Source organism: Mercenaria mercenaria, chromosome 8 (assembly GCF_021730395.1).
Source record: "Mercenaria mercenaria strain notata chromosome 8, MADL_Memer_1, whole genome shotgun sequence".
Taxonomy (NCBI): Eukaryota; Metazoa; Mollusca; class Bivalvia; order Venerida; family Veneridae; genus Mercenaria; species Mercenaria mercenaria.
Genome location: NC_069368.1, coordinates 43,765,051 through 43,974,288, shown reverse-complemented (window position 1 = coordinate 43,974,288; position 209,238 = coordinate 43,765,051). Strand labels below are relative to the sequence as shown.

General features: G+C 36.0%; 4 protein-coding genes across 4 annotated transcripts; 3 read left to right on the top strand and 1 right to left on the bottom strand.

The window, feature by feature from the left end:
• The first annotated feature begins 4,983 nt into the window (after positions 1-4,983).
• LOC123566478 (uncharacterized) lies at positions 4,984-12,130 on the top strand. The gene is made up of 7 exons (XM_053549809.1): positions 4,984-5,002; positions 5,484-5,588; positions 5,753-5,798; positions 7,852-8,003; positions 10,154-10,249; positions 11,144-11,206; positions 11,797-12,130. Coding segments are annotated over exons 1-7 (741 nt in total). The 5' UTR covers positions 4,984-5,000; the 3' UTR covers positions 12,074-12,130.
• Positions 12,131-14,663: 2,533 nt separating this feature from the next.
• On the bottom strand, positions 14,664-51,684 carry LOC123565388 (28S ribosomal protein S29, mitochondrial-like). The gene is made up of 13 exons (XM_053549808.1): positions 51,528-51,684; positions 40,622-40,899; positions 38,325-38,426; positions 36,945-37,053; positions 36,039-36,131; positions 33,755-33,903; positions 32,015-32,089; positions 25,527-25,606; positions 22,658-22,733; positions 20,937-20,996; positions 20,553-20,660; positions 16,143-16,257; positions 14,664-15,240 (listed from the first exon to the last, which is right to left on the bottom strand). Exons 1-13 carry the CDS (start codon positions 51,652-51,654, stop codon positions 15,155-15,157), a joined length of 1,458 nt encoding a protein of 485 aa, XP_053405783.1. The 5' UTR covers positions 51,655-51,684; the 3' UTR covers positions 14,664-15,154.
• A 307-nt stretch (positions 51,685-51,991) lies between these two features.
• Positions 51,992-172,998, top strand: LOC123566480 (uncharacterized). The gene is made up of 24 exons (XM_045360618.2): positions 51,992-52,107; positions 68,432-69,590; positions 113,341-120,001; positions 126,630-127,350; positions 133,004-133,123; positions 139,005-139,140; positions 147,756-147,801; positions 148,942-149,047; positions 151,046-151,200; positions 152,129-152,327; positions 153,126-153,234; positions 154,053-154,229; positions 155,355-155,619; positions 155,906-156,058; positions 156,453-156,640; positions 157,106-157,346; positions 157,831-157,931; positions 158,362-158,448; positions 158,675-158,895; positions 159,563-159,647; positions 159,945-160,129; positions 161,660-161,732; positions 166,323-166,457; positions 166,970-172,998. Exons 2-24 carry the CDS (start codon positions 68,475-68,477, stop codon positions 167,090-167,092), a joined length of 11,403 nt encoding a protein of 3,800 aa, XP_045216553.2. The 5' UTR covers positions 51,992-52,107; positions 68,432-68,474; the 3' UTR covers positions 167,093-172,998.
• Positions 172,999-181,275: 8,277 nt separating this feature from the next.
• On the top strand, positions 181,276-206,192 carry LOC123566481 (G kinase-anchoring protein 1-like). Its single transcript, XM_045360619.2, has 10 exons — positions 181,276-181,548; positions 187,217-187,342; positions 188,187-188,264; positions 190,267-190,405; positions 191,751-191,887; positions 192,477-192,578; positions 196,860-196,923; positions 199,903-199,973; positions 205,017-205,094; positions 205,965-206,192. The coding sequence occupies exons 1-10, from the start codon at positions 181,369-181,371 to the stop codon at positions 205,980-205,982; spliced, it is 993 nt and encodes a 330-aa protein (XP_045216554.1). The 5' UTR covers positions 181,276-181,368; the 3' UTR covers positions 205,983-206,192.
• The last annotated feature ends 3,046 nt before the right edge of the window (positions 206,193-209,238 follow it).

Sequence of the window (209,238 nt, the reverse complement as noted above, 5' to 3'; positions counted from 1 at the left end):
AAGGTTTTGTATGTAAGCTGGTATCTCAGTATTCACTAATTGGAATGGATTGAAACTTCACACACTTGTTCACTGTCATGATCTGACATGCACAAAGCAGGTCCCATAACTTTATTTTGCTTTTTTACAAAATTATGCCCCTTTTTCAACATAGAAATTTTTGGTTAAGTTTTTGTATGTAAGCTGGTATCTCAGTATCCATTAATGGGAAAGGATTGAAACTTCACACGCTTGTTCACTGTCATGATATGACATGCAGTGCAAAGGGTCAATAACTCAACCTTGCATTTTACAAAATTATGCCTGTTTTTAAACTTAGGAGTTTTGGGTTAAATTCTTATATGTAAGCTGGTATCTCAGTACCCACTAATGGGAATGGATTGAAACTTCACACACTTGTCCACTGTCATGAGTTGATAAGCACTATGCAGGTTCCATAACCTTATTTTGCTTTTTTTAAATTATGCCCCTTTTTTGACTCGTATTCAATCAATCGACAAGGCTGTTGAATAGTCGAGCGTTGCTGTCCTCCGACAGCTCTTGTTTTATTTCTTTTAGCTGACCTGAGCACAAAGTGCTCAAAGGTGAGCTTTTGTGATCACCCTGTGTCCGTCGTCATCAACAATTTGACTTTTAACACTCTAGAGGTCACAGTTTTGGCCCAATCCTAATGAACTTGGTCAGAATGTTACTCTCAATAAAATCTTGAATGAGTTCGATATCGGGTCATCTGGGGTCAAAAACTAGGTCACCAGGTCAAATCGAAGGAAACGCTTGTTAACACTCTAGAGGTCACAATTTTGGCCCAATCTTAATGAAACTTGGTCAGAATGTTACCCTCAATAAAATCTTGGACGAGTCTGATATTGGGTCATCTGGGGTTAAAAACTAAGTCACCAGGCCAAATCAAACGAAAAGCTTAACACTCTAGAGGTCAATTTTGACCCAATCTTAATGAAACTTGGTCAGAATGTTACCCTTAATAAAATCTTGGGCGAAAACGATATTGGGTCATCTGGGGTCAAAAACTAGGTCACCAGGTCAAATCAAAGGAAAAGCTAGTTTTCACTGTAGAGGCCACATTTATGATCATATCTTAATGAAACTTGGTTAAATGAATGTTAATCTTGATGATTTCAGGTCAAGTTCAAATCTGGGTCAGGTGGGGTCAAAAACTAGGGCACTAGGTCAAATCAAAGGAAAAGCTTATTAACAGTCTAGAGGTCACAATTTTGGCCCAATCTTAATGAAACTTGGTCAGAATGTTACCCTCAATACAATTTTGGATGAGTTTGATATTTTATCATCTGGGATCAAAAACTAGGTCACCAGATCAAATCAAAGGAAAAGCTTGTTAACATTGTAGAGGCCACATTTATGACTGTATCTTCATGAAACTTAGTCAGAATGTTAACCTTGATAATCTTTAGGTCAAGTTCGTATCTGTGTCATGTGGGGTCAAAAACTAGGTCACCGGGTCAAATCAAAGGAAAAGCTAGTTAACGCTTTAGAGGCCATATTTATGACCATATCTTAATGAAACTTGGTCAGAATGTTTATCTTGATGTTCTTTAGGTCAATAGATCAGGTGAGCGATACAGGGCCTTCATGGCCCTCTTGTTTTTTTTAAGGATTAACTTCCCTTTGTTGTTACCATAAATAACAATAGAGAAAATTAGGTGCCTTCCAGTAGGAGACTTTGTATTGCATGGAAATATTTCATTCACTTGTTTTACAGCGACAGTCAAAAGTTATCACTCTGTCCTTAAATGCCTATTACTTGGACAATCACAGTCCTGGCTCATTGACGTATAGAGCATATGACATAGATCTGTTATAAAACAAGCTAGGATCAGGACAAACTTTAAAGGTGTCACATAGATTTTGATCAGTCTGGAACAATGTAGAGACTCTAGTCGAAATAATCTGACATATACAGTTTGTTTTATATTGTGACGGTCAAACTGTAAATTGTGGTGGCTGCAAAAGTCAGAAATTAAATTTATTTATTTATTTGGGTTTTACTGCGCACCAACACAGTATAGGTTATATGGCGCCAAACAGGACTACAAATTTTGGTTTCACATCTCATTTACATCGAAATAAAAAAATAAGGTATGGAATCAAAATTTGCATACATGCTGGAATCACAGAGATACAGCAAAACTAAGTGTTAAGACCCTATTAGTGGCCTCTTACGATCATGCAAGGGTAAGGCAGTGGTTCCCATTCTCTTCATACACAGATCGTCCCAGAACCAGATGGGGCCAGAAATTAAACAAGAGGGCCAAGATGGCCCTAGGTCGCTCACCTGAGAAACACACCATAATACACCATAACAGTGTAAACATGTTTGACCTAGTGATTTCATGGAAAAAAATATTTTGACCAATTATCATTTAAATTTCATCAAGGCTATCATTCTTACTAAATTTCATGAAGATTAATTGAAAAATACAGCCTCTATCACATACACAAGGTTTTTCTTTGATTTGACCTAGTGACCTAGTTTTTGACCTCAGATGACCCATACTCGAACTTGACCTAGATTTCATCAAGGCTATCATTCTTACCAAATTTCATGAAGATTAATTGAAAAATACAGCCTCTATCACATACACCAGGTTTTTCTTTGATTTGACCTAGTGACCTAGTTTTTGAACCCAGATGACCCATATTCGAACTTGACCTAGATTTTTTCAAGGCTATCATTCTGACAAAATTTCATGAAGATCAGTTGAAAAATACAGCCTCTATCACATACATGAGGTTTTTCTTTGATTTAATCTAGTGACCTACTTCTTGATTACAGATAACCCAAATTCAAATTCTACCTAGATTTCATCAAGGCAATCATTCTGACTTACTTTCAGGAAGATCAGTTGAAAAAAACCCAGCCTCTATCGCAAACACAAGGTTTTCCTTTGATGTGACCTACTTTTTTACCCCAGATGACCCATATTCTAACTTGACCTAGATTTCATCTAGGCAATCATTCTGACTTAATTTCATGAAGATCAGTTGAAAAATACAGCCTCTATTGCATACACAAGGTTTTTCTTTGATTTGACCTAGTGACTTACTTTTTGACCCCAGATGACCAATAATCAAACTCAACCTAAATTTTATCAAGGCAATCATTCTGACCAAATTTAATAAAGATCAATTGAAAAATACAGCCTCTATCGCATACACAAGGTTTTTTGTTGATTTGACCTAGTGACCTAATTTTTGACCCAAGATGTCCCATATTCAAATTTGACCTAGATTTCATCAAGGCAATCATTCTGACTTAATTTCATGAAGATCAGTTGAAAAATATAGCCTCTATTGCATACACAAAGTTTTTCTTTGATTTGACCTAATGACCTACTTTTTGACCCAAGATGTCCCATATTTGAACTTGACCTAGATTTCATCAACGCAATCATTCTGACCAAAACTCATGAAGATTATTTGAAAAATACAGCCATTGTCGTGTACACAAGGTTTTTCTTTGATTTGACCTAGTGACCTAGTTTTTGACCCGAGATGACCCATTTTCGAACTCGGGCTAGATTTCATCAAGGCTATCATTCTGACCAAAATTCAGCCTCTATCGCATACACAAGGTTTTTCTTTGATTTGACCTTGTGACCTAGTTTTTGACCCCAGGTGACCCATTTCGAACCTAGATTTCATCAAGGTTATCATTCTGACCAAAATTCATGAAGATTAATTGAAAAATACAGCCTCTATTGCATACACAAGGTTTTTTTTATTTGACCTAGTGACCTAGTTTTTGACCCCAGATGACCCATTTTTGAACTCAGCCTAGATTTCATCAAGATAATCATTCTGACCAAATTTCATAAAGATCAGTTGAAAAATACAGCCTCTATCGCATACACAAGCTACATGTTGACCGACAGACGACAGACAGACGCTGGACATCGAATGTTCAGTAAAACTCACCTGCTCAGGTGAGCTAAAAAGCAGCCATTCAGCAACAGTAAGCTTGTCTAGGAACAATGATATTGATATAATAAAGAAAATTAGATCTAATAGAGAAAAAATGCATTGACCAGCCGATTTAATAGCTGAATTTTATAGATGACAGATCCTATTAGTGGATAACAATATTCTTTGACATAAATGTTCCTGATGAGATGACGTGACATGCATAACACCCACAACCTTAGCTCAGGTTTTGTTGCTGTCCGGTCTATAACTTTGTCATGCAAAACGGGGTTTAAATGTCAGATGGCACAACATGCCATGCACAAAACCCAGACCATTAGCTGAAAGGTCAATGTCAACACTTTGAAGTCAAAGGTTTTTTCTCTGGCCCATCTGTAACTCAACAATCCTTAAAGAGATTTTAATATTACTTGGAACAAATCATTGAAATGTAACCCATGATAAGATAATTTGTTGTGCAAAACACCACGACCCCTGACTCAAAGTTCAAGGTCATACTTTGAGGTCAAAGGTTGATAGGGTTTCTTTTCCACAGGTATGATCAATAAGTTAACTCTGTCATTTATGAAGGGATTTTAATATTACTTAGAACAAATGCTTTCCATAGTGAGACAACTTGTCTTACACAACCCCTTATCCCTAACTCAACGGTCAAGGTCACTGTCAGAGGTCAATAGGATTTTTCCCCTTTCTCGTCCAGAACTCTGTCATTAATTAAGGGAGTTTAATATCAATTGCCACAAATGTTCACCATGACACAATATGTGAAATAACCAGACCCTTAGTGCAAAGGTCCAGGTCACACCTGAAGGTCAGAAGTCAACATTGATATTTTCCTGTCCAGTCTATAAAATATTTTTATATAGATATATATAGTGGACGCAACTTGACCCCGATGGTTGACCTTTGCATTATAATACATAATAAGGCACAACCTATTATTGAAAAGGAGTGTACGTAAAACACGAGCTGCATGAGAAAAAGGAAATATAGATTTGTGTAAATATAAATTAGTGAATTGGAAAGTTTTAACTGATCAAATGTAAGTAATGTAAGTATACATACTTTGATACTGCACTGTATACAATCTAATTCCATATCTATATACAAGGCTACCCTAAGCACCCTTAATTCTACAATGAAATAATCGATATGAATAATCAGCCTAAGGTCAACCATCGCGGTCAAGTTGTGACTACTATACCTAATTAAAAAAGATTGTTGTGTTTTTCTTCAGAATTTAAAATACTTCCCTTTAATATGATGATTTAAATTCTTACTTTTTTTCTCGTATTTTCCCACCAACTTCAAAATGAAATGTTATCAAAATTGAAATTAAATACTTTCTTTATATTTTATAGATATTATGAAACAATCAAGAACTGTAGATTTTTGTATATGTAAATTTCAATCCAAGTGTTGTGTTATAAGATAATGTACAATATTGCTTATACATCATTGACAGATATCAGATACACCACAGTGCCTTGCAGCAGGGGACTTTGTAAAATGATTATTTGCAGGCAATCCAAGTATGTAAGCAGGGCAGAAACGGACACAAGTTCTTCCTTCAGTGACGACAGCCACCAAGGAGAGGAGGACACCATTATTAAATGCTCTAATGTCCTGTAAGTTCATATCTATTTAGCTTTGTAGGTCGACAAATATTCTATGTTAAAAATATGTCCAAAATAAAATGTTTTAAACTTTGTGGAAATACGAGGCTGTTTTGTTCTGTATTTCAGAGCTTAGTTTTGACTTTAGCAAGTACTGAATTTTACAAATTTTACAGGAACTTGCCAACAAAAAGCTACAGGACTGCAGAATATTTAGGTATGGTATGTATCAGTCTTTTTATGCTACTTTCAAATATAGCAATCTACCAGATTATTTCATGTTATTTTTAAAACAAAACAAACCAAATATAGCCTCTGAACTGAATTTGTTTATAAAATATTAAATCGATATCTACTTTTGTAGGCCACTACACACTTGTTCAGAATGTTTGCCTCAAGGAGGTAGGTTACCTTCATATTTGTATGTGCGCATGTCCAACCGGAAGCTAACGTGACGATTTACGACGACGTTTACGACAAATTAAATGTGTTTGTATATTCATTCTCCTGAAAACAAATCATGAACCTGCCTCCAGTTTGATACTTTATGGTTTAATAATGCAGAAATAATGAATCAACTGCCGCAGAAACGCTTCAAAACAATGTTGCTATAAAATGACGTCATTGGCGTCATGACGTTACGTGTCAGTTACCACGCAAAATTAATAGCTTTTATCTTGAAAGTACGTAATTCTGTGCATTTTCTTTATTTTAACTATCTTCAAATAACAAATATTTGCTGAAATATTTGTTATGAATCTTTTGCTCTGAATAATCATCAACATTTTGCTTCTTTTATGTAGTTATATTGAAACGTTATGCGGATTGTAAGAAAATGGATGATGGTAACCAATGTTATCTGGAATATAGTTGGATGAAAGGTTACTTGTAACGGCCATTTTCAAATAAAAAAATCTAGCAGTTTGATTTGTAATACCTATTTTTCAGGTTACGTTGATAATTTGTTACTTATATACTAAAATAAGATCTAAAACTGTTCAAATTTCAGTAGAAAAATGTCGTTCCTTAAATTTAATTGATGTTACCATGGAAACGAAGCCCGTGACCTATGTATCTAAATGTAAAATTCAAAAGCGTTGACACTGGTCTATTTAAGAAACACAACTTCGGCTTTTTATTTTCATTTCAAAAATATCCATTAGAATAATATCAGCATGCTGAACGATTTTTCCATGAAAAATGCCAGGCGAAAGGTACTACCGTATGTATTCTAAGCTGTGAAATTTGTTTGAATCAATGCAAATAACAAGAAAATATAACTTACGTTAGAAATAATATGTTTTAAAGCTACATTAACTAGAAAGATAATCTTATTCAATATTTTTTTATAAGAAATTACGACAAAAAGCAAGATATAAGCTATTTTAAACATCTCTGTTGCCATGGTTACTGTAAACTTTAAGAAAAATAGGGTACCATGTAAAGTGCATGGTATTTTGCTTATAATATTTCCCAAATATTCCATGTTAGTCATTAACAGAATGCCACTTAGGCCGTCGAAAACGCCTATTTTATACATAGTTGTTTAAAAATGAGAGAAAATGCGTTACCATGGAAGCACGAGCCCCGCGACATATGCATTTAAAGCTTATATTAGAAAGCTAACGTGCATACTAGTAAAATTATCAAATATGCAGACTTCTACGGATATCAGTGAAACTAAAATACACTGAAAAGTGTTAAATATCCGTATTTTCCTTCTTCTTTTAATATGAAATATCTTTAGAGGGTCATGTTCTTCAAACCTAGATAAAAATTGAATTTGAAGGGGCAGAGACAAACGAAATTGAGATTGTAGCAGGTCAAACTCCATATTACACGAAATGCAAAAAAATGCTGCGGTTCAACTAACTTGAATTTAACCTTGTAACAAGGTAACCTACCTCCTTAATAAACTTTTGGACAGGTATTTTCAAAACTTCAAAAACTAGGTCACTAGGTTAAATATTTGCCCACTATAGAGACCATGAATTCTGACTGATTTTTGTGAAACTGTCAAAATGTTTGTCTTTGTGAAATCTAGGCTAAGTGGGTTAAAAACGGGTTAACTGAGGTAAAAAAGTAGGTCACTCTGTCATCTAAAAAGAACCTTTACTAGTTTTAAAACACCCAAAGACCAGTTTTACTAGATCTATTTGAAACTTTGTCAGAATGGTTGTCTTGCTGAAAGCTAAACCACCAAGTCTGGAGATGTAAGAAGTAAATCAAGTGAGCAATACAGGGCCTCCATGGCCCTCTTGTTATTACTTTTCAGTGCAGTGGCTACCCTGTGTATAGACAGACAAGTCCTCAGAAACAAAGCATAGAGACAGCAAAGAGAAAATTCGTCTGTCCTATTTTTGAAAATGAAACCCCAGTTGGGCCGTTCAGTTCACTTCCACATCCAAATGATCTTTTTGGAAAGAGGTAAAGAATTAGTTATAGTCTTAAGTTATCTATGTAACAGATCAGACAAGCTTTGGAAGCCTTAGTCAGTCTGTGAAGTCTATTAAGAGACTTAAATCGTATTTATTAAATCATTTTACACTTATGAAATTTTATAAGTGTACATGTATAAAACACTGTACCCTGAAACTGTTGGGCATAGTTTTCTGAAATTTTCAATTTATATAGGTACCAGGAAAATCATTTAACTGAGCCCCAACTCAAATGTTTTTCTTTTCTGTCTTGTAATTAAAATGAGAGCACAGCCTATGGGTGCCATTGCTTGTCTGCAAGTGCTGGACAGTATGTAAGAAAAAATTTTCTAAGTACAAAAAAGGCCATAATTCTGACAAAATGCATATCAGAGTTATGGTTCTTGGCCTACCTAGTCAACTAATGATGATAAACAAGTGTGCAAAGTTTCAAAGCAGTAGCTCTTACAGTTTTTGAGAAAAGGTGGACCTAAACAAAAAATTTATCCATGGAACACGAATTTTCTAAGTACAAAAAAGGGCCATAATTCTGACAAATTGCATGTCAGAGTTATGGTTCTTGGCTTACACAGTCATCAAATGATGATAAACAAGTGTGCAAGGTTTTAAAATTTGTAGCCCTTAATAGTTTTTATACGTCCGAAGGGACATATTATGTTATATCCCCAGTGTCCGTCTGTCTGTCTGTCCGTTAGCAATTTCGTGTCCGCTCTGTAACTCTTGAACCCCTTGAAGGATTTCAAAGAAACTTGATACAAATGTTCACCACGCTGAGATGACGTGCAGAGTGCATGTTTTGGATGTCTCGCTTCAAGGTCAAGGTCACTTAGGGGTCAAAGGTCATTGTTTGGTGTCCACTCTGTAACTCTTGAACTGCTTGAAGGATTTCAAAGAAACTTGGCACAAATGTTCACCACACCGAAACGATGTGCAGACTGCATGTTTCGGATGACTCGCTTAAAGGTCAAGGTCATTCTTAGGAGTCAAAGGTCATATATGACTTTGCTTTGTGTATATTTCTTATATTGCTCTGCATTGCAGTGCTCTTGTTTTTATTTGGCAGATCCTTTTTTTTTGTTCACTTACAGTAAAAAAAAATTTGAATTACTTCCCTTTTATATTACTATAAATAGCTTATTTTGAAACTTTTTTATTATTGGCCATAAGAAAACTGAGACCACTTTTCTGTGGTACAACATGGATGGTACCTCCAATTTTTATGTGTATTTTGACATACCTGTACCTGGTAAGGATTTTTTTGTGGACTTAGAATTTTTTTTGGAATTTCTTCCCTTTGTTGTTCCTGTCCTTTGGGCTTCAACAGTCAAGTTCTTTAAATTTTGCTCCCATCCTCTGATATAACCGTTCGGGCGTATATTGCCCTGCTTGGCGGAACTCTTGTTAAGAAAAGATGGACCTAAACAAAAATTTTAACCAAGAAACTAAAATTTTCTAAGTTCAAAAAGGGCCATAATTTTGACAAAATGCATATCAGAGTTATGGTCCTAGACCTACACAGTCACTTAATGATGATAAACGAGTGTGCTAAAAAGCTGTAGCTCTTAATAGTTTTTGAGAAAAGATGGACCTAAACAAAGGTCAATGTCACAGTTGGAGGTCAAAGGTCTTGTCAGATCTTGTCCGATGCATAACTTTGACATGCATGGAGGAATCTTGTTTATATTTGGCATGAATGTTTAACACAAAGAGACGAAGCGTCCTGTGCAAATCCCAGGTTCCTATCTCAAAGGATAAGGTCACAGTTAGGGGTCAAAGGACATTTTAGAGCTTGTCCAGGCCATAACTTTGATAAATATGGAGCAACGTTTGTTGCAATCACTTCTTTTAATAGTTTTATAAATGTTAGTCCTTTTGACATCTGGTGGGCTCAGTATGTTGCCCGTGGGCATCTAGTTTAAAAGTAAGTATTTCTTAAGACTTTATTATATTTCCAGCTTTACATTTCTGTTTGATAGATATTGGGATAATTCAACAGTCTAAACGAAAAGAGAAGCTTTAAAACTCTTTTAATCTATGAAATTTCTATTTAAGTGTTTAATAATGCTGATAAATATACTGAGACAAAAATGAATATCAAGTAACTTGTTCTTTCTTGTTCTTTCTTCTTATATTTTGTAGAGCTAGAAGAGAAAGTAAGAAAAGGGTGATAAAAATAAATCCTGTTGCCAGTCACAGCATGCAGTTGCATCAAAAACAGGCTAGACTCCATAAACAGTAAGTTTTACTTTACTCATAGATTCTCAACAATAATGACAGCAGAGCTTTGTAAAGAACTATCCAACAAAGTTTTATTTGGTTCATATTGATATCTTTCTACTCTTTAAATGAGCAGCTGTCCAGCCACAGACAGACACATTTCCAAATTGACCTAAAATTCTATGTAAAATGGGGCATAATTCATGAACAAGAGCACTGCAATGCAGAGCAATATATGCCCAAAGGTATGATCTTTGATCTTGATGTGAGCCATCCAAAGCCTGTACTCTGCACATCGCCTCGATTTGGTAAACATTTGTGCCAAGTTTCTTTAAAATCCTTCAAGCAGTTCACGAGTTACAGAGCAGACACGAAACAAAGTCGTTTGACCTTGACCTTGAAGTGAGCTATCCAAAATATGCACTCTGCACGTCGTCTCAATGTGGTGAACATTTGTGCCAAGTTTCTTTAATTTCCTTCAAGCAGTTCAAGAGCAGACACAAAGTCATATGACCTTTGACCCCTAAATGTGACCTTGACCTTGAAACAAGCCATACAAATCATGTGCTCTGCACGTCAACTCGATGTTATGAACATTTGTGTCAAGTTTCTTCGAAATCCTTCAAGGGGTTCAAGAGTTACATTAAATTGCTAACAGACAGACACCGGCATCATAACATAAAACGTCCCTTCAGTCGTATCAAAATTGGTGCCAGAGTTATGGATCTTGTGTCATATGATGTGAGTGAACAACTAATTTAAGTTTGAACCAAATCCATTTAGTAAAAACTGAGAATGAGTGAAAGTACACCAAAACTTTAATCTGAAATTCTAAGTAAATGGAATTATAACCCTTGTGCAAGATGATGTGGGTGATGATGAGGAATAACTATTTCCATCAAGTAATTACAGAGAAAAAGACAAAGAAGAGAAAGTGCATCAAGGTGTGGACATGGGAAGGATGCAGACGCCATGGTGTGTAGGATATCTCACCATATACTTTGTATAGTCAAGCTAAACACTGTATTTCTATACTAAACTAAGATACTGTAGATGATCAACCATACCTAACAAATATTGCAGTTAATCCAGAACTGAAATCGGTTTTCTAATTGCTACTGAATCAGAACATTGATATTTCTCTGATAAGTGTGTTTGATATTTACCATTTTATGTTACCTTGTGCTGTCTGAACAGTTTTAAATGTTACATTCAGTCACAAAATCTCTGCCAGTACCTTCAGTAGTAACCTTCAGTCACAACTTTTCTGGAATTTAAGCACTCATTTTGCTGACTTTGACACACTTCATTAAATGAAAATCTGTCCAGTAATCAGGAAAACATAGGCAAACTATTACTGAATCGAGACACCTTCTCCACGTGTATGGTATCCAAAAGTCATGTGGGTTAGCCATCCTGTTCAAGTAAGTGTTAAATTCTAACTATATACAGGGGAGAAAGGATGAAACATCGTAATAAATTTTGCTATAATGAGAAAGTAAGATGCTTTTTAAATATGATATTATTTTGTGCTTCAGAATGCAACCTGCTTAATTTTTTTTCAGTGAGATGGCGACAAATGAAGTCAAAAGGAAGTGTATACAAGATTCCAACAATAATGGGAGCCTAGGTTGCAGCATAAATAACTCTCAGTCCCAGTTAATGAACGATGCTGCTCCAGTGTCACAACATGCTAGCTTTGAGGGATCTAGTTTGAATGATTGTACAAATAAATTTTTGAAATTTCCTAGTTTGAAAGAACATGATCAATACAAAGGCACCTTTATGTATCAGCCTCATGTTTCATTCAGTTTCAGACACTCTAAAAGCTTGGAAGAGTAATATTGAACTGATTGTTGTAATGCCATATGATCATCTAAAATTGAATTATGCCAAATCCTTTTTATATTTATATGTCCCACACTTCCAAAGAGGTGGGTTGGTAGGTCTGATGGTTTGTTGTTAGACCATTTGATTTCCAATCAATAACTACATAATGCTTGAATCTATGATAGTCAGTTTTCATTCAATATTTGGTTATTTGGTATTGTTTTGGGGGTCAAAAATCAAATTCAAAATGACATCGATACTCAAGAATAATTTCTGCTAATCTACTTATGAGCCCTTCAGCTTACTGCATTCAAACTTCATAAGAGGATTGCAAGTGATTAGATGGTTACCACTATTATTTTGCTGAAAAGTTGGATCAACAATGTCACAGTTTTCACTAAATAATATAGTACCCTTGTGCCTACTGTTAATTAGTTCATGAGAGCACTTGCTTCAGGTGAGCTGTTGTTACTGTTGTTAATGACATTGAGGAAGATTGTTTTTTAATTTTCCACTATATACATATAAGGAAAAGTGCCAAAGCCCTCCTATGTCATGTTTCTTAATGGATCAGAATAATTTGAACAAATCTGTAGAGGATCATCCTAGGAACATTTATATGAAACTATTTCAAAATCACACTGGAAGATTAAGAGATGTCTTTTGAAGATTTTTCTATGAAAACAAGAATTTTCGCCAGATTCAGAGGAGATGCCGTTTGAAGAAAAATACTATGTAAGGACAGACAACAAAGAGTGAATGATTACAACAGATCACCCAAAAGTACTTTTTGTTCAGGTTAGCTAAAAATCTTGTGAGAAATTGCTGGCCAGATTTTAAAACAAGAGGGTCATGAAGGCCCTGTCTCGCTCACCTGACCTATTGACCTAAAGATCATCAAGATTAACATTCTGACCAAGTTTCATTCAGGTATGGTCATAGATGTGGCCTCTAGAGTGTTAACTAGTTTTTCCTTTAATTTTACCTAGTGACCTAGTTTTTGACCCCACATGACCCAGATTCAAACTGGACTTTGAGATCATCATGATCAAGTTTCATGAAGATACATCATAAATGTGACCTCTAGAGTGTTAAAAAGCTTCTCCTTTGATTTGACCTGGTGACCTAGTTTTTGACCCAGATGACCCAATATCCAACCTATCCAAGATTTTATTGAGGGTAACATTCTGACCAAGTTTCATTAAGATTGGGCCAAAATTGTTACCTCTAGAGTGTTAACAGTCAAATTGTTGACGACGACGGACACAGGGCGATCACAAAAGCTCACCTTGAGCACTTTGTGCTCAGGTGAGCTAAAAATTCACAATATTTCTTGGTTAGCTTCTACAAAGATCATTCAGATTTGTTAAAAAAAAAAAAAACGACAAACAGGGACTGAGCACTGTGCCTTGAAGTACTCCAGAGACTACAGGAACTTTACAAGACTTTTCCCCTTCAACAACGGTACACATTTTGTGCTATGTCGGGAAAGTAGATCCAGTTCAATGGGCAGCATCAAATACAATTATAGCTTTTAAGTTTCAGAAGTACTAATAAAGAATGCCCTTAATATTGATGACTCTGCTAATGTCAAAGATGAAACAAACAAATATTACATATGACTGCCAGTGAATCTAACACTGAAATTGATTTCTATTGTATGTATAATAATGTGGCCATGATGGTCCTTGATCTCTGAACCAAAGTCTAACAGACTGCTTGAACAATTTTGATAATGGGCCTAGTATGTCAAATTATTTTGAAATTGAGCTAGTTAGTGTTATGGAAAGTTTCCACTATCATTGGTTTTCAGTAAGTCGGTCCATGGCATGTTTTTGAAAAATTTTGTTGAAATAAGTATATATTATTTATGTTTTTGAAGTTAACACCCAAACTGTATTTTTTTTCAAATCAAGAAAATTACTTGTAGAAGAAATGGAGTTTTAAAGCTTTCATAACTGTTGCTGATTCCAGTGACTTGTGTTCAACATAACAAGTTTAGTTGTCTAAGAAAACTTTCATTATAAATCAATGTTGCACTATTATGCTGAAAGACTGAATAAGAAAACTATTCAATGTTCGAATTTTTTACTTTTAGAAGAAATTCTTCACTGAAGTTTGCTTGTCCCAAGCTTTAAATATCTTCATGACTCGTACTTTGGTTTTCTATTCCAACTATATAACTTTATGCATGTGTACCCATTAAAAATTCATTTTAGGCATGATAACTACAAATTAGAATTTCTTTATCACATGGTAAGTTATTTACTACTGCTTCAAAATGGTAACTTACCATCACTCTAGAACAGAAATTAATAGATATATTATATTAATGACCTCAACCACTAAGTAACAGAGGCCCTGCCAGTTTGTTTCAAGATATTTCAGCCCGATTTGAAAATAATGATAAAAAAATAATGATGAAAGACAAGGAATCACCTGCCACCTGGTAGGCAGTCAGCACTTTTTCAAAATACCACCAGGCTGATCAGCTACCGTTTGAAGTGCAAACCATCAGATGAAGTGAAAACCTGGCATGTTCAGTCATATATCCTTGGTTCTTGAGGTGGAAGATAGTTGCCTTTCATCAACAAAGAAACTATTTTTGTCTGGTAATTTGTTTATTCTTTTAAACTTCAAACGCAATTTATTAACACCAGTTTGTGTGGTATTTCATGTCTGACATGAACACATTTTTATCTACAGATAAATTTAACTCCTGAGGAAAATAATGTTCAAAGATCACCACTACTGATGTTGCATATCATCAGCTGTATTGCAGGTAGCTCTGCATATTTGAATGGAAACCTTTCTATGATGCAGAATTTGAGGATAGAATACTTATTTTATCAAAACTAGCACACATACCAACATCTGACTGGCTGTTTCTAAGCACAATCTTGAAATCGACCAAAGGCAAAGTTGCCTTTTAAGACTTTTTCAAAACCTTGGATCCTGATCTCATAATTCTTTGATCTCATAAACAAAAATAAATTTGTATCAACAACATCATCACATTGTCCAGGTAAAAATATTGTTTTATAGTGATCTAACGAGTTTAAACTGCCCAATCATGTCTGTTCCATTCACTTGTTACCACCAAGTAGAGATTTCCATTAATTTGAAGGGATTCTTGTTACTGAGCATCATAAGTTCTTTCTTTCCTTCCTCTGTTAATGCTGAAATGAAAAGAAATATAGGATTGATATAAATGCCTACCAGAGAATACTATTTTCCATTATGTATAGTCAATCACTCTGTAAACAGCAAATTAAACCTAGAAATCTCATTATAAGTCTTTGCTGATAATCTTTACTAACTGAATCAAAGTTATTTGTTCACAAAATCAATGTCTTTATTTGTTTCCCTTGATACTAGTTTTAGTTGTTTGTTTGTTTTGGGTTTAATGCCATTTTTCAACAGAATTTCAGTTATGTTACGGCGGGCAGTTAACCTAACCAGTGTTCCTGGATTCTGTAACAGTTAAAACCTGTTCTCCGCAAGTAACTGCCAACTTCCCCACTTGAATCAAAGGTGGAGGACAAATGATTTTAGACACAATGTCTTTTATCAAATCGTCACAGAGAACATACAGCCCACCCGAAGATCACACTCGCGATCCATAGATGGGCATTCTTCCTATTGAGCTAAGTGGGCAGGTTAGTTTTAGTTCTGTTTTTGAAAATAATTTTTGTTACGTAATCTGTTAACCTTATAGTTTTCTAACTGCCCAATTAGTATCTTTACTGCCAACATCTTCACAGCAAAAAGCTTATTAAGTATGAGAAAAGGGAAACATATTGCCTTCTGTCAAGTCATTGTGGAAAGCATTTAGCCCGCCTGGAGTCATTTGATATGTCTTTGGTTCACTTTCCATGCCTAGTGTTCAAACTGACTACTTCAAGACTGGTTTTCTTGTGCACCAACTACTGAACTAATTGGCTGTGCAGATAGCAAGTCATTAGGAAACTTGTTCTATGTATGTACTAAGCGCTCATTGGTACTGGTTTGACTGCAAGATACAACATGTACCGTACATATACTAACAAAGTATCTTAAATACCAAATTATTAAAACATACCTCTAGGTTTGATGATCCATTTCCTTTCAATGTAGTAATCTATGCAGTTATGAGCCTCCTTTGAACTGTACTCTGGCACTAATACTGGTATAAATGGATCCATGAACTCAAAACCCTTAAACAGAAAAAATATCTTGTGCATTAACCAAAACAAAGTTTGACATAAGTCCCTTTAATTGAGTAAGTACCATATTTAATCTGAACCAAAGACAGGTACCGAAGGCAGCAAACTGAACGAAAATTCAACAGGTATACCACGACCATGACCTAATAACTCCAAATAAATAGCGATAATTTACTGACAATATACAATGAAGAAATATAATTTTGTTGCAGATACAAGTGTTCCCCAGCTATTGATCAGCATTCTCTAACAATTTGGCAATTATTTTATATCTCAAGGTCACTGTTACCTTGACCTACTGACTTCCAAAACAAAGAGGTCATCTACAAACAACATGTAATCATTCTATGAAGTTTGACAGCCCTTTGCCCAAATATTCTCCAGTTATAAATCTGAAACCATTTTTTCAGTCTTGAATATGACCTTGATCTAATGAGCCCAAAAGTATTGGGGTCATCTTTTGACCACAGGTAACCATTCTATGAAGTTTGGCAGCTTTAGGTCAAAGCATTCTCCTGTAACTAAATGGTTCATCTACAGATCACAGCTGTTTGAGTATTATAAGCTGAAGCATTTTGAAATTATTGATTAGAAATCAAATAGTCTACTCTTGACAGACAGGCCTAGATGAGTAAAACAATATACATCTACAGTGCATTCGCAGTACTACGAATCGCAATTTAACGAAATACCGGTATACTACGAAACGATGTTGTAGTCGCGCCTGCTTTCCATCTTATTTCTACAAAGTCGCAGCTTTACGAAAATGCAATTTAACAAAAAATGAGCTCCTACGAATGTATTGTTATGCCCTTACAGCCTGTTTTCAACTTCTCTGAGATGCAATTTTATGAATACCTTTTTCAGCTAAGTTTTCACATCTTCCATTCTTAATGCGTTACTTATAAATGCAGTATCGAAGTTGACTATAGGCAGTACACTGAGCGTACACTATACTGACTAGAGGTTAGGGTTAGGCAAATTAACATATGTATATGATACTTTACTGCCACCAATAACATCAGTACTGCCTTTATAGCTAACCAGTCCTGGTCATTGTGGTGAAGCGTGAAAAATGCTTTAGAGTCGAAAGTGTCACTATCCATTAACTGGGCGTAAACAGGTATTAACGTGTGAAAACTTACTAATTAAATGCGAAACACATATGCTGTACACTATGACACAAGTTATTTGACATTAGAGTGATTGATATTTCAGATCGGATTGCATATCAGTCACACTTGCTTTGATATCTATACATCTCATACAATCACTGCATAAAGAAGATAATAATAAATATTAAAGTCCTGATCGTCTGTAAATTATCGTTTTATTATTCCAAGCAATTCAGTGAAGGGTCCAAAGTCATCTGGAAGGAAAGCTTAATCAGAACAGACAATTTACGCATTCCTGGCAATCCAGTAATGGTCCAAGGTCAGCCGACAGGATAACTGGGTAAGGGAGGACAGAGTTAAGAGTATGGCGTAGACAATTCAGTTTTAAAGTATACATAAATCTGGTACACATGTACTCTGATACGAAAATCACGTGTTAATATCACAACATATAGATATTACATTTGGGTAGTTGTTACGACGTGTAGACGTAGCGAAAAAACCTATGCTGCGTTCAAAGGAAAATGCGACATTACGAAACAAACGGCTCGTCCCTTAGCTTTTCACAGGACCGCGATTGTACTGCATTTCCAAGTCAGCAAAAATAAGACAAGGTTTTGTTAAAGATAAACTTGTATACAAAATTACTCAATTCTACCTGCGTTTTCCAGATTTTTACACATGATAACAATGATGTTCCAATTAACATCTCCATCTCAGAAACATGAATTAAAGATTTGCCATGAAATCTTCAATATCTGGATTTGCTGGTACGTTCTGAACTCTATAAGCTGCATCTAATGTAATAATGTTACATTAAACTGTATAATAAAAAAATTCCTTTCTTATCTAGGCACATAAAATTATATTGAAAGAGATGGAAATATGAACAAGCACTCGTAGAACACAAAATGCCCCCTTGATGCATTCAGTAATTGCACAGGGAACAGAAATTATTTGGTCACTGTACACAAATGTTTTACTGTTCTGGGTAAATGTGACCTTGACCTTTGACCTACTGACCTTAAAATAAACAGAGGTCATCTGCTGGTCATGATCAACCTCCCTACAGGGATCATCCTAGGTTAAAATTTTAGGGAGAAGTGACTTCTCCCTCCACAGAATTTACGGAGAAATCAAGGAATTTAAGAAGTTTCGGCATATAGTATTCAGTTTCCCACCTATATATCCAATTTCTATGGGTCTTGCTGTAACTTATAAACAGTAATTATCTAAGGAAATTGAATATTGCATTACTATTATCATGAATTTTTAAATAAAGTACAAACTGAGCTATGAAAAAGTCGCCTTTAAATTTTCATCTGAAATTTACATGTCTGAAACTCGTAAATTTATCAGGTGCACGATTGAATCGCGGTGAAAATTTTCATTCATGATTCTCATGCTTTAATTATGCCCAATTTTTGCATCAACTTGTTCAGATTTATACATTTAACTGATTTATTTATTAATCTTTTCAAAAATAATTCCAAACTTGTTGATATTGGCAATCTTTTTACAGTATTTTGTACGGCAGTTCAGATGTCTGCGGGATCGTTTTTTATCCACAGCGCCCGGGCAATACATATATTTACAGAAATTGGCCATATTTGAAATATTTTTTGAAGTAATTTTTAATGAAATCAAGAAATAATATACAACTGATGCATAAGATCATGCAGTCGTTAAGTTTATCAGCTTTTTACATGCCGATTCGAAAAATTTTCAAAATGGCGATGGCTTACAATATTATTGATTAACTACAGTGGGATATTAACGCTATGATTGGCTGAAGTTTGACAGGCAAGTAGGCGGGGTTGACAATGGATTTCTTGGTAATTAAATCTAGAATATGCATCAAGTTTTACAACTTAAAGTAAACAGATCACAACACTCTGAAAATCTCGGCGATTCGGATTTCGCCCGGAGACCATAATTAGGCCAAGTGGCCGACTTTAAAGTGACGATATCGCTCAAATCGCCTTGTAGGATGATCCCTGCCCTATTTAAGTTTCGTGATCCTAGGCCCAAGAGTTCTCAAGTTATCGTCCGGAAATGGTTTAACTGTTTCGGGTGACTTTGACTTTTGGCCTACTGACCTCAAATCAATTAGGGTCACCTGCTGGTCATGACCAACCTCCACATCAACTTTCATGATCCTAGGCCCAAGCGTTCTTCAGTTATCATCTGGAAACCATTTAACTGTTACGGGTCACTATGACCTTGACCTCTGATCTACTGACCTCAACATCAATATAGGTCATCTGCTAATCATGATCAACCTCCCTATCAAGTTTCGTTATCCTAGGCCCAAGCGTTCTCAAGTTATCGTCCGGCAACCGTTTAACTGTTCCGGGTCACTGTGACCTTGACCTTTGACCTACTGACCTCAAAATCAATAGGGGTCATCTGCTGGTCATGACCAACCTCCCTACCAATTTTCATGATCCTAGGCCCAAGTGTTCTTGAGTTATCATTCAGAAACCGTTTAACTGTTCAGGGTCACTGTGACCTTGACCTTTGACCTACTGACCTCAAAATCGATAGGAGTCATCTGCTGATCATGACCAACCTCCCTGTCAACTTTCATGATCCTAGGCCAAAGAATTCTTGATATATCATCTGGAAACTGTTTAACTGTGACCTTGATCTTTGACCTATTGATCTCAAAATCAATAGAGGTCATCTGCTGGTCATGATCAACCTTCCTGTCAATTTTCATGATCCTAGGCTTAAGTGTTCTTGAGTTATCATCTGGAAACCATTTAACTGTTCTGCGTCACTGTGAACTTGAACTTTGACCTACTGACCTCAAAATCAGTAGGGGTCATCTGCTGGTTATGACCAATCTCCCTATCAACTTTCATGATCCTAGGCCCAAGTATTCTTGAGTTATCATCCAGAAACGGATTGGTCTACATACCGACTGGCAGACCGACCGACCGACTGCAAAACAATATACCCATCCTTCTTCGAAGGGGGGCATAAAAATAGCAAGTCATATACAATATTTCCAATATGAGTCTTAAGATATTGATTCACATTTATAACAAACTAAAATCTTAGCTTTGCAGACAAATGTTGGCCATATGTGATAACACACTGCAATCATGATTTACCAACAACCAAGCTAGTAAGCACCAAGTAATGTACTTTTGAAATTTTGACTACCTGTTTTTTCAGGAGAGAATGAGGAGTGTATGGAGTTTTATGTCTATCCAGTTCTGTATCTAAGGCTTCAACATCTGCACATACTGTTCCAACACAAACACCATTTGTCTGAATATGTACATAAAATCAATATCAATATTGCCTAAGTGTTATCACTGATCTCAAAAAATGAACCATTTTTCCACATATGTACATTTCATCAATATAAATATTGCTCAAGTGTAAACATTGATTGTAACAACATTAAACATGTGCCACTACATAGAAATGTGCTGTATATGTTCAAATTGTACATATTTAATTTACAGATACAATATTTAAAAAAAAGTTATAGTTTTGTTTTGCAGAAAGCTAATGAAAAAGATTTACAAATCAAATATTTACCCAGTCAGGCTGAAACAGTTTTAGAAAATGTTGGAAAGTAGACACCTGTAGTGCCGACACCTGAAACAACAGGAATGTATCATAAAATCAACATTTCAACTTAAAAGTCCTTTTAAAAATTAACAGAGCTGTCAGAAGTACAGTACACTTCAATATTTAAAGATTTGTATGATTGGTGTTCAATAAATACCGGAAAAATGCCACATTAAAAATCAATGTTGAATGGAGATAAGCTGTAACATTTTTTGTATGTTTTCTAAAAAATTAGAAAAAGAGAAAAATGCTATGCTGCAAAATGCTCAAGTGACAATGCCCTAAAAAAAAGAGAAAGTATTTTAGTGGTTTGTTTGTTTGTTTTGGGTCTAACACCATTTTCAACAGTATTTCAGTTATATAACTACGGGCAGTTGGATTCTGTACCACTTCAAACCTGTTCTCCGCAAGTAACTGCCAACTTCTACACATCAATCAGCGGTCGAGGACGAACGATTTGAGACACAATGTCTTTTATCAAATTGTCACGGAGAACATAAGCCTCACCCAGGGTTCGAACTTGCGACACCACGATCCATAGATCTGCGCTCTCCCTATAGAGGTAAGCGGGCTAACTGTATTTTAGTGGTGGTATGGGAGGTCTAAAGGGAGCCAAAAGAGTATTATTTATGACTCTTGCTTTAGACGCTAATAACGTCCATTCATGTTTTGAAAATTAAAGAGCTCATCGATACAAATCGATGCATCAATTCAGTGCCCCATTTAATTCATTACTACTACAGGATTATTATATAAACAATATTTATTTGTTCGCATGATGGTTTAAAAATGCATTTAATGGTTAGAAACATAAAACAATTGGTAATCACATACACAAGTGTTGAAAGTTTCAAAGCTTTATCTCAAACGACTTATCAAAATGTGGACTGGTACGAAAAACTTAACAAAGGTGTAACGCTGATTCGATGTCAATGCCAACGCCGTGGTGAGTAGAATAGCTCTACTTATTCTTCGAATAGTTGAGCTAAAAACAACAGGGGTCATCTACTTCTAAGCCAAATCATGCACCCAAAGTTATAAGGTTCTGGGTCAAGTGCTTCTGAAGTTATTAGGCAGAAACTGTTTTCAAGTTTCAGGCCAATGTGTCATTGACCTTTGACCTACTAACTCCAAAAATTACAGTGGTCATCTACATCATAAGCCCAATCAAGGTATCAAATTTGATGGTTCTAGGTCAAGACTTTAGTGGTTCTCAAGATATTGGGCAGAAACCGTTTTGAAGGTTCAGGCCCCTGTGACTACCTTTGATCTACTGACCATAAAAACATTAGGAGTCATCTACTTCTTAAGCCCAATCATGCTACCAAGTTTGAATCTTCTGGGTCAAGTGGAGCTCAAGTTATTGGGCCGAAACCGTTTGCTATACCGTCAGACAGATGGACCAAGCTATTGAATGACTAACAAAAGTGACTGATAGATGAAAAGCAATTTACCCCCACCCCCAACATCGATTCTTCAAAGGGGGCAGGGGCATAAAAAGGGGTTTAAGTAAATCTGTAAGTGTGAATGCAGAATTAGGTAGTTTAGTTGTTCAGGATATGTTTTTTTTTTAATTTATATTTTCAATCACAAATACTGAGAGTAAATTATCTTCATATTTTGAAAGGATTCCATGTAATGAAAATTAGATTACACTACATGTATGTAGTAAATGTATAACTGGTTACCAGTTGTTTCTGCTCTTTTATAGTGGTGTTTTTCCAAAACCCATTGACTCCTTCCACTGCAACAAGCACCTTCAGCCTGAAAATACAATGTACATCATAAAGCTGCTTGGTAACTGCAAAGAAAGAATAATCTTTGTTACAGCTGATAAAGTACAACTTGGCCATAGAGGCCCTTTGGCACACGTAATAAAGCACAACTTGGCCTCGGAGTCCTTTCGTGTACAGTTGATAGAGCATAACTTGGCCATGGAGGTCCTTTGATGCAGCTGATAAAGCACAACTTGGCCATGAAGACTCTTTTGATACAACAGACAGAACACAACTTGGCAATGGAGGTCCTTTGATGCAGCTGATAAAGCACAACCTGGCCATGAAGACTCTTTTGATACAACAGACAGAACACAACTTGGCCATGGAGGTCCTTTGATGCAGCTGAAAAAGCACAACTTGGCCATAAAGACTCTTTTGATACAACAGACAGAACACAACTTGGCCATGGAGGTCCTTTGATGCAGCTGATAAAGCACAGCTTGGCCATAAAGACTTTTTTGATACAACAGACAGAACACAACTTGGCCATGGAGTCCCTCTGATACAGTTAATAAAGCAAAACTTGGCCACAAAAGTCCTTTGATACAGCTGATAAAGCCAAAACTTGGCAAAGGAGGCCCTTTGATACAGCTGATAAAGCAAAACTTGAAAATGGAGGCCTTTTGATACAGCTGATAAAGCCAAAACTTGGCCATGCAGGCCCTTTGATACAGCTTGGCCATGGAGGCCCTTTGATACAGCTGATAAAATTCAAAACTTGACTATGGAGGTCTTTTGATGCAGCTGATAAAGCCAGAACTTAGCAATGAAGGCTCTTTAATGCAGCTGATTAAGCCAAAACTTGGCCATGAAGGCCCTTTGATACAGCTTGGCCATGGAAGCCCTTTGATACAGCTGATAAAGCCAAAACTTGGCTACGGAGGCCCTTTGATACAGCTTGGCCATGGAGGCCCCCTGATAGCTGATGAAGTAAAAACTTGGCCATGGAGGTCCTTTAATGCAGCTGATAAGCCAAAACTTGGCCATGAAGGCTCTTTTGATTCAACAAACAGAGCACAACTCTTTTGATACAGCTGATAAGGCAAAACTTGGAAATGGAGGCCCTTTGATACAGCTGATAAAGCAAAACTTGGCCACAAAGGTCCTTTGTTACAACTGATAAAGCCAAAACTTGGCAAAGGAGGCCCTTTGATACAGCTGATGAAGCAAAACTTGGAAATGGAGGCCATTTGATACAGCTGATAAAGTCAAAACATGGCCATGAAGGTCCTATGAAGCAGCTGATCAAGTCAAAACTTGGCCATGAAGGCTCTTTTGATACAACAGACAGAGCACAACTTGGCCATGGAGGCCAGTTGATGCTGCTGATGAAGCAAAACTTGGCCATAAAGGTCCTTTGTTACAGCTGATAAAGTCAAAACATGGCCATGGAGGCCCTTTGATACAGCTGATAAATCCAAACCATGGCAAAGGAGGCCCTTTGACACAGCTTGGCCATGGAAGCCCTTTGATACAGCTGATAAAGCTAAAACTTGGCAACGGAGGCCTTTTAATTCAGCTTATACAGCTAAAACTTGGCAATGGAGGCCCTTTGATACAGTTTGGTCATGGAGGCCCCCTGATACAGCTGATAAAGTCAAAACTCGGCCATAAAGGTCTTTTGATGCCAAAACTTGGGTATGGAGGCCCTTTGATACATCTGATAAAGCCAAAACTTGTGCATGGAGGCTCTTTTAGAGAGCACATAAAGCACAACTTGGCCTTGGAGGCTCTTTTAGAGAGCACATAAAGCACAATTTGGCCATGGAGGCCCTTTTAGACAGCAGAGAAGCACAATTTGGCCATGGAGGCCCTTTTCGATAGCAGATGAAGCCAAACTTGGCCATGGAGGCTCTTTTAGAGAGCAGATAAAGCACAACTTGGCCATGGAGGCCCTTTTAGACAGCAGATAAAGCACAACTTGGCCATGGAGGCTCTTTTAGAGAGCAGATAAAGCACAACTTGGCCATGGAGGCCCTTTTAGACAGCAGATAAAGCACAACTTGGCCATGGAGGCCCTTTTAGAGAGCAGATAAAGCACAACTTGGCCATGGAGGCCCTTTTAGACAGCAGATAAAGCACAACTTGGCCATGGAGGCCCTTTAAGAGAGCAGATAAAGCACAACTTAGCCATGGAGGTCCTTTTAGACAGCAGATAAAGCACAATGGAGGCTCTTTTAGAGAGCAGATAAAGCACAACTTGGCCATGGAGGTCCTTTTAGAGAGCAGATAAAACACAACTTGGCCATGGAGGCCCTTTTAGACAGCACATAAAGCCAAAAATTGGCCATGGAGGTCCTTTTAGAGAGAAGATAAAGCACAACTTGGCCATGAAGGTCCTTTTAGAGAGCAGATAAAGCACAACTTAGCCATGGAGGACATTTTAGACAGCAGATAAAGCACAACTTGGCCATGGAGGCTCTTTTCGACAGCAGATAAAGCACAACTTAGCCATGGAGGCTCTTTTAGAGAGCAGATAATGCACAACTTGGCCATGGAGGCCCTTTTAGACAGCAGATAAAGCACAACTTGGCCACGGAGGCCCTTTTAGACAGCAGAAAAGCACAACTTGGCCATGGGGGCCCTTTAAACAGCAGATAAAACACAACTTGGCCATGGAGGCCCTTTTAGACAGCAGATAAAGCACAACTTGGCCATGGAGGACCTTTTACACAGCATATAAAGCACAACTTGGCCACAGAGGCCCACTTGGCCATGGAGGCCCTTTTAGATAGCAGATAAAGCAGAACTTGGTGGATAAGGATAAACTAATACTTACTGCTTTTCAGAAGCTTTCAACTTAATTTCTCTGAAGATCACACCAATACAATCAGATGCATATTTCCTACGACTTATACCCTGAAACAAATAATGAAAATATCAGACTGATTGGCTGTCAAGGTAAAATATCTAACATCACTGAATCAAAATAAAAATCTACCCTCAACCACCAAACTGATCAACAACAACATGAATATTATATCAGCACTACAACTTGTTGCCTTAGTGTAATTGTTACAGCAACTCTGATTTTGCACTGGGTGATAACATTTAAATCAAAATGTTTATCCAAATCATGGAAAGAAATATCTGTGTAAATATTTTCATACATAATAAGTAATTCTTGCTGCTAAGAAGTATCTGTGATATGTATGAAGTTTGCCAGTAAAATGTTTCCCAGTATATCTAACTTTTTTACTAAAATGGCCAAGTGTAAAAAACCACATTATAAAAACCACCTAATACACATTAGGCCAAGATAACTTAATTGCTAGATCATGATCCTTCCACACTCCCTGTTTTTATGCCTCCCCGACCTTTATGAAATAAGGAGCTGCATTTTCAAAACCACAAATCATGACCCCCTACAAAGATATTTTTTTTTTTGGGGGGGGGGGGGGGGGGGGTTAAGCTTGAAGGTGAAGGTCATTATGAGGATCAAAATATCATGATAATATGCCCAAGTTCTCTTCAAAGTAATGTATTTCTGTAAGTTTGAATCAGACCCCTCCAAAACATTTTTTCAGGTGTGTGTGTGGTAGAGGGCATAAAAATGTAATCCTGCCACCCAATGCCTTTTATAGAAACTAGAACTGTCACAGGAGTGACTCATACCCCCACCATACGGTCTTGTCACAGAAGAATGGCAACCATAAGGAATCTTAAAAATACTTTGGAGTACTTCATCCTGGGCTTCCACATATAAGTAATACTAGTATAATACTAGTATAGTAATACTAGTAAATATATTAAATCTCTAATATTAGAGATACACTAAAAGTGAATACAAAAAAGTGTCTTACCGACCCATGTTACCACGGAAAAATATTTTTACTTTTTACATAGGACTTATAATAAAAAAGTTAGAAAAATACCTAAAATATTGAAAATCTAAAAATAGGATTTCTAAAAATAGACTAATTCCTGGAATTTAAGGGAAAGTAACTCAGTACAAAGGTTAAAAAAAGGGTACTTCCCTTTGGCTCTAAGCCAATCAGAATTAGATATAGTGAAAATACATCAAAATTAACCTTAAATTCTAAGTAAAAGGGGACACAATTCAAGATGAATAGTGTCAAAGTTATGCACCTTGTGTCACATGATGTGGGTGATGAGGTGGAACATCTATTTTAAGTCTGAATCAAATCCATTCAGTAGTAATTGAGATATAGTGAAAATACATCAAAATTAACCTTAAATTCTAAGTAAAAAGGGGCATAATTCATGAAAAATTGGTGTCAGAGTTATGCACCTTGTGTCACATGATGTGGGTGATGAGGTGGAACATCTATTTTAAGTTTGAATCAAATCCATTTTGTAATAATTGAGATATAGTGAAAATACATCAAAATCAACCTTAAATTTAAAGTAAAAGGGGACATAATTCATAAAAAAAATTTATGTCAGAGTTAAGCACCTTATGTCACATCATCTGGGTGATGAGGTGGAACAACTATTTTAAGTTTGAATCAAATCCATTTAGTAACAAGAGCTGTCGGAGGACAGCAACGCTCGACTATTTAACAGCCTTGTCGCTTGAATGAATAAGAAAGTCGAAAAAGGGGCATAATTTAGTAAAAAAGTAAAATAGGGTTATGGAACCTGCATAGTGCTTATCAGCTCATGACAGTGGACAAGTGTATGAAGTTTCAATCCATTCCCATTAGTGGGTACTGAGATACCAGCTTACATATAAGAATTTAACCCAACAAGAGCTGTCCGTAAGACAGCCAAGCTCGACTATTCGAAATATTGTCCCAGAAGCAGGAAAATATTACCCAAAAAGGTTAAATATCAAAAGAGTTTTAAGTTCAAAAGGGGGAATAATTTGACCAAAATGCATATCAGTTATGGGACTTGCTGCTATCAACTAGTTTTATAACCCCAAAGGCACATGTGAAGTTTCAATTCAATATCTGCATTAGTTTTGGAGATAGAAACTTGCATGTAAAACTTTAACCAGAATTTTCAAAGTCCAAAAGGAGGCATAATTTGCCCAAAATACATGCCAGAGTTATGGGACTTGATCCAGTGAGGTTAGTAATTGATCTAGAAAAAGAAAAAATAAGTTTCAAATCTATATGCCTTTTAGTAATAGCTGTATGTACTTGCACGCAAAACTTTGTCCAGAATTTTTTAAGTCCAAAAGGGGTCATAATTTGGCCAAAATGAAAGTCAGAGTTATGGGACTTGCTGCTATCAACTAGTTTTATAACCCCGAAGACACATGTGAAGTTTCAAATCAATATCTGCATTAGTTTTGGAGGTAATAACTTGCATGTAAAACTTTAACCAAAATTTTCCAAGTCTAAAAGGGGGCATAATTTGCTAAAAAAAAACATGTCAGAGTTATGGGACTTGACCCAGTGAGGTTGGTAATTGATCTAGAAAAAGAAAAAATAAGTTTCAAATCTATATGCCTTTAAGAAATAGCTGTATGTACTTGCATGCAAAACTTTAACCAGAACTTTCTAAGTCCAAAAGGGGGCATAATTTGGCCAAAATGAAGGTCAGAGTTATGGGACTTGCTGCTATCAACTAGATTTATAACCCCGAAGACACATGTGAAGTTTCAAATCAATATCTGCATTAGTTTTGGAGACAGTAACTTGCATGTAAAACTTTAACCAAAATTTTCTAAGTCTAAAAGGGGGGAATAATTTGTTCAAAATACATGTCAGAGTTATGGGTCTTGACCCAGTGAGGTTGGTAATTGATCTAGAAAAAGAAAAAATAAGTTTCAAATCTATATGCCCTTTAGAAATAGCTGTATGTACTTGCACGCAAAACTTTAACCAGAATTTTCTAAGTCCCAAAGGGGGCATAATTTGGCCAAAATGAAAGTCAGAGTTATGGGACTTGCTGCTATCAACTAGTTTTATAACCCCGAAGACACATGTGAAGTTTCAAATCAATATCTGCATTAGTTTTGGAGATAATAACTTGCATGAAAAACTTTAACCAAAATTTTCCAAGTCCAAAAGGGGGCATAATTTGCTCAAAATACATGTCAGAGTTATGGGACTTGACCCAGTGAGGTTGGTAATTGACCTAGAAAAAGAAAAAATAAGTTTCAAAGCTATATGCCTTTAATTGATGGCTGTATGTACTTGCATGCAAAAACTTAACCAAGGCGTGACGCCGACGCCGACGCCAGGGTGAGTAGAATAGCTAGACTATTCTTCGAATAGTCGAGCTAAAAACTCCTAAGTTGAAAAAGGGGCATAATTTTGTAAAATGCAAAGTTGAGTTATTGACCCTTTGCACTGCATGTCATATCATGACAGTGAACAAGTGTGTGAAGTTTCAATCCTTTCCCATTAGTGGATACTGAGATAACAGCTTACATACAAAAACTTAACCAAAAATTTCTATGTTGAAAAAGGGGCATAATTTTGTACAAAAGCAAAATAAAGTTATGGGACCTGCCTTGTGCATGTCAGATCATGACAGTGAACAAGTGTGTGAAGTTTCAATCCATTCCCATTAGTGAGTACTGAGATACCAGCTTACATACAAAACCTTAACCAAAAAATTCTAAGTCGAAAAAAGGGGCATAATTTTGTGAAAAAGCAAAATAGAGTTATGGAACCTGTGCAATGTAAGTCAGTTTATCACAGTAAATAAGTGTGTGAAGTTTCAATCCATTCCCACAAGTGGTTACTGAGATACCAGCTTACATACAAAACCTTAACCAAAAATTTCTAAGTCAAAAAAGGGGCATAATTTTGTAAAAAAGCAAAACAGAGTTATGGAACCTGTGCAATGTAAGTCGGTTTATCACAGTGAATAAGTGTGTGAAGTTTCAATCCATTCCCACAAGTGGTTGCTGAGATACCAGCTTACATACAAAAACTTAACCAAATCGGGACGCGGACGCGGACGCGGACGCCGACGCATGGGCGAGTCCAATAGCTCTACTATTCTATGAATAGTCGAGCTAATTACTGAGATATGGTGAAAATACAATAAAATTAACCATAAATTCTAAGTAAAAGGGGACATAATTCATGAAAACTAGGTGTCAGAGTTATGCACCTGTGTCACATGATGTGGGCACATGATGTGGGTGATGAGGTGGAACATCTCTTTTAAGTTTGAATCAAATCCATTCAGTAGTAACTGAGATAAAGTGAAAATACATCAAAATCAACCTTAAATTCTAAGTAAAAAGGGGCATAATTCATAACAAGAGGGTCATGATGACCCTGGATCGCTCACCAGAGTAATATGTTTCAAATGTCAAACTGATGATTTTTAGAAATTTTTTGGAAAATTTTCCGATGTACAATCAAGTAACCCCTGGGGCGGGGCCAATTTTACCCCGGGGGTCATGATTTGAACAAATTTGTAAAAGTCGACTAGGCAATGTTACATATCGAATATCTAAGATCTAGGCCTTCTGGTTTATTTTTTAGCAAATTTATGAAGATTTCCTTATGTACAATAAAGTAACCCCTGGGGCTGGGTCAATTTGACCCTGGGGGGGTCAAGATTTGAACAAATTTTGTAGAGGTCCACTAGGCAATGCTACATGTCGAATATCTAAGCTCTAGGCCTTCTGGTTTATTTTTAGAAAATATTGAAGATTTTTCTATGTACAATCAAGTAACCCCATGGGGCGGGGCCAATTTGACCCCGGGGGTCATGATTTGAAGAAATTTTGTAGAGGTCTACTAGGCAATGCTACATGTCAAATATCTAAGATCTAGGCCTTCTGGTTTATTTTTAGAAATTTTTTGAAGATGTTCCTATGTAAAATCAAGTGACCCCTGGGGCGGGGTCAATTTTGACCCTGGGGTCATGATTTGAATAAATGTTGTAGAGGTCCACTAGGCAATGCTACATGTGAAATATCTAAGCTCTAGGCCTTCTGGTTTATTTTAAGAAAATTTTTGAAGATTTTCATATGTAAAATCAAGCGACCCCTAGGGCTGGGTCAATTTTGACCCCGGGGGTCATGATTTGAACAACTTTAGTCGAGGTCCACTAGGCAATGCTACATGTCAAATATCTAAGCTCTAGGGCTTCTGCTTTTTTGAGAAGAAGATTTTTTAAGGTTTTCCTATGTAAAATCAAGTGACCCCTGGGGCGGGGTCAATTTGGATCCCGGGGGTCTGATTTGAATAAATTTTGTAGAGGTCCACTAGGCAATGCTACATGTGAAATATCTAAGACCTAGGCCTTCTGCTTTATTTTTAGAAATTTTTTGAAGATTTTCCTATGTAAAATCAAGTGACCCCTGGGGCGGGGTCAATTTTGACCCGGGGTCATGATTTGAACAACTTTAGTAGAGGTCCACTAGGCAATGCTACATGTCAAATATCTAAGGTCTAGGGCTTCTGGTTTTCGAGAAGAAGATTTTTTAAGATTTTTCTATGTAAAATCAAGTGACCCCTGGGGCGGGGTCAATTTTGACCCCGGGGTCATGATTTGAACAAATTTGGTAGAGGTCCACTAGGCAATGCTTCACACCAAATATCTAAGCTCTAGGTCTTCTGGTTTTTTAGAAGAAGATTTTTAAAGTTTTTCCTTTCGGTTGCCATGGCAACCAGAGTTCTGCATGGAATTCAATTCTTTGAACAATTTTTAGAGAAGACCATCCAAGGAACATCCCTGTGAAGTTTCATCAAAATTGGCCTGTTGGTTTAGGAGGAGATGTTGTTTAAAGGAAAGTGTGGACGGACGGACGGACGGACGACGGACGGACGGACGCCGGACGGTTAGTGATCACAATAGCTCACCCTGAGCACTTTGTGCTCTGGTGAGCTAAAAAAAAATGGTGTCAGAGTTATGCACTTTATGTCACATGATGTGGGTGATGAGGTGGAACATCTATTTTAAGTTTGAATCGAATCTATTTAGTAATAACTGAGATATAGTGAAAATACAACAAAATTAACCTTAAATTCTAAGTAAAAGGGGACATAATTCATGAAAACTTGGTGTCAAGAGTTATGCACCTTGTGTCACATGATGTGGGTGATAAGGTGGAACATGTATTTTAAGTTTGAATCAAATCCATTTGGTAATAACTGAGATAATAGATTTCGGGACGCGACGGGACGGGACAGGACGGGACGGGACGCGACAAAACTGACTCCTATATACCCCCCTCAAACATGTTTGGTGGGGGTATAAAAAATGTACAATGATCTTCTTTTTTAAGTAATGGTCTTATCAAATTTACCACTAAATGCATATGATTATGATAACTAAATTATACAATAGCAATACAAATGTTCTGTCTGTGTAAAAGTAACTTACAAAGTCAATAATATCTAGCAACTCTGTGCCCTCCAAAGATTTTTCCCTCTGTGACCATACATACTCTTTTGTTGTCTGAAATTATACATACAGGTCATTAGATATAAATGTACTTATTTCAGTAACAATAAAAACATACTAATCCCCATCCATTGGGGAGAATGGTTAACTGTTGTTGTCCAACCCTTTTGAATATCATAATGTATATGAGCCGAAATAGACTGATTGCAATAGACTTTGACAGCAAACAGCATGGATCCTGACCAGACTGCGCGAATGCACAGGCTGGTCTGGATCCATGCTGGTCGCAAAGCCACTATGTTGGTTTTCTCATGGCACAGCTCATATGCATAGTTGTTACTAAACATATTTTGGAAAAAAGAGCTATAATTATGTTTAAAATGAAAGTATACAAATCCAATCATTAGCTGTAACAACTGCTTTAGGGACGTTGAAGTAAGTATTGGATTTCTAACTTGTTGTTTGTATCTGTTTGTGACATCTGTGTTTTTACAAACACATTCATGTTTCATCTGTGCATATTTGAATACATAGATTATGTGTGCATGTACATTTCCATGGAGACAGAAGCATGGGTGTTAATGGACATTTTCCCCCCAATTTGTTCTGAAAATAGAACATAGTTTCCTGAGATCTCAGCTAAATAAAGATTTTAATGTTAAATATTGACTTCTACCCTTGAAAGCATTTTGGGAGATGACTTTAATCAGATTGTATAAATGTGACATAACATAATATCCGCATTGTCAAACAGTGAGAGCTAATTTATATATTCAAAATAAATAAATAAATTTTCTCAGTAATTAATGAATAGAAACACCTGCCTCAGTGGTACAAGCTGAACTAAATTTCCTTGTGAATACAGATGACAAAACTAGAGCTAATGCTAAAAGTGATTAATACCCCAAGAAGCTGCTTCGATACATGGAATGTAAAATGTTGTGTCATGACCTTTGACCTTCAAGTGTGACCTTGATCCTTGTGACCTATGATGTGCACTCTTCATATTGTCACAATGAGGTTAATAACTTATGCTCATATTATGAAAAATCTTCCGGTGGTAAAGATGAGTGCATATAAATTTTAGCTATTTAATCTTTGTCAATGACCTTTAAAGGTGACCTGGATCATGCACTCCGCATGTCATCTCGACGTGTTAACAACTGATGCTAATTTTATGAAATTAGAAGATATGGGGTGGACACAAAGTTAAGATATTTGACCTTTGACCTTAAGTGTGATCCTGACCTTGAATCTAGCGCTTTTGGTTGAGCGTTCTGCATGTCTTCTTGTTGAGATAAATAACTACAATGTAATGCTGTTTTTTTTTTTTTGATCTTGACTGTTTAGACAGTATGGAACAGACATAAAGGTAAGCAATTTGACATCCAAAGTGTGACCTTGTACTTAAACCTAATGACCTGGGTTATGCACTCTGCATTTCATCTTGATGAGTTACTAACTGATGCAAGTGATATGAAAATCTTCCCACCTGTTCAAAAGATATGGATTGGACACGGATTTACAGACAGACAGATCAATTGATCAACTAATGGAGAGACATGTGTGACTCCAATAAAGCCCCCATATGGTTGTATTTTTTTTCAACTGCTATCTCCTCTTGCCCTGTAAACTTAAATTCATTGTTGATATTTTGTAAGTATGCTATAAACACATTCCTGAAGCCTGAATATTGTCTTTATAAAATATGCTCCTTACTTTAATATTTTGTAAAAGATGTGCATTCTGTTTTTTGAAGTATCCTAGCCATTCCATAGCATCATCTGTGTAGTCAAAGCGACCTTCTTTGTATGATGACATCGAATATTCTCGCGGCTTGGTTTTTCTGTATCGTAACCATTCAATCACTGCAAATAATCATTTTGTTATCAAGATATAATACTAATAAGCTGAATTGTTGATTTGATTTATTTCATGGTGCCTCAACGTAGTACAGATTAAAAGGCACCAAAAAGGGCTAACAGTTTTGGTTTTATATCTCAATTACATCATAAAAATATAAAGTATGAAATCAAAACTTTTATAATTCATAAGTGTCCTCTTATGATAATGCAAGGTTAAGACAGTGCTTCAAGTTCTTTCCTTACACAAGTAAACCCAGACCCAGGGGTCTCCTTGATCGAATGGTTAAGATGGCTGACTTTGAATCACTTGCCTCTCACAGGTGTGGGTTCAAAACCTTTCTTCATGCAGAGAAACCATCCAGCTGGCTCATGGAATGGCGGTGGTTCAACATAGGTGCCCACTCATGCCTGAAACGTCTTCCATTGTCAAAAGCTATAAGAGTTGCCATATGACCTATATGAGCCGTGCCACAAGAAAACCAACATAGTGGCTTTGCAACCAGCTTGGATCCAGACCAGCCTGCACGTCCGTGCAGTCTGGTCAGGAGCCATGCTGTTCGCTACTGGTTTCTCTAATTGCAATAGGCTTTGAAAGCGAACAGCATGAATCCATGCTGGTCGCAAAGCCACTATGTTGGTTTTCTCATGGCGCAGCTCATATTGTGTCACTTTGACTCTTAACCCATCAAAAATGTCCCAGAAACACATCCTACCAACTGAATTGTATAGAAAAGCAAAGTGATTCTGAGTTTTTTGTGTTGTTGGCTTTAACGTCGCACAGACACAATTATAGGTCATATGGCGACTTTCCATCTTTGATGGTGGAGGAAGACCCCAGGTGCCCCTCTGTGCATTATTTCATCATGGGCAGGCACCTGGGTAGAACAACAAACCTTCCATAAGCCAGCTCGAAGAATTCAACACCCTGACTAAGGCTTGAACCCACATCTGTGAGGGGCAAGTGATTTGAAGTTGGCGACCTTAACCACCCGGCCACGGAGCCCCCAGTGATTCTGAGAGATCTACATGGTATTTGTTTACAAAAACACTTGTACACTATGTAAAATATGTAGAAAAGCTGTCTACTAAATTTGAAATGCTGTTAAAAAGAATCTGTGACAAAACATACTCCAAAATGTTTCACATAAAATGCAAAAACAATCTTTCATAACTAGAGCTATCACTAAAGGTGATGAATGTACCCCCCGCATGCACTAACACAGTACACTGCAATTTGACACACACAAGACTGCATAATTATGTGGACTGTATGTATATAGACTGTATGTATACAGTATAGTAACAAAAAACAAAGTCCCATAACTATGCAGAATATTTATCTAAAAGAATGTAACATGCACCATGCACAACTAGGGTTGGTACTGATCACTTGTGTGAAGTTTCATTAAATTGTGTGCAAGGGTTTGGTAGATTAGGCACGTACAAGACTGCATATGCAGACTGTATGTACATAGTATGTTAACAAGAAACAAAGTCCCATAACTCTGCAATTTTTGTCGCTGAAAGAACCTAACATGCCCCATGCATAACTACTGTTGTTACTGATCAGTTGTGTGAAGTTTCATTAAATTGTGTCAAGGGGATGAGGAGAGATGGTGTGCACAAGATTGTGTCTATGTATATAGTATAGTAACAAAAAAACAAAGTCCCATAACTCTGCAAATTTTTTTTCTAAAAGAACCTAACATGCCCCATGCACAACTACTGTTGGTACTGATCACTTGTGTGAAGTTTCATTAAATTCTGTCAAGGGGATAAGGAGAGATGGTGCGCACAAGATTGCATCTACGGACAGACGGACAGATGACCAGACGGACAGACAGACAGACGGACAGACAGACAGACAGACAGACAACCTGAAACCAGTATACCCCCCCTTACAACTTTGTTGTCAGGGGGTACAATAAGTAAAGCATAAAGTCAGATGACGCAGTTATTTCATTTTAGAGATACATGTATACAATATTGGTTTTCAGTTCTTATTTTTTTTCTCCTTGTTATAAATATCTTATATTAAAACCTCTTTGTATACAATATTCAACTTTCCAGTTCCAACTATTAATGTATAGCTTTAATTCCTAGCTTTCAAATGAAAAAAAAATTGTTTTTATACTTACTACTTGGAAAATGTATAGTTAACCAGCCTAGTTTAGCATAGCGATGAATAACATGTGCCATTGTCATAGTTTTCCCACTTCCTGGTTTTCCATCTAGTGATGTGTTAAGGAAGTAATGTGTTATAACTAGCAGTATATTTTGAGTTCATTCGCTTGCTTTATAACAATATGAAGACTGATGTAGATGTTTTAATACCGTCAATCTATAAACTTGGTACATTTAGAAGACCTCTACTGAAGGATTCTACGGATGTTTTAATATAATCAAGCTATCAGCTGTGTGCCCAGTTGTTCCAAACTTTAACAGGCGATTAAGCTAATGGTTGATTAACTTTTAGGGTTATTTTTCGGCATTTCAGAAGACTTTGAAAAACAAATGTATGAGGTAAGAATTTTAAACACTGGAAAATTTTTACAATAAAATCAAAACATCAAACTAGTGTGTCCCATCAAGTTTAGTATTCTGAACCAAAATTTAATCAGAGGTTAGTTTAACAGCCAGTTAAAGTTTCGAACAACCAGGCCCTGGTCATCTATGCAATGAGAAACATTTCTTGCTTCATTATACATTTTTTTGGGTTTTGCGAGTCTTAACTGTTTTTGTTTTCGTTTTTTTTTTTTTTTTTTTTTTTTTTCAACAGTATTCAGGTATTGTATATAAGGTGGTCAGCTGACCAATGTTCACAGATTCCTTGGTACTATCTGTTCTATGCAAGTTAATGACAATTCACTGAATCAAGAGTTGAATGATGAATGACCTTTGACTTACTGTCTTGAGGTAATCACCACAGAGAACATATACCTTGTTCTGGATTTGAACCTATGACCCCCAGACTGGCAAACTTGTGGTCTACCGACGGTATTAAACAGACAAGCTGTACCTTTTTATAAGCTTCTAAAGGATACAGAACATAAGTTTCATTGGTGGATAATCCAAATTGGCATTATCAATGAAATCAAAGGCCTCCAGAGCTGGTCGGCGAACCATGATCACACTCTCTTGAAAACTCTTCACCTGTAAAATATGACTAAATGACCAATCATACATTAAAATATTTAAATGTTCCATTATAAAAGTGCAACAAGTAAGTTGTTCCAACAGATTTCATGTTTCAGGTGTAAGTATGACCAAGAGCTGTTTGTGACACACATTCTCCTCCAGCAACATGATGGCCAGTTGGAGGCAACTGGGTGTATGTTGTGAGTCACAGTGACCTTGACTTTTTTTACACAGTTTTGAACCTGGTCCAGATTTCTTAGAGACAATTCTTTGAACAAAGCATTTAACTTTTTTGAGATTTCATAGCAACAAACATTCTGACAGTTTTAAAATGATGAAGCAGAAATTGTGGCCTCTTACATGTTTGCAAGGTGTTTTTTATGATTTTACCTAGTAACCTAGTTTTTTACCTCAGGTAACCCAGTTTTAAACTTAGATATCATAGATATACAGATACAAATTTTCAGACAAAGTATTACGGGAATCAATTTGAAAATGTGGCTTCTAGAGTGTTAACAAGATTTTCCTATGATTTGACCAAGTGACCTTATTTTTTATTTCATGCGACACGCATTTTTCACCGGATTTCAAACATACAAACATTCTCAAAAAGTCTTAATTTCTCCAGTAGAATTGAGAATTGAAAAGTTTTTTTTTTTCAATTTAACCAATGATCTAGTTTTTGACCTCATGTAATCAACTTTTGAAAATTACCTAGATTTAGTAGAGAAAAACATTCTGACAAAGATTTATTAAGATCAGAGGGAAAATGTGGAATGTAGAGAGTTAACCAGGTTTTTCTATGATTTGACCTAGTGAGCTAGTACAAGACCTCACGCAACCCCAGTTATAAATCTGATTTAGATTTCCTTAAGAGAAACATTCTGATCAATCTTATGAAGATGAAGTAAAAAATAGCCCCTATAGACTGTAAACATTTCCAATTAACTGACCTAGAGGTCTAGTTTTAACCCCAGGTGACCTAATAATCAGATTTTATTGAAGGTAACATTCTGACCAAGTTTCATTAAATTTGGGCCAGACAAACAAGAACCACTTGATGAACAACTTACGACAGACGCGGTGGCCACAATAGCACAGATCTAGCAGATGCCAGATCACACTGTGTTAAGTTTCAACTATTTTCTATTACTGAGAAACCAACTTACATACAAACACTTAAACAACTCCTGACACTAACCCTAACACTGAGGCGGATGGCGATAAACAGATGAGTGCAATAGCTCTACCTACTCTCTTGAATAGTCAAGTTAAAAAGTCTGTACCTGTTTGTTATATCCTGGCCACTGTTTATTTTGTACATACTTTTCATATTCATCATGAGGAACTTTATAAAACATTCCTTCATCATCAATTGTGTGATTTGTCTGAAAAACAACAGTAAGATAGTCAGCTTTATGGCATACATGTATCTAAAGGATTATTCTAGTTTTTAGTGATAACTTTAATTCTTATTGAAAATCCTTTTACAACCCGTACTACTTATTGATAAACCAAAGCATTATCTATCAGTTCACCAGACATACCATAACAACTTAATAAAGATCTATCTCAGTCAAGACAACTGTCAAATAAAGACTTCAGTATTGCATAATGTTTTCTAAATTCTGAGACTGTCGTATCTGATCTAAAAATAGGCTTCCCTAATAAGAAATCCACATATCTTAACAAGAGGACCATGATGGTCCTGAATCGCTCACCTGTTCCCACATGACCCAGTTTCGAGTATGACGTCGTTTTTTCTATTATTTGACATAGTGACCTAGTTTTTGAGCTCATGTGACCCAGTTTTAAACTTGACCTAGATATCATCAAGATAAAAATTCTGACCAATTTTCATGAAGATCCATTGAAAAATATGGCCTCTAGAGAGGTCACAAGGTTTTTCTAATATTTGACCTATTGACCTAGTTTTCAAAGGTACATGACCCTGTTTTGAACTTGACCTAGATATCATCACAGTGAAAATTCTCACTAATTTTCATGAAGATCTATTGAAAAATATGGCCTCTAGAGATGTCACAAGGTTTTTCTATTTTTATACCTACTGGCCTAGTTCTTGACCGCACGTGACCCAGTTTAGAAACTGACCTAGATATCATCAAGGTGAACATTCAGACCAATTTTCATGAAGATCCATTGAAAAATATGGCCTCTAGAGAGGTCAAAAGATTTTTCTAATTTTAGACCTACTGACCTAGTTTTTGACAGCAGTTGACCTAATTTCAAACTTGACCTAGATATCATCAAGATGAACATTCAGAACAACTTTCATACAGATCCCATGAAAACTATGGCCTCTATAGAGGTCAAAAGGTTTTTTTATTATTTGACCTACTGACCTAGTTTTTGATGGCACGTGGCCCAGTTTCAAACCTGACCTAGATATCATCAAGGTGAACATTCTGACCAATTTTCATGAAGATCTTTTCAAGGGTATGGCCTCTAGAGAGGTCACAAGGTTTTTCTATATTAAGACCTACTGATCTAGTTTTTGACAGCAGTCGACCCAGTTTCAAACTTGACCTATATATCATCAAGATAAACATTCAGATCAACTTTCAAACAGATCCCATGAAAAATATGGCCTCTATAGAGGTTACAAGGTTTTTCCATTATTTGACCTACTGGCCTACTTTTTGAAAGCACGTGATCCACTTTCTAATTTGACCTAGATATCATCAAAATGAACATTCTGACAAATTTTTATAAGTATGGCCTCTAGAGAGGTCACAAGGTTTTTCTATTTTTAGACCTACTGACCTAGTTTTTGACCGCACATGACCCAGTTTCGAACTAGACCTAGATATCATCAATATGAACATTCAGACCAACTTTCATACAGATCCCATCATAAATATGGCCTTTAGAGAGGTCACAAGGTTTTTCTATTTTTAGACCTACTGACCTAGTTTTTGACCGCACGTGACCCATTTTCAAACTTGACCTAGATATCATCAAGATGAACATTCTGACCAATTTTCATGAAGATCTTGTGAAAAATATGGCCTTTAGAGAGGTCACAAGGTTTTTCTATTATTTGACCTACTGACCTAGTTTTTGAAGGCACATGACCCAGTTTCGAACTTGACTTAGATATCATCAAGGTGAACATTCTGACCAATTTTCATGAAGATCTTTTGAAATATATGGCCTCTAGAGAGGTCACAAGGTTTTTCTATTTTTAGATCTACTGACCTAGTTTTTGACGGCACGTGACCCAGTTTCGAACTTGACCTAGATATCATCAAGGTGAACATTCTGACCAATTTTCATGAAGATCTTGTGAAATATATGGCCTCTAGAGAGGTCACAAGGTTTTTCTATTTTTAGACCTACTGACCTAGTTTTTGACCGCACGTGACCCAGTTTCGAACTTGACCTAGATATCATCAAGGAGAACATTCTGACCAACTTTCATAAAGATCCCATGAAAAATGCGACCTCTAGAGTGGTCACAAGCAAAAGTTTACGCACGCACGGACGACGGACGCTGCGCAATCACAAAAGCTCACCTTGTCACTTTGTGACAGGTGAGCTAATAAAAGTTATTCAAACTCACAGGGTCATTATGCTCTGTTCTAAATTTAGCGAGAATATTTGTTCTTTTCTGATGAAGTGATAAACTTGGGACTTCCACCAAATCCTCATCCTCTTCTGCAATTTCTTCTGCCGTAGTGCAGTACTGTCTGTAAGATCCTATCCTACAATGATGCAATATCTGACTGGTACAACAACCTTGCTGCAGGGTACCAGTTTGTGGAAAACTTCTTATATAACCTGCTTGTGTTCTGTGCTGTGAAGAAAACCTCGCCCATTGTCTTAGCAGCTGGCAATAACCTGAAATGAGAGAAAAAGTTGTTAGCATTTAAAGTAAACGGTACTTTATGCATTAATTAGTTATCTGAAAATCTATTCATGCCTGACAAAATTGCTGACTGGACAAAACTTGGACAGACCTATTGAATTAAAGAGAACAGACCTATAAACCCTAAAACTGGTGTTTAAACAGGTAAGGAAGTCAGAACTCAACAAGAGTGCCAGACTGTCACAAAATATGCCTGTCATCGAACTTGGCCTAATCCAAGGGCCATAATCCAAGAATGCCTATGGCAATTTGGGTGGTTATCAAACTTGGCAGAGATATTATGCCCACAAACATTGTCAGCAAGTTTGATGAAGATCAGATGAAAACTGTTCGACTTAAAGAGCAGACAAGCGTAAAGGTGATTTGGCTGGTTATCGAACTTGGCCGAGATATTATGCCCACAAACACTGGCGGGTTTTGCAGATCTAAACTGTAGTACTGACTGACAGGTACTAAGAACTATTCAATCCCCCTACTTTTTCATTTTTTCGTTAATTTATTAGGCAGAATATTAACTAACTTTTTCAATGATTTCATGAAGAATTCTATTCTAGCTGACTGCGTTTTTAACTTCATAACTTCATTAAGGTTTTATAAAGAAAATTTCATGAAAATTAAGCAAAAAAGTATGGCTTTTGCTAGTATATAAACAAGCTTTTTCAATCAAATCATCTAGTGGCCTACTTTCTGATTTAGTTTTTTCTATTTTTAGCTCTAGAGGCCCCTGTAAGGGGCCAACTGCTCCCTTTGAACAAATCTGGGAGAAGACCTTAAAATGGTGCAAAAGACCAAGATTGATGAAGATCTAACAAGCGAGTTATGAGAAGTTGATTTAAAAAAAAAAAAGTGTTTTCTATTTTTAAATCTAGCAGTCCCTTCAAGCGGCTAAATGCCCTCAACTGAGTAAATTCATTACAGGACCTTACAATGATGCTAAAGACCAAGCTTGATTCAGATCTATGAAGTGGTTCATGAGATAAAGTAATTTAAAATGTTCTCTACTATTAGTTCTTATGGCCTTTAAATGGGCCAACTGCCCACATTAATGATTTGAAAACAAGAGCACCACAATGCAGAGCAATAAACGCCCGAAGGTATGACCTTTGACCCCTAAGTGCGACCTTGATCTTAAAGCGAGCCATCCAGATCATGCGCTCTGCAGGTTGTCTCAATGTGGTGGACATTTGTGGCAAGTTTCTTCGAAATCCTTCAAGGGGTTCAGGTATGACCTTTGACCCTTAAGTGTGACCTTGACCTTGAAGCAAGCCATCCAAAACATGCTCTCTGCATGTTGTCTTAATGTAATGAACATTTATGCCAAGTGTCTTGAAAATCCTTCAAGCAGTTCAAAAGTTACAGAGCGGACACAAAACAAAGTCATATGACCTTTGACCCCTAAGTGTGACCTTGACCTTGAAGCGAACCATCCAGAACATGCACTCTGCACATTCTCTTGATGTGGTGAACATTTGTGTCAAGTTTCATCGAAACCCTTCAAGGGTTAAAGAGTTACAGCGAGGACACGAAATTGCTAACAGACGGACGGATCGAGGGACACCGGCATCATAACATAATACGTCCTTTGGGCTTATAAATATGGGAGAGTACTGTACAATTTTGCTACAGACAAAATTTGATGAAGATTCATCAAGCAGGCGATTACAAGAACTTTTTTCAGTGGTGTACAAGAGGGACCCAAACTTGTAGAAGTTGGCGTCTCTCAACAAGTCTTCAAGGGACCTAAGTCCCCCACTAGTTTGAAAGGATGAAAATGTAGATCTACTATAATCAAACAATTTTTTTTTCTTCTCAGGTATGATGTGTAACAAATTTTGGAGAGGATCTTCTAATGATGTTACAGACAAAATCTGATAAGGTCCTATCAAGCAGTTCATATGAAGAAACTGTTTAAATGGTTTTTTTTCTATTTTAAAATCAGCTGTAGTGGTCCCTACGAGGGACCTGAGTGCCCAATTTGTACAAAATTGGAAGAGGACATTACAATGATGCTACCTACCAAGTCTAATGAAGATCAAGTAAATGGTTAATGAGAAGAAGTCATTTAAAGGCTTTTCTATTTTCAGTACTCGCAGACCCTAAAAGGGGTCAGGTGCAGGGGTTCCACTAGACCTGAAAACCCAAGAGTCCCAGGACCCTTAGGTCCAAATTTTGAAGTGTCCTTTTTCCAAAATACAGGAGACCTGTCCCTGTCCCAATATCTCGATATTATGGACTAAATTTTCTTATATAGTAATATGCAGCTGGTTATACATGTACAATAATATTAACCAAAAGTTGTTTTATTAATATTTATTTCATAATAAACATTATGGGCTTATTCAGTTTTAAGTAATAAACTATTACAAGAATGGTGGGTAGGGTTTGATGCCTTTGCATGTTATATTATCCACAAGGCAATCTGAAAGACAGCTAAATCCCCCGCCACTGTTATGGATAGTGAAAGGGTAAACCTTTGACCTTGAGCTGTGACCTTGACCTTGAACTGACATGGCTGACTGATGAATTCTGCATATCGTCTTGATGAGGTGATCATCTCATCCAAGTTTCATGAAAATCCTTCCAAGGGGTTTAGGAGATACAGAGCTCAAACTTTTGACATTGAGTTGTGACCTTGACCTTGAGTTGACATGGCTGACTCATGAGTTCTTGATGAGGTCATCATTTGACCCAAATTTGATGAAAATCCTTCAAGGGGTTTAGGAGATACAGAGTGGACACAAAATGGAAGGCTCAAACCTTTGACCCCAAGTTGTGACCTTGACTTTGAACCAGCATGGCTGACTCATAAGTTCTGCACATTGTCTTGATGAGGTGATCATTTGACCTAAGTTTTAAAAATTCCTTCAAGGGGTTAAGGAGATATAGAGCGGACACGAAATGGAAGGCTAAAACCTTTGACCTTGAGTTGTGACCTTGACCTTGAGCTGGCATGGCTGACTCATGAGTTCTGTACACCATCTTGGATAGGTGATCATTTGACCCAGGTATCATATGAATCCTTCAAGGGAATTAGGAGATACAGAGTGGACACAAAAAGGAAAGCTCAAACCTTTGATCCAAAGTTGTGACCTTGACCTTGAGCCAACATGGCTGACTCATGAGTTCTGCACATTGCCTTGATGAGGTGATCATTTGACTCAAGTTTGATGAAAAATTCCTTCAAGGGGTTAAGGAGATATAGAGCGGACACGAAATGGAAGGCTAAAACCTTTGACCTTGAGTTGTGACCTTGATCTTGAGCCGACAAGGCTGACTCACGAGTTCTGCACATCGTCTTGATAAGGTGATCATTTGACCCAAGTTTCATGAAAATCCTTCAAGGGGTTTAGGAGATATGGAGCGGACACGTAAGTGTTACGGACAGACGGAAGGAAGGACGGACAGAGACCATTCTTATAACCCCCTACCACTCGTGGCGGGGGATTAAAAATGCTTCAAAATATTAGCTGCTTTTTAGCAACAGTTGTCATATTTTTCTTAAATGCACAATTAATAAGATTGCACCTGAAAATCTCGTTAGAAAGGACAGATATGTCCGAAAAATCACGGTCACAAAAACAGGTGACAAATATGGAAAACCAAAGTTAATTATACTTAAATTCTTGATAAAATACCTGTTTTTAATTTATTTTCTTTCATCATAACTATTCAAAACTTAAAATTTCTACTTACTTAAAGCATCCAATTTTTTAGTCAATAATCTTACCATCGCCAATTGACTACATAATCAAATAAAATTGCTGCAAACTGGCTCCCCTCCTTTCAATAACGGATGTTATTTATTACACAAATTATCGATTTTTCCCATATTTTGGTCAACAGACATAGCTTCGGGCCATTTTTGCCAATTAGAAATTGGAAATTTACTGCTGTCATTTGACAAGTCCCGCCTTGCAATCGCCTGTCAACAATGGTTTAACTCCGCCTTCCACACCTTACTACTTACGTCACACAGATCAGTAATATAGTATAAGCATCCTTTTAATGACCACGAGTGTTTATTATGAATACACGAGACAGTTTTATAGTAGTAAAATAGATAAGAGAAAGGATTGTCAAAGGAAAATGCCCCCGTGTCCTGAGTGAGGCACAGGCAAGTATCATGCTGGGTCCTTTGAGCGTCTTTTGAAAATCTCCCAGGTCCCGGGTCAAATGGAACCTCTGCAGGTGCCCCATTTGAAAAAATTGACTATTAAAATGATGCTACAGGCCGATTTTGATGGAAATCCATTGAGTCATTCACAAGAAGAAGTTATTAAAAAAATTATTTTAGTGTTATCTTTGACCTTGTCCTTTGAACTATTGACCCCAAACACAATTAAGGTCATGTCCTGACCACATGCAAAGAGGTTTATGAACTATACGCTAAAGCATTTTTTAGTTATTGAGCTGAAACAGTGTCAAAGTTCTTGTGACATACAGCATTGGCCTACTGATCCCCGAAAGTATTTATTAGAACTCATCAGGTATTCATCCTATGAAATTTGAAGGCAGTAGACCAAAGGGTTCTTAAATTAATGACCAGAGTCCATTTTCAGTCAGAATGTCACTGTCACCTTTGATCTACTGACCTCCAACAAAAGGGGTCATATACTGCATGGCCACAGGCAATTATCCTATGAAGCGAGGTGACTGAAGGCCAAATCATTCTTTAGCTACTGAGCAGGCAATCAGCCTATGACCAGTCTATGTACGGGTGTCAGACGTTTCACCCCCAAGACTGTTCCTCCCAAGACTTTTCCTCCCAAGACTTTTCACCCCCAATTTGGGGGTGAAAAGTCTGGTGTTTTATAGCATATGAAGACTTTTCACCCCCTATTTGTTTTTATTATTAAGTATGATTATAATGTTTTTTTGGGGGGAGGGGGTTGTATAGTTATGAATAATTTCATATGTATTATAATTAGGTTAATACATTAAAAAAAAAAAAATATGATGTTTGTTCGTAGAGATGACCATAAACTTTAAAAAAATATTTTAAATTCTTTGTTTGATGTTCATGCAGCGATTGAATAAAAATAAAAGTACCTTTGATAATAATAACTACAAAGTAAAATATTTTATTGATGTTAAAATTAGCCTTGTTGTTCAAGGTTTGAAAGTTTGCTATCAATTAACAGTGTTCTGACATAAAACAAGAGCTGTCTCCGTAGGATGACAAATGCCCCCGATGGCACTTTGAATGAATAGTTATGGCCGATGTAAGAGTTTAGGACCTTTGACCTACGGAGCTGGGTCTTGCGTGCGACACATCGTCTTACTGTGTCACACATTCATGCATAGTTATTTTAAAATCCATGCATGAATGACAAAGATATGGACCGGACATGCCCATCAATGCACTATCATGAAAAATGATCTTTAACGTCTAAGTGTGACCTTGACCTTTGAGCTACGAACCTGGGTCTTGCGTGTGACAGGTCGTCCTACTGTGGTACACATTCATGCCAAGTTATTTGAAAATCCATCCATCGATGACAAAGATATGGACCGGACACGCCCATCAATGCACTATCCTTTAACGTCTAAGTGTGACCTTGACCTTTGAGCTACGGACCTGGGTCTTGCGCACTGCACGTCATCTTACTGTGGTACACATTCATGCCAAGTTATTTGAAAATCCATCCATCGATGACAAAGATATGGACCGGACACGCCCATCAATGCACTATCCTTTAACGTCTAAGTGTGACCTTGACCTTTGAGCTACGGACCTGGGTCTTTCGCACTGCATGTCGTCTTACTGTGGTACACATTCATGCCAAGTTATTTGAAAATCCATCCATCAATGACAAAGATATGGACCGGACACGAAAATTGTGGACAGACCGACAGACTGACAGACCGACAGACAGACAGACGGTTCAAAAACTATATGCCTCCCTTCGGGGGCATAAAAAATACATTGCTAAAAGCCGCTATCAAATAATTTACATCATAGTATAGAAATATATAAATATATGCAAATTTTGTACAATAAATTATCAATGGTAAAAAATAAGATTGAACTAGAAAATGCTTTTGTAAAAAAGTGCATGTCTCCCCCAATGCAAAGTCCTATAGGCAAGAAGTCAATAGGGGTCAGGAGCGAAAGTCAAAGAGACACTGATGGTTGGCTGCAATAGGGATCATCTACTTGGCATGTCCAGTCATCCCGCTAAATTTCGACACTCTTGGCCTAGTGGTTCTCAAGTCACTGTTCAGGCTCCTGTGACCTTGAACTTTGATCAAGTGACCTCAAAATAAATAGGGGTCATCTACTCTGCATGTCCAATCATCCTATTAAGTTTCAACATTGTAGGTCAAGTGGTTCTCAAGTTATTTCCAAAAAATGATTTTACATGAATAGGCCAATGTGACCTTGACTTTTAATAGAATGAACCCAAAATCAATAGGGGTCATCTACTCTGCATGTTTAATCATCCTATGAAGTTTCAACATTCTGGGTCAAGTGTTTCTCAAGTTATTGATCGGAACTGGTTATCAATGTTCAGGCCCCTGTGACCTTGACCTTTAACGGAGTGACCCCAAAAACAATAGGGGTCATTTACTCTGCATGAACAATCATCCTATGAAGTTTCAACATTCTGGGTCGAGAGGTTCTCAAGTTATTGATTGGAAATGGTTTTCCATGTTCAGGCCCCTGTGGCCTTGACCTTTAACAGAGTGATCCTAAAATCGCTAGGGGTCATCTACCCTGCATGACCAATCATCCTATGAAGTTTCAACATTCTGGGTCAAGTGGTTCTCAAGTTACTGACTGGAAATGGTTTTCAATGTTCAGGCCCCTGTGACCTTGACCTTTAATGGAGTGACCCCAAAATCGATAGGGGTCATCTACTTTGCATGTACAATCATCCTATGAAGTTTCAACATTCTGGGACAAGTGGTTCTCTAGTTATTGATCGGAAATGGTTTTCAATGTTCAGGACCCTGTGACCTTGACCTTTGATAGAGTGACCCCAAAATCAATAGAGGTCATCTATTCTTTATGACCAATCATCCTATGAAGTTTCAACTTTCTGGGTCAAGTGGTTCTCTAGTTATTGATCAGAAATGGTTTTCAATGTTCAGGCCCCTGTGACCTTGACCTTTGATAGAGTGACCCCAAAATCAATAGGGGTCATCTACTCTTCATGACCAATCATCCTATGAAGTTTCAACATTCTGGGTGAAGTGGTTCTCTAGCTATTGATCGGAAATGGTTTTCAATGTTTAGGCCCCTGTGACCTTGACCTTTGACGGAGTGACCCCAAAATCAATAGGGGTCATCTACTCTTCATGACCAATCATCGTATGAAGTTTCAACATTCTGGGTCAAGTGGTTCTCTAGTTATTGATGGGAAATGGTTTTCAATGTTCAGGCCCCTGTGACCTTGACCTTTGACGGAGTGACCCCAAATACAATAGGGGTCGTCTACTCCAGCAGCCCTACAACCCTGTGAAGTTTGAAGGTTCTAGGTCAAATGGGTCTCCAGTTTTTGCTCGGAAATGAAGTGTGACGTACGGACGGATGGACAGACAGGGCAAAAACAATATGTCTCCTGGGGGAGACATAATAAAAAAATGACCCATTTGTCTTGTTTGTTATATTGTGAGAAAATAAGTTATATAAGTCAATCAATTGTTAGAAGATTAATGATTTGGATGATTAAAACAAAGTTTGGGATTTTCGGACTTTCATTAATTTTGTCCTAATATTATGCTGATTTTGTACAGGAAATAAGCAATATATCTATTGTGGAAAAAATGTTATATTAAAATTGTTTATATCGCACATCGTGTGTTGTCGACAACTTAATTGTTAGTTTTTGTTATCCTTTATAGGCAAGTGATGCAAGATAAACAAGCAAATTCGATGAATTGGAATCCCCCGCTGGAAGGGTCAGAGTTGAGGAACGGCAAAAAAAAAATATATCCAGCAAAAAGTTAAGAATGTTACCAAGAAGCAAATAATTTCATTAGTCAAAATCAAATTAAAAGAAAATGAATGGTTTGTCTGGGTGGGGCTTGGGGGGGGGGGGTGAGGATACAACAGTTTACATGTTGATTACAAATATTGATAGAAAATGAAAAATGAAAAAAAAAAACAAAAACAAAAAAATGGGGGGGGGGGGACCAAGGTAAGGTGGTGACCAGGTGTAGGTACACAACATCACATGTTTATAATAAATGTTCATGGAAAAGAATGAAAGAAGTTTAATGAAATTCTTCCAATTGGTTGGTTTGTTATGTACAGATCTGTCGATTTTTAAACAATTAAAGGGCAATAACTATATGGAAAATTGACCAATCGAAAAAAAACTTGAAGGGCATCGTCGCAGTATCTTGGTTCATGTCTGTTTCAAGTTTGATGAAATTCTACCTGCTAGTTACTGAGAAATGGCTGCAGATGGACATTTTTCATTAAATCAAGGGCAATAACTCTGAGGGAAATTGACCTATCAAAAAAGAAACTTGACGGGCATCAGCACAGTATCTTGGTTCATGTCTATTTCAAATTTGATGAAATTCTACCTGTTAGTTACTGAGAAATGGCTGCAGACGGACATTTTTTATTAAATCAAGGGCAATAACTCTGAGGGAAATTGACCAATCAAAAAAAAAACTTGACGGGCATCATCGCAGTATGTTGGTTCATGTTTATTTCAAGTTTCATGAAATTCTACCATGTAGTTACTGAGAAATGGCTGCAGACGGACGGACAGACTGACGGACGGACGGACAGACTGACTGACAACGCCATTTCAATACCCCCCTCCCGATTTCATCGGCGGGGTATAATTAAGTCTATCATCTGTTAATTAATTGGCAGCATGCTCTTCAATGTTTTAGTATATTTTGTCCTTTAAATGATACATGTTCAAGTTATATCAATAAACTGACAAAATAATAATAAATTCTCGATTATCTAATAAGTCAAAATGTATCTAATAAGTCGAAATGGTTTGATGAATCTTGTTACATAATAGCAAAAAATAATTTCAAGAAAGCAAGAAATACATTTGTGAAAGACAAAAATGAGAGAAATAGAATTAATTTTACAAGCATGCGTACTAAGTATAATAGAATAAGAAAAAAAAAGATAAATATGCTAAGCTGCTGGTTCCGTTTACTGAATTCGAATGAAAACTCACTACAAAAAAGAATTTATCATATGCTGTGCAACGATGCAAACAATAACATTACTGTAACTATAATAATTCAAACTGGGCGTTTTCAAATAAAAATGCTGTAAGAAAACCTGGGATTGTTGGATATATGGATAGGTCAAGATAGTAACAGTAATTCTTTTTCTACGGAGAATATTGGACAATTATTATCAAACTTGATATGCTAACATTAACAATTCTCAACGATTACTCTCTTATAGCAGATTTAAACATTCCTTTAATCTTGAAAAATACTTAAAACATAATTGAAGAAAAAAATTTCGAATTGCTCTTAGTAGATTTAGCTTATCATAACATAATTTTGAAATAGTAAGAGGTAGATATAACAACACGGATCAAAATGATATAAAATGTAAATTTTGTAATCTTAGTTCTTTAGAAAATGAATATCACTTTCTTCATGTATGTCCGTTGTATAAAGAATTATGAAGAAAATGTTTAAAACCATATTACTGTAGATGGCCCACTCTGTAAATCTGATGTCTACGGAAAATAAATAGGAAGGAATTACTGAATCTGTCAAAATTCATTTATTTTGCAAATAAACTTAGACAAGATATTGAAAGTTAGTTTCATTTTTGAAGCAACATCATTTTTGAGTGAGTATAATTTTGTTTGTTTTTTGATTTCCATAAGATCAGTCAAGGTTTGGATTAATTAAAGTTTAATATACTGTAGGTTAGCCAGTTAATCCATTTATATTTTAACACTTACCCCTGTCAATCAAAAGGTGTTGATTAAATCACAACACCTATGAAAAGTTTAAAATATTGACAATTTCTGTCAATCAAAAGGTGTTGATTAAACACAATACCTATGAAGAGTTTAAAATATTGACCTACAATGAAATTTGTTTGTTTGTTTTGGGTTTAACGCCGTTTTTCAACAGTATTTCAGTCAGGTAACGGCGGCCAGTTAACCTAGCCAGTGTTCCTGGATTCTGTACCAGTACAAACCTGTTCTCTGCAAGTAAATGCCAACTTCCCCACATGAATCAGAGGTGGAGGACTAATGATTTCAGACTCAATGTCGTATATTGAGTGGAAACTGGTCTCAGTCATTGTGACCTTGACCTTTGACCTACTGCAGAGGCCAATTGTCTATGGCACTGGTTGCTATGCTCATCTTTAGTTTGTTTTGCGTTCACCACCCACAGGAGACTTTTTGTTCATCTGACAATGTTTCATTACAGTAGAATTTGAATGTTTCGGTGTGAACTTTTATCAAAACGGCAATATTATCTATGTGGCATGGTTATCTCGCCAGTCTTTAAGTGGAAATAAACTTCATCCAAAATTATCTATCCGAAATAAGCTTTACTAAGAATATTAAATGTTTGGCAAAGTAACGGATTAATGCACCAGTTAACATCAATTAGAGATAGAACCGATAGAACATAGACATACTGCGACACAAAGATAATGATTTTTTCATTATTCTGATGTTTGTGACGAACTTTTCAACAGAGCCATACGTCCATGGAAGCTGACATATTGAATACTGCATGTAGGGAAAACGTTCTTTATTTTTCATTTTTTGTTAATATGATAAGCGTACATAAACATGTCATTGAAATACAATTTCGTTGACCTTTATCGCTCACATATTTACACAAAATGTATTTTTGAACAAAAACTTGAAATTTGCATACAGGTTGTTTTTGTAAAAAACGAAAGGTATCTGTTTGGTTCAAATCCGAACATCATATTTACCAAAACAGTCGTATTGTGATTTTAATAAAGGATGTATTTTTCAAGTGAAATTCATAAGAGCTATTATTTTCATTGACTTGTTGATAAGAATTTCTTTCAAAAACAGTTCAGTGTGCGGATATTTATTTCGGAATTTAACAATATTAATCCTCCCAACTCAACCACAGACAGCCATTTTGTCTGAAATTAATTCGTAAATATACCAGCCTTGGCTTATGTTTATTGTGATTTTTATCAATTGACAACCTTTATTGTACATTTAGTGATGTAGTTGGTAAGGAAACTATGTTATGTATCGATTCAAATTAGAAGTCATTTATATATTTTCCCTAAAACTGATTTACTTTGTGTAATTTTGGCGGTCCCAATCATGGCCAATGTCAATTTTTGACAGTTTACAACTTTTTCTAGTGATGCAGACGCAAACCATAACTCTTTTAAGAACTTGTACAATTTTATAGATTGAGAGTATCAGTTAGGATACAGAAATGAAGTGTAAGTGAAACTAAGAAAATGCTGGGACAGAGTGCATGACCAGGTGTTGAACATCTGCATTTTTTGTTGAGCAACACAGTTGAAGTCAGTTCTGGCTACCAGGTCACAGAAAAGCCACATATCTAGCAATATATAGCCAGAATTGGCTATAAACCAGTAACAAGAATGCAAAATCAAATGCAAAATGGTCATAATCACATTCTAGTCCAAATAATTGTATTCGAGAATTGAATATCGTTAATATTTTTTTGACTTGTCGATATCCGCCTCCGAGTACAAACCAGAAAAGGTAAAGAATGTGATAGCACTGTCCCCTTCTTTCCGTAAATAACACCCAACGGAATTCGTTGGGCAGAAATTATGTTATAATAAAGCGACGGATCAAAAAAAGAAATACATACATAGAAAGCCTGTAATTTTTCCTTTCCAATGATGTATATAGCCCTGTTGCCGGTAATATGGCATACCTAAGAATTAACTTAACTCTATAACACAAAATACGCAAACAATAATTAGAATACATCTCTTACAAAAAAGAACATCCTTTACTTAATATGTCTGCACATTTGTAAAGAAAAATACGTTTAAGCTTACTTGTTAAAATGTCTGGGAACTCACCATCTCCGATCTGCATTTATGTTTACTTTGCAGGTAATAAGGCGCATATGACATCACTGTGTGAAGTAATCAGCTGATTCTGCTATTGACGCGTGTACCTGTATTTTAAGTTTACACATGCAATAGTGGGACCCCGTTATGCAGTGATGAGTCAATTGAATTAACATTTATACATATCGAATATTGTGTATATGTAAAAATTAATCTAACTTTTGGAATAGAAAACAGTTAAAATTATAATAACTTTTGGAATAGAAAACAGTTAAAATTATAATTACTCCCCAACTATATGTCTAGGCCTGTTGCTTTTATACGCAGTTCAAAAACAACCGATGCGAGTATCGATAGAAGTTTGACATGTATGACGTAAAAACATTTCGTCATTCGTTGTGCACATGCATAAAAATGGCCGCTATCGGAGAAAGGTTCTGGATTTCTGCAGTTTAAATGACCGATAATGCAACAAATACTTAACAAGATATATTGTTTTATGGTTAATATATCTTCCAAATTTGTTATACACGTTGTGCAAGGTTAGTTGATTTTTTTCATGACTTCTCGCCTGCGCAGTTAGACTTGTGTACATAGCTGAACGTGTTTTTTTTTTCCAGCAGGTGCGTTGAAAACGACAATGTTCCGCGTATTTTACACGTATTTTTAATGGTGACGTCATTTGGGCCATATTACCGGCTTTCACGATATTATCTAGATTCCTTAAAAAAATGGCAGTTAAAAAATTCAGAGGTTTAAATCGCGTGTACTACATATTTGAAAATGGCCAATACAGGTAAACACATTACTACACAAAGCATTTTCATTGGTCACGCCTCTGACTGCCATTACATGAAGACAATTGTAACGTTAGGGATTTAAATTTTTTACAACAGAAATTCTTGATAAATATGTCCTGGTCTTACGTTTTTTATTTACTATTTATGATTTAAAACAACACAACTAAATCACATTCCAATGGTTTATAAGATGAAAGACAATAACAGAAAACCAAGGTCTTTGTGGTCGCATTTTAAAAAAATGCAGCAACATTTTGCGATAAATCATTGAAGAATGCGTGAGAATCGTCGTTGTATAAGAAGTTTTGCAATGACTTATCGCAGAAATTTGCAACTTGTATTGAAACTGAAACTGCATAGATCTCCGCTCTGTGTGATTGTCTGTTGTCTTATAGACCAAAAACTGTTCTGTATTTGATATTGACATATATTGAAATATTGTTATTGGTTTTATAGCTATTTCTAGCTATACATAGCGAGATTTAGCTATATAGATAATTTGTGACTTTTCTGGGACCTGTTTTGCCCATAAATTTGTGGCATAAATCTCAGTTGTTTACCAGACTAGTATCTAACAGCAACGTCTGCGCTGGCGCACACATAAAATGATAACATAATGCAAAGCTTATGGAGTGTTTGCACTTTATTAAACAAACTTTGGATGTAAGACTCATATTTTTTTTTTTTGTATTTGTGTCTCCCAAAAAATTTTTCGGGGGTGGTGGTCACTTGAAGTTACCCTTGTTTATATGTCTGTCAGTCCAGAATCTTGGCACGGGCACAGCTGTTAGATATTCTGTAAACTATTTAAGTATGCCTATTTAAATTATCTCTATTGGTACTTTTAACTGATTGACCATGTCACTCAAAGATGAAGTTCAAATTAGAATTATAGGAAAGTTCAATATTAAGCTTTGAATCACCCAGGTGAAATTAGAGTCCACATTTTCTATCTTATCTTTATGAAACTTTGTCAGAGTATTTGTCTCTATGAAATCTAGGTCAAATTTTAAACTGGGTTACCTGATGTTAGATACTAGGTTGCTAGGTCAAATTGTAGAGGAACCATGTTAACACTCTAGAGGCTAAAATTAATTTTCTGTTTGATTATCTTAAAATTTTCTCAGAATGCTTATTTCTATGAAATGTAAACCAGGTTAAAAACTGGCTTTACTACAGCTCAAAAATTAGGACAGTAAATAGAAAAATCTTGTTAACATGCTGGAGACCACATTTTCTGTTTGATCTTCTTGAATCCATTTCAGAATGTTTGTCTCTATGAAATCTAGGTGAAATACTAAACTGGATTACCCAAGATCAAAAACAAGGTAACTAGGTCAACTAATAGACAAACCTTGTTAACACACTGGAGGACACATTTTCTTCATGATCATCATAAGTCTTTGCCAGAATGTTTTTCTCTGTCAAATCCAGGTCAGCTTCGAAACAGCATTATTTAGGTCAAAAACTGAATCACTAGCTCAGATCATAGGAAGACATTGTTAACACTCAAACGGCAACATTTTCTGCCTGGTCTTCATGAAACTTGGTTGGAATATTTGTCTTCATGAAATTTGTATCAAATGAGCAGGGTTCCCACCAGATTTTTTGTATATGTATTTAGCTCACCTGAGCACAAAGTGCTCAAAGGTGAGCTTTTGTGATCGCCCTGTGTCAGTCCTCCGTCGTCGTCCATCAGTCATCTGTCCGTCGTCATCAACAATTGGACTGTTAACACTCTTGAGGTCACAAATTTGGCCTAATCTAAATGAAACTTGGTCAGAATGTTACTCTCAATAAAATCTTGGATGAATTTGATATTGGGTCATCTGGGGTCAAAAACTAGGTCACCAAGTCAAATCAAAGGAAAAGCTTGTAAACACTCTAGAGGTCGCAATTTTGGCCCGATCTTAATGAAACTTGCTCACAATGTTACCCTCAGTAAAATCTTGGACAAGTTCGACATTGGGTTAACTGATGATCTTTAGGTCAAGATCGAATCTGGGTCATGTGGGGTCAAAAACTAGGTCATCGGGTCAAATCAAAGGAAAAGCTTGTTAACTCTCTAGAGGCCACATTTATGACTATATCTTCATGAAACTTAGTCAGAATGTTATTCTTGATGATCTATAGGTCCAGTTTGAAGATTGAAATATATATACAGCTTTGAAACTATGCACACATGTTTATCATCATTTGGTGACTACGTAGACCAATAACCATAACTCTGATAAATATTTTGTCAGAATTATGGCCTTTTTAGCTCACCTGAGCATGAAGTCCTCAAGGTGAGCTTTTTTGATCACCCTGTGTCCTTTGTCCTTCCGTCTGTCGTCAACAATTTAACTGTTAACACTAGAGGTCACAATTTTGGCTTAATCTTAATGAAACTTGGTCAGAATGTTACCCTCAGTAAAATCTTGGACGAGTTCGATATTGGGTCATCTGGGGTCAAAAACTAGGTCACCAGGTCATATCAAAGTAGAAGCTTGATAACACTTTAGAGGTCACAATTTCGGCCCAATCTTAATGAACTTTGGTCAGAATGTTACCCTTAATAAAATCTTGGATGAGTTCGATATTGGGTCATCTGGGATCAAAAACTAGGTCACCAGGTCAAAGGAAAAGCTTGTTAACACTCTAGAGGTCACAATTTTGGCCAAATCTTAATGAAACTTGGTCAGAATGTTACCCTCAATAAAATCTTGGACAAGTTCGATATTGGTCATCTGGGGTTAAATACTAGGTCACCAGGTCAAATCAGAGGAAAAGCTTGTTAACACTCTAGATGCCACATTTATGACTGTATCTTCATGAAACTTGGTCAGAATGTTAATCATGATGATCTCAAAGTCCAGTTTGAATCTTGGTCATGTAGGGTCAAAAAACTAGGTCACCAGGTCAGATCAAAGGAAAAGCTAGTTTACACGCTAGAGGCCACATTTATGACCATATCGAAGTGCTCAAGGTGAGCTTTTGTGATCACCCTGTGTCTGTTGTCCGTCCGTCCGTCCGTCGTCAACAATTTAACTGTTAACACTCTAGGGTCACAATTTAGGCGCAATCTTAATGAAACTTGGTCAGAATGTTACTCTCAATAAAATCTTGGACGAGTTTGATATTGGGTCATCTGGGATCAAAAACTAGGTCACGAGGTCAAATCAAAGGAAAAGCTTGTTAACACTCTAGAGGTCACAATTTCGGCCCAATCTTAATGGAACTTGGTCAGAATGTTACCCTCAATAAAATCTGGGACGGATTGGATATTGGGTCATCTGGGATCAAAAACTAGGTCACCAGGTCAAATCAAAGGAAAAGCTTGTTAACACTGTAGAGGGGACATTTATGACTGTATCTTTATGAAACTTGGTCAGAATGTTAATGTTAATGATTTTAAGGTCCAGTTTGAATCTGGGTCATGCGGGATCAAAAACTAGGTCACCAGGTGAAATCAAAGGAAAAGCTAGTTTACACTGTAGAGGCCACATTTATGACAGTATCTTAATGAAACTTGGTCAGAAAGTTAATCTTGATGATCTATAGGTCAGGTTCAAATCTGGGTCAGGTGGAGTCAAGAAACTAGGTCACCAGGTCAAATCAAAGGAAAAGCTTGTTGACACTCTAGAGGCCACATTTATGGTTATATCTTCATGAAACTTAGTCAGAATGTTAATCTTGATGATCTTTAAGTCAAATTTGAATCTGGGTCATATCGGGTAAAAAACTAGGTCACTGGGTCAAATCAAAGGAAAAGCTAGTTAACACTCTAGAGGCCACATTTATGACCATATCTTAATGAAACTTGGTCAGAATGTTACTCTTCATGATCTTTAAGTCAGTAGGTCAGGTGAGCGATACAGGGCCTTCATGGCCATCTTGTTTACAAAATTATGCCCCTTTTTCGACTTAGAAATTCATGGTTAAGGTTTTGTATGTAAGCTGGTATCTCAGTAACCGCTTGTGGGAATAGATTGAAACTTCACACACTTATTCACTGTGGTAAACTGACCTACATTGCACAGGCTCCATAACTTTATTTTGCATTTTTCCAAAATTATGCCCCTTTTTCGACTTAGAAATTCTTAGTTAAGGTTTTGTATGTAAGCTGGTATCTCAGTACCCACTAATGGGAATGGATTGAAACTTCATACACTTATTCACTGTGATAAACTGACCTACACTGCATAGGTTCCATAACTCTGTTTTGCTTTTTTACAAAAATATGCCCCTTTTTTGACTTAGAAATTCCTGTTACGGTTTTGTATGTAAGCTGGTATCTCAGTACCCACTGATTGGAATGGATTGAAACTTCACACACTTGTTCACTGTCATGATCTGACATTCACTGTGTAGGTCCCATAACTCTACTTTTCTTTTTGTCAAAATTATGCCTCTTTTTCTGACTTAACAGTTTTTTGTTAAGTTTTTGTATGCAAACTGGTATTTCAGTATCCACTAATGGGAATGGATTGAAACTTCACACACTTGTTCACTGTCATTATCTGACATGCACTGTGTAGGTCCCATATCTCTACTTTGCATTTATTCAAAATTATGCCCCTTTTTCGACTTTGCAGTTTTTGGTTAAGTTTTTGTATGTAAGCTGGTGTTTCAGTATCCACTTATGGCAAGGGTTCCACTAGACCTGAAAACCCAAGAGTCCCAGGACCCTTGGGTCCATACAGGCCTCCTAGTGAAACCTTTAAAACCTTTAATTTCAGAGCAAACCTTTAAAACCATTAAATCTTCTGGAAAAAAACTTTTAAAACGACCAAATAGCCTGTAATTTTCACTCAAAACCTATATAAAACCCAATACAATTGACTATATTTTCTTATATAGTAATACTACGTAATAAATAGTTAATAAAACAACAAAACCAAGAACTTGTTACAGCATAATAACAATGTCTGTTTCAGGTCATATAATCTCATATTGTAAATTAATATTTATCAAAATTCATGTTAATTCGATGAGGTTTTTCTTCAATATTTTTATTTTTTAGCTCGACTATTCGAAGAATAGTCTAGCTATTCTACTCACGTCGGCGTCGGCGTCACACCTTGGTTAACTTTTTGCATGCAAGTACATACAGCCATCAATTAAAGGCATATAGCTTTGAAATTTATTTCATCTTTTTCTAGGTCAATTACCAACCTCTCTGGGTCAAGTCCCATAACTCTGACATGTATTTTGAGCAAATTATGCCCCCTTTTGGACTTAGAAAATTTTGGTTAAAGTTTTACATGCAAGTTACTATCTCCAAAACTAATGCAGATATTGATTTGAAACTTCACATGTGTCTTCGGGGTTATAAAACTAGTTGATAGCAGCAAGTCCCATAACTCTGACCTTCATTTTGGCCAAATTATGCCCCCTTTTGGACTTAGAAAATTCTGGTTAAAGTTTTGCGTGCAAGTACATACAACTATTTCTAAAAGGCATATAGATTTTAAACTTATTTTTTTCTTTTTCTAGGTCAATTACCAACCTCACTGGGTCAAGTCCCATAACTCTGACATGTATTTTGGGAAAATTATGCCCCCTTTTAGACTTAGAAAATTTTGGTTAAAGTTTTACATGCAAGTTACTATCTCCAAAACTAATGCAGATATTGATTTGAAACTTCACATGTGTCTTTGTGGTTATAAAACTAGTTGATAGCAGCAAGTCCCATAACTCTGACCTTCATTTTGGCCAAATTATGCCCCCTTTTGGACTTAGCAAATTCTGGTTAAAGTTTTGCGTGCAAGTACATACAGCTATTACTAAAAGGCATATAGATTTGAAACTTATTTTTTTTTCTTTTTCTAGATCAATTACTAACCTCACTGGATCAAGCCCCATAACTCTTACATGTATTTTGAGCAAATTATTCCCCTTTTTGGACTAAGAAAATCCTGGTTAAAGTTTTGCGTGCAAGTACATATAGCAATTACTAAAAGGCATATAGATTTGAAACTTTTTTTTTCTTTTTCTAGATCAATTACCAACCTCACTGGGTCAAGTCCCATAGCTCTTACATGTATTTTGGGCAAATTATGCCCCCTTTTGGACTTGGAAAATTCTGGTTAAAGTTTTACATGCGAGTTTCTATCTCCAAAACTAATGCAGATATTGAATTAAAACTTCACATGTGCCTTCGGGGTTATAAAACTAGTTGATAGCAGCAAGTCCCATAACTGATATGCATTTTGGTCAAATTATGCCCCCTTTTGAACTTAAAACTCTTTTAATATTTAACCTTTTTGGGTAATATTTTCCTGCTTCTTGGACAATATTTCGAATAGTCGAGCTTGGCTGTCTTACGGACAGCTCTTGTTTAACAGAAAAGTGCTAAAACACTTCGTAAAAATGTATCCAAAACATACTATCAGGATACTGATACACTTTCCACGGCTTTTTTCCCCTATAAATCTACCTCCTGTAAAAGGAGGTAATCCCAATGCAAAAGTATGTTTTTTTCCAAAAGTTGAATTAAAAATTCCCAAATGATTATACCTGTTAGGGTTTTTGCTGTTTTAAAATAGTTTTGCTAATTTGTATGTATATTTAGGTAAATTATAATACTGTTGAACAATTCCTGAAATGCAATTCACTAATATTTCACACAAAAACACATTTATGTAGATTTTGGTAATTTGCAAATTGTCCCAATTAAGACAATTTCCGAGAGCATTTTCCCAATTCCACCGGTGTCGGTGGCATTCCCAAATTGATGAAAAAAAGGCCTGCTTTCGGAATGTCGTCTGAATGTTGTTTTTGTTCACTTAACTTAGTCCACTAAGGTAAACCTGAGATAATTCCTCAAATAATGATGCTACTTTTCATTAAAAATTGCATTGAAAGTCAGTTTTTTCAGTGAATTTTGGAAAAATTGCATATGTCATCGGGTGTAATTAGAATCATGAACAAACGGACATTTTAAACTTATTTTTGCTTTCCAAATTCATTAAAATTTGTGGATTTTCTTGTTGAAATTAAGGTTTGGTCACTAAATAATGGTCTTATTTAAAGTTTGCATGAAGAAATCTTGCAGGGCACTTTTCACATGCTCGGTAATCAGCTGGTCGCTTTAATACAGATAATTTAATAAGTGGCGCCTTTTTGACAGTACACAATCAATACGCTTTATTAATTAATCTTAACACTTCATTGATTCTCATTACCTATGTGCACTCGCCGTGACATAACTTGCTGATAAAGAAAAATCGGCCAGGCATGTCCACAGGATAAAGGGCGGGATTTAGCAGATCAAAGGCAGGAGGGCATGACCGCGAGTGTTTATTTTGAATACACGTGTTTATCGTGGACATAGTTTTACTGTAGGAAATGAATGATAAGAGGAAGGATTATCAAAGGAAAATGCCTCCGGGACCCGAGTGACGCACAGGCAATTATCATGCCGGTTCCTTTGAGCGTCTTTTGAAAATCTCTCTGGTCTGGACCCAGGGTCCTGGGTCAAATGGAACCCCTGCTTATGGGAAAGGATTGAAACATCACACACTTTCCATTTTTAGCTCACCTGAGTACGAAGTGCTCAAAGGTGAGCTTTTGTGATCGCCCTCTGTCCGTCGTCAACAATTTCACTGTTAACACTCTAGAGGTCACAATTTTGGTCCAATCTTAATGAAACTTGGTCAGAATGTTGCCCTCAATAAAATCTTGAACGAGTTCAATATTGTGTCATCTGGGGTCAAAAACTAGGTCACCAGGTCGAATAAAAGGAAAAGCTTGTGAACACTCTAGAGGTAACAATTTTGGCCCAGTCTTAATGAAACTTGGTCAGAATGTTACCCTCAATAAAATCTTGGACGAGTTTGATATTGGGTCATCTGGGATCAAAAACTAGGTCACCAGGTCAAATCAAAGGAAAAGCTTGTTAACACTTTAGAGGATAGTTTTGGCCCGATCTTATTGAAATTTTCTCAGAATGTTACGCTCAGTTAAATCTTGGACAAGTTCGATATTGGGTCATCTGGGGTCAAAAAAACTAGGTCACAAGGTCAAATCAAAGGAAAAGCTTGTTAACACTCTAAAGGTCACAGTTTTGACCCAATCTTATTGAAACTTAGTCAGAATGTTACTCTCAATTAAATCTTGAACGAGTTCAGATATTGGGTCATCTGGGGTCAAAAACTAGGTCACCAGGTCAAATCAAAGGAAAAGCTTGTTAACACTCTAGAGTTCACAATTTTGGCCAAAACTTAATGAAATTTAGTCAGAATGTTACTCACAGTTCAATCTTCGACGAGTTCGATTTTGGGTCACCTGGGGTCAAAAACAAGGTCACCAGGTCAAATCAAAGGAAAAGCTTGTTAACACTCTAGAGGTCACAATTTGGGCCCAATCTTATTGAATCTTGGTCAGAATGTTACCCACAGTAAAATCTTGGACAAGTTTGATATTGGGTCATCTGGGGTCAAAAACTAGGTCACCAGGTCAAATCAAAAGAAAAGCTTCTTAACACTGTAGAGGCCACATTTATGACTGTATCTTCATGAATCTTGGTCAGAATGTTTATCTTGATGGTCTCAAGGTCCAGTTTGAATCTGGACCATGTAGGATCAAAAACTAGGTCACCAGGTCAAGTCAATGGAAAAATTAGTTAAAACTGTAGAGGCCACATTTATGACCATATCTTAATGAAACTTGGTCAGAATGTTAATCTTGAAGATCTATAGGTCAAATTTTAATCCGAGTCAGGTGAGGTCAAAAACTAGTTATTAGGTCAAATCAAAGGAAAAACTTGTTAACACTCTAGAGGCCACATTTATAACTTTATCCTCATGAAACTTAGTCAGAATGTTAATCTTGATGGTCTTTAGGTCAAGTTCGAATCTTGGTCATGTGGGGTTAGAAACTAGGTCATATCAGAGGAAAAGCTAGTTAACACTTTAGAGACAACTTTTATGACCATATCTTAATGAAACTTGGTCAGAATGTTAATCTCGATGATCTTTAGGTCAATAGGTCAGGTGAGCGATACAGGGCCTTCATGGCCCTCTTGTTAGCTCAGCTGATTTTTTGAAAAAAAAATAATGAGTTATTGTCATCACTTGATTAGCGTCTGCGTCGGCATTGCCTGGTTAAGTTTTATGTTTAGGTCAGCTTTTCTCCTAAACTATCAAAGCTATTGCTTTAAAACTTGCAACACTTGTTCGTCATCATAAGCTGACCCTTTACAGCAAGAAACATAACTTCATCCTGCTTTTTGCAAGATTTATGGCCCCTTTTGGACTTACAAAATATCAGATTTCTTTGTTAAGTTTTATGTTTAGGTCAACTTTTTCTCTTAAACTATCAAAGCTATTGCTTTGAAACTTGCAACACTTGTTCACCATCATAAGCTGACCATGTACAGCAAGAAACATAACTCTGTCCTGCTTTTTGCAAGAGTTATGGCTCCTTTTGGACTTAGAAAATATCAGATTTATTGGTTAACTTTTATGTTTAGGTCAGCTTTTCTCCTAAACTATTCAAGCTATTGCTTTGAAACTTGCAACATTTGTTCACCATCATAAGTTGACTATGTACATCAAGAAACATAACTCCATCCTGCTTTTTGCAAGACTTATGGACCTTTTTGGACTTAGAAAATCATGGGTAGGACAATTTTTCTATTAAACAAAAAAAAATTAGATGAGCGTCAGCACCCGCAAGCAGTGCGCTTGTTTTTTTTTTTTTTACAAAATTATGCCCCTTTTTCGACTTTTGTATTAATTCAATTGACAAGACTGTTGAATAGTCGAGTGTTGCTGTCCTCCAACAGCTCTTTTTTATGAAATCTAGGTCTAGAGTTGAAATCTAGGCCACCAGTTGATAAAAAATCCTTGTTCTAAAGAGATCACATTTTGCCTCTGATTTACATAGAACATGGTCAGAACTTTGTGTTATGAAAATTTAGCTAAAGTTTCAATCAGGGATCGAAAACTAGAACACAAGGTGAAATCTTACAAAAAAACTTTGTTAATGCTCTAGAGGCCACATTTTCTCCCTTATTTACATGAAACTTGCTCAGTGTTTGTTATAATGAAAACTAAAGACTGGCATTTCATAGCTGGACCAACTGGGATCAAAAACTGTCAAGAGGTCAGGTGAGGATCCAGGGTCTATGTGCCTGTGACCCCCTAGTTTTGTTGTACTTATTCATAATTTGCCCATTTTACTCTTATGGCCATTTCTGCTATTGTACAGTTGTTTTAAGCCCCATTAGGCAAATACTTGTTTTTCATGCTCCTTCAAGTTTTCTCCATATTGTTCCTTAGTACTTAGATAAAAAAAGTCTTGTGTAGATTTTTAGCTCGACTTTTCGAAGAAAAAGTAGAGCTATTAGCGCGCCCCGGCACTGCTGTAGCCATTGGTTAAAGTTTTTGATCAAGTCATCTCTGTTACTATCAAAGCTTTTGACTTGAAACTTAAAATAGTTATTTACTATCAAAGTCTACACAAGGAGAAACAATCCCCATAACCCTGATTGAATTTTGACTGAGTTATACCCATTTTTAACTTAAATGTTTTTGTTAAAGTTTTTGATAGTCAAATATCTCTAAATATTACTATCAAAGCTTTTGACTTGAAACTTAAGAGTTATTTACTATCAAAGTCTACACAAGGAGAAACAATCCCCATAACCCTGATTGAATTTTGACTGAGTTATACCCCTTTTTAACTTAAATGTTTCGGTTAAAGTTTTTGATAGTCAAATATCTCTATTACTATCAAAGCTTTTGACTTGAAACTTAAAATATTATTTACTATCAAAGTCTACACCAGGAGAAACAATGCTCATAACTCTGATTTGAAGTTTGACAGAGTTATGCCCCCTTTTTAACTTAGAATTTTTTGGTTAAAGTTTCTTAAAGTTTTTACTGGCAAAGCTCTAATTCAGAGTCAAGTGCTGAGAAAAGTCGAGCATGCTGTCTTATGGACAGCTCTTGTTTCTTTTGCTTACACTATTTTGGAATGGTTTAGCGGACTGTCCTTCCCACAGGGCTTGATGTTTAAATGCTCTAAAAATACGAGATGAAACGTGATCCCAGTGCATTCTGATGTGTTTGATGTAAGCACTAAGTTGTTTACCTGCATTTAACCAGATTTCCAGGAACGTCTGGCTTTTTGTTTTACTGGTGTTTTTTTGTTGTGTTACATCTGATGTTGTCCTTGTGTGTAACTTGATGAAACTGTAAGTTCTATTAGATTAAGTACATGTAATTACAAGTAAAAAAAGAAAAAAAAAAACAAAGAAAAAGAAAAGAACATGTAACAAAATTTGTTAAAAAAGAAATTAAGACAGTATTAGAAAAAAAATGCATTTATACAGTGTATGAGCTATCGGAAGAAGGAGAACTTTTAGTTTAGATAGTTTTAACCCTTAGCCTGCTACATTTCTAAAATGGACTGGTCCATCATTCAATATGGGCAATACCATTATTATTCGAAGAGGTTTTCACTGAAAATTTACTGACTGAACAGCGAACAGTGCAGACCATGATCAGACTGCACGGATATGCAGGCTGATCTTGGTCTGCACTGGTCGCAAAGGCAGAATCACTTGCCACCAGCAGGCTAAAGGTTAAAGGGATTATTTAATTAAAGGTTCTGGAACTTAACGCACTTTTCTGGTCAGTTTGTGGAAAATCAAGTTTTGGTGGCCCATTCCTGACTTGAACTTTTCACATTCGAGGAAAAGATAAGTGAAATTTCACCCCATACATTATTAGAGTTAACTGGTTAAAGCAATGTTAATATATCTACTGCTGGGAAAACAATATCTACTGTGTATAAAGCATTCTTTTTTAGCTTTCAGTTATATAACACACACTGTTAAATAGATTTCGTATAATTATATCATACATTCTAAAACAGATCCTAGATTAACAAAACTGACCCCAGTAATTGATTAAAAATCATCTACATACTTTCATTGGAATTACAGGTCTTTGATCATCTCATTAGAGGAAATTACTGTCTATGGAAATGAGTCAAATTTCCCTAACCACATCCTACAATATGATAGCAGATGGCTGAAAAGCAGTGCATTGAGTCACTCTCCATTGCCTCTGATAATCATCATGTTAATGTCATGTTTTAATACAGCTACTGCATTTTTATTGCCGTCTGAAATTGATAGTCTACAGTGGGAAAATCTTGATGGCAAAGTACAAGCAAACTGTGGTTTTGCCGGTTTGTTATATTTTCCAGTTAATTAAGAGGATGATGCGATATTAACTTTTATTACAAAATTTTGTGGTTTTCAGTATGTCTTTTAGCACATTAATAAGATATTGTAATTATATGCTTAAAATAGAAATAACTTTAAATGAGTTCTTGTCACGGAACTGCTTGATGGATATTCATCAAACTTGGTTTGTAGCATCACTGTAAGGTCCTCTCCCAAAGGACAAAGTTCACTTAAGCCATATATGGCCTATGCAATTTTGAAAATTTTCAAATTGGTTAAAATTTGAAAAACTATATATTGCTTGCTACAAGAATGTTTATCTTTTGTAAAGCATTAAGGTTTTTATAAACAAATTTATTATTTTGTTCAATACGTATAACTGAATATTGCTGAAACAGCAAATTTTTAAGAAAATGGGCATTTTTGCCATATTTTAGGTCACATAGGAATATTTTTAGTAGTGATCACACTCGAGGACCACAAAAATATTTTGACCGTAGGTCTGGCTTCTTTCGCAGATTTTATGGTCAATTTTTGATTGTGGTCGACAGCTGTGCTCATAGTGAAAATTTCAGATTTGTTTAAAATTTCTGTTAAAAACCGAAGGTTTCCCATACCCATAATGGTAAACGCATTTTCAGTTATGTCAAATATTTTCTTCTATAATGAATATTTTGTAAATTATTTTGTGCACTTTGATAAAAGAATACTTCTTGATGACAGAAAAAGTGTTCTTTACTCCATTTAGAAACTTTCAGTTTTTACGCCATTTTGAGGCAAAAGTGAACCTTCTCCTTTGTTCATGTGGGGAATGTTTGGTTCTTTAGAGGGTGCTATAGCTCTGGCTGGGACATCATCAAACTTTGTCTTTGGTGTCTTTATAAGGTCCTCACCCAAACTTATTCAAATGGAGGCACTTGGCTCATTGAGTTTGAATGGGCCGCTAAAGCTAAAAATGGAAAAAAACTCTCATGAACTGCTTTAGGGATCTTCATCAAACTTGGTTTGTAGCATCATTGTAAGGTCCTCTCCCAGATGTGTTCAAATTGTTTTGCTTGCTTGGTCCCCTTTTAGAGGACATTAAGAGTTAAATTTAAAAAAAAAGAAATAACTTCTTACCTTAAAATTGGTTATGCATTTTTGGGGCAGTCACAGCAAAAGATACAAAAACATTAAATAACTTTTATTTAAATGAACTACTTAAAGGATGTTCACCAAACTTGGTCAGGAGCAAGGTCAGATAGCCAAGGTCCTCTTCAGGTGAGCGACCTTGGCCCAATTTGGGCTCTTGTATATAGTATTCAGGGCCCACGCTGCCGTTCGCCACTCGAGCCATTTGGCGAATTTGCGACGAAAGTGGCGAAGAAAAATCGCGAGTGGCGAAAATGAAAAAAATCATCGTAATTTGGACCGCCATTTTGTTTTAGACGTTCTAAATCGTAACCTCCGAGAAATTATGTTAAAAAAACAGTTGACTGGTTCCGATAATTTTACCTTATAAAATTAACTTATTTTGAGATAGTACTACCCAGTCTGCGTTCACTTTACATTTAACAATGTGTAATGTGTAATAAACATCTTGACACGCGAGAAGATGCAATTTGCAATCAGTTAGCAACCAATTATCGGGTAAGAATAATCGTTCTGTTTTGTTGTCATTACGGCAGATTAAATGTTTGATGCCTTTAATTTCAATGGATCAAATAATTAATAAACAAATCGGCAAAATAATGAACGGTTTGATGATTTTTTTAACCTTGTCGCCACCGTCAGATCTTAGTAAGTAATTAGTAAAGGTGTTTGCCATGTTTTTTTTTAATGTCTTTAAAGTTAGGAATGGATTTGAAATGTAATCCTGTATTGGTTTTACCAAAGTTACCAACACAGAAAATAATACTGTAAGGGTAGATTTCTCGGAAGCACAGAACACCAAAAACACAACCCCAGAGCCATGCATTTACATAGTAGGCCCACAACAAAAAGAAGCTGTAATGGAAAAATATTTCAGACGGATTGATTCAAACATCCAACAACATTTTAAAATACAAAACTTGCTTTAGAGATATACCCACTTTCATTCAAAAGTCCCCCTATATAGCTAGAATATCATCATTTGCTTATGGGAAGTGAAAAAAATTTCAACGCGCCGCGGGAAGGGAAACCTCTCCAGCAGCCTCCCCACCGTTCCCGAAAAAAAAAGTGGCTCCAACTTTTTTCAGCCCAGTGTGGGCCCTGATAGTATTCCCTGCTTGAGGTAAAAGGCATGCAATTGCGATCAAACTTCATAGATTCTTGCAGCTAATTTTTGAACTCTTCAAAGCAAGTCGATAGTAACTTCATGCAAACGATATACCTTTCTTGTAGACTGCAGTTTTAAACATTAAATATTTCTATCTGCTTATTTGAATAAACCAAAATGAAAAAGCTGAAACTGTTGTAACTGTTTTGTTCATACTTTGTTTATATTTTATTAAATAATTTATACTGAACCTCTTATTTCTCCTTTTCAGGATGTTGTTAATGAGATGGCAGTAGGGCTTTTATAGAGTCAAAATGAGTTCTACAGAAGCCTTTGCTGACCTCAATCACTTACCAGAGGGAGAAAATAAGGAAACATCTGCCTCCCAGGAAGGCGAAAGTCATGCAGATTTGAAGGATGAATCTGAGACTTCTGTGGAGTCTGAGGGTAACAAAGTGCTAGAAGATGTAGTCAAAGATGACACTGGGGCTACTGTTGAGTCAAGGAAAAATCAAGCAGTAAAAGATGTAGTTACAGACAGCACTGAGATTTCATCTGAGTCTGAGAAAATCAAGACAGTTGAACAACTAGATAAGGGCAGAGTTGAGACTTTAGATGAGTTTGGGAAAAACCAGGTGGTGCAAAATATCGAAGACAGCTCTGAAACATCAGTTGAGATGGGGAAAGTCCAAGTATTGCAAAATGTAGTTGAGGACAGTTCTGCAGACTCAGTAGTGTCTGAGAAAATTGATGTATTGCTGCCATTAGACAAAGGAGATGTTGAGTCTGAGATAAACAGTATAGTACAAACTGTAGACAAGGATACTGTTGAAACTTCAGTAGCAGCTGAGGAAAACATTATGTTACAAAATGTAGTGAATGACAGCCCTGAAACTTCAATTGACACTGGTAAAGATAATGCTGTACAAACTGTTGACAAAGATGATTCTGAGCTTTCAGTTGAGGTGGAGAGAACTGACTTGTTAGCAAAACCAGAGTTATCAGAAAGCATCAAAGAACCAGAAGTATCAGAGGCTACAAACATCCCGGAAATATTAGAGGACATTGAAAAACCAGAAGTTTCAGATGACATTGAAAAAACAGAGTCATCAGAGGCTGTAGAAAAACCAGAACAATCAGAAGCCTTTGGAAAACTTGATGATGAGAGCTCAGAAAAGAACGATGGTGATATTAATCAAGCAGTAGCTGATTCCAAGTCTGCAGAAGAAGTGGCTCAATCTAAAAGCTCAGAGAACACAGGTGAGAAGATAGAAGAAATAGCAGTTAACACAGAAGTGGGTAGAGATGATATTACTTCGTCATTGGGAAATGAAGAGGTTGATGCAAATTTGGAAACTGAAGTTGAAGTGATACAAAAAGATACCGACATAAATACAGACATCCCTACAGACTCAGAATGTGCATTAGAGGTGAGAATGAGATACATTATTTTCATATATTAAGGTATTGATTACATATTGTTTTTGCTCTGTCCGTCCATCCGTTCATCCGTCACACTTAGTTTCCAATCAATAACTGAAGAACCATTTGACCTAGAACCTTCAAACTTAATAGGGTGGCAGGGGAGTAGACGACCCCTATTGTTTTTGGGATCTCTTCATCAAAGGTCCAGGTCACAGGGGCCTGAACATGGAAAACCACTTTCAATCAGTATCTTGAGAACCACTTGACCCAAAATGTTGAAACTTCATAGGATGAGTGGACATGCAGAGTAGATGACCCCTAATGATTTGGGTTCACTCTGTTTAAGGTCAAGGTCACAGGGGCCTGAACATGGAAAACTATTTCCGATTAATAACTTGAGAACCATTTGACCTAGTACCTTCAAACTTCATAGGGTGATAGGACTTACAGAGTAGATGACCCCTATAGTTTTTATTGTCACTCCATGAAAGGTCAAGGTCACAGGGGCCATCTGTCCGTCACACTTCATTTTCGATCAATAACTTGAGAACCATTTGACCTTCAGCCTTCAAACTTCATAGGATGATAGGGCTTGCAGAGAAGATGATCCCTACTATTTTTATGGGTACTAGGTCAGAGGTCAAGGTCATAGGGGCCTGAACATGGAAAACTGTTTCTGATCAATAATTTCAGAACCACTTGACCCAGAGTGTTGAAACATCATAGGATGATTTAACATTTAGAGTAGATGACCTCTATCGCTTTTTATGCCCCCAGCATCTACTGATGTGGGAGGCATATAGTGATTGTCCTGTTCGTCAGCTGTACGAGGTTAACCAAATGGGACCGTTTCGTCTAGCATCAATACCCCTTACTAGAATGACTTCATACTAATGTAGATGTAACCTGTGACCATTCCTTATCTTCAGACATTACCTGACCTCACAGGGTTCTCGTTTGGCAAAATTTGGGGTCGAATATAGGCCCCATTCCCCCCTCAAAATATTATGTTTTTCCCCCCTATTTTCAAAAAAATTCCCCCTCCAGTCCAAGAACATCAGTGCTTGATGCTTTGCAGTTGACTTGTTGGCCTTAAAATTTTACTGTTTCCGAAAATTCAGGGTTTCCTCTGGGTCTTACTGACTTTGCGCCAACAAATTCGCCAATCAGAAAAAGTTTGCGCCAGTGGCTCCAAAGTTGGAGCCAATAGTCTATGAGAGGTGATATACTATTTTTGTCAAGACATAATAACAATTTAAGGCAGTCAGTAACAAACACATACATATTTTTAAAAATTTATTTCAATAACTTAAGTATCAGTTAATTAAAACAATTTATGAACTATTTCTTAACTAGCATTTCATATAAACAAGCACATATGTTCTTCAAAGAAAAAACAACTTCACAAATATCAGGTCATATGTATGCACAGAAATGTGTCTGTAAATATCATACCTTGAACATTCTTTCTCTTTAGCTTAGTGTTACTTTAGCTAATGGATAGCTGTACAGCACATAAAGTACATTATATTTTGTTTTGAAAAAAAAAAAAAAACAGAGTATGAAATCAGATTTATGAACTATTTCTGAACTAGCAAAAAATATAAACAAGCACATGTTCTGAAAAAGAAAAACCTTCACAAATATCAAGTCATATGTATGCACACAAATGCGTCTGTAAACATCATATCTTAACATTAAGTACATTATGTTTTGTTTTGAAACAAAAGAGTTTGAAATCAGATACACAACCAAGTGAACTAATCTTAGACTGAAAACATCTTATCTTGAACATCAATGAGTAAAATCATTTACTAGTAAAAAATGCATGTTTCTTATATTTTGCTTAGTATCACTTAAGCTAACTGATAGCTGGACTCTACTTTAAAATTCTCCTGTCCTTTGAAGCCCACTTCTTGAATGCCTTATCAAAAGGAAACTGACTAATTTCTGGACCTTCTACAGATATTCTGATTAACCTATCCAAATACTTAGCAGACATTCTACTTCTCAGACATGTTTTAATTAGGTTCTGTTTACTAAAGCCCCTCTTGCAATCAACAGTAGAGACTGGAGCAAGAAGAAATCTCTCTGCAGCTTCTGCAGCTGTAGGATAGACATCTTTCTTCCTGATTGCCAAGTTTGCTACATCCCTGGGCGACTTTACAGACTTATTGCCTTCTTTGATGAGAGAATGAGCAAATCTGAGGAACATGTCTACATCATCTACACACTCAAGACCAACCTTACCTAGGTACTCTACAATAACCTCTGTATCATCTACTTTACTTTCCCTTTCTAAAACTGGATTAAATAAGTTACTCAATGCTGTCAACACTGTACTGTCCTCATTATCACAAAACCTATCATTCATAGATCTAATCATACCTGCGACAAACTTATCACAAACACTGACTGCATCCTTACGCTGTTTTTCTCCATCCCTAATGGTATGACCCTGGTACTCGAAAGTTGTGAGACCATCCTCACCTACCTGTGGCTCGTCTGGCACCTGTGATATAAATCCACTCAGGTAGGTGCCATCTTTCTTGGATCCAAGATGTTCTACTCGGTCAATTGATGAGTGTAGCATGGGCATAACTTCCGAAAAGTCCAAGTCGGATTTCTGGAAGGTTTTAGACAAGGCAGCTAGTGGTTTCAGGAGATCACACAAGAAGTGAACTACATATAGGAATTTATAAGAAGTGATGGGCTTGTACAGACTTAATGCCTTACCACTACTTTCCTCTAGAAATACTGACACTAAATCACCATAGTTTCTCACCATGGCTTCTACAGAACCCTCAAAACTCAGCCATCGTGTATGGAATATCTCTTTGAACTTTAGACATTTGCCCTGTGAATGTTGCTGGATAGATTCTAGCATGGCCATATGCTTTGGTGACAGGTGAAAATACTTATACACACTGTTTAAAATTTCCTGCACCTTAACTAAGTATGGTATTGTGTCTGCTCCACTACAACAGCTAAGAGCTAATCTATGTGCTATACAATGTGTAGCTAAAACACCTGGCACTACTACCTTAAGTCTAGTTACAACACCTGACTTGTTTCCTACCATCACAGATGCACCATCTGTGCTAACCCCACAGAGACCGGACAACTGAATTCCTTTCTGGCTAAGAGTACTCAATACTTTTGCATAAATAGACTCAGCATTAGCACGTTCAATACTGTCAATTGAAAAAAAATGAGTATTTGGATTCACAACACCAAGGCAGTCAGTTTCCAAAACACGTATATACATGATTAGATTCTGATGAACTGAAATGTCTGTACAGTATAAACTTGTTTTATGTTTTATAAATGTATCTAGTTGTTTTGTAATAATATTTAAATGAATCTGCTACAATGATTATGAAAATGTATGTGTATATGACAATTGTAACTATTCGAGAAAAAAATGTAAAAATTTGAAAAAATAAATCACATCAACCTGACTCACTTATTCATGATTTAGTTCCATTTATACTGGTGTTTTAAAAAATTCATCATCGTCACCACAGAGAGCATAGACTGATCTAACACTATTCCAAATTTCATGGAGATATCTCAAATAATAAAAAAGTTATGGCAATATTACTTCAAAGAGTTGTTTAATTTTTTTTTCTCGGTTCCGTCAACTTGGCGCGTTGGAATAGTAATTATATAGCGAAAAATTTCATGATTTTGGTCGATTTTACCAAACTTTAAAATGTCATAACTTTTTTAATTTTTGAGATATTGAAAAAAGGAAAACAGTTCTAGAAAGCTTTAAAAGAGATCTTTAAAACTATATAAATATTTATGCAGTATTTTTAACTTTGAAAATTAGCTGGGGTTGCTACTGTACTTTCATCGAACATTAAACTGTATTTGCCACTCGATTTAACTTTCTCTAAAATCTCATCCTCAATCACAGCTGCAATGCTGTCTTGAAACTCATTCGTAGAATCTGAGTGTTCGTAAGTAGTGTGGTGGTCAACCTTAAGATTTGCCAACTGGGATACACCCTGCAATTGTAAAAGAAATGCTCCTAGAAAAATTCAGTGAATTCAGATGTATAAGCTCGAATTGGAATTTTTTTTTTTCAAAATATATCCAAAATTTTGTAAGTTAAAGCACTTACTGTCGGCATAAAATAACTAATTTTTACTTTATATTTAAACATTCATGAAAAGATTTAAAGTTCTCTACTGTCGGCATAAAATAACTAATTTTTACTTAGTATTAAAACATTCATCAAAACATTTATATCAAATGGGCATAATAATTTTCCTGTATGTATAACATCATAACTTTCCAGCACACTTCTTTACTGGCTTAGTTTTATAAAATTTAATTGCATACTTAGTTATTGCATTTTATTTTAAATACCTGGTATAACATGTGACTGTTAACTGTAGCCAACATGGAGCTGGGGAGATCTTGTTTCGCTAAGAAATATACGTTAGCCATGGCAGTTCTAACAGCTGTTTCACTCTTACTGACAGATGCGACTCGAGCAGTTTCCATCTGAGCACGCAGCTTTCCAGCATCCACTGCATTCTGGTGATCTACAGATAAAAATAAATAAAATCATTACCTTGTTTTCTCCATGTACATCCATATAATCCACAGTAAATTTTCAAATTTAATCACACTGTTAACACATCCACAATGCAGTTTTAATTTAGAAATTATTTCGAAGTTATCCAACTATTATACCTTTAGTTTTCATGTGTTTTGAGATGGATTCTTTCTTCATTACATTACCTCCAGAAGTGAAAGTATTGTCATATTGACATTGCACACACAATTTACAGAACATTTCTTTTTTGTTTCCATCATAACTCAAAAATGGAAATTGTGTCAGCCAAGATTCTTGAAAGTGCCTAACAACTGGAGAATTTGCAGTTTTAGAAATTTTAGAAGGAGGTGTTCCAACGGAACCCTCATGTTTACGTTTCATAGATTTACTAGGTGTCGACATTTTGTGACATTTGATGGCTGTATACGAAAATTATTTCCATTATATAGCGGAGTTGAAATACCCAATTAACTGAATTATCAGTATTTCATAACCATTTTAATTGATGTCCATTCAATTAATTCAAACTGTAAATCACAAATCACTTACCATGCTTTCAATCTTTCGTACATGAACAGCAACATCGGCGACATCACAAGAGTTAATTTGCTACAAACGCCAGCAAACGTATGCATAATTATCTAATCAGCTGGATGATTAAAGTTATCTCGTCTGCTAATCCAATTAGATAATTAAATTGACCCCTTGCATGTCAACAGCTTCTCAAAACAATCATACAGGACAATCATACAGGTGATATAAACAAACACATCCTGTAATTGATCACACGCGACCTTTACCTTGGATCGATTTTCCGGTGTACGGGATAAGAATTTCACGACTGTGAGAAAAAATTTCATCGCCGATTTTTTGTTGCTTTTTTTTGTTGGCGCCACTAAAATTCGCCAATTGAAGAATTTTAGCGCCAGAATTAATTTTTTGTCGCATTTGGCGCCATTGGCGACCGACAGCGGGAACCCTGAAATTCAGTGGCTCAGAGAAAAAATACCAAGTGTGATGACTGAATAATTATGTTTATAATTGCCAGAATTCATACAGAAGAGTTTATAATTAACAGAATTTAGGTTTGGGTCAGCAAAAATGAAAAGAATGTTTATATTTGTTTGCATTTCTTTTCGCATTTAAAATTCCCCCTCAAAAGACATTTTTTGAAAAATCATGCGAAATTCCCCCCTTGCATGGACCCTGGCCCCAGTCCCAAAATGCAAACGAGAGCCCTGCCTCAGTTTGACCTTGACCTTGACCTCATTTTGGACTTAGGTTGCTTTATATGGGCCATCTCTTGGTTAACCAAATGGGACCGTTTTGTCTAGCATCAATACCCCTTACAAGAATGAATTGATACTAATACAGATGTAAACTGTGACCATTCCTCATCTTCAAACATCACCTGACCTCAGTTTGACCTTGACCTCGTTTTGGACTTATGTGCAAAATCTATCGACAAGGATGTCACTGGGGTCATCAAGCATTTATTGAACGCATCTCCTTGTTTTGGTCACATGATCAAAAGTCAAAGTCACAGGGACCAGAAGATGGAAAAGAGTTTCTGAGCAATAACTTAAGAACCATTTGACCCAGAACCTACAAACTTCATAGGATGATAGGACATAAAGAATAGAGGACCCTTATCATTGTTTTGGTCGCTTGAGCTAAGGTCAAGGTCACAGGAGTCTGAACATAGAAAACTCTTTCCAGTCAATAACTTGAGAACCACTTGACCCAGAATGTTTAAACTTAATTGGATGATTGGACATGCAGAGTTGATGACCCCTACTGATTTTGGGTTTACTCGATCAAAGGTCAAGGTCATAGGGTCCTGAACATTGAAAACTGTTTCCAGTTCATAACTTGAGAAGCACACAATCGAGTACCTGATTTGAAGTTTACTATCTTCACAGATATTTTACTTATACGCTGTTATCTTACTCGTGTTAATGAAAGGATACAATAGAAATGGGATATTTAATCTGTGTGTGGTTCATTTCTTAAGTAATGATATAAACATATACTGTGAAGTGAACTTATAGATATACAACTAAAATAACCGATTATCCGATTATATCCGATTAATCGAATCGGTTGGCTTGTCCGATTATGCCGATTAATCGGTTGGCAAATCTAACTGATTTGCCCATCACTAATGATTGGACATGCCAAGTAGATGATCCCTATTGCAGCCAACCATCAGTGTCTCTTTGACTTTGGCTCCTGTTCCCTATTGACTTTTTGCCTATACGACTATGCAATAGGGGAGACATGCGCTTTTCTACAAAAGCATCTTCTAGTTGAGGTCAAATATCACGTTACACCTATTTTGTGTCTGGAGTAAGCATGTACCTTATAAACTATTTTAGGTGTTGACTTCAAACTAAACACTTAAGTAGGTGGCAAGGAGATGGTTGTAGAGTGCAACAGACCACATCCCAGCCGACTACCACCACTCCTCCAAAAATTCTTGTGCCTTATTGTCCCATCATTCATGATCATTGCTGCCACACAAAACTCCCTAACCTCAACCCCCAAAAATGGCCACATGACACCAAACACTTGTGAGTGCATACACACACACACACAATTTTCTTAAAATTTTAATCCACTTGTGATGCTAACTTAGGGATATATTAACCCACAGGGCAGAGATCTTGTTGATTTGAAAATTTTGCTTGAAGCATTTTGTTTGCATCCTAATATAGGACTGCCCAAGGGAGTGTACACATCTGTCTTACTGTTTAAAATTGCTTAAGGTAGTTCTGCACTTTTGATTAACCGGAAGTAATGGCGTAACGTCATTTATCCGGAAAACATAGAATAAAGCCTGGATTCAGCGTACGGAAAGGAAAATCATTTTATGAATTAATCGCAACCTGTGAGTAAATTTATAACAATGGTACTGTTGCTATATTTCTAAACTCAAAATAGATATTAAAACATACAACACGTTAAATAATTCAAATTAATGTCTTAAAATTAGCGTAAAATGTCCGGTTCGCTTTAATCACCGTTCTATATCTCAAAAATAAGCACACGGACCTATACATTTTATTTCATCAAATAAAAGGCCATGTATTTATTTACAACTGTGGGAAGTTTCATCAAAATCTACATTGTAGAAAAAATTCTATTCGCGAAAATGTTATGAAAATTATGATTTTCCCTTAGACTCCCATTATGAAATATTGCGTGAGGTCCATTTTTTTCAAATCAGTCTAGCAAAAAATCAAGCACACGACCCTATCTTTTTTAGTTGCTGAATTTTCTAGGTATATTCTGAAGTTTTGAAAAATCAGAGTTTAATCAAATTCTACATTGTAGAAAAACTTTCTATCAAAACATGCAGAACTACCTTAACAGTAACAATATGGGCATCAGAGCTTAAGATAAAAATATATTATCCTTTACAGCTGTCTCATACATCAGCATCTTTATAGAAAAATGACATCATAGTGATTGGAAATTCTTGAACATGCCTTAAAGGTGGATAATCAGATTTTGGCCATGTAACGGATTTGTTCGAAACTTTAGCATCTGATCATTTACACTCATTTATGTTCACTTAACACTTAATACAAATTAGATTTTCACTGGAGGTATTTTTAAAATTTCATTTTCCTATCCTGGTTGCCCAACCAAGATAGAGTTATCTTATCATAAGTACAGATTTGATAAACATACTTTGCCTAAGGAAATGTATAAATATTAGACATATTGTAATATTACTAATATATTTGTAAAATATTTGCATTTAAAATGATGTATTTAGATGGAATTCATAAGAAACGCAAGTTTGAAAAATTATTATTACCTCCCTTTGCCTCTCTTGGTTGCGCAACCAAGATAGACTGGAAATAAATGAATTCAGAAGCTACACACAGCTTTAAAACTTGCATTTTGGTTCAGATTGTTCAATAGTTGATATGTCTACCAAATGCAAATGTAAAACTAGACATTGTATCGAAATAAAAAGAAATACCCAGTTTTTTATATACTTTCATATTAAAGGGGAGTAATTACAAAATTTTATAAAAATAATAAAATATACATTTCAAATAGGAATCTAACTCTATGTAATCGGTCTTTTTGTTCCTTAAATAATTCTCTACCAGAATATACAAAAAGTAAAAAATGTCATTAAATGTTGTTTAAATGTGATTGACCACCTTTAAATATGAACATATTGATAGATTCTTAGCTGGCCTGAGAACAGAGAGTTCAGAGTGAGCTGTTGTGATTGCCTTGTGGCTTTTGTCATTATGTGTTATCTGTTTTCGACTGTTTAACTGTTAACACGGATGCAGGACCTTCCTGGCTGTCTTATTTGTTAAAATTGTGTAAGCCACGTGTATGGCACGCCAATTGTCCAATAATTACGTGAACCCAGGTTCACGGTCGAAAAACTAGGATTAACGATCGATAAACCAGGTTTTTCAAATACTAACCTATATTTTCAAGCGAAAACATAGGATAACGCCGTAAGCCATAGTTCACGCCCGTAAACGTAGGTTGACGCTTGTAACCCCAAATTCACGTTCGTAAACATAGGTTCACTTTCATAAACTATGGTTTACGAGCGTGAACCGTGGTTCACTTTTGTAAACATAGGATATTGACCGTAAACATAGGATAACGACCGAAATTCAGTTCAATCGAGAAACCTAGTTTTTCAAACGTAAACCATGGTTTACGGTCGATATATTACGATTATAAAATCAACTATGAATTTCAGGCGTGAACATGGGTTTACGGCCCTGAACCTATGTTTAAGAGCGTGAACCCATGTTTACGGCCGTGAACCTAGGTTTATGACTGTGAACCATAGTTTACGGACGTGACATGTATGACAATTGTCCAATAATTACGTGAACCGGTTCATGGATGAAAAACTAGGATTAACAATCGATAAACTAGGTTTTCGAACGTAAAAGCATGTTAACCTGTTCTTTCGAGCGAAAACATAGGATAGCGTCGTAAACCATAGTTCATGCTCGTAAACTTAGGTTCACGTTCATAAACCCAAGTTTACGGTCGTAAACATAGGTTCACGTTCGTAAACTATGGTTCATGCTTGTGAACTCTGGTTCACACTCGTGAACCCTGGTTCACGCTCGTAAACATAAGATAACGGCTGAAATTCATAGTTCAATCGAGAAACCTAATTTATTGAACGTAATTTATCGATTGATGTACTAGGATTATCAAATCAACTACCAATTTGGGTATACGAGCTTGAACCTAGGTTTACGTTCGATAAACTAGGTTTTCAAACAAAACTATGATTTTCGGTCATAAACGTAGGTTAACATTCGTTTACTATGGTTCACGCTTGTGAACCCAGGTTCACGCCCGTAAACATAAGTTCACGCGCGTAAACTTAGGACAATGACCGAAATTTATAGTTCAATCGAGAAACCTAGTTTATCGAACGTAAACATGGGTTCAAGAGCGTAAACTATGGTTTACGCCCGTTATCCTATGTTTTCGCTCAAAAATAAAGGTTAGTATTCGATAATCCTAGTTTTTCGACCAAGAACGTAATTATTATTCCCCGACGAAAGTCAGAGGGATATAGTTTTGGTGTTGTCCGACTTTCCGTCCGTCCGTCCGGAGCCATATCTAGGAAATGGTTGGGAATATTTATTTAAAACTTCATATACATGTTCACCACTATGAGTTCTTGCGGCCCGTCAAGTTTCAGTCAGATTGCCCAAGTAACACCAGAGTTATGGCCCTTAGAAGTTTCTAGTGTTAACTATATAGGGTACTATAGATATGGCAATTTCTGCATCATAACTTTTGATATATTTGACCTAGAACTATGAAACTTTAACAGAATTTAGAGCACTATAATGTGGTTGTGCACAGACAATTTTGTACGGATTTCTTTTGTGACTTCAGAGTTATTGCCCTTTAATTGTCTAAAAATCCACATATTTGTACATAACAAATTTACCATTTGGCAGAATTTCATTAAATTTCATTCTTTTCTGTGAACATTTATTATAAACATGTGAAGTTGCGCACCCACACCTGGTCACCCACTTGCCTTGGTCACACCCCTTCCCCCCCCCCCCCCCCCCCCAAAAAAAAATTTATTTCTTATTTTAGAATTTTTTCAAATCTGCCAGGTTGTACCATTCCCCCACCTCACTTCTCCACCCAGTCATGCCCACCACTGATCATGCATCCTTTGTCCCTCCCCCCCCCCCCCCCCCCCCCCCCCCCATTCATTATATCATTAAATTTGATAAGAGAAACATCAAACTATTGGTAAACAATTATAAAACACAAAATAAAACTGTCAGTATCATTTTTTCAAAGGTGCCTCAAGTAAACGGATTTAATGAGACAGAATTCTAACTCCCAACATTGAAAAACTGAGGTCGAATCCTGCGGGTCTGTTTTGAATTTTGCTCACTTCATTTAAAAATATCCTTGGGGCAGAAGTAAAACCTACCTACATTTCTTCCACAACATGTAATCTTAACAGTGAAGGCAAAATAGAGAACTTTTACCGCATGTAACTCAGTATTTTTAAAGATGTTTAACTCTACCCCTAAGAAATTGCTTATCAAATGTAAATTTTACACTTTTGTACAATAAATCAATTATAAGTCTTAAAAGAAGTAAAAACTTACTAGAAAAAAAAGGAAAAGAAGGGGGGAAAATTGGTTCCAGTGGGGCTTGAACCTACGCCCCCCTGAAAATTGCAGTCAAAGTAGGTTTATGGTAGGAATTAAATACTCTTCAAAAAGGAGGTACTCTGTTACGGGTCTAATACTTTAAGTCTGCCGTATTTGCTTTTTACACGACGATTTTTACACGCTGATTGAAAATTTTCAAAATGGCAGCGGTAATACAACAGCGAGTCACATGTTTAAATGGGACGACCTGCTATTTTTAGATAAAATTGTGACGGTGTAAATTATAATCGTTTTGATTTTTGGTATCATTTTGAAGCTAAAACACTGAATTAGTTAAATATGTTCATGATTATACTGACAGAATTGTGAAATAAAACGCTAGGATTGGAGGGTTTTGCTAGGTAGGATCGGGTTACCCAAAACAAACATTTTTTGGCCTTATTACGTACGATGGTCCACGCTTTAAACAAATGAATACGTTGTGTATATGCCAATCACTTAATAAGAATTTAAAGCTTCCATTAAAACAAGCCGAATATTCCAATATGGCAAACCGAATATTCGAATATTGATTTCAGTATTCGTTCCCATCCCTACTATATATAGATATATATATATTTCCATTCCTTTTTTTTTTTTTTTTAATGTTCAAACCTTCAACATGTTAAGTTATGACTGCACAAACCTTGCCCTCAGCCATGTTCAAGATATCTTACCTGTGTTCTCTTAAAGACATCTGTTCTTTTAAGTTCAAATGTACATGTTAAACAGCAACACCTGGTGCCAAACCACTCAAAGACAATATTTCGTTCCAGTTAAACTTCAAGCTCAAATTTCAATTAACTGCATGTAATTTTAAAAGCTAAGCTTATTACAGTAAGCATGTCCCATTCAAAATAAATTCTTTAGTCAGGATCAAAGTATCATACATTTATTATGAACTCTTTAATTAAACATTTGTTTTCTGTTAAATTGATTTTGACTAATGAAATTATTTGCTTCTTATTAACATCTTTAACTTTTTGCCGGATATATCTTTTTGCCATTCCTCACCTCAAACCCTTCCGGCAGGGGATACCAATTCATCGAATTTGCTTGTTGGATAATTGGCTTACCGTGAACCATAGTTTACGGAACCTATGTTTACGAGCGTGAACCTATGTTTACAAGCGTGAACTTCAGTTTACAAACGTGAACCTAGGTTTACGTTCGAGAAACTAGGTTTCTCGAACAAAACTATGATTTTCAGTCGTTATCCTATGTTCACGAGCGTGAACCTATGTTTATGGTCGTAAACCCATGTTCACAGTCGTAAACCCAAGTTCACGGTCGTTAACATAGGTTCACGTTCGTAAACTATGGTTTACGCTCGTGAACCCAGGTTTACGCCCTTAAACATAGGTTCACGCTCGTGAACTTAAGATAATGACCGAAATTCATAGTTCAATCGAAAAACTAGGGCTGTGGATAGTCGGCCAAGTGCAATCCGATCCGATCCGCGAGTCGGGACTGACGATTCACAGATCGAACCACGGATCACCAGCAACAAATATAATGATACAAAAACACAACACTGTTATATAAGAACCATTTTTATGGAATAATAAACATTGCAGTCAAAGTATAGCTACAGGTATGTAATAGCTAAGAAGCTGAGTTAACTAGAGTTTACTGAAATGAAACACAAACTTTGCAGATTTGCAGATAGTTACATGTTATGAAGAATGATAGCCATATCTTTGGCTTCGTTAAAGTTTTTCTTCAAAAATATTAATTGATCAACATGTTCAGGTTCCAGGCATGATCTTGTTGCAGTAACAATATCACCTGCAGTAGAGAAGACCCTTTCAGAAGCAACAGAACTTCCTTGTGTGGACAAATAAGATTTCACAGGTCTTGACAAGAAAGGAAACTTTAGTGCATTCGTCTTCCAATACTGTAAGGGGTTAGATCTGGACCCTAATTTAGCCTCTTCTCTGTATATTGAAATTTCTTTGTTGACTAGTTCTTGCTTTGACAGAGGGGGCTCTACCTTGGAAATTTGTATTTCGTCATCATCAAGAAGGAAGCTCATGGCAGACTTTTTTCTTTGCTTAGCAGGGGAAAGAGTCTCTGTCTTGATCTCAGGATCAACTCCTGTCTGTAGTAAGTCGGAGACCTTTGGAAGCTTAGGTTGACTTGAGGCATGCGGTTTAGGTAATTGTGGTAAGGCAGGTTCATCAGATGCACTTGATTCAGCTGGCTCTGATTTCACATGCATCAATTCCTGCTTCACAGGTAAGGCAATCAATTTATCACGAAGTATTTCCCATGCAGCAGCGGGAGCTTTTCCTTTCACTCTTGGATCTAGCACAGTTGCCTTTTCAAGATACTCCACCAAATTTTTACCCAAGTACCTTTTCTTCAAGTCTTTGAGAATAGCTTGCTTTATTTTCTGCTTGAAGGGAGGGTCACTGTCCTCTGGAGAGTATACACCTTTAGGTTTCTTAAGTACTGGTAACATCAGCCCAACTGTGGGATAGTGATCAGCCGAAAGAGACACAGTAGCTTGATACAATGGTTCCATAAGACTCAAGAAGTCCTCACAATGGCGTACTTCATTTGGACCCAATATGCTGTTTGCCTGAATTAACTTGGCTTCTTGTTGTTTTCTGATGGTATCATCAGTGAGTGTTGCAAGAATGGCTACTTGTTGCTCTAAGAACCTTTCCACCATTAGGTAGCTAGAGTTCCACCTGGTTCTGACATCGATGACCAATTTATTCTCTGGGAGTTTCAGCATCTTTTGCTTTTTATTTAGGAGAGCTGATGCAGTGGTGCTTCTATGCATAAAGGAAACAATGGATCTCATCTTAGCCAGTACTTGGTTAACCTCTTTCAGATCCAAAGCCCTTCCAGACGCTATATTAAGCGTATGAGCGAAACATCCAATATGAATAGGTATTTGAGCAGTTTGAGCAGCAATTTTCATATGTGCGGCATTATCAGTAGTCAAGGCACATACTTTACATGTCCATTCCAGCTGTGCTTGATGCAACACTTTCCCAACATGCTCCCCGGTATGTGATTTTGGAAGCTCTCTTGTTTGCAACACTCTAGAACAAAGCTCCATATCAGGATTTATGAAGTGTGCAGTTATGGTTACATATGACTGTGTTGCACGACTTGTCCATGAATCTGTAGTCCAGGCAACTACTTCTGCACTTTGCAGTTCACCCTTGACACGGACTGACACTGACTCGTATTGTCTCGGAATCACGTCACTAAAGGTAGTCTGACATGGAAATTTGTAGCGTGGCTCACACTCATGCACCATATTCCTGAAGGCTTTACTCTCTACTGTGCTGAAAGGTCGCATATCATCTATCAGATAGCGTGCTATGCAACAGTGATTCTATTTATTCTTGATTGGGGTAGTTTCATTTTTTGTGCCATTAGGAAAGGATTGGTGGAAGATGTTGAAGTTGCTGCCGTACTGGTGCTGCTGCTTGTCTTTGGTTTAGGGTCTGTTGTAGGAGGATCTTTAACAGCCCCTGAAAGAAAGAAAACACGTCGTATTTATATATTTTTTGATATTTATTCATATGCAAACAAGACTCAAGATTGATATCTGATATAAGAAATTCTGAAATAAGTGGGTCCCTCGGAAGCACCAAAGGCAAATACTTAATATTTTGACCCCTGTTCCTTCCTTCTGACATAAAAACAATAATTCCTTTTTATTAAAATAACTCGATTTGGCAATTTAGGATAATTTTCAAGCGAAATTATTTTTAAGCTGCTTTTACCTTTAGACAACGGATCAATTCCATGGTGTCGTTTCATATGATTTGATAGGTTTGTCGTTCCTCCTGTGTATGCGATTTCCATGTGACAAGTTTTGCACACTGCTTTCTTTTCATCCTTAATAGCAATACCAAAGTACTGCCATACTTTTGACGTAAATTTTGCGGGTGGATTTCTATATTTGGCCATGTTTGCAGACGAACGAATATGACGTCAGTCATTAATATATATCGCAATATTTAGTAGCTGTTTCAAATTTTTTATAGGAAAACTTTATTTATTGGAAAAACTGCGTATTTAACTATTTATTGAATTTAATTTATGAAATGATAAATGTTTTTTACTGTTTTGACAGATTTCACATTTATTTTAGTTCGAATTTAAGACCGACGCTAACTCTACCTAATACATTTGTTTACATCTGGTTTAGAATCTGACAACGATTAAATCAACTCATATATGCAAGAACATTCATTGAAGACGTTTAATGTGGCTTTGATTTAGTTTTATTGATAGAATTTTACATATTGCATGTATTAATGAAAAAGATTGCGATCCAACGATCTCGGCAATGACGAATATCCGTACTCGAACTTTTGGTCGAAATCGTGGATATCCGAGTACTCGGATACGCGTTACAGCCCTACAAGAAACCTAGTTTATCGAACGTAAACCTGGGTTCACGAGCGTAAACTCGCATTATCTTATGCTTTCGCTCGAAAATATAGGTTAGTATTCGAAAAACCTGGTTTTACGTTCGAAAAACTTAGTTTATCAATCGTTAATCCTAGTTTTTCGACCGTGAACCTGGGTTCACGTAATTATTGGACAATTGGCGTGCCATACACGTTTTTAATTGAACCATTAAATGGGTCAATAAAACTGATACTTTTAGCAGCCTCTCAACTTGAAAACAGTTAAATGGAATAAAATGGCACAATCACATTCGTAAGCTGTCTAGAGCCTCAGCACCATGTTGACGCTTGAATCTATGTACGTTTTACACTTCCAACAATAACCTCAGCTTTTAAATATTGTGTTTTATTACTTAGATTGATTACAGTTGCTCTTTGTAAATGATTCTTGCTTTCACTTTTAGCTTGACTGTACAAAGTGTATCTAGGGCTCTCCTACCCACTCTAATCAATTTTGAGGTCAGTGGGTCAGAGGTTAAGGTTACAGTGATTATCAGTCAAAAAAAGTTTCTGCTCCATATCTGTAGAATGCCTTTACTTACAATTCTCTGGAGGCTCTTTGTTAATGATAAGGAGATGATCTCTATGGATTTTTAGGTCAGAGGCTCAAAGGTCAATGTCTCAGTGAATAAGTTCAAAATACGTTTCCACTCAGAAGTTGTCTGCTCTTTTACTTGAGCCTTACTTTACCTGTAAGTTATGACCCTGAAAGTACTCAGAATTGCTAAAAATTGATTGAACACTTAATAACCAATTTTTATCAGATGCTCACCAAACTTAATCTGTTATTGGCATACTTTTTTGGCCATGTGTGATATTGAGCCAACCAGTCTTTGTCACTCTGTAGTTATGGCCCTTGAATAAGTTGAAATTGAGAAATTTGACAATGTCTGCTCAATAAGTAGAGTATGTTAAAAGTCAGAAGTATATAAATGTGTTGTGATGTGTTTATATTACGACAGTTCACATTGGAATTCTTACTGACCTTCTAACTTGGTAGCGTGATTGGGCTTATATGATAGATGACTTAATAGTTTTGGGTTCAAAGGTCAAGGTCACAGGGGCTGGAACCTTGAAAAACATTTCTTCCCAATAAAAAGATAACCACTTGACCCGAACTTTCAATCTTGAAAGCATGATTGGCTTCTGAAGTAGATGACCCTATTATTTTTAGAGTCAGTAAGTCAAAGGTTAAGGTCAGGGGAGCCGGAACCTTGAAAATGGTTTTCGTCTAATAGCTCAGCTGTAGAACCACTTGACTCGGGACTTTCAAACCTAGTAGCATGATTAGGCTTATGAAGTAGATGACCCCTAATCAGGGTTGCCACTTACCTTGAAAAGTCAGGGAAAAATGTTGTTTTTTTTTCAAGGTCAGTGAATTGTAGGGAAATCTTGATAATGGTCAGTGAAAAATGAAATTTCAGAAAAGTCAGGGAAAAATGAAATTCTGGATCAATGTTTAATGGCTATGGCAGTCTTCAAGCAGTATTTATAAGTATTTTCAAACACATTTTAATGTGATTGTGTATAAACATATTCATAATTATATGTGTTTGAATCAATTTCGTTTTTGTGTTAACTTTGGAATTTTGAAGACTGAAAGGCTTTGCAACACTTGCCAGGAATGGAAAGGGTGGTTTGGACGGCTGTAGGGGAAGAGAAGGCTGAAAAAATATAGTCGTATTGGTCAGTGAAAAGTATGGTTTAGTCAGTGAAAAGTCAGGGAATTTCATTTTCTCAACTAAGTGGCAACCCTTCTAATGTGTTTGGGGTCATTAGGTCAAGGTAACAGGCACCTGATTCTTGAAAACAATTTCTGCCAAATAGTTTGAGAACCACTCGACCAAGAACTTTACAGGATGATTGAGCTTATGAAGAAGATGACCCCTGATGTTTTTGGCATAGTTTGTCAAAGGTCAAGGTTTCAGGGGTCTGAATCTTCTAAACCGTTTCAGCTTAATAACTTGAGAACCACTTGACCTAGAACCTTCAAACCTCAAAGCATGATTTGGCTTATGAAGAAGACTACACCTTTTGTTTTTGAGATAAATACGTCAAAATAGGTCAAAGGTCAAGGTCACAAAGACCTGAGCATTGAAAACCATTTCCCCTCAATAACTTGAGAACCACTTGACCTAGAATCTTCAGACTTGATAATATGATTGGACTTAGGAAGTAGATGACCCCTTTTGTTTTTTTTGGGTCAATAGATTAAAGGTCAAGGTCCAAGGACCTGAACATTGAAAACAATTTCCATTCAGTAGCCTGAGAACTACTTGACTCAGTATCTTCAAACTTGATAGCATGATTGGGTATATGAAGTTGATGACCCTATTTGTTTTGGGGTAAGTAGGTCAAAGGTCAAGGTCATATTGAACACTGAGCTGAAAATGGGCACAAGACATCATGGAGGGTGTACGTGTTTTACAAATAGCTCTTTTTTTATTTTAGCTTGTTTGTGATAACAGGCCTTTTTTCATCATTTTGGAAATGCCAACAACACCAGTGGACTAAATTGGAAAATGTTCTCGGAAATTGTCAGTATTGGGAAAACTTGAAAGTTACAATAATATATATAAAGACTGTGTAATATTCACAAATGTGGAATGCCATTTTGATAATTGTTTAACATCATAATATAGCTCCTGATTACGCAGTTAAGCTCAACATTCAAATTAGCAAAACAGTAATTATTGTAAAATGGCAAAAAAAATCAACAATTATTTGGGAATTTTAAGTCCATAATTTGGGAGGAAAAGATACATTTTTTTTAACTTCCAGTTCTTATACTGTTGACAATATACATTCAAAAGTTACTTCAAAGTTGAGTGATTCTTCTGGGTCTATTCACGTGTCCTATCCACATACAGTTTGCCGGATAGGCGAAGTACTAAAGGATTTAGCACACTGGTTGCTGGGATCTGATTTATCATAGCTGGTAATTATGTCTCCCACATGCAGAGTAAGAGATTTATTGATTAAGCACTGTCCGTCCGTTTGTCAGTCTGTCTGTCTGTCCGTCACAAAGTATGTCCACCCAACCCTTCTGACACCACTGGAAGGATTTAAACCAAACTTCACAAGAATGGTCATTACCAAGCCTAGTTGTACATATCGTCAGCATTCGCAGTGTTCGAAATTCGCGGTAGTCCGACAGCCCGTGGCTACCAAATTTCAGCTCGGGCTACCGATTTTCCGCAGGTACAAGCCTGACCAGGCTACCGAATTTTCCTAATTTGTTTAAAAAATCATGCTAATTAAACGAGTACTGCGTCCAGACTGAGAAACGCTTATGGAATAATTGTTGGTTTTGCACTCTCATTTACTGACAATCAAACACAGTGTCAAAGACGTAACCACAGCGCTAATTGGCTGAATACAATCACCTCTAGCGTAACGGATAATTTGATTAGCTTTCATACTTCTCGCAAAATCTTACAAGTACCTGCAGTAGGCGGAGCTTAAATTATGCTACCAGTCTGTGTGTAAATGTGTATTCAGCACTCGTGATTAAATCTTGCAAATTGTCAACAGTCCTAGTTGCAGTAATTGGCGAGTGCGGATCCTAAAAAATCGGGCGTAACAGTTTAGATTTTGTTTTGGCAAGGAGTGTCATGTCCGATGCTTTTGGACTCTGACGATGCTGATCTGGACTGGAGTATTTAGAGTTAAAATTTTTCAAAAACATGGCAAACATGTACTGTATGTCTTTTCTTCAAACATGCATAGAGATGTCTGTATTTTAACAAAATGTTATATGGTGCAAAAAATATGTATTTTAAGGTATTAAAGTTCGGGCTAGTGAAATTGGTGTCGGGCTTGGAAAATTTCCAATCTGGTAGCCCGAACAGGCTAGTGGATTCAAATCTGAATTTCGTACACTGCATTCGGGTCTGATGATTTTCAGCTGAGATATGGTCCTTGATTTATGAAATTTTATTATTTTTAGGTGATTTTGCTTATATCATTTGGCAGATTTCCACCAAATCTTACAGGAGTGATCAGTGTCGAGCTGCATTATGCATATTTTAGGCATTTTCTGGTTTGATGATTATCTGCAGAGTTGTGGGCCTTGATTCATCAAATTTTATGATGTTTTGGCCACTTCTCTTACATTATTCAATGGACTTCAACTATACTTACAGGAATGCTCAGTTCCAAACCTTATTTTGCATGTTGTCAGAATGTTCTGGTTTAGTGATTTTCAGTGAAGTTATGGCCCTTGCTTTGTTGTATCTTATTTACCTTGTCTGGGCAACTGCTCCTATGCCACTTGGAGAAATCTTTGCCAAGCCTAGTTGTTTATACCATGTGCTAGTTCCGGTTTGGTGTTTTTCAGCAGAGTTACGGCCCTTGATGTATTAGTCACTTCTCTTACGTAGTAGGGCAGAAAGTTATTAGTGTGAAGTGCAGTTGTGCATATTAGCATCATATTCTGATTAAATGATTTTCACGGGAGTCATGACCCTTGATTTGTCAAATTCTTTCTATCAGTGCCATTTCTTCTATACCACTGGGTGGAATTCCACTAAACAGGAGTTACCACTACTGAGCCTATTTGTGTATATTATTGCAATGTTATGGTTAAGTCATTTTCCCTCCCTCGAGTTATGGCTCTAAATTTGTGGTGTATTGGAAGTGATTGGAGACATAAGTTTGTGAAACAAAAAACTTGGGTTTAATCAATAGAAATGAATGTAGTTTTTGGGTAGGGTTCAGTTCCCTGAATAGTGTTGGTTTTTTATGCTATTTACTAATGCCACCTTAAATGTATTTGCAAAAATACAGAAGAATTGAAGTTTGGTTCAGTATAAAACCAGTACCAAAATAAGAATTTTGTGTATGCTGATGTTCATACAGCTGGTTGTGAGAGAAATTTTCCAGTGCAAATTAAAATTTGAACATACCTGTTCAGAAATAGAACAAATTTGTGATGGTAAGTTATAAAAAAAGATGCCACTGACTGTAAAGCTGAAATGGGACCCATTGTTTTTCTCTGGGTCAATAGACCCAGAAAAATCATTAACTGTATTAAAATATTTGAACTTATTTTACTGCAAGTTTTTTCACAAATTATTCTGATTTGTTAAAATATATGGCTCAGCAGGCATGGTCTCTTTTCCGTATTCACAGGCACAGTGTCAAAATAATGTCAAAGAATGATCCTCTATGAAGTTTTAAAGTCATCTCCAGTTGTCAAAAAAATGAACACCATGGGATGGGATAGTTTGCAGACCCGCTTTCAAAGTAATACCTGAACTGTTCAATTTGCAGCCTGACCTCCAGGAGACTGGGCTGTTTTGATCTGTTTGTGTTGATGGAAACTTTGAAAATCTTTTTGTTTGAAACTGTTTGCCAGATTTCAATATAGTTTTGCAGGGATGTTCCATGGTTGAACCTCTTCCACAGATATAAGAACCATAGCGATTCAAAAAAAGAAGAAAAAAAATGGCTGCCAAGGGTGTAGTTCATTTTCTCTATAGTGTTTATATTGAAAGCCATGTGAGAGATCAAGGCCCATCATGGCCCTCTTGTTCATCAGTTTTCTTAACAACTCTAGTCTCTTTTTATGGTGAAGTGAATTATATCAAAGGTAGGTAATTCAGATTTAAAAAAAAATGTGTATTTAAGTTTCTTCCCTTTGATCTGTGTGTGTAACAAAAAATCTTGGACATGTTTCAAAATCTGTTTTGCCTGTTTGCACATAGTTGCTCACCCATATATTTTGTCAACAGGTGACTGAAGATATAATTTTGTGTTATCACAACTTGATTTAAAAAAAGACCTGAAAATAATTTAATTTTGTTGAATAAATTGGTGAATAATAAAACATTTCGCAAGGTAAGTTTGCCATGCTTGAAATTAACACGTTTTAGATTTAAGGTATGATGTTAAAATAATAATCTTTCTGGGAATAAACTTTGCCTTTTATACGCAAGTGAAACAGGACGTATTATGTGATCACCTACTGAGGGTGGGCTGCAGACATTATGTGGTGTCTGCTTAAGTTGTCCAAACTGTTTTTATCTGGTGTTCACCAATATATCTTGGCTAAGTTCAATATCCAGATAGATTGTCCTGGAGACTGAAGCTATGGCTTTTAAAATTGCTAAAAATTGGGATAATTGACAGTTTCTGATCTCTCTACTTGAACAGTTCATTATCCAGTGTTCTTATCCAGTGTTCACCAAATTTGATCATGTTTTTGAAGTATAATATCTCTATCAAGTGGATCCTCCAGTTCTTTTCTTGAGTTATGGCCTTTGAATTACATTTGTACTCAAAATTGCAAGAATTGTTACGTGTTCGTTATTCTTGGTCACAATGTTTTTGTGGGCATAAAATTAAGACCCTTGAATTAATTAAAAGTGCTTGATTTATAGTGTCCACTTAATAACTTAAGCAATTCATATCCATTGTTCGCCAGAAAAGTCAAAAGTGATTTGACAGGTAGCCACTCTTGTAGAAATATTGATTATTATTTTAACAATGTTCAATAATAAATGATTTGTATGGATACTTGTAGTTATTTTTCTTTGAAAATTCTGTTCTTCTGTTTGTATTTGATGGCAGTTGTGTTATTTTTAAGTCAGTTTGGAAGAAGTTGATGTGGAAGGTACAAATTTGCTCAGATTTCTTCTACACCTTTAGTTGGGGACCTCTGTGGCCAAATGGTTAAGATCTCTGACTTCAGATCACTTGCCCTTCATCGATGTGGGTTGAAGCCTCACTGGTGGGAATGAATAATGTGATGAAGCTATTCATCTGGCTTACAGAAGGTTGGTGGTTCTACCCAGGTGCCCACTCGTGATGAAATAATGTACAGAGGTTCCAGCACCATCAAAGCTGGAAAGTCGCCATATGACCTGTAATTGTGTCGGTGCGATGTTGGACCCAACAAAAATAAAAACACCTTTAGTTGACAGCGGGGAAATAATACAGACTGTTTTCAAAATACAATTCATCAAGCCATAAAGTATCTCTTTTATTATAACTTTTATTAAATTGAATACATAAGTTATATATTTTTCAATGGATTGTCCACTGACTTATTACACGCCAGTGAGCAATGTGAATGGCATGAAATGGATCCCTAGCCTTTTTGACAATCAATTATAGGTCATCCTTTAATCTGAAAGGTCAAATCCCAGCCTCCTAGGTCAAATGAAATACCAGCTACAAGATTTTGGGGACAATTGTTGGAAGTCTCAATAGGGAATTTATTGCCTTCTTGTTCATTTAAGTGAAAAATTTGAAGCCTAGTGGTCAGTGATATTTAAAAGTAAATGAGTTGTCAACTGTTTGGATGTTACTGCTTCCAGTGACAGTTTAAAGAGGTAGAGCAACCGTATTATGTTTTATTGAAAGTAAGATGCAACCAGAAGTTATTTTTACTTTATAGCAGATATTGTATATAATTCCTGAATTTGCATAATTCTTTATCAGATCTATTCATTTGGAAAGATCAAGTCTTTTACTTCTTTGTAAGAACTGAAATTTTAATGATTTAATACAAGAAAGAAAATGTTTCCTATGTTCTGATTCTAAACTCATATACCGTTTCCAAGAGCCAGGTTATCGAACTCTTATCTGTATTGAGTGATTATTTTAAGGAGCCTTGTAACTAAGGGTTCATCCAAAAACATGCAGTAAGGCCGGTTAAAAAAAATGTATAGACATTCGTGACATCTTGAAGACCTGGACAACACTAACAACATGGTTACATGATGGTATATTCATTGGATACGTGGAACGGTATCTGGGTACTCTCTGGATGTAGTACAACTAATTTGCCACGATCCTAGGAAATATTGAGTTACTGGTATTTTTCTTATGGGCAATATCTCCACTCCAGTCAAACACTCAGAAGACCAAAATAGTGGCGGTAATTTCCAATGAAATTGTCATCGCTGCCCATTTGGGTCTTTGGGTTTAATATTTGATAAATTCAAATTAAACTTACAAATATCAGAAGGGGATTCATTTCCTCATTGATTTGAGTAATAATTATCAAATAATTTCACAAATTACGAATTTTCTGGTGATTTCTGTATGTACTGTATACAATTAACATTTACCACATCTTCACAGCAATATGCGCAAGCGATAAAACCAGTAACTTTACATGACGGTGTACTGTGATTTATCCTCCATTATTTTGGTCCTTTAAAGTTTTGACGGTTAGATTGCCCGTCACAAATATAAAACAGTCTTAACGTCAAATTATTATCCCCCGCCGATGAAATCGGGAGGGGGGTATTGAAATGGCGTTGTCCGTCCGTCCGTCCGCAGCCATTTCTCAGTAACTACATGGTAGAATTTCATGAAACTTGAAATAAACATGAACCAACATACTGCGATGATGCCCGTCAAGTTTTTTTTTTGATTGGTCAATTTCCCTCAGAGTTATTGCCCTTGATTTAATAAAAAATGTCCGTCTGCAGCCATTTCTCAGTAACTAACAGGTAGAATTTCATCAAATTTGAAATAGACATGAACCAAGATACTGTGCTGATGCCCGTCAAGTTTTTTTTTTGATTGGTCAATTTCCCTCAGAGTTATTGCCCTTGATTTAATAAAAAATGTCCGTCTGCAGCCATTTCTCAGTAACTAACAGGTAGAATTTCATCAAATTTGAAATAGACATGAACCAAGATACTGTGCTGATGCCCGTCAAGTTTTTTTTTTTGATAGGTCAATTTCCGTCAGAGTTATTGCCCTTGATTTAATGAAAAATGTCCGTCTGCAGCCATTTCTTAGTAACTAGCAGGTAGAATTTCATCAAACTTGAAACAGACATGAACCAAGATACTGCGACGATGCCCTTCAAGTTTTTTTTTGATAGGTCAATTTTCCATATAGTTATTGCCCTTTAATTGTTTAAAAATCCACAGATCTGTACATAACAAACCAACCAATTGGAAGAATTTCATTAAACTTCTTTCATTCTTTTCCATGAACATTTATTATAAAACATGTGATGTTGTGTACCTACACCTGGTCACCACCTTACCTTGGTCCCCCCCCCCCCCCCCCCCATTTTTTTTTTTTTTTTTTTTTTTTTTTCATTTTTCATTTTCTGTCAATATGTATAATCAACATGTAAACTGTTGTGTCCTCACCCCCCCCCCCCCCCCCACCCCAGCCCCACCCAAACAAACCATTCATTTTCTTTTAATTTGATTTTGACTAATGAAATTGTTTGCTTCTTGGTAACATTCTTAACTTTTTGCTGGATATATTTTTTTGCCATTCATCAACTCTGACCCTTTCGGCGGGGGATTCCAATTCATCGAATTTGCTTGTTTTGACTACTCTAGATGTACATCATTTCCCTTCTGAATCCATTCCAGCAGAGCACAATTATGTCATGCCCAAAACTGGTAAATAGACGCGCAAGATACCTTCTGATGATACATTTTAAAATTATGATGATGTTTTTGAGGTCGATTGGTCAAAGGTCATGGCATAAAAAAAACATACCCACTTGCCTCCAAAAGGCCATCATATAGGCTTCTTTTTTTCCCAAACAAATTTTATTGTCATTAAAATCCATTGGCCTGAAAAATATTCAGTTGAATGAAATTGCAATAATAGATTTACAGTAATGTGTAATTGAGTAGCTTCTATGTCTTGACAATTTTAGAGTTGGTTTTGAAGATGAGACATCTTTATTCAATTGTGTTTTTTTTTAGTCAATTGTGTTGTTTTTTTTTTGCCAACACAAAATAGAATATAAGATCGGCTTTGAGAAATATTACCAGCACGGAAATGATCGCAAAACCAGATAACGAACATAGTCTTAAAAGAGTTATTGTGCATTAAATTTTCTCCAAGGTTTGGCATTTACAGTTTGTAAGGGTATGTACTATCAAAGCCACTGATCAACCGGGAACGACATGTAATTAACCGTACACGCTTGAAATATTTGTCATTGAACATGTTGAGAAAAGCCAATACAAAATACATGAAGTCATTTTGTGCACAAACTTAAAGCTTTATCTTACTAGTAAGATGGACATTTACGGATTATTTTGATTTTTAATTTAAATTTTAAAATATTATAGTTGTTGAATTATAATTGTTTGTCATAAGTGACATTAATTGCATTTCTATTCCTCTGGATGGTTTCGTGGAGCGGTAACCCGCTAAATATTAAGTATAGATATTATCAGCAACGTGTGAACACAAAAAGGTAATTTTTGTAGAACTCAGCTTTGTAAATTGTGATTTGATGAGAATTTTGATGGAGGGTGTTTTCATCTTTACCCAGATTTGGTTGAGGGATTTCTTGATTATATATATATTAAAGACCAAGACCCATTTATATGCGTTTAGAAAAGTAGTGTAATTTAAACGATATAATTTAGCAATAAAACCACTCAAAGGATCTCATAGATGTTAATTTAACTCAATATATATATATCATAGCCAGGGATGAAATAACTCGTACATTCTGTGGGGTTTGTTTCATATTAGAATGTAAAAAATACATGATTGGAATGTAAAAAAAAATACATGATTGGAATGTAAAAAAAATACATGATTGGAATATAATTGGAAAGTCAAAAGCATGATTGGAGCTAAAAGGCATGACTAGAAGAAGCCCTTGGTATGTTACGATAAAGATTTTAAAGTTAAAAGTCGCAGAAACTTTAATGTATCTATATTACCAGCTTAAAATAGAATTTCATAGGTTTCTTATGTTCTTGAATGTATATAATGTTTTATTGCATTGTTTATCTGCCATTTTACACAAGGTAATGTTTAAAGAAAATCAAAGTAAACAAAACAAATGACTTTTTGAACTTTGCAAATTTTTAAAAAGTTTTTGTACTGTCTATCCGAGCAAAGACTTACAATGGACATCGGTCCTATCTGTGCCATGTTGGTGGCAAATTCAGTCATTTATGCAGGTTGCTGCGTAGTAATATATTTGATAGGAAAAACATAAGAAGTAAATGAATACGATGCATGTTATTGATTGATATTGTAAGAATGCATATAAATGATTGTCTTCATGTATGCATAGATGAGATTAGATCCAGATTAAGATCAAATACAAGTTCAGTATTAATTAAATGTCTTAAAATGTTTACATAATTATTTTTGATGAATCAAATCAAGGTCAGCCGATGAGAGCAGTGAAACATATTCACAATGAACTTGCGGGTACCCTTGGGTAGTTGACCATCAGATATCCAAGTAAAAAAAAAAATACCAGGGTGACCACTTATATTATGTTAGATGTTTCAGTAAGTATTGAAGGAGTAACAAAATATTCAGAAATAAAGTACTGTTGACTGGAAAAGTTCACTGTTAAAATAATGATGTTTATGAAATTTTTAAAAAAGGATGGTGATAGTGAAACATGATGCATAATTCTCATCAGGGGGTCTTTGTAGTTGCCTTATTCAGGTATGCTTGTAGCATTTTTTTTTGCGGGGAGAGGTGAGGGGGGTGACAAAAAATTAAATTACAACCAGAAAGTACTGAAAAATTGGAAAATATCCATGTACATTATTACTAGGCTTGTCACTGTTATCAATATAGATGTAATATGTGGTGCGTCATGTAGAAAGTCTCTGTATCTGTCAAAATATATGATAAAATAAAGGTACATTTTCGTAGCCTTTTTAGCTTATCTGAGCACAAAGTGCTCAGGGTGAGGTATTGTGATCGCTCACCGACCGGCGTCCGTCCGTCCGTTGTACGTCCATCCACACTTTCCTTTAAACAACATCTCCTAAACCAACAGGCCAATTTTGATGAAACTTCACAGGGTTGTTCCTTGGATGGCCCCCTTTCAAAATTGTTCAAAGAATTGAATTCCATGCAGAACACTGGTTGCCATGGCAACCGAAAGGAAAAACTTTAAAAATCTTCTTCTCAAAAACCAGAAGTCCTAGAGCTTAGGTCTTTGGTGTGAAGCATTGCCTAGTGGACCTCTACCAAGTTTGTTCAAATCATGACCCCGGGGTCAAAATTGACCCCCGCCCCAGGGGTCACTTGATTTTACATAAGAAAATCTTAAAAAATCTTCTTCTCAAAAACCAGAAGTCCTAGAGCTTAGATATTTGACATGTAGCATTGCCTAGTGGACCTCTACTAAAAATTGTTCAAATCATGACCCCGGGGTCAAAATTGACCCCGCCCCAGGGGTCACTTGATTTTCCATAGGAAAATCTTCAAAAAAATTCTAAAAATAAACCAGAAGGCCTAGAGCTTAGATATTTCACATGTAGCATTGCCTAGTGGACCTCTACAAAATTTGTTCAAATCATGGCCCCCGGGGTCAGAATTGACCCCGCCCCAGGGGTCACTTGATCACATAGGAAAATATTTAAAAAATCTTCTTTACAAAAACCAGAAGCCCTAGAGCTTAGATATTTGACATGTAGCATTGCCTAGTGGACCTCTACTTAAGTTGTTCAAATTATGACCCGGGGGTCAAAATTGACCCCGCCCTAGGGGTCACTTGACTTTACATAGGAAAATCTTCAAAAGTTTTCTAAAAATAAACCAGAAGGCCTAGAGCTTAGATATTTTACATGTAGCATTACCTAGTGGACCTCAACAAAATTTGTTCATATCATGACCCCCTGGGTCAAAATTGACCCCGCCCCAGGGGTCACTTGATTTTACATAGGAAAATCTTCAGAAATTTCATAAATATAAACCAGAAGGCCTAGAGACTAGATATTTGACATGTAGCATTGCCTAGTGGACCTCTACAAAATTTGTTCAAACCTTGTCCCCCGGGGTCAAAATTGACTCCGCCCCTAGGGGTCACTTGATTTTACATTGGAAAATCTTTAAAAAAAATTCTAAAAATAAACCAGAAGGCCTAGATCTTAGATACTTGACATGTAGCATTGCCTATTAGACTTTTACAAAGTTTATTCAAATCATGACCCCTTGGGTCAAATTGACCCTGCCCCATGGGGTTACTTGATTGCACATAGAAAAATCTTCAAAATTTTCTAAAAATAAACCAGAAGAGCTTAGATATTTGACATGTAGCATTGCCTAGTGGACCTCTACAGAAAGTTTTCAAATCTTGTTTTTAAAGTTACTTAAAGAAAATAGTGACAGAGTGAGCTTTTGTGATCGCCATTCGTCCATCGTCCATCCACAATTTCGTGTCTGCACGATAGTGGTTTCATTTATGATTTTATTTTAACCAAACTTGCCCACAACTTGTATCACCATAAGATCTCGATTCCTTTCTTGAACTGGCCAGATCCCATTATGGGTTCCAGAGTTATGGCCCCTGAAAGGGCCAAAATCAGCTATTTTGACCTTGTCAAGTGGACCTCTACAAAATTTGTTCAAATCATGGCCCTCGGGGTCAGAATTGACCCCGCCCCAGGGGTCACTTGATTTTACATAGGAAAATATTTAAAAAATCTTCTTCTCAAAAACCAGAAGCCCTAGAGCTTAGATATTTGACATGTAGCATTGCCTAGTGGACCTCTACTTAAGTTGTTCAAATTATGACCTGGGGGTCAAAATTGACCCCGCCCTAGGGGTCACTTGACTTTACATAGGAAAATCTTCAAAAGTTTTCTAAAAATTAACCAGAAGGCCTAGAGTTTAGATATTTTACATGTAGCATTACCTAGTGGACCTCTACAAAATTTGTTCATATCATGACCCCCTGGGTCAAAATTGACTCGCCTCAGGGGTCACTTGATTTTACATAGGAAAATCTTCAAAAATTTCATAAATATAAACCAGAAGGCCTAGAGACTAGATATTTGACATGTAGCATTGCCTAGTGGACCTCTACAAAATTTGTTCAAACCTTGTCCCCCGGGGTCAAAATTGACTCCGCCCCTAGGGGTCACTTGATTTTACATTGGAAAATCTTTAAAAAAAATTCTAAAAATAAACCAGAAGGCCTAGATCTTAGATACTTGACATGTAGCATTGCCTATTAGACTTTTACAAAGTTTATTCAAATCATGACCCCTTGGGTCAAATTGACCCTGCCCCATGGGGTTACTTGATTGCACATAGAAAAATCTTCAAAATTTTTCTAAAATAAACCAGAAGAGCTTAGGTATTTGACATGTAGCATTGCCTAGTGGGCCTCTACAGAAAGTTTTCAAATCTTGTTTTTAAAGTTACTTAAAGAAAATTTCAACTATATTTTCTCATAATACTTTTGATTGATTTCTATTATGATCTTTTGACCTTGAAGACTTGTCCTTAAGTGCAATGATAACAGGTGAGCGATATAGGGCCATCATGGCCCTCTGGTCTAGGTGTCATTTTAGTGTAATTAGGTGATAGTCACTGGGTATTTTACTCCTTGCTATACACAAGATGATTGTACGTTTTGGCAAATAGCTTCAAAGGCACTCGCCTGCAACAAATATGACATGTCTGCCAAGCTCATGGATTTAAGGAAACCAGTTTTTCATTGGCCCTATAATTCAAAAACTAGGGTGACCAGTTTTACTAACCCAGGCATTGGCATCTTGGTTAAACTTTTGCATGTAAGTTGTATTTCAGTAACTGTGGCACTTATTATGTTTCCCCTACTGGTAGAGACATCTTGTTTTTGCCCTGTCCATTTTTCGGGTCACTCTGTCAAGGTCAAGGTCACTCCAGGGGCCTGAACCTGGACAATCGTTTCTGGTCAATAACTTAAGAACCACTTGACCCAGAATGCCGAAACATCATAGGATGATTGGATATGCAGATAAGATTCATGACTCTTTATTGATTTTGGGGTCGCCTGATCAAAGGGCAAGGTCACGGGCCAGAACATGGAAAATCGTTTCCGATCCATAACTTGAGAACCACCTGACCCAGAATGTTGAAACTTCATAGGATGATTATAGTTGCAGAGCAGATGACCTCTATTGATTTTGGGATCAGTAGGTCAAAGGTCAAGGTCACAGGGCCAGAACGTGGAAAACCTTTTCCAATCAATAACTTGAGAACTATTTGACCCAAATTTCTTAGGGTGATAGGGCTTATGGAGTAGATGACCTCTATTGTTTTAAGGGGCACTCCATCAAAAGTCAAAGTCACAGGGGCCTGAACATGGATAACTGTTTACGCTCAATAACTTGAGAACATAGGATGATTGGACATGCAGAGAAGATGACCCCAATTCATCCTGGGGTCACTTTGTTGACGGTCAAGGTCACAATGGCGAGAACATGGAAAACCAATTCTGATTCATTACTTGAGAACCACTTGACCCAGAACCTAAATGAAACTCTACAGGATGATTGGATATACCAAGTAGGTGACCTTTCTTGTTTTTGAGATCACTTGGTCAAAGGTCAAGGTCACAGGGGCCAGAACATTGAAAATCATTTCTGTTCAATACACTTGAGAACCTCTTGACTCAGAACCTTGAAACTTCAAAGAATTATTGGACATGCCTTGAGCAGATGATCCCTAATTATTTTAGGGTCAGTTTTTCAAAGGTCAAGCTCAAAGGACCTGGAATATGAAAACAGTTTCTGATCCGTAACTTTATTTGACCCAGAATCTTTAAACTTCATAGGATGTTTGGATATGCAGGGTAGATGACCCCTATTTTAGGATTTGTATATAGGTCAATGGTCAAGCTCACAGGGCCCTGAGGCATGAAAACTGTTTCCGATCTATAATTTGAGAACCACTTTACCCTGGACCTTGACACTTCCTAGGATGACTGGACTGAGTAGTATGTCTCCCCACTCCCTCAAGACCACAGGGACCTGAACATTGAAAACTATTTCCATATAGATGACTTAAATGATTGCCACTAACCCAACCATCAGGATCACTTTGACTTTGGCTCCTGCCCCCTATTGACTTCTTGCCTATGACTATGCTTTCGGAGGAGGCATGTGCTTTTCTACAAAAGCATCTTAATGTTAGATTAAAATTTTACACAACACTTTGTTGAATTTAATTCAAATTATGGCTGCTTTTCAACTTTTAAAATTTGTTTAAAGTGTTTCTTAAAGCAAAATATCAATGTTTCTACTTGTTTTTGTACCCCTTAAAATATTTGCCCTTGTATGTATGTCTGTCTGTCCGTCTGTCTGACTGAATTTATGTCATGCATATCTCGAAAAGTATTTGACCTAGAGTCATCGAACCTCACAGGATTTTTATTCAGCATTTGAAGTTGCGAACCTGGTGTTTTAATTAGGATTTTTTTCCCACATCCAGGCCAGAGTTTTGGCCTTTGACTTAGTCAAAATTAGGCATAAAGAGACTAAAACTTTGTGTTCGCATGTATCTCAGATTGTATTACCATTTTTAGAGCCATTTTCCTCTTTAGCGTTTGTATACCTTAGTATTAGGAAAACTTTTTTCTAAGATAGTGCCAGTTTTGTTTTTTAGCTCACCTGTCACATAGTGACAGGGTGAGCTTTTGTGATCGCCCTTCGTCCATCGTCCATCCACAATTTCGTGTCTGCACGATAGTGGTTTCATTTATGATTTTATTTTAACCAAACTTGCACACAACTTGTATCACCATAAGATCTCGATTCCTTTCTTGAACTGGCCAGATCCCATTATGGGTTCCAGAGTTATGGCCCCTGAAAGGGCCAAAATTAGCTATTTTGACTTTGTCTGCACAATAGCAGCTGTATTTATGATTTGATTTTTACCAAACTGGCACACAACTTGTATCACCATAAGATCTTGGTTCCTTTCTTGAACTGGCCAGATTCCATTATGGGTTCTAGAGTTATGGCCCCTGAAAGGGTCAGATTTAGATAGTTTGACCTTGTCTGCACAATAGCAGCTTCATTTATGATTTTATTTTAACCAAACTTGCACACAACTTGTATCACCATAAGATCTTGGTTCCTTTCTTGAACTGGCGAGATTCCTTTATGGGTTCCAGAGTGATGGCCCCTGAAAGGGCCAAAATTAGCTATTTTGACCTTGTCTGCACAATAGTAGCTTCATTTATGATTTGAATTTAATCAAACTTGCACAAAACTTGTGTCAACATAAGATTTTGGTTGCTTTCTTGAACCGGCTAGTTCCCATAATGGGTTCCAGAGTTATGGCCCCTGAAAGGGCCAGAGTTATGGCCCCTGAAAGGGCCAAAATTAGCTATATTGACCTTGTCTGCGCAATAGCACCTTCATTTATGATTTGATTTTAACCAAACTTGCACACAACTTGTATTACCACAAGGTCTTGGTTCCTTTTTAGAACTGGCCAAATTCCATCATGGGTTCTAGAGTTATGGCCCCTTAAAGGTCCAAAATTGGCTATTTTGGCTTTTGCAGCCATATAGAGACTTCATTCATGGTTTTATTTGATACAAACTTCCAAAATATCTTCAACAACAATAAATCTTGGATTCCAAGACAAATCAGATCCAATCGAAGGTTCAAGAGTTATTTTATATCTGATTACCTCCCCTGATTGTAATCAAAATGGATTTATATCAGTAAGTACTTATAGGACTTATTTGAAATTTCATTATTGTCATTAGTTGGACTGAGACAATCAGGGTAGATAACTATAGACTGATTTTATGTCAAATTACCTACCTTTATTTCAAATTAAAGTGGGTATATCTCTGTAACGAATGAAGATACTGATCTGAAATTTCATTTATGTCAACAGATTTATTTGGCAGATCCTTCTTTTGTTCACTTTCAATAAAAAAAAATTTAATTACTTCCCTTTTACGTTACTATAAATAGCTCATGTTTAGTAACTTCTTTATTATTGGCCATAGGGAAAAACCGAGACCACTTTCCTGTGGTACAACATGGATGGCACCTCCAATTTTTAGGTGCATTTTGACATATCTGTACCTTGTAAGAATTGTTTTTTCTTTTTGGTTAAATTTCTTCCCTTTGTTGTTCCTGTCCTTTGGACTTAGATATTTTTTTGAGGACCTTCTTGTCCTCAAGTGCAATGATAACAGGTGAGCGATATAGGGCCATCATGGCCCTCTTATAATGTACGAGCTATCTAAATGCATGAAGAAATACAAGGCTTTAGCTGAATACCAACAGTATGTCTGTGTTTCAAGTTTTCTCAAAAATAGCTGTCACAACATTATTTTCAGTCAGTAATTATGTCTCCCCCTCTCTGAGGGAGACATATTGTTTTTGCCCTGTCCGTTCCGTCTGTCCGTACGTCACACTTCATTTCCGAGCAATATCTGGAGAACCATTAGACCTAGAACTTTCAAACTTCATAGGGTTGTAGGGCTGCTGGAGTAGACGACCCCTATTGTTTTTGGGGTCACTCCGTCAAAGGTCAAGGTCACAGGGGCCTGAACATTGAAAACCATTTCCGATCAATAACTAGAGGACCACTTGACCCAGAATGTTGAAACTTCATAGGATGATTGATGATGAAGAGTAGATGACCCCTATTGATTTTGGGGTCACTCTGTCAAAGGTCAAGGTCACAGGGGCCTGAACATTGAAAACCATTTCCGATGAATAACTAGAGAACCACTTGACCCAGAATGTTGAAACTTCATAGGATGTTTGTACATGCAAAGTAGATGACCCCTATCGATTTTGGGGTCACTCCGTTAAAGGTCAAGGTGACAGGGGCCTGAACATTGAAAACCATTTCCGGTCAGTAACTTGAGAACCACTTGACCCAGAATGTTGAAACTTAATAGGATGATTTGTCATGCAGAGTAGATGACCCCTATCGATTTTGGGGTCACTCCGTTAAAGGTCAAAGTCACAGGGGCCTGAACATTGAAAACCATTTCCGGTCAGTAACTTGAGAACCACTTGACCCAGAATGTTGAAACTTAATAGGATGATTGGTCATGCAGAGTAGATGACCACTAACGATTTTGGGGTCACCCTGTTAAAGGCCAAGGTCACAGGGGCCTGACATTGAAAACCATTTCCGGTCAGTTACATGAGAACCACTTGACCCAGAATGATGAAACTTCATAGGATGATTAGTCATGCAGAGTAGATGACCCCTAACAATTTTGGGGTCACTCCGTTAAAGGTCAAGGTCACAGGGCCTGAACATTGATAAGCAGTTCTGATCAATAACTTGAGAACCACTTGACCTAGAATGTTGAAACTTAATAGGATGATTGAACATGCAGAGTAGATGACCCCTATTTATTTTGTGGTCACTTGATCAAAGGTCAAGGTCACAGGAGGCTGAACAGTGACTTGAGAACCACTAGGCCAAGAGTGTTGAAAATAAGCGGGATGACTGGACATGCCAAGTAGATGATCCCTATTGCAGCCAACCATCAGTGTCTCTTTGACTTTCGCTCCTGACCCCTGTTGACTTCTTGCCTATAGGACTTTGCATTGGGGGAGACATGCGCTTTTTTACAAAAGCATTTTCTAGTTATCCTTACATTTGATCATTTTCTACTCTTATCTGCATACAAATTACACACTTAAACTGTTAAGCTGTTGAATATGTTCAATCTTTCCTCTAACTGCCAAAAATTAGCAATATGTGGACTGTGTGTGTCTGTGTGTTTGGGTTTAACGTCTTTTTCAACAATTTTTCAGTCATATAATCGAAAGTGTCTACTTGTAGCTGTGAGCACAATGCCCAGCTTAATAGTGCTGCTTCACTGGAATATCACGCTGTAGACACGTGACGTGATACCCCACCCAGTCACATTATACTGACACCGGGCTGACCAGTCCTAGCACTACCCTCTTAATGCTGAGCGCCAAGCGAGGAAGCTACTAGTGCCATTTTTTTACGTCTTTGGTATGATGCGGCCGGGGATCAAACTGTAGAATATGCTCTCTTTTTTTTTTGAAAATAAAATACACCAAAACAGTGAAAATGTGATTTTTTTATGGTTTTATCTGTGTTTACATCAAAATTGCAACCATTTTGTAATATTCAATCAAAACAGCCCATTTTCACTTTAATATTTCATTTTATCATTTTCTACTCAAATTTGCATACAAATTACACACACTGTTAAAGGCACGGACATCCGGATCATATGACAACATAAAAAAAGGATATCATAAAATTATTGCTATATTTCTTAACAGGCTTTAAAACTAGTTACCGTATTTTCCCGAATTAAGGCCCCCCCTCTAATTAACGCCCCCCCCCCCCACCCATTTTGGAGGGGAAAAAAGTCAACAAGAACGGGAAAAAATCACCTACCTCATTTTTATAAGTCCACATAATAAGTAATTTACAGTACTAAAGTCCAATGTATTAAAAATTAAACACACTTTTAAACAGTCCATGTACCGTAACTCCAAAACATTTGTACTAAGTACGGTACGTAACAGAAAATTAAACGGTAAATACATTTTTGATTTGTTTTTATACCACTCGCGCACACGCTTCCTGCCGACTTTAAACAAACTTGCAGCAATGTGTTGACGATACACCCTTTTCTTCGGCAGTTTTAAGAACTTTTAATTTAAAAGCAGGCACAGCAGCGTGTCAAACCATTGACATTGTGTATTGCGCAATTAGCTACCCGCATGTACTAAGGAAAATGTTATCGGAGTACACAGCTGTTTGGGTCATGACGTAATGTCTAGTGTCACGAGCGTGTCAAAAAGCCAGACATGGAATACACGAGGTACTGTATTTAAATGCATAAAAGACACACTGCATTAAATTGGATGCCAAATAATTACGTTTTGGGGGATTAAACAACACAGAAACACTTTACAGCTAGTTTGAACGATGTTTTTAAGTTTTGTAAAAATTTTCATTTTTTATTTTTTTACCTCAAATAAATGCCCCCTCTTTGGAAAATGTAACGCCCCCCCGGGGGCGTTAATACGGGAAAATACGGTACTTATAGATTATATGTTATGGAAGCACGTGAGAATTAATTGCTTTTACTAATTTTTCCATTCAAAATTGAAAAGCAATTGTAACAGGATACCAGAGGTAAACTGCCTTAATTATAAACCTTTAATTTAGTGATAGTTAAGTACCTAGTCCTTACTGGTTTATTGGTTAAGGATGCAGGAAAAGTTTTATATCTGAGGCGGCTCGGGTTCGTTTCCTGACTATGGCAGTCAGACTTGGTATATAGGATTCTTCTTCTCCTCTTGCAAGTTTATTCAAATTTGGGCAGTTGGCCCCTTTCAGGGGTTGCTAGGGCTAAATGTAAAAGTACCTTTTAATAAATGACTACTTCTCATGAACCACACAATGCATCTTTATTGAACCTGGTCTGTAGCATTGATATAAAGTCCTCTCATAAATTTGTTCAGTTTGGGGAGTTTGGCCCCTTTAAGGGTCAAGATTGTTAAGAAATTATCTCATAAAGAGCAAAAACAACCTGAGAGATATTTAAATCCACTGTTATGCAGTTACCAATTTTTATGCCATTTTCCTATTTAGTGTCAATATACCTAATAAATTATCTTATCTAGTCGAATTTTTTCTATCCAGTTAATGATTGTAGTCTTCAATAAAGCTTTAAGTATGCAAAAAGTGACAGTGTTACACATCATCCTATATTAAAGATAACTATAGACACAAAGTCTTATGATCCTATATTTGTGAGATTCAGCACCTAATGTCAAAATTACTGTGCTGGGCACATTAAAATAAGTGCCGTATTGAGATGCCAGCATGATGCAGGTTTTGTGTTCGGGGAAAGGTGGTGTTCATGTCCGGGCCATAATTTTGACATGCATAGTTCGATTTCAGAATAATTTCACACAAATGATAAGCATGGATAGACGATGTGTCATGCGCAATAACCATTTCACTAGCTCAAAGGTCAAGGTCACAGTCCTTGGTTGAACTTTTTCACTACATTTACAGAATACTAAATTTTCTAGTTTTCCTACATTTTTTTGTAAATAAATAGGGCCAAGGGTCCTTCTTTTAGTTTGTGAGCAGTACCATGGCTGTGACCTTTCTCATGTTGCGGGGGCATCCTTGTTGGTGACACATTTCTAGATTGTAAGTGAATTCTTTTTTACACGCCCAAAGGGATGTTTTATGTTATAACGCCGGTGTTCGTCTGTCTGTCCACCTGTCTGTTAGCAATTTCGTGTCCGCTCTGTAACTCTTGAATCCCTTGAAGGATTTCAAAGAAACTTGACACAAATGTTGCCACATCGAGACGACGTGCAGAGCACATGTTTTGGATGGCTCATTTAAAGGTCAGGTCACACTTAGGGGTCAAAGGTCATAATTATGACTTTATTTTGTGTCGGCTCTGTATCTCTTGAACTGTTAGAAGGTTTTTGAAGAAATTTGGCACAAATATTCACCACATCGAGATGACGTGCAGAGCCTTGGCTGGCCTCAAGGTCAAGGTCACACTTAGGGGTCAAAGGTCATACCTTCGGGTGTATATTGCTCTGCATTGCGGGCTCTTGTTGTGCCATGAGTTAAATTCAAATTAGTCGGAGTTGTATTAGTGTCACATTAGTAAGATTTTCAGTATAGATGGAAAAAATAGTCACATCCACTGATATTGGTTTGTACAGGCTTACGTTAAAATGGTTCAGGTTTGATAGGTATTGATCCTAATTTATGAAAATCATTTTCCCTCAATATGCTGTTTTGACATTTTGTCCAGATGTTAAAAAAATTGATGTATGAATTGATGAAAAAATATATTAGTGTATTAGTTTGGAAATTAAATTGTAAATATGTATTGTAAATTTCATATCTTAAAGATGAAATTAATGAGAGTTTTATTTATCAAGGAAATATTTTATGAAAATTAGTCCCATAGAATTATTTATGATGCAGAGTGTAAATTATTCATTCGTAGTTATGAGATGGACAAAATGATGTTTATTTCCTCTTCAGCTTTTTTTCAAGATCAGATTAGAATAAAAATAGAATGTAGATGTAAATTATTGAAAAATCTAAAGGATCAAGATAACACCTAATGTCAAAAGACATTTCATCAAGCCATTCAGCTAAAATTCCTTGCATGAGCACACATTTAGAAGTTATGTTAATATTGGTATTCAGATGAATTATCACTTCATGCCTGATCTCCTAATTCATTCTAAAAAAAATGAAGATTTGAACTTCAGTGCATGTAGCGCTACGCCTTTTTGAACAAACATTGATGATGGGAATATACAGTGCATGCTATTAAGTGTGTATGTTTCAGCAGTGCAAAATTTATAAGCTGACATAGATTTAAGGATCACGTAAACACATTTGAGACAACCCCTCGGGTAAATTTTTAGCTCGACTATTCTGCTCACCTTGGCGTCGGCGTCACACCTTGGTTAAGTTTTTGTATGCAAGTACATACAGCTATCATTTAAAGGCATATAGCTTTGAAACTTATTTATTCTTTTTCTAGGTCAATTACCAACCTCACTGGGTCAAGTTCCATAACTCTAACATGTATTTTGAGCAAATTATGCCCCCTTTTGGACTTAGAAAATTCTGGTTAAAGTTTTACATGCAAGTTACTATCTCCAAAACTAATGTAGATATTCAATTGAAACTTCACATGTGTCCTCGGGGTTATAAAACTAGTTGATAGCAGCAAGTCCCATAACTCTGACCTTCATTTTGGCCAAATTATGCCCCCTTTTGGACTTAAAAAATTCTGGTTAAAGTTTTGCGTGCAAGTACATACAGCTATTACCAAAAGGCATATAGATTTAAAACTTATTTTTTCTTTTTCTAGATCAATTACCTACATCACTAGGTCAAGTCCAATAACTCTGACATGTATTTTGGCCAAATTATGCCCCCTTTTGGACTTAGAAAATTCTGGTTAAAGTTTTACATGCAAGTTACTATCTCCAAAACTAATGCAGATATTGAATTGAAACTTCACATGTGTCTTCGGGGTTATAAAACTAGTTGACAGAATCAAGTCCCATAACTCTGACATGTATTTTGGGCAAATTATGCCCCCTTTTGGACTTAGAAAATTCCGGTTAAAGTTTTACATGCAAGTTACTATCTCCAAAACTAATGCAGATATTGAATTGAAACTTCACATGTGTTTTCGGGGTTATAAAACTAGTTGACAGAATCAAGTCCCATAACTCTGACATGTATTTTGGGCAAATTATGCCCCCTTTTGGACTTAGAAAATTCTGGTTAAAGTTTTACATGCAAGTTACTATCTCCAAAACTAATGCAGATATGGAATTGAAACTTAACATGTTTCTTCGGGGTTATAAAACTAGTTGATAGCATCAAGTCCCATAACTCTGATATGCATTTTGGTCAAATTATGTCCCCTTTCGAACTTAAAACTCTTTTGATATTTAACATTTTGGGTAATAATTTCCTGCTTCTGTGACAATATTTCGAATAGTTGAGCTTGGCTGTCTTACGGACAGCTCTTGTTATTTTGGAAATCATACCTGACAGACCCGTAATATTCATAACATATATATACAGAATTGTTCACAAGGGGTAGAAAATACTTTCTGTTAAAGTCACCTTGTTCGGTAACGTGCATTTTGTCTTACAGCACATGTACATCAGTAGTCTATATTCTATTTTGTAGAAAATATCAAACTTCTTTTTCAAACATATATTTTTAGCTCGGGTGAGTTTTTGTGATCGCTCGATGTCCGTCTGTCTGTCTGTCAACATTTAGCTTGTGTATGCGATACAGGCTGTATTTTTCAATTGATCTTCATGAAATTTTGTCAGAATGATTGCCTTGATGAAATCTAGGCAAAGTTGGAAAATGGGTCATCTGGGGTCAAAAACTAGGTCACTAGGTCAAATCAAAGAAAAACCTTGTGTATGTCATAGAGACAGTATTTTTCAATTGATCTTCATGGAATTTGGTCATAATAATTGCCTTGATAAAATCTAGGTCAAGCTGGACTATGGGTCATCTGGGGTCAAAACCTAGGTCACTAAATCAAATCACAGAAAAACATTGTGCTAGTGATAGAAGCTGTATTTTTCAGTTGATGAAATCTAGGTTGAGTTTAAATATGGGTCATCTGGATTTAAAAAGTAGGTCACTAGGTCAAATCAAAGAAAAACTTGTGTATGCAATAGAGGCTGTATTTATGTCTCCCCCAGGAGACATATTGTTTTTGCCCTGTCCGTCCGTCCGTCCGTACGTCACACTTCATTTCCAAGCAATAACTGGAGAACCATTTGACCTAGAACCTTCAAACTTCATAGGGTTGAAGGGCTGCTGGAGTAGACGACCCCTATTGTTTTTGGGGTCACTCCGTCAAAGGTCATGGTCACAGGGGCCCGAACATTGAAAACCATTTCCGATCAATAACTAGAGAACCACTTTACCTAGAATGTTGAAACTTCATAGGATGATTGGTCATGAAGAGTAGATGACCCCTATTGATTTTGGGGTCACTCTGTGAAAGGTCAAGGTCACAGGGGCCTGAACATGGAAAACCATTTCCGATCAATAACTAGAGAACCACTTGACCCAGAATGTTGAAACTTCATAGGATGATTGTACATGCAAAGTAGATGACCCCTATCGATTTTGGGGTCACTCCATTAAAGGTCAAGGTCACAGGGGCCCGAACATTGAAAAACAATTCCAGTCAGTAACTTGAGAACCACTTGACCCAGAATGTTGAAATTCATAGGATGATTGGTCTTGAAGAGTAGCTAACCCCTATTGACTTTGTGGTCACTCTGTCAAAGGTCAAGGTCACAGGGGTCTGAACATGGAAAACCATTTCCAATCAATAACTAGAGAACCACTTGACCCAGAATGTTGAAACTTCATAGGACGATTGTACATGCAAAGTAGATGACCCCTATCGATTTTGGGGTCACTCCATTAAAGGTCAAGGTCACAGGGGCCCGAACATTGAAAACCATTTCCGGTCAGTAACTTGAGAACCACTTGACCCAGAATGTTGAAACTTCATAGGATGATTGGTCATGAAGAGTAGATGACCCCTATTGATTTTGGGGTCACTCTGTGAAAGGTCAAGGTCACAGGGGCCTGAACATGGAAAACCATTTCCGATCAATAACTAGAGAACCACTTGACCCAGAATGTTGAAACTTCATAGGATGATTGTACATGCAAAGTAGATGACCCCTATTGATTTTTGGGTCACTCCATTAAAGGTCAAGGTCACAGGGGCCCGAACATTGAAAATCATTTCCGGTCAGTAACTTGAGAACCACTTGACCCAGAATGTTGAAACTTCATAGGATGATTGGTCATGAAGAGTAGATGACCCCTATTGATTTTGGGGTCACTCTGTGAAAGGTCAAGGTCACAGGGGCCTGAACATGGAAAACCATTTCCGGTCAGTAACTTGAGAACCACTTGACCCAGAATGATGAAATTTCATAGGATGATTGGTCATGCAGAGTAGATGACCCCTATTGATTTTAGGGTCGCTCTGTTAAAGGTCAAGGCCACAGGGGCCCGAACATGGAAAACCATTTCCAATCAATAACTTGAGAACCTCTCAACCCAGAATGTTGAAACTTCATATGATGATTGTTCATGCAGAGTAAATGACCCCTATTGTTTTTGGGGTCACTCCGTTAAAGGTCAAGGTCACAGGGGCCTGAACATTGATAACCAGTTCCGATAAATAACTTGAGAACCACTTGACCCAGAATGTTGAAACTTCATAGGATGATTGAACATGCAGAGTAGATGATTGGGGTCAGTCTATTAAAGGTCAAGGCCACAGTGGCCTATTCATGTAAAATCATTTTTTGGAAATAACTTGAGAACCACTTGACCTACAATGTTGAAACTTAATAGGATGATTGGACTTGCAGAGTAGATGACCCCTATTTATTTTGAGGTCACTTGATCAAAGGTCAAGGTCACAGAAGCCTGAACAGTGACTTGAGAACCACTAGGCCAAGAGTGTTGAAATTTAGGGGGATGATTGGACATGCCAAGTAGATGATCCCTATTGCAGCCAACCATCAGTGTCTCTTTGACTTTTGCTCCTGACCCCTGTTGACTTCTTGCCTATAGGACTTTGCATTGGGGGAGACATGCGCTTTTTTACAAAAGCATTTTTTAGTTTTCAATTGATCTTCATGAAACTTGGTCAGAATGATTGCCTTGATGAAATCTAGTTTGATTTTGAATATGGGTCATCTGGGGTCAAAAACAAGGTCACTAGGTCATGTCAAAGAAAATACTTGTTTAAACTCAAGAGACCACATTTTTGGTCCAGTCCTAATGAAAATTGGACAGAATATTTGTTTCCATGAAATCACTAGGTCAAACAATGTTTACACTATTATGGTGTGTTTCTCAGGTGAGCGACCTAGGGTCATCTTGGCCCTCTTGTCTCTTAATTTGTTTCTGTTGTGTGTCTAACATATTTACCTAAGTACTCTGGGAAATGAAAACTGATTAACTGATATATTTATTGAAATATTGCAGTTTTTAGTCTTTTTGACAGCTCTACTTTCACTTTCATTTTGCAACTTTCGTATTTTTTTAAAATGTACATTGTTTGTAACACTTTCAACTCCCAGAGTACCTGGAGAAATATGTTAGACACACAATAATCATTAAAGTAATGACAAAATACTTTTGAAAAAGAAGCTTGATATCTTCTACAAAATAGAATATGAACAGTCAAAGTACATGTGATATAGGACAAATTGGGCTGTTCAGTAAAATATAACCTGTCTTGAACGTTTCTTCTACTCATTATGAATAGTTTGGTATATTGTATATGATAAATCAAGGTATATGTGGTGTAAAAAATACTGAAACTAAAATTCACCCAAAGGGTGGTTTCAAGAACCTTAACACAACTTTTTTTGATGTTTGGCTGATGTTATGAGTATGCAGCATTTCTAGCTTATTCGTATGCATAATTATGCTTTTCATAGTTTTTCCAAATTCAGTCAGCCATCGGAATATATCTTTGATCATCATTACTGTAGACTATTTTGTCATTTACAGAGTTTTCTTTTTACCAGAAACAGTGGGTAACATTTAGGACAGTGGTGAACACACTTCACATGCTGTTTATCTTTGGTCAGTAAATGTCTCCTCTTGTTTAGGCATATTTATGTCATAGGTTTGGGAACTTGTTAGAGTCAGTGGTCTATGATCTTGCCCTTGCTTACCTGTGTACCTATTTATAACATTTTTCTCTTTTTATATTTTCAGGTACATGCAGAAACACTAGATTTGTCTGACAGTCTTCCTTTGACAGATGAATTTGAGAATGTGACTGGAAGTTCAGAGGTATCTGAGAATATCCAGGCTAGTTCAGCAGATGGTGTCCTTGATACAGGAAGTGATAATCTTGAAAATCCAGAGTTCACTCAAACTGACAAAGCAGATACTACTGATCTCAAAACAGGTGAAAGTAGTGATAAATCTGACAAGTTAGTTGTATCTAATGTTGACACGAGTGATAGAAAAGACACTTGCCCTGTAGAAATTGAGCAAGTTACTGAGAAATCGGATGAAAATAAAACCAATCCATGTGATAGTGAAGATATTGGTTCAAGTTGTTTAGAAAAAGAGAAGAATTCAGAGACCTTACATGAAAATAGCATATCAAGTACTTCAGATAGTGTAGTAGGTGCTGTTGAAAGTGACCAAATATGTGAAAAGGCAGATACAGTTGAAACTGAATCTTCTCAAAGTAAAGAGGAAAATGATCATGACCATGAGAACTTGGTTGTGGCAAACACTGATGAATCAAATGAAATTGAACCTGAATCTAACCAAGTTAGAAATGAATCAAAAATTTCAGATCCAATAGGACTTTCTTCTGACACATCAGTTAGTACCGTAAGTGAACATATACACAAATCACCAGATCTAGTTGTTGAAAGTAACGAGAAAGAAGAGAAGTGTTCGCAGCAAATTAAAGAAGCTAATAGCAAAGTTAGTGATAACACTAATAAGTTGGTAGAAACAGATGGTGAACAGACAGTAACAGAAGTCTCTACCAGTTGTGTTAGAGAAAATGTCAGTAGAACTGTAAGCAGTGAATATAAAGTAATTGTAGATACTTCCAATAAAAAGTATTTGGAAATTGCTGCTATTGAAACAAGTATGGGGAATTCACAATCAAAAGAAAGTGATCTTGAAAGTTTAGATTTTGATAATGACAAAGACAAGTCTGGCTTTGATTCTGACGATTTCCTAAATTCTCCTGCAAAACAAAGTCAGAACAATGAAGTTTGCATTGTGTCTCCAAAATCAAAAAGTATGTTGCTGGACAACTCTGATTCTGGTGGAAGTTGTGCAGATTTACATATAGATAAAGAAGTGTCAAAACAGCATCAGGAGTACAGGCCAAGATTAGGCAGTGCTGAAAGAAATGTTTTTGATGTGTTTCCAGTGGATATACCAGCAAGCTCAGAGAACTCAACAACTACTGAAAGTGAAAGTGAAAATTCAGATAATACTGTTGATTCTGCTGTTAGTCACGACGAAACCCAAAAGAATGGATTACAAAATGGTGCTCCAGAAGCTTCTGCTAAGGCAGCTTCAGACTTTCTTAGTTCATTTGAAAAATTTCTTCAGAATCAAAGTCCTGACGAAAGAAGTGATACAGCATCTGTTAAAAGTGAGGAGTCTGTGCAAAACCTTCCTGTAAATAAGGAAATTTGCAAAACAAGACGACGCCCTATATTTAAAACATTTCCGAAATCTCAGAAATTGAGAAGAGCTAGCAAAGAAACTGTCTCAAAAGATACTACTTCAGATTCTGATGAATCAGATGTGGTGATGAAAGCTAAGCAAAAATATCAGTGTATGAAAGAACTTAGAGTTTCTTTAAATGCAACAGACATAGACAATTCTAATACAAATACTGTTGGAAAACCTTCAAGAACACTTCAGAAAAATTTCATTGCTAAATCTAAATTTGCTCAAATCAATAGTGTTAAAGCAGCAGAAGAATCAGAATCTGATTCAGGATTAGACAGATTGAAAAAAGAGCCATTGCTAGCAATTGGTGATAATTTAAATGTTGAACTGTTTAAGTCGCCTTCAGTTAGAACTTCCATAGAGGAAAGTACAAAACCTTTGAAAAAACGTAGTCGTAGAGGTGATAATGAAATTCTTCATCAAAATGAAGTTTCTGAACCAATACAGAACAAACAGACAACCAAAGGCAACATAGAAAACATTTCAGATGCTAGTGATATTGAAAAAAATACCTCAGATGTTGATTTATTTAGTGATGAACCACAAAAATTGAAAGTCTTGACTAATGTTAACTTGATAAACAAAGAATGTTTAGAAAGTTCTACTGATACAAATGAGGATCAGTCATCGAAAAAATTGCCATTGATAAAATCAAAAAGGTTAAAAAGTGCAGCAAAAAAGAAAAGACAATCACAGGTTAAATCTGATTCAAAATTGCCACTGTCTAACTCTTTAATTGAAGCAAAGGCAGAAAAGGTAGATAATGATGAAATTGGTTGTACAAAAACTGATAACTTTTGTCGTCCAAATTCAGATGCAATACACAAAAAATCTGATAAAGTCGATAAGTCTGGTACCATGATAAAGAAATACCCAGAAAGAACTTGTAAACTTAGAATGAGAGTTCCAGAAAATACTGTTAATAAAAAAGATCTTTTAAAATCCAAAGTTCCAGGGGCTTCAAAAAGGTGCAGTGATAGTGGACAGTCAGATAAAGATTCAGTAGTAAGTGTAAAAAAGAAAAAAAGGAAAAGAAAAGTGAAACCCTGGTCTTGGGGAAATGAGAAAAAGAGGTACAAACCTAAACCAAAAGTGGATTCAGAAGTGTCTGATTTAACTGAAAGTGATTGGAGTTCAAATATGGAGCAGGAAACAAAGAAAGTTGAATCATCTGTTGACAAAACAAGTGACAGTGAATTGACTGATGCATCAAAGGCATGTTCAGAACCACTGTTGATGAGTTCTGATGAAAATGAACATTTGGCCAATTCAAAATCTGAGAATTTAAAAAGTGAAATTTCTGATAATAATTTTGATGATAGTAAAGAAAAACAAAGTGTTTCTGTAGATCTAAATGCTTGTAAAGATGAAAATCTTACTGCGGAGGAATCTACTGAAAGAGATGAAGATAATAATATTCCAAAACCAAAAAGTGTACCAGCTAAGACTAAAAATACTAGAAAAAGGGGTAAATCTAAGAAAGGAAATCAGAAAAGGGTAAAATCTCAAACAGTTAATTCATATATGAATATTGAAAAAGACTCTGATGATCTTGAAAATCCAGACTTGATATTCAGTTCTGATAAACATGAAGAAAGTCACTTCAGTGGTTTTCATTTAGAAGCAAATGATCATGAACTAAATGAGAACTTTCCACCCAATGTTTCTCCAGACAGTGGTATTCAGTCACTCACTGGATCTCCAGCAGGTCATGAATCTCCAAATTTAGCTTTAAATCATCAGTACTCATTGACAACTTCATCCAGTTCTTTTAAGGTGGCAGCAAGTGTTTCTTCACAAGTAATTGACTCAAAAAATGGTATTGTTTCAAGTATTCTATGTGCAGCTGCATCTGCAAGTTTAAGTTCAACTTCTGTGACTACCTCTGTTACATCATCAACAGAAACTGTTATTGTTTACTCAAAAAGTGTTCCAATTTCATCAGCAACTGCTACAATACCATTACCTCTTTGTGATATGCTAACTTCAAGTACTAATTCTGCAGCTTTTCCTGTACTGGATAATGCAAATTTAAATTTGGATTTAACCAAAGATGCTTGCACCAAAAAGAAGAACCGTGCAAAGTTTCTACAGCGTCACAAAGCCAGTACTCTTCTGCAGAAAGGTAGATTACCTACTGAAGAAGAAAAGGAACAAAGACTTGAAGATAAGTTTGATTATTTGAGCCGTGTTGGTGCAAAACCAGTCTGTGATGAATCTGACACCTTAAACAAAGACTGCGTTGAGTTGAAAGAGTCACAATATGAGAAAAATGAAAATATTCAAGCTGGAACTAACAAGTTTTCATGCAAAGAAAGTTTAAAACTTAATGTAGAAGGAACTGCAGTTCATGAATCAATTACTAGTTTGAAAAGTGATGAAAGTGTGATAAGTAGCGAGGACATGGAAATTGTTGAGAGCACAAAACATGAAAAAAATAAGAAGAAAAGGGGTCGTAAAAGCTGTAGAAAAGCTAAACATAGTCCAAGAATGGATACAAATAATCAGAATGTTACAAATGTTGAAGAGGAAAAAGTGAATAAAGATCAGTCATTGACATTAAGGCTTGAAGACAATTGTGAGAAATGTGATACATTTGTAGAACAGAATGTGAATGATTTGATGCTACAACATGGTAAAATGACTAGAAAATTGAAAGAAAGTCAAAATATATCAGAGAATTCAATTGTTGAAGATAGCAATACTAATGATACTGAACAAAGTGTACAATCAGATAAGGAAATAAATTTAGATGCAAAAAGAATTGAAGAAGAACCATTGGAAAGTGAACTGAAAGGTTCTGTTTTGCATAATGCAGAGATTAAGAACAAAAATGTTGGAGATGGTGAGGTGCAAGAAAATACTACTAAAACTGTTGTTGCTGAAAATGAAGTTGTGCAAAGAAATGTAGATGAGTCAGATTCTTCAGGAATAAAAGATATTGAAATAAGTAAGACAGGTACATATTCAAAAAGAAAAGGGAGAACTAAAAAGAAGAGAGGTAGAAGTAAGGGAACAAACTCTGAAAGAAGTATAGACACAAGTTCTGACAGAAGTCAGGACACAAGTTCTGAAAGAAAAGCTAATATAGTAACAGAAAAATCTCAAAAAGGTACTATATCTGTAGACAGAAATGACAATGTGCCACAGGTTCCTGATTCAAAAGCAGACTTTGTTTTTTCTCCCCCAAATGCAGTAGTTAATAATGATATATTAAGAAACGTTCCTAGTTCAGACTCTCTTGCATCAGACTCCTTGGCATCAGAAGCAACTTTAGTTTATCCACAGGACTCTTCTGTTTCAGAATACGAAACAGAAACTGATAATGAGCAGCTCAAACCTGTTACTCAAGACACAAATCCTGCTGTCAGGAATTTGAATGAAAGTATTAATGGAGTTTTTATTGAAAGTAAGGAATCTGATCCTTTGTCCTTGAGGTTAGAAACTTCAGAACTTGACAAAATTGCAGAATTACCTGTAGATGTACCAGTGAAAAGAAAACCTGGACGGCCTCCAAAGCACAAGACCAAAACTAAAACACAGGGTATTAAAACATTACAAAATAATGGAACCAAACTAATCAATAAGTTAAATTCACCACCATATGCATCACCAGCTTACAAGTCAGCTCCATTTAGGTCCCCACCATACAGACAGTCGCCATACAAATACCATCCAGTAAGATCACCACCTTTTAAATATCTTACTGGTAGATCTCCTCCCTACAAACCATTTCCTGTAAGATCACCAGTTTATAAACCTTTTCCAGGAAAATCACCACCATATAAATGTTTTACTGGAAAGTCTCAACCATATAAACAAAAATATCAAGATCTGATAACAAAAAGAAAACGAGGGAGACCAAAAGGGTCTAAAAACAAAGTGAAAGAAACGTCTGGTATAAATGAAACTCCTGTAAAATCTCTCGTACAACAGACTGTACCTAGGCCAAGGGGCAGACCACCTTTAATAAAACTAAAACGTCCAAGAGGAAGACCGAAAGGATCTGGAAATAAAGTGAAAGCAAATACTTCACCAGAAAAATCCAGAAATAAGACTGGTGAAAAAGATCAATCAGTTGAAGTTTCTCAGTCCATGATGCAGTGGAGAGAAAGTAGAATTATCCCAGAAGGGGAGGAGAAAAAGAAACGCGGAAGAGGTCGACCACCCAAAAATTCCTACCCTGTTGAACAACAAAGTACAAAGAAAAGTAGTCCTAAAGGCAAAGATATGCAAGTGAAGCCTGGACCGGAATTGTTTGATAACAAAAGTTCAGCTAGAGAAGCTATAGAATCCTTAGCTCAAAGTTGTTTGCCAATGGGTAGTCCAGTAAGAAGTGAACTTTCTTTAGGACTGTCTGAGGAATGGCTTTCTGATCATAGTAGTGGTTTTCATAAAGAAAAGGCAAAACGAAAAAAGATTAATTCTGACCACAAGTCCAGATATTTAGATTCTGGCGAGAGCATTCTTCAACCTCCAAGAATGTGCCAGGAACCAGTAGAGTCGGATGTTGGAACTGATTTTAGTAGCAGGGAACCAGCCCAGTCTGTCAGCTCCCTGGATTCGGATACCAGCGGGGGAGGCAGCAGTCTTGGGGTGAAAACATCTGCCATTCAAATGTGGATGGAAATTAGTAAGCACAGAAGGAGAAAGAATAAAAAGAAACTCCTTCATTTTAGAAGTAAACACAAAAATATAATAGACCCAGTGTTCAATGCTGAAGTAGATTATTTAACAAACATGATTCCAAGGTTGTCAATATCTCCTAGAGGGGAGACGTACCTGAAAGTGAGGCCTGGGGAAATGCCCTTGCCAAGTATTTTTAGAATTGCAAGAATTGATGTTAAGAAAAAGAAAAAGGATAAGCTCTTTGTTTTTGAAAAGGCAAAGCCATTGAAACCGAAAAATGATTCAGAACTTTCAACAAAGGATAAAATTAGACTAGGTAGAAAGATAAGCATGCTTGGTGAGAATTTTCTAGATTTAGACGACTTGAATAGCCTGCAGCAGTGTAACTTACCACCAAAGAAACGTCTCAAGCTGTTCTCAACTATGGGCACAGATGAAGAAAGTCTTTCAGATGGGCATCAGAAGCCGGAGAAACGGAAAGGACGGCCTCGTAAAATACAGTCATCTAGTCCTCAGACAAAATATGCATTTGGTAAGTAATTTTACTTGTCTACTAAGGCATTTAATATTAATTTTTTCATAACAGCTCCTGTTACAGAAGCACAATGAGAAAAACTTGTCCACTGCAAGAAGAGTCATGCAGTGAAAGATGGATTTATTGGTCAAGGTAGCACAATCTTTTTACATTCAGTTTTGTAGAAGTATTTTCTGGTTGAGCTGGAAATACAAGTTCAGGTAAATAGCTCTAGCTAGACTTTATCAAATATAAGTGGTAGCTCTGCATTAATTTCTTTCAGTTGTCTAGCAGGTAATATTAACAGTTGTACAAGCAAGCCCAGGTGAGCTTCTTAGAGACAGCATGGACATCTTGCGCAATTCCAAACCTTGGCCATGTGAGAAAAAAAAAATGGCAATTAATGGTCAGCACAGATGTATGATTGCAGATCTGCAAGGCATTTAAAAATAGATATCCATTTTGACATCTATTAGTATTTCAATTTTAAGACATTTACTTGTGTACATGGCAACAGGTGTTGTTTTGTCTTAACTATGTTAATAAATGCAAACATCTAAAATGCATAAATATGCATTTGAAACAACATCTTATCGATTCCAGGATTGTTTGTAAGCTTATTTCTAGCATATGGATGACTCCTAAGAAGACTTTTAGTCTTGTTTTTTGTGCGTTTGGAGGTCCAATGTGAACTTGGATACTTGCACGAGGTGGATTTCTTTGCTATGTGTCGTATTGGCAAGCCAGCGGTGGTCAAGGCACTCATATATCATTGAGGGCGTCTTGCCAATTGTCCTAGTAAATATCAATTGTATGGAATGGGAAGCGTTACCATCTGGACACTTTAAATGCTTACTGGTCCATCTTTAGTTTTGCATGGACACAACTCCCAACCCTTATCAAATCAACATTGATAAACATATAGATTATTTTAATATTTTATCTTGTAACTTGTGTTAACAGTCTTCAATTAATTAAAGTATATTAAATTTTGTCATCCTATGGAAAGCTTTTGTTGGAGGAAGATGTACATTCCTTGTTGATCAGTGAAGACTTCATGGCTATTTGAAAGCTAATGACTACTGCTGTCTTGTTTCAGACACATTAACCAACAATAGTAATTTATTAATTTTGCTTTACAAGCGAATTATGTCACTAGAATATTTGCTTAGCTACAATTCAACTATGATTATTGTACATTGATTACATTGGACAAATAATCAGAACTTATAATGATTTCAACAAATTTACTTATGTTTTCCTCTTGGCATTTCTGTTGGCATTGAATCAACAAAATAAGTACATAATTATTACAGATTCTTCATTTTTATGTGTTTTAATAGGGCAAATAGAGAGCTGTCTTTGGCTGGTTGCATATTTGCTAACGCTTGAAAGTAAAGGTCAGAAATCTAGACATGGTGCCAGCTATAGCAGAAATGTCTCTCATACAAGTCCTGGAAATCTGGCTTGCTTAATTTCTTTCAAAATAAGGCAAATTCGTTTCAAACTTTTAGGTTGAATACATTCATATTTTCATAAAGTGTCTGAATATGGTACATGAAGAAAAGTAATCTTCAAAAACACCATAATTTTTGAAGCTACGGCCCTTTTTTTTGTTATGTTTAAATAGGGTTCTTTTTGGACAACTGTTATATCAGGGGCACTGATACTCTGTGGTTACTTTTTTTTTTTGTTGCACCTTTCTGATTCTAATGTCTTTGTAAAATAATTATAGCAACTTTTTTGGCAGAGCTAGACAACAGTATTTTGGTAATATCTGGAATTTATTTGTAACAACAAGAGCAGCTGGTTCCTAATGTAATGAGAAAATGGAATTATCGCTTTTTTATGGCTTTGAGCTTTACCACTCAGCATGATCGTTACATAATTACAAGGATATGTTCTCAATGCACATGCTTATCTGCACTGCATGATTCTCTGGTAATATGCACAGTTTGAAATGGAGAAAAAAATAAATGAATCGGGTTACATTATCCTGTTAAATTCCTTGTTATTTACAAAAAGCACTTCCTGTTTGTGGTTATTTTAAAGTTCGTTTGAATGAAAGGTTCAGGGTTTATAGAATAGTTGGTTGGTCCATTGTCTTTTATCAGCATTTTTAGCTCGATTAAGGAGAGCTTATGTTGTGCCTACTGTGGCGTAGTTGTTGCTGTCACCGTTGCATTCAAGTTAAAGTTTCAAGGCAAGCTCCTCAATTTTACTGTGTCTTTATAGCTACTGCCATATTATCGTCAAACTTTACATAAGGATAGGTCTTAGTAAGGTGCAGACATCTGTTAGTTTAGGGTTAGGATTCCTGAAGGTCAAGGTCCTTTAAAGAGACACAATCATAACTCCTATGATGTTCAAGCCTGTGACCTTTGAGAAAGTGGTTGGTCGCTAAACAACCACTCTTTGCATTTTTCTTCGACAACCAGACTGTGGGAGTCAACATTTCTGATTTTGACATAATTAGATTATATGTCGAAGCTGGTTAATAACTGCAAAAATTGATGTTCTCTCTTTGTTTTTACCTATTATTTCAAAGAACTTACTGTGCTGGCACACCTGGGAGTTGAATCACTGTAATGAAGTACAAGCTTAATGTCTCATTTCTTGGAAAATCATTAGAAAGTTACTCATTCACTTGAATGTTTTGAATATCTTCATTACACAGGCACTGACATATAATGCTTTTCAGACACTGAGATATAAAAAAAAGAAAAGCAATTTTTGCAATATATACTTTCATGCCCTACTGCAAAGAAGAGGGGTTGTACATTTTGTCAGTAAACCCATTTGATTTCCGACCATTGAACACAAAACACTTGGTCTCAAAATGGCCAAACTTTATAGGATAATTGCCTGTGCAGGAGACCAAAAACGGTTTCTGCTCAGTAACTTGAAAATGCTTTGGCCTACAGTTGTCAAATTTGAGAGGATAATTGCCTATTATCAACAGATTACCCCTGTGTCAAAGTCCAAGGCCACAATGACTTAGAGACATCGGTTCAGTAAGTAAAATACCATTTGGGCCTTCTGTCTCTTAAACTTTTTAGGATGAGTAGTCATCTCTCTTGTTTTAATGGTCAGGAGGTCAAAGATCAAAATGATATCAGAATTGAAAATGGTACAGGCCATTTTTTTGGAGTATGTGTGTTTTACAAACAACTTGTTTATTTTTTCATCCTTTCGTGGTCATCTCAGACTCTTTTCTTTATATTATTTTTCTGTTCCCCAAAATTTGAGGGAGGGAGGAACTTAGTTCAGCCCCAGTCCAAAATTTGTGTTGTACATATCTCTAGAAGTATTTGACCGAGAGTCTTCAAACCTCACAGGACTGTTATTCAGCATTGTGTGCACCTGGTATTTTGTTGGGTTTGTCACACAGCCAGAGTTATGGCCCTTGACTTAGTAAAAAAATGTGCATACAGTGATAGGAGTGGAGGCACTAATGTCCTATGGACACACATTGAGTAACAGTTTAAAGGGGCAGTCTAAAAAAAGATGCAAGCTCATACCAAAACAATTTATTACAGAATACAATTCTTCACAAATTTTGAGTGACTTTGTTTCCCTGCAAGAAGTTGTGAAATAGTTCATTTTTACAGTAAATTTCCTGGTGTAAATATGTGAAAAATGTGGAGTTTTTTTTTTTTGCTGGATTCTTAATCATTGTTGCCATGAAATTGTTGTACAACAATTGTATGTTTGTTTATGAGGAGAAGTGATTCATTTAGACTTGTCTAGATGTTGATCTTGTCTGTGAATTATGTCTTTTTCCTCTGCTTTGATGTAATTATCTTCATATTGAGCCATCATTACTGTCAGTTAGTGGTAGTATGGGCCAAGTTCAATCTTAAATGTAGGTAGGAGGTAAAGCTATGGTTGAACTTTTTGAAAAGACCAAGGTTACAGGTCATTTCTGACTGCCTCTAGAACTTTAGCAATGCTTCATTGGCAAGAGCTACATACCGTAATCAAAATTTAGTGGCAAGACATATATTATTGACAAACTTCAATAGCAATGCCTATGTAGTCAAGGGCTCTGTAGTGTAGCTTCAGTTGCAAGAACTACACAATCAGTCTTCAACAGGCATTCATAATCAGTCTTCAATGGCAAGGCCTTTTCGAAGTGGCCTCTGTGGCCAAATGGTTAAGGTCACTTTGAATCACTTGTACCTCAATGATGTAGGTTTTGGCCTCATTCAGGGGGATGAATTCTTCATGCGAGGGAGCCATCCAATTGGCTTACGTTTTATATAATCGAATATCAGTGGCGAAGCTATTGAAATCTGTAGGTAAAGGTCTCATGATCTGTTTTCCCCATATTTGCTATAGGCATTTCGATAAGGAAAGCTTTTTTAGCTCATCTGATTTTTTGAAAAAAAATGATGAGTTATTGTCATCACTTGAGCGGTTGTCGGCGTCGGCGTCGGCGTTGCCTGGTTAAGTTTTATGTTTAGGTCAACTTTTCTCCTAAACTATCAAAGCTATTGCTTTGAAACTTGGAATACTTGTTCACCATCATAAGCTGACCCTGTATAGCAAGAAACATAACTCCATCTTGCTTTTTGCAAGATTTATGGCCCCTTTTGTACTTAGAAAATATCAGATTTCTTGGTTAAGTTTTATGTTTAGGTCAACTTTTCTCCCAAACTGTCAAAGCTATTGCTTTGAAACTTGGAATACTTGTTCACCATCATAAGCTGACCCTGTACAGCAAGAAACATAACTCCATCTTGCTTTTTGCAAGATTTATTGCCCCTTTTGGACTTAGAAAATCAGTTTTCTTGGTTAAGTTTTATGTTTAGGTCAGCTTTTATCCTAAACTATCAAAGCTATTGCTTTAAAACTTGCAACACTTGTTCACCATCATAAGCTGACCCTGTACAGCAAGAAACATAACTCCATCCTGCTTTTTGCAAGGTTTATGGCCCCTTTTGGACTTAGAAAATATCAGATATTTTGGTTAAGTTTTATGTTTAGGTCAACTTTTTCTCTTAAACTATCAAAGCTATTGCTTTGAAACTTTCAACACTTGTTTACCATCATAAGCTGACCCTGTACAGCAAGCAGCGTAACTCCATCCTGATTTTTGCAATAATTATTGCCCCTTTTGGACTTAGAAAATCATTTTCTTGGTTGAGTATTATGTTTAAGTCAACTTTTCTCATAAACTATCAAAGCTATTGCTTTAAAACTTGCAACAGTTTTTCACCATCATAAGTGGACACTGTACATCAAGAAACATAACTCTATCCTGCTTTTTGCAAGAATGATGGCCCTTTTTAGACTTAGAAAATCATGGGTAGGACAATATTTCTATTACACAAAAAAAATCAGATGAGCGTCAGCACCCGCAAGGCGGTGCTCTTGTTATCCTTTAATAGCGTATTGTGTGAAACAGATTTATTACGCTTTGTTTTAAGAATCAATGGAATGCATTGAAATGTTATCCACAACCTCGATCTTCCAATCCTGACGTTTTACTTACTATTGATACAGATAATAGCAACAGCTTGTATGCTTTTGAATATCAAATTAAGAAACTGGAAGGAAAGATTTTTATCACCAGCAGATTCCAAGTTGTTCATTTTATGTAGCTGGTCACAGTCTTCTGGAAAATGAGTATAAAAAATGTAGTTTTCTGCTGACTGCCTATTCTGTCTTATGATCTTCTGGTTTTGGGAGACAAGCGGAACTACCTTAAAATTTTCCATGCTTTCGTCCTAGGTTAAGTTCTGTGATGAATTTTCAGTGTTACTGGACATCAACTGACAGTGCTATGACAAGGGGAAATGAGAGCTTTTGAAAATAGTTCTAGTTTCTTTTTCTGCTAGATTCTGGTAGTAGTGGTGTACAAGTTAGTGGAAATGTCAGGCCTAATTAAGATTATGTCTGCTCATTGTTGGAATATGTGGGGATAGAATACAACAATATGTGGCCCAAGAGAATATCATTTGTGCCTGATATAATGTATTGATCTTCAATTTTATGTGACTGAAAACATCTCTTAGAAAATCAAGTACAGTGAGAGCTTTATTGATCATGAGGCAGTGAGATAAATGGTTTTAACTATTATCAAATTGCTCTTTAGTATATAGATCAGATTGCTGATGAGTTGAGGGGAAATAGAGATGTTGGGAAAGCTGGGAAATCCTAGAAAAATGAAATGATAAAGACATAGGGTAAATTGGTAATTGAATGATTCTGTACATCAGTGGCATGCATGCTGATCCGCCTTGATTTCTGTGAAAGTCAAAGCCAGTTTGACAGTTTGATTATTATAAGTCTGATCCTTTTATTTTCCCCAAAAATCAGAAAAATGTTTCTTGCTGTATATTAAGATGAAGGAGAAGTGGAACACACAGCTAAACACCGAATGTAAATTACTGTAATTAAAATAACCTGTTTGCTCTTATTTTTTTGCCGACCTTTTCAAAAATAGCAGTAGTGCTGTGCACAGGCTGAATACAGCCTTGAATACAGCCTCTTTTAGCAAAGATCAAGAATATGTTTTATTTTGCACTGCAAAATGGTACGATCTTCGGATAAATTTAAGAACTGGTGAAAATGACCGTTGAAAAATGAAAAGAAAAAGTTAGCATGTTATTTATTCATAGATTGTGTTTTTCTATGATAGGTGAAGGTCAGCACCAGAAAGACCATTTCAACATGGGAAAGGATGGCTCTGAAGATATGGCATCATTTGCATCAGTGGCCATGTCTGGTCAGTCCTTGACGGCCTTCTCGCCTTCTAGAGAATCTCTGCCATCTTTGCCGGACCTCTCAACTGTTGCTAACCTTGAGGCCCTTCTTGAAACAAATCCGTCTTGTACTCCAACTTGTACTCCATCTTATACCGTTCAAAATACAAGACCTGTACTGCCAGAGGCCACAGAAAATGACTTTAAGGGAACAAATACCGTGTCCGAATGGATATCACAGGAACTTAGTAGCCAAGCACAGTTAGAAACTGAGTCATGTGACATTCAGTCATCAAAATCATGTGATAGGTGCTCGTTAAATCAGTCATGTGATCACGATGATTCTAGCGGCGTTGATAGCATGACTGCCGGGTATAAATTGTCAGGAAAACTTTTAAATCGCAATGTGCGCCAACTAAAACGGAAATACCGCAAAAGAGCGAAATCTCCCTTTTTAAAGAAGACGAGGGTCCAAAATTCTGAAACAGAGACTGCGAAAGAGGAACAGTTTAGTGGGGAAGAATCTCAGGATTGGTTGGTACGGTCCGTGTGTTCAGAGTCAGAGCCACTACCAGTTATTCATCAAGAGAAACGTAAACTTGACAGCGAAGAGGAGTACGATGCTCAAGATTTTAAAAGAGTCAAAATGCAAAAACGGTAAGTACATTAAGTATATTTAAATTCTACATTTACTGTACTTTAATAGGATTTCCGACTGTATGACCGTTTACAGTGCCAGTTTGTTACTAATAGGACACTTTGCTTTGAAGGAAACATGTTCTATATACATATAGGTGCATGTGTACTGAAGACAGTGAAATGAAAGGTTATAAAACTTACTTGTTTCTTGGTAGCAGTCAGATCGATCATGCACTTAATAATAATTCTAGAAAATGTCTTTAACTGGTACAGGTCCTTTTGGTTTGAAATGTTTGAATCTTTCTCTGCTCTTCCTAATTCAAGTTCTGTTGTGACCCAGATTCTGTTACAACTTGGCCACAAGTATGTTTTAGTAGTAAGGCAAAGCATCTTTGGTATTTATGCATCCATTCATACAGACTACAGTAACTGTCAATACCTGCATGATTGTGTCAGTTGCATTCTTAACATTCATTGTTATTTGAGGCCTAAAAAAAGTAACATTTGTTTTCCACTAGTATTTGGCTGTGAAAGGAGAAATATTTTTAAGGTTGGCCTAAGTTTGAAAAGAGGTTAAGTTTAATACTTCAGTTTTTGTGTTTTCATCTTCTTGTTTGTAATGTGCGCCATTGCTCAGCCAGATTTTTGATTTGAAAATTGACTTCAAATTTTTAAAAAAGACCTGCACAAATACCTACATTTTTCCATAGGGTTTATACTAAGTTGATTATCTATCTGATTTGAGAGGGCAGATCAATTGTGTATTATATTTCATACGTCATAAAGGTAATCAGATATAATTGTAATTGCAAAATAGACTTGTTTTTTTTTATTATTTTGTAAGTTCAGTATACAGGTGATCACCTGTAGTCACCGAATTGTTGATATAAATAAGCAAGCACAACGGTTAAGGTTTTTTTTGTGTGTGTGTTTTTTTTTTTTTTCAGAGAACTGCATACAAATTTTCACATTTGAAGAAATTGACTGAATAGTTTATTTATAGGTCTAGAACAGATTTGAAATTTTTAAGCCATTTTTAATTGCAAAGAACTGAAGCATTTCAATGGGTTTCGTGGTATTGTCATTGTCAGATTTACATGACTTGTCACGGTCAGATAATCTGGTATAGATGACTTTATTTCCTCTGCTCATTTTCCTTAAAATGCATGCAAATTTTTGAAAGAAATTATTTCTTCCTTCAAACTTTGATACATGACTGAGCACTTTCACTCTTCGATTAATGCTTGATTGAAACTCTCGGGTTTTCTTTTGAAAATGTAGAACTATTGAAATTTTATTCGTCTTGGTATTCAGACAGGCAATTAAGTTAATATTTTGTTTGGCAAAAAGAATGTCAGATATAGTATCTCTTAATGCACTACCTGCAACGAACTACCTGCAACATAAATATAATTGGGAGAATGCAGACAGGCTGAAACTGCACAGAACCTCAATTATTTTATACCTTTGAAATGTAATGTTAGGTATTTTCTGGCAAATGCAATTATATAAGGATTGGAAATAACGACGTTTTCCTGGATGAGCAAATTTTCAACCAGTCATGCTTTTATAACATTTTACTCTACAGACTATCTTTTCCTTACGCCCACTTGTAGTGAGTTTGGTGTAAGTTCATTTAAGGTTTAGGAGTATATCACCAAAACACAGAAATATTTTATAAACGAATAACATCGTTACCAATATTTTACTTAACCATTACATGTTCTGCCGTACTGTCCCGTACTGAAAATATTCTGAAAAAGTTGTCCCCCTTTGAAAATGAATGCCATTTGTAAAGAAATAAAAATAAACAATTGCTGAAAACTGTGTTCCACTTAATTATGTGAAATTTCAACACTCACATGCGATTGCAGATGAATCAAAACTAACATGTGTAACAGTTCTTAGAAAATGGTGAGTATTTGAAGGCGTCTGACTGCCCGGAAATGGGTCCAATTTAGGCAGTCTTTTTTTCGGAATTCAATGTTTATATTAGTATACTGACACTTGTTTTGTTGTTTTTGTAATGATAGCGTGCATATTACTTATATTACTCTATAAAACAAGTGTCAGTATACTGATATAAGCATTGAATTCCGAAAAAAAGAACTGTTTAAACAGGCCCCACTTCCAGACAGTCAAGTGCTTTTAAAAACTCATCATTTTCAAGGAACTGTTACACATGTTTGTTTTGATGCATTTGTAATAGCGTGCGAGTGTTGAAATTTTACATAACTAGGTGGAACACAGTTTTCAGCGATTGTTTTTTTTTATGTCTTTACAAATGGCATTCATTTTCAAAGGGGGACAACTTTTTCAGAATATTTTCAGTACGGGACAGTACTACAGAACATGTAATGGTCAGGTAAAATATTGGTAACGATGTTGTTCGTTTATAAAATATTTCTGTGTTTTGGTGATATACTCCTAAACCTTAAATACTGCGTGCAACTGTTAGTCCGAAAGTTACTTTGCATGGCAAAACTTCTTATGATTGTTTTACTTCACTTGCCAGGCTTTCATTGGGACTAGCATTCCTGAGGTTGCGAGTTATGGTCCCTTTTCAATGCATAATTATGTTCTCACTGATAATTAGTGAGGTCAAGGTTGTTAGTAAAGTTCATTTGACAGTTAATTGGTATTCCTCTGCCAGGCTTGCTCAATATAGTGTCATTGGACTGCCAACCTAAAGTTTCACCACACCATATTGATTACCTTTACAGGTTTTTTTGCGCCCCCACCATCAGTGGTGGGGGCATATAGATATGATCTTGTCGGTGTGTGCATCCATCCAAAAAAAGTTTGTGACGTGCCTAGCTCAAAAATTATTTGATATAAATTGATGAAACCTTGCATGAGTCTTTATCCTGATGTGAACTTGCACACCTATTTTTCATGTGGCTCTACCCCCTATTTCCAGAGTTACGGCACCTGAAATAGTCAAAAATACACATTTTCACCTTGTGACATGCCTAGCTCAAAAGTATTTGATATAAATTGATGAAACCTTATATTTAAAAACTTCTTTTGTGGTAGTAAGTTAAATGTAAAGAGGAACCTTTGGGTGCATTGAATGCTTCTATGATAAAAACAGCATCCTGAATTTGTTAAAGTCTTTTCATGCAAGGTAATGAGATGTTCAGTGTCCGCATGCCACTGTAACAAGATTGCATGCCACTGTAACAAGATTGCATCAAGATTGCATGCCACTGTAACAAGATTGCATGCCACTGTAACAAGATTGACATTTGAATTGTGCACCTAGTGTTCTCCTTGGGATTTCACTGAGCTAGACCAGAGTAATGGTCCTTGACTTAGTGAAAAATGCACATATAGTGCTTGAAAGTTTATGTTGCATATATCTTAGAAAGAAAATATTTCAACTAGAGTCATGAAACCATGTACAGTGACAGGAAGTGGGAGCATCTGTGGCCTCTAGTTTACATTTGTTTGGTTGTTTTGGTCTGTTTACCTGGTCTGTGCAGGGAGAGCTGTTAGTAAAGGAAGTCTGTCATCGGACATCAGCATCTTCTCATCTGAATCTACTTGTCAGAATTTTACCAAACTTGGGTCTTTAACATCCTTGTAATGTCCTCTTTCAAGTTTGTTCAAATTAGGGCTAGTCAGCTAAAAATAGAAAAACCTTTAAGTAATTTTTAGCTCGACTATTCATAGAATAGTGAGCTATTGCACTCGCCCATGCGTCCGCGTCCGCGTCCGCGTCCGCATCCCGATTTTGGTTAAGGTTTTGTATGTAAGCTGGTATCTCAGTAACCACTTGTGGGAATGGATTGAAACTTCACACACTTATTCACTGTGACAAACTGACTTACACTGCACAGGTTCCATAACTCTATTTTTGCTTTTTTACAAAATTATGCCCCTTTTTCGACTTAGAAATTTTTGGTTAAGGTTTTGTATGTAAGCTGGTAACTCAGTAACCACTTGTGGGAATGGATTGAAACTTCACACACTTATTCACTGTGATGAACTGATCTACATTGCACAGGTTCCATAACTCTATTTTGCTTTTTTACAAAATTATGCCCCTTTTTCGACTTAGAAATTTTTGGTTAAGGTTTTGTATGTAAGCTGGTAACTCAGTAACCACTTGTGGGAATGGATTGAAACTTCACACACTTATTCACTGTGATGAACTGATCTACATTGCACAGGTTCCATAACTCTATTTTGCTTTTTTACAAAATTATGCCCTTTTTCGACTTAGAAATTTTTGGTTAAGGTTTTGTATGTAAGCTTGTATCTCAGTACTTATTAATGGGAATGGATTGAAACTTCACATACTTGTTCACTATCATGATCTGACATGCACTAAGCAAGTCCCATAACTCTACTCTCTTTTTTTTCAAAATTATGCCCCTTTTTCGACTTAGCAGTTTTTGGTTAAATGTTTGTATGTAATCTGATATCTCAGTATCCACTAATTGGAATGGATTGAAACTTCACACACTTGTTCACTGTCATGATCTAACATGCACTGTGAAGGTCCCATAATTCTACTTGGCATTTTTACAAAATTATGCCCCTTTGACTTAGCAGTTTTTTGTTAAGTTTTTGTATGTAAGCTGGTATCTCAGTATCCACAAATTGGAAAGGATTGAAACTTCACACACTTGTTCACTGTCATGATATGACATGCAGTACAGAGGTTCAATACCTCTACTTTGCATTTTACAAAATTATGCCCCTTTTTCAACTTTTGTATTCATTCAATTGACAAGGCTGTTGAATAGTCGAGCGTTGCTGTCCTCCGACAGCTCTTGTTCCTCATGAACTGCTTGATGATCTTCATCAGATTTGGTCTGTAGCATAGCGATAGGCTGTCAGTCATGACCACTTGAAAACATTGAAAAACAGATTTAATTTTCTAACAAATATCCTGGTTGTAAGATAAGATCGTTTTGTAAAAAGATATGTAGATTATTTGCTTTGATTTGCAGTGAGTAATAATAAAATCATAACAGTTACCACCCGATCAACCTTTTTATTTCCTTGTTACAGTATACTGATCAAGCATGCAGTTTTAAAATATTTCTCACGAAATTTGAAATGTAGGTTATTTTGGGTGTGAAATTGACTGCTCTACAGTTCGTTTTTGTAAACATCATGTTTGTAAACATTAAAGTTTGCATTTTGTAATCTTTTGTTTTCTATATTTTAGTGTTTCTAGTATAAGAAAAACGTTAGCTCAAGCTAAAACAAAACATAATCAAAAATTAGAAAGGTCATTTTGTAAGTAGAGAAATTTTGGTTTGAAAAACGTGTAAACACGTATGACATAGTAATGGCACTGTAAAAGGAGCGTCTTTTTGTTGTTGTTTTCCTAGACACTACAAAACTGTAATAGTAAGAAGCACTTCTTAGTCTTTTGAAACTGTAAAATTGAGTCGTATAATCACAGAGCACATGTGACCTGCTGGAGGATTGAACACACTTTCTCCCGATTGCTAGTCTTGTTCTTATCCTACTCAGCTAACTAAATGTGCAAGGGAACATGTCATTTTCATACATACAGAAAACAGAGAAGGAAATACCGGTAACTGATTGCCCATACATAAAATGGAGTGTTGAAAAGTTATGCTGAAAATCTGTAAATGTAAAAAGAAAACGCAAAAAATAAACATAATTAATTGTTCAAAACATATTTCAGGCGTGTGTCGGATGATGACCAGGAGAGTGACACCAGCATTGTTAAACGTAGAGAAGGTGTGTTCCAGAAGAAGAAGTACCAGAAGGCCGGTCTCTACTCTGACGCTTACAAGGATGAAGAGTAAGTGCATTGCCCCACAGATTCGCCTTGCTCTAAATTACTTTGAAAGTTGTTTTGTTAATTGCTCATTGATGAATTTCTGTAATCAGAAAGTAAAAATGCGGATTGAAATGGTATGATAATGAAAGCTTTTAGTTAGATAATGTGAATACTTTTAAGGTTGAAATTAATCTGTTTTCTGGCATTGTTTTATTCAAACAGAGACGTGTCAATAATTAACAGTATTGTGTTAAGCGATAATGTACTATTTATGTTTGGCGGTAATTTTGCGATATTTGAAACCTTGTTGGCTGTACATTTTAACAGGTAATTTGAGATAGCACAAATGTGGTGTCGTTTATCTCACAGTGGCGGGCAAAAACCCTCTTTTGCTTTGATCTGAAGTCATGAATATTGCATTTTAGGTAAACTGGTAACTATCCTTAAGAATCAAGGACAAAAAGAAAAGGCCAAAGGAAATTTGTTTCATCACAGATTTTGTGGGAATTTGAAATTTCCTTTCAAATGCAACATCTTAGATCACTTTTAAACTTACTAACCCTTATGCTGCTAAATTTCTATAATAAACTTTTCCATCTTTCAATTTGGACAGTACCATTAACTTGTTAAAAGGGATGCTTAATTACCAAAAAGATACTGACTGAATGGTGAACTGTGCAGATCTTGATCAGACTGTACAGATTTGCACGCTGATTATGATCTACACTGGTCACAAAGGCAGAATCTGTTGTGTCCAGCATGATAAGGGTTATAAATGTTATCCTAGTAAAAACCTAGCACTGATACTGTAAAAGTAGATAGGATACTGATCGTGTCAGAGTTTGAATCTTACTCTACCAGTTACCCAGTGAGTATGGGTTAAGGTAGGGAAATTTTATTTCAGTAGATAGGCAGGTCCAGGTAATGCTTTCTTAACTCTGATAATACATTGATGGTTCATTTAACTAAAAGGTCCCATTAAGTTCAAAAGAATTGCAAGTGTTTGTCCCTGTATTTAACCCTTAGCCTGCTGCAGGCGAATTTAACAGCCTTTGCAAACAGCTTGGAAACAGATCAGACGCCGATTAAATCGGCGTCTGATCAGGTTCCAAGCTGTTTGCTACTCTGACAATATTTCTTCCAACTTTGGAGCAAATTGAATGAACTTTACAATTTTAGCAGACGACATTTCCAGCAGACGACAATTTACCTAGCATGCTAAAGGTTAATTACAGAACCTTGTTAGCTAGTTATCCCGGCAGTGATTGGCTGATGAAGTTTCAGTATTTACTAGTGATGTACTGATTAATTTCAGCGTCAACAAGTTATAAATCAATGGCCCATGACGTGATTGTTGACAAAATTTTGATGTCCTAATGATACTACCATGCTATTACTAGTAAAATTTACTATGCATGTAAAATATTTTGCATTACACAGAACTGTCACAAAAAACAGTGCTGGGACAATTTGTCTAAAATTACTGCTTTAAGTTGAAATATTTAGCTTTTGACCAAAATTGATTTTTGTTATTTTCAACATGATTAATCAATGATCAGGCATATATTGCTGTTGACTATTATTAAAATTTCTGTGTTTGTATCACTTGAAAGATTCAAACAATGTACTGCCTCATCTACTGATGAAAGTGTAGTCAGCAAGGCCCAATAAATTCATTGAGCGCAATTTGTCCTACAGGACGAGCTTCCTAAAATGTTCACTCATCTTGCTTCAGTTTATGCTTGTCCAGCAATTCACTAAGGGAAAATGATTTTAATCCGCAGGATCTGTTTTAAAGTCTTTTCAAAAACATTACATAGCAGAATCTATTCTTGGACTATCGAGCGTCTAGCAGGTGTAAACATAATGCAGTACTTTAATAGAAAGGGACAGATTTTAGACTTGCGAAACAAAAAAAAAATTAACTTCTGTTTCAGTTTATTTTGATATCTGACTTTTGCGCAGTTCTGTTTTCATTGGATTTGTTCTGTTTTTGTTCAGAAATTGCACTCTTCCTGCAGGATGAATATTGCAGCAAGTTCCTCTTAGTCAAGAGAAGATTTCCACTCATATTTATGAGGAGGGCTTCCTTGGCCAAGTGGTTAAGGTCGCTGACATTGAATCACTTGCCCCTCAGATGAGGGTTCGAGCCACACTTGGGGCATTAAATTCTTTCATGTGAGGAAGCCATCAAGCTGGTTGGTGTTCTACCTAGATGCCCACCCGTCATGAAATAATGCATTTAGGAGCACATCGGGTCTTCCTCCATCATCAAAGCTGGAAAGTCGCCATTATGACCTGTAATTGTGTCGTGCGATTTTAAACCCAACAAAAACAAACAAAAACATATTTATGAACAGATGTTTTGATCAATTTTTCAATTCAGTAGTTTTCTGTAAAGGTAGTTTATTTCTTATTATTGGTTTGTATTGCAAGACAATAAGGACTGTACATATAAAATTAGTAAAATATTTTCATGTCAATTATCCTACATATGTTACATGAACCAGCAAATCTAATTTGTTATAAACGCAAAAGGTTCGAAAACTATTTATGAATCGTCGTTATAAACATAAAAGATTCAAAAACTGTTTATTAATTGTCGTTAGAACACAACCTAGTACATAGCAATTCATTTGAAATCTCAGATCATAAGAAAGGCTCAGTTACACAAAACTATTTCTTTTCTTAACAAACACACAAATTACCTTTATTCATTGAACTGACAATGATTTTTGTCTGCAATTGGCTCAGTAGATGTAAGATATGATAGTTCTGCCATGAACGACTTAATTGACCTTGTTTATTCTACATTTTTTTGTAGCATTTTGTGAACCATTGTCCTATATGTCTCAATTTCAACATATAATTAATATGCCTTATACAGAGCTCAACATAGAATAGTACATCCATTTTGAAATAGACCTTGAATGTTTCAGAACTGAACCCATTCATTAAAATACCCCAGAGATTGCTGGTTTAACCAGTTGTAGGGCTATGATGATGTACAATTTCTTTAAGCTTTAATGTTTTATGACAGTTGCAAATAAAATCAACCTTTGTGCATTAATACTGTAGTAATTTTATTACATAAATGAATGTCTTCCAGTATAATTTTCAAAAGATTTAAGACTGGCTAATGTACTAAAAACTTTGATAAAACTCTTCCCACTTTACTTTGAAAGCAGGTTAAGTTGCTCTTTAGTCTCCGACTGCTGGAACACCAGAGGGTGACTATAAGAATGCCCTCCGGCCGTCTGTCCGCCCACCAGTCTGGATCCTGAAGTTACGTAAAAAGCATTCAAGCTAGGTTCATAAAACTTGGTGAATAGAGGGCAATATGTAGATTATTCACGTACATGAGTTATGCTTGTAGGTCAAATGTCAAGGTCATTATTGAAGGTCAAATAAAAATTGCTTCCGCTTCATAACTTTTATGTGCATTAATGGATTACCTCAGTGGTACCCACAAACGTCTTCCCATTATGAGACAATTTGTGGTTTGCACACTGGCCTTCCAATCCTGAGGTCGGGGGTTTGAACCCCGGCAGCTACTCGGGGAATTTTCAGAAACGCTTTCCAGTGTTTCCCACCCAACTAGAGGTGTACTGGTCAGGAACCCAGGCAATCCTTGCGTGTATCAGTGGTATACACTTGGCACGTTAAAGAACCAGGCTGTCTATTTGGAACGAGCTTGGCTAAGTTAGCCGGACAAACCTGTATCTGATTTCTGATCTCTCTGTCGTGGGGGCTTTGTCTCACTCTGTCCCTCTGGTCAGATCGCTCTGTGTCTGTACTAGTAGAGGATGAATTATGCGCCCTGTGTGGCTGCATTTGAACTATGTAAAGCACCTTTGAACGTGAAATTGATCATGAAAAGGGCGCTATATAAATAATAATAATAATAATTATAATTGTATGTTAAAGACAAATAAAACATTAATCCAAATAGATGTTGAAATAATATACAGTCGAGACTGTTTTAAGAGACCGTCTTTGGGAAGCAGCGAAAAAGGTCACATATGACAGGGAGTCTCTTAAAACAGTCTCACTTAACAGGATGACGCTGGTTTCATAATATGTTTCCAATTAAAGTACATGAATATCGAATACTTATATATTGGCCTCTTTTAAGGTAGGAGTGGAAAATGATAAAATACTATTTCTTTAATTGCATATTGATAAAATATAAATTTCAAATAATTTGCATCATTCATATGATGTTGATAAAACAAATTTAAGCTCATGATCTGGCAAGAAAATAAAGGGGAGCAGTAAAATATAAATGTTCCATTTGAACTACACTGAGGTTTATGATATTTATATTTTATGTACTAATTGTTCATTTTAATTTATTCGATTATTGACTGCATCTTTAATCTGTGTTTACTTCGTCGTTTCCTGTTAAATACCGCCATATTTTTGTTTCACCAGGAATAAAGTTAATTTATGCACCAACTCCGAATTCTTCAGCGACCTTATACGCTGGTTTTCCCTAATCGAGCAATTCAAGTGCCTTAATGACAGTTCTTTTTTATGTTTTTCTTCAGCCATTTTTTGTAAACAAATAAGTTCTCGTCTCAAACAACTTCACGCGAGATAAAGAACGGTAACTCTATCGTGTAAAATCTTGCGAGGGAGCGTCTCAAAGTCGCAGAAAACGGTCTAAAAATCGATTTGGGAGCCTGATTTCACAGTCGCTTGTCGCGTAAGGCAGGGGGTTGCTTAATTCAGACTCTTTTAATAGTAAATTGCATCTGGAGCATAAAATAGGGTCGCATATGACAGGGAGTCGCTAAATTCAGGGGGTCGTTAAGGCAGTCTCGACTGTACTTGAACATTCACAACCTTAAAAGTAGGTTATCAAAGGCAATGGATTCAATAATATTATCTGCTGTGTTAATTAATATTCAAACCTTTGAGAAATATATGAGAAAAGTAAGATTTAAAAAAAAAACACACATAATTTATCTTCATAACAAAAAAATCTGGCATCTGTGTTATAAACAGAGGTATTATATGCCTTTTATATATCCAGTAACTTAAAGGAACTGGTGAAATGGATCATTAGACTTCATTCAAATTTTGTAGAACTGTCAAGTATTTTCATTTTAAAAACATGTTTACAACTATCTGTAACACACATATATCAGAATGTTCTGAAACAAATCTGTTTTCTTCCTTTGTGTATTCACTGGTCAATATCTCGTCATGTTACGCTTCTCTTGATGGGTCCTTTTGTTTAAAACGGATAAAAATCGAACAATATGACATTATTGTCACTGAATTGAGAAAGGTATGTTAGAAATCATTGGACTCTGAATCAGTTAACTCATTAGAAAAACAGCAGATGTCATTATGAAAGAAAAATGTACTCTAATTCCTATTCTACTTTATATGAATATCATTCCCTCAGATTAACTTTGTTAAAGGCACTGACCTCCAGATTTTCGCTAAAAAATGATCTTTCTTTCAAATCTAAGTTTGTTCGTATTATGAACATTAGAATATGAGTTTTTGTTTTTAAACTATTTTTAAAATACCAAATCAAGAAATAAAGATGACTGCATCAGGATTCTAACCCGGAGCGCCACGGCAAAGAAGCTTTCCGCTGTCCAATACCGCTATAGAGGATTTAATGATTTTGAAGCATTAAATATAGATATTTATAATCAAGACAATTTACCTCGAGTAAAGCGTTACAAACGCTTTTCGATTTTCATCGTAAAAAGTAGTAAAAAAACAACTAATTCTCATGTGTTTCCGTAACATATGGTCTTTTAAAGCATTCTTAAGAAATACAGCATTAATTTCCAGACATCTAAAAAAATCTTTCTTTTTTTTTCTTTTTTTTTCGAATGATCTCGAGGCAAATGCCTTTAACTTATAACTCTGTTTTCAGTGCACAGAGAGAAAAAGATATGAGCAATATGATATTCCAGTTTGATCTGCCATTGCATTTTGGGAACCACCAGCTGAAGAACACGGCTGACTTTCAACTTCCATATGATGTTTGGTGGCTTCATTTCAATGACATGGTAAGTCTTAACACAGCTCAGATGCAGAGTCCTCCAAAATTGTCAAAGAACCTGGATGCATATTATAGTGTTTGAACTCTCCGTCTTTCCGTTCATAACTTGTCCTTGTTTCCTGGACTCCTACGGTTTTAATCTTTTCAGTTGAAAGTATACATTAATAATATGCAGTGGAAAAATGCACACTGCCAAGACATTCATTTTTTAGTTACTGAGTCCATCCCCAACCCCACTCTGTCCCTACCAAACACACACATTACTTGCCTATATTTATTTAGTGAAAAACATTGCCCCTATTTCAGAATAATTTCACAGGTATTTTCCTTGTGTGACCATCAATCAAAACTGTTCAAGCAAGCTGTGTTACACAGGTGAGAGATTTAGTGCCATCATGGCCATCTTGTTTGGACCTAACATCCATAACCTTTGGTACACAACTCTTCCTACAGTTTCTCTCCAATTCAACTGAAACTTTGTAACCGTCGTCAGCATGAAGTGAATATGCACTTATTGTTTGGAATTTCATTATACCCCTTGATGCAAGGTGTAAGGGTGCTGTATTGAAATCATGCATGTCTGTCTGTTGGTTCGTCAATTGGTCCCGTTTGTCCATATTGCTATCCGCTCCATGTCTTATTAACTGCAGGGAAGATTTTCTTAAAACTTTCATGAGTTATTAAACTGATTAAGACTGCATACAGAGCGTACAACCTAGATCACTAGTTACAAGGTCAAGATCACAATTGCAGGTCAAAGCTTAACTTTGTGTCAGCTCAATATCTTACCATCGGCTTTGAAATTTTTCAAAAACTAGCATCGAATACTGGTATTCACCTATTCAAAATGATGTGCAGAGCACACAACCCATTTCACTTGGTCAAGGTCTAGGTCACAGAGGTCAAAGGTCAGATAGCTTAAATTTGTGTCCGCTCCAAAGCTTCTTAACAACTGAAGTAAATTTCATAAAACCTGACATGAATTCTTAAGCTCATTAAAAAAACAGACGGAGTGCATAACTCAGGTCTCTATGTTCGAGGTTGAGGTCACAGAGGTCAAAGATCAGAAAGCTCAAATTTATGTCAGCTCCATATCTTTTTGACCACTGGAAGGATTTTCACAAAAAAATTGCATCTGTTGTTAATCTCATGAAGATAACACAAATAGTGCACAGCTCAGGTCATTAGGTTCAAGGTCAAGGTCACACTTGAAGGGCAGTGGTCATGATCACATCATTTTACTTAAAGCCCTGCTCCGCGGCTATTCAAATTCTATTGCGTGTATGCAACCCATGATTACAATTGGTAACAGTTAACAGTCACACGCCACACTTTAGCATGCAAAACCACATGTATTTTATATAGAATTTTATATAAAATAGACTCTATTTTGACAGGCGTCACTGTTCATAGTCAGGATTTTCATGCTTTTTCAGTGACAATTTAAGGTTAAAAGGTAGGACTGGAGCAGGTCTTTAACCATGTATCAGAACGGCATCTGTGTGTATTAATCACCTTTAGTGATATCTGTAGCTTGAGAATTTTCGTTGAGTTTGTCACTTGTTTGACTTTATATTTTATTACATGAAGCAGTTGCATTTGGCATGTGTCATACAGTGTTTTGACATCATTCTTGTTACCAACTGTTTTGACCTATTGTCCACAACTCAACTTTTTAATAGGAATCAGAAGTGAAAAAAAACCCAACAGATGGCGATAGACAACAGTCTTTAAAAAGCATTTAATCATACAAAACAATTGAACTTGCCAGCATTTAAGTCTTATGAAAGTTAACATCTTTTACATACAATACTATTTGCTACAAAACATAGATAATAAACATATATAGACGTATAGGTATACGTGGAATGAAACATCTGCTTGATTTAAAAACAGCTTTTTGCTTACTTTACTGATATATTGATCATTTCACAACAGCTGAAAAATTTTGCGCATGATATGAAGAAATGGATATATTGACTAAAGTGCAAAGGTCATTGCACGAATTCTGTAGGAAGACAACTGGTGGATGAGTTGTAAGGCATTCAAAGTAGCAAGTTAATCAGACATTGCAACTTATAAAGAATTAACCCTTAGACTGCTTAATTTCTAAAATGGACTGGTCCATCATTCAGTTTGGGCAATACCACTTACTATTTGAAGGGGTGTTCACTGAAAATTTACTGACTGAATAGCGAACAGTGCAGACCATGATCAGCCCGCACAGAGGCTACAGGTTAATTAAACAAATTACTGCAGTGTACGAAATTCAGATTTGAATCCAATAGCCCATTCGGGCTACCAGATTAAAAATTTTCCAAGCCCGACACCAATTTCACTAGCCCGAACTTTTAACACCTTAAAATACATAATTTTTGCACCATATAACATCTTGTTTTAAAGACATCTCTATGCATGTTTGAAGTAATAAAAAAGACATACAGTACATGTTTGCCATGTTTTTGAAAAATTTTAACTCGAAATACTCCAGTCCAGATCAGCATCGTCAGAGTTCAAAAGCATCGGACATGACACTCCTTGCCAAAACGAAATCTAAACTGTTATGCCCGATTTTTTAGGATCCGCACTCGCCAATTACTGCAACTCGGACTGTTGACAATTTGTAAGATGTAATACCGAGTGCTGAATACACATTTACACACACGCTGATAGTATAATTTAAGCTCCGCCTACTGCAGGTACTTGTGAGATTTTCGCGAGAAGTGTGAAAGCTAATCAAATTATCCGTTACGCTAGAGGTGATTGTATTCAGCCAGTTAGCGCTGCGGTTATGTCTTTGACACTGTGTTTGATTGTCAACACGTTAGAGTGCAAAAACCAATAATTCCATAAGCGTTTCTCAGTCTGGAAAATCACGATGCAGTACTCGTTTAATTAGCATGTTTTTTTAAACAAATGAGGAAAATTCGGTAGCCCAGTCGGGCTTGTACCTGTGGAAAATCGGTAGCCCGAGCTGAAATTTGGTAGCCACGGGCTGTCGGACTACCGTGAATTTCGAACACTGTTACTGCATACTCATTTCAGTTTCAGATATTTCTTTGGTTATTCTTAAATTTAGAAATTGAATAGGCCTTTGAAATTATTGTCCTTAGTTGTCAAGTAAGCAGGACTTATACTGAACACCTTAACCCTTACCCTGCTAAATTTCTATGATGTGCAGGCTGATTATGATCTGCACTGGTCCCAAAGGCAGAATCAATCGTATCCAGCATGTTTAGGGTTAAAAATACAGACCACCCACCTTTGCTTCAAGTACAGTACATTTCTTTATTCAGAAACGACAATCTGCAATTTTGTTTTGTAACATATTCTTCATACACGATTTCAGCATTCTCTGTTTGTTATGCAAAAGCAGTTTCCTGATTTTCTCCAAAGAATGTTGAAAAATGTAATCGCATGGAAATTCAAGGTTGTCAGTACGTGTCTGAAAAGAAAACTCCTCTTTACTCTAAAAAGATGAAAGACATAAACAGTGATGCAGAATAATTGATGTAGGAGTGCAAGAAATACATTTTCAGTTCCTAAAATTAAGATGTTAAATAATTCATAATGATTGGTGTCGAAAAATCAGCACTGAACTGCAACTCTGTTGCAAATATTTTACTAATTTGTGTATTCATTTTATAGAACAAACTTCAGTTCCTTTTATGTGGTCAAGAAATGGTGTACATTAAAAGTTGTCACGTTAGATAAAACCTACAACAGGTTTTCATGATCTAAGTTGAAAACATTAAAACATATTACTGGTTATATTTTTTAAGTTGTTTACAGTGATTTTAAGTTTACTAGAACCATTTAGGTTTCTTTCTCATAAGGTAAGTTCAGCAAGGACATGCTAACAACTGGTAGTAACTTAGAAAACAGCAATGAATGGCTGATAAGTTTTAAATACTCTAAATGACTACCGGTACTTGCTAATGTTGAATTGTTTCTGATTTTAAAACCTTTATAGTCCTGAGTCATTATAAATTTAATAAAAACCATTTTTTTGACAAAATTTTCTGTAGTTTTAGACTTGAAATGTGTGCTCAATTTTTAAGACAGAAGAACATAATAACATAGTGACTTACCAACCAATATGAACAGGAACAGTACTTTAAAAAAAAAGTAAATTGACTACACAGACAAATAGGAATTTGGAGGTTGAGAAATGTTGACACATATTGAATGACATAAATCAAATGTAGTAAAAATCAGTTGTTTATCTCACATTTTTCACTTTTCAAAATTGTTCTGTCTCGCTACAGCTGACTTACGTTTTCAAGCTGAGAAAAGTTTTACAAATTTCTCAGTTCAATTAAGTACTAGTCAGAAGCAAGTTGACTTGTTTACAGTGAATAAACCTTCAAAAGAAGGCTGTGCTAGAAACTTCCTTGAGAAAATTTTGTTAAAAAAGACTAACATGGCTTTGCACCAGGTTATTGTTGGTGAGAAGCCTGCCCACTTAACTCAATAGGGATAGCACAGATTTATGGATTACGGGTTCGTGAGTTCGATCCCTGTGTGGGACGTATGTTCACCGTGACGATTGGATAAAAGACATTGTGTCTGAAATAATTCGTTCTCCACCTCTGATTCATGTGGGCAAGTTGGCAGTTACTTGCAGAAAACAGGTTTGTACTGGTACAGAATCCAGGAACACTGGTCAGGTTAATTGCCTGCTGTTTTATAAATGAAATACTGAAGAAAAATTATGTTAAACCCAAAACAAACAAATACTGTGAAATCATTAATATTCTTGGGGACTGATTTTCGTGGATTTCGTGGTTAAGTCAATCCACGAAATTTAATCCCAACGAACAAGTAAAATTCCCATTTATTAGCCCACCATCTGATGATGGTGGGCTATTCAAATCACTCTGCGTCCGTGGTCCGTCGTCCTTCCGTCCGTCCGTCCTTACGTTAGCAATTTCTCGTTATCGCATCTCCTCAGAAACTACCAGGGGGATTTTGACCAAACTTTGTCAGAATGATGTATCGGTACCCTAGTTGTGTCCCCCTGAAAATCAGACTGGTTCAACAATTTTTGAATGAGTTATGGCCCTTTGTTTATTTCTATAATTTACATAGATTTATATAGGGAAAAACTTTGAAAATCTTCTTGTCCAAAACCACAGAGCCTAGGGCTTTGATATTTGGTATGAAGCATCATCTAGTGGTCCTGTACCAAGATGATTCAAATTATCCCCCCTTGGGTCTAATGTGGCCCCGCCCTGGGGGTCACATGGTTTATATAGACTTATATAGGGAAAAACTTTGAAAAGCCTCTTGTTCAAAACCACAGGGCCTAGGGCTTTGATATTTTGTATGTGACATCATCTAGTGGTCTTCTACTAAGATGGTTCAAATTATCCCCCTAGGGTCAAATATGGCCCCACCCCGGGGGTCACATGGTTTACATAGACCTATATAGGGAAAAACTATGAAAATCTTCCGGTCCAAACCACAAAGACTAGGGCTTTGGCATTTGTAATATAGCATCATCTAGTGGTTCTCTACCAAGTTTGTTCAAATTATCCCCCTAGGGTCAAATATGGCCCCGCCCTGGGGGTCACATGGTTCATATAGACTTGTTTAGGGTAAAGCTTTTAAAATCTTCTTGTCAATAACTTACAACATTCAGATTTGGACCACATGTATGGTTTTGAGTGACAAGATGAACCTTGACATGAGTTGACCTTGATTTTGACCTAGTGACCTACTTTCACATTTCTGTAGCTACAGCCTTCAAATTTGGACCACAAGCATAGTTTGTGCACTGAAAAAAACTTTGACCTTGACATTGACCTAGTGGCCTACTTTCACATTTTTGAAGGTACAGGCTTCAAATTTGGACCACATGCATAGTTTTGTGTACCGAAACAAACCTTGACCTTTACATTGACCTAGTGACCTACTTTCACATTTTTGAAGGTACTGGCTTCAAATTTGGACCATATGCATAGTTCTGTGTTCCGAAATTAAATTCAACCTTGATTTTGACCTAGTGACCTACTTTTACATTTCTCGAGCTTGCCTTCAAATTTGGACTTGCTTAGTTTTGTGTACCAAAATGAACTTTGACCTTAAGATTGACCTAGTGACCTACTTTCACATTTCTGTAGCTACAGGCTTCAAATTTAGACCACATGCATAGGATTGTGTACCGAAACAAACTTTGACCTTCACATTGACCTAGTGACCTACTTTTACATTTTTGAAGGTACAGGCTTTAAATTTGGACCACATGCATAGATTTGTGTTCTGAATTGTAATTTGACCTTGATTTTGGCCTAGTGACCAACTTTCACATTTCGCAAGCTACAGCCTTCAAATTTGGACCACTTACATAGTTTTGTGTACCGAAATAAACTTTGACCTTAAGATTGACCTAGTAACCTACTTTCAGATTTCTCAAACTACAGCCTTCAAACTTGCACATGCATAGTTTTGTGTACAAAGAACTTTGTCCTTGAAATTGATCTAGTGACCTACTTTCACATTTCTCAAGCTACAGCTTTCGAATTTGGACCACATGCCCAGTGTTGTGTACGGAAATGAAATTTGACCTTGAGCTAGTCATTAAGTCTTGAAATTAGGAACACTCAAAAATGGCACATTGGTGGGCGCCAAGATCACTCTTGTGATCTCTTGTTTTATGTTCGAAAGTTGAAATCCACGAATTCATATCCCCACGAAATTGTCGTTTCGATCAAAACCACGAAACTTTGTGCCCACGAAATTAAATGATTTTACAGTAAACAAATTTCTGGTAAAAGTCTACGTCTATTTACATTTTGAATTCGGAGTAGTGTTTCCCCTTGGAGAAAATACATGGTTGGGGTGTTCTACCTGATTTCTAGTCAATCTGAATGATGACCTGCTTCTTCAAAATTAAATGACACACCACCTCTTTTATCTGTTATAAAGCACTCGGATATTGGGTACACACCCAGTTGGGAGTCTAATACACAAAATAGGATATTGTAGAGGTTATTATGATTCAGCCATGCTGAACACCATTCACATTAAAATATTCAGCAGTTATGGATATGAATATCTTACACTTTATATTTTGTGGATAATTTTTAAGAGAAAAACATGCAAAATTATTTGCTGAACAACAAGATGAATGCCTTCAGTATATGAAAAGCATGAGTTGTTAAATGTAGTAAATTGTCAAAATATATCCACAATTCAAGATTTTATTTTAACTTGTTTAACTCTGTATTTATATGGCCAAATTTGATGTATAATAATGAGCATGGGAAAAGATATTTAGACTGCTGTTTCTTTGGTTGGGCCCGGGGGCAGAGAGGGGTTTTAAAGGGAAGGAATGCCTTAACAGGAGTTGAATTTATATGAAAACCATTTTTATGCCCCCGGCATCTACTGATGCAGGAGGCATATAGTGATCGTCCTGTCCGTCCGTCCGAACTCACATTTGCATACTTAGGTGGCTATAGGAAGTAACTGTACTTTTTCTTTGATGTCATTCATTCCGTAAGGCTTTTATGTGGCTATTTTTCTCTTACGTTGCTAATAGAACAATAGAGAGAACAAAAGAGTAGCCACATAAGTATCCATATGTATGAACGTCCGTTCGTCCATCCGTACGAGGTTAACCAAATGGGACCATTGCGTCTAGCATCAATACCCCTTACTGGAATGACTTGATACTAATGCAGATGTAACCTGTGAACGTTCCTTATCTTCAGACATCACCTGACCTCAGTTTGACCTCTACCTTGACCTCATTTTGGACTTAGATTGCTTTATATGGGCCATCTCTTGGTTAACCAAATGGGACCGTTTCGTCTAGCATCAATACCGCTTACAAGAATGAACTGATACTAATACAGATGTAACCTGTGACCATTCCTCATCTTCAGACATAACCTGACCTCAGTTTGACCTTGACCTCATTTTGGACTTGGGTTGCTTTATATGGGCCATCTCTTGGTTAACCAAATGGGACCGTTTCATCTAGCATTAATACCGCTTACAAGAATGAATTGATACTAAAACAGATGAAACCTGTGACCATTCCTCATCTTCAAACATCACCTGACCTCAGTTTGACGTTGACCTCGTTTTGGACTTAGGTTGCTTTGTATCGACAAAGATGCCACCGGGAGCATCAAGCGTTTATTGAACGCAGCTCCTTGTTTATAGCTATTTATAGATCTACAGCTGAAAAAGAAATCAAAATCAACATCTTTTGAAAAAAAATGACAGTTTCAATAAATGATAAACTGGCTTACCACACAAGCAGCCATTTGTGTGTTTTTATGATATCATTTACATATGGTTGAATTCTTTATTTAGCAAAGATTGTTTTTGAGTTCATATATTTCTATAAAATAATGTAATGAAAACAGATAATTTTTTTTTAGAATTCATGAAATATAATTCAAATAAATATCAGAATATAAGATTGATTCTGCCTTCTTGTTTTACATTGACATGATAGTTTGATTAATTATTGAAATGTTTGTGACTTTCTTGAAGGTCGTTTCTCTCTTAAATGATTTAAGAAGACTAGACAGACTGAATTAATACTTAAAATACATTTTCTTACCCTTTAAGAATAATTTAAAATGATATATTTTATATTTGCAGTTGCCAAAGAAAGGGGATGGACAGCAGTATAGAAGCATACGAAACAGTAAGTTGTTCTTCACACATTACCAATTGTTAATTATTGGTGTCACAGAGCCATTACAATGAATATCTTTTAATAAAGCAAGTTTGAGGGACAAGCAAGTTTGAGAAACTACAGTTTTTGTCACGCCCACTTGCAGTGAGCTCAGCATTGCCATCAGAATGGCTTTTCAGTGTATGTGTGTTAGTGTATTCTTTCCATTTTGTCAGGACAGTAAAAGTCATAAGCTGTAACTTTGACATGTGCCGTGCAATCGTCTTTTTATGGCAGAAATTTTCCCCTCATTGAAGCAGAGTGTTGCCAATTTATAAAGGTTACTAACTGAAAGGTCAAGGTCACACTAAGGAGTCAAAGGTCTTGTCAGTACACTTACTTCTTAAATGTTTGGGTCTTTGAGGCAGTGTGTCAACAAATAACAGGCTCAACAACGTTACCCCTTTAGCATTAACATACGATTAAAATGAAATCAACTTTACTTCTAAATTTGAACTTAATGAAGTAATATGCCTTGTTTAACTGACTTTAATAGTTTCAATCCGTAATATCATGGATATTTGTTATTTATGTTTCTGTAAATGACCTCCGAGGTGGTCTTAGGTTACATATATGGTCTATAAATACCAATATCTGAACAGTTGTTTTTTCCTAGCAAAGTCTTGATCAGTTGCAGACTGGTCTCTAAACTTAGTTTTAAAACCTTTAGGCATGGATATAAGATTTAAAACCTTAGGACATGGATCTAAGATTTAAAACCTTGGGGCATGGATCTAAGATTTAAAACCTTGGGGCATGATTAGATTAAACTGGCAGGATAAGATTTAAAACCTTAGGCATGGATTAATTTAACCTTAGGATGGTTTAAAGATAAACCTTGGCTGGATCTAAATTTAAACTGGGCAGATCTAAGATTAACTTGGACATGATTGTTTAAGTAGTTTGGAGACCAGTGTCAGAATGCCAGTTTTCAGACTGAGCTCGAACTCGGCCAGTCAAATGCTAGATTTGTAAGACTATTCAGATTCATTTTGAAACCTTAAGCCAAGGTTTAAACTACTTAAGCTACATGAAAACTCTCACTGATGCTTATGTTAGGCAATGATTCATAAAAGTAGCAAATTCTGTAAACATTTTTTGTTCTTCCAGATATATATGTAGATGCACGACCTAGCTGCAGATATGAGGCTCACTCGTGTGACTGCAGACCACCTCAAAATAATGAAAAAGGCTGTGGGGAAGATTGCCTAAACAGGTAAGCTGTTCAAAACCCACTTTATACAAACCTGTCAAATCAGACATTGCAGGTCCGTTGTTGAGAACATACACATACAGACCTCTCAAACCAGGACTCTTATGTTGTTAGAAATGAGGGTGTTAATTATAAACTTGTTCCTTATTAAGTTTTCTGAAAGTACACATCTGGCTTGGATGTTCACTGAAATCAATAACCTGCCCAGCATTGTGTTAAGTTCAAGCTCACAGGTTGGAATTTCCAATAACCACAGCATATAAATGATGAGTGACCACACGGCTACTGTATATCTGATGAAGATTTTAAGATAAATGGGCAGATGTCATTAATAAAATCAATTTTGATTTACTATCAACATCTTGACAATCTTGAATGTCAGTGGTTGTTGTTTTTCTTACTAATTCAACAGTAAAACCGCAACTGCTCAAGTTTGCATGAAAAAGAGCAAAATGCTTGTGTTAGTCTCCAAATCTAGAAAATATAAGGGGAACAGTCAAGGTCCTCATAAATTGTTCTGGGGCCTCCGTGGCTGAGTCGTTACGGTTGCTGACTTCAAGTCATCTGGCCCTCACCGATGTAGGTTTGAGCCTCACTCGGGGCATTGAATTCTTCATGTGAGGAAGCCATCCAGCTGGTTAACGGAAGGTCGGTGGTTCTACCCAGGTACCCGCTCATGATGAAATAATGCAAGGAGGGGCACCTGGGGTCTTCCTCCACCATCAAAGCTGGAAAGTCGCCATATGACCTATAAAATGCTACGTTAAAACCAACAAAAACATAAATTGCTCTAGTGAGCATGGGTACTTGAGGTATCGGTGCTCAAGCCAGTGAGCTTGACTGGATATGATCCACAGACAAATTCAGCTACAAAACTGTTGTAGGCCCAACTAGGTATCAGGTCATAGATACTGGGGCTTATTTTACCTCCTTGTACAACTGTTTAATTACTGACTGCCTAGGATGTTACCAGTAACATTTTTTGAGTCTTTGGCATGATGCAACCAGGGATTGACCCCCTGACCTTCAGCACTCAAGAGCAGATACTGTACCTTTGAGCTGTTGAGAAAAACCAGTGATGTCACAGAACAATTACTGAATTTTCACTGTGTCAGGATTATTCAAATTGAGAGAAAAATGACTTTAACATAATAACAGCCAAAGACTTTTGAAGTGGAATTTAGATTAAAGTTTAATCAATATTCCCAGTGAAATATAAACATAGTGTTAGGTGCAGCTTTTGTGAATTAACTTGTATTATTTCACATCATTATCCATCATGTCTTTTCTTGACATTTTCCTGCCAAAGGTTAAGTGAATTACAGTGTTGTTGATGTGTAATCCCTCATCATTTTACATGTCAGAAATGTTTATCAGAATGCTTGTTAAGCAAAACCTATGTATTTACTCACATTTGTATGTAAAAACTGAAGTGTTATTTATATAGATAAATGGAAGAGGTTTCCTTGTTTAGCAAGCAGGAAAGAGAAACTTATCAGAATTAAAATGTTACAGTGTTTTAGTGTTTTAGCTGCTCTAATCCAAAGGTTATCCCTTACCTTGCTAAATTTCTATAATGAACTTGTCCAGCTTCCAATTTGGACAGTACCATTAAACTGTTAAAAGGGATGCTTACCAAAAGGATATTGGTTGGGTAGCGAGCAGTGCAGATCATGATCACACTGCAGGGATGTGTAGGCTGATTATGATTTATACTGGTCGCAAAGGCAGAGTCCAGCATGGTAAGGGTTGAGAGTGAGTTACAAGTGTCGTTGGTCACAAGACCTTTCTCAAGATTGTTAAAATGGAACTGCTTGACAGCACTAAGTTGCAATAGAAAAAATCAACTTCTTCTCATGGACTTCATCATGAACCTTGCATTTATCTTTAACACCCTTTTAGTTTACAACAATAACTAAAATAATGGAAGTTTCTGCTAAATAGTTCTAATTAAGTGATTTCTTGTTGCAAAAAAAACAACAACATTTGTTGTAATTTCAGGTTAATCTACACAGAGTGCTCTCCAGATTTGTGTCCGTGCGGAGACCAGTGCTCAAACCAGGGTATTCAGAAACATCAGTTTGCACCAGGTCTACAAAAATTCCTCACAAAGGACCGAGGCTTTGGTGTTCGTACTCCAAAACCAATCAGAACTGGTAAGAGCAGAAAGATATACTCCTGATTACATTTTCCCCACTTATAGATTCTGTTTTCTAGTAATTTTGAAATAAATGTTGACTTTACAAAGTGTAACAGTGTGTTAAGTCCAAGTTTTCTTGATTATTACATGATTTTGATATATTTCTCTGTTAAAAATTTTATTTTATCTATGGAAAAGGTTCTTTTACCTGTCATTATTAGTTATGACGGTGTGGATATGTTGTCTGTATGAACAACAAAACAATAGGTTTATTGCTACTGAATGTCATCATAATGGAAAAAAAGAAAGCAGCAAAAAACAAAAGTAAAACAAAGTGATGAAAATGCAAATATCACAGACACTTGAAATTTTTCCTCTAGTGTATATCCAATAAATCCCTGTCCGCATTGTGAGGACAAAAAATCCCTGTCTGCATTGTTAGGACAAAAAATCCCTGTCTGCATTGTTAGGACAAAAGCGAGTAGTTTTAGACTATCAAGATCCCAAGATGTGGATCACATTTTGGGCGAAGATACTCTTTCACATTGCAGTGTGATACTTAAGGCATTCATACACCTTCCATTTCATTCAGAGTTCTCGCTTAGCACACTGGTTTCACAAGCTAAATGCAATGGGTTCAAAACCTTGGCTCTTCATAAAAAAGAATACTAATAGTCTTTTGGATGTGACTTTAAAGTGAAGTCAGGTGTAAGAACCAGGGAAAACTTCTGGAGTTGGAGTTTCTTCTGTTTTGTACTGTTTGCCAAAACCTGCAATAATTGATGATCCTCAGGGGGAGTCACCTTGTGACGGCTGTAAATAAACTTACATATAAAAAAAACCAGTTTCTTCAATTTTTGTTTTCTTGATTAACCATAGTTTTACAACTGAAATTCTGGCAAAAATATGTTTTTATGCAAGTAATCACTGTTTTAAATTTACAGGAGATCTAATCACTGAGTATCTCGGCGAGGTTGTAAGTGAGCAAGAGTTCCGGCGACGGATGACAGAGGAGTACTCTCAGGAATGCCATCATTATTGTTTGAATCTGGACAGTGGCACAGTCATTGACGGCTACAGAATGGGAAACATTGCTAGATTTGTGAATCACTCCTGTGAACCTAATTGCGAGATGCAGAAATGGTAAGCAAATTTTGATCGGGTATATGGATGCAGAATTTGAGTTTTGGTGGTTGTATAGGCTGGTTATAGATTAGCTTTTCTTGGCATTTACCATTTGTACTGAATAAATTTTCATATATTAAAATACAGTTGAATAACTGAAGCAGAAGAAGATCTGTTTTACATGTATTCACTTTCAACAAAATGTTAAATAAATTGAGGACATTTGTTTGTTTCTGTGTGATATCAGATTATGTTGTCATCAATAAGAGAGTCTGTTTCTTATTTTTGTGAACGTGAAGTAGTTCGACTCAATGTAAGTCATTAGGATTTTGTTTGTTAAAAGGTAGTCTCATGTGTAAATAAATTTACAGGGGTCACTGTGGCCACGTGGTTAAGGTCACTGACTTCCAATCACTTGTCCTTCATCGATGTGGGTTTGAGCCTCACTCCGGGCGTTGAATTCTTCATGTGAGGGGGCCTTACAAGAGGTTGGTGGTTCTACACAGGTGCCGGCTCGTGATGAAATTATGCACAGAGGGGCACCTGGCGTCTTCCTCCACAATAAAAGCTGAAAAGTCATCATATGACCTAATTGTGTCAGCGCGATGTTAAACCCAACAAAATAAATAAATAAATTTACTCTTGGAAAAGTGTTTTGATTTCATAATTAAGACCTGAGATGAGCAGAAAGCTGCAGTAAATTGTACTGTCTGGAATTATAAGTCACTTTGCATATGCAAAATGTTATACTGCCCATTTATATAAATTTTGATATTTTATATTTTCTGCTTTCATATGTATGTCATGTTTTTGCAGGAATGTTAATGGCACGTATCATATGTGTCTGTTTGCCCAGAAGGATATAGAACCAGGAACAGAACTTGTGTATGACTATAACTTCCAGTCCTTCAATCATGATGCGCAGGTATTTATCACATATTGATTTGCAGTTTCAATTTACAGAGTAATGAAAGTGAAAACTCCCTGTTGTAAAATAAAATTGCATGATATAAAATTGGATATGAAATTGGAATTTGCATCAAGAGTTTCTTCAAAGCAGACAAAATCTCCCATGTATAAAATTGAATCTTAATTATTGGGTGTCTTCAAGCAAAAATTTAAATTTAATATTTTGGATCAATAATCTTTAAGCTACTTATTCAAAGTTGAGATGAAAAATTATCTTGATTCAATCTGAGTTTGATATCAGACATGTATGCATCAGACACTGAAGAATAAGTGAAGTTGAAATTTTTATTAAATGGAGTAAAACTCACATAGGTTTTATATTTTGTTCATTATTCGAAAGGCATCTCCAGACTGCTGACTCCTTTTGAAAAAGTGTTTTTGTATTTCACCAGGATACTTTATAAGTTTATACCAAAGTCTAGTCCAGAAAATAGGATGTTTGAATAGATGTTAACTTCTTGATTTGCTGCTTTTCTTAGAAAGATTGCAGCTATGAAATATCAGATTATAGTTATAATAAGCCATCTTGATAGCTGCATTGGTAATGCTATGCAATAGCCATTCACAAAATACAAATTTTAACAAATATTGAACAGACTTCATTTTTGCCCTAGTAGTTCTATGCACAATGGCAGTTAGGATATTTGTTACATAATCCTTATACTGAATGAAGACAAAATTTTATTTACCTCTAACACAAACGATAACACAAACGATACATTTAGTATATAGAAATTTTTTTGTAACCTCTTTAATATGACACTTTATTAACAGCAAACATGTAAATGTGGAAGCGAGTGTTGTCGTGGTATTATTGGTGGCAGAAAACAGTGGCAGAATGGACAAGCCAAACCACCGGAACGTTTACCCGGGAAAGTTATCAAGGGCAAATATGGGAAAGATAAACGTAAATCTAAAGTAAAACAGGAAAAAGGCAAAGACAGCCCTAAGGTTGGTGTTCTCAATTTGCCTTGTATATTTCTGTGTTTGTGTTTTCTGTTTTCATTGTTTTTCAAGCATTATGTGTAAGGATTTTGTGGTGTATAAATTGCGCTCCTAATGATATTGATAAAGACCTGTGTTTCATTTTGGACTGCTGGGAAAACTGTCTCTAAAAGTTGATGCATTTAATTGCTTTCCATTTCTGCTCAGTTACATTTGTGCATACACATTTAAGATATTCGTAATGACCATTGTGCTAGTGATAATTGAGAATAAAAGAGAGAAAGAATTATTGGTTTTGTATTGAAGATATATTTACAAAGAATGTATATAAATACACAACAGTTAATTGTTTTAAAATAAAATACTGTTGAACTGTGAATGTTTGTTGGAGACTAGTTTTAGTGGTTGCTGTGATACACAAAATTTAATCCTTATACAAGTAAACTGTGTTCTTAAAAACTGAAGTCTGTGAACTTTGACCATATAATAGCTGTGTGACCAAAACCATAGAATTTGATTCCAATGCAATTTAATTGTTTTTACAGTGTTTGTATATTCTTTTCTGAATTTTTATGCCCCCAGCATCTACTGATGCGGGAGGCATATAGTGATTGTCCTGTACATCCGTTTGTTCATTCGTCCGTCCGTCCATACGAGGTTAATCGACAGTTGTGTCTAGCATCAATACCCCTTACTAGAATGACTTGATACTTATGCAGATGTAACCTGTGACCATTCCTCATCTTCAGACATCACCTGACCTCAGTTTGACCTTGACCTCATTTTGGACTTAGGTTGCTTTATATGGGTCATCTCTTGGTTAACCAAATGGGACCGTTTCATCTAGCATCAGTACCCCTTACAAGAATGAATTGATACTAATACAGATGTAACCTGTGACCATTCCTCATCTTCAAACATCACCTGACCTCAGTTTGACCTTGACCTCGTTTTGGACTTAGGTTGCTTTGTATCAACAAGGATGCCACCGGGGGTATCAACATTTATTGAATGCAGCTCCTTGTTTATTTTGTTTTGTTTTGTTTATTTGCTTCCTTGTTTCTGAACCAATAAAAAATTTATTTCATGTTATGTGTCTGTAACAATTGTACACTTTGTAACACTTTGCAGATGAAATACCCGATCCAGCCGGTAATTACGAACTCCTCTTATGACCAGACAATGCCAGTAGCTGGCAGCACATCTATCCCAGCATACTTATCACCAATGTCCTTGAAACCCATCACAAAGAAGGAAAGACACTTTGCTCGCAAACATGCAATATTCTTAGTACGTAACTTGGACAGGTTGAGAAACAAATTACGACAAGAGCGGAGCGATCAGAAACCAGCTAATGATGAGGATTATGTGAAAGGCACACACTTTACAAAAAAAGGTGAGAGTAGTTTTTTAGGAGGTAAAAATTCTATCTAAATGCATTGCAGTGTATTTTCAGTTCTAGAAATTCATTTGTATTCTTGCATACAATTAACTCTGGAGAAGCTGAAGTAGTTATAGTATGACTTGCTAAAGTCACCCTGTTGGTCTGTCAACTGATCTTTTACCTTATCCAATTTCTTATATTCCAAAGTTTTGGTTATTTGGATGGCATTTATTCTGGAAATGAAAACTGAATCTTCTTATAAATTGTCTAAAATGGGTTTAAATTATAACATTTTCAGATGTGTTTATCACCCAACTGACAGCCCTGAAAACCTCTCGTTCAGTGAAGACAAGACGTCTCACTGTGGCTGAAGAAGACTCGGAGCTTGGAAAGATGGCAAGGCTTGCTGGAGTGTGTCGAGAAATATTTTCGGCCATCACATCGGCCAAAGGTTTGTCAGAGTGAAACTCACCATGCTGAAAACTGTTATTTATCAGGCATATTTAGTCTAGTATGGTACTACCTGTGTTGAAAAACTGAAAAGATTATTTAAAGCAAGTGTCAAGTAATCCTCTAATATAGAAAAAAGTCTTGACTGTATCTTTGTTGTTATGCTCACAGACATTTTTTGCATCCACTTTCAGAAATAAGCTGAAATTGTGTTTTCTTTTTTCAAAATGTTCATCTTGCATACCTACTAGAAGTTTTGCATGAACAAGAAAGGTTTAACAAAGTATATAGGTCTTCTTGTTTAACAAAGGTGTCTGTGGCTTTTACTGTCTTTCTTCTGTCTTGTTTTGCAAAGATATAATATAAGACTCTACGGAAGTGTTTCCATTTTCCAGATGATGATGGTGTATACCTGGCAACAGACCTGTACCATCTACCATCACGCAAGAAGCATCCACTGTATTATCAGATGATTGATGAACCCATTGATCTCACGATGATTGAGAATAAAATTCTCTCGGGAGAGTACCACAGTATTGACATGTTTGAACGAGACGTCATGAAACTTTTCCAGAATGTTGAGGTAAAATAGCTGTTCATATTTAGAAAAAACTGTATTCTTGTACAGATGTACACTTTCAGAAATTGTTTGTTGTGATGGGTTTAATGTTAAACTAACATAATTTTTCTAGTACACTATATTCAGAGAATTTATTCAATGCTTGAAAATAGGGGCTTATGATAGATACAATAGTTGCCATTCCATACATAAAATTATGGCCAATTTCTTGTTTAGAAATGATCTTTAATAATCTTTTTTTACAATATGCACTCTTGGTAATGGTAAAAGTAAATATTTTGTTCAGCCTAAAGTACTGCATGCCTGACAGTTGTCATAGCACATGATGTTGGTTTCAAGTAGAGAAGTTTTAGACAAGGAAAGGAGGTTCTCAAGAAATTTCAGATGGAGATTTCTGGCAAAAGAAATTTCTAATATTCTGGAAACAAAACATTCCATTGTTACAGTTCTACACACAATTTATTCCAGATGTATTGTGGCAAGAAGTCTGAGATGGGAGAGAGGATGAAGCAGCTGCGACTGGTATACCACTCTGCAAAGAGAGTTGAGATGAACCAACTGAACGAGATTCTTGGGCATGACAGTCTAGCTGATACACAGTCTGGCACTACTTCAGATGCGGAAAGTATGGACAACGTGCAAGTGCCCACTCCAGCCATGTCAACATCTGGAGAGTCGGATACTAGTGAGGGATTTGATAATAACAAAGGTAGCAATATTTTAGACAATCTCCATTAAGATAATCTCTTGTTCATTCAGTCACTGTAACATTAATTTACATATATATATCTATGACATATTTCTGTTTATTATAAATTTCTGTAATGATAACTTATGCAAAGGGCATTGATATTTTTAAAACCATTACTTTACCCTTCAAAATATATTAGAATTACTAAAGATATGCCCATAGCAAAGGACCAGTCAGTTATGTTGGTTTTGTGTACCTTATCATGTAAATAAGTTTTACTGAGGTTTATGATCATGGGTGCCATGAACGTTTAATTTTACTGTATCAGAATGTTACACTGATAATGCAAGAGATCACACATATGCATCTTTCTGTGTCATCCGTGTACTTTGCTCATAATTATGCAAAATCTTCTTTAAAATTCTGCATCTGGCCATTTATGCATATATTAAAGAAAGCTGTTAGAAATATTATGTGTATTTAGATGTGATTTTTTCATCAGGTGAGTGGACTGCAGGAGAGGATGAGGAAGAAGAAGTAATCAACTGTATATGTGGTATCTACAAGGACGAGGGCCTCATGATACAGTGTGAAAAATGCTACGTAAGTCATTCATCCAGCTTTGACCGTCAGAAAAATTGTGACATCATTTCTGGTATTCTGTTACTTATAGACAAAATTTAATGAATTTGAAAATGAATTTTACTAAGGTACCAGTGCATAGTAAAATAGGTAGTGTTCAGTTGATGGTAGCAAAATCATAAATTTTATTGGTATGACTCGGGAGTTCTCAGTATTTGATATTATTTCATAGTAGCAGATACATATGCATTTGAAAACAAAAACTTTTGATGTTTTAAAGTCCTTACTGTCATAGAGACATTGTAAAAGCTTGACAGAACAGGAGTTAAGTTTGAATGGAGATAGAATGACCAAACTATTATTTCCAATTAAAGCTTGACCCTGATGAGCTATATTAATAGAGATTTAGCTTTACTGAACAAGAAATAAACATTATTTTTAATTTTGATAGATCTGGCAGCACACAGACTGTATGAAGGTGAAAGGGGATGAAGAAAATTACCTGTGCCATGAATGTGATCCCAGACCAGTTAATAGGGTAAGATATGTAAACACTGCCAGATATGTCTTCTAGTAACTAATACTTTAACACATTCTCAACCCTTTTTTTTCACTATTACACATATTTTATAAATGAAACAAGATTGTGAGCATTACGGCTTCATTCTAATAGTACACATTCGTCAGAAAAATGAGTTAAAAGAATGGCTACAAAAATCAGTGTAATGAATATATTTTATAATGGGCATTTAAATATTTAACAGGAAGTTGAGATAGTAACCAATCCAGATGAGGAAGTAGTACATGAGGACGGGAAACGGTACTACATGACTTTAATGAGGGATGATATGCAGATTAGGCTTGGTTCCTGTGTTTATGTGATGAAAGAGAACCAGTCACGACGCTACTCCTACAAGAAGTCAGGTGGCTTGAACAAGGAACGTATGGACATATTCAGGATAGAAAGACTTTGGAAGAATGAGAAGTAAGGACTTCTTTGTTTAATGGAGTGCCCCTGCTGCGGTTAAAAATTTAACAAAAGTCAAAGCCTCTGCCAGTAATAGAAGGCTCTCTTTTGCCTCTAAATGGAGTAATTCTTTCCTTTCATCAAGAAATATTGTTTTATCAAACTGTATGCAATAGTTTGCAATGTTTTTATTGATGAATAAAGTTTCTCATAAAATGAAAACACTTAACATTAAGGGTATAGGAAACCTCTAGTTTTTGTCAGATTTTTTTTAAAAAAATCTAAAATTTCCAATATGTGCACAGCTGTCGACCAGAACAAAAAGAAATGAATATAAATTCTTTGACAGAAGCCAGATATATTATCAAGATATTTTTGTTGTCCTTAACTGTATATTTTACCTTTATGGCAAAATATGTGATTCCAATAACATTCAGTCACATGTTGTGAACAAACTTGTATAAAAAAATATATTTAGCACAGGAGATAAACGTTCTGGTAGCAAACAATGGGCACATTTTTCATTTGTTATCAGTTTGAACATTTTCCTGATTGTTTAAGCAAAATAAGGGTCAGTCCTCAGTTTTATCCTTTTTAATCTGATTCAAAATTAAGAAGTGACTGCCTCTGATCATCTGCAAAGTTAGTCCTTAATGTCAAACATGGTTTTTTTTTTGTGCTACAGGGGAGAGAAATTTGCATTTGGACGTACATATGTGAGGCCACACGAAACCTTCCATGAACCAACCAGGAAATTCTACCCAAATGAGGTATATTACATCTTTGGATATTTAGTCTGGTTTACAGTAACTGTTATTATTATCAGTATTCATTTTGGAACTTGCATGTTTGAAGTTCATTTTGTAATTTTACAATGTTTTACTCCTCAGTAAGTTGATGCTGACAAGTCCGTATCTTCAAGAAATTCAGTAATAGTGTTACAATAAGTTACTCAAGTGCAGTGAAAAGCTGGCACCAGATCAAGTTTAAGCTGCTTCAAAAGATTATATATCTAGATTTGTATCCTGGGTCAGTTTTTACCAGTCCATGTTTACCTTATGTTTTAGGTGTTTCGTACACAGTTGTACGAAAAATTCCCGCTGGAATCCATTGTTGGATATTGCTGTGTACTAGATCTACTTACATACTGTAAAGGTCATCCAAAAGGTTACAAAGAAGAAGATTTATACATCTGTGAATATCGTATGGATAAAACCCTACATCTCTTCCATAAAATCTCACCAAAGAACAGGTAAGCTTTGTTCAGATTGTGTAAAAAAAGTTGGGTTTTTTTTTTTAGGATTATTAACATAAGCTTACGTGCTATTTTTGTTGACACTTTTATTTACTTACTACCCACATTAAAATTTTGACACCTGTAAAGATTTGTAAAGGTGGTATAGAATTTCTTACATCTGTACATTCTATGCATACAGATTGATATCGCTAAAGATATTATTTAAAGTTACATGTGCATCTTTTGGTCCAATGTTCGCAAATTATTATTTGGTCTCAGCAGAGTTTGAGATTTGATTGTAAATTTTACAAACATTTTAAGATTATATTCCTTTTGAGGCAGACATTCAGTACTGAATAGTCATTTGAAAATTTTCTTTAACTTAACATTTAATTTTAAACATGCAATTTGATATATATGACAAGTTCAGTTTCATTATCAAACCTGGTCAAGCCTGAAAATGTTTCTTTATCATGAGGCCTGAACTTCTTTAAGGTATGGAATTTATTAGAAATATTTTTTAACTTGACTGTTCGGATAATAAATGTAGTGAGAGCTGTTGTACTCACCTGTTCATCGATGTCACACCTTGGTTAAAGTTCATATCTCCGTAACAGTTTCATATATTGAGTTAAAACTTCACACAAGGATTTTAGTCATCTGACCTACTAAATTAACCAAAGTTAAATTACTCATGGTTGAATTAAGAACAAGCTGTTGCCCTTTTAATGACTAAGAAAATTGTCTATTAAACTATCAAGCTGTCAGTTATAGCTGTATATATTGGACTGAAACTTCACAGTGCTTTCCAGTACTAATTTAGATAAGTCTTTGTTGAAATTAATACAAATTATGACCCTTTTTGACCTTAAAAATTTTGGTTAAAGATTTGTATGTTGCAAACTATTGAGCTGTAGGAACAGCTCTGTGTGCATGTAATGGATTGAAACTTTTCACAATACTTCCTAGCCATATCTGCCATACCTGCTAAAATAATCAAGTTAGATAACTTAGTAGAATATAAGTTTCGACTATGTAAGTTCGGTTAATGTGTTGCATGCAACTATCTATCAAGCTGTATCTGTCTAGCAACATGGCGCATTAGGTTGAAATTTCACAAGATGCATTCTAGTCATCAGGCCTACTGAAATAGTCAATTTAGAAAACTCGTTGTTGAATGTTTTGTAAATTATGGCATGTTTTTGCAAGCTCAGTAACAACTGAGACTTAACACAAGACGTCCATAGTAAACATACTTACATTCCAAAATTAGAGAACTCTTTGTTGAAATTTCTTGAAATTATGGCCCTTATTAGACTGAAGTTTTGCATGTATGTTGTTGACATTGCCATGTTAAAATTTTAATTTATGATAAATTATGATGAAATAATTCATTTGTTAGAAGTTGTCAAAAAGTCATGTGCACTGTCTTAAGGAGAGCTTTTGTTTAGGAAGTTTTTAACAAATAAGCCATGTTCTACTGATTAACAGGTTATTACATGAATTTCAGCCAGTATAATAGCGTTTCGTTTCTTTGTATTGTAGATATCCGGTGAATACAAAATCTTACTGTTTTGTGATGTATGACAAAAGACTGAACCCTAAAAGGACATACTCTGTAAGTTGATTGTTGTAATTGTGTATGTAGCTTAGCTTAATTACTATATATCTTTGCACTAAACTGCTTCCCTCCCCCTGAAACATTGTAACGTCTGGTTGCAATGCCATTTGCTTAAGTCTGCAAATATTATGGCCATGTTTTTTTTTTCCAGTATGTTCATTTACATAGGAATTGTAAAATGCTTATGGCACATGCTTACAGCTTTCCTAAATTAAGATAAAATGAGCCGCACCATGTAAAAATCAACGTAGTGCATTTGCGACCAGCATGGATCCAGACCAGCCTAAGCATATGCGCAGTCTGGTCAGGATCCATGCTGTTCGCTTTCAAAGTCTATTGCGATTAGAGAAACTGTTAGGGAACAGCATGGATCCTGACCAGACTACGCAGATGCGTAGGTTGGTCCGGATCCGTGCTGGTCGCAAATGCACTATGTTGGTTTTCTCATGGTGTGGCTCAAATCAAATCATCCTTTTACCATTTTTAAAATGAAGTCAGAATACCTGAGATTATTTATGGTCCTGAGTGCAAGTCATTTGATGAGTAGCTGTAATTAGAATATCAGTATAAAAATGAAGATAAGGGTCTGTCTGGCTGTATGTCCGTCTTTGTTTTGAAGGTTTTGAGGACTTAAAAAAAATGGCTATAGTTATGTGAAATCTTGGATTGTTTGGGGAACAACTGTGTGTTTCTTTAATTGTTTAAAAAGTTTGTTTACTTATTAAAGAGAGGAAACTATTTGAAATGATTTACTGTATTCGCTCAATTTTAATTTATGGTAAATGGCCTGTATAGTTACATTGATCTACTACAAAGACTGTTGACTGAAATGAAGTTAGAGAACTGCTGTAAAATAAGTCTAAATTCATTTCTACTTTGAAGATATGTTGCTCACAGCTTGTAAAAGCTAGTACATTTCAAAGCTTTCTACATTTTAGGCGTCATTAGATACCATAATGAAGAGGCAGGTAAGCCCAAAGTAAGTGGGCATTGGGCATATTGAACTGTATACATGGAATATTTATATGTAGTGTAGAAGGCAACATATGTAACTTAAAAAGGTAAATTAAAAAAATGACTAAACCAGGTAACCTGTTGGAAATACGATAAATTCACATCATAAGAGATATGTGTTGGGTGTTTTCGTAGAAATCAGTGGTTTTCTTTAAAAAGTAATTTTTTCAACAAGTCCTAACAACAGGTCGTATTGATTTTTTTGTAACATTCTATTGTTATACCATTGGGTTTGTCATCATTCATTTATAGCCTGGCAGTCCAATCAGAATATTTAATCATACTCTATTCTTTCTGTCGAGAAATTGACAAATGAGCCACGCCATGAGAAAACCAACATAGTGCATTTGCGACCAGCAGTCTGGTCAGGATCTATGCTGTTCTCAAATGGTTTCTTTAATTGCACTGGTCTTTTAATAGCATGGATCCTGACCAGACTGCGCATATGCACAGGCTGGTCTTGATCCATGCTGGTCGCAAAAGCACTAAGTTGGTATTCTCATGGCGCAGCTCAGATGAACTAGAAACACTGTCAACACCAGTTAACACAAGTGGAAACATATTGAGTATGTTTTCATGGATAAGGTATAAATTATTGGCAATTTCCCTCCCAGCTCATCTTTAATTTACGTAATAATTCTCAGGTCTGCGACCCTGTGTGTACGTGAAAGAAGTACTACCTGAAAAATTATTCTTAATCTTTAGCCTGTTCTGCCTTTGGGACCAGTGTAGACTAAGATCAGCCTGCACATTTTTGCAGGCTGATCATGGTCTGCACTGTTTGCTATTCAATCAGTAAATTTTCAGTTAATTATCCCTTGGAAAAATAAATGGTTTTGCCCAAATTGAATGATGGACCAGTCCATTTTAGAAATTTAGCAGGCTAAGGGTTAATACCAAATACATGTACAGATAAAACAATAGGGATACATTCAGTTGGGTTTTTTGTTGGTGTTTTTATTTTGCTTTTTGTTTTTCTTGAATGATGGCATATATTGCAGGTCTGAATTATTGTGTTGTATGCATTATATAATGTTAATAGTTAGGTGGTTTCATATTGGTTTTTGTATTTGTTAGACTGAGGCCAGAAGGATGGTCTAAGCCAATGTGAAATCAACTCATTATCCCCCGCAGATGAAATCGGGAGGGGGGTATTGAAATGGCGTTGTCCGTCCGTCAGTCCGTCCGTCCGTCCGTCCGTCCGCAGCCATTTCTCAGTAACTACTTGGTAGAATTTCATGAAACTTGAAATAAACATGAACCAACATACTGCGATGATGCCCGTCAAGTTTTTTTTTTGATTGGTCAATTTCCCTCAGAGTTATTGCCCTTGATTTAATAAAAAATGTCCGTCTGCAGCTATTTCTCAGTAACTAACAGGTAGAATTTCATCAGATTTGAAATAGACATGAACCAAGATACTGTGCTGATGCCCGTCAAGTTTTTTTTTTTTTGATAGGTCAATTTCCGTCAGAGTTATTGCCCTTGATTTAATGAAAAATGTCCGTCTGCAGCCATTTCTCAGTAACTAGCAGGTAGAATTTCATCAAACTTGAAACAGACATGAACCAAGATACTGCGACGATGCCCTTCAAGGTTTTTTTCGATTAGTCAATTTTCCATATAGTTATTGCCCTTTAATTGTTTAAAAATCCACAGATCTGTACATAACAAACCAACCAATTGGAAGAATTTCATTAAACTTCTTTCATTCTTTTCCATGAACATTTATTATAAACATGTGATGTTGTGTACCTACACCTGGTCACCACCTTACCTTGGTCCCCCCCCCCCCCCCCGACCTTTTTTTTTTTTTTTTTTTTCATTTTCTATCAATATTTATAATCAACATGTAAACTGTTGTCCCCCCCCCCCCCCCCCAGCCCCACCCAAACAAACCATTCATTTTCTTTTAATTTGATTTTGACTAATGAAATTATTTGCTTCTTGGTAACATTCTTAACTTTTTGCTGGATATATTTCTTTGCCGTTCCTCAACTCTGACCCTTTCGGCGGGGGATTCCAATTCATCGAATTTGCTTGTTTATCATTTATTCAATGACTGTTTTATTAATTAACTTCATAACTTTCTGTTGGAAAACATTTGTCTTTCATTATTGTAGTGCTTTGAATCACAGGACAATGTAAACTTTATCTTGATTTATAGAAGTGATTACTTTCAGATAAAAAAAAGAAAGTCAGTCTTACTTCCTTGTTAAACATGTCTTTTGTGATGAAAATCATTGCTGCAAACTCTGCCAATTTCAGATTTCAGTTGGAGAGTCATCCTGAAGCAAGTAAACGCAATGCTTGGTTCAGTTTTATAAGGCAGACTGCCACTGTATTCAAACTTGAATGCTTGTGTACTAAATTGACCAGCCAGAACACTGTAAATTTAGTGACAGTCCTTCGTTAATCCCGTTATTCAGATAAAATTACTGAAAGCCAATTTTTGCGGCCACAATATGCACTTCAGTCCTCTGTTGATTTTAACATCTTATAATGATCACAGTTCATGAATTTACTGTAGGATAAAGTGCAATAAATTATTTCTTATCTGTATGTCGAATAAAATAATATTAATAAGTTTATTAAGGTGTTGACAAAACTTGAAACATCAAGATGATGTCAATTTTCCTGCTAAAAATAGATCGTGATATTGGGTAGGTTGACTGAACCAGTCAGAAGTTGTGTCACTTTTGGCCAAGTTGATTAACAAGTCAGAGTAAAGGAATGAGATAATGGCCCAGAAAATCCTGTATTGGCGGAGATGAAGCAAAATATTGCCTATAAGTATTGCACTAAATATTACTTAGTTAACCTTTAGCCTGCTGGCGGCAAATGATTCTGCCTTTGCGACCAGCGCAAACCAAGATCAGCCTGCACAACTGTGCAAGCTGATCTTGGTCTGCACTGTTCGCTGTGGAGTCTGTAAATTTTCATTGAACACCCATTTGAATAATAAATGGTATTGCCCAAATTGAATGATGGACCAGTCCATTTTAGAAATTTAGCAGGCTAAAGGTCAATAAATTGGGGTAATGTCATGGTTTTATTTCAATGTTGGTATTTCAGCTAGCGCATATATGGATGTATATACATTTCAATAAATGTAGCAGGTCTTAGCAAAAAAATTTGGCTTGATATTTTTGACAACAGGCTTCTCAACAAAGATATCTCTTAGACTCTATTTTCAGCAGTTTTGATCTCTAGTTGAATGAAACTTATGATCTCAAAATATTACATAACAACTGTGTACAAACAACTATTTCACTTCAAAAGAGTTACCTATCTTTTGTTCCAAAACCAAAACCTCTTTTTAAGAATTCAGTTCTTATTTCTGACTACCTTGTACAATATTTTGATGTAATGTTGAATGTACTTGAAAATTTTACCTGGATTGTACATCATGACTTACCAAGGCAGGCAGATAATGTTAAAAGATGTAATTATTTGAACAGTAGCAAAACTTTCATTAGTAACCTCTGCAAAAGTCAGCCATTGACCTGATGCCACCCTCTTTCTAATAATATATATTACTGGTAGCATTTATGGTTATTATACTTGTTACAGCCACATGAAGTGCCCGAGTCGTACAAACGTAACTGGCGGGAGAAAAGTTCAAGCAGCACAGAAGGACAGCAGGACAAAAAGCCGGTTATAGATGAGGAGGATAATGTCCCTTTACTCAAAGTTAAGATTGAAAGGGTAAGTACATACGGTATTGAATTGGTTGTGTACTGTCAAACTGACTTTGAATCACCTTGACTATTATAGCTGCGGGTTCAAATTCTGAAAATGATGTAAAATTTATTGCTCTTCCCAGGTGCATGTGCTTAAAATAATGTACAAGTTTGTCTGTGTGTTTTCTTTTTCATCTAAAACTTATGAACAGATTTGGTGTGGAATAAAACCACAATCAAATTCACATGAAAAATAAAGTCTTGTCCTCGCAATGATAAAATAATGTCAAAATAAAAAAAGCTGACATATTTCACACAGTTACACAAAAGAGAAAAGATGTAAAATCCAGCATCCAAATGTCCATCATAGTATATACAATAGTTAAGTTGGTACTAAATGAAGTTTCTGTCATTCTGAGATCAAGTTTTTAAATAAAACAATCAGACCTAAATGCAAATAACATGGCAAAAACCTCACACAAGCTTATATTGTTGACTAGAAACATTCTATAACTGTAACGTTTTTGTTTTTTTCAGCGGAAAGAGAAACGAGAAAAGGTGAATAAGATTATGGATTCATTGAGCAAAGGTGTTGCTTCTCCGAGCAAGAAAAGGAATGATTTGTCATACCTCCTAACTAATACCCACTATGATAGATGAGATAGTCTAACTGGAATTGAAAGTATGTCAGAAAATATGGGCAAGTCAGATACGGACTAATTTAAGTGGAGAAGTTTTGAATAAGGTGAATACAGACTAATCGAAGTGGAGAAGTTGTGTGTAAGGAGAATACAGACTTATTGAAGTGGAGTTGTGTAATGAATGAAACACAAAGAGCAGAGGATGCGGTTTCCCTCAAGTGAAAATTTGTAGAAATAGAAAAGTTGTGTAAGGAGTTAAAAGCAAGGAGATTATTATTCTGTTATTTCTAGTGAAAATTTATAGAAGCAGTAAAGTTTTATAGTGTTTGAAACACCAGATGTTAGGGATACAAATGTAGATATGAAAAAAATGTGTTTGTGTAATTGGATGTAAAAGTGACAATACCTATTTGTGTCAGAAAGAGCTGATATGAAACTCGGAAGGAAATGAGTCTGTTGGGTTGGCTACACATAATGTTGTTTAATTAAATAGCTAAAGACACTTGTCACTTTGTGCATAGATCTGTGCCATCTAAAGCAGCCTGAGTATTTCATATATTAGGTGAACTGATGTGTGAGGTGTGATGAAAACCATCATAAAATGTTTGGTTTCAGTGTTAGTGATGTAAGATAAGAAATGGATGTGTTTGTAGTTTGAATGGTTGTATTGTTAATAATGATACTCAAACTCAACCGGAAAGACTTCATCACTTTTTGCCTGGTTCCAGTCCTGTTGAGGATTTGGAGCATCTAAAAGACAGTACCTTATGGTCTGGTACCAGTGTAGCAGAAGTGTTAAATAATTCATTAAATGGCAACATTTAGTCATTATAAAAAAAAAATGTTCGTTTTTTACACATATTCATTTTGCCATATAGTAATTGTGTTAATCTGAGTGCAATACACTATCTATAGTTTGATGCTCATTTATTTTTTTCCTAAAATGGATTCTTGGATGGATTTTACACATTTGTGGACTTTTTAATGGACTGATATTGTACATACTTGAAGATTTGTAAAAAAAAAAACAATCTTTTGCTCTTTTCTTTGTACAAATATTTTTCTTTTGATGTTTCTATTTTGTAGATAATACGCTTACTAGTATTTGTGTAAATAAGGGGATTTTATTGTCAATGTATTGACTGTTTTATTATCTTGTATGTTTTGCCATATTCCTGATATTAGCAACAATATCTGAACCAACATGTTTTGTACATAATATTGTAGTCTTTTAGTCTTACTACCTTTATATGATGTGTACATTGTATATATAGATGTGTATATATAAAGATAGTGTAGAATATTGCAGTTGAAATCTGTGTATGAAATTAATTGTATTATTTTTTTAAGACATATCGAGTTCTGTGTGTGATTTTGTCTCTTTCTGTGTTCCATTTTTTCGTTGCCATTTATTTTTGGGTTTTCTCCAGCGAATACTAAATACTTGCTAATTTTCTCGCATGTTTTTACTTTTCTTTTATAAATTATTGAGGGCACTGTCTTCCAATAGAACATTTAAAGTAGTGATCTAGAAAATTGCAGTTCATTTGGAATCAGTGAATGAATGCAGACAAGTGGGTAAAAAATACATCTTAGAGGGTTAGATGTTTGTGAAAGCCTTTGTTAATTTCCTTTTAGATTTTTACTGCACTTTTTTATGGGTAGGCAGGCAGTGGAGTATGGTTTATTTGAGCCGCGCCATGAGAAAACCGACATAGTGGGTGTGCAACCAGCATGGATCCAGACCAGCCTGCGCATCTGCGCAGTCTGGTCAGGATCCATGCTGTTCGCTTTTAAAGCCTACTGCAATTAGAGAAACCATTAGCGAACAGCATGGATCCTGACCAGACTGTGCGGATGCGCAGGCTGATCTGGATCCATGCTGGTCGCAAACCCACTATGTTGATTTTCTCATGGCACGGCTCATTTTATTTTTCACATTTTTACCCTGGACAGATTTTAAAAACAGGTTTACAAAATAGAAATGGCTGAGGTCGCATGGAAGTTTTATAAAGGAGTGAAAATACATACTTTGACCGTGTGGGTACAATGTGTTATCGGAGATTTCTGTTGATAATGTTTAAGGTTTAGACAGTCACATTTGGAAATACCAGTCAGTAAAATGAAGCTTTGTTTAAAATTGTGGTATTTTACATCAGTTTACAGTTAAGTATTTACAGTAAGTGTCACAAAGATTTGATCTCAGGAGTTATGATACTTAAACCTTACCCAGCTAAATTTCTATAATGAATTTGTCCATCTTTCAATTTTGACAGTATCATTAACTGTTAAAAGGGGTGCTAAACAAAAAGATACTGACTTGACAATGAATATTGCAGATCATGATCAGACTGCATGGATGTGCAGGCTGATCATGATCTACACTGGTCGCAAAGGCAGAATTAATTCTGTCTTTGTGTCCAGCAAGATCAAGGTTAATAGTTACATGCTATGCATGTCAAATGGAAGTGGTAGAGGTGTCTTAGCTAACTGTTATTGTTCAAAGACAGAAATGTTAAAATGGTTCTGTAGTTGTGTTAGAAGTCTGTAATATTTTATTTTCTTACAGCAAAAGTTCTCTTTTTTTGCATTGACAATTACATTGTGTCAGTAAATTGTTTGATACTGGAGTTACCCTCCAGTCTCCCTGTTATAACCTCCTCCGGTACATTTACATTTTGACAGAATAACAGTTCATTGTTGTTTTTGTTGTTTATCATAAACTTTGATAATTAAACTGAAGCTTGGTCTTCAAGTTATGCAGCTGCATACACATTTAAACACTTTTATATGCATTATGAATAGTTTTGAACAGTTACGTAGGCTGGTCGCTTACATGTTTCTGTATATAAATATTTTGTTATCAAAATTATGTAATGTTTATGAATAAAATGAAACATCATAACAGTCCAATTTTTCCCTGTTTGCAAAATCACAAAAATGAGATAATATAGCTTTTAAGCAAGTATTTCAAGTATTTTAATTTTATTATTCTTGTTGCAGTTTGAATGCACTTAAAGTTTAATGTGAGATGGTCTGTGTACCTGACTGATAAGCTACATGCCATTTATTGATAACAATAGCTGCCTAGCTTTTATCTAATGAATAAATTTACTTTCTGTTAAATGCTTGTAGTAAAGTGTTTAGTGCCATAATATATATATAACTCTACAGCATGCATAGGGCAAACAGTTTCCTTTATCTACAAAGTATTATTCTTCTTTGAATGCCACTTTTGAATGCTTAAACCATTTAGTTGTTGTTGTTGTTTTTTATGCCCCCACTTTGCGGCGGTGGTGGGTGGGGGGGCATATAGATTTGCCCTTGTCAGTCCACCAGTCCTCCGTCCGTCCGAAAATGTTGTGTCGCGCCTAGCTCCAAAAGTATTTGACACAAAATTTTACAAGAATGTTGGTCAGCATGTGCAGTTGTGCACCTGGGGTTTCGCTTCCGGATTCATTCAGTCGTGTAGGAGTTATGGCCCCTGAATTAGTTGAAAATTGGTCATTTTAATGTTGTGTCGAGCGTAGCTCCAAAATTATTTGACCTAGAGTCACCAAAGTTTACAGGAATGTTGGTCAGCATGTGTAATTGTGCACCTGGGTTTCGGGTCCGGATTCATTCAGTATTGTAGGAGTTATGGCCCCTGACCTAGGAAAAAATTTGTGTCGTTTGTCATATAGTGGGGGCATCTGTGTCCTATGGACACATTCCTAGTTTTTCACTCTAAACATGAAACATAGTACAAAAATCTACATTGTAGATGTAATGGCTATTGTTAAGGTTTGTTAAACAGAGCAGCTTATCTTGTTATGGTAGGGCTTCACTTGATACATATGTTTTGATTTACAACATACTGTTTGATCCACCTATTAAACTGGTAACATGATTTTTTGGATGAATTGTTTTTTTTTTGTTTTTTTCAAAGGTCAGATATAAATATTAGTCTCCTAGGGTGGTAGTACAATTTAAATTTTTGAATAACTTTAATTATGATAATTTTATGGCATAAAATGTATTTTTCCCATTATAGAAAAATCAGGCAAAATCACAATTTTGGGGTAGTGGTGGGGAGTGGGGGTGTTAAGAAACCAGCCAAAATATGAAATGGATTGTCCGGTTTTAGATAAGTTCCTATTTGTTTAGAATGATATAAGCGGTATTGTTTCATATTTCAAGAGAAATGGGGTGGGGGGGGCGGGGATCTTGTTACAAAAACTGCGGATCAAATAGTTGTTCACTGTTACTTTATCATTGTTACAGTATTTCACATGGAGGGGTTTGACAATCTCGATTATCTCTGGTATTTTAGTTCTAAATGTGGGTTGAAATTTCTATCTACATTTTTTAAACTGCACAGTGGTGTGAAACTTGGTATGTTTGATTACCTCAAGCCTAGACATGACGATTTGGAGAGAGTAAAGTTTGTATAAGAAAATCGTGTATCAATTAATTAATGAAATTGTGTAGTCAGTTAAATAATTTAAGTTCAAATATTGTCAAATCAAATGTTTAAATTTTCAAAAATGAAGAGTAAAAAATCGTTGTAACCACAGTGACAAGTTCGATTTTGTTAACATAATTATGCACAAAGATGAGTACAGTTCTGGGAAAATAAGATTTAAAAAATCAGACCTGATATTATAATGACAAAACACTTTGATTTACACATCTCCATCTACAATAGAATTCAGGCATTAAATCGTATGATAGAAAGTTGCTAATCATTTGTAAGACAGTCAAATCTATCTAAAATAAAGGCAATTACTTTATAAATACCTGAGAATGAGTCTTGCCAATCTTTTTTCTCTTTCTTTCAATAAGTTCTGTTTTTAAAATGAGAAAATTCAGTCTGCAACTTCATGTAGACAACAAGCATTGATTTAATGCATTTATTCAAAGTAAAGTTCAGTTTGGTGAATGAATTTCAGGTTTATCTGAATGTAAAATACATGAAGTTCACATTTCAGTTACAGCTGTTAAAAGAATACTTGGCAGACTGTACAAACTTCATTTTAAGCCTTGCTAAAACAGTTTTAAGTTCAAATTTTATTAAAATTTTCCAACAAATCTTTGCTTTCAGCAATATATGCAAAACATATTTAAATATATACAAATGATACTATAAATCACTGGAAATTTGACATACATACAATATAAGCTTAAAACGTATTTTGTTGTTTTGTTTTTTGACATATTGCATATAATGATTTTTTTTTCAATGTGAAAGTTTAAGTTGTTTACTTCATAAGTAAATGGAAAAATGAAAATAATTTTTTTTTTCCCCACAAAATTTATCTTTTCTTGTAAGTATAACTGCCTTGTAATACACATCATTGTGTTGTTATGTTATAAATATTAATCGCAGAAAGTGGTCAGTCTTCTTAAAATGTTTTGAAGTCGCTACTTTTTTTTTAAAGATGAAATTGTATATTTGTTAAAATATTGTTTTGTGACATAGTGTTAGTCCAGGCTTAGATGTTCAAGCATTAAAGCAGCATGCCTGAAGATTCAGGTAGTATTGCCCAAACGATTATGCATTTATATCTATTAATAAAAAGTATAACATTTTATTCCCTGCTTTGGGGCAATATTTAATCATTGGGTTAAATCTATTTCAAAGACTTTGTTTTTGCTGGCACTTCTACATATAAATTTTAATTTAGAATAAAACTAAGATTATTACAAAAATTGTGGAATTTTAAAACTTGGGATATTTTCACAGAAATCTAGGGGCGTGCTGCTTTAAGAGGAGGTACAACCAATTTGACTGAATGATCTCCCTTGTTATTTGTTCCTATATGATTCATAGGGAATGTACATGACATGTGTAGAACCTATCTTAAAGCATTTGTGTGAGCTTATCAATTATGTTATTTATGACTTTGTTGTGACTATAATAAAATGTTTAGAGATTGAGAAGTTTATCATGTTGCTTCTTTTTCCACCTGTTTGCTTACCTTTTATCACTTAACCCTCAAAACTGTTGTCTGGAATCATTGTTTGTGATGAAGAATTCATTCATGAGAAAAAGACGTCCAACTGACACGTGGAATGTTGACGGTTCTGTCCAGGTGCCCGCCCACGGCAGAAATGATATCTAGCGTCCACTATCAAAAGCTTGGAAGTGGTCATACTACTTATGACCTAAAATTATGTTTTTGAAATTTATGGTATGAAAAATCTATGTCACCTAGGCTACTGGAGTGTTACAAACTTCAAAGGATGGCGTTCCAATAAACTATCATGGTCAAGGGAGATAAAACATATTTTTGTCCAGAAATACTGGACTAAGAAATGCAACAAATGTAGTGCTATGGAAATATTCTGAAGAGCTCACTGCTATGTATAATGTTAAGAACAATAAAAAATATGCCCGGAAAAGTGTATTATCTCATAGATTCATTAGACAGCCAATATTCAAATATTTCAGTTTTAGCTCGGCAGAATCATACAGCCAGAATTCAGATGTCATAATTTTGTACCAGTCTTAATGGCACTTTATCATAACGCATGTCTTAATACAGACTTCGGTGATATTTGGTCATTTTGGAACGGCCTCTGTGTGCCGAGTGGTTAAAGTTGCTGGTTTTAAATCACTTGCCATCCACTGATGTGAGTTCCAACCTTAAAATTCTTCATGTGAGAAAGCCATCTAGCTGGCTTATGGAATGTTGGTGGTTCTACCCAGGCACCAGCCTATGATGAAATAAAGCACAGAGGGGCAGCTGCAGTCTTGTTGTAAAGTAACTCTGAGTCATATTTTCTACTTGGTCAATATGAAATATTGTGAGAACATATATCTTCATTAAACCTAGTCAAGCTAGCCAGAAGTTCAAAATTTAGGTCACTAGGTCAAAATTATAGAAATACCTTTTAATGTAATAAGTCTAGAGTTCAATTTTGTTATACATGATCAGCATAAAAAAGTATTGTGTAGGAATTCTAGGTCAAGTTGAAAGTGGGTTAGTTACCTTTTGTCAAAAATTAACCCTTGGTAAAACCATTGAAAAACCACCTAAACACGTTTAAAGCCACTTTTATACCCTGTCAAATAAAGGTTAGGTGTTAACACGGGTCATCTCGCAGTTGGTCTATCTGTTGCAAAAAAATATTGTGGAGTGAAAAAACTTACACAACTTATAAAAGTTTCCAATGATTATGGTCACCGAGAAGTGTAGATCTGAGTTTTTGACATGGAACACTCCACCACCACCACCATCCTACCCTTCTTTCACTCAAATTAACAATTTCCAGTTTTAAATGGATTCTGATCAAATTTCATGACGTGTAGATTTATATGTCTTATTTTTCTGGTATGGAAGATGTGTCTGCACGCACAATATAAGCTCTAGGTTTTTTTTTTCTAGAAAACAAATTAAGCCAGTAATAAAGTAAGCCAAATAAAATGGAGTAATTTATTTTTTCCTATTTGGTCATCATATAGGGATTATCTTTATCAAGATGACCACTTTCCAAAATGAAAATTCTCATTTTTCTGTAACACATACATTTCTAAATAAAATCTTTCGTTAATAAAAGTTACGAGAGGACATACACCTACAAAATAACATTTTAGTGTCTTCTTTCATGGTGGGGAAATGCACCTTTTTCACTTTTATACCCCACTCCTTGTTGGTGGGGTATAGTTTGTTCATTCGTCCTGATTTCGTGTCCGTTCTGTAACTTTATCATTCGAGAATGAATTTCAAACTAAATCTACTTTACTTACTTTTTGAATTATCTCCCTTAGTGAATGTCCGTTCTGTAACTTTATCATTCGTGGATGAATTTCAAACCAAATCTACTTTACTTACTTTTTGAATTATCTCCCTTAGTGAATGTCCGGTCTGATTTCGTGTCCGTTCTGTAACTTTATCATTTGTGGATGAATTTCAAACTAAATCTAGATCTACTTTATTTACTTTTTAGCTCACCTGTCACAAAGTGACAAGGTGAGCTTTTGTGATCGCGCGGTGTCCGTCGTCCGTCCGTGCGTGCGTGCGTCCGTAAACTTTTGCTTGTGACCACTCTAGAGGTCACATTTTTCATGGGATCTTTATGAAAATTGGTCAGAATGTTCATCTTGATGATATCTAGGTCAAGTTCGAAACTGGGTCACGTGCCTTCAAAAACTAGGTCAGTAGGTCTAAAAATAGAAAAACCTTGTTACCTCTCTAGAGGCCATATATTTCACAAGATCTTCATAAAAATTGGTCAGAATGTTCACCTTGATGATATCTAGGTCAAGTTCGAAACTGGGTCACGTGCCTTCAAAAACTAGGTCAGTAGGTCTAAAAATAGAAAAACCTTGTGACCTCTCTAGAGGCCATATATTTCACAAGATCTTCATAAAAATTGGTCAGAATGTTCACCTTGATGATATCTAGGTCAAGTTCGAAACTGGGTCACGTGCCATCAAAAACTAGGTCAGTAGGTCAAATAATAGAAAAACCTTGTGACCTCTCTAAAGGCCATATTTTTCATGGGATCTGTATGAAAGTTGGTCTGAATGTTCGTCTTGATGATATCTAGGTCAAGTTCGAAACTGGGTCACGTGCGGTCAAAAACTAGGTCAGTAGGTCTAAAAATAGAAAAACCTTGTGACCTCTCTAGAGGCCATATATTTCATGAGATCTTCATGAAAATTGGTCAGAATGTTCACCTTCGTGATATCTAGGTAATGTTTGAAAGTGGGTCACGTGCCATCAAAAACTAGGTCAGTAGGTCAAATAATAGAAAAACCTTGTGACCTCTCTAGAGGCCATATTTTTTATGGGATCTGTAAGAAAGTTGGTCTGAATGTTTATCTTGATGATATCTAGGTCAAGTTCGAAAGTGGGTCACATGCCTTCAAAAACTAGGTCAGTAGGTCAAATAATAGAAAAACCTTGTGACCTCTCTAAAGGCCATATTTTTCATGGGATCTGTATGAAAATTGGTCTAAATGTTCATCTTGATGATATCTAGGTCAAATTCGAAACAAGGTCATGTGCGGTCAAAAACTAGGTCAGTAGGTCTAAAAATAGAAAAACCTTGTTACCTCTCTAGAGGCCATACTTATGAATGGATCTCCATAAAAATTGGTCAGAATGTTCACCTTGATGATATCTTGGTCAGATTTGAAACTGGGTCACGTGCCTTAAAAAACTAGGTCAGTAGGTCAAATAATAAAAAAACCTTGTGACCTCTCTAGAGGCCATACTTTTCATGGGATCTGTATGAAAGTTGGTCTGAGGGTTCATCTTGATGATATCTAGGTCAAGTTTGAAACTGGGTCAACTGCGGTCAAAAACTAGGTCAGTAGGTCTAAAATTATTAAAATCTTTTGACTTCTCCAGAGGCCATATTTTTCAATGGATCTTCATGAAAATTGATCTGAATGTTAACCTTGATGATATCTAGGTCAGTTTCGAAACTGGGTCACGTGCGGTCAAAAACTAGGCCAGTAGGTATAAAAATAGAAAAACCTTGTGACCTCTCTAGAGGCCATATTTTTCATGAGATCTTCATGAAAATTAGTGAGAATGTTCACCTTGATGATATCTAGATAAAGTTCAAAACAGGGTCACGTACCTTCGAAAACTAGGTCAATAGGTCAAATAATAGAAAAACCTTGTGACCTCTCTAGAGACCATATTTTTCAATGGATCTTCATGAAAATTTGTCAGAATTTTTATCTTGATAATATCTAGGTCAAGTTCAAAACTGGGTCACATGAGCTCAAAAACTAGGTCACTATGTCAAATAATAGAAATAGAAAAAACGACGTCGTACTCAAAACTGGGTCATGTGGGAAGAGGTGAGCGATTCAGGACCATCATGGTCCTCTTGTTTAATTATCTCCCTTAGTGAATGTCAAGCCTGATTTTGTGTCCAGTCTGTTACTTTATCATTCTTGGATGGATTTTGAAAACACTTTGCACCAGTGATCAGCATGACATGACTAAGTGTCATTTTTAAGCTCACCTGAACTTTGTTCAGATTGAGCTGTAAGTATATGTTAATGGTCCGGCGTCCATCATCTTGCGTCCTGCGTCAACATTTTTACTTAAACAAACTACTGTTTAGAATTACACCAAACTTGGTCAGTAGCATCCTGGCATGGATCTCTATCACATTTGTTCAAATGATTTACCTTGGTCCCTTTTTGGGGCCACAAGAGCTTAAAATAGAAAAACCTTTAAGTAACTTATTGTCATGAAGCGCTTGATGGATCTTCATCAAACTTGGTCTGTGTCATCATTATAAGGTTTTCTCCCAATTTTGTTCAAACAGGAACAGGGACACTTGGCTTCTTTTAAGGGCCGCTAGAGCTTTTGGTGCATGACAGCAAAATATAGAAACCTTTAAATAACTTTAGTTTTAATGAACAGCTTAAAGGATTTTCACCAAATCTAGTTAGAAGCAAAGTCAGATGATTAAGGTTTTCTTCAGGTGAGCAACTTAGGCCCATTTGGGCATTTTGTTTAAATATCTCCCTTTACTGAACATCTGTCCAGATTTCCAGTATCATGGATGGATTTGAAAGAATATAATTGGCACCAATTATCAGCACGATATGGTGATGTATCTTTTGCAAGAACCATAACTATCCTTCTTTCATTAAATGTTCTTGTGCAGGGCAACTCTAAAACTACTTTAAGCAATGTTCATAAATTGCACACAATGATGGACGACATTTCGAGGAAGTACATTGTACATAGTCCATAAAATAATCGTCTTACTTTTTGAATTATCTCCTTTTATTGAATATCCAATCATTTTGTGTCTGGTCTGTAACTTTGTCATTTATGGATTGATTTCGAATAAGCTTTGCACCAATAATCAGCATAACATGACGATATTTCGCGGGCAAAAAACTTAAGTCAATCCCTCTTACTTTTCAAATTATCTCCTTTTACTAAACAGCCTCGATTTCTTGTCCTAAGTCTGTAACTCACTGTGTCATTTATAGATTGATCTCAATCAGCATGGCATAAAAATATTTGTCATGTGCAAGAACCATAACTCTACCCTTCATTCTTTTTCATTTGTCTCATTTTCTTGAGTGTTCTTGTCCAGGGCATAACTTTAAAACTACTGTAGAGATATATACAAATCGAACACAATGGTAAGGACATTTAGAGGAAGTGCATGGACCATAACTCTACCAAACCTATCTTGTAAATTATCTTCCATTATTGATTTTTTTTATACAAGGCTGCTTGTAAAACAATGATTATGCACCCCCGCCCCCCACGATGGTTTGTCCCATTTTCAGTTTCGTGATCATCATTGCATTGACTTTTGACCTACTACCCTACCACCCCCTAAAAATAAATACATAAACAAAAGGGGTCATAAACTTCATAAGCCCAATCACACTATCAACTTTGAAGAAACTAGATCGAGTGGTTCTAAAGTTATTGCGCCAAAATGTTTTTCAAGCTTCAAGACCTTTGTCCTTTTTCTTGCCCATAAAATTTGTGACGCGAAATTTATATTTTTCTTATATCTATAAAGTCGACTGTTCTGGATTAAATATATACCTTAATGCAATACTGTCTCTATAAATTCAGTGTATCTTCAAAATCCAGTTGGGTTATTGAGTTTGTTTGTACTGCTGTGCGCTTTACCGTTATTGGTCGATCAAAAAAAACAAAACAAAAAAACTACAAAAGTACATATACATGCAAAATAATATTTTAATGTCTTGTTTCACAGTGGGGAAACGCCCCCCCCCCCCCCTCCCACCCCTTCTTGGGGATGGTATATGGTAAATAAAGCATATATACTATATAGAGAAAACACATTCTAATGTAATTTGAACCAGAGGTACTAAAAAGCCTCAGGTGCCAGAAAGAAAGAAATCTCACCCGAGAAAAAAAACATTTCATTTTTTTGTCGCAAAACCCCATATAGATTGTCTTTTGAAAGTGCTTTCAAGTGGTCCAGTTACCCCAGACATGCCGAGTAACTCGATAATGGAATCATGAAAAAAACAAAAACGAGAGATCCACAACATTTACTGAGAAAGAAGTTCGCGTACGTTTAACACTGTACATACAATTAAATGAATATGCAACCAAGCAAAATAATAGCAGCCTCTGTTTAAACGAGTCTGTTCAAGTATTTCCATGATGATGGTTTGATGAAAGTAGTTGTTTCCAAAATGATATACAATTTCTAATTTAAAAAAAAATGTTACGAATTTTCAACGAATAAGAACGTGAATATATCTTCCTAAAAAAACTGACAGCGAAGATTTTTAACAGTTTTTAATTGCAAATAAGGAATTTTTAGCTGTTTGTTCACCTTGCGCTGGAGTAGCAACACTCGAGTAACGAGTTCACTCCATAACGGGAAGAAGAAGAAGAAGAAGAAGAAGATTATGTAATGTTAAGAAGTGAAGAAGCTCTCAATGTAGTTCTAGTTAATTTTAATGATTATGTTTGGGAAGAAAAGTTTAAAGTTAGTTCTAAGCTCACGTTGTTTGTATTTAAGCCCGACTATCAATAAGATCTTTATCTTGTAGGCCTATATATTTATCAATTCTTAAATAGTTAGATAGTTAAATAAAAGGAGTTATATATAATATGACTAAATATGAAATGATACATTTGAACACAATCAGTTTAAATGGGTAGATGCTATTTTTCTGTTATAAATCATTGACGTAGGAATGATCTCAAAATTTGGGGCGTGGGGAGGAATGAGGGGGCAAATCTTGGAAGGACCGGCAAGTTAAACTTACTTACCCCCTACACATATTTCCCTGAAAATAATTTCGCAACCAAAAAAAAAAAAACACTTTCTCTTATTGACAGTAGACATCGTCTTCTTCAGTAATCACCTCACTCTGAAAGGGTATACTCCAAGGGCGTAGGAGCTGGGGCGGCAGGGGCGGCGCCCGCCGCCCCAATATTTCGAGGAGCGGCGAAATGCCGAACTCGTAAATTTTTGAAAAGGCTAAAAAATATAATTGAAAATAAATACAGCGGTCTTCCATTTATCATGAAGTGCATCGGCGACTGATATGTACACAGAATCTTGTCATATCACCGACACCTTGCTAGATCACCTTGGTGACAGGATATTGTACAAAATCGATAATCCGCAACGAGCAAGGTCGCCGTACTTTCATGCCCCGCAGACTCGGATTATAGGCAATACATTAATTTAATTAATGAAAGTTAATCGTTTTTAATTGTTTACTGCCAAAATTACAATTAATTGCAATTAATGTTGTGTCTCAAATTCTCCCGACAAAGGAAAGTATCTTGAGTAAAACACAAACGCAAATCGGGATCTTTAGATGTCTCTACATAAAATATATTAAATTAAATATTTTTGACACTTAAACATGTTGTTTGAAAATCAAAGGCACCAATCATAATGATTAAATTCAACGCATAAAATGTAGAAAAATCCTCATAGATTTTACAGATCTAGTAAAATTAACAAGTATTACAGCTTCTACATAAAAATATAAAAGGCCAATCAGCCTCGCAATTTTGCATTTCCAAATCGATCATTTGGTAAAAAGAACCCTCAATGGTTCAAAGAAAACAGTGAATTGCGTTTTACCTTTATAATGCCATTTAATGACTAAAATGCTGTTAGGATTGGATTACCCCTTTAAGTCAGGGTCTTGTGCTCGATCCCCTACTTAGACATTACTGGTTTTACCCTGGCAAGACATTGTCCGTATCTAACATCGTACCGCCATTACAGTGTTTAAACATAGTAATCTGTAAATAGGGATGAAAACTCGAAAAAAAAATCGAGTATGTTCAACAGATACTGAGCAGTCCAAGAAGTCGCCAAATTGCACCATTTACTCTAACTATATGCAAAATTTTCCCGGGGCCACCCCGGACCCCGTTCATAGGAGGGGGACACCCCCTCCCAAACCCACCCCCTCCGCCGCCCCAATGCCCAAATCGTCCCTACGCCCCTGTGGAGTAACTCGCGATTTGACATCACATCAATTATAGGTTCCTACATCTATGACATGTTCTCTCAAATTGGCCTTTTTACCTTTTGCCATCTACTTTTCTTTTTTTGTCAAAAGTTGGGGACAAAACATTCGCTCCTCTCCCCTTCCTTTCAAATTTAATGGGGGTCCCACGAACGTTTATAACTGACTAAAAAAAGTATGTAGCAATAGTTAGCAACAGGGGCTGAGTTCGATTAACTGTTCACAAGTGAATTCCAAATTACCAATCAAGCAGGACTTCACTCGCTGAGACTGAGCCTCTGAGGAGACACATTTCTTCGAATTTTACGTATATTTTGCATTTTAAGAAAAGAATGGCATCAATCAAGGTACAGAAATCAAGGTTCGCACTTCTTAAGATCGAGGATGATGATTCGGACGATGGACAAAGGAAGGACTCACAATCTGGGAAGAAAAGCGCCGGTCAAACAAACGCGCAGAAAAAGAAAAACAAGAAGAAAAAACAACAGCAAAACCAAGCAGAAATAGATGAAGTATGTTGCTTTTGCATAAATATATTGTAAATGTATAATTTTGTGGCAATTTATGATCTTAATTCTTATAATAAACTGGAAGAAAATTACTTTTAATTATGCAATATCATATTGCTCGGATATGTTCAGAATTCGGATGAGTATGTAACTAGGGTTCTCCCCAGGCCCTTTCAGCCAGGTGGTGTGCCCGGCTTAATTATCTTAGCTCCCAGCTATAAAATTTCAATATGTAAATTTTTATTTCATTGATCCCATTTAATTGATCCTTTTTAAACATGCAGTGTTTTTTTTCGGGTCGATTTGGGGCCGAAGTTTGGCACCATGGCAATACCAGTGAGAAATAGTATTGTTTTTTTTTTCCCAATTTTACCTCCAAAATTCCCAATTGAAAGTTGGAAAAAATGCCTGAAAATTTTCACAACATGACACAAAAAGTAGGTTTCGAAATCCATTATATTGATGTTTATATTTATGGTTTTTGTATCGTAAAAATTCAATTGTAGTTACTTCCCATTAACAGGTCAGAGAGATGGCCTGTTTGCACCAGCTGGTTCATTTGAACCAGGCTGGTCCAAGTGACCCATAACAAGACATGTACACATGCAGTGTCCAACAAATTTATAATTTTGCTACCAGAATTTTTTTCTAGTTGCCGAAAAATTTAAACCCCGACAGTATAAACTTGATGTGAGAATCAATGGGGTCTGAAACAATGTTTGGTTGAAAATTTGAAAACATCAAAATAAACCTGTGTGTTTGTTTCCAGTTCTGCAGACACATTCCCGTCATATTAGTCTAGGTTTTTTGGAAAAGGGCCCCTGGTCAAATTTGGAATTTTTTCACATGGTGAATTGTCAAAATTAATCATATTAGTTTAAAACTTTATTTTCAAGTTTTATGGTAAGCATTCAGATGCATTAAAAAATTTTAAGTATCCCCAAGTGAAATTTAGAGATTTTTTTTTCCAAGTTGCTGGTTCTAGACAGACCTTGTAAAAAATAACTACTACTTTGTCATGTTCAAACTCTTGTTTACACTAAGTAAGTTTCCATGTCAATAACAACTGCATTTTCCAAACAGTAGAGTGTGTGTGCATTTGAAGGGAAAAAATCAGGTCGCGAAAATAAGTGACATTTGATTTTAATGGTGAAAAAATTAAAAACTAAAACGAAAACACGTTTTCCTTGCTTTAATCAATAAATGGTAATGTATTTACGTGTTTTGAGATGTTTTTACATACAAAACATACAATATTCTGGCAGAATCATGTATTTAATTTTTGCCAAGGTGCAGACGGTCATGTCGCTAAAAATAGAAACAAGTTGGTTTTTCCAGAATTTTTTTGGATTTAATTAGCGAACAAAACAATCAAAATTGGATATAAATTTGGATTTTTCTCTTTGGATTGGGAATTGTTTCCTTAATTTGGAGAAAATGGATAGGGAATTTTTATTGGGCCGAAATTCGGCCCCGTGAGACAGGTGGGTAAAGCCCTGGCTTTACATATTTGATACGCGTGGTCAGTTGTTGTTTATTGCAAGCTATAATCGAGGAAATGACCAGATGTTGATTTTGTAAAATATACAATGACCGGGCTACTAAAGTTTTAAATTTATGGTTGCCCGGCGGGCTTACGTCGGGACTTTTTTGGTAGCCCGACGAAAATTTCTGGTAGCCCGCGGGCTCCGGGCAATGGATTTGTCGGACACTGCACATGGGCCTAATGAACAGTATTCATCATAAATATCAAATTGTGATGGAAAATATGCGCTTAGAAACACATTCGCAATCTTGTTTTGACGTGTATGCTTACTTCTGAGCATGCAGTTCATGCTCAGACAAGATATATGAACTGCCTTGACTAGATTTTTGCTGCAGAACGAAGGTAATATGGAACAGATTTAAAACTGTCAGTAAAGCAGGATTTATTTGCATTGAATTTACGGTATTTTTCAACTTTTATACATTATTTTGCTGTGTTTCATCAGTTCGCCACCATTTTGCAATTTTCCCAGCTGTATTATGATCATGTGACTGAAAGCTGGCGAAACTGAAAATAGTATAAAGGGAGATAAATGTTGCCATATTTTAGTTACGGATGCAGGGGGTTACGAATATACGGTTGCATCTCCAATCAGCGGAAGTCAGTGTGTTTTCTTCGTACTTTATCTCTTGGATTTTACAAATGGCCAAAATAAAGATTTTCCAACAGCTACATATTGTATTTTAAGAATTTTGTAAAATCTATGGTGACCTTTAAGTGTACAAAATAACGTACTTGTTTGCAAAGCGATTTGCAGATTGTTGTAAGTGTCAAATTCATTGAAATTTTGTTGCATTGCATAAGTAAAAGTCCAATAAATCATAAAATGTTCATACCACGATGCGAATATCCACACAATGATTGTTAGTCCTCTTCTAAAACCAGAAAACCAGTGCGTCTCGTGATTTATGGTTCATTAGGCCTAAGTATACATGTCTTATTATGGGTCAATTGAACTAACCTGGTTCAAACTAACCAAGGTCTGAGCCTGGTTCAAAAAGGCCATCTCTCTGACCAGATTAAGCCACGTCATTGAAAGGGCATGATGAAGTAAGCGTCTACTGACGCTTAATGTGCCGTCTACAATTGTAAGTATTATATACAAAGAAAATCAATAAAAGTGACACCAAAAGTGTGTCAAAATTGATGTCTTTTCATCAGACAAACCTTAAAACTACAGATTTGTTTACCGCTCAAATTATTACACCTACAATGGCTGTGTCTAGTCAATTTGAAACCGAAAGTAAAAATATGGAAAAACTTACAATAACAGTGTCAGTGATGACTAATTCAGATAACGATCTAAGTTATAATGAAACATGTGATACAGTCATGTCTGTTGTAATTGCAAGCTCAATGAGAGATGAATATTTGCTTGTAGAAGAATTTTTTTTATTTGTAATGAATAAATACTGATAACTTTACTATCTTTTACCATAAAACTTGCCTAAAAAGTGTTGTTAGTTTATTAATTCTGAGATAAAAAAATCCCAATTTTGGTGTTTTACGATGCACCAATTGTAAAAGCCCCGGCCCCATTCCCAAAACAGTGGAAAAAAACACTGACATGAAATATATACATTCAACCTATTGATCTTCGAGTTAACTTTCATGCTCAAAAAAGATGATAGTTTATTATTTATAATGCTTTTTTCAGCAATTCCTTTATCAGGCTAACCATAAAAATTACTAGATAATTTCTTACATCAAATATTATATAAATATGTGCAGTCAGTATGATGAATATTTTGACTTGGCTAATGCCTTGCTCCACCTTTGTCATACTGACCCCATATATTTCGGATTATGGTCAAAATGTACCCAAACCAAAATGTACCCACATGGTAAAGTCAAAATGTCCCCAAAAATACCAAAATTAACCCGCTTGGTTAGGTTAAAATGTACCCAAAAAAGTAAAAATGTACCCACTATTAAAAGTATCAAATGTACCCATGAATTCCAGGTGATGTAATATTTTAAATGTAAGGTTTTAATTCAGTGTTATAGAAGTTATAAAACCAGTTTTAACATAATCATTGATTAGTTTTCACACCTTCAGCAGCTGAGCAGAGTACGTTCTGCACCCTATATTTCCAAGGAGGGTCATTAAGGATTACATGGTGTAATAGCCATATTTCGTATCTTGTAACTGGATGGTAATATCTAAATGCAATTTGGTCACTTTAAAGACAGTCAAAATTAAAAACGTTTCACCGAGAGATTTTTCGAATTTTATCATTTTTAGGGGAGATAATCGGTATTGAAGTTAACATTGATGCCTATGGGAAATATTTGATTTCTTTGATTATGGGAATCTGAGCTTGAGTTTCGAGAAAATTTTGCGGTAGAAAGCTGCATTATATGATTCTGATACAAATATAAAAAAGAAATCGAAAAGTCACCGTAGGGAAAACGAGAAAATTAATTTTTCTAGTTTTCAGGGGAGATAATTCATGAAAACCCAAAATTATCAGGGGAGGAAATTTTTGAGAACTTCTGTCACTATATAACTTGTCAATATGCACCTTATTTCTTTCGTTTGACATTTTCAAAGCTTACATTATCAAGTTGTATGTACGCTTTTGGTGAAATTGAGGCCTATTACGGGTAGTCATCCTTAACACACCTAATTAATAATTAGCAGGAAGGTAAACAAAGACATATTTTGCTTATATTGTAGAGCTTCCAGGCAAGGTATTACTGTAAACTTAGATACATACTTATATTTACATGGTAAATCATTTGAAATCATCACAGACATATATGTGAAGGACACAAATGTACATCAGTACTTAAAATATTCTTCATCACATCCGAACTCATGTAAGCGCAGTATACCATTTAGCCAGGCTAAAAGAAACAGACATATCATTTCTGATAATACAAAGTTTTATAACATTTTACCTGAATTACGACAATACTTTATTGAGAGGAACTATCCCACCATATATTATTATTCCCTGACAAAGGCATGTAGCAAAAATGTTGGAATATAAGTAAATTGTAAATTGACTGCATGTTCGGTTTTTTATCCACTACATTGTAAACTTGCGAAAAATATGTTGTTTTTGAAATTGTTATCTAGGCAGCTGGCTCACAAAGGGATTTTCCTCTGTGACTGTGGAAAAAAATTAAAGACAGTAAATTCATACCACTGTTTTCTTGAGACCTTCAGATCTGTGATTCTTGCAGAGTCAGAATCCAAAATAGAAATTATACACTAAGCAGTAATGACACTTCACAATAAAAAAATGAATTATCACAGTGAAACTGGAAACAAATTAAAAATCTTGTTGCTGACCAAGATTGATGAAAAAAGTTTTAAGATACAGGATTGGGCGGGATTCAATTGTCTGTCTTTGTATGCCAAACAATACTGCCGTCAGCATCCACACATTCAAGTGATGTCAAAGGATTGAATTTTAAATATATTACAATATGCCACCAGTTTTGGGATAAACACACTGAAATGTGTTAAGCTTTTAAATAGCAATATTGTCTAGTTGTATGGTATATATCAACAATATTATCTAGTTGTATAGCATTTATCAGCAGTATTGTCTAGTTGTATGGTATATATCAACAATATTGTCTAGTTGTATAGCATTTATCAGCAGTATTGTCTAGTTGTATGGTATATATCAGCAATATTGTCTAGTTGTATAGCATTTATCAGCAGTATTGTTTAGTTGTATGGTATATATCAGCAATATTGTCTAGTTGTATAGCATATATCAGCAGTATTGTCTAGTTGTATGGTACATATCAGCAATATTGTCTAGTTGTATAGCATTTATCAGCAGTATTGTCTAGTTGTATGGTACATATCAGCAATATTGTCTAGTTGTATAGCATTTATCAGCAGTATTGTCTAGTTGTATAGCATTTATCAGCAGTGTTGTCTAGTTGTATAGCATATATCAGCAGTATTGTCTAGTTGTATGGTACATATCAGCAATATTGTCTAGTTGTATAGCATTTATCAGCAGTATTGTCTAGTTGTATGGTACATATCAGCAATATTGTCTAGTTGTATAGCATTTATCAGCAGTATTGTCTAGTTGTATAGCATTTATCAGCAGTGTTGTCTAGTTGTATGGTATATATCAACAATATTATTTGCAGTTGAAGCACTTAGCCTTTGGTGTACCAGCCAAAAATCAGACTCACTCTGGATCAGGACATCACCAAGTAAATGGTAGCAGTGTCCCAGATAAACAGTGGGATGAATGGCAGAAACTTGATACTGAGGTAAATTTCTTGATAAAAATCAATAATATTGATATATATTGTCAACTGTTATATACAGTTATAGTGGAGATTTGTTTTGGTTTATTTGTCTCTTATAATTATGCAAGTATAAACAGCTTTTCTAAGAACTTTTTTAACCTTTAGCCTGCTGCCGGCAAGTGATTCTGCCTTTGCGACCAGTGCAGACCAAGATCAGCCTGCACATCTGTGCAGTCTGATCATGGTCTGCACTGTTCGCTATTCAGTCAGTAAATTTTCAGTGAACACCCCTTCGAATAATAAATGGTACTGCCCAAATTGAATGATAGACCAGTCCATTATAGAAATTTAGCAGGGTAAAGGTTAATTCACCTGAGCAAGAAGAGATCATGATGAACTTTCAGAACTGCTTGTTAGTTTTTCACAAAACATGTAATTCTTTGATAAACCCCTCTCCTACTGACAGCTTTGCTCCACTTGACACAGAAGCCATTAGACTTAAACATACGGAAACTGTTAATAGCTACTTCTCACAAACCACTTAAAGGATATTCTCAAATTTTTAGCTCCATTATTCGGAGAATAGGGGTGCTATTCTACTCAAGTTGGCATCGGCATGAGATTTTTTGGTTTAAGTATTTTGGCAACCTTTGTTTTTCTGTCATGTCTTTGTTACTATTGTTTACATCTTACTGTAAGTTCACATAAACATTGTCCAGCATACAAAGTATGTGTAGAGGCTGGGCCCATTATACCCAAGGTCAGGGTCACCAAGGTGTTATACTTGGGTTATTTTTAAGGTTAAAGTTTTTCGGCAACCTTTGTTTTTCTGTCATATCTTTGTTAATATTGCTTCTATTTTCAGTATGCAGCAGACACATTTGAAAAAGATCTTCAGCAAGCTTTGTTAATGAGTAAACTAGAAAATGAACAACAGAAACAGGTAATATTTTCCTAATAAAAGCATAGAATGAAATACAAGTTTGCACTACTCAACCATGCACTGGCATCGCTATTACTGTCATTGTTGGCATCACGCCTTTGTTCAAGTTTTGCGTATAAGTTCATATCTCAGTAACTAAGCATGCATTGGATGGAAACTTCTCACAATGCCTTTTAGTCAAATACTTATTAAGGCCCATTTCAATATACGAAAAAAATTGCCATGATGAAAGATTAATTTGTAATATATATTGTAATAAGATAATTCAGTTAATATAAATTCTGGCCATGTGCGACTTATGATATGTCAGACAGTGAAGGGCTTTGTAACATGGACAGCTCTTGTTCAAATAGAAGAACTTTTGTAATCACTCTCTCATCGGCATCAGCGTCTAGTTTTGTATGTAAAAAGGTTTCTCAAAAGCTACTTGTTAAAAACTTCACATATGTATTTGGCATCATAAGATTACATGACATGACAGGTTACATAACTCATGTGTATTTTTATCAGATTTATGCCCCTTTTTACAAAATTTGGTTTAGAATTTGCGTGTAAGAAGATTTCTCAGAACCTTCTGGACCAGAATGCTTTCAAACTTCAAACATGTTTTCAGCAACATGTAATGAACTTTGAGGACAAAAAATTAGTTCTAGGTTTTATTTTGGCACAGTTATGCCCCTTTTTAACATAGAAAGGTTATGGAAGCTTTGCATATTAAAGTATGTTTCTGACCAAATGATTTCAAGTTCTACACATCTTTTTAGCATCTGAGATGACTTCAGAGCAGGTTTAATAACTCCGAACTACATTTTTGCAAAGTTATGCCCCTTTTTCACTTAGGAATGTTGCTGAAAATATTACATATAAGCAGGTTGCTCAGGAAGTACTGTACTAAATCAGTACAAATGCTTTTAGACTATTCAAAATCTTTGGCACCACAAGAAAATTACTGTCTTCTTGCCAACATTTTAGAGTAATCACAAATCAGGAATTTTACTTTTCTTGTCACTCAGGTGACAAGCTTGTGCTTCTGTTTACTCAAAAGTCAGCCTGAAATTTTTAGCTGAAATATTCGAAGAATAGTCTAGCTATTCTACTCACCCTAGCGTCGGCGTCAAACCTTGGTTAAAGTTTTGCATGCAAGTACATATGGCTATCATTTAAAGGCATATAGCTTTGAAACTTACTTTTTCTTTTTCTAGGTCAATTACCAACCTCACTGGGTCAAGTCCCATAACTCTGACATGTATTTTGGCCAAATTATGCCCCCATTTGGACTTAGAAATTACTGGTTAAAGTTTTACCTGCAGGTTTCTATCTCCAAAACTAATGCAGATATTAAATTGAAACTTCACATGTGTCTTTGGGGTTATGAAATTAGTTAATAGCATCAAGTCCCATAACACTGACATGCATTTTGGCCAAATTATGCCCCCTTTTGGACTTAGAAAATCCTGGTTAAAGTTTTGTGTGCAAGTACATATAGCTATTACTTAAAGGCATATAGATTTGAAACTTATTTTTTCTTTTTCTAGATCAATTACCAACCTCATTGCATCAAGTCCCATAACTCTGACATGTATTTTGGGAAAATTATGCCCAGTTTTGGACTTAAAAAACTTCTGGTTAAAGTTTTGGTTGAAACTCTATCGATATTTTAACATTCGATTAATATTCCTGCTTCTGTGACAACAATTCGAATAGTCAAGCACTGACTGTTAACAGACAGCTCTTGTTCTTGTTGCTTGTTGGTGTACGCCAGGTTCGATAAAATGAATTGACTCACTGTACTTATTGTCAAAACTCCAGAAGCGTCCATTCAGTAACAAATATTCTTTGTCCGTTTTAATGCTTAGAGTAACTTTCATGCTTCTGACCTTTATCGTTGCCCACCAGCTGGCTATTTAGCAATTTAGCTTGTCCTACAAAATTTTACCTTTCAGGGGCAAGCAGGCATATCTCTATTTCTAACATTGCAATACTGTATATTTTGTTTCCAAAGCAACCCAAAAATGGCACAGACAAACAGAAAGGTGATGGGGATGTAAAAGAGAATAAGAAGAAGAAAAAGAAAGAAAAACAAGCAATGTCTCTAGAAGAATTTAACAGACAATCACAGGAGAAAAAATCACATTCAGATGGTAAGCAGATAAACAGAAAGCTTTAAAGTCTATTTTTACTGTCAAATTTATTTACTGAATCATAAATTATTGTAACATACTAAAAAGCTATATAAAAACTAAAGGGTATTGGCATTTTACTATATTTTATAACTCATTCTGCACATTTATATCCATCTTCTTGCTACATATTTTATTCCGAATACAAATCATAGTGTGTTTTGTGCGGAAGCCATCCAGCTGGATTGTGAACAGTTGGTGATTCTACCCTTGTGCCTGTCTGTGATGAAAAAATGCCCAGAGGGGTACCAGGGATCTTCTCAGCTATCTAAAGCCAGAACATCACCATATGACAAATTATTGTGTGATGTGAAACCCAACAAAAATAATACAAAAATTTTCATTTCAATACAAAAGATTTCATTTAAACTATTGTGTGTTCAAAAACATGGAAGTATAAATAATGCCTTTCAAGAGCTTTGTTATATGATGTTTGAGGTAGGAAATGTCCAGTAGAGCAGATCTTTGTGCAACTTTACAACTTTATAACAGAACTGAGGTTTACAGTTTGCAGTTTATTACAAAATGTAGGTTTACAGTATGCAGTTGTGCAGTTTATTACGGAACTGAGGTTTACAGTATACATTTTAATGCAGAGCAAGTTTTACAGTCTGCAGTTTATTACAAAATAGAGGTTTGCAGTTTATGCAGGTTATTACAGAACTGAGGTTTACAGTATACATTTTAATGCAGAGCAAAGTTTTACAGTCTGCAGTTTATTACAAAATAGAGGTTTGCAGTTTATGCAGGTTTATTACAGAACTGAGGTTTACAGGTTGAATTTTAATGAGCAGACTTAAAGTTTGAACTGTTACAAGTTTATTACAGAATCTGAGGTTTGCAGTTTGCAGTTTTCAGACTGGGTTACAGTTACATGCAGAAATGTAGTCTGTTATACATATATTGAGTTATTACAGAACTGAGGTTAACAGTATACATTTTAATGCAGAGCAAAGTTTTACAGTCTGCAGTTTATTACAAAATAGAGGTTTGCAGTTTATGCAGGTTATTACAGAACTGAGGTTTACAGTATACATTTTAATGCAGAGCAAAGTTTTACAGTCTGCAGTTTATTACAAAATAGAGGTTTGCAGTTTATGCAGGTTATTACAGAACTGAGGTTTACAGGTTGCAATTTATTACTGAGTACAGATTTAAAGTTTGAACTGTATAAAGTTTATTACAGATCTGAGGTTTGCAGTTTGCAGTCCTTTCAGATCTGGAGTTGACAGTTTAATGCAGAAATGGGTCTTGTTACACACAATATTGATATATCCTGTTTTGGTAGTGAATGCTTATATTTCAGAACTTGATGTACCTCCCTCACCAGTCTCCACAACTAAAGTGCCTCCACCAGCCTCAGATACAAAATTCTTTGATACTGTAGAAAGTGATGTAAACAGAATACTCAGGCAAGAAAAAATGCAGGAAGAATATAAAAAGGTATTGATTACAGTTTTCAAAATAATCATTTTCGTTTTTGCCATTTGTGCAGGCAAATAAATACTAGTAAAAAGAAATCTTACTTGCCAGATATTTTTAGGGAATTAGCAAAGCTTTTCCCTTGCCAGTAGGACAGTAATTTTTGTCCAGTTGTCCCCAGTCTATCCTACCATGATACAAAATCAAGTCCACTTTGTATTTTCAACCTTCAGACGGATTCTCAGATAACACAATAATGATGCAACATACAGATTGCAATTTTAGGCTATGTCTGTTCAAGGTCATGGTTTGAGATCAAAGGTCAGATAGTGCTAAGGCAGTACTTCTTGTCTTCTCTGTAACTTTTACATTCTTTTGCACAGTCAAGGTTGCACAGCGAGATGAAGGATCATGTACACAGAATTGCATGTTGTGATTTCTCCCTTGAAGGATTTTGTTATTATCTTAGAATAATTAGGTGAGGTGCAGAATTCAACTGTCAGCTATTCAAGTATACTAAATAGAATGTTATGTAAATTGGTTGTTACGCTACTTAAAGCTCATTTTAAAGACTGTCAGACATAACCTCCAATTTGTCTTTTTTTTTCAGCAATATGCAGCAGAATCAGTAATTACAGCAAAATATCAGGAACAGATTAATAAGATGGAGAAAGAAGTGGAGTTTTTAAGAGCAACAATGAAGAAACAAGAGGTATAAAAGAATAAGCTATAGGCTGTTTATCTCTGACATTTTCTTAAGGTGCTTTTATGGTTTTGTCCTAACAAAATGCTGCTTTTAAATCAAAGCCAGGTATTTATACATAACAATATACATAAGACTTTGATGGGATATTGCAGCAAGCATGTTTGAAGATATTTCCCTGTATTAGAAGATGGGAAGTTACTGTATAAATTTGCTTTTAAAACCGGACAGTAGTTTTGCCCCCTTTTATACAAAGTTTCTTTGCAGCTGTTGTCAAACCATTATGTGTCTCTTGGAGCTTACATTCATCTAAAGAAGCTTTTCTACAGTATTTCAGTTCTTCAACCTAACCAGTATTCCTGGATTCTGTAACTTGCGCTCTGCACATCATTTACAACGCCTCTACATAAATCATAGGTGGAAGATTTTATTTTCTACCATATTTCATTCGCTTAAATCAACATGGAGAATATTTGCCTTGCCCTTGAATTTTATTGGCAACCTGTCAATTTTAAGCATCAAACATTATTGTAGACTATATGTTATTTTCAGATATTGCTTCTTAAATGCAAGAGTTTATATTAATTAAAATATGACTGGGATTAGAAATTAAAAGCTTCTCTGTAGTTGAATATGCTGTTGTCAAGGTCATATTAGCACGTGTGCTGATAAAATCCACTAAGTGTAATAATGTTGGCATGTATGTGCTTCAGGTCTATTTCATGTTGGCAAATGTCTTTCAAAATATGTGTTTCAGATTTATTTCATGTTGTCGTATTATGGGTGCTTTAAGTTTGGCATATGTGTGGTTCAGGTTCATAATAGTATGTTTGCTTCAAGTTTGGCATATGTGTGGTTCAGGTTCATAATAGTATGTTTGCTTCAAGTTTGGCATATGTGTGGTTCAAGTTCACAATAGTATGCTTGCTTCAAGTTCGGCATATGTGTGGTTCAGGTTCATGTTAGTATGCTTGCTTCAAGTTTGGCATATATGTGGTTCAAGTTCATAATAGTATGCTTGCTTCAAATTTGGCATATGTGTGGTTCAAGTTCATAATAGTATGCTTGCTTCAAGTTTGGCATATGTGTGGTTCAAGTTCATAATAGTATGCTTGCTTCAAGTTTGGCATATGTGTGGTTCAGGTTCATGTTAGTATGCTTGCTTCAAGTTTGGCATATATGTGGTTCAAGTTCATAATAGTATGCTTGCTTCAAGTTTGGCATATGTGTGGTTCAAGTTCATAATAGTATGCTTGCTTCAAGTTTGGCATATGTGTGGTTCAGGTTCATGTTAGTATGCTTGCTTTAAGTTCGGCATATATGTGGTTCAGGTTCATGTTAGTATGTGTGCTTCAAGTTCATATTGGAATATATGTGTACACATAGACCATTTGTTTGAGGTAACTGATTTTTAGGATCAAATTGAAAAAGTGTCACTGAACCATGAGGGCACTTGTCATGTTTAATTATGTACTTTTAAATGTCATTTTTCAAGACAATGTACTACAAGAGTGCGTTTTAATGTAACCACAAATCTGTTGGCAGGTTTATATATATATCATAAGTGCAGTACTTTAGAAAATTAAACTATGCATAGGTAGTTTTTATTCTGTTTGCATAAATCTTGTAGAGAAATTTCTTATTTAAATTTTGTGGTCAGGTACATGTTGTAGACTGATAGACTGCTGCTTCAGCACACATTATGATGTATCATATTTACAAGTTATTTTGGTCTCATCCTTGAAAAGTGCATTTTTCTTGGGAAAACATAATTAAATTACATAGAAATGCAGATAAGACCTGATCACAATCTATACAATAATAAATATTATTATCCTGTCACTTGCAGTATTTTCGACCCGATATCAGGGTGCCGTATATCTTTTTTGATATACCGTCAGTTGATCATGTGACCAGTGATATACGGTCAGTTGATCATGTGACCTTATGATCGATATTGTTGTCATAAGAAATTTTGCATTGAAACCATCACCATTGTGTTGGAAATGTCCGAACTAAAAAAATGAGTGGTCAAATACTGGGTTTTTATTCAGAAACGAAGAAGTTATTGCAATTTTGTCGGTAATTACGTCATTATACAAGTGACGTCATTACGAATATGACGTCATTAAAACGGTTGTCGCACACTTATTTTTGTAATATGAATTGCCAAATATCGGAAAATGAAGTAATGACAAGATAAATAGAATAATAGGTTAGTGCCCAAGATGAAGAAAGTTTATCTGGCTCGGCTCCGCTCCGGACGTTATCAGGTTCGCCTTCGGCTCACCCGATAACATCCTCCACCTCGCGAGATAAACTTTCTCATCTACGGCACTAACCTATTATTCTCTATTTATTCCTCTTCAAAGAAAAGAAAAAATATTATTTAGTTATGGTATTTCAGTTGGTCTTTCAGTCAGTTTGTTGATTGGAAGACTTGTTTGTCAGTCAGAAGCTGGTGAATACTAGGGTTTGCAACTGAAAAATCAGTGGATTTTTGTCTATGTTCAGCGAGTAAGCCCTGTTGTGGTCAGAGGTGGCTGAATGGGACGTGTATTGTGGTCACAGTCACTTTCTGAGTTTTTTTCTTTTTCTTTTTTTTTGGTGTGTTGGGTTTAACGTCACACCAGCAACACTGTAGGGCATAAAGCAGCTTTTTATGGAAGACCCCAGTTGCACTTTGGCACAGGACAGCACTTCGATAAAACTACAGACTTCCATTAAGCCAGCTGTTTGGCTTCTTCATATGCAAGAATTCTACATAGGTGGGCAGGTGGTCTAGTGGTAACACGCTTGACTGTCAATCCAGAGGTCCGGGGTTTGAATCCCGGTCAAGGCACTGGAAATTTCTGAGATTCTCTTAAGTGTCTCCCATCTAACTAAGAGGCCTGTGCTGCTTCTTCCCAGGAAAGACGTCTTCGCATGTATCGGTGCTATACACCGGGCACGTTAAAGAACCAGACCGTCTGTTTGCAAAGAGCTAGGCTAAGTTAGCTGGACAAGCCTGTATCTAAAAAGAATTTCTCTCTATCTGTTCTAGGGGCTTTATCTCACTCTGTTCGTCTGGTCAGATCACTTTGTGTCTGTACTAGTAGAGAATGAATTTTTTGCGCACTGTGTGGCTGCATTTGCTATATGTAAAGTGCCTTTAAACATGTTTATCATGAAAAGGGCGCTATAGAAATCTGGTATAATATATACATCCCAAGTGAGGTTTAGAACCCACAACAGTGAGGGGTAAGTGATTCCCTGTCAGAGACCCAAACTACTTGCCACAGAGGCTCCTGAGCATTATCCAGGGCACTTTTGGACACACTGCTTTCAGACGTCATAGGACTAATGTTGTAAAAGAAAATATTCCAGTATCTAACTGAAAATGTTAACTGGTTGTTTTAGTTGCTTTTTAATGCCCCCACTTTGGGGGGGGGGGGGCATATAGATTTGCCCTTGTCCATCCATGCTTCCTTCCATCCGTCCTTCCGAGAATGTTGTGTTGCGCCTAGCTCCAAAAGTATTTGACGTAGAGTCACAAAACTTTACAGGAATGTTGGTCAGCATGTGTAGTTGTGCACCTGGGGTTTCACGTCTGGATTCATTCAGTCGTGTAGGAGCTATGGCCCCTGACTTTGTAAAAATTGGTCATTTTAGTGTTGTGTCGCGCCTAGCTCCAAAAGTATTTGACCTAGAGTCTCCAAAATTTACAGGAATGTTGGTCAGCATGTGCAGTTGTGCACCTGAGGTTTCCTGTCCGGATTCATTCAGTCCTGTAGGAGCTATGGCCCCTGACTTAGTTTAAAATTGGTCATTTCAATGTTGGTTGCGTGTAGCTCCAAAAGTATTTGTCCTAGAGTCACCAATGTTTACAGGAATGTTGGTAAGCATGTGCAGTTGTGCACCTGGGGTTTCGCATCCAGATTGATTCAGTCTTGTAGGAGTTATGGCCACTGACTTGGTTAAAAAATGGTCATTTTAATGTTGTGTCGTGCGTAGCTCCGAAAGTATTTGACCTAGAGTCACCAAAGTTTACAGGAATGTTGGTCAGCATGGGCAGTTGTGCACCTGGGGTTTCGCGTTTGGATTCATTCAGTATTGTAGAAGTTATGGCCCCTGACCTAGGAAAAAATTGTCATTCTAATGTTTTGTTGCACGTATTGTTTTCCCAAAGTTGATCTGTGTCCTTTATCATGTAGTCCCATGGACACATTTCTAGTTGAAAATAGAATTTCTTGTTGGTCCTGTTTAATTCATACTGAATATTTTAACAGTGCTTAATTTGCATACTTTCAGGAAGAGCTGAAACAAGTAAAGAAAAGAAATAAACAGTTGTGTGTTATTTTAGCACAAGGTGAAAGTAAGTGTTCTGTCTTCATCAAATATTAAAAATTTGTTTACAATATTTTGTAATTTTTTCGGAAAAAAACTGTTCTTGTCTACTTTGAAGTGCAAATGAGTTATTCTTGCTGAGAATTTATTATCATATGTTTAGTTTGATGCTTTTGTATTAATCCTTCAAGTATAAAACTCACTTTTTTTATTAAAGATGTAACAAGACAGTGCCGTAGCCAGACACAAATTTTAACCGAGGCAACCTAGGGGGATCCGGGGGCATGCCTCCCGGATTTTTTCCCCAGGACGTCTCTGGTGCGGTCTGAAGCACTCTCAAACTGTTTTATATCACAGTAAAATCGTCCCTTTAGCCCTATATTTCACAGAACGTTCATATTTTAAGAAAAAATATATTTATAACAAGGATAATTGGGGATTTAACCTATTCTAATATAGTCTCGGATACAATCATTCAAAGTTTGTAATTGAAAGGCAATAAAATCAGAAAACCATCAGTAAGACATACAACATGCTTGTTTAGCTCACCTGTCACAAAGTGGCGTCCGTCGTCCGTGCGTCCGTGGACGTCCGTTCGTTCGTCCGTCCGTAAACTTTTGCTTGTGACCACTCTAGATGTCACATTTTTCATGGGATCTTTATGAAAGTTGGTCAGAATGTTTATCTTGATAATATCTAGGTCAAGTTCGAAACTGGATCATGTGTGGTCAAAAACTGGGTCAGTAGGTCTTAAAATAGAAAAACCTTGTGACCTGTCTAGAGGCCATACTTTTCAATAGATCTTCATGAAAGTTGGTCAGAATGTTCACCTTGATGATATCTAGGTCAATTTTGAAACTGGGTCACATGCCTTTAAAAACTAGATCTTTAGGTCAAATAATAGAAAACCTCGTGACCTCTCTAGAGGCCATATTTTTCAAGGGATCTTCATGAAAATTGGGTCATGTGGGGACAGGTGAGTGATTCAGGACCATCATGGTCCTCTTGTTTAGTATACTAGTAGTTTATTAGTTTATAACCCGGGAGGGGGTAGGTACTGGAGGGGGACTGTGTCCATGTTGGTGTAAAGATAACTATGAAATGGTGGCCTCTGGTGCATTTTTTTGGTCTGAATTTTAAGGTATTGGAGGGGATTCCACTTCAGTTTAGTGGTGATCAGATGGTTCTCTTATTTTGAAATACAGATACGAAATGGTGGCCTATGGTGCATTGTTTGGTCTAAAATTTGAGGTACTGTAGGGGGGTCTTCTCAATTTAGGGGGTCAGGGGGCTCTCCCCCTGGAAAAAATGAATTACAAGTATGAAATGGTGGCCTCTAGTGCCTTTTTTTTGGTCTGAATTTTAAGGTATGGAAGGGGATTCACCCTCATTTTCAGGGGGCTTTTCCCCTGAAACATTTTGAAAATTCAGTATGAAATAGTGACCTCTGATGCATTTTGGATTTAAATTTGATAAATATAATACACAATTGGGTTCGACTTTGATGAGTAGTTCACTTCTCAGCCAACTTTGGGGAGGTGGAGAGGGGGGGGGGGGCGTGGACAAGGCTATCAATATGGCTGTTAGGATTTCCGCCTCACCTTGCCTCAATGATGTCATGAGGCAGATATATTATGTTATATTCTCATGATATTAATATACTTCTCTGAACTTTTATAACTGAAATTTTCATCAGTGTGAAAGGCCTACTTTTTACTCTTCTTTTGTTTTTGCCTCTCAAATTTTAACCGAGGCAACTGCCTCGGTTTGCCTCAGTGTGGCTACGGCGCTGCAAGATTTTAATTTGTATTAGGAAAATTGAACTTTACTTCTAGGATTTATTAGTCGCATTGAATTTTAATTGTATTTAATTGGACATCATCTTCTATAAATAGTTTTATTTACATTTTTCCTGTTATTGGGGTCTCTTTTGTTACAGGAAATTGTTCCTTTAAAAGATGTGGTTTCTAGAAATATAATATTTAAAAAAAAATTTCCTCAGTATGAAAGATACACAACTTTCTATTTTCGTGTTACATCTGATCTTGTGATATTTGATTATTATGAGAACTGCTACCTAAAGAAAACACCCAATGCGGAACATTAGTCAGTTACTTCCCCTGATTATGTCCAAGAAGTAGATTTGTCCTTCCTCTGTTTTTATCGTTGACGTCTTTGTAATTTTCAAAAGCAATATCAGTACTAAATTTCATTGGATTGGAAAAAGTTTAAGGACAGGTTTTCTTTTAGTGGCCCTTTGCTAAATTTAGGTTTGATTAATCATTTTTATTTAGAAAACTACACATAAAAAGCATATTTATTTTGACCAACCGCAACATCTTAGATAAAGGTTATAACGAAAAAGTCAGAGGAATCCAACTGAAAAGGAACAATGTAATATTTGGTTATCCTTGCGCTTTATCATACAACTTTTCAAGGGAAGTAACAAGCTAATGTTCCTCATTAGAAAGCAGATCTTATTTAGCGAAGTAAATAGGATAATAATAGGATAATCATTTTAAAAGATCTAGCTGATCTTTTGATTAGTAAAATGGGTAATAAATTGTGTACCGCCCAAATATTGCAGGAAATTACACTGCCAATGTCTGAAATTTGCATTGCATTTCTTGTATTCATGAAATTATTAAAAAATTGTGAAGGTCTGATAAATTTTACACTTTCACAAGAACGACTATATCATGTAGAGTGATGTAGCATGAAAGTAGAATTGAATATAAGTGATGGTCACTGGTAATATGGAAACATGATGGATATAGAAACAAACAAGAACTAGAAAATGATCTGTTTGAAGGTGCATGTTCTTTAGTCAAGTTTCAGCACACACAATTTGGTGTCTATGGTAGAATGTATAACAAATGCCCCTATTGGCAAGAGACTTCCACTACAGGGCAATAGCATTGTTCAGCAGGAAATAAGGGCCTATACTGTTTCAATGTGGAATTTTCCATTCTGCGAAAATTTGTTTTAAATACTTTGAAAATTTCAGTGAAAGACAAGGCGGAAGTATTAATGCAAGTTGATCAACTAACTGGCGTTAAAGATGAACTCACAGAACAGGTATTTAGTGTGGATTATCATCTTTTTAGCTGACCTCACCTGAGCCAAAGGCTCATGGTGGGATTTTGTGACCGCTCAATGTCCGTCGTGCGTCCGTCAACATTTTCTAAAAAAATCTTCTTGAAAACCACTGGACAGAATTATATCAAACTTCACAGAAATGATCCTTGGGTGGTCCCCTTCCAAAATTGTTCAAAGAATTTAATTTCATGGAGAACTCAAGGTGTGGAGCCTTGATATTTGGCATATGACATCATGTAATGGTCCTCTATGAAGATTGTTCAGATTGTGCCCCTGGGGTCAAAAGAGGCCCCACCCCAGGGGTCCCAACTTTTACTTATACATATAGGAAAAAAACTTTAAAATTCTTCTTGTCTAAAACCACAAGACCTAGGCCTTTGATATTTGGTATGGGATATTGCCTTGAGGTCCTCTACCAAAATTGTTCATATTACCCCGAGATGAAAAGAGGCCCTGCCCTGGGGGTGTGAGGGTCTCCAGTTTTACAAAGACTTGTATAGGAAAAGTCTTCAAAAATCTTCTCACCTGAAACTGCAAGGCCTAGTCTTTTGATATTTGGTATGTTGCTTGCATTGCCTTGTGGTCCTCTATCAAAATTGTTCAAATTATGCCCCTGGGGTGAAAAGAGGCCCTGCCCAGGGGGTCCCAAATTTAACATAGATTTATATAGGGGGGAAAATCTTCTTGTCTGAAATTTAAAGGCCTAGTCCTTTGATATTTGGTATGTAGCTTTGCCTAGTTGATGTCTAACAAGTTTGTTCAAATTATTCCCCTGGGGTGAAAAGAGGCCCCACCCTGGGGGTCACTTGTTATATGAGTTGTATAGGGATAAATGCTTTAAAAATTATCAGATCATATTTCCAAAACTGTTTAATTATAATTACCTGATGACCCCAAATGATTAGGGGTCACTTGACTGTGACCTTGACCTACTGACCTACTTTTTTGTTTTTAGCTCACCTGTCACATAGTGACAAGGTGAGCTTTTGTGATCACCCTTCATCTGTTGTCCTTCCGTCCATGCGTCAACAATTTCTTGTCTGCACGATAGTGGTTTCATTTATGATTTTATTTTAACCAAACTTGCACACAACTTGTATCACCATAAGATCTCGTTTCCTTTCTTGAACTGGCCTGATCCCATTGTGGGTTCCAGAGTTATGGCCCCTGAAAGGGCCAAAATAAGCTATTTTGACCTTATCTGCACAATAGCAGCTTTATTGATAACTTGATTTTTACCAAACTGGCACACAACTTGTATCACCATAAGATGTTGGTTCCTTTCTTGAACTGGCCAGATTCCAATATGGGTTCCAGAGTTATGGGCCCTGAAAGGGCCAGAATTAGCTATTTTGACCTTGTCTGCACAATAGCAGCTTCATTTACGATTTGATTTTAACCAAACCTGCACACAACTTATATCACCATAAGATCTTGGTTCCTTTCTTCAACTGGCAAAATTCCATTATGGGTTCCAGAGTTATGGCCCCTAAAAGGGCCAGAATTAGCTATTTTGACCTTGTCTGCACAATAGCAGCTTCATTTATGATTTGAATTTAATCAAACTTGCACAAAACTTGTGTCACCATAAGATCTCGGTTCCTTTTTTAAACCGGCCAGATCCCTTAATGGGTTCCAGAGTTATGGCCCCTGAAAGGGCCAAAATTAGCTATTTTGACCTTGTCTGCACAATAGCAGCTTCATTTATGATTTGATTTTAACCAAACTTGCACACAACTTGTATTACCACAAGATCTTGGTTCCTTATTTGAACTGGCCAGATTCCATCATGGGTTCCAGAGTTATGGCCCCTTAAAGGTCCAAAATTAGCTATTCAACAACAATAAATCTTGGATTTCATGACAAATCCGATCCAGTCGTAGGTTCCAGAGTTATTTTATATCTGATTACCTCCCCTGATTGTAATCAAAATGGATTTATATCAGTAAGTACTTATAGGACTTATTTGAAATTTCATTATTGTCATTAGTTGGACTGAGCCAATCAGGGTAGATAACTATGGACTGATTTTTTGTCAAATTACCTCCCTTTTTTTCAAATTAAAATTGGTATATCTCCATAACTAATGAAGATACTGATCTGAAATTTCATTTATGTCAACAGATTTTTTTGGCAGATCCTTCTTTTGTTCACTTACAATAATTGTTTTTTTAATTACTTCCCTTTTACGTTACTATAAATAGCTTATTTTTAGTATCTTTTTTATTATTGGCGTAGGTGTATTTTGACATATCTGTACCTTGTTAGAATTTTTTTTTCTTTTTGGTTAAATTTCTTCCCTTTGTTGTTCCTGTCCTTTGCACTTAGATATTTTTTCTGAGGACCTTCTTGTCCTCAAGTGCAATGATAACAGGTGAGCGATATAGGGCCATCATGGCCCTCTTGTTTAAGATACAGCCTTGAAATTTGGATCACATGTACAGTTTTGCACACCGATCTTAAAACTGACTTTCTGTGACCATGAATTTGACCTACTGACTTACTTTATTAGCTCACCTGTCAAATAGTGACAAGGTGAGCTCTTGTTATCACCCTTCGTCCGTCCGTGCGTCCGTCAACAATTTCTTGTCTGCACTATAGTGGTTTCATTTATGATTTTATTTTAACCAAACTTGCACACAACTTGTATCACCATAAGATCTCGGTTCCTTTCTTGAACTGGCCAGATCCCATTATGGGTTCCAGAGTTATGGCCCCTGAAAGGGCCAAAATTAGCTGTTTTGACCTTGTCTGCACAGTAGCAGCTTTATTTATCATTTGATTTTAACTAGACTTGCACACAACTTGTATCACCATAAGATTTTGGTTCCTTTTTAAACTGGCCAGAATCCATTATGGGTTCCAGAGTTATGGCCCCTGAAAGGGCCAGAATTAGCTATTTTGACCTTGTCTGCACAATAGCAGCTTCATTTATGATTTGAATTTAATCAAACTTGCACAAAACTTGTGTCACCATAAGATCTCGGTTCCTTTCTTGAACCGGCCAGATCCCTTAATGGGTTCCAGAGTTATGGCCCCTGAAAGGGCCAAAATTAGCTATTTTGACCTTGTCTGCACAATAGCAGCTTCATTTATGATTTGATTTTAACCAAACTTGCACACAACTTGTATCACCACAAGATCTTGTTTCCTTTCTTGAACTGGCGAGATTCCTCATGGGTTCCAGAGTTATGGCCCCTTAAAGGTCCAAAATTGGTTATTTTGGCTTTTGCAGCCATATAGAGACTTCATTTATGGTTTTAAATCTGATACAAACTTCCAAAATATCTTCAACAACATTAAATCTTGGATTCCATGACAAATCAGATCCAATCGTAGGTTCCAGAGGTATTTTATATCTGATTACCTCCCCTGATTGTAATCAAAATGGATTTATATCAGTAAGTACTTATAGGACTTATTTGAAATTTCATTATTGTTATTAGTTGGACTGAGACAATCAGGGTAGATAACTATGGACTGATTTTATGTCAAATTACCTCCCTTTATTTCAGATTAAAATGGGTATATCTCCATAACTAATGAAGATACTGATCTGAAATTTCATTTATGTCAACAGATTTATTTGGAAGATCCTTCTTTTGTTCACTTACAATATTTTTTTTTAATTACTTCCCTTTTACGTTACTATAAATAGCATACTTTTAGTAACTTTTTAGCTCACCTGTCACATAGTGACAAGGTGAGTTTTTGTGATCACCCTTCGTCCGTCGTCAGTGCGTCCGTCCGTCAGTCAACAATTTCTTGTCTGCACGATAGTGGTTTCATTTATGATTTTATTTTAACCAAACTGGCACACAACTTGTATCACCATAAGATCTCGGTTCCTTTCTTGAACTGGCCAGATCCCATTATGGGTTCCAGAGTCATGGCCCCTGAAAGGGCCAGAATTAGCTATTTTGACCTTTTCTGCACAATAGCAGCTTTATTTATGATTTAATTTTTACCAAACTGGCACACAACTTGTATCACCATAAGATCTTGGTTCCTTTCTTGAACTGGCCAGATCCCATCATGGGTTCCAGAGTTATGGCCCCTTAAAGGTCCAAAATTGGCTATTTTGGCTTTTGCAGCCATATAGAGACTTCATTTATGGTTTTATTTGATACAAACTTCCAAAATATCTTCAACAACAATAAATCTTGGATTCCATGATAAATCAGATCCAATCGTAGATTCCAGAGTTATTTTATATCTGATTACCTCCCCTGATTGTAGTCAAAATGGATTTATATCAGTAAGTACTTATAGGACTTATTTGAAATTTCATTGTTGTCATTAGTTGGACTGAGCCAATCAAAGTAGATAACTATGGACTGATTTTATGTCAAATTACCTCCCTTTATTTCAAATTAAAATTGGTATATCTCCATAACTAATGAAGATACTGATCTGAAATTTCATTTATGTCGACAGATTTATTTGGCAGTTTCTTCTTTTGATCACTTACAATAATTTACTTTTAATAACTTCCCTTTTACGTTAATATAAATAGCTTATTTTAGTAACTTTTTTACTATTGGCTGTAGGGAAAAATTGAGACCACTTTTCTACGGTACATCATGGATGGTACCTCCAATTTTTAGGTGTATTTTGACATATCTGTACCTTGTAAGAATTTTTTTTTCTTTTTGGTTAGATTCCTTTCCTTTGTTGTTCCTGTCTTTTGAACTTAGATATTTTTTCTGACGACCTTCTTGTCCTCAAGTGCAATGATAACAGGTGAGCGATATAGGGCCATCATGGCCCTCTTGTAATATTTTAGCATCAGTTTGCCATTTTAAACATGTGGCTCATATTACTGAGGTGAGCGATTCAGGGTCATCATGACTGTCTTGTTTAAGAACTGCCATGCAAGCTGGATACAAGACTGAAAATTGATTGAAAGTGCCTACATAGTTTTCACTGTAGGGTGCAGGAGTTCATGTAACCATTTCTACATATCTGAGTGTTTATATATTGCAGACAAGAACACCAGTGACAATGTTTTCACTTTTTCAGGTATCTGAACTGACAGCGGAGTTAGAGAAAGAAAGATCTAAAGTTCATTCATTAAAAGCTGAACTGGACAAATTAAAGGTAAACTGTGGTTTCACATTATCTATTGATGTATGTCAGATGTTGATTTGGGCTTAGTTTACAACTAACCCAAGCGTAGTTAACAACTCATTTGGGCTTAGTTTACAGCTAATCCAAGCGTAGTTAACAACTCATTTGGGCTTAGTTTAAAACTCATCCGAGCTTCATTTACAACTAATACAAGTGTAGTTTACAACTTAACTGGGCTTATTTTACAATTAATCCGGAATTAGTTAACAACTTATTTTTTTATTCAGCTTAGTGTACAACTCAGAGCTTAGTGTACAACTCCTTTGAGCTTAGTGTACAACTCACCTGAGCTTAGTTAACAGATGATTTGAGCCTAATTTACATCCAAGCTTAGTTTACAGCTCATCCAAGCTAAGCTTAGTTTACAGCTCATCCAAGCTTAGTTTACAGCTCATCCAAGCTTAGTTTACAGCTCATCCGAGCAATGATTCAGCTCATCTCAGCAGGAAGCATTCAGAAATTCTTAGAACTTAATGATAAGGGAAAGCAATGGCAAATTGTTGATTAGACCTCTTGGTTCATATTATTGTGCTTTACATACAACTGAGTTGTCTTGGCATGTTATGTTTTGATTTTGAGAAGGAATACGATATCATTACTGGTGAAAAATGATGGTTCGTCACCTTAGCGTAAAAAGTGAGTAAGTCCTTCTTTAAGTCATTGCAGTTATCCACTTCTTGCGTTGAGGTGACAGTATACCTTAATTCCCTGGCTAATATTAAACTGAGGCTGTTTGCAGTCAGTGATTCAGGGTGGCTAGAGGGTAAATGGTGATACAATCACAGCATGTTTGATATACTTCATTTGTCTAATGTCTAATAAATATTACTTTCATTGCAGGGTAGCAAACACAAATGATAGATTCAAGTGTTTTAAACTGGAAGAATAAAGACAGTGCATGTAAATGGAAGGACCAGTGACATTTCTATAGCATAGCTGACTTTTTAAAGGGCATTCAGAGTTCATGACAGATATCTTTCAATTTGTTGCTTGGCAACTGTTTTACATCAAGCAACATATCATTATTGCCATATTCTCTAATTTTCACAATAAAGTATGGAAAAATTATGTTGTTTCATTGTTTAAATGTGTTCTTTATCCCATAATGTGAGCAGCTGATACATTTATTTCTGAAAGGAAAATTTGTGTAAAATAGTAGACAAAAACTGTAAGTGCTGATTGTGATAGAATGTTATTTTACATCTCTTTTGCAGAGAACTTGTGCAGTTTTTAGCTCACCTGTCACATAGTGACAAGGTGAGCTTTTGTGATCACCCTTCATCTGTCGTCAGTCCGTGCATCAACAATTTCTTGTCTGCACGATAGTGGTTCCATTTATGATTTTATTTTGACCAAACTTGCACACAATTTGTATCACCATAAGATCTCAGTTCCTTTCTTGAACTGGCTAGATCCCATTATGGGTTCCAGAGTTATGGCCCCTGAAAGGGCCAAAATAAGCTATTTTGACCTTGTCTGCACAATAGCAGCTTTATTTATGATTTGATTTTTACCAAACTTGCACACAACTTGTATCACCATAAGATCTTGGTTCCTTTTTTAGCTCATCTGAATTTTTGAAAAAAAATGAGTTATTGTCATCACTTGAGCGGTTGTCGGCCTTGCCTGGTTAAGTTTTATATTTAGGTCAGCTTTTCTCCTAAACTATCAAAGCTATTGCTTTGAAACTTGGAATACTTGTTCACCATCATAAGCTGACCCTGTATAGCAAGAAACATAACTCCATCTTGGTTTTTGCAAGATTTATGGCCCCTTTTGTACTTAGAAAATATCAGATTTCTTGGTTAAGTTTTATGTTTAGGTCAACTTTTCTCCTAAACTATCAAAGCTATTGCTTTGAAACTTGGATTACTTGTTCACCATCATAAGCAGACCCTGTACATCAAGAAACATAACTCCATCTTGCTTTTTGCAAGATTTATTGCCCCTTTTGGACTTAGAAAATCAGTTTTCTTGGTTAAGTTTTATGTTTAGGTCAGCTTTTATCCTAAACTATCAAAGCTATTGCTTTAAAACTTGCAACACTTGTTCACCATCATAAGTTGACCCTGTACAGCAAGAAACATAACTCCATCCTGCTTTTTGCAAGATTTATGGCCCCTTTCGGGCTTAGGAAATATCAGATTTCTTTGTTAAGTTTTATGTTTAGGTCAACTTTTTCTCTTAAACTATCAAAGCTATTGCTTTGAAACTTGGAACACTTGTTCACCATCATGAGCTGACCCTGTACAGCAAGCAACATAACTCCATCCTGCTTTTTGCAATAATTGTTCCTCCTTTTGGACTTAGAAAATCATTTTCTTGGTTGAGTATTATGTTTAAGTCAACTTTTCTCATAAACTATCAAAGCTATTGCTTTAAAACTTGCAACAGTTTTTCACCATCATAAGTGGACACTGTACATCAAGAAACATAACTATATCCTGCTTTTTGCAAGAATGATGGCCCTTTTTAGACTTAGACAATCATGGGTAGGACAATATTTCTATTACACAAAAAAAATCAGATGAGCGTCAGCACCCGCAAGGCGGTGCTCTTGTTAAACTGGCCAGATTCCATTATGGGTTCCAGAGTTATGGCCCCTGAAAGGGCCAAAATTAGCTATTTTGACCTTGTCTGCACAATAGCAGTTTCATTTATGATTTGATTTTAACCAAACTTGCACACAACTTGTATCACCACAAGATCTTGGTTCCTTTCTTGAACCGGCCAGATTCCATCATGAGTTCCAGAGTTACGGCCCCTAAAAGTCCAAAATTGGTTATTTTGGCTTTTGCAGCCATATAGAGACTTCATTTATGGTTTTATTTGATACAAACTTCCAAAATATCTTCAACAACAATAAATCTTGGATTCCATGACAAATCAGATCCAATCGTAGGTTCCAGAGTTATTTTATATCTGATTACCTCCCCTGATTGTAATCAAAATGGATTTATATCAGTAAGTACTTATAGGACTTATTTGAAATTTTATTATTGTCATTAGTTGGACTGAGCCAATCAGGGTAGATAACTATGGACTGATTTTATGTCAAATTACCTCCCTTTATTTCAAATTAAAATTGGTATATCTCCATAACTAATGAAGATACTGATCTGAAATTTCATTTATGTCGACAGATTTATTTGGCAGATCCTTCTTTTGTTCACTTACAATAATTTTTTTTTAATTACTTCCCTTTTACTTTACTATAAATAGCTTATTTTTAGTACCTTTTTTATTATTGGCCATAGGGAAAAACCGAGACCACTTTTCTGTGGTACAACATGGATGGTACCTCCAATTTTTAGGTGTATTTTGACATATCTGTACCTTGTAAGAATTTTTTTTTTCTTTTTGGTTAAATTTCTTCCCTTTGTTATTCCTGTCCTTTGGACTTAGATATTTTTTCTGAGGACCTTCTTGTCCTCGAGTGCAATGATAACAGGTGAGCGATATAGGGCCATCATGGCCCTCTTGTTAAATATTTTCAGTCAGTTATTAAAATAGGTAATATATCTGGTTATTTCACAGTCAAAGCTATATTGTCATTAAAATTGGTTAAAACAGTTGAAAAAAATGAAAATGTCTTTGTTTTACATGATGTATCAAAATATTTTTACTTAGATCTCATACTTTCTGTCCCATCAGTTTCTAATGGTAAAGGTCAAAAGTTGAAAATGCCTATTTTTTGTTTGCTCCATATTATCTCGCTGCCTGCACAGATGCAGTAATGAAGACTAACTTTTTAAATGATTGTCTTCATCTCTGTTGAACTTGATATTTCTTATTTTTAGCTCGACTGTTCGAAGAATAGTCGAGATATTCTACTCGCCCTGGCGTCAGCGTCCCACCTTGGTTAAAGTTTTGCATGCAAGTACATATATGTGTATATTGCTATGCATTGCATTGCAGTGCTCTTGTTAGCTCACCTGAGCATTGCTTATGTGAGTTTTTGTGAACGCTCGATGTCCGGCGTCTGTCTGTCGTCTGGCAACATTTAGCTTGTGTATGCGTTAGAGGCTGTATTTTTCAACTGATCTTCATGAAATTTGGTCAGAATGATTATCTTGATGAAATCTAGGCCTTGTTCGAAACTGGGTCATCTGGG

Excerpts from the sequence above, each read along its gene's own strand:
- LOC123566478 (XM_053549809.1), top strand. Across the intron at positions 5,589-5,752 it reads ATTAAATGCTCTAATGTCCT|GAACTTGCCAACAAAAAGCT; the intron begins GTAAGTTCATAT and ends CAAATTTTACAG. Across the intron at positions 5,799-7,851 it reads CTGCAGAATATTTAGGTATG|TGCAGTGGCTACCCTGTGTA; the intron begins GTATGTATCAGT and ends ATTACTTTTCAG.
- LOC123565388 (XM_053549808.1), bottom strand. The coding sequence starts at position 51,654 with ATGAAAAATAAAGAACGTTTTCCCTACATGCAGTATTCAATATGTCAG. Across the intron at positions 36,132-36,944 it reads ACCAATGAAACTTATGTTCT|ATGGAAAACCAGGAAGTGGG; the intron begins GTATCCTTTAGA and ends ACACATCACTAG. Across the intron at positions 15,241-16,142 it reads ATGGATCATCAAACCTAGAG|CATTAACAGAGGAAGGAAAG; the intron begins GTATGTTTTAAT and ends TTTTCATTTCAG.
- LOC123566480 (XM_045360618.2), top strand. The coding sequence starts at position 68,475 with ATGAGTTCTACAGAAGCCTTTGCTGACCTCAATCACTTACCAGAGGGA. Across the intron at positions 139,141-147,755 it reads GGCTTCATTTCAATGACATG|TTGCCAAAGAAAGGGGATGG; the intron begins GTAAGTCTTAAC and ends TTATATTTGCAG. Across the intron at positions 161,733-166,322 it reads ACCCTAAAAGGACATACTCT|CCACATGAAGTGCCCGAGTC; the intron begins GTAAGTTGATTG and ends TACTTGTTACAG.
- LOC123566481 (XM_045360619.2), top strand. The coding sequence starts at position 181,369 with ATGGCATCAATCAAGGTACAGAAATCAAGGTTCGCACTTCTTAAGATC. Across the intron at positions 188,265-190,266 it reads AAAATGAACAACAGAAACAG|CAACCCAAAAATGGCACAGA; the intron begins GTAATATTTTCC and ends TTGTTTCCAAAG. Across the intron at positions 191,888-192,476 it reads TGCAGGAAGAATATAAAAAG|CAATATGCAGCAGAATCAGT; the intron begins GTATTGATTACA and ends TTTTTTTTTCAG.